The 258627-nt window shown below is 41.4% G+C and overlaps 1 protein-coding gene and 2 long non-coding RNA genes across 24 annotated transcripts; 1 reads left to right on the forward strand and 2 right to left on the reverse strand.

Moving 5' to 3' along the window:
• The first annotated feature begins 86050 nt into the window (after positions 1-86050).
• Positions 86051-200868, forward strand: SVIL (supervillin). Of its 22 annotated transcripts, none has more exons than XM_057432838.1 (41): positions 86051-86143; positions 130047-130113; positions 135374-135465; positions 140911-140968; positions 141095-141246; positions 141660-142344; positions 148496-148579; positions 150592-151479; positions 151812-151982; positions 152617-152651; positions 153803-153864; positions 154231-154370; positions 155143-155238; positions 156442-156694; positions 158147-158170; positions 159247-159733; positions 161224-161443; positions 165490-165619; positions 169737-169814; positions 170388-170456; positions 176127-176277; positions 178753-178842; positions 178926-179012; positions 182212-182389; positions 182682-182854; positions 184078-184233; positions 184999-185135; positions 185648-185795; positions 185922-186067; positions 186928-187103; positions 187204-187348; positions 187680-187956; positions 189857-190008; positions 190901-191006; positions 192105-192312; positions 192977-193110; positions 193794-193949; positions 194353-194496; positions 198706-198827; positions 199628-199783; positions 199909-200868. In XM_057432838.1, the coding sequence occupies exons 4-41, from the start codon at positions 140961-140963 to the stop codon at positions 199993-199995; spliced, it is 6711 nt and encodes a 2236-aa protein (XP_057288821.1). In that variant the 5' UTR covers positions 86051-86143; positions 130047-130113; positions 135374-135465; positions 140911-140960; the 3' UTR covers positions 199996-200868. The 22 variants fall into 22 exon arrangements, with proteins under 22 accessions (XP_057288821.1, XP_057288823.1, XP_057288826.1 ...); XM_057432826.1 differs by lacking the exon at positions 86051-86143 and adding an exon at positions 90319-90419; XM_057432827.1 differs by lacking the exon at positions 86051-86143 and adding an exon at positions 90319-90419 and having other exon boundaries at positions 176130-176277.
• LOC130611760 (uncharacterized) lies at positions 113369-117779 on the reverse strand. The gene is made up of 3 exons (XR_008975307.1): positions 117655-117779; positions 117097-117260; positions 113369-113646 (listed from the first exon to the last, which is right to left on the reverse strand). It is a non-coding gene; the product is annotated as an uncharacterized LOC130611760 (long non-coding RNA).
• A 33141-nt stretch (positions 200869-234009) lies between the features above and the next one.
• LOC130611757 (uncharacterized) lies at positions 234010-243332 on the reverse strand. The gene is made up of 2 exons (XR_008975304.1): positions 238412-243332; positions 234010-235315 (listed from the first exon to the last, which is right to left on the reverse strand). It is a non-coding gene; the product is annotated as an uncharacterized LOC130611757 (long non-coding RNA).
• Between the last annotated feature and the right edge of the window lie 15295 nt (positions 243333-258627).

The raw sequence follows: 258627 nt of genomic DNA on the forward strand, positions 1-258627 counted from the left end.
TGAGCCACGAGGAATAAGGAATTACTAGCTCTTGTATACAGCCCCCCATTTTCAGAATGAAGACCGGAGATGGCATCAGTTTTGGCTTCCTTGGGAGTTCCCAAAAGGCAAGCCAAGGCCTGTAGAACAAACAGAGGGACAAAGGCTGGTTCTTGCTCTCAGCAAACTGGACTGAAACCCTCAAAGCTCCTCAGGGTGGGATACATCTCATCTCCCAAAAGGCCCCAGGTTATGAAGATTCAGGGCAAATAATTCTTCTTCCATTTTCCTTCAATTGCTCTAGTGGGAATAGAAATAAGAGGGACTAGTTGCTCAGCAGCTACCTACCATCAGTTACTGGTGAGCAAGATGAAGCCCATCCACTGTTCCAGAAACCAGCTGTGCCAAAAAGTTTTCCTCTCCTATGTATTCCATCTTGAGGAGCTTCCTGGCTGTTTCTGGAGGAGACTTGGTGAGATGAGTGCAGCAAAGCTCAAGACATGAAGCACAGGAGGCCTCACACTGCCGTTGGCATAGCAGTGGTAGATTGTGGTCTCCCTTGGAGCCAAGCACCCCACACAAATATAGAACAGAATGATGATCTAGAATAAAAGCCAACTCACTGTGTGGCCTTGGTAAGCATCTGATGTCTCAGCTGTATATTTATGTATTTATTTTCACTTATGCATGTTTTCCTCAGAATAGGGGAGGGGTTTTGCATGTCTTCATTATAAACCTTCTGCCCAAGTCCTAGTGCTGGGGTAACAACCCATATTCACAGATCTAAGAACTGTGTTGGGAAGAGGAAATTAATCTTCTCTCTCCCTCCCACATCCTTCCAGCTCCAATTTCCTCTTTCTTTTGGCCATGTATTTGAGTGTCTGAAACATTCAAAAGTAGCTATAGAAATAAGTTTTTCAGGAATTGGCAGGGAGCAGCTATTATACCCACTGAGGCACTTACAGACAGGCAGCACATAGGATCTGAACTCTGATGAGACGGTAGCTACTTTTTTGGCATTAAAGGGGGACTTTTGAAATGCCAGCCTGCAGTGTTAAGAAGGACAAAAGTGCTGTACATGTTTCCCATTAGGGAAACCTGAACCTCTTGATCTACCCCACATCTCATCCTACCAAGAAGTTGGTGAACATTACCAAAAAAGAAAAAGAAACACAGGGAGAAAGCCTGATCCTGGAAGTGTTCTGCAATGTGGAAGATCCAGATACATAAAGCCCTGAGCACCAGTCCTTACTACCTGGCCCCATTTCTGGGCATGGTAGTAAGGGGGTGGCAGGTATGCACGTAGGAAACAGAGTAGGAGAGCTGGAATAAGCTGCCAGTGTCCTCAAACTTTCCTTCCTATCAGTAAGCCATTGCTGCTAAAGGCAGTGAAGGAGACCTGCCAAATACAACAGCTAAAACCAACACCCTAAATATCTGGGGGGGGGGGGGGGGAAGCGGGGCAGCTTGTGCCAGCTGCCAAGTCTGCAACCATAAGAGGCCTGGGGCATGGGAGGTCTCCAGGAGGGTGGCTGCTGGTGGCCAGGCCCAGGATAACCCTCCTGCTCCTGGGCAGGTATGAGACTGTGACTGCCCCCCCAGCTGATGGATGGCCCCACTGACTGCACAAGCGGTTCAGCTTCCCATCTTCAAACCAGTTGCTCTTTGCAAATGGAAATGGAGATAAATACTGAGGGCAACCCCAGGATGGGATGCATGGGCTTGGGGAGCAGTGACTTATATGAGGGCTGAGGTCAACACTCCAACAGCAGCTCCCAGGACTGGAGCAAAGTAGGGGCTTAAAGAGATCATGGACCTACCAGAGTCCATCCTGGAGGTCCATCAAAGACAAACCGGGAAGGAGTCATTCTTCTCCAACACAGCTCTGGTAGGATCTCTGCAATACAATTTCCTTGTCTGCCCTTCTAGAGGGATGTTGGGAGGGATCCACAGCACAGCACAGGGGTGAGGAAAACCTTGTAAGTCTTGAGGAGATGGGATGTGAAATGGGCAGAGAATTCACTGTCTTTCCTATTCACATACCTGGGGTCTAATTTAGAGCAACACTGAAGCTCTGTTTTGCCCAAGTCAGGATGATATTGCCTGGTTGCCCTACCAGGAGGTTTTGTCCCAGGAATTAGGTATGACTGATAGCAGGGTGAGTCCTGCTCTTTGCTGGTAGCAATTAGAAGCTCTGTTCCCTGAGAATTCATGTGTTTTGTCTAATTTGTGCCTATGCATTCAAGTGACAAGTAACCAGGCAGAACTTCACCAGCTAAATGCCTAATCTGCAGACAGTTTGGCCTTCTTCTGCCCTTAAACTCAATGAAATCCATGGCTTTGGGTCTACATGATGTCCTCATCAGCCACTTCTCTCAGCCAGCCTTGCTGTCTTTGGCATTAGAATCTGCTGAGAAGACTGCAAACCCATTGGTGGTTTTGGGGTAACTAGTAGGGACATCTTTCAAAAGATGTGGACTTTGGAGCTCTTGTTCTCTGCAGTCGCACTGTTAAGACATCAAGTAGAGCAGAGGCACATCATAGAATCATAGAATGATTAGAGTTGGAAGGACCTTAAGATCATCTAGTTCCAAGCCCCTCAGGGGTCAGAGTTACTGGCCACGCATTTCATGTGAGCAGGGGCAGGCTGCTGCCCCACGCGACAGACTCTGTTGTAGCACAGCAGCTCCTTTTGGTGAAAGTGGTGCTACAGCGACAACACTGTTCACTCTACCTCTGAAAAAACATTTACTTGTTCATTTTTGAGGTTCAATTGTTCCTGGCCCTGCTCCTCCTTGCAACTTCTATTATACGCATGCTCTTGCTTGCCTGCTATTCCTGTGTTCACTTTTATCCTCATGCCAGGCTGGAGCTCTGTCTCATTGCAACAATATTTCCTCATAAGGCCATGCTTAATAAGCGAAGAGCTTGTATTTGTTGGTGCTGGGTTGGTGGCATGTGAGGCTGCATAAAGTAAAACAAATGTTTGAGATGTTTGCGAAGGTGCTGTCATGAGACAAAACAGGGCACTTGGGCCTGACACTGCTACGTTTACTTGTGCTTGGATGTTCCAGAGACTGCTCAGTCTCTTTAATAACCCTGCCCTGGGACGTTTCCGTCACCTCCCTCCCTTCCCTGTCCTCCTGACAGCTCTGCTTGTAATCAGGGCTGAGAGATGATGGGGAGACTCACCCCCACCTTTGAAAGAGCCTGAAAAGCCACTGCCACCTTGCAAAATCCATTTCTTCAGCCTTGTTTGTCACAGAGTCAGGAACACCCCATGCAGCCACAGCAGGGACACGTTTGCCTTCCTCCAGCAAAGTGATCCACCCAAACCCCACAGCTCTAAACATTGCGGAGACTTTGTCCTGGCTCCGAGCAATTGTAACATCCGCACAAATGAGGAGACAAATATCCTATTTCCTCAGTTCAGGGTGAGCTGTAAGCACTAAGCCCTGTCTCTCAAGGGCCAGGGAGGAGTGGATGCAGAGGAAGGGGCAATGAATTGGCCACTGCACCTTATTGAGCTCACTTGCTCCTTATCGAGCCTGATTTGGAAACAGAGCTTAAAACCTGTTTGCTTAGAGGTTTGTTATAGTTATAGAAGCTAACACTGGAGTTATGCTGAGCAGCAGAGCAGAGGGTAAAACAATGTATTATGCTTAAGTTAAAGCACTTCCACAAGGGTAAAATGAGTATTCTGCTGTAGCTGTGACTTGTGTAAGCAAAGAGTACCTGTGGGGTCAACATGCAGGGTGGGCATGCTGCACCTTTGTGTCATGAAATCACCCAGGGAACTGCATCCCACGCTTTCCCAGGCCTCTGGAGACCCCTGGAAATGATTGCTACTTCTGTGACCAGCTGTGCTTTTCTTTGAAATAAGTGAAAACCCTCTCAGACTTTTAGTTGTAGGGTTTGGTATTTCTTAGGGTTTCCTTCTTGTTTTTTCCTTTGTAAAGCTTCAGTACTAACTCCCCCTGGAAATGAGACATGCAAAGGAAATACATTTGGGGCAGAGCTGTACTCTGCACTTTGGAAAGTGAGGTCCTAGGAGGTGAAGGGACTTGCCCCTAGCCCCAGAGGAAGCACATCCCACGCTATAGAACCAAAGGACCTTTCAACCTCAATCCTTTGTCTTAGTTGCAGTTTTCTTGAAAATATTTGGGACTTGGATTTCAAAGTTCAAGATGGGTTAATCACAAAGAATGCAGCTCTTCCTGCTCTCCATGCACGGGTGTAAGGTAACAGGGGCTGCAGTGCCCTCCCGGACACCCCACACATCTGCACAGGTTTCAAGTAACATCTGGTCTTTAAACTCAATATCACACATACAGATTAATGATTACCTGCCTGCTGTCCTGGCTTCCAATCAGTTCCACTTTATTGACTTAGCCTGGGCTCAACAATGGTTTATTAATCTTGCCTTTGTGTATATGTAGCCGCCTTATTGTGATTATATACTTCCCCCAGTTTTATTAACCAAGGTTACTATAGTAAGGCATTAAGGACTTTGTTGATTTGAGCTCCTGTTAACAGTCTGCAGACTGGAGCCTAGGTGAGATAATTACGAGAGCTGGATCAAACTCCACTGAGTGAGAAGTTTCCTACAGGGAAAGGTTTGTTAATGAGATGCTGTCATGTCCCAAGGAGAACACAGGAATAGAGCCAGGAGACTGCCAAAACCTGTAAGGTGCCCATTCTATGGGTTGTCCTCAAAGGCTGTGCTACTGCCTGGCTCTGGCACACTGACACAGTGCTTGGGATTGCAGCCCACAGGGTCCTGCTTCTGCTCCATGCCTGTGCCTAGCCTGGGCATCACCCCAGCACACCATGCCCCTGCCCTCCCTGCCTGTCCCATCCTGCCTCCATCCCTGTGGAAAGGTGTGAGTGCAGGCAGCCAGGAAAGGGTACGAGGGCAGGGTTTTACCTGTGTGGCAGAGCTACACGTCTGGCTCAAGGTAGCTGACATGTACAGGAAAGCTGCTCTGGGTCATTCCTGAGAGCTCGTTCCTGGAAACAGATAATTCAAAACATTTGCTTGGAGGATGATGGCTTGTGGGATAACCACAAGCATCCGTATCATGGGGCAAATATTTGAGGCGCATCCAGATCAGCTATTACCCATGTGATTGTTTTCAGGCAGCTTTCAGAGGAGTCCCTGGGGTTGGCTGTGATGGGAAGTGGTAAGGAGGAGGGCTGAATGCGAGGTGCATCCTGGGCTTATGGCTCATCTGCTCTTTCCAGACACAATGCCCACTGCATGTGAGAGCTGGGGACTGTGCATCAGATCCTCCAAAGGTTCCTTTCTGGGGAAGGAACCTGCATATGAGCAGAAACAAGAGCCTTTTATGAAAAGTAGAGGGATTCAAGTAGCAGCTGTAAAAATGAGAGCCTCCAACACTGCAACAAACAGAAAATTACATTTCCCCTCATTGTGTTGAAGGGGCCAAGCTTCCAGCCAGCTGTGGAGGAAACAAGGAGTTTATATTATTTGCAGTGTCAGTCAGGACCAATGTACAAATTTCCTGTCTGGCTCCCTCTGCAGATTAACAAGACTTAAGCAAAGAGTATATTTTTGTTTCATTTCGTTTTCCTGTTTCTTTGAGGAGAAGCTGCACCCCAAGCACAGCAGTCACAGAAGCTGTGACTGAGGAGGTGCCATGGGAAACTGAGTGCACAGGAGACAAAGGAAGAGGCAGAAATGCCTGTGGTGCCGGAGCAGCACAGCTCTGCCCCTTACAGCTCTGGGCCCAGACAGAGCCACAGCTTGCAGGCACATGTTGACATTTGTGGTCTCGCAGATAAGCATATGCCATTTATTCACAAGCCCAAAATGTTTACAATACGTGTAAAATTACCTCCCCACAATGTTTGTTCTAATTTTGAAAGCATTGACATATAAACTTAAATTACTGAAAGAAAAATGCCATATTTTCTCTGTGTTTGCTTGTCCGGTCTGTGTAAGCAGGAAGCACAGCCAGTCTGTGCAGAACCTTTCTCAGTGTCTCCCTGCACTCCAGCATGGGGTATTTCAGCCAGCTGTGAGCAGAAACAGATCCCACAAGGCCTTTGGTCCTGAGTGATGGCTGATGTTCATGGTGCTTTTCCAGCTGCTTCCAGCATCCTGTGACTGAGGGCACTGGCCAGGGAGCAAGTGAACATGGACATTCGTCAAATTGCAAGTCAGGTATCTGTAAAATGAAGCAGTTAATAGTCATGAGCAAACTGCTCAGTACAGACTGAGCTGGAGCATTTCCTAGAGCACTGTGAGGAGCAGTCAGGGGTGCAAGAAGACCTCAGGCAAAGGACTCCAGCATCATGAGCATCACTTTCTCTCTGGTTTTCAGACAATCCCACCACCATTAAAACTGGTATTACCAGCTCCATCTTCCTGTCCAAAATTACAACTTTTGGGTTCCTAATTTCAGGGTTACTCCTGCCTGTCCTTCCCGTATGTTTGAGGCATGCTAGCTGCTGGATTTCTTGACTTAGTGTCGTGTAATAAATGGCAGAGCAGTCAGCTACCCTGATCCTGGGTTGCTTGGAATCATCAGGGACCATTTCAGGCAACAGAAGGAAGAGTATTTCAAGCTTCTTCACTTGAAAGAAGGGAAGCAGCATGAAAGAACCTCTGAATGAAAAGAGCTGGATTTCATGTATTGTAAACTGACCTAACACAACTGCTCTCACTCAACTATGCTGTGTTCCCAGGAGTCCTGTCCCTCTGCTATTGTGTGTTTGTGCATCTATCACTCCTGTGCAATGGGCTTTTCCCTGAACCTCCCAGGAGAGCCCTCAGAGGGGACCCCCAGAGCCACCTCTGCATGGAGGTGATGGGTGATGGTGAGGAGTTGAGGGGACAGGACAGGATGAGGGAGATACTCCAGAAGATGTTGGGGAGAGAGGGCAGTAGCTAAAAACAGTCACCAGAAAAGAGTCAGGGATCTGCTTTGGGAATGGCTACAAGGTTTATCGGCTCCAGGGTCTCCCAAGCCAATTAACTTCTGGTGTGGAGCAGGCTCATTTGTTTACCTTCCTGGGAGATGAAAAACAGAGTGAGATTTTGCAGCACTCAGATTCCCTGAATTTTTTAAGATTTTGATTAATCGTGAGGCATTTTGGCAGCCTCTTTGTATACTCCATAACCCCTATTTAATTAGTCACCGTCTAAATGCTTACTCTGTCTGGTGTCAACAAGAATGGCTCGGCTGCGTGGGGGAGACTGGTGGGCCTCAAGGTGCTGGTGGGGCAGGAAGCTGTTTCTGTTCAGGGTCTGCGCTGATATCCCCTTGGTTTCTGCGAGGGGAGACCTCATGACAAATGTCCTTACAAGGATATTGAACATGGAATAACCTTAATTTGTATTCTCTGCAGTCACAGTTGGCTTGTAGGGCTCAAGGGATAAAAAGATCCAGACTTCATGGATCTGGAGACCATCATGGTTAAAGCTGGGAAATTATGCTGTTGGTATTGCAACTGTGAGAAACTATGGAACTGTTGCCAGAGGGGCTATAAAAGTGCGGATTCACTGTCCCCTTCAGGTACCAAAGGGTTCATGCCAGGTTCATGAGCTGGCTGTGTCTCCATTAGCAACCTCATGCAGATCAGAATGGGGCTTTTGAAACAAGTGTCTCCGTGTGCTATGCTTTGACTGTGATCATAGAGGAGTTTTGGAGGATGTGAACTGGATCCCTTTCAAACAAATGGGAATGTACTCCAGTCATGCAGTCAATGGTGCAGGGGCATTAGGTGCATGGGACCACATGCCTGTAATGGTGCCCCTGAAGCATGAGCCCCTCAAAGGGCTTAGCGTGCAGGCATGGCCTTCAACACCAACATTTTCAACTCTACAATTCCACTCACTGGGTGACACTGAATAAAGTTACACAGCCTGTACCGAATTGGTCAAAAAGATAACTTCCTTTTCTTGTCCTCTCTGCACAGTGTATATCCTGTTTAGTGCAAGAAGGTGATGACTGGTACTTCTTGTTAGCAAAACACCTTTCTAGTGTTTTAATGAGATGGCAAAACTGCTTCACGAATGTGAGCAGAAAGTGCAAACATGATTTGCAGAGAGATCTTTTTTCTTACATAGAATGGATGCTGTGCTTCATTTTCCCTTCTAACCCTTCACCTGTCGAAATCAGGAAAATCTAACATTCTTCCTTACAAAAAGTAAATCCCAGGTGTATGCCTAAAGGTGTAGCTTTACAGAGTCAGATAATAATATAGGCCACTAATAAAATGAATAAAGTAAAACCAAGAAGGTATGGAAAATCAGTATAAGCAAAAAACGGCACAAGACTAAAGAAAAGAGCTTCTACAGAAAAAGAAATATAAGTGCCATTTATTTTATCTCTTGCAGTGTAGCAGCATAAAAAAAATGTACAATTCACTGATGCTTCCAAGTCCATATGGAATTGCCACATTTGGGAACATCAGGTTTCTACCATCACCTTGCATTCATTTTTCTATTTACTTCTGTGGGTTACATCATCTTAAGTCTTGAGCCATTCCATCAGAGGATGATATGGACATGGCTCAGAACAAGCACAGCTCTTACCTTAATAGAATGCAGTATCCATGTAAACATGTTTTTATTACAGAAAATGACAATATTTACTGTCATGTATGTTTCAGACAGTGAGTTGAACAGGCAGTGCTTTTTCCATCCTTACCAAAGGCAGCCTATGCACTGCACAGGTATTTGTAGATATCAACAGATTGAGTTGTCCCTTGCCTATCTATCTTTCAACCAGAGACATGGATTTCCTCTTGAAGTGCAGGTATCTTTCGGTAAGGCAAGGATTTTTCAGATAGGTCTTCTTGTATAAGGTATGCCATATGTGTATACATATATATATATTCTTGTATATGTATGTAATCATGTATCTTCTTGTGTGTGATATGCTATCATCTCCAGACACCAACTTTCCTAAAAAGAAGTGCTAACCTTCCTGATAGCCTGATAGTCACTCAAAGATTTAACCCAGATGTCATGACATCACTTGAATTTATTCCGCCATCCTGTATGCATCCCAAGCCTTTGGTCACTGTTATGGGTCTTGGTTTATTTCTGTAGTTTCTGCTGCTCATATCTTAGAAATGAGTTTCCCAGAGTAAGGTCTATGGGAGTGCCATGCAAGATCATTTTGCTGTCATTGGGAATTCTCCAGCAAGCTGTGTGTGAAAGAAAGTCTTCTGCTTTCTTATTTCTGTGGTTCTCTTTCAGGCAGTAAGCAGTCACATCTACACATTTGTCATCAAATTTTAGGTGCTCTACAATCATTCTTTCTGCCAGCGATAAAACAGTTTGTCTCTCATTCATGGTTACAACTGAATGACATGAGACTAGTAAAGATGCAGTCGATGAATGAGCAGCTGAGACAGTTGCAAATTTCATATTAAATGGCATTTGGTTAGTCATAAAAAAGCCTTGTTCAGTTAACCAAACATTCAGTTAACTGCCATGCAGACAGCTTGCAGTGGGTGTCCTGGGATCCCATTTTCCTACAATTGCTGAGTAACCAAACAGGTAAAGGACTGTTTTCTTTTAAGATTTCCTTTATGGAGGTATTTATTACTTTAAAAAAAAAAAATAGGGGAACATTAACCTTTAACTGGCACCAAACTGTTATGCAAAGGAATGCTCTCCTCTGTGAAACCCTGTGTTTATTGTGTGTCTGTTTGAAGTAGTGTAAGCATACGTGATGTGAAAGATGCTGAAAGGATGATCACTCAGCTTTACAGATCAGACCTGGAGCTGGTCCAGACAAATGTGTAGAGAGGCTCTTTGTAGCCAGGAGTCATACAACTGGCACTGATTTTTCTTGAAGAACTCTCCAGCTGTCCACATGTGAATTCAGCAACTGCAATAGAAGAAAATATTTCCCTTGTCTTACTTGCTGCTCATTCAGCTGGCAGATAGTTCAGCAATTTTCACACGTTCATCTTCAAACTAGAGAGACATCAAAACTGGGCTAAGCCAGTGCCACATAAAGTCTCTGAGGAGCCAGTGGAAAATCCCTGATGAGTAACTGTACATATGTGAATTTTAGCATTTTGATGCTGCCATCCTCTTTCTACTGCTGATACACAGCACAGTAATTGCACTGCCTTGGTAAGGGGAAAGAAAGTCAAACCAGTGAGTACAAGAAGTAAGAAATCATACACTATCGAGTCCTCTTGCAGCTCCTGCTATACAACTACTGCTGCGTCCTCTATTTAAAGGTTGATAATACTTTAAAGCACGCAGAGCCTAAGTTCCCTTACATGCTGTACTATTAATTTCTATTTATCTGCAATGACAAAATGATATGAAGAGAGAGTAATGATCCTCAAGCCTTCAAAGACAGGGAGTATCAAATTTAATATGTCATTAAAGTTTTGGGCTTCCCTGAAACTTATCTTGAGCCAGCTCTAGCTCTTCAGTCCTCAGTTCTGATTTGTATCTTTGTCGGAGCTATTGCAACAAATGAGCACAACAGAGTGTCTCTGCAGCTCCAATCTTGGTTAATGCATTCAATAAAGGAGCTGAAAAAGAGTAGGGGTTTACTCATTTTTTAGATTCTTGGAAGACTTTAGTTCATTTTGTTGGGGGGGGGGCGGGGGGGGTGGGGGGGGGAAGCCTGCAGTAAAGCAATAGATACATAACTCCTAGATCATAGAATCACAGAATGGTTAGGTTTGGAAGGAACCTTAAAGACCATCCAGTTCCACCCCCTCTGCCAGGTGTTACGCAGGAGCACCTTCCGCTAGACCAGGTTGCTCAAAGCTCCATCCAACCTGGCCTTGAATGCTGCCAGGGATGGGGCAGCCACAACTTCTCTGGGCAACCTGTGCCAGTGCCTCACCACCCTCATAGGGAAGATCCAACCACCTCATTAAGAAACTAGAGGGAGGATTCAGTTCACGGATTAGGACACTTGTGCCACAGATGATCTCGGCATCTAAGCCCCATTATGGTTCTTATCAATCTGGCCAATACACCATCTGAGTTTTGAGGCATTTCATCTAGATGCCTACCTGTGATCACCAAAGGTTTTCCAACTCCTTTGATGTACTGACCAGATTGATGCTGAGAATAGTAAGAGGATCTCAAACACCTTCACCTGTAGGGTTCTCTACTTTTAGATGTCTGAGTCTGGGGGCTGAATTTGACCTCAGGGTTGACAACCAGATCTTGCTGCCTTTTGTGGACAGTCACCAAGAGAAGCTCAAGAGGGCCTAGAGGCTGGACACACACTGGCCACCATGTAGCATCTTGATGCATGAGTACCCATGTTCTCATAGTCCACATTAGCTGGCCATGTGCATGCTGTCACCCCAACAGACTTGTATTTACAAGCATCAGATAGGTCATGATGCAAGAACAAGAGCATCAAAATCTGAATCACAGGTTGTGGGTAAGAACTGTGAAATTCCACTGAGAAAATTGCAAACAAGAAATTGCCCTTCAAAATTAATAAAATATGTCACCCACATTAAACAGGTAGCATAATATAGGTTTAAATGCATCTGGTAGACTATTATTAGATGGAAAACACCAATTATATGTTCTACAGAATTGAAATGGAGACCTAGTTGGAAGTCTTCCAATGGAAAGGTTTTTCTTGCAAAATGCTGACTACAGTGAACTGTCTGGAGGATACTTTAGGCCTTCAATTAAAAAAAAAAAAATCAAGAAAGAAAAAAAGTCAGAAATATAATTTTAATAGCATTGAATATTTTTTTTTATTTGGATATCATAATTCTTTGTCTTTCTATTATAAACTATAACCTCTTCCCAAAAGCTTATTTCAGTCAAAGTCTTAATTTTTGTTAGCACAAGATGTTTTAACCATCTTGGATTTGTTTGCAATATTCATTCTGGAATGAAAGAAACTTCAAAGTGGTGAAATGCTGTCTGTAATTGAAAATCTAACTGCTGCATTAGTTTTTACTTTCCTCCACTCAACTAACCTTCATTTACTGGCTTGCTCTTTTATTTATATGAGAACATATTTCAGCTTTTGAAAGCAAAAGAAAATTGTTGACTAGGAAATTATTCTCACACCTTACAATATGTCTCTATAGGAAGGCAAGCAAATTTTACTTTTTTGATGTATACCATATTCCTACAAATAGTCGTATGATAAACATGTGTCTAAGTAACTCAGATTTATTAAACTTTGCCAGAAGGTTTAAAAAGTTATTGAATTTATATTTAAATTTTAAAATTTGTTTGTCCCTAAGACTCAGGCTGAAAAATTCCCCAGTCTATATGGAATCCCTAATGCAGACAAGCAAAAAAATTACATTTTTTTAACTATGTGTCTGGATTTTCTCTTTAATTTATAGGAATAGTAATGAAAAAGTACGCCCCCAGGACATGCACAGAACTTATCTGACAGTGCATTAACTGGGACTGAATATCTGAGGATAAATAAATGGAGAAAAATGGCTGCCTGACAGACTCCAGGGGAGGGAAGAAAGGGAGAAGCCAAGGAGAGCTGGCATTTCCTCAAAGAAGTGATACAAGGACACAAGGACAGACATCCCAATTAGGGTAGTGACTAACTTGGCTAAAACAATGGCTTCGGGCACTACAGGGAGACAAAAGAAATGGAAACTAGAATGTGTGAATTTAGCATAAAGTCTGAAAAAGAGAGGCAAGGCTGAGGCAAGAGAGAGGCAAAAAGAAACAGAATCATCTCAAAAAGGAGCATGACCACGGTGGCTTTGTAAGTGGTGGTGGCCGACAGTGCTTGAGGCACTGAGTTCATACAGAGAAACAGCATCTTTATTAAAAAAAGCTGATATGGCTGGCAGAATGCATAAGCTGATAGACATGCAGGTCCTTCCTGAGAAGACAACAAAGATCACAGCTCACATCAAGTAGCAGCTACCGAGGATCATCTAGAGGAAGAGGAAGCCATTTGATACGTGCATCCATAGAAATAAGGACAAGGAACACCCTGCTTCAAAGCTGAGCAAGATTGCAACTCTTGGCAAAAGACTTAAATTTATTGTACATTTTTTATATCAGTCTTTGCTGCAACCAGGTAACCAGCATGGTCCATATTAGCAAAAAAGGGACAAAACTTGGTCTTCAGTAGTTAATTTTAACCCTCTGGAGTTTTTTTTATCAGTAGCAAGAAAATAAATTGCACTCACCATGGATCTGTGAAGAACAAATATATGAAATAAAGAGAATTTCATCCTGTGGTGGGCAAGCAGCATGACATTAGCCACACACTGAATGCTGCATCTTGACATTTTCATAAGCAAGGTGTGGAGATGTGGTATTGATGGGGGAGTGGACATCTTTGGGAGCAGGCTAGACAAATATCTGTAGGGAACAGCAAAGGCTAAGGGATCATTGGGGTACCCTCCCCTCTATTTTTCTATGTTTCAGTGACTTTGTATACACATTAATTATTATTACCTGGTTTTGCATGCTGTTCTTGTCCTGCCCTGAATCCCGCAATGCTTTTCCTTGTCTGATTGACACCGAGTTCTCCATAGCTTCTGTTGAATTATATTGCATTTCTTCATTCCAAGTGGTACTGAGGTCCAACAGCCTCCTTTGTCAGATGAGTTGGTTTGGTTTTGTTTTTCTTTAAAGTCATTAAATTCAATGACACAAGGCAGAGAAAGGGAATTGTTATTTCTTCCCGCTTTGCAGAGATGAGAAACCAGATTCCACAGAATCCATAGCAAAGATAGCAACTGAACCCAAATCTCCTGGACCGCCAGAGTACCTTATGTACAAAACTACCCTATTAATCCTGAGGGCAGGACAGGCTGTCATGAACCACTGACTAGCCTCACATCAGCAATTGCCATCTTTTCTCTTTCTCTAGGTAAGCAACTACAGGAGCAATTGGGCTGAGTCTAAATTGTGAAAGCCCAGGAAATACTCCTGGGGCTCAAACAGCCCAACAAATCCAAAGTTTATATCTCAGCATTGCAAGCTAATGAGTCTTCCAAAGCTCCCCTCAGGTCATCTGGAGCCACTCCCCAGCCACGGATTTAATTCTCCCTATGCACTCTGAAAAATGTAGTCTATTTAATCATTTCACCCACAACTTGGCTTGAGTTTACCTGAAGCTATTGTTTGGGGTTTTTTTTCTGGTCTGTTAATTATACCTGCAATTGGCAAACTACCATTTCTGATGTAAAGCTACATGTGATGTATCCCCAAGCCAAGTCACATATGAACTTGGTCTAGAAAGCTAGAGCTAGCAGCCAAATGCAGCAAAAACTGAGCTCTGGAGGTATCCCCTGAGCGTGTGCAGGCAGCAGCCAAGATGAGAAGTTGCCAGAAGGGCAAATCCTGAAGTACGTGTTCATTTTTTTATGTCAATCCTTTACTGGGGCAAAATTCTCATTGTTTTTAGGGAAGTGAAGGCTTTGGAGCTTGGATTTGAAGTGTTTATAAGCAGATGACTGTGAATCCATAAGCCTCCCTCAGGAAAGATCCACTCTGCGCTTCCAAACAAGCTTCTCTCATGGCAGCAGAAAAGGCAGAGTTGCATATTTGCAGGTCTTTCCTCCAGCAGTCACTGGAGGTGTGTTAGCTGGTGGTGTTAGCTTCGGTGCCCAGTGGTGCTGAGCCAAGCCCTCTGCACACTTCCTCCTTAACACACTGCATCAGCAGCCCTGCTGGTCTGGGGAGCTGAGAGGTCCTAAATGCAAACAGCCAGGCACACGGGGACCCAGCTCACACAGGAGAGCTGACCCTGCAGGCAGTGGGGATCTGCTTGGAAGGGCTCCATACCTCTTCACAATTCAAATTCAAATGCAAACAAGGCTCCCAGAGTCAGTGCAGAGCCTTGACCTCCTGCTGTTCCTGAATCCCACATGAACAACAGCCCAAGGTGACAGTGAATTTTCACTCAGTGCTTCCCCATGATGCCACGGCAACAGATGAAGGCCACCACTATTGCAGGTCCTTGCTAATCATGCTTCACCATGGTTGGGTGGACCAGAGGAGAGGAAAAGGACATGGACTCAGCTGCTCACAAGGTAAAGGGCAGGCCAACTCCACAAATTCCCTCTAAATTTATACATTTCCTGGGAAGCCACCAGATTTGCCCATCAAGGCCTTTCCCACAGGAGAGAGACAAACGGCAGCATCTCTTCTCCCAAGTGACAACCAGCCAGAAAAGCCCACAAGGATGCATGCCAACATTTCTCTTGCAGCCCACCCCAGTAGGGACAATTCAGGCCTAAACTATTATGACTTTTAGCAAATGCAATAAGAAACCAGAATGGAATAAAAAATATTTTCATTTGCAAGTCTGAGGTGAGCTTCTTTTTTTTTTTTCCCCAATTTGTGGAATGTTTTCAAAGTATTTCAACTTTCTGCTGCTTTAGCTTTCAGTTTCTTATTTGCTGCCAAATATAATAAACGAAGTGGTGGCAACAGGGTAGCACTATTTTTTCACTTTCCACTTTGTTACCCTGAACTTTCATGACATTATAAAAATGTGGAAGTTCTGAAAATTTAGAGAGTGCTAGAAGGAAAACGAAAAGTGATGAGTGGGGAGAAGAACAGGGGTTGCTCAAGAAGAAAGGATCAGTAGGTTCTGATCTGGCAGAGAGGCCTTTTCTCAGAAACATGAACAGACCAAATGGAAATCATAGAGCCACCCTCACTCAGCTTGTGTAGCCTCTGACTCCACTGGCAGATCTGCTGTATAGCTGTATAGCAGCATGAAATGATTTTGTGCCACAACATCTGTGCCATACTTATAAGTGCATTTCATGCCATACATTGAAAAAAGCTGAGGCAACTTTATTTGGCCAATTAGTCTGAGATCAGGGCAGAGAAGTGCCTTATATAAACACTTCAGAGCCAGTGCAATCCATTTCCTACTTTGCACAAATAAACCTCCCTTCTCCGTAAAATTCTGAACACAGAACGTAAAGTTGGCTAGACCAAGTCCCTTGGTAGAAAGGCTTCTTTCTCCAGCTACTCAAAAGAAGGTGCTTTACAAGCAAAACTGTAAAGTCATATAAAACAGCACTCCAGCCCAACAAGGGGTGCATTGGCTTGTGCTTGTGCAATGGCAAATCAACATGGGGAAGCCCAGCAAAGACTGGATCAGCAGCAGCCACCTGGCAGTGCTGTTCTTGGTGGTCCCTGGTGGGTTTAGGACAGGTTGAACATGTTTGTAGAAAATAATAGAAACTTGACCACTGATTTATACTAAAAACTTGTCCACCATGATCTGGCAAACAGCAAGGGGAGAGGAAGAGGAAAACACAATGAAGGGTTGGCATATTTGAGTATATACCTCTTGACGAATGAATCTGGAGGAGCAGCGTTGCTGGGAAATAATGTATGGGAATTTATAGGGCAACATCTGTTTCAGTGTCAGAATTCATTAGTGAGGAAAAGGGGAACACAGGTACACCAGGGGGATTTGGAAAAGCTGAGATTACAAGCAAATGTGTCATTCAATGTCTGTTATTTTCCATATCTTGCAACTTTGTTCAAAAGATCAAAAGAATTTGAATCCAGCTAAAGACTGTATGTGAGGCTTAAAAGTATTATGGTACTCATTATCCTTCATGCAATCCTTTTTAATGATTTGTTCCATGGCCATAGACAGGATCACAAATGCAATAAAAGTGGGAAATGTTGAGTTAAAACAATGGTCTGGTGTGGTGATGTCATCTATACAATAAACAAATGTCAATGCAGAGCTATAAATAACCTCTTTGTCATAATCTTGAATTGATCCAATACCAGATGTATACACACTTCATGAAAATTCCTTAGCTTTGAAGAAAGAGGACAATAATCTGTAATATAATGTTGGATATATTTATATGTGTGCTTCTCATGGGTAATATATGTTACAGGCAAGAGGGCACAGGGCCCTTGTCCTCCCTGCAGACAATGCCTATACCTCTGTGCCAAGCATGACACGCTCTTGTGAGCATGCAGGATAAAAGAATCACTCTGGGCTGTAAATATCGCCCCAATGGCAGGCAGGTCCTTAAAGGCTTCGAAAAATCTTCGTAAAGAACATTTCACTTACTTCATGAGACAGATCTGTTCTAGCTTACACAGGGAAACTCCCAGGTTCAAAATGCTAACTGTTCCCCAGCACACCTGAGCTTTCCCTCTGTACAATGCGAAGAGTGAAGTATGTTGTTGTGAAGCATTGCATAAAAATACACCCATGCTGAAACAGCAGTTTTGGGTAGCTAAATCTGTCCTTTTCATCTGGGACTTTTTAATTCTGTTTCTATATTTCTGTCCAACAAAAGCTTTTATATTATAACAATTGCATTTAAAAAAAAATCAAAATCCCGTTGCATCAGTCAAGCAGTGTCTTGGGGCTGGCTCAAGCCATTGACGTCATGGAGCTTTTATTCAGGCTCTTAATCTGCAATCAATCAGCCCTTAATATTATTCTGTGCAGAACTCCATGCCTTCTTTTGGTGATAGAAAAAAAGAGACCAAAGGCTTGTCCCAGCTACCAGTGCTGGCAAAATTGCCTGGGTCATAATTACATTCTTAGTGAGCCTTAGTCAGGAGTTATCCTGAAATGCACTGTTTTGCCTTTCCTCCCTTGTGTACATTCCTCTTTCTTTATGGTTTGGCTTCAGTGCTACACTGCTCTGTCCCTGTTGATCTAATCTGGGGAGCCCAATCCTGTGGCATCGCGGGTGCTGCTGGGGACAGACAGCCTGAGCCACAGGCTGGCTCCAGGGGCACACAGCGCTTTCCAGAAGCAGGCTCTGGGATGTTAAATCCTCCTGCAGTAGCATGAGGTATTTACTAATGGCTCTTGGAAGCTGTATGAGATTGTCAGGAAAAAAAAAAAGATATATAAACCCTAATCTTCCTCTGCCTCTCCCAGCACTGCGTTCAGTACATCCCGTTAACCTTTTCTTCCCTGATGGCTACAGCCATGTCTGCATTTACTCATGAGACAGTGACTCTGTGCAGGCTGCCGCAAGAAGAAGCAACTGTCTGGGGGCTCAGACGATAGGGACTTTATCCCAGTGGTCTTTCTGGTGTATCTTCATCAAGTGTCTTCTGTTAAAACGAATGGGTGCCTGGCTCTGCCCCTACAGGGGCAGTTGCATGGGCTATACACAGCTCAATAAATGTCACAACGACACGCCACAACCAGGACTATGATTTGGCTGTAACTGGGGGGAAACGAGTTTCTTCATTTAGCAGCAAAAAGAAACAGGCAGAAAAGAGGAACCAAAACATAGGGCATTATCATCTAAAATGTGGTTTGGGTACTCCAGATATTGAGAGGTCACTTGGAAGAGGAATGACAGAAGGGAAGGCTGCACACCACAAATAAGTTCAAACACAGGCAGTGTGGAAACACACACAACAGCTACTGCAGAGGTGCCAGAGACTGCAAGGTCACTGGTGGGAATGGTGGCCTGCTGCTTCCTATTGTAACTACATCACATTTGGAAATCATTCAAAAAAGCCTCAGCTATAATTGCTTCAGTGCTTAGGTGTCCCTGAAAGAATAAAAATTAACCAACAACCCCACGAAGTCAGAGAATGGAGAGAATGGTTTTAACCTTAGACTTTAAAGAGAAGGTTATTCAGAAATGTTCCTGGGGCTTAGGACAGCAGAGCTACAGTTACCCACCAATATACCTGAAGGCATCAGAGTCTTTGCCCAATGACTAAGCTGGGGGCCAAAGGAGCAGATTTAGAGGAGTAAAGAGCACCCAGGTCCAATGACTGCCCACTGCAGTCATTCCAGGAACAGAGCAATAACCACATCCAAGTCACTCAAACCTTGGTCCTACATCTTATTCACATGACTCTCTCATTCATGCCATAGACTGATGGGTGAAGTGTGCAGAACGGCATCTACTGTGGGACAGAGACATGCTCTGCCCTGCTAGCAGACAGCAGCCTGCTCTCAAACCAGTGAACACACACTGCCCATCACTGTTTTTGTGGAATCGAGAGCCAGGAGTGCCCCAAGGGCTGAGCTGGGGGTCAGAGAGAAAGGAGAGAAGCAGCTAAGCTCAGAAGCATGTTTAAACAGCTGGCACATCTGGGTGAGGGTAGAGATGTCCTGGACTCACTCACGGAAGGCTTTCTTTTTCTCTAGGCAGTGTATAGAAAATTGGGGCAGCCCTTCACTGGGGAGAAGTGCTGCAGGCACTCAGAAGTAAACATTGGTTCTTTCTGTTCCATAAAGAACGTTGCTGCATCAGTAGCTCTGTTACAATACTAACGATTACATACTTGCAACCTAAAACTTAATTTGAGGTGAGACCACAGATTAAATTATTCCCATCTTTCATTCTTCATGATTTCTGGAAAGATACAAGCAGATACAAGTCGCAGCTAGGAGATGAGGAGTAACTGATGGATCAGCCAAAGGGCTTTGTTGTAGCCACATTAATTGTGTGCTTGTGAATAATGCCAACAATAGCAAACACATTTGCATACATTCGTAGCACATTCAGGATAATCTCTTGGTGGGTAAAGTATGTGCAGGTACTCTGATGCTATATATTCTGCAGTGATATGCTGTATCAACCATGAGTCTGTTTCTGAATTACTGCTAAATAGTCCAGGTGCTCTGTAAGCCTGAGGGCCTTTGCACTGTAAATCACACGAGAGCAATAATTTTAGCCTTTCACAATGAGAAAGCTTGTTCTGGGAAATCTTTCCCTCTCGAAAGTCCCCTCTTGACTTTGGGTGGTTTGGGTTCGCAGGACTCCCTAGTTTTTTACATTAGAATTTACAGATAGAAATTAAAAACCAGATTCTATCTTCAATATTTATTACAGGTGTGAATATAATACAACACTAAGATAATGGTGCCTGGCCTGGAGGAGTGAGACCTCTCCCTATGTGACTTATGGCCACAGGAAATTAAAAAGTTTAAGCTGAGGAGGGACAAAATATGTTAGATGCAGAATTGTTTCTTGTTCAATATTGCTAGCCCCTGGCCTCAGGGGACATGCTGACAGGCCAGCTGCTGTCACAAGGGTCCTGCCATTTCAGGTGTCTTTAGAGACTTAACATCTGGATGAACAAGAAATGCCAAATGTCAGTTCACAAGACATGATTTTCTTGCTCTCAGCACTGCAGAACAGAAAAAAACACCTGGAAAATGTGAAATGAATGTAATTAATGACTCTCAGAAGTTGAAAGGAAAAAGTACCCAAAGTTATTGTACAAAGTACGATGATTTTTACATCAGACTGGGTCTGACTGACCTGCCTGTATGTGTGTCAGTCTACAGTGAGAGAGGCCAGCCTTTCTCCGGCATCGTAAAACTATTAAAAATGGATGATACCCCGATTTTCCACCCTCATAACACAGCTTGGACAACTTCTGTTGAATGAATCTTCTAAGTAAACAGCTGTAAAGGGATGCTGACTGTGTTGCCGCTCCAACCTCTCTGCTCAGGCCATGTGAACCAGAGCTCCAACAGGGGAGGTGAAGGACCACAACCTGCCTGGGAAATGCAGGAGGGCTGTGATGGATGGCTGGGCAGCCCAGCATGGGGAGAAAGCTGCTCTGACTGTTCTGAGCCTCCTGCCCTCCGTAGGTCTGCCCCAGTTTGCATTAGCAAGCAGCAGTTGCTGGAGTCAGTTGTACCGTGCAAAAGGTTTTGAGAAAAGTCATGGCTGGATGTTTGCAGACAGCTGCCTTGTCTCTGAACCACTCACTGACTAGAGAATAATAATCAAAACATAACCATCCACCTGGATCAAATGAAGGAGGAGGATTAAGAAGCAGTGCCTAAGGCCCTGAGGTACCTGGACAACCATTTCCACAGAGGGGATGAGCACAGCTGGGCTCATGAGCTGTTTCCAGCTGCATTTCTTTCCCTGTCTCTGCCCCTTCCCAGGTCAGGACACCTGCAGAAAGCTCCCAGAGCACCACAACCAAGTTCACACTCTCTGGCTCCCAGCAGAGCTGCTGCCTCTGGGCAGAGGAGCCCACTGACCTGAGGCAAGCTGCAGCTCACCTTGACCCAAAAACTGATGTCCAGGACAGAGATAAGCTTTTTAACTGGTCCTGTCCAGCCTTCTGTTCCCAGCCACCAGGAGGTATATTAAGGAGGTTTGGGGCTGTGCTGCTATTATTCTGGATAAGTGCTGCTGATGTCTGGGCATCCTCAGCTGGCAGGACTTTTGGATTTCTATTGTGATATTTCTGTATTTTAAGCTCAAGAAAAGCAGCTGAGGCCCCAGTCTAGGTACTTCCAACAAATCCCAGGGAAAACAAAAACCAAACCACAAATCCAGCACAAGCCTGTGTAATAAAAGTTCTCTTAGAAGGCAGCTATCTCAGCACACTGCCCTGCTGCCCACCTCCAGCACACTGGCGCTGGGTGAAGCTTGGTGAGGAGGAGCTCACTGGGATGGGGACTGTCACTGCTCCTGCGGGGTGGGCTTCTGCCTCCTGCAAAAGGAGATGGGAAAGTGGGGCCAGACCTGAAGAGCCATGGCATTCCTGTAGTGACTGCAATCAGAGGCCGCTTGCTGACCCCCGCTGAGATGTGCCTTAGATGAGCTCCTAGTTTCGCCTTCACAACAGCACGCTATAAACTCAGCGAGCATGTCAGCGCGGCCTGAAGGCAACCAGCAGCGAAACAACCCCAGGTCTGTTTTTTTCACTCTTTCTAAATATATGGGCAGTGACAGGTGTAAAATTACACCAACCAGGCAATAACTCAGACCTCTTTGAGTGCCAATTATGTGTCTTTTTACAACATTGGGCCTCTGCCCGAACACATCATTTAGGAGAAAAATACGTTGTAAAAGTATATTCGTTCAAAAGAATGCTATAAATTTATTCTTAATACTGGCATCACTTGTTCAATCTTCATCCTTTTTCTCTGCTCCTCCCCATCCTGGGATAAAGGAGCTCTGGACGCCCTGTGTTGCAAGTGCAATCTTCTAGAGTTAGCGAATAGGCCATCAAAAATAAATACATGTAAGTCTTAGCCATGTATGGTCTCCAGCTGGGAAAAGGCTTACAGAACCCAGAAAGGTGAGCACCCAGTGAAAAAATGCTGGACACGATTATTTTGATGGCAGGGACTCAAGCTATGCAGCGTACAGCACAGTTTACAGAAGAGACTGCTAATTTAACATCATGGCTTGGCAGACAGAGCAGCTTGCCACCCAGGGAACATGGTCAGTCTGGGTTATGCACTGGTACCAGTGGTTACCACCAGAAGTAAAAGTTTAGCCTAAGTTACCTGGTTACTAGCAACTAAAACTAGGTGAACATGGTGGGATCCTGCCTCTAGAACTTACAATGTGGGTACTGTCCTTTGCTAACAGGAATGCTGTATGTATGAATTCATTTGCCCACTTCATGGGTGGAACCACTGCCTGCTCTGAAGCGTGGGGGACTTCTGTGGCCGACCAGCAAACCCCTTCAGTGCAAGAAGGCTCAAAGAAGATAGCCCAGGAAGATGTGCTCATGAAGCTCAGAAAAGCATGTAGGAAGTGACCACAGCTGTCATAAAGGAAGCTGAACTTATCTCAACACAAAGGGGTCTTTGTGTTAGCCAAACAACTGTATCTGTTGAGTGGGTCAACTGGTTGTGTAAGCAGCCTTCCCTAAAATAACTGACAGGGAGTATTATCTTCCTTAGCCAGCCAGGCCAGCATGGGGGAAGTGTATTTGTGGCTCAGCCCAACGCAAAGTCTAAACATTAACCGACCAAATGAACCCTGAAGAGAGCAATGGGCCTGAGCTGCCCTCAGCCAGTAGTAGGAATCATGTTTGTATTTGTGACCCAACTGTATGTTGCAATTATTATATAGTGTTTGCGTTGCGATTTCAGTATGTTGCAATAACACTTTTAAATTAGAATCCCATGCAATGTCACATACCTACAAATAAGTAAATCTGATACCAAATCTCAAACCCTCCTTGTGTGAAACATTTAAAGAACCTGGTCAGAAGGTATTGAACTTAAAACAATTTCACACCTTACCCTTACCAAGAGACAGGCTTAGGAATCAATTTCCTGACCCCTTGGAGCACATTACTACTGTCAGTAAAGCTAATTGCATATATTCTGTAGAGGTTATCACACTTGGTGTCACTGCAGCTTCCAGTATTTCCCTGTAATTTCCCAAACTGCAGACAATTAAGAGAACCACTGGGAAAACACAACTCCTCGCACACTTCCCAAAGCACCACACAAGCCTCACCTTCATGCCCCCAGGTTTCTACCCAGGCTCTCTACCCAATTTTCTTACCCCTCAGGTCACCCACACTCAGGTATTGGGACTCAGATGAGCAGAAAAATGTATGCTCATGATTTGTTCCTGTTCTGTACATCTGAAAGGGAAATGCTGAGCCCTTTTTCTGGAACAGAAACATGCAGTATGATTCAAATCTTGAACATGCTTTTATTTACGTATTTCTGTTACACACTATAGCAACATCTTCTAATGTGGTATTATAATAATATCTTTGAGTACTTTCTGTTATTACATATAATGTATATTTTTATATTTAAATGTCTGTGTTTATCTTTTTTAGCCAACCAGTGGAAACACTAGACTAGAATGTGGAAGCCCTGAAAAAGTTGAATGTATCAGATGTACATGGAAGTGCTTTTTCTTGTGACACACACACGCATGTGCTGTGATAGACATAGTTTTCTTTTGCTGACACTGTATTCCTCAGTCTGTGGAAGCTGTTTCTTTCCTTACAAACCCTGTTTCAATTGCACTTGAAGCCATTGAAAAATCTGCACTGCAAGCACAGTCAAGAGGTGTAGAGCAGGGTAGAAATCAGGACAAGAAGAATGCAGCCAAGTCTGGGGGCTCACACAGATGTTTCTGTGCGCAGCTATGTGCACTGCTGTGAAGAGGAGGTACCCCTTTCAGTAAAGGAGCTGCAAAGCAAGACTCAGGTGTTGCACATTCCCATGTATGGGAAAAAAATGTGCATTTGTTAACATGAAGGAATAATCTGCACCAAGTTTCAGACACACGTTCCCCGGGTTGCTAGGTTCAGCTCACTCTTTTTAAACTAAGGTGTCTTACCATAGAGTTATTGCATGTGAACTCATGATGAAGCCTGAGCTACCAGCTCCACTTTGACCTTATCAGTATCCTCCTAGCCTGGTGCCACCTTTACCCTTTCTTAATTTACTCCCAAAGCCCCTGTTCACAGCAACCTCCTTCTAGGTGGGGATAACAAGATGCTTCCTGAACTCTTGGGTCATTTCTGAGCATCATCATAACCCTTCCTTCCGTCTCACCATCATTGCCAATGACTGAGCTGGAAGTGTATCTTTTTAGACCAATTTACATTCCAAACTGAGATCAACAAAAGCAACAAGGTAAAACAGATTCATTGGAGCAATCAAGCAGGGAAAGAGGTTGCATTTCTCCATGGGAGGAACCTACCTGTGAGGTTCATTTGCTCTCTCAGGCATTGCAGAGGGAGGTGGGGGGAGAGCTGGGTTTGAAACATGTATGGTCCTTAGGACTCCAAGAGGGTTCAGGTGTAGAAAGCTGTTGGGCAGTGGTACTGACTACCCTTTAGATACTTAAATGAATACAGTCCAGTGATTCGGAGGCAGTCAGTAATTACTGGCCCTCTGGGGGAAAGCCTGTAGCTAAATGGTTTGTAGAACTGATCAAACTGGATACAACATAAAAAAAACAAGATCAGGAGAAGGAAGCAAATTGCACTTGTGAAAGGAGATTTTAATTACTATAAGCGGGCAGCAAAATGATGGGATTAGCTCCTTGTCTTACCTGTCTGCCTTGAAACGGCCAAATCCTGCAAATACATCTCCACAGATCTATTCTGTAGGATGCTATGGGTGTATTTGCAGGACACCCCATGAAATAATTATGTGCTTTGGGTCTGTAGAGAATACTAGTGTTGGAGGCAGTAAAATCTCTGAGGAAAAATGACTTTTGTTCAAAAGGGTTTGGCTTGTTAGTGAGACTGGGCCAACAGATGGTAAATACCAGCTTGTAAGACAGTATAATGCAGTTTGCTGCAGAAAAATGTAGCATAATTTAATATAAGGGCAAGGAACCAATCACTCAAAGCAATGAGCAGGGAAGGGATTGAGAGCATTACAGAAAAATCATTGAAACCATGAGGCCAGTGCACAGCTGCAGTAATAAAGTGTGTCATAAAGTAGAAGAGACCATAAGAGAGGAGGACTTAGCATAGAAGGTATTAGTCAGAGCCCCATCTGCTCTAAGCCCCACACCATGTAAGGGGGCTGTTAATGGCTCAGGGGAGTATAGGGCAGCTCAGGGCAAGGGCACCTATTTTACTACCAGGTTTCCAGGAAGGAGTTGATCTACATGATTCCAGCATCCTGCAGGATGCTCTCCTACAACAGAGAGGAAAGTAGGCATGGAGCTGAACCCAGGTTCATAACTGTTAGGCCTTCAAGTCCTCACATAGACAAAATTCCTCGTATTTTTCATGTGTTTTCTGTTTTCTTCTCTCTGAAAGAGGCCCAAACAGATATTTTGCTATTTGTGTGAGCAGCCTGCAACTCTAGGAGTCCCTGCTGCCCTGCTGAGCAAGCACTGTACACAGGTACACTGGGTAGCCAGCACTCCTGAAAACTTCCCACCATTCTTTTCTGAAACTCACCTGACCCCAGCAAACCTTTCCAGAGAAAACAATCATTTTCCTCAAGTTCCAAAAAACCTGGGCTAGATTTTTCCATAGAAATATGGGAAAATCTCTGGATTATTTAATACCATTATTCTGATTTTTTTTGGCAGCATTCTTTCTCACACAACCATGATTTTTTGATTTGTTTAACAAGAAGATTCATTTTAGATCTGAAAGTCAAGCTGAAATTCCCCTCCTTGTGTCTCATTCCCAGACTCAAACAACCTACAGACCAGGCTATACTGTGTTACCCCTGCATGGTGCACGCCATTGTATCCCAGCCCTCCGCAACAGGGATTCTGTCTTCCATGGGGTTGGAGAGGGATGAATCAGCACAGAATCTGACTGCGCAGGAATTAATGAAGTTTAATACTGTCTTTGGCCAGCCACAGCGACCACCACTTGATAGCTGAAGAAACGATTACATTCCACAAGAAACCATATAATTAAACCTACAGGAACCTCCACATCAAACGCAAGTATGTGTCACTACCCCAGATGAAAGTACACATGAGGCATAGAAGGGGGAAGAGCTTTTACTACCTCTCCTTTACAAAGGCTTATGTGTTTGAGAAAGAGGCCAAGCAGCAAGGGGACCTAGAAGGAAAGAAGTGAAAGAAGTCCTTGAAACAAAAAGACCCAAACAGTGTGACATAAAAAGCTATGTTAGAAAGGAAGGGTGTCTGACTGGGTTAGAGGTGTGAAGAAAAGAGATTATCCCCTTTTTTTCTGATTTTTCCTGTGATTTGTCACCAGTGCATACCGTTAGTGCATTAACAGAGCTGCATCAAAAGAAGTACCTTCCTCACCACCACTTTTCCTTTTAAAGGAACTAGTGGGCCAGTCCTTCATTTGGCTAAAAGCTTAGAGTCAAAAGGGAAAAGCGGTGCTGCTGCCTGAGACGTGAGAGTGCAACTAAGCCTGAAAAAGGAGCATGTGAAAAAAAGTTCATGCCATTGAAGTCACTAGGCCGATATTCTGATTTCACACATGGAATGTATCTGCTAAGGAAGAAGATGCCAATTTTATACAGGCAATCTTTAGAGTAAAACCACACTTTAAATAATGAGGGAGTGGGGAAGTGTATCAAAGGTTGGAATGAAACTTTACATTACCAGGAATAAAGGCTAACAGTGCTCTGGATGCCTTCAGAGATGAATCTGTGTGATTTTCTCATAAATAAGCAGAGTGAGCCCAGTGGAGTTTTGCACACATTAATTCCTTTCCCACAAAGTCAGAAACATGAGGCATCCCTAATCCTCTCCTCCTGGACCCAGGCCCAGTTACCCAAGTGCATGTCCTTGTGTGTCTAACAGCTCAATCTCAGAGCCACTCTCAGCCAAACTCCCCACCTTTGCTCACGTGCTCAGCATCCCTATGCCCACTGCAAGAAGCCCAAGTCCACTTGTTGACCCCCAGAAAAGCCAGCCAGGAATGTCCATAGCAGTACCTTCTGGACCTGAAAAGAACAGATGCAACTGTTCTCAAACCACGCCAGAGCAAGGCTGAAGGTCAAGGTCCCAGTTTGCCCAGCAATGTGGCCTCCCCTCTTCTCTCTGTCTTCACTACAGGCTTGATCGTCAGCAGGGTTACAGCACTGAGTTGAACGATTGTGTTTTCACCAGACCTGTGCTACGTCTCTGCGTCCCTTGGACATCCTGGAGCATACTCCTCATCTTTTTGGGTGGCAGAAGTGGAGTCACATTATGGCTTTGCAGCCGCAGGGTGTGACTGAGGGTCCTGTCCCAGAGGAGTGCTGGGGAACAGCGCCATGAGAAGGCTGGATGCACTAGCCTGCTCCCTGAGCATTTTGGATTTGCACCCCTTTCCAGGCCAGCCAGACCTGGTGGAAAATGGCAGTCACTTTGTATGAGCAAGATCTCCTCAGGAGAGGAGAGAGGTGAGGGATAAAGCATGCAGGAAATTATGATCAAAATTGTGAGCCAACGTGGGTCCAGACTATTTTAACCGGAGACACCCTGAGCTAGGAAATACAGCCCTAATGTATGCTCAGTTGCAGCTGCCCCAACTTTGCTATTAGTATCATCCTGAAAAGGGAAGTGGGACAGCGTAAGTGAACTCCTTCCCTGTGATTTTATGGTGACCACAAAATAATACTTTTACTGTTGTATTTTTACTTTATGCTGTACTAGTGACTTCCTCTAAAATAATCAAACAATAACAACAACACTTAAGGAAGTATAAAATATGATAATTTAAACTGTATTAAAAAAAAAATACTTTTTGTAGGTGGATTTCTTCTGAATTCCCCTTGTACAGATAATTTTGCAAATAGCTGGTTTTATTTGTGTTCAGAATGCTCGTTTTTAAACACCCATATTTCCTTTTAAAACAGGAATGTGCAGTTTGCGGAGTCAAGTTCTGAGTGACAGCTCAGGATTTGCCATGGGGCAACATCCCTTCTCTGTAGCCTTGCTCAAGACGTCAGCCCTGAAAGCTCCATGGAGTCAAGGCATGGTTAAGGGGCTAGTCTAGACATCTGCATGCTGGAGGGATATCTCCCCACCTCATGCTGTCTGAGTATATAGTGGGCCCTCTCTCCTCATTAACTATGAAAGAAATCCATGGGTGTCTCCACTAAAGCTCATCACAGCTGCCAGAGGCAACAGAAGCCGTCTTTCCATAAGCAGTTAGAGCCGTTTAGCTTCCCTCTGCCATCATCATGTCCTGATCAGATATCCAACAACAATGCGCAGCTTAATGGGATCCTTACAGAATTGGCAGCCCCTAAGGGACTTTTATTTTCTTAATGTACTTTGCGATAATTACTCCAAACAATTTTAAATGAGGCTAAGAAAAATACCTCCACCCTTTATTTTAACTGCAGCTGCTAATTTGTAGCAGTTCTTGAAACAATGGATCCTTGTGTGTGCTAAGAAGCTTTGATCTGGCATGGGTCCTTTCCTGAGGAGGCTCCAGGAGGAAAGAAGCCCAGCTCGCTCCAGGACAAAACAAAAAGCTGTGTTCTTAAAAACACTCAGCATTACATTTAGACTCATTCTGAAACATCTGCATAACCCAAGTACAGATCAAAGCCTGGATGCCTGGAAATATTCCCCTGACGATGAATGTAGGATTACAGTGACTCCATACATCACACGACAGGTGGTGGGATACAAGGGATCACATTTCTGGAGCCCCTTAGGATGCATGCCAGGAGGAATTTCACACATGAAACAGATCAAGCAAAAGTGGTCTTGAGCTCCGCTTTGAGTGATGTAGAAACCCCGTCCTCACCTGACTGCTGCTGCTGCTGCTGCTGCAGACTAGAGCTGGAAGGGCCGCTAGAGCCTGGAGCTGGGTCTTGGTGCTGTGCTCCCAGGGAGGCACAGATCTGGCTCTGAATCAAAGTATCCCGTGCTCATCTGGGCAAAGCACTTGAGTCAAGGAGCTCCCGGGTACATTCTGTGTGTACCTTCTCTGGGGCACTGTGCTGCCTGATCTGCATGTTACAACAGTTCAGGTAACTAAATTGTTACTTGTCAGTGAACTATAGATACCTTTAGGCTGCTGCTGTCAATGATGAGAGAGAGAGATAGTGATTACAGTTAATGGAGCCAAGGTGGGTGACAAGCTGCCCTCCGAGAAAAATTACACTTTGAGGGCAGATTATTTTAGGGAATGTTCAAAAAAGAGAATTTTTTATTATTTTTTTTTTACGTGGGACAGAAATTCTAGTGTCATCACAGTACATATAATAGTACATCCATATATAAACATACATTCATGCACATGCATAAAAATAAGTATCATATTGTACATATTTACATGTGCTTGCATTTATTTATATAGGGCTTTTCCCACTAAACAAGTTCAGTGCAAAAGATACCCTGGGTAATGCTCTTTGCATTTGATTTAGCTTTCACAGCAGATAAGATCGTTTTCTTCAAAATTTTAACATGGTTTGGAGACTTTTTTGATTCTCCTTTTGTGGTCCACCCAAGATGCTGGGAATGGGACTCTGTCAAAGCAGGATGTTAAAGGGCACTGTCCTCATCAATCACAGTCCCAGCACACTGCCCTTGAAAAGAATGTATAAGCATTGTACTGCATAAGCATAAACCAGTATAAGTAGATTTAATGGGATCTTCCCCTGGCATGAATACTTGCTCCCCCATCATGTGCTGTAAATACAAATGCTATCTTTTTAGTTTTCCTAACTCTTATCAAGAGGTTTGGAGATTGCTGTGAAACTGTGACCACTGTGTGTAGAAATCTTGGATGAAGAATTTATCTTGTCCCAGGAAACAAACAAAAGGCTGTGTCCTCCTTTATTTTGATGGGATGGCCCTGCCTCACAGCTGACCTCCCACACTCAGCTGTCAATGGAAAACGCAGCTGGGAATTCACGCTGGTGTGTACCTGGACCTTGGGAAGCATTACTGAATGCTATGCACTAGACATAACCATTGCTAGGTGACTAAACGCAGGTTTAGGGACCCAGGCTTAAAACTGGCCTTGGGACCGCATGTTACTTCAGTTAGAAACAAGAAGTTGGTGTCATTAAAAAGAGATGAAAAGGAAGAATGCTCACAAATTAAATAACACCCTTCAATAAATGAGGAAAGTGCGGTGGCTCCCAGCCAGCAGCACTCACTCTGCAGCAATTTCAGGATAATGGCTCATTCATTAACAAGTACTGCTCAACAGCAAAGCAGCAAAGGTGATGTGCAGAAGTCAGAATCCCCTTTTTGCTGGGGCTGGGAGCATGCCACCCCTCTGCAGAGTGCTACCGGCTGCCTTCCCATTGATCAAGGCAGAGCAGGGGGTACAGTACAACCTCACAGTACTTTGGGATTCAATGCCCCTACTAAGTCAGGTCTAGAAATCTGCAGCCTAAACAACCCTACATTTTAATGTAACATAAACCAATGTGATTTTCAGAGGGATTCACACAGAACTCACTTTGCATGTTGCACTGCCTCTTATTTCCTGCTTTGTATTTTTGAACAGAAATTCTTCATACCAGGACAATATGCAAGAGACTGATTTAGTTGTAAAACTTTGTACAAATGATTAAGTATTAGATAAACACAATTATCTCTCTATCAGCTTATAAATAGATGACTCAGTTACTGCACTGCGTTCCAGGCCCCAGGGACATAGATAGATCTCATTAGACAGCCTTACCAGCCAATGTGAAGAACCTTATTAGGAAAGGGGATTGCCATGGTCCTGTTTGTGATTTGACTTAGTTGAAGGAATTTTTGACAACTTATTCTTGAGGAAGAGTTGCCAAAAAATTATATAAGATGTACTTGAAATAAAAGAGGGAAGGGAAGGGAAGGGAAGGGAAGGGAAGGGAAGGGGATCGTTAAGTATTTTCCTTTTATTTACGTAAGTAATTCATGAGCAAAAAGTTTAACCAGACAAATATCACTGGGACAGATTTTGGGAGGTAGAGCCCTATCTAATATCAGCCACCTTGGGTGGGGCATCTTCTGATCCTATCACAATCAGCAAGTAGCAACACTTTGCCTGAGTCAGCAGAAATGGAGAGTAGCCCTCACAGAGGGAAGCATGGACTTCCCTCCTTTGGAGGGTTTCAGAAGCTAGGAAGTTCATTTCTGTCTGTGGATTGGTTCAACAAAGTACAAACTATTTCTGTTGTTTTAAGATCTTTCTCCTGTTTTTGCACCTAAGGGCCATAGCAAGGCCTGAAGCTCCTTTTTTGAGAAAAGCTGCACAAACGTAGATAAGAGCGGGCCTCATTTTGTGCCTAAAAGATCTGCAGCAACAAACTGGGGCATGGTTACAGCCATATTTATTGGCATTCCAGCACCATGACTCACATGGAATTATCTCTGGAAGGGAAACAATGTGAGCTGAAGAGGTTTACACTCAAGGGATAAACAGACAAAGGAGATGGATTGAGGATCCAACCTGCAAGAGATCAAATGTAGGAGGGGATTGGTGCAGTACAACTTTCTTACTTTGTTAGTTACTGGGCTTTTTCTTTTCTTTTTGCTAACCCTTAAGAGCTAATTGTTGAGTTGAATGAGTAATAGCAGTTTTCCAAGCCTTTGTACACACTAGGTGAATGCAGTTCTTCTTTTAACTTGCCACTAAGTCAAAGTGTGAATATTCAGTGACTAAATCAGGCAAGGGATCAGTCCATGAATTACAGTTTATCCTAGAGGATTTTATCAGGGGTTTAGTCAGAGCTCACCACCATATTCACAAAATCCTCTAGAGATCAGGCTCATATGAATTCTACACATGGGACTGATTGCCTTATTGGGCCAATTGATTAAACTCCAGGTTTTCATGTAAGAAAGCTTCTGGTCCACTTATTTTATTGTTGGGGTTAATTTAAAGTCTGGGGAGCAGATGCTGCCTTTTGAGAGTCCTACAATAACTTCCCACATTTCCTTGAGCCTGCATTCCCAAGCATATCTTCCATTTCCATTCACCTCCTACCAACTGGAGCCACTGGCAAGTTTATATACATCTCACATACAGCCTGCTTAATTTCTTCAGGATTCAGCTCATTTCAGTTAAACAGTGCCAGAAACTGGTGGCTTAGTGAGCTGCTAATGGGGCAGAGCTCCAGTTAGCTGCTGGTGCAAGCGCAGAACAAACCAGTGTCCTGTGAAATGCACAGCTGGATGCCAGTGACACTCAAAACATGCTGGAGATAGAGCAGATGTCAGTGGCAGGAGGAGCAGTAAGGCCAGAAATCTGGATGATGGATCCAGGGGCCACAGCCCCAAGGTCTGTCTGGGTAGGATGAATAAAAGAAAACAGCTCAGAGAAGAGCCAGAGCAGGGACTGCAGTGAGGTGAGCAATGGCCTTTCTGTTTTGCTGTTACAGGGTGAAGTGTCACATTAATATAGTTGCTGTGGGGAGCAGTGCATTGAATGGGATAATTTTGCTTCAGTTAATGGCAGGAGGCATTTCACTTCTTGGAGCTCCCTCTCTCTCCTCCTCCTGCACCATCTCTAAGCATGATCCAGACTGGCTTCCAAGTGGGAGGAAGAAAAGAAACACACAATTATTGATTTGATCTGCCAAAGTTTGAACAGATTGCTTCTATAACAAATGAAAGCTTGTTTAACTGGCCTGGAAAACATGAATGTGCACGACGTTATGTACTGCCCTCTTTGTAACTTTATCTCACTGGGGGATCGATACAGCATAAGACAAAACAACATTATCCCAAGCAGCCTGAATTATAAATCCCAAAGGCTGTATTACACTGAAAAATCCCTGGGTGCTGGCAAACGGTGGTGTCTTTCCCATATCTAGGCAGGGGACACCAGGCTCCTAGCTCAGCATCTCATTAATTTTTGAGTGGCTGTCTTTCTGTCTTTGCCCAACTCCCAGCTGGTGGCTGAGGCTTCAAAATATTTAATGCAGGAGAAATTCAAGGCAGTTGATCAGAATCTGGAGTAGAACAAAATTCCTGTCACCCTGCTTGTAATTTGCCCGTCCTTTCCACTCCCAGTCTGGTGCTGAAAATTCTCCTCCTCACAAAGAAATGATCTAGCAGTGGAAGATCTGGCACCAGTGGACCAGAAGCTGCTTTTCAAGATGTGCATTTCCACAGCAAATGAATTTAAATTCACTTTTAGAACCAGTTCTTGATCTGATTGTCCTAAACATTCCAAATTTCTTAATCTTTTACAAAGGCACTGAACGTTAAATGCCCATGATATTGAGCCTGTGGGGTAACAGCAGCTTCCGCACAGAGTAATGGGCAAGGGCAGAAAGGTGGCTGCAAACCATCTTTGCCATCTTTGCTAATGCTTTAGCTTATTTCTCAGCCTAGTTTGGCTATGTTTGACTCTGCACTAGCTTGGGAGAGTAAAACAGTTTGCTAACTGTGACTCCAAGTGTAGTCCATGAAATAACTTACATACACTTCACTTACAGTGAAGTTTCAGTGAACTCATACAAGATAAATGGGGCCTTGCTACAGTGGCAAGGCATAGAAAATGCCCTGAAAAGCTGAGAAGTAATATGGCTTTACTGAAGACAAGCCATGCTCCCCAGAGCATGTACATAGGCAAGGGCATACCAGTTACTCTGTTGGTACTGACCAGTAGTTATTTCTGTCTTTGTGGTGTCCTCAGACTTGATCCTCTAAAGGATATTTTAGCATTATAAGATCGGACAGTATTGTCGTAGAATATGTGAAAAGGACGGAAAACATGAGAAAGGGCATTTCTTTTTTCTTCTGTCTTCAGGAATACATTGACCAAGAACATACGAGTACGGCTGATGTCTGTTTTAAGACAGATGCTAACTATGAATGAGCAAACAAACTCTAATGGTTAGAATGAAAACATTTTAAACAAAATTTAACATGAATTTTTCTCTTTTATCAAGTACATGGAGAGACTTCAGTCAGTTGCAAGCAGTAGCAACCAGCTGAAGAGAGCTATGCTGTCCAGAAGACACGCCCCAGGATCTGCAAGTGCCATCAGCTAAGAACATTTCTAGAAAAGGGCTGTGTTTTGGAGGTTGACTGTATCCACCTGAAACGCTTTCATGAGTCATTTTTAGATGTCTTTTACACTTCCCATTTCCTCTGGGACCAGGACCAAGAAGGCTGAAATATCACAAGAAAAGCTGATTTTGCAGAGGTTTTGGCCACTGCCAGAAGTCAGAGAGCTGGAAAGTTTTGTGTGAGAGAATGTTCAGGGTTTTTTTACTGGTTCCTTATCTGTTGAAATACGGGGTATATGTAAACGCCAAATAAACTGACTGAACGCAGACTCTGAACACTATGAAGATTATCCAAACCTTTTTCTGATTATTTGCTTTCTTTTGAGGGGGGAGCATATAGAGAATAGAGGCCTGGCCCCTAAAATGACACTACAGACATTACTTTCAAACCTCACTCTTTTACAACACCCTTTGAAGAACACTTAATTCTTCAGTGCTTTGGTTCATCTGGGTAGGGTATAAACCAAGATGGTTCAAAACATTCCTTCCTGTTCTGTTTCTAATAACTTGTACTTTGGGATAACAAATAATTCAGTGCAGTGATTAGGTAATCTACAGAATCAGTGTATCTTTGCATCTTTGTTTGAACCATGACTGTGGGGAAACAAAGCTTCATGGCCCAGGCCATCAGCCAGCTACCTGGCTTTAGGAAGAAACTTTCCTGGGCAGGATAACACAGACTATCTACTTACAAAGTTGCTTGCATATTTTCCTGAAATATCTGGTATTAACCCCTGTCAAAGAAGAAACTAAGTACAATGAATCACTTATCAGATGTGGAAAATACCATGTGATTAGGGTCCTTCCCTTTACTCAATTGTTTCTTCCAAAAGAGAGACACTCTTTTGCAGCGTCTTGCCTGGCTGAATGCTGACCCTGCCCCTCGTGACGGCAAGATCCTTTTTCCTTCTCTCTCTGGTTCTCAATCTAACATTTCCCTCAGGCTAATTCTACCTATGACAGCAGAATTAGGTAAAGGATACGATCTTCTGAGAACACATCTAGAAATGAAAATCACCAGCTTTCTATTCTCTGACTTGATTTGCCACATCGCCTTGTGAAATAACTCAGAGAAAGATCTCATCTGAGTTAGGCAGGTAAGACTGTGGGAATGGCATTTCCATAAAAACTTTTCAGACCAGTCTACAGCCTCTCCTTGAATGGATTTTTTATTTGAAAAATAAGTTAACCTAATGGAATTCTATGGGGATTGAGCAAAAAGGCCTGGTTATTTACAGAACAAACATGGGCAGGAGGTAAAACAGAGAAGTGAAATCTCCTGCCCAAGCTCATGTACTGCGGCAGTGGCAGAGAGATAAGAATAAGCCAGATCTTGAGAATTCAAGGGTAGTCCACAGCCGTACTCTAAGAAAGTGTCTGCAAGCTAATGAACCTGCTGCTGTTTCTGCATTCCCATCATCTTAGCTCTCTGTCTTCAGACTTTCTGCCTTGTTAAAATGGCTTGACAGCTTGACAGCCTCAGCCTTGAAGCTGGAAATGGAGTGAAGCCAGTGATTGTAAGCATTAAACAAATCTTAAAATGCTTCCCTATCATCACACAGAAAAGGAGCTGCCACTTGCTGCTCAAGCAGTTCTGCCATATACATGGATACAAATGACCAGTGCCAGTGTACAAAGGCAGATGTCACCTAATACATGTCATTCTGCAAGGTGCAGGCTTCAGATAGCTGCCTAGCAGAGCAATAGATGCATCACGCCTGACAAAAGCTACACACGTATACGGACAAAAGAATTTATTTGCTTAAGCACTGATTCCAGACTGCCTAAAAGTGCCTTGGAGGCTAGGCTCTTCAAAGCAGCACAAATTCCAGTTGTACCTGGATGTGTACTCAAAATACGAAGGAATTACAGGACCCCCATTTGGGGTTAAAAGCTATCTGAAGAAGATGGCTGGGCATAACCTGGGCTTGCTGAGGTACTCTGCCTTGAGAGTGAAGTCTGGGACTGAGAAAACCTCTGGCTGCAGGTGGGCCAAGCAGGGCATTGTGTTAGAGAGTTCTTGGCAGATGTTTTTCACCCTGGTATTCCAGGAGGGATAAATGAATTTGTCCATTGGGCATTTCTCAGCTCTGTGCCCAGCTCACTAAGAAAAAGCTTGGGCTAGAACCTCTGGGCTTTCCTACAGTGCATTTCCTGTACTGTTTCAGGAAAGAAAAATATAAACTGTTACTCCATCTTTGGCAAAAGTGAGGAACTCGATTGTCAGGGCTGAGTAAGCTTCTTCTCCTTTCTTATAGTCTACAGGCTTGCTTTTTGTTATGGTTCAACTCCAGCCAAAGCACACCTGAGATTCTCAACTACTGTAATTAATATTATAGCAATGCCCCAAGCAGAAATTGGGTCCCCACTGAATGGCATGATGGCCAAGTGCATGCACACAGTTCCTGGCCTTAATAACTTGCAAGTTGAAAGGACAAACAACGGTCAAGTTTGTGGGATATAATAGCAGAGAAAAATTTGGGGTGGAGGGGGGTGTGATGAGAGATGCGTGGCTTGTTAGCTCCGTTTCTTTCTAACTCATTTGCTTTACTTATATTACATAAACCTGGATTCAGGGGATGTCATGGGGAAAATATTGTTGAAATAGGAGATGAGAGGGACTATTGGAACAGGAGAAAAGGGGCGGGGGGGGGGGGGGGGGGGGGGCAATTTGAGCCTGTTGGTGCACTCAGGACCCTGACTGGGATGTGGGGAAAGGGAAACAAAGAAACAAAAGAAGAGCAAGAGGAAAAGTGGAGCTCACTCACCCAATAGCAACAGAGCAGGAAACTGATGGCTTCTCTTTGTTCTGAGAGATCTTTACTCAAAACAATGTGGGGTACCAGCCTTTCCAGTTTCCTTCTTTGCACAGTTGCCACAAGGGATCTGTGTTGGCTCTTCTGGCCTGGGAAAAGAACCAGCCAGGGAGCTGAGCATCTTGCTTCCTCTAAGTAGCCCCTGCAGAGCCTTGGACCAGACTACCCTTGAATGTGTTATAGTACCTGCCATAGACCCTTTTGGTACAGAAAATCAAGTTATCTCATTACCTTCAGGCAGAGAAGCCAGGCCTTTCTCTAACCTAAAAGTTAAGATAGCCTGAGTAAGCCAAAAGCTTTTCAATAGGGAAAAATAGAGAACCAGAAGGTCAAAGTCTTCTACCTACCCAGTTTATTAACTACCTGTCCAAAGACTTGCTGTCAGCTTTCCAGGCCTCAGAGCTGCTGCTGTCTCAAAGCCACAAGTGCTGTTGGCTCTCTTCTTCCCTTGATCTCTTCTTCCTATTGCTCTACTGCCTAATGTTTTAAACATACCAGGAAAACCATACATGATGCTAATAATGCAACTGTTGTTTATGTGTAGGATCACTGCCTGAGTAAGAAGTATCTATCCTTCTCTAGAGACAACAATGCACTGCAAACAGTCTTCAGTAAAAGTATTCTTTACATCTGATTCCTTTTCTCACCCTCCTCTAATTTCAAGGTATCCTTTTATGCTGAACAGGTGGCAAGCATCATTTGTTATTTTGCCCAGTACATCACTTTTGTGTAGTAAAGGTCTTTTACATGACACCATCTGCTTTCCTTCACTAAGTGGTTATGAGATATTTCTAGAGTCTTCCCAGAACATGGCTCATCTGAGTGTCTGATGCTCCAACTCAACATTTCAGTTTTCAAACAGTTTAGCAGTGTCCCTTTATAATTATGAGATTTATTTGGTGGCTGTCACCATGATAAATACTGCTTTCCAAGATTTAGTGTCTTGTAAACCACAAACCACATGAATAACTTCCTAGTTTTATCAGGGTTTTATTGACAAATATTTTCCAGAGCTTGTTTCTGACCCTTGTCTCACAGCAAATAATGGTGCCTCCTTAAGCCAAAGTTTACCCTACATTAAGGTTTGTCTGCAGCTACAAACCTAAAATAAGCAGATACAAAATAGAAATGAGCTAATCTGCCAGTGTTTCTGTATTTAAACTTTCCTCTCTTTTGAAGTAAATCCACAGGTATTTAAAGAGACTGGCTTCCAAAGAACACAAGTATTTCCCCATATTATTATCCTTTGGGAAATTCTGCAGTAACTCTTTTTTAAATCAAAACAGGCAGAATGGCAAGGCTAATGAGAGAAAGAAAGATCAAAAATGTTGCCAACTTGACAGCAAGGAACTAACAGAATTATCAGGAAGAGCCTTGAGGCTCTTTTTCCAAATAAACTAAATGGCTGGAGCCACAGTTGCTTTGCCTTTGTCTTGGGTGTGCATCATGTAAATCTGAAATGTTTGGAACATAATGGACATCCTGCACATATGCACTACAATAGCGTGCTACATCCAAGCCGTCATCATCACATATGTAGTAGGGTAGATGCTAACTGTATGTATACTTGCTACTTGCTCACCAGAGCAGGATAAAAGTCCTACCTTTGTGCAGTGCACACGGGAAGACTTTCTGGGCATTAGCAGCCTAACTAGCTACATATATTTGCCTACATATTCAGTTCTAAAAGATAATAATTGATATTATTATAATTTCTATATGATTTTATAATAGTATTTACCTTAATCACTTATATATTGGGTTTGCTTTCTGGGCGTAAATCCAGAAATCCTGGAAAGGTAGTCAGATTAAGCCACTACTAAGCCAGCTTGACTAAGAGGTTGTGCTTGTTCCTGTAAGTGCCCGTTGACCCAGTAGTTGCACCTGAATTGAATGGATGGGAAAAGACATTTTCCCACTGGTCCCTTTAGGGCAGGAGTCTGGTGACACGATTAATCAACCCCGCTTCCTTCAGTAAACAAGTGAAATCCTGCTGTGTACGAAAAACAACCCCATACCTGGCAGAGGTTCCCCGCTCCCCTGCAGCTGCTGTTGCAGTTGGTGGTGTCACAGATTCTGAAGATGAGATAAAAATATATCAGCTACAGGAAGCATATGGGCACTGCCAGCCTCAGAGCATGGCTGAAGCTTTTGGGGTCGGGGAAGTTGTTCAGCCCTCCCTCTCACAAGCACAGCAGCAAGCAGTAGGCAGCCAAGACCGCCAGTCCCAAACTGTCCCTCAGAAATGAGCACCTATCCCTGAGCTCCCCGGAAAGTGCGGTTAACTTTCTCCCCACTGCAGGGTGGGGGTGAAGCATTTAAAGAAGGAAACCAGCGCTGACCACAAGCTTGTGCAGGGCTACTGCAGCCCAGCTGACTCACTCCCCGCTGGCAGCCAGTGCTCACTGACCTATTTGCAGAGGGGCTGGTGGGAACAGCAGGCTCTCAAGCCAGCCCTCCACACAGCGCTTACTCCTCACTTAGGTTCATAACTTGCTTGATTTTGGATTGACAATAACTCTGGGGCTTCCCCATGCAAAAGCAAGTGATAGATAAAGCCAGGAGCACAGGTCCAGGTTCTGGTGTGGTATTTTAAATACTTCCCATGAACACGGAAGTAGGACTGGGCTCAGAGGGTGTTCTCTGGTTTGAACGTGCAGTTAAGGATTCTTTGGGGAGAGAAATCTGCCAATCTCTCTTGGTGCTGTTCTACTGAAATCAAAGAGGAATTGGCGTTTTAATTCCAGTCATGCCTTTTATACTCGATGTTAACTCTTAACATTTTTAGGCAAGAAGAATTTCAGTGCCCTAAGTTTGACCACACTTTCATTTGTGTGGTCATTGCCTTTCCCTGGCATGGCTCCAGAATTGGATGTGTAATTTTTTAACCCTATATACACACTCATTGCTACTTTTGGACTGTAAACAGTTTTAGATAAGAAATACATTCTCCATCTATATTTAAATAGTGAGTTAGGAATTTGTGCTATCCACCTAGGCTGGTATCTGGATTGAATAGGAGTCTTAAATCTCTTGAACTGATGTCTGCTTTTGAAATGGTTGCTGAATCTAGTTCTTTTCCTTGTTAAATTTGGCTGCCTTGATGGAGTAAGTCACTCTTCCACAGACCAGATGACTGGAAAACCTGGTTACATTTTTCAAGCAGGGCTCTTTCGGGATGATCAGGTTACAGAAAATGCATTGGCAATTACACAAATAAAAATGTATTTTAATTTCAAGGGCTTGGAATTTTTTAAGGTAACAAGACTAAGAAATGGCAGAAAATGTGAAAATTGTAACATATATTAGTAGATGCCCAGTGCAATGGTAAGAGGCTGGAATGCATGACTTAAAAGGAGAGGCTAAGGCAATTTTGTTCATTCAGCTTAGAGAAGGACAAAAGTGGGGATCTAATTGCTGTCTTAACCACTATTGGGTAATTATAGTGGAGGCACATTCTTCTTGGAGGTCAGCAACCAAAGAAGAAACAAAGGCAAACTGCAAGAAAGGACACAAGGATGATAAGGGTGCTCAAGCACCTCCCATACAAACACAGGCTTAAGAAAATCGGTGCTGTTCAGCCTGAAGAAGAGAAGGCTGCGTGGAGACCTCATAGCAGCCTGCCAGTATCTGAAGCAGCCCTACAAGGATGCCAGAGAGGGACTCTTCATCAGGGACTGTAGTGATAGGACAAGGGGTAACAGGTTAAAACTTAGAGAGGGGAAGTTCAGGTTAGATATAAAGAAGAAGCTCTTTACTGTGAGAGCAGTGAAGCACTGGAATGGGTGGCCTCAAGAAGTGGTAAATGCCTCATTCCTGGCAGCGTCCAAGACCAGGTTGGACAGAGCCTTGGGTGACATGGTCTAGTGTGAGGTGTCCCTGCCCATGTCAGGGGGGGTTGGAACTTGATGATCTTAAGGTCCTTTCCAACCCAAACCATTCTGTGATATTATGATTCTAAGGAAATTCTGATTAGAAAAAAAACATTCCTAGAGGCTAGCCAAACACCAGAACAAGCTTGCAGAGACTTCATCCTTACAGATACCCAAAACTCAACTGGACAAGACCCTGAGCCACCTGACCTAATATTGAAATTAGTCCTTTTTTTAAGCAAGGGATTAAATCTGGTAACTTCCAGCAGCTCTTTCTAACCTGAATTGTCCTTTAATTTAATGAAAAATACTGTAACTAGTTACTAAATCAGATACAAGGTGACAGGTACAACACAACTTGCACAAGGAAAAAGAAACTGAATTAATTTTCCTTGTATGAAGAAATAGATCTGGCAATACAGGAATATAGCCTACAAATTTCATATTTATTATAAAGTTATTATATCTCTACTGTTTGTGTCTGGGGTACTATGACAGCCTGTGCCTGAGGCTTGTGAGGTCCAGCAGCTTTTCAGTGAAGCCAAGATCTTCACTATATTCTCCTTACCAAATATCAGAAAAAATTCTCAGCTCTGTATCGCACTGGTTACAGAAGACGTTCCTGAAGGACGTATTTTTGATTGCCCTTCATTCTGGAATGTGTAGATCTCTATTTAATCAATCACAGAAGCTGCAAGGCTGGAAATTCACCGGGCTGTTTCTGTTCAGACTTCTAGTGATACTCCTGGTGAGGTGAATATTTTGCTTACATCGTGCAGAAACAGTGACTGCTTCCATGAAAGAAATGCGGAGAATAAGAGACACATTACTCTTGACTAGCAGAGTAAAGGGTAACTCTGTAACACACCCTGCAGCTATGATAAAAGAGATGTAATTGGGATGAAATAAGAGAATTGAAATCTTTATTGACATGGAGTATTAAATACCATATGATCATTTCTCTCTCTCTGGGGCATGCTTTCAGAAGTGAGGTTGGACCAAATATGTGAAATAGTTCAAGTTCGAACTGACAAGTGATCACAAATTTAAGAGCTCAATATATGAAGTAATTTCAAACCAACTCCAAAAAAAGACAGGTTTGGGAGGGGTGGGGTATTTTGGGGAAAATACTTGTCTGTAGCCAAATCTGAGTAAAGCATTTTGTCTACCTCCATAGTTATAGTCAACTCAGAGAAACAGACATGTCTGGATGTCAATTCACTTTATTCAAAGGTATCTATGTAAGACTGTGATGCTTCCAGCTGGTGAAATTAATGCCACTGAAAGTTTTTTGTTCCAGAATGTTGAAAATCAAATACTTATTTTGGAAATAAAGAAATTACTTTTACCTTTTTTCTTTAAAAAAGTGGTTATTTCTATAAACAAGAAAGTGTTTTGATACTAACTACAAAATTAAAGAACTCTGTTCCAGGGGAGGGGAAAAGGGGGAAGGGGGAAAACCCCTCAAATAATTATTTTGCTTTTATTTTTTTTTTTTGCTTTCTCTACGAAGTAGAAAAATTTTACCTCACTGATTTCCATTCTACAGGTCCAGTTCCACATACCCTGGGGTAGGGTTGAGTCATTATTTACAAAGCAAGACAAAAAAAATCCCTTTTAAAGTAGTAAATGTGGCTGTTGAAAGGTGATGAATGTGATCTGTTAATAAGTACTATTATTAATCTGTTGACTAATCTAGCATTTCCTACAAATGCCTGTGGTTACACATATCATATGTTTTGGGCAAATGATTATCTTCTTGAAACAGAATCTGATACAGTTAAGTATTTTTATACCCTCATTTATGATTCTATTTTAAATTTAAGAGTCATCCGGTCAGGGAAGAACAATACTTGAAAGTACAAACACACAAAACAGATAAATCCGCTGAAATGCTCAAAGGAAGCTGTTTTGAAGAGCTGAAGGACTGAAAATTATTTGTGCAAGATATTCCATAAAGCAAGTACATAAAAAGCAAAATTAAAAACATTTAAAAGCTCAATTCAGAACTTTTTTCTCTCCAAGAATAATGGTAAATCTTTAACAAACAGTTTAGCCAGCTCTAGACTCAACTGGGGTCTCATCTGGTCATTACTTTTGTACTTGAAATCAAAAGGGATTTGATGGGAATGTATGATAGATTATTTTCTGCACATTTTTAATTGGGTTATTTCTTCCCTTAAAGGGTTCCTAATTTTTCACACATGTCCCCAGACATCCTCTGCCAATACTAAATTCTGCTCAGATGGATTTTCTGTTAAAGAAAAATCTGGCAGTTACAACTCTTTGGCTGTAATCCAGTAAATCCAGATGGGAGGAGCCAGCAAATGGAAATGGCGTACGTAGAGAGTAGGTTACTTCTTTATGCACCCAGATTTACACATTCCTGCAATAAATACAGTAATGAACTTTCTTTTGGTTCCTTTTTGACTTAAAAGAAAAAAAAAAAAAGCTGCAGTAGCAGTGAGCCTTCTTAATCTTTGCAGTTCTCTCTCCTGTCTTTAGTCTACCAGAAGTTACGCAGCTGTATCTACTATTGCCTACACATCTCTCTTCCTTTGTCCGTCGCACTGCACACAACCTGACCAACACATTTTAGAAAAATGAAAAGTGATTTGGTCAGATGGCTTGAATTATCTTCTTTTTTAAGTCTTCTTTTACTGTGAGGGTGGTGAGGCACTGGAATGCGTTGCCCAAGGAATTTATGAATGCTCCATCCCTGGTGGTGGTGTTCAAGGCCGGGCTGGACAGAGCCTTGAGTGACATAGTTTAGCGTGAGGTGTCCCTGCCCATGGCAGGAGGGTTGGAACTAGATAATCTTAAGGTCCTTTCCAACCCTAACTATTCTATGATTCTATGATTCTTAGGCAAGATCAATCTTACTAAGTAGGTGTATGCCTTACAATGTTATATTCTCTTTGGATATTCCCTTTTAATCTTCTGGAAAGGAATTTGAGAGAAGAAGAGAGAAAGCATTTGTTAAATGTACTTGAAAAATAAAATTCTCAGACTTTGGATGAATAAATTAAACACTCGGTTCAGAAACAGAACTGGGATTTCCAAGTTTGCAGATGAATATTTAAGTATGCCAATAATGAACAGTTAAAATAGTACAGTTGAGCAAAGCAAGACAGCTTTAAAAGGCCCCAAATGGTTACATTCAGATTCCATGATTTTATGAGTGATTGTTTTTGAGACAGATTTAAACAAAATCTGTCTTCTGATTCCAGTCTGCTGAAAAAGTGACTAGAAAAATGGCTTATACATACCACTGTTGTCTCCTTCATACAACAGTGTCAGAGGGCAGACACAGGTTTATTGCTAGAAAAATCCTGTATTTAAGTAGAACTAATTCTGTAAAAGGTCAGTTGCATTTATGCTTGAATTATTGAGGACATGTTCACTACATATTCCGCATGAATTATTTCTCTCTTTTTTTCTTTTCCTTACTTTTTTTCCCTCTTCTGTAAGTTTGCGTTTATTAGGGTGATTACAGAGATTAACAGTCATTCCCCATTCTATAGGCTCCACAGGCAGGACTATGGTAAAACTGGAACTTCAGCTTCACAGAAAATTCTGACATTTTGAAATATATCCAGGTTTGGAGGTGGAGGGAAAAAAAAAAGATTTGTAAAGTCCTGTAAAAAAAAAGTTGCAAAAGAAGTCATGTCAATAGAAACATATAACTTCATTAAAAAGTATAAGCCATTTAGGTTTTTGCTTGTTTGTTTTTGTTTGGGTTTTTTTTTTTTAATAAATAAGAGCTCCTCTGAAAAAGGAGTAAAAAATAAGAAATATACTATTCCAAAAACTTTGCAATGAGCCTTAACACAAACTTCCTTTTACTAAGTATAAATCTTGACATATTCCCACTGATTTATGAGCATTTTCAAAATGGAAAACACTAATTTAGAAAATGTTTGCCCAGCACCAGGAATAGATTGGGAAGCAGCTTCAGAGTATTCCTCGGTTACCATACTTTCTTAAAAAAAACACCATAAATGTTTTACAAGTGTTCTCCACATCTTGTACTTCGCATACTCGGTTTGTAAGTTAGCAGTACAGTCACCTGAGGGTCATCCATCTCTGTGGGACTGGAAAGAAGTCTGCCCTAGAATCAACTCCTGGGCTCCAACCAGAACATCTTCACCTGAGAGGCCGTTAGCAGCAGGCTGCTCCTTCCCCAATTTGTGGGCTTTTTTTGTGCCACTTTTGTAGCATAAAAAGGCCACACAATAGCAGAAAATAGAACTTCAAGTCTCCACCAACTTTCACAACTGCTCATGTTCACTCAATTTCAAATGGTAACAAAGGAGCAGGAGATACGACAACAATGGATGTCTGAAGAACAAATTTACACTGCCATTGTCCCCATCAGTGAGATGTTTATCTGTGGCATTATTTCCACTGGGAAAAAATAACTTGGTGACCCTGCAGAACTACTCTCATTATGGTCATTCTGTCTCTCCCAAGTTATCTGAACTTTCATGCTTCTGTATTTGATGATCTGCACACATGCAGCACCATGAACCCTTTCTGTTGATAGATGCCAGCGCTGTCAAGGAGAAGAGGTACTATTCAGTGTTTTCCCCACTGCTTCTAGTGTAAAATGTAACATTTTATGGCTCTTTCGTGGCTCAGTTGTGAAGTAATGCAATATAATTATACTCACATCAGATGGGGGAGGTTTATTTGCTTTAGTGAAAATTATTAAAAAGAATACAATGCGTTGGACCTGGGTATAAAGACAGCTGATGATTATGCTTAGTAGAAAACTAGAGAAGCACAGGAAGAAGATCCAACATTAATTTAATAGGTTGCAGTTTCCAATAAAGTGAGCTGAGCCTGCTCAAGCCAAGCCAAATCTGTGAACATACAAGCAATCCCACCCAAATGTGTTCATTATATAGACCTATGCAGCACGTTTAATGTTCCTTGACTTGTGACGTCATTGTTGCAGGTACTGGCTTTATTTATTGGTTTTGGTCAGGCTTCAAGATCATGGATTTACAGATTATTTGAACAAGCTGAGATATTTTAATTGGCTAAAATGTAAACACTTTAATTTAATGAAAGATAGCTTTACAGCCTGATTTTCCACTGCCTTGTACCTTACATAGCCATTAGTTCACAGTAGGAGAAAGGTCTCAGAGTGCAGTTTAGCAGCTCACTGCTCATGACCTTCCCATGACGTTAAGCCCACTGAGCTTTTAAAAACCTTCTACTGTGTGACTGGTTCTGCTCTGGCTCTTCCCTACTGTCACAGCAACATAAGGGGTTCGGAGTTAATGCAACTGGTCTCCAGTGATTTCCCCAAGCAAAGTGCTCCCTCCAACTCATCTGCAACTTCAGTACCCAGACTTTGGAGCATATGAGGAGGTTTTTGTTGTCAGATATGGCTGTATTCCAGCTTTTTATTTTTTTTTATTTGTTTTCCCCACCTATTATAGCACTTTGTAGGACCTCAAATATCTGAAGAAAATTAAATGCAAAACCAGAGCTTAAAGTACCAACATCTTTTGCCACAAACCTCTATAAATCACAGCTTATGAGCTGTGAGCTCACTCCTCAGCACAGATCTGACAAATCATTTCAGCATATGCTTAACTTAAAATCTTCAGCTATTAAGTGTTTTATTCTAAGTATTACTACTGTATTCTTTTGAGAATTCTCAAGTACTTCGCTGATACGTTTGACTGCAGCCTAAATAAATAAATAAAAAATACAAGGCAGAAAATAATTTGCCCTTGATTTCAGGTACATTCACTCTTTGCTTGGACAATGTGTTTTATCACTAAATGATTTCTAATCTTTGCAAAATTACTATTGTTATGGAAATTGCTCCTTGACACAGTGTCAGAGCTGGGATTGTCGTGTTTTCATGTTTTGATGTTGCTTTTTGACAGATACAAATCCTTGTCAACAGTATAGTCAGGCCTGCGGGAAATGTGTGTGAAATTGTGTCAGCATTGCAAATAAACTTACAGAGATGTCTTTTAAGACCTTGTTTATACCTTCTGCCTTACAGCCTATAATGTATTTTAATGATAGACAATATTTTGGATAGTTTTGGAAATGTGTGCAGTGGTTCTCACACAAATTGTATATATCCAGAGACTGAGTTTTCAGCTGAATGACACCCTAGCCTCCATTTTTGTGGTTGTGAGTTGTAGCTGATGGCCCACACTGTGTTTTCTAGCTCATCTTGCTATCTGAATCATGTTGTAAACAACCAGTGAATATATAAAAGCATTAGCAAAATCAGTTATACTAAAGACAGTATTTCCATCACACAACATATTGACACTGCCGATGCGTTATGAAAGATCACAACACAATCATGCAACAAAGAATAACTGCTAGGTCACCAAACTCCTCGCCATATCACTTGGTAGAAAACAAGAACTTGCTTCATAAAATGTCTTTCTATGAAAATCCTGCCTTGAAAGTTCTATTTAGACCTAAAAGGAGTTGGGGGGTTCAATTAATAGACAAAACTTCTCTGTTTAGTCTTTTTGTTCCTTCATGAATCCAGTTTGTTGAAAAACCTCCGAGTTGTACAGAGCGTTACTTGTTTAAATTAGAGCTTTCCTATTCAAATAACCTTATTCTATTTCTCTGAAAAGTTGCTTTAGGCAAGCCAAAAATGGGATCTTTATTTCACACAGATGAGCTGTGAATACGCTGGCTTGGAGGAGGATGGGTTCCATGTAGCTTTTCTGACTACAAACATGGCAAGTGAGACTGCAAATAGTTTCATTCTTGTAAACAGAAGTCACTCTAAGCTCCAGTTTCACCTTCTAGTCTTACATCTTTTGATGTGGATTGCCTGTAAGAAATGTCGCCACTTCATTGCTTTATGGGTTTTGTTCTCTTTTTTTTTTTTCCTAGCCCCTCTCAGATCTGTTGATAACACATTAGTGGAAGAGGGACTATAAATAATGAATAAGCTATTAAACTGCAGGATCTGAGTGAAAGATTGCAAGAAATGCAGGCTTTTCCTGGTAGTGCTAACATGATTCATACTGTATGTTTGTACTACCTTGGCAGCTATAAGACTTGGGAAGGATTATTTTTCAAAGGTTGCTCTTTTCACATGTTTTTAAGTATTTGGAACTGTGGGTCTTCATGGGAAATCTGTGATTAAGCACAAGAGTGCTCCAGACAAACCATCATTGCTGGTGGATCATTCAGGACCATCCACTTCCCATCTCCTAGCTTCAATTGCAATGACTCTAGCTTCAGTGCATGAGACCAAGACACAGCTCCATGCAGAGAATAATACTGGATCTTTGAGTAGTGGCCAGAGCTAGCCCACAAAGACAATGGGTCATGGATTTTTCATTCAGTGTGTCACAATTAAAACAAAAAGAAAATGTAAAAACTTTCACAGTTGTGATTTTTCAACGTGCTTTGTTTCATGCTTAAACAGTTTTGCAGCCCTCAAAAACTGAGCCAAATTGAACTGCCACTTCCAAATCCAAAGTCAAAACATCTCACTTAAAAATATCAAAACTTAACATTTAATGATTCTGATTTTCTTCTCTCATTTTTCCAGTTCAAACAATTAAGAAAATTTGACTGATGTCCCCAGATATTCTTTTCCCCTTGAATGCACTTGTTTAATGACTTGACTATGTAAAACAAAATCCTTGTTACTCCAAAGTAGTGCAAAGCAATTATTTCTCTAAACCCAGGAACTTCTGCAGCAAAAGGACTCCCAGTGGGCTGACTGCTCTCTCACTAACCCCACAGCAATTAAATGTTGAGCATACTGAAGTAGTTAAATTGCAGATGTATGCAAGTAAACACCTTGCTTTCATACAAGGCTTTTATAAAGACTAATGTATGTTAAGACTTTGTGAGTGAACTGCTGAAAGTACTTGTATTTTTATTTACATCATTGCTTATAACTTGAATACTCCCTCAAAGTGCTGCAAACACAAACACACCCATACATTACACTCCTTTCGAAACAGAAGCTGGAAGGGCATAGAAACAAAACAATAGTCTGGTAAGTTCAGTTACACAAGTACAGGGACTTTAAATAAGGACTGGAACCTGCAGGGTTTTCCATGTGAGAAGAGCCCTGCATGTGAATGGGCTGACACTGATTTTGCTTCATGTCTTCTTTACATATGTCATTCCAGACAGCAACAGCAGAGTACAGTCTCGTGGCACAGTTACATAGCCCTCTGAGTCTTGGAAGGCTGAGGAATTCCTTTTATGCCCCTTGCATATACTTGTATTTCAAAACTGTTAACATTGTAGGTGATAGTGTTCATTGTGCCACAGTCACATCACAGGTAGATGTCTGCACAGATGTGTACATTTTTGAAGTCATTGGGATACACTTGAGTGCAGTTCAGTATTCTCAAGGGAAGGCAGTACTTCTGGAATATCAAGTTCCTTTTAGACACTATAGACTGTGCATACTTGATGTCAATAACTCTCAAAATTCTCATAAACAGCAAAGGGGGGTTGCTAATGGTGACGTTCCTTGTCATTACAGATTTATTACTTTTGTTCCTCTTGCATGTTGGCTGTTTCACATTTTAATATCTGCCATGAGACTGTTAGATGGTACTGGAAGCCAAGGTTGAGGAATGGAGTTCAAAATCCCACATATTATTCTAGAAGCACTGTTTATTTTAATAACTATGAGCTCCCTGAGAGGACTGTTACACCAAATAACAGGAGGAAAACTGGCAGACAGGCCCACTGCCTTTGCTGAAATCTATAAGGCAGTGCCAGCTATTTTCTAAAGGATATTTACTGAGGCTTTCAGCTTTTTCCTGGTGTTTTTCAGATGCCATCAGTAGCTGAAAGCTTCATTCAGTGTGACCCTGTGCTCCAACACTCCACCAAGTTCAGTGGCTTGGATGCAACCTCTGCTGACCAGCTACAACAGAGTCTTGCTGAATTTTATGCATTGATGTTAAACAAAATAAGTTTTTCCCAGGTAACAGTGTCTCATCATTGAGAGACATGCAAACAAGTAAATAAACTCAGTTGATTTGCACCCAAGAAACTCCACATGGAAATCTATGAGCATGTGCAGAGTACAAATTAACTGTAAGCCCAGCATGTCAAAGTATCAGATGTACAGTGCATAAATTATATAGTTACTCTGACTTTGCACAGTAAGTGGGTTTACTACAGGTTGTGCAGTTCATCTGGGCAACATATGCTCAGAAGGTCTAACACTGAAGCACTGCATACTTTGTGAAGCTGATCTACAATGCACAGTAAATGTGTCTAGGATTTCCAGATATCCAGCAGTCCAGGCAGAGTTGCTGTTCTGGAAAGGCTGGTCCAGACAATTGTCATCATTCTTAAATTCTGCCCCAACAAAATTACCAGGAACAAGAAAAGGATACGTCTGGTGAAAATAAGATGTATGGTAGGTAAGGAAAATACCCCAGAAATTCCATTTGTACATATTACACTTTTGTTATTGACCTTACACCAGTGCCTCAGACTGCTAAGTCACCTCCTCAAGACATATGAGACACATATTTATAGATGAAAGTATCAAGGCATACAGAAATAATACAATAACCTTAAGTGTTAAACAAATGTCAAATAAAGAAGTTAAATAATGTTAAATAAAAAAAAAAATTAAAACCCCCAAAATTTAAATAACATAGAACTCTAGTTCGACGTATAATTTCAAAGCATAAATACAAGATATCATTGTCAGATCAAGGAGAATGGGCTAAACCACTTCAGTGTGTGTGATTCTCATGCACTTAACCTGAAGTGTATATTCACCGGGTATCTGAGAACTGAGTTTGTTGTGCATACTGCTGTGACCATTCCTTTTTCCATTCTCTTTCCTTAAGACTGGAGTTACTCACTGCAGTTGCCAATAGGAAGTTCCTGAGAAGTTAGGTGAGCATGGTAAAACCAGGTCACTTGAAGATGACATGTTCTGGGCCAATAACCCCTTCATCCATCTGGGATTCCTTTTCTTTCAGACACTGTATAGTATTACCATGCTCAGTATTGATTGCCAGGGCACTTGACATTTGGTTGCTGTTCTTTGATAAAAGCAGCTAATTGGAATGCTTCTTCTGCAGAAATCCATTTACATATATGGACTCCTTTGTACCTGTGCATATGTAGGTGACATTTTCTGAAACCTACGTAAGGAAAACTTACAATATGCTGTTTAAGTGTAGCATAAATGTAACTAACTGCTCTTGCTTTGCTAAACATTCACTCGCAACTTGCAATTCAATTCCATCACCTGAAATAAAATACATGAGACAACTGTAAACTAACTGTCAGACCTCTTTCTTGTCAGAAAAGATGCCTTTTTCATTCAGCAGAATTAATCAACTTATCTTACTTGAAAAATATTTTTTTTCTGGAAAACTCCCAGAGAGCTGGGTTTTTAAAGCAATCTTACAGAAATTCAGCAGAAAATAATATGGAGTGATCCAAATGGAAAGGATTGAACAATGGAATACAAATCCTGCAGATGTTTTAAGTACAAAGATTTTTAACCCCAATATTCATCCATATTATACCAGTGATATGAACAAGCAAAATTGAAGACCTGCAGTAAAGTATAAAAAGTGTCTTTCTATACTGGGCATGAAATTGAATGCAAAGCATATGCTATAGCATAGATTCTTTAAACAACTTTCTCCAAAGCCATCTTTCTCATGGTAATATAATTTAGGTGATGAACACACTTGGATAAATGCCATATAGGCCACAAACCATCTATCTGCTCTACCAAAAGAAACTGCTGTCCCAACTTATCCCAGCTTCCTTTGCAACCCCCCTCTTCATTCTTTCCAGTGCAGTAATTGCAATAGCACTGACATGAGTCAGGACTTACTCCAGAATTCTCCACAGCTCCTTATACATAGGGGTATATACTGAAAGTATCTCCTGACAAGCACGAAATCTTTTGGGGATTATGTTGCTGTACCCTCTCCCCACCTGCCCTCTCTCTTCCCTTTATTTTTTGGTGCTTATGAGATGGATGGTTAGTATCAGTTTATTATTACTAGTTTTCCATAGACTTTCTCAAATGTCAAGTGAATCTGATCCGGAGTTCGGGACCATAATTACACTGGACTGACTCCAGGAACTCGTAAATAAACTGGTGGTGACTGCAATGGCTGCCAGAGCTCTGTCATTCTGCTCTTGTGAGGGTGGACACAGGCTTTGGCTCTTTTCTAAAATTCTACACTTGCCCCAGAGTTTTTCACACCTTCTTTTAAAAGACCCTCGGCTTCCCCACTCCAGTTTGGCATAGTCTTATACAGGAAGAGAAAGCTACTAGCCTGCTACATTGTTGAACACACTCCTTTAGAAAAGCGGCTGAAATGTAGATTGTTACTTCTTCCGTCCCTCCCCGCCTTGCTTTCCCCAGATGTGAAAACCTGGCAGGAACAGACCTGTTTCTGTCTCTCTGCTCTGGCCGATTTGTTGACATTAATAGTTTACACTGGGCTCTACAGTGAGGTACATCTTTGTATATCAACTATGCTGAGCTACAGAGGTCAGTTCCAAAGCCTGGCAAGAAAGTCCCTTTAAGTGTAGAGGTGACTGAATTCAAGATCATGGATTTAAAAGGAGTGGGCACACAACTCATTCACAGGCTTGGCTTACTAAAGTCTGAGAAGTTTACTGGTAAATTTAAATGTTACCTTCAAGCGTGTTTCTAATCATATCAATGCATACACCGCACAGCATCTGGTTACAGAACAGAATCTCCACCCAGGGCAGGCTTGAACCCAAAACAACGCTGCAGATGTTTATTTACCGATACCTTCAACGCTTTTTTTTTTTTTTTTCCCCTGAAAAACTTCAAATAAACTACTCAAGCACATCATGTGAGCTGATTCAGGATATGTAACTGTTTGGGAACTGGTTCCTTTCCTTCAGCCTCATCTGCAGATAGAACTAGTCCCCACATCAAATGGTACAGACAGCAGTGAATATCGCAATTTGCACAACTTTATCTACAGTGGGTTTGTACCAGAAGCTAAAATAATTCCTGAAATCAGAGCTAATCCTGAGCACAGACAAGACCTCAGACTGCTAACTAGTTCCAAATCTTTTTACAATGTGAATACTTTCTTGCTGCCAATGAGAATGAGATGACCATTTTTTTTTTTCATGCAGGTCACCCTAAGGCAAGCAAAGAGCAATAGTATTTCATCAGTGCTATCCTGGTTCATATTCATACTGGTCGTATAAAGGTGAAAGTTGCTGCACTCCTCTATAACAGGCTTAGTCATTATGCCTTCTGCAGAGTACTTTTCAAAACAAAGCAAAATACTTCACAGAGAGAAAAACACTGAATTCTCTGCAAAAGAATGCCATTTCTTTCCTATATCCCCCCCCAGGGATCCCCATTGTTTAAATAAGCATTTGCTTGTGCCCCAAAGTACAGATGTTTTTGACTTCCATCATAAATCAAACATGCCTGTGTCTAACACATTAAAAAAGTGGGGAAAAACATCTTTTTAACTGACATGGATTAATATGGTTGGTCTGACCCAGATTATACTTCTTTAGTAATCTTAATTCTTTGCCAGTTCTTCTGGGAATAAAAGATTCAACAATGTAATTGTGTTTCCCTTTACTCCCTTAGAATTCAAATAAATATTTTATTCCTTTTTAAATGTAAATTTGAAATAATCATTTATCTGGATCATGGATTAAGTTTGCAGGAGATGGCAAGGACTGTACCTAAAGCTAAATCCAGACAGAAAGATCAGTTCTGAATGAGGGTGAAAACAGAGGTTTTGCTGAATAGGTTGCAGGTTTCCAGCTGTAAAAAATCCATCAAGAAACCATTCTGATATTTGAAAACAAATAGGGACAGCATCATGTCAATCACAACAAAAGCAAATTTACCATCTTAATTACTTTTTTCTCCCCTCCACTCAGCCAACCCTCTCAGGCCTGTGTTACATGACGTATTATTCAGGATCAGAATTTCGTCTCTAAACTTCGAGAATTCCAGTGAGAAGGTGCTGCCTTTTTTTTCCTTAAGAAAAGGGAAGGCCTTGGATAGTTTCAAGAACGGATGCTGGACAGCAGGACAAATTTTAGTGAAAGACAGCAGGATATATTATACTTTTGATACAACTTTTTCATCCAAGGTTTTTAACCTTGTTATGGTTTATGCCTCCTTTCCATGCTAGCTTTCTTTGTTTTCTCCCTCAATCAGACTGGAAGGACATGTCTATGCTTTCTATTTGATGTGGGCATCATGTAGCTGCACAAAGTAATTCACAACCGCTAGGCAAAGGCATGCACCCACACCACATCATTATCCTGCAATTAAGAAACCTCTGCCTGCCACAAAGCTATAAACCCCAGCAACATCATTTCAAGCTAAGTCCTCAGTATTCAGTTCTGAACTCATCTAGAGCACAAAGCCACTGTAGCCCTGCAGACTTTGCAGTGTGCCTTGGGAAATAATTTCTTGGGTGTTGATTTGAAAGTTTTTAGGTTTGCCTCATCTTAGCATGTTTCCACACCTTAAGATTTTTTCCTGTTTCTCTGCACAGACTTCACACACATATGGAGAAGATGGCTCTGCTCTTGCATATGCAACTGAGTAGAACAGAAACATGTATTCTGTTCACTTCCATATGCTCTCTACCTAAGATCTCAGATTTAAAATATCCTTCAAATGAGTCCCCCTTTGGTAATTCTCTATGAGGTATGTGCTGTGGTCACGTTTCAGGTTGCATCTTGTGAAGTGAAGCAGGAATCAAATCCTCCACATAATTCACTTAGAAAACGTTTGTCTAAAGTAAAAGATTAACGTGAAAGGAAGATAAAAAGAAAGGATAATTCAACCTTCTGTTAAGCGTCATAAAATCTTAATACTCTGTTTCCCTTCTACTGTGTGGAGAAATACCTTTACTGCACCACTGAGGTGAGGTCTACAACATCATAATCGTATTTCGTCCACCTTCCTAATGATACTTTGATTTTAAACATGTGCATCTGAGAAAAACAAACAAACAAAAAACAAAACCCAAACTTCTCCCTTTGAAAAGTGGTGATGACTTTCTGCTTCCCCCAGCTTTTGCACCATGTGGTCCCAGTAGTAGGGAGAAAGCAGGACAATCACTGAATCGCTTCTCTCTCCAGGATCTGCTCCAGCCCAGCAGGAGCAAACTCTGCAATTTGGTTGAGATAACCTGGAAGGGTTGTACAAGTTAATAAAGAGACAAAGTCATATGTAGACAAAGTTTACATTTATAAATGAACACCGTCCAGAAGCATTGCTAGTGTAGGGAGTCATCCACATACTTACGCTAACACAAGAGCGATGCCATTGAGCCCAGTCTAGCTCCTTCGTTGCACTGGAGCTCTCTCGTTGGGGCCTTATCCCGTTTAAATAAATAATTAAATATTCTTTTATCCAAGCATGATGGAAGGGACCCAAAAGCTCCCACCACACTTCATGTTCCCCAGAGAGGCTGTCATGATTAAATGAAGGGGAAGGTCAGGTGCTGGGTACCCTCACACCTGAGCAAGGGGTCTGGTGCATGACGCCTTCCTGTGCTCCCGGCAGGCCAGGCTGCCGGTCTGAAGTGCATCTGCCACCGACTCGCTCTCCAAGGAACGGATGTGCTGGGACATCCACCCTGACAGCCAGCGCCCCAAGGCATTCACCCGCAGCATCCTCGGCTCGCTGCGGCGCTCACTCGAGGAGTGGCACCCCGAGGCCGGCGTGGACGGCGCTTGAGGCAGCGCCCAGCGCTTCTCTCGGGGCTCCGTCGAACCTCGGCCTTACATGGTAGCCGGCTGCGGCACGCAGGGACTAGAAGGAGCTGGTGCCGCTGCGTTACCTCGACCTCCACGCCAGGGCTTCACCCCAGCGTGGCCTTGGGCAGGTGACCCCGCAGAGGACATTCGTGCCCCTGGCGGGGCTGCCAGAGCGGGTCACCCGGCGAGACCCCCCGGCTTGTCCCCGGCCCGCCGGGCGCGGCCCCTTTAAGGAGTGGGGCAGCGCCTCCAGGAGGCGCACGGAAGCGGGGCGAGGCGGGCAGGGGGCGCGGGGGCGTGGCCGGCGCGAGGGGCGCATTCCGCCCCGTCCCGCGTGGGGCCGCGTACCGCCGCGCGGCCGTTGCTTCCCGCGCTGTTTGCCCAGGCGCTCCCGCCGCCCCTTCCGCCGGGGGGCTGAGGTGAGGAGAGGGGCGCGGCCCCGCCCCGCCCCGCCGAGGGGGCGGCCCCTGCCAGCGGGGGGCCGCTCCGCTTCCCCCGCCCCACTCCGCCCCGCCGGCCGGCAGGAGGGACGGACTGACCGACCGAGGGAGGCCGCTGGAGGCTGTGGCCGTCCCCGAGCCGCCGGCTGTGAGGTGAGTGGTATCGGCGGTCGCGCTCACCGCCCCTTCCCCATGGCAGGGAGTTCCACGAGGGGCCAGGGCAGGCGCTACCCCGGGGCACGGCCACCGCCTTTGAGGAGTCGATGCGGGCGCCCCGCTAGCCCAGAGAGCGGGTTTCCGTCGCGAAGGTGCTGCGCGAAACTTCCCCGCGTTGTTCCCGCCCGGGGCCGAGCTGTCAGTCGGCTTTGGGCTCTCTCCCTCAGCGTGGCGGCAGCATGGGAGGGATGAAGGGCTGGCGCCCTGCCTGCCGGGCAGCGGTTCCCCGCCGCGGGTTCCCGCACCTGCTGGCGAGCGGCAGCACCCACCGCGGGATCTCCGCACGGTTTGCCCCGGTACCGGCGGAGGGGAGCGGCGGGACAGGCTCGGGGCTGGCGGGAGGAGTGAGCTGGGGGCGCGGGAGAGGGGGCTCGCCCGTTGCTGCCCTCGAGGCAAGGGCTGCTTTGCGGCGGGGCTGAGGCGTTTGTGAGGGAGTTTTGTCTCTTTCAGCTTGGGGGAAAAAAACAAGGCATCGGCAGCAGCAGCGTGCACGTGTGGTGTAAAGAAAGAGGGAGCTTATGATGCTGGTTTGTTACAGCACAGTGGGAAAGGCTGGGGAAATCAACAGGGTACTTGTTTACTGATGCACGGAACCTCTTTGGCCCAGAGCCCAGTAGCTGGTCTGGAGAGGTTGAGTACTTACCTTCCCTGGCTTAAATGGGTCAGCAGTGGGGTTGCAGCTTCCTCGGACTCTTGTCCAAACTCCTGAAAACAATTAATATGCTTAGAAAGGGAGGAAACAATGAAGTATTGTGATTAATAGGAAAGAAATGAGTAGGGTTTGCTGATAGTTATGCGTGCAGTGCTTGTAGGACTTTACGTAGAGTATGGATACCCAGTGCTGCAGAGCTGACTCCTTAACGACACCTTTGGATCTGTTTTACTAATAATGCTTCTTAAAGTCCACACGTGATGATGGATTATAACTCTCTTAAGAGAAACTTACGTGGTCTTGCAAAGTGTGAGTGTACTCGAGTTTATTACTTGGCAGGGGACAGCAGCATGAGGCCTGGGAAGCAAATAGGAAGTGAAAATTACTCATTAGTCTTTATACTGTTTCTGGGTCTCCAACAGTTGTTAGTGTCATCACAGACTGATCTGGGGTCAGATAGCATCTCATGCTGAAAGAGCACTCATCCTGGTAGGTACATAGTTCTGGGTGTGTGAACAGCCCCTCTCATAGCTTATGGAAAATGTTCTGAACAAGTCTGGTTATTTTTATTGTGGCAAGTGTGTTTCTTTAAGAGTAAATCAAACTATATCATGCTGAAAAATGTTCCCAGCCTTTAATTATCTTAATCTCTTGTGTTTGAAATGAAAACAAAAGCCACTTGAAAATGGAAACCTCTCTTGACTGATTCACGTGATTAATGAGGTTTATGACAACAGAACGGTGTGCAGTGTTACTACGTTGAGGTGTCATTACCTCTGACCTGAAAGTGCACTTCAAGATGAGGATATGCTGACCACTGGCTGTGTGCTGCCCTTTGTAAACATCGGCTGTAGAGGCGCAGCCTGTGTTTTCAGAGAAACGTCCTGGTTTCTTGATGATCCACGCCAAACCTCCACAAGATGGAGATGCCTGTTGTGGAGGCAAGAGGAAGGAACAGTGGTAACGTGGTCAGCTCCTACGCAGGCCTTACAGCTTCCCTGGTGGGACGTTTAGAGGTTTGATATGTCATCCTGTTTTCCTGTGGCTCTTGAAGCATCAGTGAAAGGTAACAGCATGGTGAGGTGCACTACAGTGGTTTGCTCTTTTTAAGTTCTGCTTTGCTTACTTGTCTGAAGACTTTCTCGGATGTTACTGTATTAAGAGAGATGTATTCAAAATTCATTTCTTTGCTATCCTGATGGGAAATATGCTTCAGCTTTCACTTTAAATGAGCTGAGTGTTAATTATAAGACTTGAAGAGCTGTATCCTAGTGTGGAGGTGCATGCCTGTAAATTTATCTGGCCATAATACCATAATTAACCTCTCTGATACAGTTAGGACCAAGGTACCTGTCCTGCGTAGAAACTTATAAAAGTGCCACAGGAAAATTCAGGCTTTTCAGCAGTGAAGTTCTGAACAGAATTCCTGTCTTCAGGTGAATGTAAGCTCCTGCTTGGTGCAGCCCGACTGTAATCCCCTGGGGGGATCATTTCACACTCTTTGTTTTCCTGGAAAATTTATAGCTCCCAACTGCACTGCTCAGTTCTGTGTGGATACAAACCATGCTGACTCATATGTTGAACTGTTGCAGCCTTGCTCCATGTAAACACAAGCACACTTCTAAAATATTTAATTTGCAATGTCCTCTGTGGAGAGCTATCCCACAGCTCCTGGCGGAATTCCCAGAAGCAGCCAGATTCTGGGGTACTGGGAGTTTCAAAGGCCATTGGTGCCCAGCGGGATAACCGTCTGAACTAGTTTAGTGTAGTTTATCCTGGCACTGGGACAGTTTGAACTGAGCAGGTATTTAATCTTGCTTAAAGCAAGTCTGCTTTGAACAATACTTGGTATGTGTGTAAATGATTTGAAGCCTGTTGGGACATGGCTGTCAGGAGATCTACATGGTAGGGAAATTTCTGTTATGACAAATAAACTTTGGTGTAGATGTACTTCCTAAAAAAATTTTGAAAACCTTATCTGTGTGCAGCTAGAGTAAAACCGGGAATAAGCTTTTAGAAGATTAGTTTTCTAAGTTCCTCTGTGGCAAAAAACAGCAATAATTCTTTTGTGAAAGAGATGAGTTTGTATTCATATGTAAAATGCTTGTTAGAAAGAGCTCAGAAAGATGGAAACTAGCCATGCACACAAATACGCTGGTAGATCTTTTAATTGAAAATAAACTACAATATATAATTTGACTACAAAGAAAGAGAGCGGAACCAAAGAATTATTTCCAGGTGCACTTATTTTGTCTGTACCTGCTAAGTACATCACTGGAATTTTAAGATAAATACCTTCTCCTTTAAACCAGTAATTAGTTTAGTGGGCACTAATTAATGCAAAATTAGAGTTCCTTGCCTTTTTGTGGGGTTTTTATTTGGTTTTGGATTTGTTTAAAGTATTATTGTAATCTTGATTGAAAGAGTAATCATTATGGTAAATAGGGAGAGTAATATGGGAGAGGTTCAGTGCAGATTATAGATGGTCCAGATCATTTACATCTCACTTGGTCGTGTAGGTTGACTGTCAGTGCGTTGCCTGTAACCAATAAAAACAATCTGTTTGCTTCACTGGTGTCATAACTCATCCCAAAATCCTGCACTTGTATGGAGCTTCCAGTCTTACCTTTGTTTATTTTGAGAACAGGACTTTAGAGACGCTGGAGTAGTGAGATATGCTCAAACCTGGATAAATCTGGGTAGCAGAACTGCCTCAAAACTCTGGAGAAAAAGTTCCTGGTGAGGCTCTAAAGCTTGTATTGAGGTGCCTTTTGGATACAAGCCATCGCTCCCTCTGCCACAATGTGGCAGCACTTGTAGCAGTTCCTAACAAATGCAGCTTTAGTGCAGCTGAAGAGCAGATCTGTGCTCTTCTTACCTGTACTAACGGTAAGCACTCCTGTTACTGCTTTGCCTGCAGGAGGAGTGCTTAGAATAATACTGTTTTAGTACCAGAAGAATCTTTTCTGGAAGTATGATTCAAATCTTTTCTTATTTTTCTTCTTTAATCAGTACATATATTCCCTTTATATGGGGAATTTCTTAGAAAGCTTAATTCCCAAATTGATTTCAGTAGAAATTCTGTATCAGAAACTTGAAATTGAAGCATACAGGTGTGGCATTTTTGTTGCTTAGGTGTGCTGAGAGATGTGCTTACCATTGACAGAACCCCAGTAATTACAAGACAGAATCTTACAACTGGTATTTCAAAATTCTTTTTACAGTGGCTATTAGTGGCATTTTTCTTTGTGAAAATGAAGGAGATAAAAATTTGTGCCTGCGTCTGTTATTGTTGCTATGACAGCTGTCTTTGTCCAGTTTTAGCTATCATATTCTGAATAGCTCTTAGCTGGGATTGTAACATTAATGGCTATGTGCAGAGGAGGTAGAAGAGGAAATATTTCAATGCCATCTCCTTCTCTCAGTCAAAAAATGTTTCTTTTGAATTACACTATTTTTGAACAAGGTGCAGTGGGTTGAAATGTTCCATTACTAACTCTGTTTTGGTGCCTAGCAAAATTAGGGGTAGTACAGTTGCAGTATAAAGTAGCAGCCAGTTTGTTAGCACTATTTAATCATGGTTTGTCTTGAGCAAGACTGATGATACCACTGATATTGTGCTTCCAAGACTTGAAAACTTGTAAGATCACTTGAAGTAAGGTGATGCAATTTTTGTGCAAGGTCATATACAAAACTGTGTTGTTTTCAGGTGTCAGTTGTGAAACAAGCACATGCTCCTTGCAACATGCTCTCAGTCACTGCGTAAGCAGCAGCAAACAAGGGCTGTCCCCCTTCCTATGTATAAGCAGGGGGATGTATTGTCTTTCAAGTGCCAACTGACTTTTACATCAATGTGCAAGACTGCTGTAAAAAAAGCTGTAAAGTAGCCCACGTTTATTCAAACCCTCCTTTCCAGCAAACTGAACACTAACTTCTGTGTAGTCAGTGTCTATATTAAGAGCTTATATATGGCTGTCTTCCTCATGCTAGCTGGAAAATACTGTCACAAGCGAAGGTTTTTTTGTATGTTAGATGTCAACCTGTTTGTCTCAATAATGCATTGTTGGAAACCGTTGGTGGTAAACTAGCAGCAGTTTGAAAAGCTCTATGATCCTAATCCAGACCTGTTATAAAGGGTAACTTCTAACACAGAATCTTGTACGGTTTAGTGCAGTTGGAGGGCCATCTGTCTATTTTGGAAATCAGACTGCTGCCTTTTAAGATGAAAGCCGTATTTCTGCGAATATGAACTCTTTTGTATCTCCTCACTGTGCCTTGTCTGGGGGAAGGAGCAGCTGTAATGCATTCGCCAGACCTGCATTTGGCTGTTGCTGCCATTGTGTTGTGTGTAAACATGTACCATTATTTTGGATCACATAGCAGCCTGTTCAAAAGGGTCTCGCATTCCCCAGCTGTTCTGCAACTTTTCCATCTCTGAGCTTGCCAGCTGCTTAATACAGGCAACTGTAGCTGCATTTGTTTCTGTGGTGTAAAGTATTAAGTGGAGATAAAATTGACTTCTTGTTAAATACTAGGTGCTGCGAGCCCCTCTCCTGTTTCTAACGGACCTAAAAGAAAAGTAGGCAGTTCTTACTGTATAAAAGTTCTCAAAAGTTTTCTTTGCCACTAGTTGTACAGATTGTATAAAAATTTTATTTTCTTAGATTTGGCACAAGTATGAAGTACAGTTGTGTTTACATATACATGAACATTCACATCCTGTGGTAGTAGCTAATTGAGAAGAACTGGGGTATGAAAAGGTGCCCCTTAAATCCATGCCAACAACTCTTTTGTTTTCCCACTTCTCTGAACAATGTTCAGTTTTAACAAGGCATCCTCTGCGCTCTTGTCAGCCAATTCCTTCATTTACCAATGCTTGAAACTTGAGTTATATTTCAGTAGCAGCGCTGCTCATATCAGATGTTGAGGAAAGAATAGGGGCCCTAAAATGCCTCCAGGTGAAGACCATTGGCTGAGCCCTTCCTTGTGGATTTTTCCATCCAGCCTGCTGCCCTGCTATGAAAGGAATAGGAAATGCCTGGAAAAGGTTTTGTGTGGCTGAACGCCTCTTTTCTGCAGCAGTGAATCTATAATCCATCTCCCTGCAGATACAGAACTTAAAAGGTAGACTATCTTCCTGTGGTGAACTTCAGTCAAAGTTCTGAACAGAGCAAATTGAAGCACCTTTAAAAAAGGGGAGTCATTCTGTTAATGACTAAAGTTACTGTTCTAAACACTTAACCTGTTGTACAATGTCAGTTTGAAACTCTGGGTCAGAAGGAGCATATGCTTTGTTGCCGCAGGAGATTGTTAAATATAGCGATAAAGGTAAGTTTTCAGAGGCTTGAGCTGGTTTCATTAACTAGTAGTCTATACCTCCATTCAAGGGGATAAATGAGGAGTTTTTTTGAAACATATTTAGTACAGTTTGTAGTTGAAGAATGTAAATTTAAATTTTCTGGCTATGTGAATCATTTCATGTCAAAGGGAATGACTTGTGCATTCTTGCAGTTGATAACAGAAAAGGCTGCCTTCTTTGCCCCAGGCTCCTAGTTACGCTTTATAGCTGGTCTGAAAACCCTATTATACAGACAGGAAATTTTCAGGTGACTGTAGTTATATTTCTTTTTTCCTACCTTTTCCTTTTTTTTTTTTTTTTTTTTTTTTAATCCCCCCTTTACAGGGCCTACCTTGTCCTAGCTGGTTTTGTCTTGTGTTCATATTAAACATCAATACTACCTAAATTATGCTAATAAAAGGATGACTCTGGCTTAATGATAGAGCATTGCCCTGTAAAAACAAAACAAAACCAAAAAGTGAAGTCTCTTGGTTTAAGGTAGTGTATTTCAGGATCTGTTTTTCATATCTCTAAATAGCTGAGTTTGAACTTTCTATTCTAATGCTAGTGTCTTAAAAGAAGTTGAAACACTGTCTTTGGCCAGATGCTTGCTCTTGTCTTCTGGAAAATTACTTTTTCAAGGTGAGTGTTGGAGTACTGGATCAGTATTTGTGTAAAGTTGTAGCAGAAATATAGGCTGATAGTTTGAAATGATCATATTAGTTACATTAGTTGAGCAAAGTTGTGGATATTAGCTTAGCTTTGATACAGAAAATGTAGAAATGAATGTGTATTCTGGATTCAATAGCTATATGTGTGAAAAGTTCTTCAGAAAACAGATAATGGTTTCTCATCCAGAACAGCAGACTTCAAGACACACTTCAGAAATAGAGGAAGACAACACTGAGAGCAGGGAGAAATTGGTGGGGAATGGAGGCGGAACATCTGTCACAGAGAAGCTTAGAGTGTGCTTCTTAATTGTCTTTATTTTTCTTTTTTTTTTTTATTTTTTTTTTATTTTTATGCGCTACTGATTAAATCATAAACCCCTTTGGTTGGGAATGGACAAAGACAAGATTGGGAGCACTGGAATTTGAGAAGTATGAAAGTAAGGAGGGGTTGGTTTGTCCTCAACTGAGCAGAGGAGGAAGACAGTATCTGGCTGTTAAGAGATGTTCAATTATTAAAGGCTTTAGGAGAAACAAATACTTATTTCTCACAGAAGGTGGTGGGAAGTCAGGTGATAAGACTTTAAATGGCAGTAAATTGCCAAACATGCTTAAAAGCACCCATCTCTAAAAACTGTTCTTAACCAAGTTTATGTAAGTTCTGGAAAGGCATAAAAATAGAGCATTGGAAAAATTTGTTAGTTTGTTGGGGTTTTTTTCCCCTTTCTTTTAAATGAAAGGTTCTGTCAACACTGTTCAGTTGGCTTAAATTTGCTCCATCCCCTACAGGGGAAAACATTTATTTTAAAGTTTCCTCTAAACTTATATTGCTTTTCAGCCAATTTAAAGACATGTCTGTCTAATGCCTTCCAACTCCAGGAAAACTGACAACCGTAAGACTTAGCAGAGGAAGAGACCTTGTGGATTGCACAGGAGAGCAGCGTTTTCAGCAGCAGGGAAATTGCTGTTCTGAAAATATAACTTGAATTAATCCCTTCAACCTTTGTTTCCTTTTGCTGTTGTTAATGATTTCCTTTGCACAGCTAGTGGCAAGTGCTGCTTTGCCTGCTTCACTTCACTGACTCTTCCACTGCTCTGTGAAACTAAGAATTATATTATGTGTTAATTTAAAGACAGAAATAGAGCAGTGGCAGGTGGAGCTGCTTCCCCAAGACGCAGGCTGATGTGTGATGAGAGCTGTCACCTCTAACTTGAGCAATTTAAGTTGTTTCTCCCCAGGGTGGTCATTGCAGCTCTTACTGTGGGTTGTCCTGTACACTGGTGAGCTTGGGTGCCGGTCATCTCACAAGTTGTGGGGTTCATGACTGCCCTGTATGTAGCTGATCAACTATGTGTATGCCTGCTTACACACAATTGTCTCTACCACTGGAAAGATTCAAGGGCTTGAAAGAAGCTTACTTACACAAAAGCTTAAATAATGAACAAAATTACACAAAGAAAACAAAGTGTATTTACTGAGGTAATACTGATCAGTAAGGATCTGGCTTAGTTAGGCTGTTGTTATGGTTGCCTGTTACAGTTACTTGTGTTCTGGATGCTTTGCCTTGTTTCTGCCCTGCATGTAGGGCTGCACTCCCATCTGTAACCAGCATTTATGTGTTAACTGCTAAAAAGTAGTTGTTCCTTCTTCTCCTGTCTTACTCCACAAGACTGCTTAGCTTATGTATTCCTGATTAGATCACACTGTTGGTTTTAGGCTTAAATTACTTAAGTTATTTTGCCATTTGCGGTTTAGAGTATACACTGTGACAAATATTACTTCAAAGGCATTTCTACAAAACTTGACCCTTGCAAAGCTCAGAGCAGACTCCCCAGAACTCTAAACACCCTGCAGGATTGCACCAAACCTCTCCTGAATGCTTTCCCCAGTGCCCGTCCTCTTCCCTCCTGTTATATTGTAAAGTGCCAATAGTAGACAGACAAAGGACTTGGTTGTTGGCTTTTCTTTTTTCTTAAATACACTTTTTTGTCTTGTCTCCATGATATTTGGTACATGCCTGACTTTATAACTTGCATGCAAATGCCTATTTTTGTGTTGATTTTGTGGGTTGGCAGCAAAGTCTGTTTTCCTGTTGCAAGCCTGGAGTATGGAAATAAGTTGTTTATATGGGTTTGTGGTATGGAATGCAAGTTTGATTCTTCTAGCATGAAATTAAGTTAACTCTGAATTGAAGTGGCACTGAACCCAGCAAAACAACTTTCAAGGATTTATATTAATAAAAGCTAACAGTAGCATAACTAACTACTGCTAGGTATGCATTTCAGGATCTTAAAACTTGTGGTTTAAGAGGGGAATGCTCAGCTGATACTTCTGTAATGAACTTCATGTCTGAAATGCACTGTGTAGTGTATCCTGCTGGGATAGTACAGCTACAGACAACTTGAAGGCATTTGTGTGGGCAGGGAGATGGCAGATGAAACATTCCAGGTGAGATACAATTTTCCATTCCTTAGTTTGGGAGCCTAATCCTCCTTCCAGTAAGGAGCTGCAAAAAAGAAGATACCAGTGATTTTGTTTCATCTGACTTTACTATTGGAGTCTTGACCTAGTAGCATTTTAAAAGAAATCTTTAAAAGCAGTGTTTGGTTAGACTCTTTCTGGGTTCCCAGGAGGTGCTTGCCAGCAATGAGCTGCTGAAATCAAAAGCAAAACCCCCAAAGGGCCATATATATGTGTGAAGTAGGGAAGCCAAGGACCAGAGTGGTTTTGTGCTGAACTTCAGCCTAGCCAAAAGACCTTTCCAAATGCAATAAAGAGGGGGAACACCTGAAATACTGTCTTTGAGAATCATTATCACTTTCGAAATTCCTAGAGTAACGTACAAATGTACTTTCATGATGCAATAGTAGACAGTGTACTTCCAATAAACTGTATGCTACTGCATTAAATGTTTCTTTTGCAAAGACTGACATGAGAACTTAAAAGCAGGCCAGTCTCTGCTGAAACAAAGCAACTAATCTTGGTGTTACAGAGGTTAGTTTCTTAAGGAAGCCTGAAAAAAACCTTTCCATGAACAAATTGGTATGAATTGGCATTCTTTCTTGCACAGGAAGCTGCAAATTCTTATTGTGGAAAACTTCTAACTCTTGTAAAACTGTCATTAGTTTTGTGTATTAAAGTTGTTCAGAATGTTCTAGTTTTTGTGGTGTGGCCTCTAGAGAGCTGCTGTAAGAAATGTTACTCTTGATAAACAGTAGATCACTTGCTCAAATGTTTCCAGTCACTTGTATTCACTGTGCGTGCTATTGGGCTTGCATATTTGTCAAATACCTACTAGCCTGAGACTGTCTTTATTCCTCAATTATTTTTATCCCCTCAAGTCTCAAAATATGACAGTTGTAGCAACTGAACATGAGCCCTGTATTAAATACAGCAATGTGTTTGATGAGTTGCTTTGTTAGGGTTTCTGCTTGTGGTGGTTGGGTAGCTCCTTGGATCAGCACGACTCAGCGTGCACATGTGGATGCATACACACATGCACATGTGGGCTTGTGTGCTCTCCTTGGTAACACTTGGCCAACACTTGTGTCCCATGTCAATGTGACTTGCATATCACCACTGTGTGATGTGTACTACAAGCTGGAAGCTTCAGGTTGAAAATTTGCTTGTTGTATCACTCCACTGGGACTGTACTGAGCATTCCTCTTTTTTTTTTTTTTTTTGTTATGCTGGTCTCTTTCATTATGACCCAGTCTTCCCAATCTCTCTTTCCCTCTCCACACCCAAAACCACTCAGTTTTTCAGACTTCACCTAAGATATCTCTTAACTGAGAACTGCATCCTTAATTTGTTCCTTTCAAATACACTATCAAGAGTGTAACTCAAATTACACAGCACATTCTTCTTGGTTTTCGTTTTAATGAAAGGAGAAAGAGCAGTGGGTGGGAACGTAGCAAATTATCTAAGATAGGAGTGATAAAAGTGATTTTTATTTTATTTTTATTTTTTTTTTTGCATGCAGAGCAGGCAACTTATTTGAAACAAATTTATCACGTCATCTTCATTAATGTTTTATACTTTCTACTATTCTGGAGTGTTAGTTGGGCTATTAAGTACTGGAACGTTACTGCAGCTATTTAAGACAGGACATCTGTCATTATGTGTCTAGAGTCTGATTTCCCCAAGCCTGAACAATTCTTGTCTTTATATGCTACCTATGTAGCTGTTGCTCTTTCTACGACAGAAAAATACTGCAAATAAATAGAGCTGCAGAGAGGTTAAATGACTCTTTGAAAGACTGTGATTTCTGAGAGTAGAAGCTTGCCAGTACTTATGTCTTGTGTTGTCTGGACAATGCTTTGGCAGAGTTTTAGGAATTTGCTAAACTAGGCCAAATTAACTTTCCTTTCTGGTCAGGCATGGCTTTCTGTACTGGAAGGGTGTACACAAAATAAATTTGTGCTTCTCACAAATGGTGTTAACACTGTCTCATGCCGCACACACCAAGGCTTCTGGGATCCAGCCACAGCAGCATCCTGTTTGTGTGCACCCTTGGCTTACTCCCTTGCTTCTGGAAATCATGGCTTGCATACCAGCTTCCTTGGGTTTTGGGACTTCTCCCTTGTGGTATCCTCGGTGTTGGGTGCCCTCTCAGTTGCGGTTTATATCCCAACAGCTGTTCAGTTTGGACACTTTCATTGTAAATTATATTTACGATATCATGGTATTATTCAATATTCCCTGCACAGGATAGTGAGGTTACTCTGTGGAGCTTCAGAACTCATTCCTAGCAGGGCAGACTTCGCAGGGTAACCTACAGAAACTATTTCCCTTTTCCCACTGAAACCCTACTTTGAAAGCTTTATTTCAGAGGCAATTTTAATGAGCTTTGAAACCTGCATTGCAGTTTTCAGTCCAACTCTTTATGTGTGTGGCTTTGCAACAATACCATTTTGAGGATAAAGTTTTATGAGTCTAACAGCTCCCTATTCCTCCCTACTTTCCCTCTTCCCTTCCTGCTCCCAGCTGTATGCCTGTGCTGGTAACTGAGGTGGTTCTAGTCCACTCCTTCAACTTTGTAAGCTGCTTTATCTCTGGTTTTGGTTACTGGGTCAGCACATCAGTGTTCTGCTGTGTTAGTGAACCAAGGAGGTTCTCAGACCTTCAGTGTGTGTGTGAGCCAGTGCTGTGGGGAATCAGCCCAGCTGGGAATGGGGGCAGAGAAGGAAGAGCGAGCTGGTAGCATAAGGCCCTATCGTCAGCTCCTGACTTCAGAGCCTCAGTCTTCATGCTGTTGGGGCAAGGTGGAGCACAGTCAGACTGGACAAAAAATATGTGCTCTTCATGGTTCACTTAATCTAATGTGGATCCAAGTATGAGCATGGGATTTCCCATTGCACTTTTCAGCTTTGCTTTGACAAATTCAAAGTTTTTAAATGGAACACTGAAGTAGTGTTTACTTGAAGCTTAAAATGCTGGAATTGGTTTGGGTTTTTTGTTTGGTTTTTTTTTGGTTTTTTTTGTTTGTGGTTGGTTTTTTTTTGGTTGTTTGTTTTGTTGGGGTTTTTTTCCTCCCTTTATGTTTGTGGCTCCTTTTCCCACTTATTTTCTTAAATTGTTTTCTGTTTAAAGGAAACTTTACACTTCTGGGGGAAGATCACAGCTGGGAAAGGCCAGGAACTGTTGCAGCTGCATAATGTTGTTTGGCTCTGTTGGATTGTAACTGTGTTTGACTGTTACTAATCTAAAATCGCAGATCTTTTACTTGTTCATCAGATTGTAAAGATGCTATGTGACCATTAGCATCTTTCAAAGACATTAAGAACTGCTGTATTTTGGAGTTACAGTTGTCATGGTGACATGACAGTGCTAGTGGGGTAAGTTAAAGAGAAGGGAAGAAATGCTAGGGAGGAAGGACACTTGGCATAACTACTTGGACCAATACAAAGGCCATAGAAAGTTTTGGGAAGCTTTGTTAAACTTGAGCTGAGTACTTAAAATTCTACTAGAGAGTAATATGTGCTATTGAACCTGATGGCTTTGGCTGGAGATCATCAGTGAAGGTCTGCTTTTTCACCTAGTTTTGCAATTGCGGATTTACTTTGGCACAAGGGAGATAAGTGTCTTGTTTGAGTTAGCAGAGAACAAGTGTCTGGAAACATTCCTAGCAATTATCTGATTCCTAGCCTTTTCTGTAACTGCTCAATAGTGTTACCAACGTGTATTTGGCAATAAAAGTTATGACAACTTGCATAAACTTCAGGATTTTTTAATGTCTCAAAAACACTTGAATATGTGGTAAAAAGTGGTGGTTTGTAAACACTGACTTGAAACAAAGTAATTGGATTTAACAGGAAGGCTCCGTGGATTGTCAGTTTCAAGTGTGCTGGCTTCCTAGGAACTGCCAGCTGAGGTTAACAAGGCTGCTTCTGCTTGCTGATTTTGTGGGATTACAGTTGCAGTGTGGTAAGTTGACTGCCAGCGACTAGACCTGCGCACCTACCTCGCAGAACAGGAGTCTTGTCTCCTAACACATCATCTTCCAGACCAAGATCTCGAGTTCAACCAAGATCTCTAGTTCATTGCTAGGCTTTGTTTACAAAAGACACCTGGGCTGGCTCTGTTGGCTGCTGCAGGCATTGAATTGCTCCAGTGATTTAGAGAAGGCTGTGCTGTACTAGCAGTACGTTCTCCAGGATAATTTATATATACACTTTTGACTAAAATAAAAAAGGCACTATCTTCTTATCAATTTTTTTTGCCTTTTATGAAGTAAATTGAAGTATTTGAGTTGAAAACAAAACAATTGGATTTCTCACTTCATTCTGGCAGCAGATGCACATCTGCTGTGCAAAGGGGAGACTCATAGTGGTGTTAAACTCCAGACATGGGAGGGTGTTCTACATTACAGGTGGATGAAACCAGTTTCAGAGCCATCTGGCAGAATGCAACTGTTTGACTGCCTTGAACTTTACTTGTATAAACCTCTGTCATAGGTTTCATTTTGAGGAGTGGGCTGGAAAGATCCTATTTTATTTTTTTGTATTTTACATTTTTATCTGGTGATATTATTGTCCAGAATATTACATAATTTAGATTTGAGATTCAAACTCAAAGTTAAGGTAATGTCTCCACAGTAAAGTCTATGTTGTTCAGAGATGTTTCAGTTTTAACTGTTAACAGAGGTGCCCTCACTGCTCAGCTGAGCTGCAAGGTTTGTTTGCTGAGCACTGCTTACAGCACTCTAGTTGTTCAAGTGCTATTTCTGGTGTCTCATAGCACCCATGTATTTAACTTAATAGACGTGACACGGAGGACCCTTATCCTGAAATGTGCTGCTAGAACTTCGTTGGACTGATTAGGTTATGCTCATAAATACTACTCTGTATTTTCACCAGATTTAATTGCACCATCTGTTTAATTCTATTTAAATAGCATGCTTGAGTTAAAGGAAGGGGAAGAAACCCAACTGACTTCGATCTTTGAGCACAAGATCTGATATTATTTGGTTGATCTTGGCAACCAGAGTATTGTATTGCGTGCTATTGTTTAGAATAACCATGTGTTCGTGTGTGTATTTGATTCACAAGAATCACTCTTATGTTCCAGTAGTCTTAAGCACTTGAAGGTCTTACTTCATCTTGTCTCCTGCCTTTGCCTCACTTCTTTTCTTTCTTGTGTGGTACTATCCATTTCCAAAACCTTGGAGACAGGCTTTCAGGTACAGCTCTTGCTTTCAGGTGTAAGTCTTCAGCCTTGTTCCATAATTGTGCAGCGACGAGAGCTATATCAGTTGTTTTGGAGGAAGCTTGAGATGCTTTGAGGCATTGCAGATCAGAAGATGATCATAGTTCTGTAAGAGTACCTTTCTTCTTCAGTGTGATATAATGTTGTCACTTACAGAATGAGCATTTTTAAAAATTCACTATAGGTGAACAGAAGTGCAGTAAGCTACATGAATTCAGTGTGTCCCTGATTATATTGTTTTGTTAGAAAGACAACTTCTTTTAATAACTTTAGGAATTCTTACATTTCTTGATGTATTTTTAATGAAGTTAATTTCATTAATAAAGGTGATGATTTTAGTCATGCTGTCATAAGATGTTTAAGTGCAGGAGATAAATCTAAATTCTTAATTTGAATACATTCTTAAGAGATTATCTGAATAGGCCAGTGCATGACCTACTGGTTAATGACCATGCAGCATTAGACTTGTCTTTCTGCCTTGTTTGAAAGAATTAAAATTTTAATCCTCCTCCCATTTCTGAATCTGGCCTTTCTGGAGACTGTAATTAGCTGTGACTGTTACCTTTGGTAGGATATTCATCTGTTTCTGTTTTGGATTTTATGGTCTGTTTCTGTCGTTAGTCAGTTCTTGGGTGTTTGGGGTGTTTTCTTTGGGTTTTCTTTTGGCTGTGTGTTCTTCCCTGACTTGCTCTGAAGACTTCATTGCTAGACATTCAGGCTATGTCCAGTTGATCCACATAGTCCCAACGGCCAAGATGTCTTACATTCTGTTGGAGTTGGATGATGTGCTTATGTATTTTAGGATGATACCTAGTAACCTGACCAGGAGAGATGACTACAGAAAAAGGAAGAGGAAAACAGGATTCCGAATTATGTGACCTCTTGCTAGCTTTAGGGAAAGAGCTGCTGGAAAGCAGGTATACTTTTAAGAGACTGCTTTTCTATTATGGGTCTCTTAGGAGCTGCAGAATTTTAATTCTCATTTGAAACTTTGGGAATTACTCTGCTCTTTCTGGTTTTATCCAGATACACAAAGCAATCTTGCCATTGCTGTGCTGACCCAATGACTGATGCTGTTTCAGTGCAGAGTTGTAGTAATTGCTAGTTTAGGTTGGTCAGGAAATGGCCAGTCTATCACTACTATCCCTGCCAAACCCAAATTTTATTCTTTCTTTGTAGACATATAAAAGGATCATGTGCTAACACTCTTTGCAAAGCAGATCTTACAGTATAGCTGGGTGTAACTGAAGATCAGAGCTACCTGCCAGATTTTATAGTTCATGATATGTGATGGATCCGCTGGAGACCGATCTAATGGAAACTTCATTATTGTACTGTTGAAGACTTTGAAATCAACCCTAATTGACTAATTCAAATGGGAAGGCTTTTAGTCAGCAAAAACTTCAAACGTAGTTTGCCCTTCCCTCCCTTTCCAGCTTTTTATTCATATAGGACATTCCTAGACTTACTACTTCCACCTTGGCTGCCCAAGCACTGGAGCTGCCAACCACTGCATCACTTCTGCCTTTTCTGATCTCCACCAAATCTCCTTTAGCCATATTTGCAGCATCTTTCTTTTCTGGCCAAAAGAAAGCATGTGTGTCTTATTTGTATTTCATTTTTTGGTTTATGCACTGCAGTAATTTCAGTGGAGTGGTGCAAAAGTGTGGGTTTGGAAAGAGGACATGAGTTATGTAAATTATATTGTCTCAACAAATTTTACCTCTACAAGTAGAAGCCCAGTGTTGGTCAAAACAAAACAAAAAAAAGCTCTTGCAGACTAATTTGGAAAACTTGATGTTCAAAATTAGACAGTTATTACATGTAGAACTGTCTTTTTCAGGATAAATATATATATATGTTGTTAATGCTTGTGACACCTGTCTCTGTTACCCATTTTGTCAGTGCTGGCAAGTTCAAAACTGCAGCTGTTGCTTGTGATGAGCTGGAATTGCAGTGGTGACACTGCTGTTGGTTCCCTCGTTACCTGTCTCTTTCTGTGCTTGATGCAGCAAGTCTGTTAAACAGTTGTGATAACTGCTGCTTCTCATCATGTAAGAAATTGTAGGAGTAGGATCCTCTCCTTCCCTCTCAGGGAAGTTGTGAATGCTCCATCCCTGCTGGTGTTCGAGGCCAGGTTGGACAGAGCCTTGGGTGACATGGTTTGGTGTGAGGTGTCCCTGCCCATGTCAGGGGGGTTGGAACTAGATGATCTTAAGGTCCTTTCCAACCCTAACTGTTCTATGATTCTATGATTCTAAGTTCATCATCTTTGAGGCAGTGAATAAGTTATGCTACTAATGGCTTTGGATTAAGTAGAACTGAGGAGTTCCTCGCCTAAAATGTCATAGAATCATAGAATAGTTAGGGTTAGAAAGGACCTTAAGATTATCTAGTTCCAACCCCCCTGCCATGGGCAGGGACACCTCACACTAAACCATGTCACCCAAGGGTTCGTCCAACCTGGTCTTGAACACTGCCAGGGATGGAGCATTCACAACCTCCCTGGGCAACTGATTCCTGTGCCTCACCACCCTTACAGTAAAGAACTTCTTCCTTATATCCAATCTAAACTTCCCCTGTTTAAGTTTTAAACCCATTACCCCTTGTCCTGTCACTACAGTCCCTAGTGAAGAGTCCCTTCCCAGCATCCTTATAGGCCCCCTTCCGATATTGAAAGGCTGCTATGAGGTCTCCACGCAGCCTTCTCTTCTCCAGGCTGAACAGCCCCAACTTTCTCAGCCTATCTTCATATGGGAGGTGCTCCAGTACCCTGATCATCCTCATGGTCTCCTCTGGACTTGTTCCAACAGTTCCATGTCCTCCTTATGTTGAGGACACCAGAACTGCACACAATACTCCAAGTGAGGTCTCACAAGAGCAGAGTAGAGGGGCAGGATCACCTCCTTTGACCTGCTGGTCACGCTCCTTTTGATGCAGCCCAGGATGCAGTTGGCTTTCTGGGCTGCAAGTGCACACTGAAGCCGGCTCATGTTAAGTTTCCCATCAACCAACACCCCCAAGTTCTTCTCTCCAGGGCTGCTCTGAACCTCTTCTCTGCCCAACCTGTAGCTGTGCCTGGGATTGCTCTGACCCAGGTGTGTAGGACCTTGCACTTGGCATGGTTAAACTTCATGAGGTTGGCATCAGCCCACCTCACAAGTGTGTCAAGGTCCCTCTGGATGGCATTCCTTCCCTCCAGCGTATCAACTGAACCACACGGCTTGGTGTCATCGGCAAACTTGCTGAGGGTGCACTCAATCCCACTGTCCATGTCAGCCACAAAGATGTTGAACAAGACCGATCCCAACATCGATCCCTGAGGGACAAGGGTCCTTCAAGGTCTTGTTTGTAAACCCTCTTGCAGATGGATGATGCACCTGATTTTCACTGTTTCTTATATATTTAAATGCTGAGGGAGACAGTAAAGTATTGAAATTGATGAAAGCAGATATAAGCTGATTTGTATGGGAGAAAGGGAATGCACTCTGGCTTGAAGGAATGATTTTCTTTACCTTAGTACTGGGATGTATTTCCGTACTTAGTACTGAAACTTCATTTAATTTGAATGCTGTAGACAAAGCAATAAGGAGGTAACATGGCAGTTGGTCTGAGAAGTGAGAGAAACTGGGCAAATCAAAGTTATTTTGTAGTAGTGAAGTCTTGAATGTATGGATTTTAAGAGGTGGTTAAGAACTGTAATTTGCAGTGTAATCAAATGTGTCTTCTGGAGGGGGAAAAGGTACCATTGCTATGAAATCAGAATACATAAATGTCTCTAGGCCTGAAGGAATGTTTAAAAAAAATCATTTTGAGAACTTGGAAGACAATCTAATGATCAGATGTGGAAATCTGCTAGGTAATACTTATTAGGTTGGCAGGAGTCATTGGTTTACATGATGATAAAGTATCTCTTTCGTAATTGTTTCTACTTGACAAGTCTAACAATGTTAAACTTGGTTTTGCAGCCTTTTCAGATGTCCTAAATAATTGTTGCCCCTACCAAAGGCGCTAAGAGAGACAATGTTATGGAACCACCTCTGATGTCACATTTTAATTGTATAGGAGCTTATTAAGTAATTAAACCTTTAAATATAAGATCAGTCATATTTTAAGACTGGTATTTATTTAATTACAGGTGTGCTTTATTTCTAGGGATTTTATGAGAAAATTGAAAGTTGAAAATGTTCTTGCTCAGACACAGTTGAGCATGACAATTTACAAGTCTCATTAGACACTGGTGTTTGCCTATCTTAAGGCATGAGTTCAGCATGGAACACTGTGACAGATCAATGGCAGCTGGTTTACAAATATAAAAGGAATCTTCTGTTTGCCAGGTGTGTCTTAGTCAAAGTTGCTGAAGTTGCTTGATGTAGTCAGTCAAACCTGTAAAAGGGGTCCTGAGTAGAATTTAGACTGTCACTGGGATATGCACACTCATACTGTGTAGAGCATGTGGCAATCGCTGCACTTCTTAAAATTGGATTTGGGGGATGAACTAGTTCATGCAGCTAGTACTTGGCTTTTATTTTGGTATATCTAATTGATACGTAAAAGATGAGGAAGGCATTCAAGCTGAAGATTAAGGAGTGAGTGTGCCTAAGAGAGCTCAAGCAATGTGATTTGCCCTTTGAACTCATGACTGAAGCTCTAACTATAGCACAGCACTGTGTTTCTGGCCACTGTTTCTATCCGCAGGCACTCTTGTCAGAAGAGATTCCTGCCCCTGTTACTTACACACTCACACATGTCAGAGGTAACTCTCTCAGTAAGGGTGCACATTGCACAATATACACGGTCCTGATTTATAACTGAGGTCTGGCTGAGCAGAGCTGTGCAAGTGCAGGTTAGAAGTCACTCAGATAACATAAATCCAGAACACTTGGGTCTGCCAGTTGGCTGATACATGAAGTGGGTGTTTTACAGCATACTCTAAACTGTGAGGAAGAGATTGAAAACAACAGTTGATTTCTAGATTTGCTGAAAACCATTTTAATGTGTGTGCTTGTATTGTGCTGTTGATGGGGGATCTTCTCCTGCTTTTTTTAGCCTGTTGGTAGGGAAATTCCCTTAGGTGAAATTCAAAGGTGATGCAAATAGTTACTTTTTGCATCCCTCGAGGTTCTTACCCTTACTCATTCAGCACAGGGGGGTTACCTGGCGGAGAGGAAATTGCCTTTCTGTGATGTTTCTAGCTTTTCAGAAACTTGTTACCAGCCTAAGCTGGCCCTCCTGCCCCCTCACTTTCAGACGTTTGAAGTGAAACATAGCAGTCTAAAATTCAATAAAAAAAAAGAAATCAAATTTACAGCCCTTTGTGTATGTTTAAGAAAATGCACTTGTGTGCTATTGGCAAACTGAACATCTGCCCTAAGCATGTAGGTTATGAATTTGCTTGGAGTTGGGGGAAAGCAAGAGGGCACAACTCTGTGCAGGGCAGGACTGAGCTGGTGTCTCTGCGCTGCAGTTCCTCCGGTGTCTGAAACAGGGAGGTCTGCTCTTGTTCAGATGTCTTCCAGTGGAAGGAGTGCTGACTGAGCTTGCCAGCAATGATAAGGCCTCCAGGTGGTGATCACAGTAAACATGCTGTGAGAATCCTGCTTTCCCAGGAGTTACATGAGGCAAGGATGTACTTCTGTCACTTGTTCCATTGGAAGCTTCTTGCCACTAGCAGCCAAATAACATGCAGAGCAATCAAAATATGGCTCTTCTAGCGTTACTGGTGTTCTGGCTTATGGTACTTGCTTCTGTTTTCAAAGAAGAATTTGTCAGCATGGACAGACTACTTCACTCTAAAAATGTAAAATCTCATCACAAGCGCTGCTTGTGTGGTAATAAATGCATATAACTTTAAAACAAGAGCTGCATATAATGCTTGCTTTTTTTCCCCATACTGTTTATTCAACAGCCTGCCAAACAGTGTAAATATCTTCTGAATGGGTTCATACAAAACTGGCAAATCAAGTGGTAATTACGCTGCTTCTGTTAAGTTCAGACTATTGTAAGGCTGCAATTGACTACAAGGAAGTATACCACAAAATTGCTCTGATCTTAGATTAAGCTATAGTTTGAGACTGCTACCTTAAAACAAAAGACCCTAAGTCCATAAATAACCTATAAGCAACAGACTTTTTAATAGCAGATACAGTTAGCAAGGAACTGTGCAAATCCCACAGGACTAGATAATCTCTACCATAATTATGTAGTCCACTGAGTAAAATTTCCAGAGCTCAGTTCATGAATAAGACTGGATTGTTTGTCTATTCATGTATCAATATGATTTTGTAAAACAAGCAAAGAGACTAATGGCTCCAGAAGCTACTTAAGGTTCTGCAGATGGGTTAATGGCTACTGCTTAATTGTTTAAAGCATGTGTGAGGAGATACCTGGCAGTTGTAGAAAGTATATGTAAGAAAGAAAACTTTTAGGTATGTGCTGAATTTCTTTACCAATACAGCTGTGTTTCCGGCAGGTTGCTTTTATAATTTTTCTATTCAAATCTAATCTTTAAATGTTGAGTGAGGTTTTTCTGTTTATTCTGCTAGATAATATATGTTGCTAAATATTTTCTGCTGTATTCTGATTGTGCTAATAAAGTGAATATTTGCTGTGATGTTTTGGTTCTGCTTTGGTACTATTAACACATACCTGTTCTGATCCCATACATCCTATCTAATTCTGCCACCTAAGACATCTGTGATAATAGAAAAAGGGAAAAAAACACTTGTAGCAGTCTAGAAGAAAATGCTCCCAGTTGGTGGACTTCCTGACGGATTGTCTTTACTGGCCATTGAGGTAGCTAGCCCCAACAGCAACAGAGGTACAGCTATCACACTGAAGATCATAGGAAGCTGTATCTTTACTTAGGAATGCTTTAAGAATAGGCTGGGCTTCCCTTTCTTAAGAGATCAGAAAAGAGATTCAGCCTCTGGGGACACCTTAACTCTAAGGAATCTCCTGAAGACCATCTTTTGCCTTTTCTTTTTTTATGGGTAGGTGTTGACTTATTGAGATAAAGCAGCATGGGTACTTCTGATACAGCAATTTGCACTTATTCAGGTAAATCTGCTGTGTGATGTCCCACACCCAAATACAGAAGGAATCACAGATGCAGCAGTAAATGGTGACCTTGTTGAGTATGCAGACTTTTAGAAGGGAAAGCTCCTTCTGTGGCTGTTTCCTGGAGGTTCTTGCAAAACAAAGGCTTATCCTGGATTTTCCTGCCTCAACATGGATCCCTCTTTAAGCTTTATTTTACTTCAGTAACTCCTTGACTCAAAATCCCTGAAGAATTTATAAATTTGGGTGATGGGAGCCACAGACTTGTCCAGAACGGTTATTCTGTGGAAAAAATTCCCTTCCTTAGGCACATAATCTGAAAAATTGCTGTAGTGAGTTAACATGAATCTCGGTGCTAACACTGAGTTACTCATCCTCACCAGACCCTGTGAAACTGGGGAGTTCATCCTTGAATGATGGTTTGGGAGCTGGATTATGGGATCTGGATTATGGGGGCTGGGTCTAGCTACCATGTGGTCACCCACATGTACCAGATTCCCCCTCAGCCCATGTTCATCTGTGTTTAATGTGTAAGGAAGCAATTGAATAATTTTTATATTTCTGGTCTGAAATGAGTCAGTGCAGGGTCAACCATGTTGTGGAGCAGGGAAGGGATTGACTCACACTGCTAGGGAGAGGAGTGGGAATCTGACAGCTAGCAGCTGGCTGAGATTGCCATGGAGCCACCGAGCAATCACGGTGACTTCTCCAAGGTCATACAAGATTCTGTCAGCAAGAAATTGAAACCATCTCTCTGTGTTATAGGGTGCTGACCACAGGTCTGTCATGTGCAATCACTAGTGGGTAGTGGCTTTAGATTTATTCTACTTGAATTTGTTGTTAGCTTTCAAATGCTTATGTGTGAATTAATAGATGCTTTCTTGTATATGCCAAAATCCAAGTATACTGAGCTGGTCATAACTGTAGATCTTCAAGTATAAACTGGCTGCATTCCATGATGATTACATAGTTCAGGTAACTTTCCCTTAGAAATGTGATTTTTGGATAGACAGTGATCTATTGACTACAGCACATTTATGTTTAAGGGCTACTGCCTTTTAATAAAGATAGCTTGGGAATTGGTGTCTGAAACAAATCCTTATGCGGTTTTATATTGCTAACTCAGTTAAAAAATAAGTCAGTATACAGTTGTCTGATAACTCTCACAATCTGCAGCATGATAGTATCAATAGCCTACTACAAACTTTAGAATGGAGTATTTCACTAATCCTAGACACATATTTCTTAGGGGATACAGCATTTCGAGCTATATGTTCCTTATCATTAAGATGGTGCTGAATGTAAGGGTCTGAGGGCAGAGCCTAGGTTATGTACTCTGCCATCAGTTTCTATGCCTTTTTTTTTTTTTTTTTTGATTCATTTGGAAAGGAATAAAGTATCTTTGAAGAGTTCAGAGCTCTGTGTTGGTGATGAAGCTGTCTGCTTTGCTCCTGTGTTTTTACAGTTTCTTTAGAAAACGGGCTGTCCAAAAAAAATTCTGAACATGATTATGTGTAACATATGTGCACTTTCTTTCACTATAGTTAATTCATGTTGAAGGGCTTTATCCTAGCTTTGGCAAATTTTCTTAAGCTACCATTTGACTTAACTTCTGTGCAATCTTTTTTCTTTTTTTTTCTTTTTTTTCTTGAAACCAAAGAAACCTTGTTGCACATAAAAAAATAGAACAAAAAAAAAAAGGCACTATTGGAGAAATCTATCTCCAGCAATGTAATGTATTGTCTGATGTTCTTCTAGGAACAAATGCATCATGCGGATTTTCATGTAGGAGGACTTTTAGGCTTTTAATGGTTGGGTGTTAGCCACAAGGTTCATGTGACATGACAAATGTGGAACATCTGTGTACTGATGCACATCACTGTTCTAAAAGTCATTTCCACTGCTACATGCACTAAATTAAATACAAGAATTTAGGAAAAAAATAGTTGGAAGGACACATTCTGTGAAATACAATGGGAAGGATCTGTTGTGCAAGCCCTCAGACCTCAGTCACGCACTTCACATTCTGATGTGCTCTGTGCATTAACTATTGCTCCCTTTGGACTGGGAGAGTGTTATTGACAAACTATTTTCTGGATAGAAATTATGGTTTAGCATAAGGGATTTCTCAATATAGTTCCTTGTCTGAAGAATATATGTGCTGCATGTGAGGTAAGTGGTTGGCTGAGTTGGCATACTTGAATTGGAAATGAAGTGTGGCTGAGTGGCTTTGACTAGGATCTGTCATATTAAAACATGAATCTTATTTGTAAGTCTGCCTGAAATGACCTTACATAGCGACTGATATCTTTGTAAATCCTGCGTGCTACTGGTTTGACTCCATGCTATAACTGGAGTAAGAATTTTTGGCTATAAGATGACTGTGATGTGTTAAGGAAAATCAATTCTTATAGGTAAGATTTGAATTTAGCATTCTGGAGCAGTAGCTAGGAATCCCATTTCATCTAGATCTCTTACTAAATAGCATGAAGGGTACTGTACTTTATTATGACTCGTATACTTGATGCTATTACCATGGTCTGACTAGAGAGGCCTCCAGGTTTAGATTGCAGGATATAGTACATTCAGAAAGCTGACTTCAGGTTGTAAGTCACATCTTATGTTGGGGTGGAATTCATTGCTGGGGTGGCAAGAAGCTCACTGCTGTGCAGAAGGCAAGTGCGGTAGATAATAATAATTGTCTTCCTAATGACTTGCATGTATTTCAGATGTGGTCTGAAGCTTCAGATGTTTAGGTTTAAACACATCATTAAATAGTGTCTTTTTTTTTTAAGGAATGCAAAGCTATTCTTTCAGATGTTGTTATTACAGACAAGGATTTACTGAATTCTGGATCTTACAGATAGAAACCAGTCTTAAAAACTCAGTCCTTTCTAGGTTATCTTCACAGGCTCAAATCTGGGAGGGCAAATGTAGAGGACCTCCTTTAGTTGATCTGAACTTAGTTTCAAACAGCTCTCTGAAATGATTTCTGAATACTTCCTTAATATGTTGAAGTTATGATGACTGTTTTCATGCTGCACTTAACTCTTTTTGAATTTAGTATTTTTGAAGCTTTTAATACCTCTTCAAAAAAGATTAAAATTTATAAGAGCTTCTACTCTAGAGTGCATGCAAAAGCTCTTGTTCCAAGATAGCCACATATGCCTCCACTTTAGAGACATTGGAAAGCTTGGAGACTTTGAAAATGTCACTTCGCTTGGAAATAGCTTCTGAATGATGCCTTGCTTTTAAAGGAGGCAAAAGAAATGGGTTGAAGTAAGGGGAACATCTCTGGGATTTGTTGTCCAGAGTCAGGTGCTTAGGGCTGGACAGAAGTATACAAGCCATAAATAATTTGGGCATCCATTTTAATTGTCATGTTCAGCAATACTGTCTTAGAATTTGCTGTGCTTTCATTAAGTAGTTTTTATCATAAGACTACAGTTAGCTCATAACAAAATACAGATTCTTTAAAGTTGGGATGGAAAATGTTTTTGTTTGGGTTTTATGTTGATAGTTTTGAAATTATTTTAATTTTCTACTTCTTATTTTTTGTTTTTCCTTTTCCAAAGCTGTTGGTCCAAACAAAGCAGCTACTTTCCCACCCAGACCCCCATCTGCCTGAGCTCTCTAAGAGGCCATGCTGCACCCCCTCAGCTGACTCTGGGAGTCCTGTATCTTTAGTGAGCGAGGACCCATGAGGATTTTTATATCACATTTCCATCAGACTTCTTGTCTTGAGTAATGGCTACAGTAAGTACATCTGAGCCAGCAGCACCGTCCACATGCCCTCTGAAAGTCTGATACAGAATCATACAGCTCATCTAATTGTGATCTACCTGGTACAGGACTTGCTCAAGCTGAGTGTTTGTTTGAAATTATTTTTAATTGAGCTTTGAAGATTTGTAGTTAGGAAACATTTTTGTACAGCCAGAATGTTTAGGTATGAAATAAAACTGTTGTTCAAAGTAGTTAAATGCAGCTTTGTTGGAAATAATGTAAACACAGCAGTGCCTTTGCATCCTTAGAGCAATTTAAGTTATGTAGCTTCTTTTACCCATGCTCTAGTTTTGTTAAACAATTGAAAGTAATTCAGTGAGACCTGGTTTATTCAGTCTGGTTTATTGCATGAAAGTCTCCTTCAGAGTGCTGGGAAAACAATACAAAAATTTTCCTAAGGCTTTGAGGAGACTGCTGATGTCTTGAGTTTTTATTACACTAGAGGTCAGTGTATGATGGGAGCTTCTGCGAGGTGGCATAGAGTTTCTTGCAGAATCCTATTTCATCGGATTTGAAACCAGATTCTAAGAGAAACTGTAGCCTACTACTGTGGAAAAAACTTCACATTAACATGTCTTATGACTGTCTTGGATAAAGGTTTTTTTTAAGGTTCCTGCTTTTAATTCTACTTGCTAAAGGAGTATTTGGCAAGTATCAATAGCAGCACTTTAGTGTGGTAAGCATGAATATGCACAGTCCAACATGCACCTCAGACATTCATCTTGCTTTGCAATAGCATGATTTTTTGAATCAGATGTATTTCTATATGCTGTGCTATTTGTAGGAGTTATCCTTAACTTGTGCACTGTGCTTCTTAAGGGTATGGTGGAAGAATTGCACATGCACCTATTATAATTAGTGTAGATGTCAAGTTCCTGGCGTACTGAGCTGGTAACTTTCAGATGAGTGGCTTCACTTTAGAGTGCTGAGGGAAGCATATTCAGGCATGATTCTATGTCCTGCTGACTGGAGCAGACTGCATCACAAATGACAATATAAGTAAGATGGTGGAATAGGGAAAAATAACTGCAGGGTGGATTTGAGTTTTGGCTGTGTTCTCTAAGAGAACTAGCTACAAACAAACATGTCTGTATCCTGTTATTCTTGTGTAGGGCCCTTCTGAAATTCCTCAGAAAACAAGAAAAATGAGAACACGGGATGCCAAGATTTTACAGGCTAGCACCAATATAGAGGGTAAGTGCAGGCACAGAGCTGAATTTAGGTGTTCTTAAGAGATCTTCTGAGTGTTTGAGAGTCCTGGACTGATGAAAATCTTTGTGGTTTTTTTTGTTTTGTTTTTTTTTGGTGGGGTGGAAGGGGAAAAGGACACAATAAAAGCATAACCAACAGTCTGAAAATGTCCTTTGCACTTGGCTGCTGCCCAGTATGTTTTGTTACATGCCTCTGGAGCATTAAGACATGATACCTCAGCTGAGATAGTGTGAAGGAGGTATTAGAGTCTGGTTTAATTGAACTCTCTGTAATGATACATGGCTTCACAGAAAAGTTGTTGCATTCCTCTGCCTCTTTCCCAGATTTTTCCAAGTTATTTTTTTTTATCCTCTGTAAGAAATGAAGAGGTACTAAGGCTTTGCAGAGTGGGGCCTTGTCAAAACATCTCCAGTTTTTGTGGTGTAATGCTTTATTGTGTTGGGTTTGACAAGCATGAGAAGATGATGGCTTTGTAGAACTGATGTGATAAAAATCATTAAGCAACAATAAAACATCCTAAAAATTTCTTTTCTTTTCCTGTCCTTTTGACATTGGAGGGACACAACCTTAATTTATTTCAGTGAAACTCTTTAAGATAAGCCTCGTAGTTCTGGATCTCTTATGTGCAGAACAGACTTTAAAGAAGAGAAGCTTTTGTAGCTGTCCCCTACCCAGCCTAGTGAATAACCTGATGGGTCAGTGCTGAGTCTTGCAGAGCAGCTATATTTCTGTCTGCTGTGCACATTGTCTTTACTGTTCTTTACTGGTTCAGGTGTAACAGCTGTCAGGTGTTAAATTAGTCCAAATATTGATGTTATCTGCATCCAGAAGAATCTTTTTCTTGAAAAACTGCAAGCTTGATTATTCCCTTGGATCTAAAATGATGGATCTTTGTGAATAAGCAGAAGGGATTGCTCAGTGGCCCCCCTTTCTAGTTTGTAATAACAAGTATCCAAACGATATTCTGATGTCTGTCTTTCCTTCATAATGTATTGACAGATTCCAGGATCTATCTATTGTGCAATAAGCCAGAGTACATAAAAAAATAAAGAATTAATATTTGAAGTGTCTTTTCCTGCTTTTGTTCTAAACTCTCAAAATGTAGGAATTATATGGTTCAAGTGGCTTGCCAGCCACCTCTCAGATGAGCCGGAGAGAGAGTGAAAAATATTGCAGCCAAGGTCAGTCTTTAGAAGGTTGGAATTCAATTGCCAGCTCTTGAATTTTGATTTCAATCTCAAATGTTCCCTCGTGGGTGATCTGTAGTTCTTAGAACTTGGGTTTGTCTCATTGTGTGTTCTTGCCAAAACTTCACGTAAGACTTCTGACAGTAACAAGGATGCATGGAATACACTGACATATGCAAATATAAAAAGAGAACCCCAACAATTCTGAGAGGATAGTTCAACTCACACCAGATATTCAAGGTTTCTTTGAAAGGGTAGATTTTGACAGGCTTCAAAGCTGCAGGGCCTTCAAAACTGCAGCACCATGGTCCTCAATCTCTTGTTCCAAGCACAAATGTGGCATTTTCAGAATGAGAAGAACTAATGAAATATGCTAGTGGGATAGTGGCAATGTGCACCAGGTTTAATGCATGCTCTGCATTATAAGTGTCACCTCTTCCCACCCCACAGCGGCTTTCAGGAAGCCTGTGAAGTAGTTGACCAAAACTGTAGCTGGATTTCAAATCCTTCCTTCCTTTTCTGTCTTTTTAAATGTCGATACATAAAGAGGAAAAGCCAGGAACAGTAATGGAGCAGCCCTACAGTTAAGTAGTAAGACGGAAATCGGAAACTGAGCATTATGTGATGGTGAAGAAACTGGTTTATTTTACTTTCAACTACCCCTTGGCAACCATCTTTTTTTTTTCTTCAAGTTTCCTACAGGTGGAAAAGTGAGTCCCTGCTCATTTACCCCTCCTAAGTGCAGGAATGCTCATTTGAGGAGATTGAAAGTCGGGAATGGGAAAACAACAGCATGTGGTTTACCATATTCTGGGAACTTTAGGCTAGTTTCCTGCCTGAAATACAAAGATAAATGTGGATAGACCTTAAAAACTCTCTTAGTTAAAATGTGTGAACAGATACATATCATTAGGAAGAAGACTGAATTGCTGCCTTAGCTGTTCCGATGGACTCTAAGGTAGTCTATGTTTGGAGGTTTGTTCGTCTTCTAAAATCAGAGTTTTTCCCAGCTCTGGCAGAATTCCTATCTTTTTTGCCTTTTCAATGGATTACATTTGTTTTGACCTCTTCTCTAGATGTCGTTATTAGTGTCTGACATGTTCAACAGCTGCAGTGGAAGCAAAGCACTGACCTGACTTCTCTTAACAGTTGTTGCTATGGTCACACAGGATATCATGACTTTATTTCATGTCTCTTAGTAGATAAAAAAAGAAAGTTTAACAAAACAGCTGTGGAAGTGAAAGAAGTATATATGGCACCTAAAACTATTTGCAGGTAAGCTGAACCTCAGCCTGCAACAGTAAAAATGTTGGTTTAGCTACCAGCTGTATTACAGGAGGGAGACAATAATCAATTTAACAGGAAAGACTGTTTCATGGAGTTCAGGTCTGCTCTGGAGAGCTTGTCACTGCTCTGTAGAAAGAAACAACTGCATTGGTGGAACCAGTCAAGTCTGGAGTAGCTCATGATTGTGAGTATTAAGGAGTTCAGGGGCTTGGCATCTTCAAGGACAATGTGGTGCTGGGATGATTCAGTTGAAACAATCCCAGTTCAATACTACATCAGTATGAATCTCCACATGGGCTAAATCACCATGTGGGAAAGCAATTAGTGTTACAGGGAGAGCCAGAGATGTTTTACATTTGTCAGAGAAGAAAATAAAAGCAGCTGTGATTCAAGGTGTGGGGATCAAAAATCAGGCAACATGGCAGGTGTCGCCCACAACACTGAACTCATTTGAAAAGGGTATGTGCTCCCCACTGGGAGAGATCTCAGGTCTGTCTCCTGATTGCTGTGGTTCTAGGAAGAGAGCTGGCTCTTCCAGTTGCACCCACTGATGTTTAAAGTTTTTGAGGGTAATAGTCTTTTGGTAGATGTTGCCTTCAATGCTGCTTGACCTTACCGAAAGGTGTAATAGAGACTACTTTCTGCGAGGTGGTTAAGGGAAAGCTTGGCATTTCTGGGGAAATTGGTGGTTCAAGGATATGTCTCATGTGAAAGGCTCAGCCTAGTAAATGCAGGGTCAAGTTGCTTGGGGCTCCTGGCAAACTTGCAAGACCTCTCTTTCCTCGTAAATACGTGCTGCATGAATAGTTGGGCTTTGAAAAGTGCTGTTGCTTGTGGTGATCTTGTCTATATGAATGGACAAGGTTGCAAGATACTTGAAACTGCTTCATTCTCTGTAGTCAGTCAGGTCGTCCCCTTTGTGCATTTGTAGTTCTTACCCATGCTTTTTTTGTGTTTATTTCTTGTAGGAGTAGTTGCCTTTTGAACTGTGAGCCAATTGCGGATTTGGTTGTGGTGATGCAGACCTACCTAGAGGGTCAGGCCTGGATGGCTGAGATTTAAGGTGAGGCCATGCTGAGAAATGGAAGCAGAGGTGAACCAAGAACTATGGGGTGTTGTTTTTCTTTTTTTTCTCCTGGAACTGTTTGTATCAAGCATTTAAAGAATAATCTGCATATGCCTCCCAGTACATACACAGCAGTAAGAAAATGCGCTAAGAGAGCTGATGTTAGGCAGTTTCTTTCTTGGGGGTATGATAGGTACCACTTCAGTTGTTTTGCTCCAAAATTATATGGGAACTGTTTTTGTTGCAGCTTGCTGTAGCTTATGAAGGCACAGTGTAATGAGTAAAAGTTTGAACAAAAGCTTATTCTGCTTAACATCTTATTAAAAAAAAAAAAAAAAGAGAGACTGGGGACAGTGCTCACTTTTATATATGATCAAGAGCTTGAAAAGTTGGAAGGACTTTCAGTTGAAAAGCAAGACCTAACCTTGATTCCTGAAGATTTGGATTTGGTTTCCATGGAAAAAAATTGACCGAATATTGACAATTCTGAATTAAAGCAGTTGCATAAAGTATCCTCCAAAAATGTCTGGAGCAAGCATATTCAGATCACAGTTATTAGCTGTATGCTTTCTGTGTGGTGAACAAATTTAATGAAGGTGTGTGGAAATAGCCTGTTCTTGCAAGAATAAAGCATACACTGAAAACAGTCCTTGAATTTAGGTTTTTAAGGGTAATATGTACTCAAATAACTTCTTCCAACAAAGACTCACGTAAGTCAAGCCTCCAGAGAATTCCTTGCTGAACTTGCTTCTTAGTATGTACCATCGTAAATTGGTTGTAACCTTCCAAAGATAATGCTGTTAGACCATGTGAATGGGTATTCTCACTGTATTTAAAAAATCACCCATAAATCAGCAACTAAAATCCATAAGGATTATTTTAGTAGGCAACTTAAACAGCCAGAGATTGTTAACAATACATAATTTACAGGCTTATCATGACTAAGATAAGACAAAGCATGGCTTAAGAAGGTCTGATAACTAAACCACAGGATATAATCTTCAGATAAATGTATTTAAGTTTTTCCACAGCATCTTGAACACTGTGCAGTATTTACTATACTTATAACTGGCTTGTAGTATAGATTCAGTAACGTATTACATGGACTATCAGACTGTAAAAGGATGGAAGAAAATTGGTGATTTCTGGAGGTCATGACCTAGCTTCCTGCTTTGTTGCTGGAGTTGCATCTGGGTAAGATTGTCCAGTTGACTTAAGAGGCTGGGAAATGTGCAGGACATGATGAGTCACTTATAGTCTCTTTTAATGTCATTCCAGTAGTCACAGTTTATGAACAGGTATTTTGGGCTTTTTTTCCCCTTAATTTACAGTGCATTGGCTTTGCTAGCAGCATACCATTTATCATGTACTACCTGTATTGTAGATATAAGGCAGCAAAGCTGAGACTTCATGTGCAAGTTCATGTGCTGTCTTGCTGGACAGTTTAACAGCCCTGCATACATACGAAGAAACATGCAAAACCAGTAAACTCATTTCTGCTGTCCAGGATGGAACGGAAACCCTGGGGATGCCCAGTTTTTATAAATCCCCTGTCACTGTCCTTCAGGTTAATGTCACATGTTGAACACCTGTGCTGTGTTCCCTCTAACCTCACTGGAAACTTCATCCTTTCCCTTCTGGGGATAAAGGCAAACCCATTTATTTCTTGTTCATTTTCTCAGATGGCAATAAGACTGTTCTCCCCTACTATGTTTTCAATGCAACTATTTTTCCAAATACTTTGTAAGCTGAATTGTTGATGCATACAGTGTTTTCAAAAATTATGCTATGCAGTACCTCACAGTATCTCTTGCTGTTCCAGAATTTTTTGGGTGTTTTTTCCCGTTTTGAGAACAGTTTGCTTGAACTTTTGTGCTTTCCTGCTACAGAACACTAGTACTAGACTTACTGCCAAAGTTAAGCTTACAGGGAGTGAGGGAGTGTCATCCTAACAAAAGTGGTTTGCTGTTCTACAGCATATGGTAATGCTTTTGTTAAAACGTGTTTCGCATAGTACCTGTTGTGCCTGGTGTTCTTTGGCAGTGTTTCTCATTCTCAGTTTGCCTGAGGGTGGAAGTGTTAATGCTGGATTAGCCTGGTGTCTTGTAGAGAGTCAAGGTCCTCAGTTGTGCTTAACAGTGTACCAGTTCTTCACCTGCTACCTTGTTGGTAGAGACTGGTCTTTTGCTATTTTTGTTCATACAGTTCCTTTCAGGCTTTGGGATTGCACCACTTGAGCACATGCTCAAACCTTGGATTTGTTTGTTTGATTGTTTAGACATTGTGGATTTTTAGTAAAGATGTTGCCAGGTGAAGAACATGGGATGGAGAGAGAACAAAAATATCTTCCTTATTGCTGCATCTCTCTTCAAATGAATAATTATTGGTAAGGAAGGAAGCTATGCCCAGTGTCACTCCCAGAAATTTAACATGGTATCTCTGCACATGTCCTGGGCTGTTGCCAAATGTCCATAGCTATTTATTATGGTCAACAAAACAGCATCCTGACTATTTGGGAGCTGTAAACTTTGGATGAAACCACTAATCCATTCAGTCTGACATCTGTTCTGACACTATGCTTCTTTCTGTAGTAAGGCTTTTGAGGAGCAGCCTGTCCACCTGGGTAATTTCTTCCTAATTTCCATTCAGTGACAGTGTTTCTAGGATCTGAATTACTTTTGCCTCTTTCCAAAGCTTTGGTTGCACTGTCCTACTGAAAATGTCAGAAATTATCCTTTTAAGGAATATTTTGTTTCCATGAAGCTGTAATGACTCGAGTATTGGTGTGAAGCCATGCAAAGCAAGAGAAGGTCAAGAAATCTGAGAAGCATACTCAGTTATATTGCTTTTGCTAATTTCTTTGAATTGCAGATTCTAACTTCGTTAGTGGCTTTACAAACCTTGGTGTTCAAGAGTAGCAACTGATACCTTTTCTAAAAACAGGGAGGGAGGAGATGGTGTACTGTGTTTATTTCAACAATCAGAAGCAACACTTCCAAAATATACTTGTGGTTGTATAGCAGAGTTATGAACCTTAAGTTATCTAGCAGTGACTAATATGTTGAGACAGTAGCCTAATATGTCCATGCTTTATTTAGAAAAGGTAGTACTTATTGGAGACAAGGAACAACACTAGTGTTTCATTCACTGTGTTTGCTGAATCCCTAAGTACAGATATCTAAGGCTGTCAGCAGTTCACGATGCAAGATACAGAAGTTTGCCTCTCGGGGTCTGACTGCAAGTTCTGAAGGATTTTGCAGTAGAGAAAGAAACAAACTCCTTTTCCCCCTCCACCTTCTCTCCTTCCAAATGCACTTTCTAGCCTGTCCTATGGTTTGATCAAAGTTAGCAAAGGGTTGTGGTATCTCTTGATCAGATATTTTTCACTTACATTGTGGTAAATTCTTCTAACGCTATTATCTCACTGGAGTGGTGTTTCACAAATAGATTGTGACCGCTTTCTAAATTCTTCAGGCAGAGCCTAGATTATACCAGTTGTTACATTTAGAGAACCCTACAGGTTAAGAAAAAATGACTACTTCCTCACAGCAGAGTTTAACCCATAGAGTCTATGTGTGTGTCTCCTGTTCCGCCTACTTCAAAATAAAATAGAAGAGCTTATCTTCCCTCGCAAACTGGGAGATCCTCAGTTTGAGGGTTTATACAGTTTGCATTGAAGATAAACTGGGTTGGAGGGCGTAGGCTTTAACACAAAATACATGGCTTTATTCCTTTAGACAGTGCAGCCAAATGGGATTACTGAAGTCTGTGGGACTGTACTCCCTGACTTGCCACCCTCTCATCAAGCATAGGGAGTTGCTTGGCCTGTGGCAAGAATACCAACTGTAATATGCATCTGATAGTAAAAGAATTAAGAGTTTGTTCTCTCAGAAAGACAAGAAGTGTTTGTGTTGGTTTTTTGTTTAGGGCTTTGTTTTTTGGTGTTTTTTGTTTTTGTTTTTGTTTTTTTTTGGTGGGTTTCTTTTGTTTGTTTGTTTTTATGATAAATAAAAAATCCCCTATGGGTCATTCTGGGCTCTCACAGAAACTTGAATATGCTAAATGAGCATGGCTCCCTAGCTGAGCCAATAGGGATGGCCAGATCCAGGCAACACTTTTATCCCACAAGAGGGAGGAGGGGTGAATGAGCTAGAAGATATAAGCTGAAACAAAGCCATGCTGTCCTTCTGAGTCATTCGCATACACTGGATGGGTAAGGCTTCCTGCTTCCTGGGGCGCAGAAGTGGGGTCATGATTCTAACAATGGATGCTGGTAAGTCACTTTTTATTAAATTTGTTTGTCTGGGTTTTTTGTTTTTCTTTTGTTTTGTTTTGTTTTTTTTTTTTTTGTTGTTGTTGTTGTTGGTTTTTTTTTTTTCCTGGGAAGTCTCTCCTTCTCCTTCCCAGCTGGAAAGAGATAATTCTTAAACTGGGAAGCTGAATTGTTAAATAAATGCAGGCTTAATCCAGACTTCTCAAGCTGTGTGCACTTTACTGTGTGTTACACAGTGTTACTTCTTGACTGTTACTTATTGAATTATATACCCTCTCTTGCAATGCAAGACAGAAGTACATAAATCATCATCATCTTCCAAGTTGTGGAAAATTATCAAAAGTGTGTCTGTTAATTTGTACTCTGTCTTTATGGGGACAGAACCTGTGGCATGATGTCTCACTCTCTTTGATAAGAGGTAATAGTCTCTGGAAGATATATGCTAAATCATATGCTTGCTGTAAAGAGCTGGTGGTGATCTAATGAATTCGCTTCCTCTATGTTTACAGAAATTTTGTACTGAGGAGTAAGAGGGAGAAATTGTTGCATTTCCATGGTAATTTTGCTTTGTGTGTTTATAGCCAAAAAAGTCGATGTAAAAAGAGCACACACAGGATTTTAATTTTTCTTTTTTTTTTTTCAAGTTAGGTGCAAAAGTGAAAACTTTAACATAGTTTCCTGTGTGATAGGGAGAGTGGTTTCTATAAAAGAAACAAGCAATCCCAGTCCTGCCTCTTGAGAGGGGGTGTGTTTCCATGTCATAACTCGCATCCTTCAAATTCCAGAGTAATAAAAGACCTTGGATTTTAAATGGTTATGGATAGGACATAAAGCACCAGTGGTTGTGCTCTGGCAGCATGCTCACGGCTGCTCTCTCTCTTACCAGTTGCAAGCATGCCTGCTGCATTTTTAAGAGCGCTGTTGAACTTTTGTCAGTAGTTGGTTCAGCTACTTTTTTTCACCACAGTGCAGAAGCATAATGTGACAAGTTCTACAAGCTGAGTTCAAAGTGATAAACTTATTGAGGCAGATCTTGCTGGTCTGTTTTGTCTACTTGTCACATGCTCAGTTTACTCCATGCTAATGGAAAGCTCACTGTCTCCTGTTGGGCATTTGCTAGGGCCTAAAGGGAAAACTCTCTGTGCCTTCTTCCAGTTGTTTGATTTTTCTGAGACTTCCAGAAGGTGACCCAGCTGTGATCTTCATGCTTGGTTTAGAGGAGATAGCAAACCACTTCATTTAACCCACCCACACTTAACTGAAGTTGCTTTGTCATCATCTGTGTAGGCAAGATTTTGTATTCAGGTTACGTTACCTGCTTCGCAAATCAGTTAAAACCCAGGCCCTTTAACTGACATGATAAACTTTAAGACAAGCTCAGAGAGGCATAGAGTGGCATATGGCTGATAATTTTCCATGGCGTAGAAGATGATGATGATTTATGTACTTTGCCCCTTTCAGGAGGCATATTTCAGGTACTTAAAGCAGTTTGAATACCCAGAATTAGCAATCCCCTTCTGCCCTGGCTTGTGAAAGTATAACTGATGCCTCAATGGAGGATGTCCTGGCAGTGTTCAGGATTTATGTGCTTGTGGGAGCTACAGACCCAGGCTTTGCTCATGAGATACTTCTTCCCCTTTGAAGGCCAGAATTCCTGTACTGCACTGAAGTAATTGAACTGTTTGTTTTGGAAAGACTGAGGAAATGTTAATAACATATGGTTAAAAAAGTATCTTTTATTTGCATATACTTACGTACTTGCATTGTGCGCTGTTTCTTTGTGCTGTGAGGTGAATCATAAAGAAGTGACCCTGCTCACCTGTGTTTCACCGGATTCAAACCTGTATTTGATTCTAGAATGGTGTCACTGCACTAGTTTCTCAGAAATTACAGTGCTCTAGTAGTCCTAGTAATTTTCAGAGTTAACACTGACTTCTAAGGTTAGTAAACACATCTTTTGGAAGCTCCCAGCTCCTTAAGAATTCTTAAATTACAGTTCTCTGGTTCTTTATGGGAAAATGGTTCTAACTACCTGAAAGGAAACATTGTAATTCAAGGATTTATAACAGTGAGTTCTAGTACTTCTCAAGTATATTTAAGTTACAGAAAAAATATGCAGGCAATCCAATGCTTTATGACTTAGTCTGGGGCACAGATAGTGCTCCATGAAGTGTATCTGCTTGGTTTCAGCTGCCTTTTAAAGCTGAGCTTGCTATTCTTGGAACTGTTTGCTTATTTCAGATTTTATGTTTGCGTTACAAGTCAGGGCTAATTAATTATTTATTTAAACGGGCATCATGTTCTTAAGTTGTTTTTTAACAGAATAAAGCTTGTTGTGTTCCTTAGGATAAGTGTAAGAATACTTGGGCTTGTGTTTCAGATTTTCATTAAATGCATTTTATTCTGCTGCATTTGTCATTGCAGCTTTTAACTTCTTGCAGGAGCAGGACTAAAAAAGTTTCGGACTGGGGGGGAGTGGAAAGGAGAGCTGCAAGATAAAGTTGAGAGTATAATTGGATTTGAAGCTGCTACAGGCTGGGACTGCTGCAACAGCTGATTTGATCCTTCTGAGTTTCAAGAGCTATTTATGGTAGATTAGCTGTATCAAAGCTCTACTGTTCCAACCATAAAAGGCTGGTCCTATGTGAAGTTGCCACACTGCATTTGGCTTACTCTTCCAAGGTTGGAGAGCCTTATAGCGTTTTGTGGATAAATTCAGTGATGGATGGAAATACTAAAGGCAGATCAAGGAATAACACTGTTGAGGACTTCAGATGGCAGCGAACACTTAAAAGGAGATTTTCACTAATAAATTTTTTGCTCTAGTGTTTGGAATCAGCACTTGGATATAGCTCCAGCATATTTACTGCATTTGGTGAACGCATGCTTTTAGGAAAGCTCTGTTCTAAATTTATCTGACTTATCTGAATCATCTTGACTGCACATATACTTGCCAGCCTTGCATGTTGATATTTGGTAACTTCTGTGAAGTCGCTTTTCTGTTTTCTTAGTGGGTGAGCATTAGGTCCTTCAGAAGGGAATCTTAGCTGAAGTGAGAAGCTTTTCTAAAACAAGAATTATGAAATACCTGACTAAAGAGAGCTTTGGGCATTATCAGTAACTATTTTGAGAAGACTTTGACCCCTTCTTCTGCATCTCTTACTTCTTCCTTTCTTCCCCTGTGTAAAGGCAGACAAGTGGATTTTTTACAGGATTCTGAAGTAAGTAGCACGTCATTTGGAGCTTGCGCGCAGTCACTCGAGCCAGTTGTAAGAACATTTGCGGCTTTGTCAGGTTGAAATGTGAGTGGGTTTATTCCAGCCTGTGCATGCCACTCATTCAGCCTTCCTTGAGGCATTTTGTGGTTTTATTCTTGTGGTTTTGCTTAGAGGATGAGTTCATTCTGCTATGAATGGAAAATCCTGCCACTAGCTGATTTGTGTGTGAGATGTCTGTCTTTCCTTTGTCACTTTTAATAGGTTAACCTAAGCCACAGTAGTACAACCAGTTATAAGAACACTTCTATAAACCCCAAATCCTTCAGCAGTAATTTTCTGTTGAAGAAGTTCTATAAACACATACGAATACTGTTGCATTGGATAACTCTGTATTTTGAGACTTGGAGTGTTTTGAAGAAAACCTCCTCCAACTTTCCACTCTCTTATTTTTAAATATTACCAGGACACCACAGGTGGAAGTTACTTGCACTGTTTTACCTTCCTTTTCTGCAGCAGTTATCAGCTGTTGGGGGGGGGGGGAGGAGTAGGGGAAGCATAAAGAGCAGTAAGAGGAGGTTCCTTGCTTCAAGACCATTCCAGGTGGTGTATCCTAACCATAGCATCTCCAGAAACATAAGAAAAGTATCACTGCCAAGAAAATGAATTTTGTATTTTTGAGTTTCCCTTTCAGGAACTAGCAATTTAAGGCTGTCTTCCATTTCCTTTGTGTTACAGACTTGTATTTCTCTGTCAAATGGACTTAGAATTTTTATTCTGAGTTATATAAACTTGTGTTTAGCCTAGAGAATACCAGAAGACAGAACATGTCCGGAGAATTACTGTATAAAAACTACTGTATCAGTTTACGTATAGGAATATTTTATCAAATAAAAAAAAAATGTATGTGTAATCTTTCCCATGTGGACTTTCTTAGATATACATTTAAATATTTGCCTCTATCTGTGTGTTAGATTTATATTGATGAAGTGGTTTGAAAGCTTTACACAGTCTTAGTACATTTGTTTATACAAAATATGAAGAACATGTAGAATTTGTGGTTTGTTTTTTTTTAAATGCAGCACTGTCATTTTCATTGCTTAGAACGTGTTCACAAGATCAGCTTTTGTCTATGAAGCCTTTAATATAATGATCATAGGTGCAAATTGCACAAGCTTATTTAGTTAAATTGCCATTCTTTGCGTTCATGTGTGTTCCCCAGTGTCTTGGCTGTTATGCATGGCAATTTCGCTACAAAGAGGCAAAAGCTTCTTTGCAGACAGTTTGCAGAAACAGGGTGACTGAGGCTTAAGCACTTTGCAGAGGCATCATGGTTTGCAGTGTATTTCTTGCTGAATGCATAGGCTTCTCTTTCTCCACAGAAAAGCCTCATTTTGGCATAATAGAGGGGAATAGTGAGCTCAAAGGAATCGGTATGCACACTGGTCTTGCATTATTAATTCACTGTTTTTTATACTTTCCCAGCTAGGCACTTTAGAGTTAACAGACACCCTGGAAGGTCGTGATTTTTAATGAGCAAAACATGTCCTAGTTGGAATCTGCTTTAAGCAGATAAGAATGCATTGGGTAACTGGTGATAAAAATGTTTCTGATGTCACTTTCTCACGTGTTGGTGTGTTGAAAGGGAGTCTTTTAGTAGAAAGGGTACAGCAATTACACATTAAGTCTTTGCTGATTTATTTGGATTTAGTTGATGGGATGGTCTCTCTTGGCTGTAGTGATGCCAGTTCTCAGAGTTAAAAAAAAAAAAAAAAGTCTGTAAAGTCAGATTTCAGAGACCCAGATTAAAATAATTCAAATTTCCAGACATGTGTCTCCTTAGGTACACAAAAAAGCATCATGATGAACTTGGACATTAAGCATCATGTATCAAAATTAACTAAGGCAAGATAAGTTTCCAAAACAACTTGGGGCTCCATCAGACCTTTAGGCAGGAAGTGTGTAATTTCCCGACACAATGCAGCCTTTTGATGCCAAAAGCTGCCATGCTGTTACCAGCGGTCTGTTACAAAGGAGCGGCATTCAGGTGTCAGTCGGGAGGGAGACTGGTTGCCAAAATACTCTGAGAAGTTAATAATACTTCCATGCAGTTAATGACTGCCAAATGTGCTCCTCGTGGCTTATACCTGTAAAATTCTTGGCAGTCAGCTAAGGCCTGCAGGATTTCATTCTTGGTCCATCATATCAGCCTTAGATTTAGACAAAATTACTATCTATCCCTTAAAATAAAACAGCGCTGTCTCCTATTAGCTCGCTGTGGAAGGAAGGAGGAGTGTGGATTAGTGTTTCAAAACAGTTGCACCAAATAATTTAGGGAATATGCAGGTTGTATATGCTTCGCATGTGACTTTTCAATCTTGTCCTTGCTGACAGGAAGCTCAGTTAAGACTCAAAGACAGCTAGAATAACTCTTTTAACTCTTAGAAAATACTTGCCCCAACCGTTTATGTTAGAATGAAAAATGGACAGTATTTCAATGTCATTTCCCATGAAGTGTCAACTGGCCTTGAAAACAAGGTGAGAGCCTCAAGGGAACAGCATTTCAGGCAGCACTCCAGTGGTGATTAGGGGTTGATAATGCTGGCCCTGTAGCCAGAAGCTGGGTCTGGGATTTGAGACCTGGCTTTAGTGTCAGTCATTGTAACACCTGCCTGCTTTCAGTTTCCAATAAAAAAAAACTTGCCTGATTTGTTAACACAGGCAACTGGAGCTGAACAGCTTAGGCAGCTGTTGTTCCAGCAGCATTGGATTTGTTCCTCTTTGTTGTGAAGACAAGTAGCAGTTTTTTGCAGTGAGTAAAACTAACCTTGAATGATATATTTCTCATTGTAGTCAAGCCATCCATAGCATATAACTTATTTGAAAGAAATAGACTCAAGGATCAGCACTGGTAATTCTAAAGAGCATTATAAATTCCTGAAGTTGAGGGAAATAAAACTTACTGAATGCCTTAAAAAACCCTAACTAGAGTGAGTTTATACTAAAACTATTTCAAAAAAACCCCATATGCCAACTCCCTGAGTTGTGCTCAGTGAAACCTGTGTGAATTGTACAACTTAACTTTGAAAACATAGCTCAAAAGCCAACCTTTCATTCTGATAGTAAGGGTTCACTTTGCAAGCAGGGAATATTTACATTGATAACTGAAGGTTGTGTTTCAGAATGGGAAACTTCATTTTATAACTGAAATGAATTCAAGTCTTTAAAGACTGCATTACAGATTTAAATACCAAATTCTCAGGTTGAGTTTTTTTGTAGTTTTCTTACTTCTTATTCTTATGAAATTATCAGTGGGAAAACATTAATAGAAAAAACACTATATGAAATAGCACAGAATACATTCTGGTTATAGTGCTCTACATACAAATATTCTGCTTATCAGCACAGATATCTAAAGGTATGCTAGAAATGTAATTGGAACAGATACAATTTCGATATTGTCAAAATGCATTTGTCAGTTTGTATATGCAAGTATTACAGAAACAGCAGTAAACAAATTGCTGTCTTTAGGTATCTCAGAACTCAAAAGAACAGATTTGGTGATCATATGCTTATATGTAGCATACTTATAGAACGGTTAGGGTTGGAAGGGACCTTAAAGATCATCTAGTTCCACCATTCCTGCCCTGGGCAGGGGCACCTTCCACTAAACCAGGTTGCTTCGAGCCCCATCCAACCTGGCCTTGAACACTGCCAGGGATGGGGCATCCACAGTTTCTCTGGGCGACCTGTTCCATATCATGTCAGATAAGAATGCTAAGTGTTCAGCTTAGAGGAACTCTAGTAACTCTAGAGTTGTGAAGCTGTTTTTTATAAAAGCTCCCATACATGCAAATGGTTCTCATTTCTTTTCTGACCAAAGGCTGGAACCCTTTGCTGATCAGTCATTAGATCATGTCACAGCCCTTTCTGTGTAAGGATTCTGTTTAGGCAGGCACTGGAAGAATGATCCATCCTGGCACTTATTCAGAGCCATTAAGGCTTAGATTTTCCAGTGTTAATCATGTTTCTGGCTATTTGGATTATGTATATTTGCTGGCTATAAGGATTTGTAAGGTTAAGTCGAAGGAGAAAGCATAGGATCAACACACCTGGGTCCAACATTTTGCTTGCTGAGCTAATAACGTGTCAGACATTAACTAGGAGGATTTATAGCAATTACTAATTGCAGAAAAAAAAAACATAATATTGTTGATAAGACTTTGTGCTGTTCATAGCTATCCTGCTTTAAACAAGAGAAGTCAAGAGCAGCCTTGCTATTCACTTGTTGTGGGCTGGTGTTTAGGGTTGACCTGAAGTGGGTTCAGGCTTCAGGATGGTGAGTTTCAAACTGGGGTCTCCTCCTTTCTTCTGGAAATACCTAGGCAATTTGAACACTGTTTGGTGAGGCCAGCCACATTCTTTCCTACTGCTGTCAGGAATGATGGCTGTTTTAGACACATAAGCACACCTAGCGGATCATGTTCCTGCAAGTGTTTAAGGCTAGGGATACCAAATTTGTTCTTCTGACTGCTTCAGGCAGCTGATGGTTTGGATTGACATACAGGAATCGTGGAAGTGACAAACCCAGTTTACAATACCAGTTTAGGAATCCCTCCCAGTTGCCCCCCATTCCCAATTTGCTCTTGAACCACTCTTTTCATGTGTGTCAGTTGGCAACATGACCACACAGATAGGGGAACTGTCTCTCTCTGCTCTCTGAGAACCTTTTCCCCTTCTTCTCTGTGGGTTGCCCAGTCTTGCTTACCATGGCTATGCCAGTGTGGGTGCTGATAGAGGGGTTTGAGAGGAGTCGGGGAAGAGCTGCCGTATCCCAGACAAACCCAGAACAATTACAAAGGTTTCTATACTGCCTGTGCTGGGTTGTTTGGACTTCAGTAAAAATAGGTGTAAGTAAAGTTAGGGCATAATTTTGAAGTGCAGCTATGAAAGACTTATGTTTGATATCACAGGAACTTCACAGGTTGATTGAAGCCAACACAGGAGTAGCTAGTTTCTATTAAAACATTAAGTGGATAAGTATTTCTGATTTAAATGTAGGGGCAGTAATTGAGTAGACACAAGTGATTTGCGATTGCCTGTGATGATGCAAGATTGAATGCAGACAATGAAATATCATGACAACGCAAATCAGTGGAAGTTAATTGTCAGAGAAAAAAGTGACTCTATGCACATTCCTGTCAGCAAACACTTAAGATAAATCAAGGTCTATTAGGCTTAGTTGCCCTGGCTTGTCTTCCTGGTGTCTCAAGTATCCTTCTACAGCAAGACACTTGCTCCCTCTGTGAGACTGCAGAGAAACAGAGAGAGAGAGAGAGGAGAGAAAGAAGGAGCTGGGAGGCATCAAGGATTAGGGAGCAGGCATTAGGATGAAAACCTAGAGCTGTTTTCAGGGAGAACCAAGGGAAGCACTTAAGAGAAGAGCTTTCTCATGCTTTTGTTTTTACTGTCTTGATTGGATAAATGGGCTAGTTTAAACAGGATCTTTGGGTCACCTCTCTGCTGGGAACACACAGGGCTGATATGCTGGGATAATAGTCTAAGATTTAATCTGAATATTGCATCATAGGATTACACCCTAGGAGGCATAAATGGCTTGTTCTCAACATGACTTCATTTACATCGTGTACTCTGACAATGCCTCACTAGTTATCTCAAGATATTTTGCTCATTCATATCTTTGATTCAGTGGCTGTGAAATGCAACCTGCTGCTCAACTTCAGAGTTTAACAAATGGTCTGAGTTGAAATGAACTCTGAATTGATTAACACTTCCGAATTGCTTCTCTCCTGTGACATGTGACAATTAGTTGAATCACCAAGCAGTTTTCTGATGTCTCCATTGCTTACATGAATCTGGATTTTTGTGTTGAACACTATTTCCCTGATAGCAGGGGAGCAAAATTTAAGCATGGCCCTTGCCATATCCTGAGACTGGTGGGCTGTGAAACCTAACCATGAAAGCCGATGGAGCTGAGATGTGCCCTTCTGACTGCAATGGGATGCTTTATTGCAGCTCCTGCTGGGCAGATGTGTGGCTCTTCCTGACACAGAGGAGTAATTTTGTCAGTTCACAGTGAGTTAAGTGTGTTCAGTAGAGTACAGTAAAAACCAATGTAGTTGGTACTGTTCCCATGGCCATCAAGCTGTCCTCCCTGTGGATGGTGTTATTGAGGCAGACAAGCTCTAAAGGTTTGGAAATATTTACACGGTTCAGGACCCTGACTCTGGCCAACATGGCTGTATATCCTATGAGAGTATCCGATGCAAAAAAAAAAAAAAAAAAAATTGAACATTCAAGTTTACCCAGCCTATCATGTTTTTCCTTAACGCTAAAAGCCCTTCCTACAACCACCTGCCAAGTGTTGTATATGTTTAGCTTTAAGGGCTGACAGGTAACCAAACCTGTTGTGGTTGCAGGCTGGAGACTTAGCTTGCAAGTCTCTTAAAAAAAAAAATGAAGTGAATGTGGTGTAGGGGGATGTGTGTTTAGAGTTTTGCAGGGCAGAGTTGGTTTTGGCCTTTTTCTCCTCCTTTTGGAGCTCTTAGCAAAGCAAAATATCAAACTTAGCTCAGGGCTTCTTGACGCAAATTATTGCAACCTTCTGTTGTTTTTCAATATAACAACAACAAAACCTCCATTCTGCTTCTAAAGGAGATCCCTCCCTCCTGCACCACAAAGGATCTATCCCTGTTAGGGCAAACAGGCAGCTTGTGACTTTGACAATAGGTCTTTGTGTTCTGAAGACATAGCATAAATTATTCCCTCCCCAAAGAAGGCTGTGAAAGAAAAAAACAAGGCTAAATAACCTGGCTCCTCTACAGAAGCCAACCAGAAACATTGTAATTCAACCACAGTGATGCTGTGCTTGCCGTACCCTGATCAGTGTTCAGGACTGCCTGGAGTGCAAAGCTTTTCGTCAGGTTTTGGTAAGAATTTACAATTCTATTCCCAAGTGCCAGTCTCTTGTCAAAGCTGTGGGCTGGGACTTAGAGGAAGCATCACATGAAAAATTGCAGGTGATGATGTTCTGTAAAGACATTTTATTTATGGTACTTCAAACTTTCTGGACTGGCCAATAAGCCATTGTATCAGTCACAATTTTAGCCTTTCCCTTTTTAAAACAGGATCATGATTACATCCTTCAGGACTTCTGACCTTTCTTCATTACTGAAGTTGCTGGTCTCTAATTTCCCCTCCCTTTCCCTTCAGGGATGATAATCTTTATTACCTAAGTTATTCTTTATCTGCGTTTGTCTTCCCCTTTTCTCCTGCTAACTTTGAGTAGTCTACAGGTTTCATTTGGAGACACCTTTAAATATTGTGTTTGCCAAATGGTACTGTTGAAAATGACTCTTCCAAATTGAGAGCTTTCTATTGCTTTGTAAATATTTGGAGCAGTCTTTCTGTCTTGAATGCTCATTTATGACAGCTCAAACCTCTTACCATGTTTGTTCTAAAGTGGTGGTAGTGAGGGGAAAATCACATAATTGAATCAGTTATTCTAAGGTAAGGTTTTACGATGCCTTCAGAAAGATCTATTTGAATTCATTTTGTTAGGAAGTGACAGAAGTAGTTCTGAGCTTTCTTGAGCTGCCTTTCTGCTGACAAAGTAGAAGCAGAGCCAAGGTACAGATAAGAGAAATGACAAATACTATTTGGCTTTCCAGTTTGTGTGAATATCGGGAGGAAGCTTCTAAATAATTAAAAATCCATCTAATGTAGCCTTAAATTTCACATCTTACAAATTGTGCTCTAAACTTTCATTGCCTGATTCACGTTCGTAAGAGTTTTCAATCTACTTCCACTATGAACTTTTCTTAAGCTCTCCTTTCAGAACTGGGGATACTTTACATCTGGGCATGGTTGGGTCTGTGAAATACAGTAATGTCCAACCAGTGGTTTAAAACTGCAGCAGTGTCAGAGTCTGAAAAAAAATGAACAACTGTCAAACAAATTATACTTTGTGGTACAGAAGAACTGTTTATGCCTCTTGGTAATGGAATAATGTGTCACAAACTTTATTTAGCTTTTGCAGTGTGCCAGTTTCATCTGGCTCATAGCACTTGCTGAAGCAAGCTGACTGCGTGAAATAATTGTCTGTACACATCTCATAAACCCCTCCTGGTCTGGGTGACTATTCTCTCACACAGAAGCAGGCTCTGAAGGGCTGGTTGTCGCGTGCTACGCTTGTAACTGCGGTGACGTGTAGGAGGAGCGAAACAAGAGGAGATAAGGGAGAAACAGGTTTTATAGCCTAGAACTGATGAGGCCTGTGAAGAAGCATCATGTCCAGTGGAGGAATTAATAGGCGTCCTTAGCAGTAGCACTCACATGTCTGCTGTGTCTATTAATCTCTATGAAATGACGTAGATGGTTGGACCAATTGCAGGCTCGATGTGCCTTCTGACAGCATAAAATTGGCTTGTAATAAATATGCTAAAGAAGCAACAGGAATAATGAAACCTATTTAGGAACTGACATGCCACTGGGTTTTCATAAATCCCTGGAAGTGTAATGCTGGCAAATGAATATTCATAAACCAGGCTATTAAAATTTTAAGAGAACCTGGAAGGGATGATGATGTCAGACACCACAGTTAATTACAGAGAAGGTTAAATTCTTGGCTAACTAGGCTGAACATGCTCTCGCACTAGTTTTTACATAACACAAGAAGGGAAGGAGCCACAATATTGGATGTAGGTTCTCAGTCTCTTACATATTCTCTGAACTGAAAGTCTAACCAGTGTAGAGAACAGGAAGTATTTACATCCAGCTACTGTGGAAATGAATCAACTTCAAGTAGTTGAGCTGCCGATCATTTCTTTTGTGCTTATTTTTTGTTACTGAACTGGTCCCAGTTTCTGGCTTGCTTGCTTGCCATGAAGTGCCCTGCTGGACTGGGAAGCACGTGGTGGCTCTCTTGAAAGCTGCCAGTTGTTAAATGCAATCTGTAATGTTCCCTAGACTTATTACTGGGAATACTAATACTATAGTAACTCTACTTACTCAAGGTAGCAACCAGTTTTAAGGATTTTTGCTTTGTTTTAAGATATACACTGTTACTCTCAAAAGAGTTATGAAAAGGATATGGTTTCTATTTTGTAGGATAGCAGTATTTTATAATGCTCTCAGAATTGCTGAGGGGTTGGAGCGAGATACAGAGGTCACAGTTCTAGTCCCACTTGGCAGAAATAAATTGAAAAATCTCTAACTTTAGGTGGTGGTCAGTGTACTCTTTATTTTCTTTATTGCATTTCTTTCCACAGCATCGATTGAAACTGTAGAAGCCATGCTAAAACAAATCCCACATACGTGTCCTTGTGGTATGATGGGCGGAAATACTGAACAGGATTCTAGCTTCCCTGGAATCAGGGTAAAGTCTTAGATGTTAGGACCTTACTGAAATTAATGTTACTGTTCCAATTCAAATTATACATACTTCCTTTCTTAACTAGAAAGGATGAAAAGGAAGAACATGTTACTATGTATCTTGAATCAAGATCTGTAACACAGGACCCTTTGAACAGGAGAGCCCTTCCACAGATGAAGATGAACAAAATAATACTTGGAACTTTTTTATTTTTTTTTTTTAAATGTAGTGTAAAGTTAAAATCTAAACCAAACTAGTAACTTGTTTTGGTCAAGGAAGTAGAGCAGCTGATCACCCCCTTTATTTTGCCAGAGCAAGGAACAGTAAACACTATAAACACAGATGAAGTGGTTCTTAAATTCCAGCAAAAAGCCTGAAAACAACTGAAAATATCAAAACATGCTAAATAGGATTCTGAGGGTCTGTGAGATTTTAAGAAAATCTTTCCAACTTGTTTTGAAACTGAAATCTTAAGCTTTCAATTTCAATATTTTTTTTTAAGAGGCAACTCCTCAGCAATCTAATAGAGATGCTACATGGCCATAAAAATGCAGAAATCTTAAATTTCAGAATATTAGAAATCATGCTCCCAAGAGTTCTCACCAGCTGGGGGAGTGCAACAAGAAATTGCTAATGTCTACTGAGACATACTGCAATTTTGGGAGAAGGAAAATAACTTACTAACCTCGGCTTTCAGCAGCCCTTGTTGTAGGGTGACTAAAGAGGCAGTGTCTGGCTTGGGTGTAAAACACAAGCTTCCTTTTTGACAGAGGTCTTTGGAATCCTCTGAGAAGACAGCAGATTTATCACTTACCTAATCTTGTGGGTTTTGCAATTAAGTAAGCATGAATTCTTCCACACTTACTGCCCCGTCTTGAGTTCTTTTATTACAAAGGAACTTGTGCCACAGAAACTCTCTCCCCCAACCACCTCTTCCTGCTTTAAGCTTGCCTCTTTAATTGTGTGGCTTCTCTAAATGAGCTCAGGCAGGAAAAATAAAAATATACATTTGCAAGATGTGCTTCATGATGGAAAACAAAGTTCAAGACTGTTCTGGATGACAGCCTTTCAAATGTAGCTTCCAGGCAGCCAAAGCTGTGTTGATAGCATCAATGCAGGAGGCAGCAAGGCCATTTGCCATGGAGGAGGAACTGAACAGATGCCAAACCTTGATCACAAGTCTGTCCCTCTGGGAGTAAAAGCTTGCTTGTTTGAAGTCCAGGCTTTTCCTTAGCAAATTAAGGTTTTTTTAGTATGCATTTCCCCTCCTTTCTCCCATAGTTGCCTCATTCTTATGTTGCTGTTGTACTTGGTTTTCATGTTTAAATTGTTCACTTTCTAGATGGGGAATCTCTGTTTTCATGCAGATGCAGACCACATGTGATTCAAGAGATTCTTTGGGATTCTAATCTTCCAAGATGAGCAGTATGCACAGGCCTAAGGACTGATATAATCAAATCAACCATCCATCAGAAGATGGATGTGAATGGTTTCTGTCATTAAAGTCAGGTGTTTCCATGGACCCTGTGGTCTAGAAAGGTTGGAAGTGGGAGACTGCTGTGGTGGTGATTGTCCACACAGAACCAGTGTTAGGCATCTGCAATAAAGTGGAAATTTTCACCTCAACTCAGCAGCACTAAGCCAGTGCTTCAAACATAGGCGATAATCCAAGCTAAAAATTGTGCAGACTGTAAACTTTAACTTCTGGAACAACAGTTCATTTTCTGAAGAAAATGAAAGTACCTTTAAATAGATAACCTCCTCTCGCTGTTCTGCTTTGATACCTTTTTGTATGGTTCTTGTGTCTGACCTTGGCAGTATCTGACAGGAAGAAGATGGGGATGAAAACCTGAATGGAACTTGCTTGAGTCCTTTTTTTCTTTTTTTCTTTTTCCAAAAGAAAATCTGATGAAGGTATTGTAACTTTTCTAGCTGGGAGCATTTCTTGGTGTGAGAGAAAGCACTGTGGAGAAAGGAAATGCAAAGAGATCCTGGTGTTGCACTTCATGTCAGGTTCTAACTTCAAATTCTTGGGGTCACCTCTTCTCACCTGGTCTCCTCTGCTGCTACGTTCCTGAGCCTCCTGGAAGTCAGGAGTATCAGGAAGATGGCTGGCTTCAAGTTTTAGTTCCGGTTATTTTTGTCAAAGTGAGCTGGTCAATGGCTGTGTAAAAATAGTCTGTCTGCGGGAAGAAGGGGGATGTGATCTCAAGGAGCCATCTTGCAGGTATTGCAATGAATAGACAAGCACTAACACCAATCAGTGCGCAAGATGCGGCTCATTCCTGCTTTTTGGTACACTGATGGTGCCTGATTTGAAGTTTCATGTCCAGCCATTTACCAGCACTTCAGTTAGCTCCCTGTCCCCCTTGCATTCATAACCAGTGCTGCCTGTGCATTTCATAGGACTGTGCCCTCTTATCTGAAGCCAGTACTTGCTCTCAAGAGCAAACACGCTGCAGTCCTGAAGATAGCACTGTGGTACAGGCAATTAGTGTCCTAAGGAGTATAACCGTATGAGCTTCAAGCTTTGCAGGATTTATATAGAGCTCTGGTCCCTTTCTAAAAGCAGAGACCAGAATTCCCCTCTTTCCTTTAATGATTAATAAGCAATTACAAAGGGGTGGGTTTTGTTTGTTTTTTCAAACTGTAAACTCTTGTTTTTTCTGTCCAGTGACAGTTAGAGGAGCATATGGCTGTATTGGTTGTGCAGAGCTGCCACTCATTTTACCAAGTTGCTGTTTGCATGTGGCCAGGCAGTATTTATGAAAAAGCCCTGCCTGCTCCTGCACTGTTTCCAAATAAAGGCATGTCTGAAAGGGGAGTTAAGCCTCCAACTGCCAGACCTTAAAAAAAAAAGACCTTATACCCATGGACTGAAAAGAGGTGATTTATCTGCAGCAAACTGTTCCTCACACTCCCCACCTCACTTCCCTTTCTCAAGTTAAGGGGAAAAGTTGCTTTGAAATTTAAATCATGGAAACTGGTTGTTTTGAACTCATGCTGTATAGCAGACAGTTTAGGAACCTAAGCATCAGCCCTGGAGTCACCTCAAACTTGCTAAAATGTCCAGTCAATGTATTTCTTTTTTTTTTCACATTGAGAGCAGTTTAAACAGAAAATGCTTGTGTTGCTGGAAGGTACTTTAGTAAGTGAATCTTTCCTTGCATATAAACTATCTTGCATGTGATGAGTGGAGAAGTTGAACAACTACCTTTACAATGCAAGGCAGTAGTTCGGGTGACTTTGGTTTTTATTATTTCTTAAACCAGAAGTACTCTTTGTCAGGGTTTAATACAAGTTTGAAGTAACATAATGGTGTTTTGCTGTGTTTGATCTAAGGACATGGCTAACATGAGGTTGTTAGGAAGAGGTAATTTATTAGACCAGCTGGTATGGGGGGAAAAAATGAGACAAGCTTGCAGGCACACCAGCACTTCATCAGGCCTGAAATAGAAGCAGCAGATTTCAAGGTTAAACAGAAGTTATGAAAAACTACTCATTTTAATCAGCCCTGCATTGAACTGTCAAAGAAGAGCTTGCTGGTATGGTATTCCTTCAGTGGAGAGGGGAGGGTGAGAAAGTAACTGTTTTACAGGAGAAAGAAATAAGGAGTTTACAGCCTGTTAAACAGGGGGAGGCTATAAGACCAGTACCTGAGGAGTCCATGGCTGTTTGTTGTATCTGGGGGAACTAGGAAATTTTAGTTATTTGTCTTCTCTTTGGAAGGTTTTATTTCTGTAGGCTTTTATTTGAGAATCAAGACTGCAAGATCAGTCATTTCTAGACAAATAGAGTTGGGTTTATCTAAAAGAACTTTATTGGGCAAATCTAGTTTCAGACATTCTTTGTCATCTGGCTTCCTTCCTTTGCCTATATTGCTAACTTAAGAAGTTACCTAGTCAGTTCACGGTTGTAAAGGTAATAGCAGAAAGGAAAAAAAAAAAAAAGGAAAAAAAAATCTCTATTGTTTGTACAAAGTATTTACTTCTTAAATCAGATCAAATCTATTCTAACAAGAAGCCCTGAATGCTAGTAGAATTTTTAGTTATTATTTTCCTCAAGCAGGAACCAAATTTAGAACTGAAATATTAAACACAATTTCAAGGCTTTACGGAATGATAGATGTTTTACTTGTGCTGTTAATAGAGCTGTCAATGTGCTGGTTTTAAGCTTTGAATTAGGATGTTTTATCAGCATGGTTTCAATACATATCTGATGTATTGTATACTGTTGATGTATACCGGACTGTGGAGAGCAGGAGGAAAACTATTCTGCGCTCTTTTTCTAAAGCTGTTCAATGTTTTTCTTTAGTGCTGTATCATAAAGTGATTAGTATTATCGTTTAAGCAATGTCAGATTAATCTTGTTAAAGTAGAAGTCATTATCTTCTAACTTGCTCATTTCTAACTTGTTCATCTGACTTCTTAGTTCTTTTTAATGGGCTGTACAAACATCCTGTAAATTAACCTCTGTATATATTAACAGTTGCTTTTAAAGATATGGTATCTGGCTTTCTCATGCAAAACTGACTTCCGTTATCAATGATAATGCTCAAAACAACTGATGTTGTTTGAGTGGTGTCAGGAGTCTGCCTGTTTTGTTTTGTTTTTTTTTTTCTGAGTTCCACTGCTGTGCATTAAGAGGGCAGGGCTGTTTACTCTGCTATGTCCTGTTAGTATCAGAGGGGCTGGATAGGTAACCCTTTCATTTAACCCAAGCTTTGGGTAGGTAGAGGTCAGAAAAGCTTAATCTTATTTAGATAAACTACTTGCCAGGAAAGGGGTGTACCTGTACTGGCATTTGTCTTTCTCTGCCAGAAGACAGCTTCCTCCAACCTGCTGAACCAACAGTTTGAAAAAAGTTGTCATGTACTGGAGCCATTTAACAGCAAGTAGGATACATTGAGGGAGAGATCACAGCATCTTCTATGATCCTTGATGTTGTAGGATATGGCATATCTGTGTCTTGGTATCCTTGAAGGCAGTTGTACAAAAACTGTCAAAAGATTAAGGTATGTTAAAACATCCGTTTCACGTGGTGCTTCAGTCACATAAGTCTTTGGTCAGTTGTCAAGCGTGGGAGCCAATGCTTTTGTGTTCTGCTTTCAAATTTTTCAAGAAATTGCCTGGAATTAGTTGTGAATGTCCTTCACCACCACCACTTTAGGAGCAGTACCACTGCTTTGTAAACCTGTAATGGGTCTCAAGAGATTTCCTAAAAACCTAAGCTGGACACCAAATCAACCTAAGACTGGTCTTGAGAAGTTGGATGGCTTGAGTATTGCTTCTGTATAGCAAATTCACAAGGAAACTAATATTAGAAGCTAAAACTAATATAGTGTTTTAATATTTGACCAAAAAGGAGTAGCAGCAGTAGTCATTCAAATAATTTTTGATACAGAATCATAGAACAGTTATGGTTGAAAGGGACCTTAAGATCACCTAGCTCCAACCCCCCTGCCATGGAGGGGGGTTGTACCACCTCACACTAAAAACTGTAATCTAACTGGAGCTTAATGGAGTATGGTGGCTCAGTTCTAACAGATAAAGGGCTGTGTTTGGATATTGGCTGCACATTGTGTAAGTAGCTTTTATCTATGGCAGAGGTAATCAGCATGCTCTGTAGTTAGAGCAAAGGTAAAGTTGGAATAAGAGTATTTATAGGATTCCATCCTGATAAATTAATACTGCCAGTGCTTGAAAGGCAGAGAATAAATTGGCATGACACTCGATGGTATTAAAAATTGTGGGGGAGGAGGGAAAGAGTATTTGTAGCAGTTCCAGAAGGTGGAGATGGGTATAGCTATATATTATTGCGACACAAGGGGACGTAAAATCTGTTCAGGGTTCTTCTTACCATATTGTTTTCCAAACCCGATCCCTTAGTAAGGGTAACTGAAAGGAAGTCCAAGTCCTGTTCTAGTCTCTAAATACTTGAAAATTGAAGTATCCTGTATGGACCCCACACTTACTTATTTTCTTCACAATCTAAAATATTAAGGGGGAAAAATGTCTATGAACAGGAGCTGTTAAGCCTTTACATAGGGAAACAGAAATAAAATGTAAGTTTTATTTTTCTGGGGAAGGGATAATTTTGTTACAGTATTCAACAGTGTGTTGCTGGATGTTACTGCTATTTGCCACAAAGTATTGAATGTGGAACACCCTCAGTGGCATGCTTCACCCATAGAAAGAAAGCACCACAACTAATAGTTTATCACTAACACAGAGAAATAACTGCTTATGTTAAATAATGACTTTTTAAATAAAACAAGGCAGTGGTCTACACGGACGTAGATTTCTGTCATTCCTGGTGCTGATTCACCTTGGCATCCCCTAGTCTCCTTCCTTCTCTTCCCTGCCTTTCTATGTTTGGAAGTAATTTTTTAAGGTTACCTACCAGGCTGCCTGTCTTCTGCTTTTCTTTGCTTCCCAAATTACAGGACAGAAAGATAGGATAGGTGAATAAGACTCTTTCAGAGAGATGTGAGCTCAATTTCAACAGAAAATTTTCTTACAGTCAATAGATGAAAAAAAAATTTTCAAAAAGTCTCCCAACCTAGCAAATTTTTTTTCCTGTGAACATTTTGTGAAATCTAGTTTCTATTTAGATGGCTTTTACACACCCTCAGACCCTTCAGATATCAGAAGCTGGATGCTCTCACACCATTTCTCATAATGAATTGCAAGAAATACAGATAATTCTTGGCAAACAGAAAGCTCTCAGAAAAGGAACTAGCTAAGAACTTACATATGCCAAACTGTTTAATAGAATAGTTTCACACACACGTATATCCTTGAGGGAAGAAAGTGAGAATTTGACTATAAAAATGAAGTTATGATTTCCAAGTGAAATCCCTATGTATTATCCTCTCTAGAAGCAATCCTCTAGTTTTGTTCAGCCTTCATTAAATATCATTCTAGTGTTCTGGATCTCCTTGGATAGGATTTTGTTATCTTACTACATATTGTGAGCTAATGCAACTCCTGGACTCCAGTTTGTGCTGTCTTGACATCCAGACTTTTGGGTATAAGCGGCTGATTACAGTTTCAAACTGCCCAGGAAACAAAAATAAAGAACTGAAGAAAACACTGCAGCTTTTCACAGTGATCTCATGCATGGCCACATGCTGTCAAGATGTTTAAGTTTCTTGTAGTGAGCTTTAATGCAGGCATACTTTCCATGGGAGTTTAAAACACTGCTGTAGTTTGACTTAAGGCCATTGGCAAACAATACGCTTACAAGATAGTCTAAATGTCTTTAATTGTAGCATTGACTGAGCTTTTTTTCTGTTTACTATTTAAGAATTTTTTTTAAGTCAGAGCAAGATGTGTGTATGCTGAAGTGCAATGTAAATTGCTAAATAATTTATTTAGATAAACTGCTGGATTACCTAGCTCTTATACTGCTTAATTTTATTCAGTTCTTCCACTAGCACTATACTAGACCAGGTATAGAAAGGCAGTGAGGAAAACAAGCATCTTGCTTGGACTTCAAAATCCTTTGTGCGAGACATTGATACAGAACTCAGCAGTAAATGTGCCAGTAGTGATGGTGTGCCAAAAAAAGCTCCCAAATGGCTCATGGAGGCTTCTTGTTGTAGGAAGAACAACTATTTTCATGCTATGAGGATACCTTTCTGCACACTGTGAGTAGGACACTGTGCTGACAATAAAGTAGGTGCATTTCAGTTAATTTCTTGTGTATGTCTCCCATATGTGTTTTCTTAAGGTGCTGAAGCTCACACACAATTGCTCTTTATTGCTTGGATTGCAAACTGTAGGAGCAGCCTTAGCTGTGACTGTGGAGACTGGGAGGATGGTGGAGTACTTTAACAATGAAGCTTCTCAGGGTCCATGCACCCCAAAATTTCCCAAGGCTTGTAACATCTCAATTGTTGGAAGAACTATACAGCAGCTTAAATGTCATCCATCAAGTTCCTGGAATGCCTAGAGGACTGCTTCCACAAACAAATGTTAGATGTGCCAACCAGGAATGAGGCACTGCTGGAGTTGCTGCTCTCAAACCAAGAAAACCTGCTTTGTAGTATCTTGGCTAGTGCCAGTGTTAGCTGTGGTGATCACAGTAGTTTGGGATCTGGCTGACTCTGCTGAAGGTTAGTACTAAGACCAGAGTTTTAGATTTTAAAAGAGCAAGCTTGAGCTCATTCAGAGCTGAGTTGGGAGGGATTCCATGGGAAGCTTCCCTGGAGGATAAAGGAGCTAAAGTGCTGGGAGATGTTCAAGAATGCTCTATTGGAAGCACAAAACCAGTTTGTTCCCTTTAAAGATAAGGGAAATAGGTGGGGCAAGAGACCCTCTTGCCTAAACTGCAAGCTTCTGAGTCTGCTCAAAACCAAAAGAGAAGTGTGCCAAATATGGAAAAATGAATACCTGTTGAGAAGTACAAGGGCATTGCCAGGGTGTGCAGAGATGCACTTAGGAAAGCAAAACCTCAAGTTGAACTGAAATTGACAAGAGATATTAAAAACTACAAGAAAGGGTTCTTCAGGTACATAAACAACAAGCAGGAACAGTAGGAAAATATTGGCCCACTGTTAATCAGGAGAGCTGAATTAAGTCATCAACAACACTAAAAAAGCAGAAATTCTCAGCACTTTCTTCACCTCTGTCTTTACCAGCACATTTGGCCTTGGGAACAAAAATCCAGGTTTATACAAACACAGATCCAGCATCAGTGAAGGAAGAGTTTGTACTGGAACTATTAGAGGAGCTTGACCCCTACAAATCGACGGGCCCTGGCAATATCCACCTGAGGCTGTTAAATGAGCTGGTTGATGTCACTGGGAGGCTGCTCTTCATAATCTTTGGGAAGTTGTGGAGATCGAGGGACATTCCAGAAGGCTGGGAGAAGGCTAAGATAAGGTTTCTCACAGCCTTCTTCTAGGGAAACTGATGTGTTATAATCTAGACAAGTGGTCTGTGTGGTGGGTGGGGAACTGACCGGCTGTCCACAACCAGAGGGTGTGATAAATAGCTCTTTTTCAAACTGGCAGCCTGTCACTAGTGGGGTCCTTCAGGGATCAGTGTTGGGCCCAATGCTGTTTAATATTTTCGTAAGTAATGCAGAAGACAGCATCAAGTGTGTCTTGATGAGTTTGCCGATACCAAACTGAGTAGAGAAGTGGACACTTTAAAAGGGAGACCCACTCTGTAGAATAAGCTTATCTAGCTTATTCTATCTTATTATTATAGGCTTGGAAGAGTGAGCGAACAAGAACCTTATGAAGTTCAACAGGAACAAGTGTAAGGTTTTGCACCTGGGTAAGCACAATCCAAGAGTGCAGCACAGGATGGGGCCTACCTAGCTAGGGAGCAGCTCTCTGGAAAGGTCCTGGTGGACAAGAAGCTCAATATGAGTGGATAGTGTGCAGCTGCAGCAAAGAAAGCTAACAGGATGCTGGCTTGCATCAACAAGGGCATCACCAGCAGAGATAAGATGTCATTATCCCACTCAGTGCTTGTCAGGCCACATCTGGGATACTGTGTCCAGTTTTGATTCCTCCTGTGCAAAAAGAGACGTGGACAGGCTGGAGAGGGTCCAGAGAAGGGCCACAAAAATGCTCAAAGGACTGGGAAGTCTGTCATATGAGGAAAGGCTGAGAGAGCTGGGTTTGTTCAGCCTTAAGAAAGCTCAAGGAAGACCTTACCACCATATTCCAGTATTTAAAGGTTGGATACAAAGACGATGGAAATTACCTTTTTACAAGGAGTCACATGGAAAAGAGGAGGTAATGGGCACAAGCTACTCCTGGGGAGATTCTGATCAGATATGAGAAAATATATTCACACTCAGAACAATCAGCCACTGGAAAAATATCCCCAGGGAAGTGACAGATTCCCAGATGTTGGACACTTCCAAGATTCAGCTGGGCAGGAAAGACTAAGATAGATTGGACCATATGGTCCTTGAGGTTCCTTCCAGTCTGGTATTCCATGATTCTGTGATCCTATTGCCCCTGAGAACTGCAAGGTCCTTGAGTGTGATGTGGGTGGTAAAGAGAAGTCTTGCTGCAGAACCTGCTGCATTTCGCTGCTGGCTTTTTCAGCCCTCCTGAGTGTTGTCTTCCTGTAGCAGCTAAACATATTGCTGCCTCATCTGTGCTAGCAGAACACTTGGCTCAGCGCTAGACTGTGCTCACACATGACAGGCCCCTAGTGACTGATGATTTTGTAGCATCACCTGGCACAGGGCTGTGCCCCACTGTGTCCTGATGGCTAAGAAGCATTGTGCTGTGCACATCTCTGATTTTAATACAGGATTCCTCAGCAGTGGTTTTGCTTCACTTTTAGACAAATGCTACTGTAGGCGTATTTTCAAAACCCGAGTTGTAAGGCCTGCCTTGCAAGGACCTAGTCTAGCACCTTTATGTAGCTGGTTGTTAGTATATTACTTTAATAGCCAGTGACCATCAAGACATCTAGGGAGACCTTCATTTTTTCCAACTCTGATTTGCTCACACTGCCTGGCCTTTCTTTAAGTGATGTCTGTTTTCTTTTTCCATTACATATGCTCAGTGGCTCTCTTCAAACAGCACAGCGTTCCTTTGATGCTATTCATGGGACAGACAAGTTTACTGGTGAAGGAAATTTACCTGCAAAAGAAAAATGTCCAAGACTATCAGTATCCTTACACTATTGCGCTTCAGTTGTTGGCCTGCTCCATAGTGTGCTCTGTGTGCCCCAGGTTGGTTCAGGTCTCATGAATGCAGGTTTAGTTTCTATTGTCCAGATCTTGCGTTATAGAGGGGAGAGTAAATATCAAGTACATAAGAAGGACATGGACCTGTTGGAGCGAGTCCAGAGGAGGGCCATAAGAATGATTAGAGGGCTGGAGTACCTCTCCTGTGAAGACTGGTTGAGAGAGCTGGGCTTTTTCAGCCTGGAGAAGAGAAGGCTCTAGGGAGACCTTACAGCAGCCTTCCAGTACATAAAGGGGGCCTACAAAATGGTGGAGAGGGATTATTTACAGGGCGTGTAGTGATAGGACAAGGGGGAATGGCTTTAAACTGAAAGAGGGTAGATTTAGACTAGATAGAAGTTCTTCACTGTGAGGTTGGTGAGGCATTGGCACAGGTCACCCAGAGAAGCTGTGGATGCTCCATCCCTGGCAGCTTTCAAGGCCAGGCTGGACAGGGCTTTGAACCTGGTCTAGTGGAAAGTGTCCCTGCCTGTGGCAGGGGGTTGGAACTAGATGATCTTGAGGGTCCTTTCCAACCCAAACCAGTTGATATAATGTGATAAAATCATATGATTTTATGATTCTAACTGTGCTAAATTAGGCAGCCCTTTACTGAAGCCTCCTGGAGAAGGAAACCAAAACTCTGCTCAGTTAGGTGGCCTGGTTTGGGGAGGGGTAGAGTGGGCAAAGAGAGCCAGTGGGGTGGGACTGGGTCTCTGATGGGAGAGTCTGAAGTAAGAGCAGGAGAAGAGCTGGGGGTAGAAGTGTAGAGATACTGTAGAGATTTGTAGAAGGAGAGGCAGATTTGGAGATACTGACAAGTGCAGTCTGATTACCCTTAGTATGGGGTGCAGGAGGAAGGTGAAGTACGCAGAGGTCAGCAGAAATAAAATCAGGAGAGGGGGATTAGCAGTGATGATATCTAGGAGACTAAAAGGAGTAGAGCTGGGAATGGCAGTCCAGTCTCAGGGAGTGACATTTGGGGTAAGTAGAGCTGAGCTCCTTCCCTGTGACAGTAAAAGGTGTGGTGTGCCTGAGCATTCCCTTACAGCCATCACACAGGCATCAAGGTTGCACCAGCCTCAGCAGCTGTCCTCTATACTTTCCCAAGGTGGTTCCAGGAAGCTGGACTGTAACAGACCTCCTGGCTCCCCAAGCAGTTGCCCTTGTTCTTTCATTTGTAAGCTGTTTCTTTGCTCACCACATTTCATTTAAACAAAGTCATGATGGTTTTGCTTTTGAGCTTGAACTGACCATCTGTACACCAGGGAAAGAACACCTCTTCGTTACCTCACCGAAACCCCACCTGTTTTCTCAGTGAATGTGTGCCTGCAGCACGTAATTGTTGATTATGTGGTAGATGTATTTCCTCTCGTGTGAGTGAGAGAGGAGTGTATGAGGAAAAAAAATCTTCAACTTTGATTTAAAGGTTAAGTAGTTACATGAGCCATTACTCTGTTCTTTCAGCATCACCTTTGATATGCATAGATTTTGCCAAAATTACATTTCTGCCCTGTTCCTGGAGAAAGAACTTTACTTGCTAGCTTTGCACCAGACAGGTATAACTGAGTATAAACCCGTGCATTGTACTGAGAAATGAAAAAGCCATTCTGCTTTGTGAGGGTAACTTCCCTATTGCTTAGATGTCATTTTGCATATAGGGTATTCAGAATATGGATTAAAAAATGCTAACTTTTTTTTATTGTTTTCCATCTTTAGTACAGTGGAGGAGACACTGCTGTATTTCTAAACTGTCCCAGAAGTTCCTTCCTCAATCCTGTCCTTTGGAATTTTTAATGTCTGTGAGCAAAGATGTAAAATGGGAGTGTTAAAATGGAGAAAAGTCAGCTGTTACTTTATCTCCTATTTAAGATTAAAACTGCGAAAGCATAAAAGCATTTGAAAGCAACTGTTAGTGTGCAGTTACACAAATGGTCCTAAATTAACTTGTGTCACCCATAAGAGTGTCAGTTTTTGTTTTTTTTCCTGGGTGTGCCCAAGTTTATTGACATTCTCCTTTTTAACAAAGAGGAGAGACAATGCTCCCCCTGGCACCTAGACACCTGTCAATGTCTCTCACTCTGAGAGACTAGAAACAAATGGGTGAACCTTTTTCCTCTAGCAGGTAGTGCAAGCCCAATAGGTTTTCTCTCATCCCAGCCTGTATGTCTGTGAAGGGTTGACTGACTTCCATAGTTCAGGGTTACCCTGACTTCTTCCTTAAAACTCTGTTAACGGGTCTAATGCAGATAGAATTATACACTAGTTTGGGTTGGAAGGGACCTTCAAGCTCTACTGTCAACCCTCTGCCACAGGCAGGGACACCTCCCTCTAGACCAGGTTGCTCCTCGTCCAACCTGGCCTTGACCACTGCTAGGGATGGGGCAGCCACAGCTTCTCTGGGCAACCTGTTCTACTGCCTTGCCACCCATGACAGAGTTTATCTCATTCCTAATGTGTTGTTTAGTTTCCTGCAGCATTCATTATTGATTATAGTCATAAGAGCATACTGTGCTGCTGATCTAAGCAAACTGGACACAAAGTGAGTTAGCTTATTTTAGGACCACTTGTGTATAGTTGTGTCTGACTGGCCCTTTTCTGAATGCCTTCTTTGTATTCCTGAAGCATATATTGGGTGAGAATAGACTTTGAGCAGAAAATCAGCAGTTCTGAGCCAAGATCTGTATGTGCATCTAGGCAAAGCTTCATCCTGAAATAATAAGCCTACAAACTGTCAGCATGATTCCCAGCTGCATTTTTAAACATGCACTATTTAAAGAGTGAGTTGGCCATAGATGTTAATGCTTTTAATTATAATCATGTGAACCCCAGGTTCATTGCAGAAACAGGACATAACTGTGGTAATTTGATTTCTTTCAGTGGGGTGATAATCACAGTTTAGTTTTACTCCCTGTGTGTTAAGGGATTTTTCTGGCTGTGAGAAATACTAGGTAGATGTATTGTTATATCTCATAGTGTTAGGTAGGTATTTAAGCCTTACAGGGTTTAAATACCCAGCAGGGTGGTATTGTTTTGCTAGTACTGAGAAGCTAAGATATGGAGTTTACAAAATACAAGAACTACAAAGTCTCCAGGACTATGGGCAGGATGCTCAGTTTGGTGCCCAGCACCCTCCCATAGACCTGCACTCTCTGTGCCTGTCCCTGCTGCCTGGGGACTTGCGAGCTCTCCAGCAGTGCCCTCACTGGGGATGCTTCATTCAAGACAGCAAAGTGCTTAGGAAATTGAATGCCAATTTTAGAAGTATCAGGGTACAAATAATATCTGAACTGTCCTGGTATTTTACAGCTCAGTGCCAGTCACCGGAGGGAATGAAGGACAGAAATGCACTGCCTGTACTGACCTGTAGGGAAAAGGCCATTCTGAGCAGCCCCTTGGAGAGGGTGATCTGTACGACTCTCCTCTGTCTGCCGGCTCTAACCAGGGTGCGGTCTCCTGGCTTTCCTTGCAGACTCTGTGCTGGGAAGAAGAATAGGATGCGGTCCAAATCGAGCATCTTGAAACTACCTTAAGGTATAAAGGAAAAACTAGTCTGAATCACAGGAGAGACAGTGAGCAGCAGAAGCAAGGGTTGGGGTTTATTTTTGCTAAATACAGCTATTTTGGGGACAGTAAGTCATTACTTTTGAAGCCACCTGTCTGAATTGCAGTGAATCTCACTGTAACTGATAAAAAGCATTAAATAATTAAGTAGTAGTGTTCAGATGAGTATCTGCACCTTCCTTTCATCTAGTTCCCTTGGTTCTGATGTTTGACAAGTACCTGTCAGCCACCTCGGCACTGTGAAGGTGGCTGTTTATCCCCGCGCTGCTGCCCTACTTTCAAGCAACTCACGCAGCGAGAAACCTGATTATTTTTTCCAGCCTACTGGACCTAAAATGTACTGCGGCGAAAACTGTACCTGAACTCTCTGCACTTTCGCTCTGCCTCTGGTAAAGCCGAAGTACGTCTCCCTCGGCAGCGGGGTGCCGGCTGAGCTTACCCTCCCGCGTGGGAGCAGCCAGAGCTCCGGGGCTGTTGGTGCTGAGGGGCAGGCCGCGCTGGCGGTGCCCAGCGGCTGAGGGGGGCCAGCGGGGCCTGTCGGGGCTGGTGGGTAGGTGGGCAGGCAGGCTCCGGCTGCCGCCGCGCAAGGTAAACACTGGGTGACCTCCCCGCCAGCCAGTCAACTCGCGTGTGGCCTTATTAGGCAAGCTGCGGCTGCCGCTGCCGGGACGGAGCGTGCTGGATGGCGGCGGGAGGAGTCCGCGGCCCAGAACGGATCCAGCCCAGACCCCCGGAGGGACGACTCAGTCCCGTGGCGCTGCCGGCGTGCTGCCAGCCAGCGGCTGCTGCCGGAACCCAGCTGTCAGCGCCCGCATCGGGGGTTCTGCGAGACGTGGCTTTAAAAACTGAAACCCTGTTGCGCAGACGTTAGTGACAGGCGCTCTCTCTCTTTATGTGCCTTTCGTGCGCTTGGTTATAACCTTAGGGCACCAGTTCACGCGGTCATCCTGCATACTGGAATGGTTTGTGGTGGCCTTTGCTAAGTGTATTTTTGTTCCTTGGGCTGCCTGCTTCTAGAGGCACACCTGAACTAAGGAATTATTTTGTTGTGTTGTATATGACTTCAGGACTTGTTTCTTCTCTCGCACAGTTTCGTGCCCTTTATTGGAAGACTGACTGTTACTGGCTAAAGCAATGATCCTGCTCCCAGGAGAAGAATATTGGCACCCACTGCCTTTGTGCAGACCAGGGTTTGACTAGATTGCTTCATGCCCATCTCATAAAAGCTGACTCTCACATGGAAGAACGCTTTAAAAAAACTCAACAAAAAAAAAACAACCCTGTGTGTTTTTCCTATAGTAAAATCCCCACAGACTTAGTACTGTATAGTACAAGCAGATGCGTGCAAGCTTTCCTGGGCAGCCCTGGGAAAACTCTTCAGATGTGATTTGTGATAAACTTACTATTAGCGATGTGTACCCTTCTGAGCCCTGGGCATGTCTGTGATTTTTGCAGAGGCCTTAGGAGTGTATGAGGCCAATAACAAGAAAAGGCTGTGGCTGCTATGCGTTTGAGCCTGCTCTCTAGAGAACAGGCTCCAGAAGTACAGCATCACTGTGCTAACCAGATTTTCTTTCCTCATGAATTTTTTGCTGAGCCATGTTGGATGCAAATTGAGCCTGGTGTATGTGCTTTTTCATAGCGACGTTATTTTCAGTGGCAGTACTTGTAGTTGAGCTGTCCTACCTTGACCATCAGCTCTTGAATAAAGTACCTGCTTTTTCTTCATTTATTTTACTAAATATTTCATTTTCTGAGAAAGCATTGCAACATGCTATAAACAGGATGGAAGCTGGGGTCATGGATTTGTTGTCTGCAAGGCTGCTGTCTGCCTGAGGCTTGAAAATGACAGTTATATTTCAAGGTAAGTATGCAAGGGATATGATGTGGCCTGTGAAATGTCACATCACAGTGGTAAACAAAATTGATGTTTCCCTTAGATGACTATCATGAAGACCCAGAGAACTCTGTTGTAAATTCTTCCTTGTGGTACGTGTGTCTCACTCTGCTTCCTTATTGGGCTCTTACATGTGTGCAGTGATAGCAGTGCAGAGGTGTTCAAGAGCAGCCTGGAGAAAACTCAGTAGCATGGCTGGGGTTTCTGCATGGCTTAGCTCCATAGGGCCACTTACTGCTCCAGGCAAGGAGACCTGTTTGTGCTGGTTGTATGCAATCTGACAGGAAGTTCTCTGCAGACTGAAGAGACTAAAAGTGTCAGGAGATGGGGATACCTGTCCTGGAAACACTGGCCGCTTGTTTGGAGGACAGTTTGCAGACAGTCTCTCACAAATGCGGTTTAAACCCTTAGTCATTGCAGCAGCAAAGCTCTTATTCACTGCAGGAGTAAAGAAGCTGCTGCTTGTGTCATGACTTCAGTGAAGGATGTCCGCAGAGCTGTGGCCAACACAGCTGCACAGTCTGAGCTGCAGCTGCCTTCTGGTGAGCCATGATGTGAAATACTCTTAGATACTGTTTTGCTAGGTGAAAACCCATGTCTCCTCAAAGTCCCTGGGCTGTTTAATCATTTAAAGTGTACGTACTCTGGGGGATGAGTTTCTGCCTTATCCTCATTTCCAGCCATTTGCTCAGTCTGTGCCCAACTCTGCTCTGTACTTGACATCTTCTGTTACTGTTTCAGGCCCACAGACAAATAGGTCTGACTCAATTCGGATAATGTGCCTTGCTGGTATATGTGATTACCATGAGAGTCGTTTGTGTGTGGCCTTTGAACTTCCTTTAAGGAGCTAGTTTAGACTGATCCTACTCCTAAAGAGGAAAACCTTAAAGATCTTTTAATTATGCTACAGTTTTTCCATACAGTTTTGTGAACAATGATACAAGATGTGGGAATGTCAGGGGACATTACCTTCTTGTTCTCTAGTTTTAAAAGGTGTTGCAAGATTGAAACATACCAAAATCTCCTTTTAGGAGCAATTCATTGCTAAAATTAATGACTTGAGTAAGATTTCAAATCTGAAATAGTAATCTGGAGGCTAGAAGGCAGTGGTGTTTAGTGTGTGGTGTTCTCCCTTTTTCAAGAGCACATGAGGAAATACCCAGTACAAAAGACCATCCATATTATTTTTAACACATCTGTCATGTTGTACTAAAATACTTTAGTCCCCTTTATAACACTTATTACTCCACTTTTTTGATCTTTTTGCATATGACCTGTTTTAAAGTATACCACACAGGCAACACAGTGCTGAAGTTTATCTGAAGACTTGTCCAAAACAGAATCACTACCTGAACAGAAATCTTCTTGCCAGGACTACTGTTCAAGAGTGGTTGCATGGAGTGAGTTGGGGAAAACAACAAAGTGAAAAGGATGATATTTGCTTTCCACTGGAGGGATGATACCATGTCAGGAAACTTTATCTTGGTTTAAAAGTCTGTACGAATGGCCTCCATTTAGGAAATGAGAGTATCACTTGGCCAGGTACATGGGATTTGGATGGAGAAGACAAAATGGATTGGCATTGTCAATCTAGAATGATACTGTGTTTGCAAGCTGCGATGCTTGAACATGGCTTGAGATGTTAATTGTCTGTTAAGTAATTATACTACTGTATTAATTTTCTGTTAGATTATTTTCTCTGTCCTTTAGGTAAATTATTTCTTGAACACGTTGGCAGACATTGCTGGAGAGTGGGAAGAAAGAGAAATATGAGAAGGGAGGTTCTTCCAACGCCCTGCCACTTACTTTTGGAAACACATTCCTACATGCCAAAAACTGTCAGTGTGGCTTGGAGTGGATGAGTAGCCTGGGAGGGAAGGTCAGGTGGAGTGATGGAAAAGTTTGGTCTGGTTTAGTCCTCTTTCCTGACCTTCATTCCTGTGATCATCCACAGCATCTCAGGTCTGTGTACAGCTCACTTTTTATTCCAAGAGTGCTCTCATTGTCCAGAAGAGCAGCAGTGGAATAAAATTCATGAGCTTCTTTAGATCTCTACCCGTGAGATGTGGATGAAAATATGTTTTGATTATCTTATTTATGCAGATCATTTCCATTTTCTGTGCTGCTTGGACTCCTGTTTACCTAACTAGCATATTTGCTGAAAGTGTCTTTGCAGTCACTGGGGGTTTTCTTTCCTCTGCATTCTTGATTTTATTTGTTTTCAGGCTTTCTTCAAACAGCTGTCATGGGTTGCTTTGATTTTTATATTTATGATAACTACAAGTCACAGCAAAGTATCGAGTTCTCCTTATCACAGAGGAACACTTCTAAATATAAATTCGTAAGTGATCAGAACTCAGCAAGAAAAAAGACTTGATCTTGGTGGGACCTGATTCATGACTCTTCAGTGCTTTGGGGCTGGCAGCCCTGGAAGTTGGGAACAGTTTTGCAAGCCATTTAAACCCCAGCTTTGATTACAGTGATTAGTTTTGCCAGACCAAAGGAAGATATTTTCCTTCTCTTCCTGTGGGAAGCTTCAGAAAAACATTTAGCTGCCAGCTGGTCTTTCATGAGCAGTCTCAGTTGTGAAATGTATGCATGCTTAACCTCTAGCTCTTTGCCCAGATGACTGTAAACTTAACTTCCAGCTGGACTGCCCCCCTTTCTAAGGACTGAACTGTTGTTCTCTCTTTGTTTGCTTATGCTGAAGGCTGCTAATGCTCAAGAATTACTTATGGCAGAGGAGGACAAGAACATTACTACTGATTTGTAACACAGCCTTGATAACATAGTTTCACTGAGCGTATTTCTAGGTTCTGGAGACTAGATCCCTTAAGAGGACAAAATACTTTTCCTTCTTGTCTCATCAAGCATTTGGAGGTGGATCTCTTTTCTTCTGGATAGACTTGTTCTTAAACCTGCTGTTTCCAACAAGCAGCAAAACGATAAACCTAAGAATTCTTTTTCTTTGTACCGTTGCTTGACCCTGCTGACTTACTGTTTTTACCAAGGTGTCTTCTCCATAGCCAAAGCTGGTGAAGGGACAGAACAGAGACCTGTCTTGCAGTCTTTTGATGGAAAGGAGGGAGAGAAGTCATCAGTTACCTACAGTTATATCTTCCCAACGATCTGTGTGAAGCACATAGCATTGGTGTAATACCCATCTCATAGTTTGAAGAGTTTTAATATTGGAGGCAGTGTTGACACATACCTCTCATCTTGAAGTGACACTGAACAAACTCTGGACAGTAGCACAATAGCACAGTTTCAGTACTAACAGCAGTGACCTGAATGTGAATTCACAGATACCATGCAGAGAGCAATGAGTAGGGATCACCTTCCAACTTAACATGAAGAGAGCTTGAAGCTCTCTGTGAAGACCTTGATTCAGATGTTACTTTTACCTGGTATTTTGCTTTCCTTTATAAGAATTCTCATTGGTCCCATGAGATGTCCGCTGTATTGTTGTCCTGCTAGCCATAAACAGCAGGGAGAGTCCTACTTGCACCACAGCCTACCACAAGTATTTTTTCCTAGGTGGTAGCCAGAGCTGTTGGAGAAACTGGCTTCTTGCTGTGCTCTTCAAGTAGAATTGAAACAGCACAAGCAAGAACCCATTTAAAATAAACACATTTATGAAAGGTACTCTGGAGTTTTTCTGTCTTTCTGCAGCTCTGCATACTTTACGTTCTGCACCGCATTCACTGGAAGGATGCTGAGGACAAAATGTTGGAGATAGTGCACAGCAGGGGAATGTGGGAGCCTGATCCCTCCCTCCATAATACATCCCTCCTCTCTGTCATGCAGGGCATTTCCAGACGGGATGACAATCAAGTTGAGCTTACCTCCTCTGTTAGCCAGATGGGTTGATCCCTTTCCAGATCATAAGATCCTGTGCCTTTTTATTTTTTTTTTTTGATTCTGGCATCTCCTGGAAAGCATACCCAGCAAATATAAAAGGAACATTTACTGCTGGTTAAGTCATCTGACTGGGTCACTAGGGGAGCAGGACCTAAAAAAGGCTCCACAGAGAGGAATGGGTAGGACTCTTTCTTGGCAGCCATGAGCTATTGCATCAGCTCAGCTGTCAAGTCTAACTTCTCCTTCAGCCTTGCTAAAGACTACAGCCACAAGATTTATCAAGTACGTGTTATTTATCTGCACTTTATGAGAAACAGCTCCTTTACTGTGTACCATATGAGATACAGATGCTCCAGGTAATAATACCGCTATTCACAAGATCAAGTAAACAGTCTACACACAAGCAGGGTTCAGAAGGGAGGAACATCTTCAAAACTGATTGTCTTTCTTATTGATATACCCACACAGTTACTGGTCCCAAATGTCCTTGTTAACTGTTATCAGCAGCCTCTTCGTTCCTCCACTGTCTCGTTTTTTGTGTTTTAAGCACACCTATCCTTATTTCTAGGCCATAAGGAGGATTTTCAGGTTAACAGCGAGTTTGGACCAGTGTTGGCAGACTGCATTTTTTGTTAGTGCTTTTGTATGTACTAGGCTTGAGTACATGTAGGCTTTCACGGATGGTCAAGAGAGCACAGCAGTGTTTGGTTTGTGTGCTGTGGGTAGTGCCGTGGTTAGAATTATGTGTGAGCACCAGTAAGGTTACAGGCAAATATTTCTGGACAGAGGATGTCACTTGGTGAGTCAGTGGCTTCCTTATATCAGGTGACTCTTGCTCAGGGAGCTCTGGACTGTTGAAGTACCAGCTAATAGAAGGTGCTTTGGTTAAGGTGACTCCAACATTATTCATGTTTAAAGTAAATAAATGGATACAAATAGCAGTGGCATTAGACAAGATGGAGCACATATTCTTCTATCCATGGCAAGAACATGAAAAACAGTGTTTTGATGACCTAAACAGGCTAAATACAACTTCATGGTGAGCCATCAGAAATGAATAGGTTTTTAATAGATTATATTTATCACTTGCGGTTAAGCAGTCCCTTTCACAGTAGCACTGCTTACATTTTGTCTGTACATAGAGGTTCCCAGTATGGATCAGGGTCCTGTTGTACCAGGTATCATGAAAGAGGTAAGGGATTCTACAGGTAAGTAGCAAATAAAAAACAGATTAGGGACAATGTAGGCCCCCTCAGGAAGCTCTTGGGAGAACAAGCTACACAGGATTTGGAGAAGGCTGAGGTTCTGAATGACTTCTTTGCCTCGGTCTTCACTGACAAAGGCTCTGACCAAACCACCCAAGTCTTGGAAGGCAGATACAGGGACTGTGTGAATGAAGACCTTGGGCCCACTGTAGGAGAGGATCTGGTTCGAGACCATCTTAAAAATCTGAACGTGCACAAGTCCATGGGTCCTGATGAAATCCATCCGTGGGTCCTGAAGGAGCTGGCGAATGAAGTAGCTAAGCCACTGTCCATCATATTTGATAATCATGTTCCCAACGACTGGAGAAAGGGAAAATATAACCCTCATTTTCAAGAAGGGGAAAATGGATGCCCCGGGTAAATACAGAGCAGTCAGTCTCACCTCTGTGCCTGGCAAAATCTTGGAGCAGATTCTCCTGGAAGGCATGCTAAGGCACATGAAAAACAGCAAGGTGCTTGGTGACAGCCAGCAGGGCTTCGCTAAGGGGAAATCCTGCATGACCAATTTGGTGGCCTTTTATGATGGGACTACAGAACTGATGGACAGGGGTAGAGCAGTTGATGTCACCTACCTGGACTTGTGCAAAGCATTCAACACTGTCCTGCATGACATCCTTGTCTCTAAATTGGAGAGACATCAATTTGATGGATGGACCACTCGGTGGATGAAGAACTGGCAGGATGGCCGCACGCAAAGAGTTGTGGTCAATGGCTCAGTGTCCGGCTGGAGACCAGTAACGAGTGGTGTCCCTCAGGGATCGGTGTTGGGACCGGTCTGGTTCAACATCTTTGTCGGTGCCATGGACAGTGGGATTGAGTGCGCCCTCAGCAAGTTTGCCGATGACACCAAGCTGTGTGGTTCGGTTGATACCCTGGAGGGAAGGAATGCCATCCAGAGGGACCTTGACACGCTTGTGAGGTGGGCTGATGCCAACCTCATGAAGTTTAACCATGCCAAGTGCAAGGTGGGAGCAATCCCAGGCACAGCTACAGGTTGGGCAGAGAAGAGATTCAGAGCAGCCCTGTGGAGAAGGACTTGGGGGTGTTGGTTGATGAGAAACTGAACATGAGCCGGCTTCAGTGTGCGCGCACAGCCCTGAAAGGCAACCGTATCCTGGGCTGCATCCAAAGGAGTGTGACCAGCAAGTCAAAGGAGGTGATCCTGCCCCTCTACTCTGCTCTCATGAGACCTCACTTGGAGTATTGTGTGCAGTTCTGGTGTCCTCAACATAAAAAGGACATGGAACTGTTGGAACAAGTCCAGGGGAGGGCCACGAGGATGTTCAGGGGACTGGAGCACCTCCCTTATGAAGACAGGCTGAGAAAGTTGGGGCTGTTCAGCCTGAAGAAGAGAAGGCTGCGTGGAGACCTCATAGCAGCCTTCCAGTATCTGAAGGAGGCCTATAGGGATGCTGGGGAGGGTCTCTTGATTAGGGGCTGTAGTGACAGGACAAGGGGTAATGGGTTAAAACTTAAACAGGGGAAGTTTAGACTGGATATAAGGAGGAAATTCTTTCCTGTGAGGGTGGTGAGGCACTGGAATGGGTTGTCCAGGGAGGTTGTGAATGCTCCATCCCTGGCAGTGTTCAAGACCAGGTTGGACGAAGCCTTGGGTGAGATGGTTTAGTGTGAGGTGTCCCTGCCCATGGCAGAGGGGTTGGAACTAGATGATCTTAAGGTTCTTTCCATCCCTAACTATTCTGTGATTCTAAGGAAAGTCAAGAATTTCAGTCTTGTGTGTCTGGGCTACCTTTTCACAGTCCTGACAAACTTGTGGAGAGTTTTCTACTGATACTAGCTGAAATCTTTTTGAATGGAAGAAGTCCTTTGGAGGGAAGCTGGTAGGCAGTTAGTGCCTTTGGCTGGATGGGGCTAAGTGCATGGACCTGCTTCAGTCGCATATTTAATGTGTGCTGCTTTGTGTGCATGTGTGCGTGCATGTGTGTGTTAGACCATCAGATGGTTCAGTGCGAAAGACTGAGCCAGGGGCTATTACACCATTTCAAACAAATACTTGCAGACTTTCAAAATGAACTATAAAATGTTGTGACTCTTCAGTCCAAAAATTCAAAAAATCCATTTAATAAAAAACCATGGTAGCTGGACACTACTTTTGTGCACTTTTACACCTTCTGTCTCAAATTAAAATATTTGGAGCTGTGATGTCTGTTCTTAAATCCCCACCCCCACCAGTTATTTTGTTCATATGTTATCCATAAATCTTGTCTGTTTTAAATGTTCCAGCTAATAGTTAGGCAAAATGTTTAGCATAACAATATGATTAACAGAGTCCATTTTGGGGGCAGTCTGGATGCTGTTTTACTTAAGCAAGCATTGCAGTTTATCCTGATTGGAGATATGAAGGAAATATTCCTCTTATTGGAGGTTTTTTTTTCTGTGTATGTGGTTTGCTTTTTTTTTTAAATATGAGGATTTAAGGATTCTGCATTCATTTTGCAGGAATATAATGTGTAATTTGGCTGGATCTTTGAAGTGGCAATATTATAAATCTCCCAATCACCATTGCCCAATCTGTTTTAACATTCATGTGCCTAATTTCTGTTTGTAATCTGATTACTGGCTTGAGCTCCTCCAGCTTGCAGCCTATTGCTATGCATTTACTGTACTCCCTGGGACGCGATAGTCTGACAGCTCCAGTCCTGTGCTATGAAAAATCTCTACACAATATTGCCAAGACAGGCCTAGGGCTGTGGCTGCTGGAGAATTAGCTGCTGTTGTAGTTTCTCTTTGCTGAATCCTTTGTTTGTGCAACCATGTTCAGAAATCCTTGGATCTCCAGCTATTTGGGAAATGTTAAATACTCTGAGGAGCAAGGTAAGAGTTCCAAGTAGATAGAAGAAAATGCAGTTCATTCGTTGCTGTTAAATCTCTCATATATATGTATGCATGTGTAAATATTGTTTGAGTGGATCTTCTGCAGCTACATTAGCTACTTTAACAATCAGTATGCATTTAGTCATCTAGGCTATTTCAATTATTTCCTAAAGGACACTTTTGAAAGATCCGATTAGATGGATCTTTTAATTAGCTTAGCTTGCCACCGACTTAGGGCCTTTAAATATACTAAGGAACACTGGAAGGTTGCATCTCTTTTTTCTTTTTTTTTAATTTAATATATATATTATGTATAAATTCAGCATTCTTAATTTCCCTTGTGTTAAATTACGGATAGTGCTTTTATCTGGTAGTTTGTACCTAAGAGGGAGGGGGACTGGACCGAACAAATGGTTAAACTTCTGAGCAAGTTTGATTTGGAATTCTGTAAATATACTCTCAATTTTAAATACAAATATTTAAGATTACTTTAATGTGGTTATAAGCATGTTTACAGTTCTTCAGTGAAAGAAGGAAGGAACAAAATGCTGTTGCAAAGATTTTCCTGCTCTGTATCAGGTACTGCGAGGGTGAGCTTTCTTCTTTAAATTAACCATTGAATTAAGACTGTGTTAAACTGGTATTTCTTTTATGGGCATATTTATTTTCTTCTGAAGCAGAGTTGTTTTGCTTTTTCTCCTGTGTTTTGTATTTGATTTTAAGACTTCTACATTGTAGTAAGTAAGTTTTATTGGACTTTAATCCTCCCACATGGGTTTAATTTACACAGGAGGAAATACATAAAATATCAGAACTGTGTAACAGATATAATTGTCTGGTTGATTTTCTGTATTTGTGTGGGGAGGGAAGAGAGGAGCTTGCCCCTGTGAAATACAGCAAAGTTTTAAGATGTTTTTGAGGCATTACAGATGTGGTATGTATGAATGTTACAGCATGTGTTTAATGGTAGCAAGAGTCAGAACGGCTTGTGTATCCCCTCTTAACAGCCCTTCTCCTAGCAAAGCAATGAAAGCTACTTTCTTCCCTTTTCATTTCCCTTCTCTGGTTTTGGCTAGGGTAGGGAGAATTTCTCTGTGGTCTACTTGTGGTTTTCATGGTGGACAGCTGTTTTAGTGCCAAAACCTATAGGATGGGTTATATCCTGTTAGAACGCTGTAAATCTAAAATATGCCTGGTTCTGATTAGCTAAGCTGATACTGAGCTGGGCTTTTAAAGTTACTGCAGACTTCTCACAATACTGTAAATCTGGCCTTTTTAGAGGAGACTTATGGCATGGAATCGTGTAAAATACAATGATTTATATACAATTCATACTGTTTTCCTTATAATACTCTGTTTTAGTCTAACAAGATGTTTCTGTGTAAATCTGCATGCTTTATTCTCCATTTACTTGGAAAGAGAAAATGAATGTTAACAAAAACAGGAAAAGTTGCCTATTAATGTTGAAGAAAGCTATTAGCAAAGCTGCCCTGAAATCTGCAGTAACTTGTAGCAAATGCCTAAAAAATGCCTTTTTTGCACATCTTAAGCCTCCTCTATCGCACTATTAAAGTGATCTTTTTTTTTTCTTTAAACCTGTATGTGGAGACGTGGAAGAGAGAAGGAGGGCAAAAAGTTTTGAAAGGCATAGGCACAAGATACAGTTTCATTAAACCCTTTCTGCGAAGATAATAAACATCCTACCTAGCTTTCAGCATAGTTTTTATAAGCAAAAAATACTTTTTTTTTTTGCCAGCTAGCAGTTAGGCTTTTCTTTGTGATAGTTAAATCTCACCTCTGAGGTAGAGTAAAAGGGATGCAGCTGCTTTTGAATCATCTTAAAGTCCAGGTTGTGCAATATTCAGGCTTGTCTTTAAAAAATAAAATGAATACTGCATCAGAGACCACTTATTTATTAACTTAGGGTCTTGGGGTTGTCGATTAAGTATAGATGGGCATGGAAGGCAGTTTTCCCATTAGGAGTAAATTACTGGTAGCTTCATGTTTTTCAACAGCAGTCACAGACCAGGTGCTCCCCTGCTTCCTGGCTAGCAGTTCACTAAGGTCTCTTAATAGCATCCTCATTGAATGAAGGGAACCAGTACTTGGATAACTGGTCCCCCTTGTCACTGGTTGTTGTTAAGACCCTCTCGACTGCAGAAATGGAAAAATTAGATGTGGGGAAGAGAGGGGAGATTACCCATTGCTTGCTATGGTTCAGAAAGGTTTGGGAACCTGCTGGCTTTGTAATCCATACTTTTTGAATATAAGGCTGCATCTGACACAGTTTTGCTCTCAGTGTAAACACGTGTTCCTTTCTGAAATCATGTTCTAAGGCTATTCAGATGAAAATAGGAGCTCAAGACAATTTCTGAAGACAACCTTCAGAAATATTTCTGTCATGGATGGTATAATACTCTTGTTGCAACAGATCCTCAGCTGGGCATCTCTGACTTCTGCAGTGAATATGCAATTTTTATAATATAGCTAGGATGCAGCCAAAAAGGCTCTTACTGCTTGCAGCATTTCTTATTTGCAGAGTGCTTCATAAACATGTCAACCACCCATCTTATAAGCTGGAAAACTGAGTCAAGGAGTTTAAATGATAGCCCCAGACTGCAGTGCTACACCATGTATACTGGGGTTAGAACATGGCAGTTCCATAAAACATTGATGCTTTTGATATATTTACTGTCTGTACTCACTTTTGCAAGGCTTTGGTTTATCACCATCTTGGACGTGCCAGCTTATGCTCCTTTGACTGTGGGGGAAGGCCTTTATACAGTCTTTTCCAGTGGACAGGAAAACTCTAGTTTCTAGTTTCCTAAAAATTCCCCGTTTATTAAAGCATCTTTACCATGGTATGGTTTGTTTTGTTTTTTTTTTTCATAGATTTTGACAAAGAAAACTCAGTCAGATTTAAACCTTCACGATTGCTCCAAAGGAAGAGAGCATTAAGGTAAGATCAAGTTTTTCTTGCCCAATGAAGATGACTGGTTGCACAATTGTAACTCGCAGTCATTGCTTGAATATACATTTATTCTTTTATCAGAGAGGATGATTATTGGTCCTCTCACAGGATCAAACCTTGGCATCAAACAGGTGCTCTGAACAGGTATTGAAGATACCAACTGCCTCCTAAGTAATGTGGAATTTATAGCTGACATTGCTAAGGGAGAAGTTCCAGTCTGCACTGAGCCTCCTACCACTGCAGTGCTCATTTTTCCTTTCATGGCATGGACGCAGTACTGACGTGTAGTGAACTAGGTTGGAAAACTGATCTGTCTGAAAAAGAAGGTGGCTGAAGTAGGTGAATTAATTATACAGCCATGCAGAGAGCTTTGTCAGCACATGGCGGGGGGGAACACTGCAGACAGGAATGAAAAGGTGATGTTGGTGCTTCTTTGCAGGGCCATGCTGCCTCACACCTGCAGTCTTAGGGCACAGTTCCATGAGGCTGAGTAAGGGGATACAGTTCACAGTCAAACAAGGTGACAGGCCTCTTTTCCCATCCTGACTCCAGCTGCTTTTTGTGTCTGCCTTTGTGCTTGCTGGACTCATTCATAATGGTGGAGAGAGGTGTGGGAGCTGGGAATTGACTCTTGCCCCAGCAGCCAGCTGTTTTGTTGGCTTAGCTGCACAGGAATCCACCAGCCTTAGGCACCCAGGCTTATGTTTGCAGGCATCTTTTCAGTCACCACACACCTTCTGAAGCATACCTGATTATCTGCCATGCTGGATTTTAGGTACTGTAGAGAGGTGGAGGGAATAGGTGTAAAAGACACTTTGCTTTATGGAAGGCAAGTAGGCAAAAGTAGAAATGAGAGTAGTGAAGGAAGAATGTGACTTGTAGAATGGACCTTTTAAGTGAGAGTCCAGGGAAGGACATTGTCCTAGAGGTGGAGAAAGAGATGAAAACTGAATGCCAAGCACTGAGCTGGCAGGTATGCAAGTGGGTTTTTAAACGTGTTTTAGTCACAAAATCTCAATATATGCTGTAGCTTTATCCCAGATGGCAGGGCAGTGTTACTAGTGGCATTTGGATCAAACTTCTGCTCGCTTTTGGGCATTTAACTAGGTTACTGGGGCAGCTATTTAGAAACTTTATACTGCAGCAGGAGCAGCAGAAGTTTTCAGCCTAGAATCCCTGATGTATAGAAGCAGCCCACACTTACTGTGGAAGTTGCAAGAGCAATATAACTACTGAGACTGTCAAATACTCTACTAATGTCACATTATACATCATTGTTTTTAAAGAAAAACTATTGAGGTTGTGAAATATTGTTGCCTGTGTTTTAATAGGAATTGTATGCATTCCTGAACATTGGGGAATATAATGAGTTTGTTTGGAACCGGAGGCCAAACCACACACAAATCCTGTGTGAAACAAATTTGTGGGACCTCATGCTGTTGATGGTATTTCATGAGCATGATCACAGGCTGTATTTTGGGCAAGCAAAGAAGGACAAGTTCTTCTTTCAGTATCCAGAATTAACAGGGACCTTAAGAAGAAAGAATTCTTGCAACTTCTGAAGTATTTATTTTTCATTTAAAGACATGCATGTATGCCTTAAATGATTTTAATAATGTTGTCTGTTAAGTGCAGAAACTCCTGGTGCTGCTGCTCGGAATCTGCACCTAAATTTATAGCAGGACTTGAGACATTAAGGAAAGCACAGGTGAGCAGATGCAGCTGTGATAATTTTAGAATAGGGTTGTAGATGAATTAAAAGGTAAAATATAGTTGGCAGTCCAAGTCTGATTTTCTGACTCTGCTTAAGTAGCTAAATTGATGCTGCAACTGCTCATTTAGCAGGGAAACTGCTAGATAGATCCCTGTGAGGAAAAAGGGAAGCCTTAGTGAGGAGGTACTTATGAGCATATGTTTTTTTAAAACCCTTATGAGTAGTGTCCTGTAATTTTATTTTTTTATTTTATTTTTACTATTTGGAATTGCTTTAACATCATTCTGACTCAATTTAGATTCCTAATGAATGTTCTTGCTGAATACTGTGACATGTCCTAAATATGCCAACTTTCATTTTTAGAACGAATTTTTTATATGTATCTATAAATACCCAGTTGCTTGGCTTGACTGTTTCATCTTCAGAGCAGTGCTTGGTCTCTGAACAATCTGTGCAAGTGAAAGCATTGTAATTGTTAAATTGGTTTAAAATATTTTGTTTCTAATGTGCAAATATTTAAAACAAGCAATGCCACGTGCAGCTTTGTGAGAGAGCACAAAAATGCCTCTGAAGAAGAAAAAGTCCTCCATTGCGGATTAAATAATCAGTACATGAAAATAGTTAACATTTAAAAATAAACAAGTAAATAAAAATTGACAGCCTGTCCAGAGGGAAATGATAAATGATAGCATAAGGGAAACTGTGAAGGGACTTTCACAAAATGGATAACCTGTGATGGAGTGATCTAGCCCAGGGAGGGTTAAGCTTAAGAAGTTTGTGGTTATTAAAAGAATTTTAATGAAATCTGCCAGTGAGCAAAGTTTGAAGCCATCCTCAGTACGAAGGAGGAGGGAGCTCACATACAGAAAGAACTGAATGACCTTGAGGAGTAATAGAGAAAGGATGTAATGTAATAATACTAAGTGCACATTGGAGGCTGATAAATTTTTCTGTTACTTGTGACTGATGAAAGCAAAGCCTTGGCATATTAGTTTCTCATGCGGGTTTGAGCAACCAAAGAGTATAGATGCCAAAAGGCAAATGTGTTGTAAATCCCAGCATTCATCTGGTTAGTCATACAATAATGATTTCTGCATTAAAATTACTGTTTTTATAAGATGCTGCTAAGACCCAGGTGTGGAATCAAGACTATCCAATTCTGGTTACCCTGTGTGAAAAAGATGACTTAAAACTAGAATAGGTAAAGAACATTATTTACAGACAATCAACGAAAATCAGTAAAACTGAGAGCCTGTCTTGAGACAGCTGAGTAGATGGGGAAAATTTCTCTTAAGAAAAATAAGTAAGGAAACCAGCAACACTGACCTGAGAACAAATGGATGGAAACCCAGTGAAAAAAACATTTAGACTGGGTTTAGAGGGTCTGTTGCTTCAGAGTCCCTGGAATTCCCTGGAGTCTGGAGATAGGGACAAGGGTGAACTTAACTAGTTAACAGGATTTAGAAGTCTGTTGAGGGTCCACAGCAATGCAGTAATACAATTCTTAGAACCACTGTGTTAGTGTCCGTCCAGTTTCTGTATAATTTTACCCTTGAAAATTCATGTGGGGCTGAGGCATAGTCGTAGATGTTAGCACACAGTTAATTTAAATGAGGATTTTGCTGTTTGGATGAATGCTTTTCTGTGCAGAATCACATGTTTATAGAAACTTAAGGTGCTTCTCTGTCACAAGCATTATGAAAGCAATTGGAGATGCTTCTAAATAAAGCCCAGGTATTCAAAAGTGATGAGCTGGGTCCCTTGGCACTTTTGAGACAAGCTTTAAGTACTCATATTGATTTGACAGAATAGATTTCTTTTTGATTTATAGCCTTAGGCCAATATTATTCACATTTTTCAAACTCATCCTCAGCCAGAAGGAGTAGAAACTCCTTTCAAATGGAAACTGGGAATCTCTCCTCCTAAGAGTACTCCAGAAGCTCTGCCTGTGAGAAGAAAAACATACGTTGTAAGGCTAGTAAGAATCACAAGTACTGTCAATATGAAGTTAGGGATATAGGAACATGAGGTTGTCTGAGTCTCTACCCAGTCTCAGATGATACATGGACCCTTGTGGCTGCTGTGTGTTTTTTTATTTTGGTTTTGTTTTTTTGTTTAGTTCCATTAAAATGTTTTCACCCTGTAAGAATACACAGTTTTTCCTAATGGACAAATTATTGCACTTCTCCGTCTTCTGCTTGCTATTTTTTTGTATTGGCTAATATTTCTTTTCTTGGCAGTACCTGGAATAATTTCTCTAAGTGCAGTTGTTGGAAATGGTTTGCAGCAGGTGGCATAGTGCCCAGTTTGTTTAATGTCATTTGAGGGGGTTTATTCTCCCCTCAGTATCTTCCAAAGTATTTTATTTATAAACTATAAAGAAGCAAATACTTCATGGAGTTCATGTAAAATGTTATTAGTCATTATATGTTAAATCCCTTTTCAATAAGAAATGTTCTTCTGGAATAGTGAGTACAGAATAATTTTTACCTATTCTTTCTTTTCTTACCAAATACCTTTGATGAAAGGGTATTCAATTCTTTAAAAGAGCCATTTAAAAACTGTTCTAAGGAAGGAGTTGCCAACTGTAAGGCTGTGTGCAGTTTGTCTTAATCAGGTGACAGTAAATCGTATGGCACAGCTCTGCCCATGCGCAGCTCTAAGGTCACTATGCTTAGATCACTGAGCTAAGATCACTGTGGATTTGTGTCTGTTACATCTGTCTACACAGTTTACTAAAGGTTTTAAGACAGTAGTAAGTTTTCTTATGTCTGGTTGGGATAGTTTAGAAGTCATGATGGCAGAACTAGATGATCTTAAGGTCCTTTCCAATCCTAACCATTCTATTTTTTTGTGAATACAAGAGTTCTCTCTCTGTGTTTAATAATAGGAAAGAATAATCTCACTTTGTTTACCCACAAGAGGGTAAATCTCCAAAAATGTATCTGTGCTCAGTTAGTATATACTTTAGGCCATTATAGCACCTACATTTTAAAGTTAAAATTTGTATATTTAATGAACATATTTAAAGAAATATTTTGTTTTATCTAAATGGCCACTTTTGCTGTTTTGAGAAGACAAAGTATAAAACTAAATTATCTGCTGCTCATGTTAGTGTATTATAAACTACAAAATATCCAGAGATCAGTGGAGTAACAACAGTAGGGCAGTCGTGCAGAAGGCTTTTAGGCAGAGTGTACATACAGTACTGTATTTGATGAAATATGTTTTAATATTTATGAAGAATAATTTGATACAGATTATTTCAAAGGTGATTGCTAGCAGAGCATTTTGAAGTAGTTTTCAGTCAGCAATTTAATGCAAAAATGTGTCACAGTCAGTTCCAAGCAGGTTTCAAATTATGTTAGGTTTGGCTTTGTGAGTTTTGTGGAGTTATTTCTGATTTTGTTCTTATGGAAAATATTTTCTTTGGTATCTCTATTAGACTATCTTGCCACAAATTGGTTACATCTTGTCTTTATTTGATTTGTAACAGAAACATCCACAGTTCTGTAAACAAGATGTTGCTTTCAGTTTTCAGAAGGAGTTCTCATTTGAAGATAAAGAAGAGCTTGCAAACAGCACAAAGGATATTGATGCTAATCTCTTAGCAGTACTTCCAAAAGGTAGGTAAGGAAGACACATTATGAACACAAGTGGTAATTTAACACCATGTGAAGTTTATTCTATGCACAGTTAAAATCATTTGGGCACAGATCCTTTGTAAATGAGTTTCCTTTTCCCTGTGAAGTATGCATAAGGGATGAACCACAATGCTCTTTTACAAGGCCTTACTACATCCTTGCTTCGTAAAGTTCAGCTTCGCTTACCTAGTTTTCAGTAGTTTAAGTAGTTGAAATTCAAAACATCAGAGAGGTTGCTTTCTTTGTACAATTAGATTAATACTGAATTTAAAAGTATTAACTTGGCTTGAATCACTGTGCTTGCACGACCAACAGACTACACGCTGACTTTTAGTCTTGCATGCTAAAGGATCTGCACTACATACAGGTTTGGGGATTGTTAATTTTTTTTTTAAACTTCTGCCTTAGTCTGAATAAGTTAAGAAGAAAACAGCAGTTCCATCTTTATTTTTTTCTAACACAGTTGAGGTAGTAGTGAGAGTTAATTCTCTTTAATTTTTAAGAAAAAAATAAGTTTGCTGGGAAATAGTTCTTGACCAGTAAAGGATGACATTCAACTTAAGAGCTATGTTTAACTGGCATAAAGATGCTCCCTTCACTCAAGGATGTTATGGATCTCAGAACTTCGCTTAAAATTGTGTGTTCTGATGTTATTTGCCCTTTTCAGACAAACTGCAAGGCTAGATGCACTAACCCTAATGTAAAGGAGCTAGCTTGCTCTTCTAGTGTCATTCGTTGCAGAGATCCTTTAGAAAAAGGAGTCCTTCTTCCAGCGTAACATTTAAGTGGTATGCTTGCTTTTAAATGTAGTCATTACAGATGTTCAGAAAGACTTCATTGACACAATAATGGTATAGAGTGATATGGATTTACCCAGCCCAGACGTCCTGAGAGCGCTAGTATATGTAGTCCCTCATTTTTCCAGATGCTTAGTTTTACAGTCATGCTGGCCAACAAGTTAATTGTGAGAGCCTTCGGTTGAGAAACCTTGTCTGTCAGTTGCTTCTCAGTGAATTTCTGGTTTGAGATGCCTGTATTTCCTAAGAAATTATTCTCATAATAAAGGCATCAAGTTTAGTGTATACCAGACTTAAGAAAAAGTTCACAGTGGGAGCTACTTGAGGCTCTTTCAAACATTTACTGAAAGTACAGGTTATTTGTCCCATCTAAGGCCTAACTTTAACCTGGATTTTCATGTGTTGGAAAATCAAGGGAATATATTTAATTTTCAACTGATACAGACTGAACTGAGGTTCAAAGAGTCTAGCTGAAGTCTCACATATTGCTACCTGCAGATAGACAATTTGAACATGTATGCCTCTGCTAGTGTAACCAGATGATAAATGCTTCTCCAGCCTGGTTTGTAGACCATCATATCTCCAGGTGAGGCCAAGAGGAGAATAGGAACACGGCACCTAGGCTTCACTGCCATATTAAATTTTGTTCAAAATGAAAATACTTGTGTTGCAATGTTTATTTACTATCTCTGAGAAATTCAGGTGAATTTTTGATTTATATCTATTCAGGCTTCACAAATGTTCCTGCTCGTTCTCTACTTGGACTTTTGGAAGACTTGATTTAATTTTTACATTTTCTGTATTTTAAAAATAAATCCACTGTCGCATGCCTGCAGCTTTATCCACGTGTATCCCCTCTGCTGTTACCAAAGAGACCTTTCAGCAAAAACATATTTATATTCTGTAAGCAATGTTTCTGAAAGATGAATGGCTTCTGTAAAAAAACTTTCACCTTAATTTAAGGAGTTTTTAAAACATTTTTATAAGGTGCACTCCAGACATACTTTCTGTTTCTTATTCTGGGATGAGACATGGAACAAAACTGCTTTTGCTAAATTCTGGTATTATAAACAAAATTCTGTTCAGAATGTCTACAGTTACAAAAATTAAGGTGCCTCTTGACAGTCTAGGTTAGAGGGTATCCTACCACAGCATCATGCTCAACATCCTAAAATAAAGCCTGAAGCTAAGGACTGCACCTGACCCGTGGCTGTTCTTCCTGTTGGCCTTAACTATACTGACCAACAGTGCCTACAAAATGTGTTGGCATGAAGTAACATAGATAAGGAGCTTTTATTGTAAAATTAGTTATTTGAAGCTTCTCAGTCTTGTCTTTTCTCTGAATCAGATCTTTGTGCTGCTTTTTAGGTAGAAGTGTTGCTACTCTTTAGCACCGTCATAGGTGTCTTTGAAATGGTGTAGTTTCTGATGGATTATGTTCCCATATGCAGGTGTCAAATTGGCACCAACATATTCAGATTGCAAACTGAAAAGGAGATATGCAATCACCTAAGCTTGCAAGGGCCAATTCGTGTACTTGGGGGTGAAATTTCTCCAACTGGCCTTCAGGTTTTGAAATCAAATACTCAGGAAAAAAAAAAAAAAAAAAATCACTAGAGTAGAAGACTTCCTGCATTTTATCTTCCTTTCTGGGGGGAGGGGAGTTGGTGTTGTGTTTTTGTTTATTTTCTCTTTTTTTTTTGGGGGGGGTGTTTGGTGGTGGTGGTTTTTTTTGGGGGGGGGGGGGTGTTTGTTTTTTTTGTTTGGGTTTTTTTTTGGTTTTTTTTGGTTTGTTTTTTTTTGTCTTCTTTTTTTTTTTTTTTTTGGTGGCTGTGGTGGTGGGTTTTTTTGTTTGGGGATGTTGAGGTTTCGTTGTTTGTTTTTGTTTTGTTTTTCCTTCTTTTTCTCACCTCCCCAGAAGAGTATTGCTGAAAATACTTTCACAAAAAAAAGCTCTGCAGATGTTGGCCAACCTAGCTGAAATTACTGTCTGGAATCTCAAGTGTGGAAAAAGTGTAAGGCAGCATAGAGTAGTCCCATGCTATTTTTGTCCCATCTTGTTTGGGAAGGTGTTGGAGAGATTCTTCATTAAGTCAGTGCTCTTTTTAGGGCTGCAAAGCAGTAGTAGAATCTCTGGAACTTCAGCTAACACGTAGCAAAAGAGCGTTGAGCTAACATTGCTGGGAGTTCTTTGGACGTTCCACATTTCTTGTATGTGGACTACTTTTTTGGGGGGGTGGGGGAACAAAGACTTCAGTATACAAAGCTATGCTTTAGAACTTTAAAGCAGTGTAAAAGACCTGTTCTGTGATGATGGTTTTAGGGACTGTATAAATTGGTGACTAGGGAAGAAAAATGATCAGGGTTTGGGTGGAATGTGGTTTTATTAACTGTGAGCTGTGGAGGCCTTTTACCTGTCTGAAGTGGCAGAACAATTATGAGGTTTGTTTTGACCATTTTATGTATGTGTAGCCAGCAGATGGAACAGAAACATTCTAATAGCCAGACAAACAAACTTAAACAGAAGTACCTTTGGCGGAGGTGAGAGCAAAGTGTTTATGAGAAACCATTTCTTTGGTGTGAATGTGAGATGGCAGGTAGTTTCATATGGGTAAGTTCTCTGTTTAGCACAGTTCCACTGCTAGCACAGCTTGAGTAGGCCGGGCAGCAGCAGGAACTGTTCATTAATTGAGAGAAAGGTCTATGAAAACACTATGAAAAAGGTCTTTGCTTTGGTATTGGTTCAGGATGCAAATTTTGCATTGCCCAACTCTAGTTCCCATTCATCTCCAGAGATCTGTGGTTGGAGCTTGCTGACTTTCAGTGTCTATCTTCCACTGTCAGCCTGGTCAACATCAAAGGCTTCAATCTGCTTTGCTGCAGATGCTGAAATCAGGCATGGAAGAAGCAACCCTTGTGTTGGTACTGTTAGGCAGCTGCACACTTCGCTATTCTGCACTGCTAGTTGCATCAAATGTATACATATTATATATTTTCGTGGCGTGATCACATTCTGAGCTAACTTGGCTTGACAAATTGAAATGGATAGCTTGAGTCTGCTTTCTTTAAAAATGTAGACTAAAGGAATTTTTTGGAGAGTGGCCCACTTGGTTTTTATCCCTGTTACTCACACATTTTCAGTAGGCACTCAGCTGTAGCCTCAGACGCTATATTTGTACCTCATTCATTTGCTTCTCTGAGTAGTCATGATCAGAATACATTAATTCTTGCTGATCTAAGATATTTTACCTGGAATTCTAGTGGCTTTTCAGCACGTAAGGTTGATGTGACAGGCAATGTCAATAGTATCTATGAGGTATGAGCACTGGTATTGAGCAAACAGCAAACTTCCTGGATATTTGTCAGCTAAGCTGAAACCCTGACTTAGCTATGCATGTAAGTTCTTGCAGCAGAGGAAAGGGAGAAAAGGTGCATCTGACCTTTAAAAGGGTGGCATTTCAATAATGTTTATCCTCTAAGTATGTAGAGCAATGGAGTCTGGTAGGGAAAAAAGCTGACAGCTTTACTTCTGCAGTGGCATGGAACAGTATCTTCTGGACACTCCTGACTCATCAGGCATTTCTGGTGTTAATCTAGGGCTGATTTAGCAGGCTGTAGACTTGAGCTTGCTTTTTCATCCTTGGGTCAGCAGGATCAGAGCTTCATCAGAATAAATGCACACAGGTTTTAGCACCACATCTTAACATCTTTGCTAAGGCAATGATGTGGTGAGTGTGGGGTACTTGCCACCCACCCACACCCCCAGTTTACAGCATCCTTTGATAGCCTTGGGGTTGGTTTCTCTTCTTAGTGGTAAAGAGCCACACCATACTTGTTTTCGTAGCACTCACTGCTCCAGTGTGGCTTGCAAACATCACTGGTAACTGTGCACATATGTGTGCGTGTATGTATGTATATATATATATATATATATATATATATATATATATATATATGAATTACTTCATCTCTCATGCCTCCTGTTGGTTCACTACTGGTTTTTGAACTGTGACAGCTGTCTGCTAGCACATAACACCACCAAATAGTTCACGGGGAGAGAGGGAAATTATGTCCAATTAAAACTATAAGGGAAAATTAGCAAAGTAGAGAGTGATAACCATGAAGGAATATAATGAGGATACACAGTAATTTTCACTCCAAATGTGAATTACTGGGATTTGCTCAATATAAGGGAGTGGAGGAAGAGTAGGGAATAGAGGACAGTATTTCTCTTTAAATAGGTCAGTCCTAGACCTCTCTGTAGACAGGGTAAGCAGTAATTCCATACTACCTGATTTTGAAATGAGCTACAATAGTATGTAAGCTTGACCCCATCTAATCAAACTGTATCTTGCCCAGTTTATACAAGATCTTGAAAGTTCCTAGAATAGCACAGCAGATTCTCTCTGGAGCAGAGGACTCCTTGATGATTACACCTATGTGCCTAGTGCACTTTTGACAATGCAAGCTTAATAAACTAGGAAAATAGAGGAAAATACTTGTACTCTGACAAAAGCAATTTCGAACCTCTTATTTGATTGTTCCCTTTTATGCTAAAGCATTTTAACAAGTTTCTGAGAGTTGCTGAAACTTAGCAGCTTATAAACTGCATAATCTTTTGTTGTCTCAGTTTCAGAATTAAGAAAACTGTTTGAACCAAACAACCAAGATTTTTTGGAAATGAAAAGGTAAAAGAACAAAAAGCCTTTGGCCTGTAAAACAAAACACACAGCTTGTTTTGTTACCTCCTCTTAGAAACTCTCCCCTCAAATCTTCAAAGATGCTGGGTTTCACATTTTTCACATCTTTTTCAGAAAAGAGAGAATAGCTAGACGCTTAGAGGGAATTGAAAATGATACACAACCTATGCTTCTACAGAACTGTCCAGGTTCAGTCACACACCGTTTATTAGAAGAAGATACACCAAGATATATGCGTGCAACTGATCCATACAGTCCCCACTTAGGTAAGTAGTATAATTTAAGGCAATTTTGCATTACTGAATTACTTCATGTTTACTAGTCTGTCATTTGTGCTGTACATGGAGAGGAGCTTTATGGAAAAGCCATGGTCAGAGGGCTTTTTAACTTGCCTTTTTAATTCTTCAGCTGTCTTACTTGAACAAGGTTGGTTATCCATATTGTTTTAGAACAACAGTCTTTTGATATGAGACTCAACATATTTAACTAATAGACATTTCTTTATCATTTGCATATGCTTTTGGAGGCGTAAGTGCCAAAATGTAATGTGTCTGTGCAGTCACTAGTACACTTTGACTTGTAAAAAAATGGGAAGCTTTTTGTTTACTCAGTGTGAATGGTAGGTAGAGTACTCAGAGTTTTGGGATGGATTTACTCATATCTGCTGTACTTTCAACAGGAAGATCAAATGAGGAGGAGGAAACTTCAGATTCTTCTGTAGAAAAACAACCCAGATCATCCAGATATCGAGCAGAAACCACAGGAGGTAATACAGAGCCCTTGTATAGTACAGGAAACATGGATGTCCAGGAGCTAGAGTCAAAAGCAGAAAGAATAGCTAGGTACAAGGCAGAGAGGCGGCGCCAGCTAGCAGAAAAATATGGATTATCTCTTGATACTGATTTGGATTCTGACTACTCATCCAGATATACGCGGGCAAGGAGAGATCCTGACAGTGTGGAAAGAAAGGGAGTGAAAAGTGAAAGGCAAGATGATGAAAACAAGGACTGTGGCTCCTCATATTTGTCCAGAACTGAAATGAAGGAGTTAAAGAGTGTGATTTCTGAATCCAAAGAGTACACGAGCCATGAAAAAGATGGTGTTCCAGATAAAGAAGACCTCTCAAATGAAAAGAGTGATAGAAAAGCAGATGATGACAGTGCCATTAGACAGGCTTCTGACCCTTCAGCAACCTTGGATAGTTCCATCTCTCTTTCGCTTTCTGCCCGAGAATCTTCCTCCTACAATGAAGTGCCAATATCACCAAAGCAAACCCCTAGAGAGTCCCTCTCTTCACCAAAGCGGGCAGCCTCACCAATCCATTTGCAGAATGACCAGCCCTTGCACAGTAACATCAGACAAAGGTAAGCATGATTTTTATTTGTTTGTTTATACAGTAGATTCCTTTACCTTAATCACCTTTTGCAGCAATGTCTACAGTATTTATGCAAACATATTTATTACCCTTGAAGAATAGTGGCTTTGGATGTCTCAGGATGGATTGGTTGGGTTTACTGTACCACAGTGTGCTTCTGAAACAAGGGGGTGGGTATCTTTTTCTATTATTAGATATGTCCTTGGTTTCACCTTATATTTATAGAATTTATGCTAAAATTAGGCACTTGCAAGTGGAGTGGAATAACTATGTTTAAGATACTTACACAAACTAGAAATTGAAGCTGTTATGATGTTACGGTTCTAATTCTGTTGTGGTTTTTTGTTTTATTTTGTGAGTAGGTGTTTATTAGGTTTTTTTTTTCCTTAACCTGTTAGAGCAAGCCTTTAACTTTTTTCCTCTATAGGCTGAAATTGTTTGGGTGGGGTTTTCCTCTTAAAAGCAAGTTGTTTCTCAGTGAAGATTTCAATAGCGTCATGACAGCTTCTGCCAAAATAAAGCAGTTGTCGGAGTCAAAAGCTGAAAAGTGTCTTGGGTCATTTGAAATAGTAGTTGATTTGTTTTCCTGCTGTGAAAGTGTAAAAACCCTTTTGAACTGTGGTAGTCAATCTTTCAGATAATATCGAGGTTGTGTGTGTGAAGGGGCAAAAGGGACAGTTAAAATTCCATGCTGAATTTGGAAAATGTAGCCGACTCCCTCACATGATTCTGAATTACTTCAGATTTGACAAATTTACTTCAGTAATAGGGTAACCAGATCCTTCCAGAAGGAAAAAAAAATTGTTTTCACAATTTTTCCATTGTAGTTTCACACTGTAGTGCAAAAACCAGACTGTCAAAATGTGCATTATTTTCAGCCACCATAACAACTAAGCATTTTTTTGAGAGTATGATTTTCTTTAGGTGTGATTCTTCTATTTCTAGGTAGGTGATAGATAGAAAATCATAATTGTAAAAACCTAAGTTAAAGTGTTGCAACTAAAATGATGTAAATTATAATGAGAACTTAACTGTAGACACACCTGCATCAGGCTGAGCAGTGCTGACTGTTTCTGAGAAACTGAAATGAACTGGCATAAACTGGACCATTCACACTTTTTGGTATTTTTTGCAGTAGATTCAAAACCAAGCTACGTTGACTGGACTTTTTTATCCTTCCCATCAAAATCACAAAACTTAATTCTTATTTGTTGTGGCCTTTTTATTACCTCTCACAAGCATACCTTTGAGTTTGAATGATGAAGGAATCTTCCATGTCAAAGGTTAACCAATGGGTGGATTGATTAAGTCATCTATTTACAGTGCCTGTAAACTGCTCAAATGTACTCAGCCTTTTTTGTTTCACTTTATTGCATAGGGCACACCAGTAGTAGTCTGTTAATATTTTTTTCATAGCTTTCCATTATTCAGGTGACTTCTAACCCCACTCACTTTCTTTTGCATGGATACATGGCTATATGAGCTATTGTTAGACTCTCCCAGTTAAGGAAAGGTTTTAAAGGAATATTTTCATTCAGTAAATCCATCAGAGGGAAAGTAAGTCAACATACTTAGGAAGTACTGTCTTATATTTAGTTTATGTTTTAAGCTTACATTTTTGCTACTACAGTAGGTAAAATAGTCATTGCAGGGTCATCTATACAGCTGAGACCAGAGTTGTACTGAAACCCCTTAAGTTGACTGGGTTATTCTAGGCTCCAAAAAAATTGTGTCTGAAGCAGTCTCAACTCAGACATTACAAAACATTATCCCTTATCTTCAAATGGTCAGTTTGAGATAAATCTGTTGACTAATCCAGTTACTGATAGGAAAGGATATTGGAGCAATGGACCTTTGGCAGATTGTTTCCTTTGTTTTATAAAGTGAAGGAAGGGAGAAAGTTTTCAGTTTTAGGAAACCAAAGAGAATAGCCCATCAAACCTCATAGCCAAGAATGTCTGCTGCAGTGGAAAAGGGGTTTTTACTTTCTTTATTCTCATAAAGCAATCCTAGTCACTGTTTCTGTGAGGGGAAACCAATGAAACACTGAACAATGAAATGCCTTCCAGGTTGTTACCTCTTCCAACCCAGGAGAAGCTGCCCTGGTGAAACAGCATGCTAGCTATAGAAAGACACCTGATTCTGCTCATTCACAGATAGCCTTTAATGTTGAGACATCAGGCCTCCTTATAAAGCTCCCTCATGTTTAGCTAGCAAATGTGGTTTTTTTCTAATGCAACTCTGTAAACCAGTGAAGAGGTCAGAGGGAGGGGGCTGAAGGCATTATCAAATCATTCACAAATTCCAACTTTTTTTTTTTTAAAGCTGCCACTCCTGGCATTACTTATTTTTTGATAATAAAAGATGCTGCAGAAGTTGGGCAGAGGAGCAATAATTAAGGCAACAGTGTTTTTAATGGGAGCATGCTCTTTCATTTGTGAAAAGTTCAGTGTCCCTACAAGATCTGATGCTATGCAAACCACCAAGGGATCACCTGTGTTTGGTAAGCACTGGTTGAGACAGGCCCCTCCTGCGAGGTCTTTCTTTTTTTGAGACTTAGTTGTTCTCTGTTTCCAGATAATGAAATGGTAAGATCCATTTTCAGGTGGTTTCTGGTGTTAGGATGGTTCCAGAGTTTAAACTCCATCGCATTTGTGGTAGGGTCGATTTTACTTCTCTGTTCTGCATTAGTGAAATACTAACAAATGACAGTGGGGCAAAAGAAGCAGGAACAGATCTGGCAGATCTTTAAGGATGGTTTCCATAGAGTACAAGAGCTCTTGATCACCAGGTGTAAAAAATCAGGAAAGCAAGAGACAGGAGGTGATTCAAGACAGCCAACATGGCTTCACAAAGGACAGCCCTGCCTTAGTGGCCTCCTGTGATAGAGTGACTACACCAGTGGACAAGGGAAGAGCTGCAGTTGTTGTCTGTCTGATCTTATGTGAGGCATTTGGTGTGGTCCTCCACAACATCCTTCTCTCTAAAGTGGAGAGGTAGGGATTTGATTAGTGGACTGCTCAGCAGATGACAAGTTGGGTGGATGGTCACATCCACACACCAGAGTGTGGTGGTCAATGGATCAATGTCTAGATAGAGATCAGTGACAAGTGGGGTCCCTCACAGGTCCATATTGGGAGCAGCACTGTTTGGTATCTTCATCAATGACACAGTGGGATGAGTGCACCCTTAGGAGGTTTGCAGATCACACTAAGCTGAGTGGTGCAGTTGATGTGCCTGAGGGACAGGCTGTCGTTCGGAGGGACCTGGACAAGCTTGAGAAGTGGGCCTGTGTAAGCCTCATGATGTTCAACAAGGCCAAGTGTAACATCCTCCACCTGAGCTGGGGAAACCCCTGGTATCAATACAGGGTGGGGATAAAAGGATTGAGAGCAGGCCTGCAGAGAATGACTTAGGGGTATTGGTAGATGAAAAGCTGGTCAATATCTAGCAATGTGCACTGGCAGCCCAGAAGGCCAGTTATGTCATAGGCTGCATTTGAAGAAGTGTGGCCAGCAGGTTAAGGCAGGTGATTTTGCTCCTTCATTCTCATGAGACTCCATCTGGAGCCCAGCAAAGATGTGGACCTGTAATAAAGGGTCCAGAGGAAGGCCATAAAAATGATCAGGGAGATAGAACACCTCTACTGTGAGGAAAGCCTTGTTCAGCCTGGAGAAGAGAAGGCTCCAAAGAAGACCTCATTGCAGCCTTTCAGTGCTTAAAGGGGGCATATAAGAAAGATGCGGACAAACTTTTATGCAGGGCTTGTAGTGATAGGACAAGGGCTAATTATTTTAAACTAATTAGTGTACATTTGGAGTAGATTTAAGGAAGAAATATTTTTTATAATGAGGCTTGTGAAACAGTGGAACAGATTGCCCAGAGAAGTTGTGGCTTCCCCATCCCTGGAAACATTCAAGCTCAGTATGGGCAAGGCTCTGAACAACTTGGTCTAGTGGAATGTGTTCCTCTTAATTGGAAAGGTTGGACTAGATGACCTTTAAAGGTTACTTCCAACCCAAACCATTCTATGATTCTGTGAATAAGTCATAACTTAATACAAACTACTGACTGCAGTATCACGAATTTCAGATTCTTTTTGGATGAAGCTAGGATCAGTATTTGCATAAAACAACTTTCCCACAGTTACAGTCTGCCTTTCCTTTTGAAGGAACTCATCTGCATCCACCAAGATGTGGTGTAGAGCTTACTGCAGCCAAGGATTTCAACTTAGGATTTGGTCTTGTTTGGATGTGCATGTAGGTAGTAGGTAGTATTTTAAAGGCCAAGTTTCCAAGAGCCTGCTCTTCATTTTGATACCCCGACAACTTCCAGTGCCAGTTCATACTCAATACTCAATCGTGTGATATTCGGATTTTTAAGAATAACCTCTCAGAAACTTTTGTCCCTGTTTCTGAGTGTAAAGAAGTTATTGCCTATTTCCATGCTGTCTGTTTAAAGTTTTTGTGTGGTGGTCTTCTATAAGGCCATTTGCACAAGTGAAATAAGGGCTAATGCCAGTTTTCCAGGTGGTTGCTGTCTTGCAGTCAGTTCCACATTATACAGAGTGCAAGGCTGGTTTTGTAAAATTTGCAGTGTTCAAATTCGAAAATAAATGCAGCTTGCTTTGGAATACATATGAAAGCTTTGTGCCTTCAGTCCTAAGAAGATTTAATAATTAATCCTGTTATCCATCACTGAGAAGACAACGAAGTTCTACATTTGACATTGTTTGCATTTGGCTGCTGAAGTGGCTGATTAACTCTAAATTCAAAACATGGCTTGCGTTCTTCTGACTGCTCTCTTCAAAGGATGAATGGTCAAGTACAAATAATTGCTGCTTGGGCCCACTATAAAAATGTGCCAAAGTACACATTAAGAGAGGAGAAGGAAGTTTGCTTGCTTCAAAGCAATTCCAGCAACTGGGTCAGCTGCTTTGAAATGTGTTTACCTCCTATTTGGTCAGTTCCTTTCAGAATTCAAAAACATTTGGAAAAACAAAAAGTATTCTAACAGTCGGTGTTTGACTTTGTTCTAAGCGATTTGGATAGGGTGACGACTGTAGGTGAGTTCTCAAATTTAAACTTTTTTGCAGTAAATGCACTGTTACCTTAAGAACAGTTGATTTTACTTTTTCAACTATTTTCATTAAAAGACCAGCTAAGAAAAACTGAAGTAGGTGACCTGGAGCTTAATTTGGGATTTTTCATCCCAAATGTTTCTACTGCCATGCAAGTTCTTCCAGATGTATCCATAGGTAATGGAAAGCAGCCTGCATGCTTGTCTGCTCCAGGGAGTTTGTTTGTAAATGATAATGTGGCCAGACAGTCTGTGCTTACAAGGTTAAAAGTATTTGATGTGATCTACTGTAGGTGAAGGTGGGCATTAGGAAAGTATTTGAGAAAAGGTGCGTAGGTAGTCTGAAACACCCTTTCCTGCAGGGCTTTTAGAAGTTTGCAGTGCTCTTGTTCCCTTTCAACTCCAAAATGGAAACAAAATAAAATCAAGACAAGATCAAATTGGGATTACTTTGTTTTTTTCAATCTTTTCCATTCCCCTGTCTTCTAGTGACACAGCATGTTTTACTTGATCTAACTGGGTTTGCATTTCTGAAGCTACAGGGCTACACGGGGTTCCAGATGATCCTGAGAATTTCTTGGGAAGTATGATGTAGCCATCTGAATTTCTAACTTCATTAAATTCATATTACTACTTTGGTTTGGATCCAGTGATCTTTACCATATTAAACCAGAAAGTAAAGGAATGGTTTTAGCAACTTTTCTAGGTTTTGCTTACATAAACCCCTTCAAATTGACCTGCAATTGCAAATGGCAAAAATAAGTTTGTGTAGTTGCTTTCACTTCTCAAATTCCGGACAGTACACACTTGGTAAAGTTACCTTTGCAGAATATTTAACACTCAGTATACTTTTTAGATGTTTGTGGACTTAATATGCTAGTTTGTTTCACAGTTTATACCTGTCAATTTGATTAATGTGCTTGTGCTTTTGTTTTTATGAACAGTTCTCTGTAACTGAGTAATCAGAAAACAAAAAAAAGTGGTGGGGAGGGAAGATTGGGAGGATAAATGGGAGCATGTGTCGAGATTTCAAAAATTACCTGAACTTCTGTTTTCTGTAGTAGTGCAGGGAAATCAAAACCTGAGTGGTTTCTTCAAAAAGATTCAGAAGGGGACACACCTTCACTTATCAGCTGGCCCTCCAGGTATCATAAAACATAGCTGTGTGGATAACAATCAGACTCAAACCTCCCCTTTCTTTCCCTTTACTCAGTCTTCTTTTAACACTTGCCACTTAACAGCCTTTAATTTTCCTTTACCAGCAGCAAGTTAAAAAGTTGTTTTTTGTGGATAAACATCTGTTGAAACTTTTCAGAAGCATCTGCTTTTCTTGTAGCTTAAAACCAGTTGGTATTTTGATGAAGTACAAACACCCCTAGCTTCTTCCACAGCTACTATCATTCTGGCTTCCACTAATTTTTATCACTTATTTTATCCCACTTTCTACTCCTCAAACCAGCAGATTTTTATACCACACATCAGTCCTCTTAGCATACACTATAATTAATTCCTTGAATTCCAAAGGAGGTGGTACAAGAGAAAGAAAAAGAATTCTATTGAAAAGTAAATGAAGCAGCTGCTTTCTCCCAGTTTGGCAATGCATGCAGTTAGCCCCCTGTGAGGTGCATTGCAGGAAGAATCATTTCTATGTTCCCAATGAAAGTAATTCTTATAACCCAGTACTAACATCAGTGTGAGTGTTCTGGAGAATGCTTGGTATATGTAGTTTAAAGAATCACTTTTTCAGACTGAACACACTGTCTGTACTTAAGTAACTGTGAGGAGTTTCCTGGTAAGTGCACCAATACTCAGAGGTAAGGAAAACAGAAATGTTAGAAAGGTTGGTGTTTCAGATAACTTTGGATATCCAGAAGTATTCTTTCAGTTATTCATTTGCCTTTTTTCAAAATCTTGGGGTTTATTTAGTAATGTAAACTCCAAAAAGTTTGTTGGTAGCAAGCATGGAATTACACATACTTAGAGCTGGATTACTTACTTTCAAATAAAGAGCTAGTCTCCTATTGTACTTGAGTTTCTCTCCTTCTTCAGAATTAAAATCATTTTTTATACCCACTGGGCAGGGAGGAAGTACAGGTCTTTCATTTTTAATACCGTTTATGCAGTTTACAAGCGCTTACCCTGTAAGCTGTATGAACGTGCAGCATGGCTGTAAAGCTGCAGGAGAGCTTACCTGCAGTGGTAGTCATAGAGCAAAGGCTGCCTCCGGCTGCATGCACTTGCCTTCCCTTAGTGCAGTCGCATTAAGTGTCTAAAGGTACAAGACAACTCTGTTTTGCATGGATGTTAGCAAATCTAGAGGCATTTCTAGAAAATACACCAAAGTAAGGTAACTTTGGGGGAGCATTCCTGTAAGTTTTGCATGTTAAAATATAATGATCTGTTTTAAAACAGATTGCCTGTTTTGATTTTAATCCTTTTCTCCCCTGCAAGCCCTCTGAAGAGCAACAGCCATGCCATAGTTTGACTTTGGGCTTGCATTTTCGGTGTGGTTTTGTGTTTTTTTTTTTTTTTTTTTTTTTTTTTACTTACTGAAACGGGTTACACTACATGTAAGATTTTTAGATCTTATATGATATACAAAAGTAGAAATAAAAAGGTCTCTGGCAAAACATCTGAAGGGCTAGGTAGAGATAACAATGTTTTTTTTTTTCATCCCTTCCCCCAGTGCAACAGCATCTTGATATGACCTAAGCTGCATAGTATTTAGAAGTCTTCAAAAATCTGTTTAAATATGTGGTTGTCAGCAGAATTTGCAATTTCAGACTGAACCCAACACTTTGATAGTATAAAAAGCAGTTTTGATCATCTTGTTTGTTTGAGACTATGGGTATGTGCTGTTTGACAAACACAGTTGTGACCTCATGGGAGCATGCTGTACATTTTCAGAGCTTGCTCGGTTACCTTCTGAGGAGTCATGCATGTTCAAGGTCCTGTGAATCACTTGAATGTTTTTGAGCAATTTTATTGCTAAGATTTAGGGGGCGGAAGGTGTTGCATCATACCATCGCTTTCTTCTATGTGTTGAATGCTTTTATTTTAATACGATGTTGCTGCCTGTACCCACAGTAGGTGTCTTATGATCCTTCTCAGACTGGGTATTGCTGTTCACAGCTTTAATCCTTTTTCTTTCTTAAAGAGTAAAAGTTAGAGAGAAACTGGTGAAAGAGGAAAGTGCTCGTGGAAGCCCTGAACATGGCACAGACACAGTATCTCAGAGAAAATCCCATCCAGTGCCAGCCCACTACATGCCTCTTCAGACAGAAACGTCTGCCTTTGATAGGGTTATAAATCAGCCTGTCAGTTCAGTCCGCCAACCGATACATGGCTATATTCAGCCTGCTGGCACTGCTCACACAGCTCAGCTGATGGCAACAGAAGAACCATCAAACATCTCTGTTGGCAGCCACATCCTGCCAGACAGTGTTAGCCTCTTAACAAAATCAGCAGCAGCCACTGCATCAGAGAGTGAAAAGAAAGAGGCACTTGATTGTGGAGCAAAGCCTGATCAAGAAGATTTCTTGGAGGGTGAACAAGCTTCCAAAGGCAGAAGACCAATTTTACCATCTGAGATTCGCAAGCAAGGGAAGAACCATGAAGGCCTCTTTGGAGGAGGAGAACTGGATACTCCCATGGGGAATTCCTCTTTCACAAGCAAGCTGAAAGTTAACTCAGAAGTTCAAAGAGAGCTGGAGTGCAATAAGAGGCAGGCCCCTGAGCAGCAGTTTAAGACCACTGAGAACATAGAAAGGAGTGAAGCTGTTATGTACATACAGAGTGGGTCTGTAACGCAGCCTGACAAGGCAAAGGCTCCTGTTTGGAAAGTGTCGACAGCAAAGCATAAAGTCCTGACTCGTTCGATGTCTGACTATACTGTGCCTCCTAAGCTAGAAGCTTCTAAAAGTAAGGAAAGTGTGGAAACAAATGCACCAAATGGTGAGATTGGCATGGTTGACACAAAAGTCTCTGTTGCCCAGCTCCGTAATGTCTTTCTGGAGTCTGCTACTGCCAACAAGAAAACAGAACTGTAGGTGACATTTCAGACGTATTTTCGTGTGAAACTTGCACGTCCTTGGCAAAAATTACACACACTCAACAGCAGTCGTGTTCGGCACTTAAAGCGCACAGCTTAGCTCTCACCAGTGTGTACTGGAGGCTGAGATGGTTTGAATCCTGCTTCTGTGCTTCTGCTTGCTAGTGCAAGTTGTGATGTGGGGTAGCTGGAATGTGTACATCTGCGCATGTTACCGGAGGAGCATGCAGAGTGATCTGTAGTGAATTGTTGAGATGCTTACATCTATGCTTTACCTCTCTCTCCTATTTTCTTTTCTATGCACTTTCTATCATGTGGTCTTAAAGTGAATCTCGGTTTGAGATGTCAGCAGCAGGTAGCACTTTGTCTTCCAATGGTGACCGTGAAAGAGGGCCACGAAGGCCGAGGCGCTATTTTACTCCTGGTGAAAATAGAAAGACCTCTGAGAGATTTAAAACTCAACCTATAACGTCAGCAGAACGAAAGGAGACAGATAGGTAGGCACGTATGTAGCATTCTGTGTAGCATTCTGGTACAGGTAGACATGAATCAGCTTGTGAAGAGACTTTGTTCATTTGTTAGTATAAGCATTTTGCAAGATTGTTTATCTTTATAACCAATCAGTATTTGTTATAGCTTCTTATAAAATAAAAACAAAAGCACCACTGACCAAACCAATTTGTTGCAAATCCCCTCCACGTAAAATGATGGGCAGTGAATCATCATAAAGTATTATAGCTGTCTGGTTCTGTCTAATGATAAATGCTTTTGGTTTTATATAAAGAATTTCCTTTCCATCTATTCTGCTTTATCATTTACTTTTTTTTTTGTAAACAACCAAAGCTATGTATTTTATGTTAAAAGAGCTGGCAGCGAATCATAGAGTTTTATCTTCTGCAAGTTGAACTGGAAATCATTTATCTTTACTGTATTTAAGTTTGGCTGCAATTGCTTGCCTTTCTGCTTTATTAAAGGATGTCAAAGTGGAAACTGTTGAAACTTGAGAAACTATAGATAAAGTTTTCCAACTCTTAAGATTTTTTGAGGTCCTGCTACTTCAGATGGAGTTTGAATTTAATTTTTGATGTCTTATTTCCAACTAACTTCTTTCTGTTTGGTAATTTTTACCAGGTCAATTTTGAGTGCAGAAATACCAGCTGTTGAAGGTATGTTACCACACTGCTTTCTAAGGAAGAAATGGGAGCAGATGTGTTTTGTTTTGTTTTCACTGAAGAACTATTTGATAACATTTGTTAATGCAAACAAAGTCCACTTGGAAATAGCTTTTGTTACCTATAATATGTTTGAAGTACCACTTTTCCTTAGGCCATGTCTACTACAGACTTGATTTCAAATTCATTTAAGTCCAAAAGTCTGTCTATGGATTCCAAACTTCATATGGGAGGCAAAGAGGGGAATGGCTTGACGCTTTTCAGTGTAGGGTTGTGAGGTTTTTTTCTGATGTAGACAATAAATAAAAAATAAATTAGACCACACATTTTCATCATTGGTCTAGGACTAATAAATAAAAAAAAGCCTTAGCTGGTTTTCTAGCTAAGGAAGTTATGCTGGTTATTAAATAATATAATTCAGTCTGCCATCTTGATTATCTTTCCCTCTTGTCACTCTTGGCAAGTCTGGCACAAATCAAGTAGGTAATCTCCTGAATAGCTAAATTTAAATTTAATGCCTTATGCTATTTGGAAGCTTATATTCTTTGCAGCTTTGAGATGCAGGTTTTTGGATCTGGAGGATGCTGATTTCAGTTCTTATGGATACCAGATGTGTCTCTGAAAAATGGGGACACAAGGTGGCAATCAGAATGACCAGCTTCCAGGAGGAACCATCTTGTATGGTCAATAATAGAATATAGATGTTCTATACAGCAGGATTAATACTGACCTTTAAGACAGTCTTTCAGTCCGATTATATTCTTAATCCATGTGTCTAACATAGACCGATAGAGTAAGTTTGATTATATTCATAACGGTTTGGATTATATTCATAATGGGTTGTTTGGATAACTCAAATGCGCAATAACTGTTATGAAAACAAATCTTTTGTTCTCAAATCATGTTAAGAATTTTCCTGTGAAGCATTGCACATAAAAACAAGTGAAGTTTACACAACCTGTTTCCTGAGAAGTCTTCCGTTAAAAGAGAGTAACAAACAGCTTACTTGCTAGTGGTCCTTCTTATCTTACTCAAATGTAATTTTTGAGGAATTCAGAAATCATTTAGTTAAAAAAAAAAAAAATTGTGTTTAATATGAGCTTGATTAATTACATTCAGCCTCACTTATTTTTTCCTTTGAGGAGATGAAGAAAAAATGGATGACCGAGCCAAACTAAGTGTAGCCGCAAAAAGGCTGCTTTTTAGAGTAAGTATTACATTTTCTTAATAGAAGGCTGAGTTAAACATTTCATATACAAGATGCTAAAGATCCCAAACTGCATGAGAATTAAGTGTAATGAAGTTAACCAAGTCCAAGCTACATAACATCTTTTTACTTCATCTTACCTACCTACACAGTAGACCTGTTGCTCCAAAGCCTTCTTAAAGAACATCATTTAGCGAGATGTGTAGTTTGGTTTAAGCCCATGACACCTTCTGTGCAATTACATCCTACTTCTAATTCAAAGATGGGCATTTGGGAAATTTATTCTTTGCATGCAAGAAAGCTGTAAAGAAAGTACTGGTTTAGAACATTCAGCCATGGTTTTAGTTATGATGTATGTCCTCTTAGGAAATGGAAAAGTCATTTGAAATGAAAAATATTCCTAAACCACCTACGAGAAGTTCAGCAGTAGAAAGAAGACTGCGGCGTTTGCAGGATAGATCACACACACAACCAATTACCAGTGAGGAAGTGGTCATTGCAGCTACGTAAGTCTTGTTACATATGTTGGCTATAACTTTGGTTCCTGCTTTTAAATCTGGGAATAAGTTCCCATATATGTGGTATTTACAACTTTGTAGCAAGGAAATCATTTATTGTTAAAGTCTAACTTTCTTGAGAACCACAGGGGAAACTATAATGAAATTTCTTTTTAGAAGTAGAGGGACTATAAAAGCATAACTTGCATGAACTATAATTTGGCAGAAAGCTTATGAACCTATAGATTAGGTAAAGGGGATTAATCATAACCCTGGTTTGTAACTCAAATGAAAAAGATACTTTGCGCTGAGGGAAATCTGCGCAAGTTCTTATGGAATTTATTTGTATTGGGGAAAACATTTTACACTCTGAAATCTCAAATTACTTTTTGGAAATTCATTTTTTGCACTCTGGTCATACATCTTGAAATTTTCCTAAAGAAACAAAAGTCAGGTTTGGGGAACACAAAAAAAAAAGTGAATTAATATTCACCTAACGATCTACTAAAATATAGCTTATGTTATGGGTAATGGGTAACTTCAAGAGACAGTCTGTTTGCTCCTCTAGCTTTTTAGTTCTTTCAACATACTTGAAGTTACTTTTGTAAAGGCCGCAGCAGATAATTCAGTTAATTAAAAATCATTGCTCTTTGGTTTTTTTTCTGTTTTGGTTTGTTTTGGTTTTGGTCTTTTCTGTAGTTAACACTTAATGCATTGCTTTTCTTAATGCTTTTTTCTTCTCTCTCCTTGTGAATATTCCCTCCTTGGCAATTCTTTAAAGTGAATCTACCCCTGCTTCACGTTCTATGAATACCCACACAGTAGTGACAAGAGTACCTAGTCCCACTGTAGTTAAGAGCACTGTACAACCCATCAGGTACTGGGGGGGATAAACATGCATGTTACATGGAGCACAAGATTCCTCAATAGCAGATGCATCTTTAAAGCCTTGAATGCCTTTTCAATGTGTCACGTCAATACTCATTTCAGGAATATTTAAAACATTTGTCAACTTCATTTATGTTTGCATGGTAAACCAATGCAGCTTATTTTTATGTCAAGAATCTGTTTTCAGAACCTTTCTAACCACACTTACCTGTTCTAGAAGCATATTTTTCTTTATGAAAGAAATTAATTTGCATGTGAGCAAACCTAGCAGAACCCTCTTTGGTCTTGTCCTTTTTTTTGTACAGTAATGTCATCTTAAATTGAAAATATCGAAGCTGGGTGCTTGATTTCACAAGGAGTACATGTCCACTTTGTCTGTCTCTACAAATATTTTTTTTTAGCTTGCAAAATTAAAGATAAGAAATTGCACCACCTATAGGTAAAGTTGCAGAATACTGTTTGCCTATTCTGAAAGAGAATACTACTAATTCCATAAATGTGGCAGAAGGTGAATAAAATATATTATGGTAGAGGTGACTAAAATATATTATTGTAGAGACAAATGCAGTTGTGGCTTTTATGAATGAATGTGTCTGCCTTCAGCATTGGTCAAACAATATTCAAAATTAATGGAGTATGTTTCACAACTATTTTTGTTGTTGAGTTACCCCAGAAAACTCAAAACAAAAGACAGTCTGAATTCTGGTCAATTTCAAATTACCAGAGGCATAACAGTTTATTGTAACCCAAAAGCAGCACTAACTTGGAACTTAAATTTGTGTTTTAAATGTTCTTACCGTATATGATACAGAAATTATTTCTAATAAAATCAAATTTTACGTAAATGGCACTGTAGAACCCATGTTTGTTCTACAGAATGAATCTTCATTGTCTCTCTGTATTCTCTATGAAGAGATTGGTCTCAAAAGACTGTCTTCAATCTTGAGTTCCCCTTTTAAAAAAATTGTTCTGTCCTAATCCAATGAAGTTGTGTATGAAAATTTAACCCTTTTTGAATCTTCAGCTGTTGAGTTAGAATTCATCATGCCAATGTTGAACCACTGCATAACCACTTAGGCTGCTATATTACATTGGCTGTTGTGCTTCATGTGCAGTTCTGCTTCTATTAGGTTGAGATTTTCAAACCTCAGAACGGCTTTTTCCAGGCTCATTTCCAGTTCTGTTTCTTCAGCTTGCAGGCATCAGCACACCAAAAAATTTTAGCTAAAGAGGAGATAAGAGCAGCCAAAGAGGCGATGGGGCAAGATCAATCTGAGGAACCAGATTCTTCCACCTTAAGTCTGGCAGAAAAGATGGCTTTGTTTAACAAACTGTCTCAACCAGTATCGAGGGCCATCCCCACAAGGAGTCGAGGAGATATTAGGCACAGGAGAATGAATGCTCGTTACCAGACTCAGCCAGTCACTCTTGGAGAAGTTGAGCAGGTAAGTGCAATCTTAGCTCTCTTTCGTTTGTTTCTTTTCATTGGTGAAAACAACTTCAGTGTAAGATGTTGTAACAGCTGGCTTTCTCTTTGCTCTGAACTATACACTGGGGTTATGACATATTTGCAGGAAAAAGCTTGTCAGGAAGCAGTCTTCTGACACTGAGGAGCAACATCCTCTAAAATGTCCGATTTCATTTGTGTGTGTTCTTTAAGTAATTCAAGAGTATAGGATCTTCCAGATTAGCACATGTTGTACCTTTCAAAGGTCTGTCTTTTCTGGTAGAGTATTACACGTCTTCTAAAAGTAGATTCCTGACCAAAAGGGTAAAAATGGTTACGCATGTTGTTGTGCTTCAGAGGTATTTTCAGGGAATTTTGGAACTTTGTCATGTGCAACTCTCAGACTCTTTTCTGAAAGCACTATGTATTTCCATTATTATTCAGGACATATTCTGTCATTTTCCTCTGGAAGGGGGACATATATTTTTATTTGTATTATTTTCCCACAAAGCAGAATATGTTTGAAATTCTGTTCTGGAATCCTTCATATAATTGGAACTACAAAGCAATTTCTCTTAACTGGAGTGTGAGCATAAGATGGCCCAGCAGTGGTCTTTCAGAGCTGATGTTCACAATAGGAGAAACATCAGTCCCTTAGTGTTTGAACTTTAAAAGAAATCACTCTAACAGGGAAGCACAAGTCCTATGCATGTTATATTTCTAGGGATTTGGATCAATATGTGTGTTAGAAAGTTTCTACTGTTTGTTTTTTTTTTATATGCTTCATTTGTGCTTATACTTTTTCCATATTATAACTTAATACTGAGAAGGTAGGCTTTCTCTAACCATATTGGTGCAAAGCTGTACAGAAATATAGTTTACCTTTTATGCCTACTTTACTTAGGCATGAAGTAGTAGTAAATATTTGGCAAATTTTATTTAGCAGGATTTCCACACCTTACATGGTGCTCTTTTCATGCATTTTCCAAATGCCAACCACTGTCACAGCCTGTCCTCTTTAATGACTGTGTCACTAACTTGTTTGACAGCCAGGAAGGTGGTCAACAGAAATGGGCTTGGAGCAGATGGGAAGGAAGTGACAGTCACATTAGTTTGTCAGACTTTTACAGACAAACTTGCTTTTCAAGCAAGGAAACACAGAGGAAGCATCTTTTATTATCTCTTTCTGAACCTAGCCAAAGAAACCAGAGTTGACTCCGAAACAAGTTCAGTGGGAATGCATTTTCAAAAAAACATTGTATAGTGAATTGTTGGAGTCTTGGGATGTTTTGAGGTGCAGTTACAGTTTTTCTAGGAAGGAACAAAAGAAAGATATCATAATAGATAGCTAGAGGTTATGTTCCCAACATAGGTAGTTGCAAATGTAAATGTTTTCTAATTAAAGCTGAAATCCCTTTGCTGATCTCCTCTAAATTTCTAATTCTGATAGATGCAGTGGAACAAGAGTAAACTGGTAACTACTTTCTTAATCTTGCTTTGGAATCCTTGAGCTAGTGCAGTAGTCTTTGCTCTGCTTTCCAATTTGTTTAATGAATGACTGTGGTGTCCATGCTTTATGGAATTTGCATGTGCATTTTGAGTTTTCAGTTGTTTTCCTCTTAGTGGCGTGATTTTATCTGTTCCTTTTGCATGCTGTTCACCAGCCCAGCAGTTTAAGAAAACAACAAAAAAGCCAAACAGAACCCTCTCCTGATGTGTACAAAGGCATGTTTGTTGATCTCTTTCATAGTTTTTTGGCTCCTTTGGAGAAGACATTAAGCAAAGCCCTGCATTTCAGAAAAATTTTGCCTCTTAACTGTCTGTAGGAAAACTCTAAAAAATTATGATGTTAGAAGAGCAGAAAAGGTAATTGTTCCACTGTGGAGGCTCGCAAAGCAAATTTGGAGGGGTTTTTAATATGCTGCTTAGATTCAGATACTTTGTTTAGAGGTATACATGACTGCCAATGTTATATTTGAAAAAGTCTTACACTAACAGTCTCTTGTGAACATGATTTATGTGGCAGAAGCGTCAGGAATGTCTGCCCTATGTAGGACAGGACAGAGTAGTCTCTCTAGCACTGAGCTAGCTCCAGAGCTGGAAGCTGCATAACTGTGTCAGAGCAGAGCTCTGCCAAAGCCAATTAGTCCTGCTGAGATGCAGAGTTGATTAGCCAGGGCACATGGCATGTCATCCAGCGTCTGGAACCTGCACTACTCATTTCCTTCCCCAGTGCTCTGCAGTACCATGCAAGTATGAGCCTTTTCATGGAGCCCTGTCACAACATCATGTTGCATGCTACACATACACCCATTATTACTAAAGATGTTGCTGTTCACATGCAGTTGTTTCTTCCCCGAGTGGAATAATCCATCTGTAAGGCAAATTATGGGGGCATTGTTGCTCTCCTTACCTGTTTCTAGTCTATATTTATTGAGCACTACATTCATACAGCAGCACACCTCTGAAGAACTGACACGATTGGACTGTTTTCAGGAATTGAATTCTGAGCTTTTAAGTTCGTGTGTGTGTGTATGTGTGTGTTCATAGGTACAGAATGAAAGTGGAAAAATTACTGCCCTGTCAACTGCAGTTGCAACATCGATTTCAACAATGGCATCTGCCCTTTCTGCATCGTTTGCTGGAGACCTGCAAACAAAGCCAGCTAGTGATGGAAGTGTGAGTGCTGCCACTAGAGCTGATTTGAGATTCCACTCTGCAGCAGAAAACTCAGACTCTTCAGGAAAATGCACACAGAAGTCAGAACAATGGCAGCCCACAATGGAAGCGCTAGAAAGCAAAAGAGCATCAAAGAAGCATGAAGAAGAAAGAAAGAGATTTATAGCACATGAAGCTAATGAAATAACAAAGTACAGCTCCTTTGAGGAAGAAACCACACATCCTGTTCCTGAAAAAACAGGCGACTACCATAAAGAGACGCCATACAGCTTCCTGAGGAAGGGCAGCTTGGAACTGTTCAGTTCTCAAGCGCTTTTTCAGCCTCTTGAACAGAAGGAAGTGGATACTGGCATGCAAGGTAAATGGGACGTCAAAGAAGGCCAGTCTTTTGAAGAAAAGATGGATTTGGGAAGTGTTATGAAAAGCAAGACTTGGCAAAGAGGTGTAGTATATACTTGCTATTGGTGTAGTCTCATTCAGCAAACAGTGGTGTTTCTCTCCTTTTAAACATCATCATGTAATACATTATTATGACTGGTTATGTTTCATTCTTTTAGTACTTCTTAAAAGTAGAGAAATAACTGTGAAAACTTAAGTTTTACAAAAACAGTTTCTCTTTGTTATTATTTTAATTCTTCAGCCTTTAAAGATGGCTCAACTTTACTCATATTTTCTGATTTTGAAAGAAGTTTTGTTATACATTGAAATTAAGGTTTAGCCTTTCCTCTTTTGCCTTTGCCCTTGCCCTCCGAAATATTGAACAAATCAAACTTGCTGCTCTGGGTCAAATGTCTGCACTTAACTGTTGCCTTCTTGTGCATATATAGGTGTGTATTAATTGCATGCATACGTATATAGCTACTAGTTGATAGTTTTCACATAACTAATTTTGCAAAACCAGTATAATTTTCTCTACAATATAAGTAATTCTCAGAACAATTTCATTTCTGTATGCACAGCATAATTCAAACTTAATATGTAAACTCACCCGTCTATAAATAAAATGCTTTGGAAAGAATCAGTTATTATGGTCATTGCATAAAGCCTTCTATTCTCTTGAATTTAAGAAGGATGTTGTATTCGTCTTCTGTTTTATTATGATGGGGTACAAGACCACAGTACACTGTAGTGCTAGAAACATTTTTGTTTTCATCTTTTGAAGTTATTTTTAATTTAGTGGTCTTCAAACAAGCATAGGGAGGAAGCTATGATTCTGCCTGTATTACTCAACAGCAGTATCCATTCTATCCAATTAACCTTTTGGTGACTTCAGGGGAGACAGAAACTGGGATAAAACAGGAGCAGTCATGTTTCCTTAAGGATAACTGTAATGGTGCATTTATCTTTCATGAAAACAATTATTTTCTCTGGTTTAAAAAGCCCCAACACCCTCCTACAAAATAATACCTTTATTAATCTATTGAATGTCGTCTTACTGTGCTACTTATGTATTCAACTGCTTTACCAATATTTTTATTTCTTATTTGTGTCTGCTTCTCTTCTACTAGTCCTTTCCCTCCCCTCTTTCATCTGTCCATTTGTTTTCCTGTTGGTGTGATGACAGTAGCAGCAGTTTGTCCCTCATCCATATGAAGTTCAGAATTGTGTGTTGAACATATTGTGTGGCTTCATGTGAATTTCAGTCATGAATGGCCAGTCTATGCAGCAGATAATATTGCACAATTTATCTTTGTACTCTAGCTCAGCCAGAGGGTTTTTTATTCCTCTGTTAGGATAGCATGTAATGTGAATGTTAGAAACCAGATTTGCGGGTTCAATGTTAGTAATGTGAAATATGACTGAGAGTAGCACTAAGTCTAATTCAGCACTTCTCTTTTGAATGGGCAGACCATGCTGAGCCTACTTCTGAACTCACCAGCACATCAGCAATAAGAACAGTTTCACAAACCGCAGCTGTGGCATCTTGTAGACTGCAGGAGCTCTCCGAACAATTGGAAGGCAAATTGTATAAGAATTCCTGTGAGATGTTTTCTGTTGGAGAGAACAAAGCACAAACAGCTGAGGATGTCCTTGATAACTCTAGCAAAACGATGTCAATTAAGGAAAGGTACTGGAATTTCACTTTTTTTAAATTATCTCTAAATACAGTAATTAGGCTGGTGGTATAAAAAGCAGCTTTAAACCCGTTTCTGAAAAAGCTAAGCAGTGATTATTAGGCTTCATTATATGTCAAATGCTAACAACAGAAACATGAAGTTAATCTGCCTGACATGCTTATATAGCAGATGGTGGAACAAGAATTATTGTTCAAGGGAACATGTTAATCTGATTTTGAAGGAGCCACCTGAATAAGCAACAAGTAGTTCAGAAAATGAAAGCTGTAAAAATACATGTTCTAGTTACATTTATAAAAACACATGTATAAAAATACGTGTTGTAGTTACATTTATACTTGATGTGCTCAATATACTTCGCAAGGTTCTGATTCCAGTTATAACAAGTATAATGTGATCTTTTTTAAATAACCTGTTTGTCATTGGTCTATGGGAGTCTCTTTTAAATTAGTTGAGAACAGGGAGTGAGGGATAGACTGTGATGTTTCCTTCTCTACTTCAGAAATACACGGTTGCCATTTTGACTTCTGAGAACTTACTGTAGGGATTTTAGACAGGTGATAAGTTGAATGGGTTTGTGGGAGTATTAGAAATACTTTTCCAACCCAAGATCATTCTGATCTGAAACAAAATGTTACTGTCCGCACATGTGCAGACAGTAGGAGTTCATGGCTGGAGCTCCAACAGCTGCTGTATTACTTGTAAAAGTCATTCTAATTTAGTTAAAACTTTAAGAGTATAAGCTGAGTCCCAAACTGTAAACGGATCTGGTAGCAGTCCAGTAACTAAAGTTACAATTATTTGCTTCAAGTTGAAAAATAGGCATATTTTTACTTCACATTTTTTACAGTGAAGGCAGAACCAATAAATAAAAATAGCTGCCTGATTAAACTTTGACTGTGTAAAAGTATTCCCTCACTTGGTGAGGTGAGTGTGATATTAAGAACTCCTAACCATTTTATTTTTTTTTTTTTAATTTTTAAACATGATTCCAAATCTTGCTTCTTAAATTAATATATTTCTAGGATGTATGCGAGTCCTCTTTATTGATAGAGCATCTCCAGTCCCTGTTATCCTCTTAACATGAAGAAGAGGGTGCAGGGACATCTACAACAGCTGTGCAGTCTCAGTCCCTTTTCTGAAGGATGTACTTACCTTTCTCAGTCTACTGTTGGTTTGTTTAAAGCAACCTTCATTATTAACTTGTGTTCTTTTCCCCTTCAGTAAATATTTCAAGTGTCTAGGTAGATAAGGATTAAGACCAATAACTTCTGGTTTATAGGTGGTAAATGACGAGTCTGCCCTGATTCTTGTGGGGAAAAAGAGGTGGGAGGGAAGATCCAAGTATTAGCAGCTGTTTCAGTCCTAAATTTAAAGTTTTGGTTGAGTTGATCTCTTGGGTAACTGATGTTAGGCCTCCAAGACTGTCTAATCAGTCTCAAAGCTGACAGAAGAAAATACCTTCTGTCTTGTCAGAAATTTGTAGATTCTGATTCCACAAATGTCTGTAAATGGCAGGGCTGGTACCAAAATGTTTTGGCCTTCCAAAATACCACAGTAGTCTACTTCTTGGCCCAGAATTAAAAAAAAACCAAAAACCTACAACCAGTCATTTTCTTTTGCTTGGCTATAGCTGGTGCCAAGTATTCATAAACCTCAAAGAACATTTCTACTAAAAATTAACTATTAGACTTTGGATTTTTATTTTTTTTTCACCCCGTTTACATTCACTAACTTCATCTTCCCATCCAGTGGATCTTTCTGGCTGTGTCAGACATTCTTTCACCTTATGGAAGAACAGCTTTTCCACAGATGTAATGGTATTTGGGCAGGATGCATGCCTGCTGGTCTCGACAGAAGTGATTTTCCACAAAGACTTACTTCACTGAACTAATATTATCCTTGTGGAGTGAGTGTATGCCTGGCATTTTCAGAATTACCAATATTACATGGAAGAATGAAAATCATGATTTTTCAAGGAAGACAAGACACTCTCTTCTTCTGCAAACACACAGCTTGGAGGTGAGAGGGAGCAAAGGCTCATATATTTGAGTAGTTTTGGCTGTGTTTTGTCTTAGGCAGCCAGGGCTAATCCACTGATTGAGTGGTGGAAACCTTTTTTTGAATTGTCTTCCCTTCAGGAAGAGAAATGTCTTGGAAGACTTCAAATGGCACATCAGTTATGTGCAGCTACCTGTCTTTGTGTGTTTATGGAGACCAAAGTTGCTAGGCGGCCATCCAGTTAGCTCCACTTCAGAAGTCAGCTGCATGTCATGATCACCATTTAAAACAACCTACAGATAATTCTGATTTCTGTCAGACCTCTTAACCATTGTTCATTCCCTCTCAGGAGGAACCAAACCTAAACTGAATTTTCAACCTTTTTTTGATGTATGGATGCCAGAGCAAGAATTTCTTATGCAGGCTAGATTTCTGCACTCTTTTAACAGTCAGCTTCCTTTTTGTAGTTACTTATCTCATGTTGACCATTTTCTGCCTGATATGCTGAGCAGCTCTAGGCATTTAAAAAAAACCAAACAATTTAGGCCAAAGCTGACCAAAATGCTTTTCAGCTTCAGTTACTGCAGATCACTTCTAAGCAAAGCTGACCTAAGAGAACATCATACTGAAGATAATTCAACTGCACAGTAGCAATTCAGTCCCATCTTGATCTCCTCCACAGTTTCACACATGCATAGATGCACTCCAGAAGATTAGTTCTGGGCAGTGAAATCTTGCATACACTTTGGAAACAGTGACCATGGTCTCAGCTCCTTATTGTGAGCTCTTCTCAACCCTATTCATCCCATGCTATGAGGTATGAAGCAATCAGGCAATGTGAAGTCTGCCAGCGCTGCCTACCTGGGCAGGAAGAAAGGAAAATAACTGCTTTCTCAAATACTAACATTCTTACTGTCATTGTATTCTGTGGGTTTACCATTTTCTGCATTTTCAATTCTTCTCAAATGACTGCCTCAGGACCAATTGGTTGTCCTTGAATAGGCCAGTAGTATGGTTGCACCCCTTGATTTTTGCAGGAAGGAGCTGCCTGAAACTTGACTTCTGGCTACACCTATTCAGTCCTACCCTTTCCTTCTCCTCAGTTTCAAGACAAGACTTTTACTGTGAGGGTAACAGTAATCACATCTCTATAAAGGCATCTTGTCATCAAAATAGGTTTAACTGCTGAACCTCTTTGAATATAATAGGGTTAAAGGTTTTGTATAATCCTGACTGAAATGCCCTAGATCAAAGAAAGTAATGTAGTAAAACAATTTAAAAAAATTACTTAGTGGACATCCTTTAAATTATTTTAATCTTGCAGATAGGTTTCAGGGTGGCAGTGTAGTTAGCACCAAGTTGCTGCTACATTGGCAGTATTGATCTGCATCACAGCAATGCCTGAGCTAAGCATGGAGGTACTAAGTGATCCTTAGGAGTCTGGTAGTAACCTCAGTCACTGGAGTTGTAGTGAAAGCAGTAGCAGTAGCCTGATGAGATCTAATTTGTGGGTGCCTGTTGTATAGACCTCTTTCTTCTTGGCTTTTAATGAAAATAATTTTTTAAATCTTTTTTTAATGAGTGCAATAAAAGACCAAAGGTAGGATTCATCTTACTAACTTTGGACATCTACAGTGTAAGCATCCATAACTGAGCTAGCCACTCTCTGTGTCTTATTGACAGAAGGGAGGGGAAAAAAATAGTGATTAACCTAATTATATATATATATATTCAGGATGATCTGCATTGTATCTTTTTCGCCCTTGACTGTATTGGCAATTTCCACTGACTACACAAATTAACTGGGGTGTGTGTCTCAGATCTAGATGTCTGTATTTTGACAGATGATTCAACATGTTCAGTAAAGACTTGGTGTTCAGTTGTGAGCTTTGTATTATGTTTATGAAATGTAAATAACTAGTTAATGTTCGAAAACTGAATTTCAAATTCTCTTGAATGTAGCATTAGTGAAAGGGTATCTTTTGAGGATAACAAATACAGTGTTTAAAGCTAACTGCTGGCATGGCTTTTATTCTAGGTTGGCATTATTGAAGAAGAGTGGTGAAGAAGATTGGAAGAGCAGGCTCAGCAAAAAGCAGGAGTATGCAAAAGTGTCTGTCACTGATCGTAACACACAGATGCAAGAAGTTGAGCAGCTGTTGAAGAAGGTAACTCTATCCTTGTTTGGAAGAAACATCTTGAAGCGCTTCAGCTTTTTGAAGATGCATCCAACTAGATGGGCATGCCTAACATTAGCTACTAGCTCTTGTTATTCCTCTTGTTGTTAGGCTTGGTTAAAAAACAGTTCTCCCAACATGAGAGCTCTTTAAAAGAGAATGTCTTCACTGTCTTGGGACATGCAATATTGGTTGCAGTGGTTTTACATCAACAGATTATGAATACGTTAAGTGGGCTTGTAAGGCTTCTAGAATACTTACAGGTATAATGATTTAAGCCTTTACACCTCAGTGAAATTGGCTTAAGACTTTAATTTCAGGTGTTATCTTTAGTATAGGTGAGCTTGAAAAATTTCAGATTCCTAAATCTGTGTTGTCTGTGCATATACCTTTGTTTTAGCAGTAATTTTGGATCCTAGAAACATTGAAGAAATGCAGCTACCAAAGCATTCATGAGCCATTTGGCTGCTGGTTATCTTGCACAATCTTTGGCGTTTGCAGATAGCCAAAACCATCTGGACAAGGATTTTACCTGTCTTGTCAGCGTTAGTGAATAGTAGGAGATGGATAGATAGATAGATAGAAAGGTGTAGAGGAAACAAAAGTCCACATCACTAGCACACTCTGGCTATGTCTATGCACGTGTAAGTTATGTTGCCCAGCAGCAAGAGTGGATCTGTAAAGCAGAAGGATTACTGATAAGGAACCGCTACTATGCCATATTTGCTTGTTTTGCTTCAATATAGTTTCGCCTCAGGCTACATTTAGTCTGCTCCTGTGGCCTGACTGCTGTTAGCAGCCGCTGTGGATTACATGGGAATCCAGGAGTGCGTTTCAGGGCTTAGTTTGATCTAGAAATCTCTGCATTCTGCCGTGTGAACCGAAGTACGAGAAGTGAGGATGACAGGGAGGTTTGCTTCAAAATGGACTGCTGGTTTAAACTACAGGACTAATGTAGACTTGCTTCCCTTCTGAGTCTAGTATTTTGAAAATGACAGTGTCAGATAAAATAGGCCATTTCAAAAGCCTTTAAATTTGAAGGAGTATTTTCACAGAGGACAAGTGAAGACAAAATTTGTGTTATAAATTTTACCAGTTGGGACAGAAATCTTTGGATGCAGTTATTTAGCTGTTAAAATGATGCTTCTATTAAATACTAGAGGCAAACAATAACAAAGAGTCTCTCGTCCATCAATATATTACAAGTAAGGAGTTGTTAGTCTGTCATTACTGAGGTTAAATTGAGGATGTAGTTATTGAACATGTGGCTTAATGGTTCTGTGTTAACTGGGCAGAAAAACAAGAAAGCTGAATTTAGCAGTTTGGATTTAAGGGTTTGTTTTGGTTTTGCCCTGTGAACTTGCTCAAAAATCCAGTTGCAAGTTTGAAAGATGTCCTAAAGCAAAAATAGTTTCAGCAATGAAAGCAAAATTGCAGTCACATTTTTAACAGGCTTGTCTACGAAATGACAACTGTTGAGATCAGGTAACAAATGTACTCCAGCTAAAGACAATGGAGTTCAGAAAAACCTTTAAGCAGCTGCCAAGATTTAGGCAGACAAAACCTTTGTTCTCTCTTCTCATTCCCCAGCACTCATATCCCTCCTGCTGTATTACCATGTGTGCTTAGACTTCACTCAGGGTAGCACAAGTTAGGCTTTTAAAGCAAGTAAGCGAGCTTGAACAGTACAAGCTCGAAGTAAGAATGCTAGCAGTGGGAGTTCCTGTGACACTGGGTCACCCACTCTGTTGGTTCATGTTAGCTCTTGGCTATTTAGAGCCTAAAACAAAGGATTTGCCTGTCTGCCAATGGGTGAAATCTTGGATGTGTAAGAAAAAAATGTCAGTCTTGTTAGATACACAACTCCCTACACTGTGTTAATATTTGTGATGCTGATTCATTATCTGATACATGATAAAAATAATGTAAAGCTTCACTAATTTAACCACAGTTCTTGTAACACACTGTGTCAGCTGCCCTTACATCTGGAAATACTATTCTTGATAATTAAGCAATGTGACGGTTATCATCCTTTGAGGACCGTGAAGCAGTGTGCCACTGAAGTCTCTGTTTGTAAAAGAGCTTTGAGACTACAATGTACTTTAGAATCTTAGTACTTTCTGTTGCTGGATTGCTATAAAAATGCAGGAATTGTACTGATTACTGTGTTTTGAGCTAGTTAAAATACAATTTCCACACATGGCAGTCATGAATTGACAGCAAGGGTATGTAAACTTCTGTCATGCCCTGCTGGTTCAAAATGATGCCTGAAGTTTTTAGTTTCATTATGTCACTCCTGTTAATGTAGTCAGACACTTATTTAGGTTTTCTTGTGTGTGTATGTTATCTAACTTATTCTGGAGATTTGATTCTTCAAGCATAGCTGTTAAAATAGAAGTTATTAGAGTACATTTAGATTTCTAATAAACAGCAGAAGTTGAAAGATTCATACTCTTAATAAAATAGTTATTTTGAATAGTGTTCTTTGATCACTTCTACTCAAAATGCTTTTGCACAGTTGTCTACATGGTGAGATATTTCTTCAAATGTGTTATAGTCATTTATATGTAGGCTAAAGTGTAGAAACCCCATAAAATTCATGGAAAAGCTTGAGAGAGCAACCTCAAATGAGAAAAAAATAGGGCCTAAGGAATTAACTTGAGGAAATACAGAAGGGGGGAAGTTGAGATCTACTTTGAGGTCCAGCATCTGTTTTGATGATTGCTGTACATAGGAGGATAATTTGTTGGAAGCTGTGAAACTTATTAAATTATCATGTGTATGGTAAAACATACTTGGACAATTCAAAGAATAGCTCTAACACAAGGGGAACAACTGTACACTGAGGAATGTCGTTGGGGAAAAAAATCCCTTTTATTTGGAAAAATATTTTTGATTTAGTATACCTCTATTTATCATCTTAGGTTGGATGGAAGACTTCCAGTTTTAGGGGTTTCTTTCATGGGTAGAAAAATTAACTAACTTTAAAATCCCACCTTAGTATTAAAATAGTAAAATTTACTGGAATGAAAATTCCTGGTTTATAGTCAGACACTTTTAACAGAGTCCCTGATAAATATGATTACCAGCTGCATTGCAGTCAATGTTAAAGCAGTGAATGACATTTGAAATGCACTTAATTCTTACAGCAAGTTCAAACTGCAGGTCAGCAGTGGTGTTAAAGGCTAAGGCTAAACATTCAATTCGAAACTACTCAGAGAGGAAGTATATGAAAGTCTTAAAAGGGGGTAAGCCCTTAATAAGTGACCTTTAGGGAAAATATCAGTCTCTTGCTGTGGTAATTTGGATGGATAAAAAGTTTCACCTATTTCATATGTGGCATCCACCAAGTGCTCATATCCAGTTCTAATCAAAGCTGAAAATACTTGCTAGGATTCATTTTGAGCCACTCTAATGAGCTGCATTTACCCATATTGTGAAGAGAATGCAATGTGGAACAAATGTGTTCCACATTTGCTTTAAACTATAGAAAGGAAGAAGAATTACAACTGATAAAGCCATGTCTAATCAGCTTTGGGTAAGCCCAGCTCTGAAGCAGGGTTATTTGTAGGCTTCAGAATGGTGAACCCACCTTCGCTGAGTGCTGTGAGCTAAGCAATTCCCTCCAGATGGCTTTTGAGTATCCCATTTTTAGTAAGCATTCTTTCTGTTCATCCAGAGAATAGATGGCTTGTTACTGAGCAAGATCTGATTAAATTTATAGCAGAATTATTCACGTTGTGGTTGACATGGTTCATCAATTTAATGGTGCATGAAAGCAGGGACATAATTTTTTTCAGCATATGAAAAGTGCATTTTTCTGGCTGTGCTGTTTTGTTCTGTGTTGAGTTGTAGTGATACTGTTGCTAACTTGTTTAATTCCTGCATGGAATGGCTTTGGTAAACATGCTGTTGTGTTGTTTCTATTCTCTGGCTTTCCAATAGGAGAAACATTTCCAGAAGATTAAAAGATTCAGATTTACTTCATCTTAAGAAATTAGGAGAAGATGGGTTATGTATGCCCCATCTCCATTTCTGATAGTCCAGTCCTCTTCTGACAGTACAGTACTATTCTAATTCCTTTGCTTTGCTTCTGTCCTTGTCATAGGAACCTGTATATGCTTCTACTTACTCTCCCGTTATACCTGCTCTCCATAAATTTCATCCTTTTCTACCTATTAATCAGGTGAGGAAAAGTCTGCACAAATTAAATGCTCAACAATTTCAAGTAAGCACATTTTGACAGGTTTTGTTGGTTTTTTTTTTTTACATGAGAAATTAATGATCCTCTTAAGTGATTAACCAGCTTAGTAAATGCTCTGTTAAAGAAACATAGTATTAGGCCCCTATGCTTTGAAGTCTTCTTCATATCCATTCTGCTACTGTTTCTATTATGGTTGCTTTTCTAAAAATTCTGTATCTGTTGGACTATATAGATGAGGAAGTAAATAAAGGAGGCATTATTGCATTCATTATAAAATGCAAAAAAAAAACTTGCACATTTTTAATAAAAGCAATATGTAACTGCACAGCATTTATTCTAGCACAAAATGCCATGTACCCCTGACTTCTCTATAAGTATCGTGCATATACAATGTAAGGCATAAAATCATCTAATTTATTGACTACTTTTCTTAAGAGGTGACTTTCCTATAGTGATTTTCCCTAGTCCCTGTCTAAACAATTTTTGCCTTTGCTCATCCTGCTTCTATTCTTTGACTGTCCCATCTTCCTGCTTCTCTCTCTTTCTTCCTTAAAGGTGTGTAGTACTAGTTTGAAAGAATCAAGCTCTCTGATTTCTGATGAACGTCATCCTTGGAGATGGAAGGTGAAATGCTATATAAACTTCCTATTTAATTATTGGAGGGAGGACTAAGAAAATTACATTAGTATCTAAGATGCATATTTCCAAAGCAACATGTGGCAACAGTAAACTTTGAGTTTGCTTCAGAATAGAGTTCTTGCTGCTGTTCAGGATGTTAGAGAAGCTTCAAGTGTTCCTTAAAATCATGTCCATACCTCTGCAATTCCATCATAAACAATTTGAAGAACTTATGAAGAACTAATAGATAATGAGAAATATAAACTTTTTTTTGCTAGAGCTACATAACAGAGTTGCCTTTGAGCAGAAGCAGAATACCGGATCTTGATCTGAGCAAACAGAGCCTGTTTCACATGATCGGAGGTAAAAACAGCTAAGGCAGGAGTGGGCAAAGAAAGAAGTTGGAAGAAAAACATGACAAAACAGGGAGAGTTCACTGAAAGGTCTATGCAAATCTAATCCTGGTTTATTCCAGCTCCTTGTCCCTTGGCTTCCAGCTCACATCTGTGATTCTAGGACTATAAGGAATCCATTGGGTTCTTTATTCCCATACAGAATACAGTGTATGTTGCATGTGGGGAACATTCTGACCAGCATGCATAATAGCAGTGAATTCAAGGGATTGATACTCACTGCTGAAACAGAGGATGATGATTATGGCAGAGGCTATTCAAACTACAATAGAAGTTTCAAGTACTGATATTTACTGTTTCCACATTCATTTTCATAGCTGTCTTTGAGCACGATCATTTACTCCGATTTTTGGGGTTTTTTTTTTCTTTTTTTTTTAATTAAAAATTCAATTTGGGGCTAGCAACTGAAAAGCGTTACTTCTCTGTAAGCTCTGGATTTAAGATAGCTGTATTATTTACTTCAGATAACCTATTAATTCTGTTGTGACAGGATTCACCAGCTGTATGTATCTAGAAGGTAAATATGCAGTTTAACTTAATAACATAGTATCCCTCCACTAGTGAGAGGAGGCCCTCCAATGGGCTGTTCATCCCATCTGTTTTAAAAGTGGAAAACCCGATGGTGAGCTACATCCTGCTCTCTTAGAAAGCTGCTTCCTTCTAGCACAGTGCCAAGGTGCGTACAGATTTGTTTGGGATGCTTCTGGCACAATTAGTCATTTTTTTGTTTTCAATAAACACAAGTTGGGTATATCCTATTTTGCTCAAACCAATTTTGAACCCATTTGCATTTGAGTTTTCTCCATATAACAAGACCCATATAAAATTGGAGAAGAAAATAATGCAGAAACTATGTCATAGTTGTATAACTGTTGGATTCTCTTTGTGCCTTTTTTTTTTTTTTTTTTTTTTTGTCTTAGGAGCCTAAACTAGAGAAGTTACTTGTTTGAAAAAGCAAATAGATACTTTTAGGATTATTCTTTTATATAATTTATAACATTGGTTTTAAATGGATTCCCTTTTTGCAAAATGTATTTTTTATATTCATTCTTGGTTTGACTTCCCCATGTGGGGCACTCAATCTCTGACATAGAAAACCATAAATTCTCTTATTTCTTGCATTAGAAAACCAAAACAAACCCCAAACAACAAACCCGCATGCTTACAGACCACTCTCAGCTGTGTTCTTGCAAGCTAAACGGGACACTGCTTGGACTGAAAAAATGTATGGTATGAAATGGGGCATTGCTGGGATGTGAGCCTTTCTGTAGCATGAACTGATGCTACAAACACAGTGGAATGCCTGTGCATACCCTCAAGAAATGTGTCACAGAAAAGACCAGTTTCATCATCCAATTTAACCATCTGGTGGGGAAAAAAGTAATCCCTGGTTCTAATTGTTCTTGCATCAGGTCTAAAACTCCTTCTGAGACTTAAACATGCAGTCTTTGTTCCAGGCTGTCAACATACAGAAAATAATTCACTGCAATATTAAGTATTTTTTCATTTGGAATTATTCTTGCTGGGTAAAGCTTAACTCTTGACCCTCTCTTCAGTAAAAATGCATACTCATCTGATTTAATCTGAGGTCGATTTTTTTTCAAATCTTGAAAAAATATTGTATCTCTTTCCTTGAAACCTTGTCAGCATTGTGAATATAAGTGTAGAGGCTGGAGATGGGTGAGCTATTGCAGTACAGATTATCTGCTCAGAGCAACTTTGGTTCCATGGGAATTTTTTCTCATCTGTTTCAGTCTTTTTGCATTTTTTCCCCTTTTCAAATAACATTTCTCTTAAAAGCCTAGTTTATTAGATTTTTCGGATAACCTTCCCCCTCACCACCCTGTTTCCAGTCTATGTGATCATTTTTTCATCACTCTTCTGTCTGTTGGTCTCATCCTGAGGGTTTTCTCAGCAGAACCATATCCTTTTAACATGTGCAAGTAAACATTTTGTTCAAAGTTGGGGTGAGTCGGTTCACTGCATGGCTTTTCTCTGTTTAAAAATAATTTTTCAGTCAGTTAACTAGTTTGCAGCCTGTAAGCTGCACTAATATTTTTATATTGCTCAAAAAAACCCCTCGGAATATCATCTGTGATTAAATCAAATATATTAAAGAAATCAAAGATAACTGTGTTAACATATTTAATCATACTTGAGCTCATCAAACTTACCATTTTGATTAAACCTGTTTTCCATAATGCCATGTGGAATAGCATTAATTATGCTCCTGTGCTTTGATTCTTCACTGATTGTCTTCCAGGCGCTCATGGAAGTGTAACTGCTGTAACAACACATTGCTTGTGTGACCTGTACCTGTATGCTTCAATTTTACTTCTCAATATTGTCTCCATCTGAGTTTTTAATCAATCCTATACATTTTTCCATTTTTAAAAGCTTTTTTTTAAATTCACTGCTTGGTTTTTGGGGCATCTCCCATTCCAGTTATTTCGTGATGTTGGATACCAGTTCTTCTCATCCTTTTCCTTCACTTCATTTTATGAACTTATTATTTGTCTGAAATGAGATATAAATGAACATATGGATGTATTTTTCATGATAGATTAGAATGTTTCATTGAATGTAACCAGCTTTTATGTTGAATGGAAAAAATTGCATTGGACCTGTTGTCTTCCTAAGCTTTTTTTATTTTGTGGTTCTTGACACATTAATTCTTGTTTAGACTTTTTTATTGGGCTCTTTGGGTCCCATTATCAAAATGTCAGAGTTACAAATGGGAGATTTAATCTTCTTTCATATTTTTTCACTTGAAAGTAAAATTTGCACTTAAAATCTTGTCGAGCTTTACCTTTCTTGCCATATTTTCTTCCAGTTAGAGTGTGCTTCGAACAACTTATGTCTATTTTCAGTTTTGTTGGCTCATATTAGTTCTCCAACTATAGAAAATTACTCTTTCCTCTATTCGTCACATATACCTTTGTTTTTTCACCAGGACTGTAATGGCAAATTAAATGGGTTAGGGATTGCTTGGTGTCTATTCAGTTTATTTTATTTTTTTTTTTTTTTTTTAGTTCATGTGTTCATTAACAGACGAAGCTGGGAGTCATCATGCATTAGGAAGAGATCTAATATGGAATTGCTCTGAGTTTTGTAATTTACACATCCAATCTGATTTAATTTTTTGGGGAACTCCAAAGATGTTTTGCCCAGTGGAACAGCTTGAAATCTTCCATTAAAAAAAGTTTGTTTCTGCTGTTAGACAGCTGATCTCCTTTGTCCTTTGGCACAGCTCCAGAATAATTTATGATGTTTCTCACAATTTACATGTGTAGCGATGAACGCACACACTTCTTACAGGTCTGTGTCTTCAGGATTTCCAGTAGCTCTGCAGACTCTGAAGCTTCAAGTATTTGCTGGAGACACAATTCAAAATCAAGCACCCTGTCACTTAAAAAAAAAGAAAAAAAAAAGGAAGGATCCATATGATTCTACTTCTTCCTGCCTCTCCATCACTTCCCCTCATACTGTAACGGAAGTCAGCATCCTCACTAAGTTAAATGTATTTGTTTTGTGTATGAAATTTCACTTGTGGTTTCATTAGGTATTTATTCATTTCCTGCCCACATCTCCTTTAGTATGTTGCTGTGGGCTTTTTCTACCCGTTGTTCATCCCAGAGGTGGCTGTGCTGACACTGGAATGGGTAGAGACTGGGTGAAGCAAACAGAGATTATTTCCAGTGTTTTTCTTCAGAGCATTCAGAGGCTTTTACAGATGAGGAAGCGATATTGAATAGACTTCCATCTTGTTATTTCTATGGAACATTTTGGAGTTCTAGGGAAAAACAGAGGTTTTTATCTTGATTACCATAACTTGTAGTCACAGTGTCTGGCTATCCAGCTATCTTTCCTAATGAACTGAGGGCAAGCATTACTATAGAAGGCTGCAGAGATACATGGAACTAGAGAAAGGAACGGAGGGCTCTCATGTCCTAGTACTTGTACAAGTCACTTCTTGGATTATCTTTACACTTACTGTGTTACTTACACTTACTGTGTTACTTTTATCCACTTACTGGTGGATACTGCTCTTGGTAAATGATGAAAGCTAGAAATCTCTATTTCAGTGTGTCCCCTGCAGTCAGAATTGTTTTTATAAAAAGTGACTGGTTTATTTAGCCTGATTTATTATTTTAAGAAAATAATAAATATCTGGATTTAGAGCTCTTCTTTGTATCTTGAAGGGAGAAGAGTGTTTACTTTGTGTTCATGAGCTTTAGTGTACTTTTTAATTTCCCCTCTGTGGTTGCATGAGCTAGAGCTGTGCTAAAGCATTAGATTTTCATGTGGTATTTCAATTCTGGCAGCTAGGTTGTGAAGCAAAATGACAAATAGCACACAACTTGGAAGTAATTCTAGAGTTGACAGTCGTGCACTAAAAATACTTTTATGCTCGATTTCTATGCAGTGTAATCCCTGAAATGTTGCTACTTTTTTAAGATAAGTGCACTGAAGCAGTATTTCTTTGGCCTGACCTGGCTTAAGCAAAATATGTAAATTCAGTTTCTTTCCTATGTAATGTATTGTCATCAATCTTTTGTGTTAGGTAGGAAGGCACGAAGATAGTCAATGCTCCTAGTTGCTTCTGATCACTCAGGCTGTTGGCTGTTACCCTCCAAAGCAAGCAAGAAAAGCTCAGAATGTCCTTTTAAAAAAAAAAAGGAGGAGGCAGGGGTATTGATCACAGTCATTGGAAAAGCACTCAGAAGAACAAGCTGACATACGAACAAAAATGAGCATCCCTGGAGAGATAAGGTTGCTAATCCTGCCTGGAGAATTGAGTTATCATAAGAGACTGATTCAGAAATCACCAGCTGAAGTTACACTTCTTCATTGTTATTCCCTGTGCCACCTACAGATTTGTGTACTTTAGAACATTTGCTGAAAGTCAGTTTAGTGATGTCACTAGTGTAGCAAGTCATGCTTCAAAAGAGCAAAGTCTAGAAAATTATGTACAGAGTAAATGGTTTCCTTTGCTTAGAGGGATGCCATTTGCCTTGTAGTTTCAAGAAATGTCAAAGAGCAGAGATCAAAATCTTAGCTTCAAAGTGTAATGGGGCAGCAAGACAATGAAGCTTCTCAGGATCAGGGTCACTAAGCTGTGTCTGATTTTACTTTACTAGTTTTCTTTCTCCTGTTCTTTTCCCTCTGCAGCTGGCAGTTGAAATGCTCAGTCAGTCTTTTGCTGAATCCTGGTCAGTTTACCTATTTTTTTAACATCTCTTTCTCCCTTCCCCCCAAAAAGCAGAGAATGGTAGATAACCAGGAGAGCCAAATGACCATTGAAGAAAGGAAACACCTGATTACCGCTCGAGAAGAAGCCTGGAAGTCTAAGGGTAAAGGAGCAGCCAATGACTCCACACAGTTCACTGTAGCTGGCCGAATGGTAAAAAAAGGTCAGTGATGAAATGATCCCAATATAAATAAGCCACTGCTTATCTGTCTAGTCAAAATAAAGTTAAGCTCGAGCTATGCAGAAACAGTATCCGTGTTTAGCAAGAGGAGGAGAACTATTTATCTTCAACTGAATATCATGTCATGAGGCTGTTCGCTCTAGCTTCTTTTGGCTGTTGGTATTTAATCCATTTTGGTCTATCCTGTTGCACTGCCACCCAGTTATTACTGGGCTCTGCCTGACCAGTGGTAGTCAATTACTTGAAGAGTCATGTGTTTCTTTTTTCCTTCTGATACAACTCAAAGTATACAATTGGATTATTCTTTCTTATTTATTCTGTAATAAATAAGAAATTTATTCTTTAATTAATTTAAAACCCAGGTGCACTGTCTAGAGAAAAGTTATGAAATCTGGTTGTTGCTGTTGCTGGCACTTCCCCGACTCCTAGGATCACTGGGAATATTTAGCAAACACATGTTATTTTTATGGATGCTGTTTTGGACAACAACTTGAAGTGTTGTGCTTGGCTGAAGAAGTCACTGAACAGATTTCTGCATAGAACCAGGGAGTAAAAATAACAAGGGAGCAATGTTGACATTTTGGGGATCTCTTGGACTCGGTCACTGTTTCCAGATGCAGTCATTCTTCTGAAGTGGACAGGAGTCTCTGAACTCTGGTAGAAACTTAGCTGTTCGTGCAGTGTGCCTGGGAAGATGATAGCTTTGGGAAGAAGTCATCTAAAATGATCTCCTGTGGTTAATGGAGACTAAATTTTGTTACAAGAACTTGGTTATTAAACACAACAACAGTGAACCTTAAGTTAAATGACAACCACAAAAATAAAAAAATCACTGTTTGTTGAGGGCAGTATTACAATAGGGAGTAACTCCATTTGCAGTTCAAGCCACATTCTGTTGGCTTTTGTTTTTGTTAATGGGAAAAGAAAAATACCTTGAAAGGATCACTTTAGGTGCCACGATCATTCATGTGGAGAAGGAAGGTAATCCAGTAGCAGTGGCATCAATAAAAGTAGCCCAAGTGGGATTTTATTCAGATGTGTGCTGGTTTTGTTCCCTAAAAGAATAAATTATCATGATGAATTTTTTTAATCTAAGAGATGATGAGAAATCAATACAAAATTAAATCTTTGTTATGTACGTGTGCACAGATGCTGTATTTTAATTGCTTCTTATGGCTGAAAATTTTTCAGTCCTAATTGAAAGGTGGTCCTTTAGTAACATCTGAAGCAATTCTCAATATGGTCTTGTGGATTAAGTCGTGGAAGAGCTGCTTAAGAGCTGTGTCCTCTCAAATACGCCTTGATGAAGGCTTTAGCGGTTGACTTAAAACCTGATGGAATTTTGAGTCTCTTGAGTAATGGGGAAAAAAAATTTGTTTGCGGTAAAGGTACTTGATTATATTCTAAATCTCTTAGCATTTGCCAATTATGACTTGCTAGGACTTGCAGTGAAGGTAGCTGAAATGTGGCTAGTATATACTCTCCCAGCACAATAATGGTTTAATCTGATCAGAATAACTGAAGGCTTAAATTTATGTAGCTCAGTAATTAGTAAGATATGCTAAGTGGAAAATAGATTATTAGAGGAAAGTTTAAATGTCAATTTTCCCATTTACTGAGCGTCCACGCAAGAAGAGGTAATAGATGCAATTCTTTGCTTTGATATACTTTTCTACCTAATAAAAACCGTGAAACCTATAGAGTGGCATTTCTCTTACTGGTGCAACATAGACTCACATTAAAAGAAGTAAACAAAAGTCATCTTATTTTATCCACTGGGTCCAAAATGATTTTTTTATTATTTTTGCTGAAAAGAATGGAGGAGAGTACAACAGAAGGAGGGAGCAGTGCTTGCTGTGATGGGGACAATGATTTCCACTTACATTTCCACGTGTTCTTAAAACATAGCAGGGCCCAAGAATTACCATTTCATCCAAGGACAGCGTTCACAGGTCAGATGCATCCAGCTATATATATTAGTAGAAGTGGGTTTAAATTAAAAAGGTGGCAGGGGAGTGAAGGTGCCAAGCAAATTCTTGGTGGTTTCCCTGCTAACCATATCTTTTTGTTCAAAACAGTTGCATGTTTTAAAATGTGGCATGTGGTAGAACTGGAGTCCAAAATGTAGACCAAGTGAACTGCTGCTCCCTTGAAAACAAGCAAAATGGCTGAATTCAAGAGGAAGTATGCATCTTGCGTTAGTGTGCTCACAGACACTTGGAAACAAAGTTTTGTTCTTGTGACTGGGACAATTTATGAGGCTGCTGTTGATATAAGAAGAAAGCAGGGCAGTCACACTGCCATCCCTAATACAGCAGGGATATAGTGGAGGCCATGGAAGAATGAGGGACTGTACAAAGTGGCCAGCACTTTCCCTAAATAGCTCCCCTTGAGATCATTGTTGGAAACGTGGCCTGACCTAGGACTGTATTTCCTGTGTTCTGTGTTCTTATGCAGGCCTAGCTTCTCCAAGTGCACTAACACCAGTAGCATCCCCTTTCAGTAACCGGCAGAAGTCTACCACTCCAGTTACAAAGCCCTTGGAAGGTGAGGAATAAAAATGGCTGAAATGTCTTCAGGCTTACTTTACTTCCCTTCAATTAACAAGTTTTACTCTCTGGTTTGCTTAGAAATTGAAGCCAGGCCTGATATGCAATTGGAATCCGATATGAAGCTTGACAAGTTGGAGTCGTTCTTGGGAAGGCTAAATAACAAAGGTCAGTAGAGTTACCAAAGGTGGCAATGTGTCCACTCTCCAACTTCAGTAAATCACTTATAAAGTACCTCTTACTTAAAATACCTGGCAACAGGAACTGAATATAGTTTATATTTATGATTCAGTCTTTGCTAAATTTCAACAAAAAAGCCTTATGCTATTGTATTTTGAATGTACAATAGAATAAATCACAAATGCCAAATAACTTTCTTCTTTTCCTACACACAATGCGCACATTCTAAGAACAAAATTTCTTAGAACCACAGAGTCTGAACCATATTGCCATAAACAGTGAAACAGCTTTAAACGTAGTTTAATCTTATTAAAATCAAGATAAGACACTAAGCTGCTTCCAAGCACAGTTCATTCAACTTCCTGCATTTTTGAAAGCTGACTCTGTAGCAGCTCATATAGCTTCCTCATACAGCTTGCTGACTACCTATGAAGCTGTCTAGAGTTCTGTGGTGTTTTCATATCGTATGTATGTCCCCCATTTGTAAGACAAAAATCCATTTGTAATTTATAAAATGTCAAATCCCATTAAAAAGTGTATTCTGTTTCAGCAGAAGTGGCACTAACATAGGATGATGATTGTGCCATGTTCGCTAGTCTGAAGTAGTGAATTTTCCACTTATAGTTCTAGTAGATATTTCCAAAAGAAGGAAATATGTGGTTGGAGGCAGTATGGAATATACAAAACCATAAAATGCTTGTATCATCCTATCAAAACAACATGTTTTTGATAGTGCCTAACTTTCGATTCAGCCATATTTCCCAATCATTCTGTGATACAGATTATTGCATATTTAAAGAGCAGACTTTGGCCTCTTCAGAAACCTGCTTAGTAAGGTTTCCATGGGATATAGCCCTAGAGGGCAGGCGGCCCAAGACTGTTGATTCATATTCAAGGATCACCTGCTACAAGCTCAGGAGTGTTGTGTCCCAGCTAGAAAGAAGTGCAGCAGGAGGGCCAGGAGACCTCCTTGGATAGATGAGGAGCTGCTGAGGAAAGTTCAAAGGAAAAAAGAACTTTATAAAAGGTGGAAGCAAGGACAGCCGACCTGGAAAGAATACAGGGATGTTGTTCAGGAAGCTAGGGACCAGGTTAGGAAAGCTAAGGCCCAGTTAGAATTAAATTTGGCAAGGGATGTGAAAGGTAACAGGAAGGGATTCTATAATTACATTGCAAATAAAGAACAGACTAGGGACACTGTGGGCCCTCTCCGAAAGCTATCAGGAGAACTGGCTACCCTGGATTTGGAGAAGGCTGAGGTTCTTAATGACTTCTTTGCCTCAGTCTTCACTGGCAAAGGCTCTGACCATACCACCCAAGTCTTGGAAGGCAGATACAGGGACTGTGAGAATGAAGACCGTAGGCCCACTGTAGCATAGGATCTGGTTCGAGACCATCTTAAGAACCTGAACATACACACGTCCATGGGACCTGATGAAATCCATCCGCAGGTCCTGAAGGAGCTGGTGAATGAAGTAGCTAAGCCACTGGCCATCATATTTGAGAAATCATGGCAGTCAGGTGAAGTTCCCGATGACTGGGAAAAGGGAAATATAACCCCCATTTTCAAGAAGGGGAAAATGGATGACCCAGGGAATTACAGACCAGTCAGTCTCACCTCTGTGCCTGGCAAAATCTTGGAGCACATTCTCCTGGAAGGCATGCTAAGGCACATGAAAAACAACAAGGTGCTTGGTGACAGCCAGCATGGCTTCACTAAGGGGAAATCCTGCCTGACCAATCTGGGGGCCTTCTATGATGGGGCTACGCAACTGATGGACAGGGGTAGAGCAGTTGATGTCATCTACCTGGACTTGTGCAAAGCATTCAACATCCTTGTCTCTAAGTTGGAGAGACATCAATTTGACGGATGGACCACTCGGTAGATGAAGAACTGGCAGGATGGCCGCACACAAAGAGTTGTGGTCAGTGGCTCAGTGTCCAGCTGGAGATCAGTAACGAGTGGTGTCCCTCAGGGATCGGTGTTGGGACCGGTCTGGTTCAACATCTTTGTCGGTGCCATGGACAGTGGGATTGAGTGTGCCCTTAGCAAGTTTGCCGATGACACCAAGCTGTGTGGTTCGGTTGATACCCTGGAGGGAAGGAATGCCATCCAGAGGGACCTTGACACGCTTGTGAGGTGGGCTGATGCCAACCTTATGAAGTTTAACCATGCCAAGTGCAAGGTCCTACACCTGGGTCAGAGCAATCCCAGGCACAGCTACAGGTTGGGCAGAGAAAAGATTCAGAGCAGCCCTGTGGAGAAGGACTTGGGGGTATTGGTCGATGAGAAACTGAACATGAGCTGGCTTCAGTGTGCACTCACAGCCCAGAAAGCCAACCGTATCCTGGGCTGCATCCAAAGGAGCGTGACCAGCAGGTCAAAGGAGGTGATCCTGCCCCTCTGCTCTGCTCTGCTCTGCTCTTGTGAGACCTCACTTGGAGTATTGTGTGCAGTTCTGGTGTCCTCAACATAAAAAGGACAATCTAACTGTTGGAACAAGTCCAGAGAAGGGCTACGAGGACGATCAGGGGACTGGCACCCCTCCCTTATGAAGACAGGCTGAGACAGTTGGGGCTGTTCATCCTGGAGAAGAGAAGGCTGCCTGGAGACGTCATAGCAGCCTTCCAGTATCTGAAGGAGGCCTATAGGGATGCTGGGGAGGGACTCTTCATTAGGGACTGTAGTGACAAGACAAGGGGTAACGGGTTAAAACTTAAAGAGGGGAAGTTTAGACTGGATATAAGGAGGAAATTCTTTCCTGTGAGGGTGGTGAGGCACTGGAATGGGTTGCCCGGGGAGGTTGTGAATGCTCCATCCCTGGCGGTGTTAGAGGCCAGGTTGGACAGAGCCTTGGGTGGCATGGTTTAGTAGGAGGTGTGCCTGCCCATGGCAGGGAGGTTGGAACTAGATTATCTTAAGGACCTTTCCAACTCTAACTATTCTATGATTCTATGATATGAGTAGCTGTTACACTTCATTTTTAACGTTCTTTTCCAGCTGACTTTTTTACCATCTGTCCTTCAAATTCCATCAATTTAAAACAAACAAAAGGTACAAAAAAAGACATCATCACCACCCAAAAAAGCTTTCACCCCCACAGTTATCAAACAAGCCATGTTTACCTTTTCTAGAGTTAGAAACTTAGTATGATTATTTATTGTGTGAGGTGTGTTTTTCCTGCAGTTGCTGGGATGCAGGAGACAGTGCTGACAGTTACAGGAAGATCTGTGAAAGAGGTGATGAAGCTGGATGATGATGAAACATTTTCCAAATTTTATCGCCATGTGGATTTCCCTTCTTCCTCAGTGCCTTTGGACCTTGATGAGGACTTTGATGCCATCTTTGATCCTTATGCACCAAAGTAAGAACCACTTTGTTTGTTTGTTTGCTTGTTTGTTCATTTTTCCATTGTTTTGAATGCAGACACAGGACAGTGGTCAAAATCTTCAGCTAAAAGTCATCTTGTAGCTATCTTTAGTACTCAGCATGTCTGGTTCGCTACACATTTCTGAAAGCATTCTTTTGCATGAATCAAGGAACTGATCCTAATTTCCTAATAAATGTCACACCCAGAATTAAAGCAAATCTCTTGTCATTAGGTGATTCTTACCCAGAAAATGAACCAATGGTTATAAGCACTGCTTGTTTTTCAGGTTAATATCTTCTGTAGCAGAGCACAAACGGGCAGTTAGGCCTACACGCAGAGTCCAGTCCTCAAGAAACCCTCTGAAAATGCTGGCAGCAAGAGAAGATATTCTTCATGAATATACTGAACAAAGACTGAATGTTGCCTTCATGGAATCGAAGCGAATGAAAGTAGAAAAAAGTAAGCTAACAGGATGATTTGTACAAGATACTGTCTTGCTATTTTAATTTAAAACAAAACAAAAAATACCAACACTAAAACCACAGCTGAAGAAACGGAATGAGACACAATAAATTGATTGAGGTATAAGGTTGAATGTAGACTGCCTAGGAGGCTGGAGAGAAGGGCATGTGTGACTTTCCCAGGGAAAGCTACCTACAGCCACCTCCTGCGCATAGGTTTAATTATTTGTTTTTGGCACAGTCACCTTGTGCAGAGAGAGTGCCATTGTGCCTGCAGGGCAAGGACAGGAGGTTAAGGTAAGCAGCTCTAACATTATTTTATGCTGAGGAGGAGAGCTGGGAAGAACAGATAAACTTTTGTCCAGGTACACTGGCCTCAATTTTGGGTCCTGGTTTTCTCTCAGAAACTGGAATTAGCCTTCTTGACCCCAGAAGGTTAATTTCCATAAAGGATCAGTGCTCTGTGCCAGGGCTTCGTGTTTTACTTGTGACATTGCTTTGTCCCAACAACAGACAGCAAAAGACATTATTGTAAAACTTATTCAAAGGTTTGTCAAGCCACTTTTACTATTTCGGATGCAGGTTTTACTTATTACACTTGAATAAAGAGACATCATCTTTAAACATTGTCTGCATTGATGAAAACACTAATTATGTGTGTAATACTTTTGTTGCCATTTGATGAGAAGCATTTCACAGAGTTACAGATTCATAAAGTATTTGATAGAGAAATAAGCAAAAGGAGCCAAGAATTTAGGCTTTAAGTTTACAGTAAAACATGACTAAGACTTTCAAATGTAAATGGCTATCGCATCACACTGGCAGAGACAAATTTGAAGGGAATTTTAGTTAATTAGCCTTGGCTACTGTGTTGTCTTTTATCATGAATCAGTTATAAGGCATTAAAGATCTACACAGCACTTCACAAAACACTGGATAAGACGTGCTTCCTGGCAAAGTTGGTATTTCTGCCAAATGACATAATTCTGACACTGACAGTTTACTCTTGGATGATATCTAGAAGCTTAGGTGCTGCTAAACTCTAAAAAAGCTTTTGGGCTAGCAGTTTAACTGAGTTCAACCTGGTTTTGCTGTTGTTATTGAGAAGGAGAAAAACTGGAAATAATGGGGGGAAGTATATAATTTTTTTTTTGGATGCAACAACCAATTTTTTAGTAATGTTGTTCTTTTTTTTTCTCCCACCTTCATTTTGTGCACAAGTGTCAACAAACTCAAATTTCTCAGAGGTAGCACTTGCTGGCTTGGCAAGCAAAGAGAACTTCAGCAACATTAGCCTGCGGAGCGTTAATCTTACAGAGCAAAACTCTAACAACAGTGCTGTGCCATACAAGAAGCTAATGCTGCTGCAAATTAAAGGTATGATAGAACTTCTTTTACTCTCAATACATGCTAGGCTGATTGTAACATATGGGAGTTGCTACCGCAGTTGGATGCTTAACTTCTTCTAGATCACTAGCTCAAGACTGATGTCCAAAACCTAACAGAGTAAGTGAGAACTGTGTGACAAATGCAAAACCTTACAGATAGGTCCGCATTGTGTTCACTGGTGTGTGTTTCCCAAGAAGAAAACTGAATATTTCAGGAATTCTGGCCACTCCAATGGAAATACTTGAACTTTCCCATTCTTCTAGTTCTCAGTATAACTTGGATGTGGCATGACAACGTTGTTGCTCCACTTCTCCTTACAGCACTTAGTAATGTATTTGATTCTGTGAAATAATAGCTACTTTTTTAGCACAGTAAAATTCTTACAACTTTTTACCACCCACAGAAACTGTGCCATAGCTTCACTTAAGCAAATGTAAAGGATTCTGGAACTTGGCTGCTGTCTGCCATTTACTTAATTCACTTCTTTCCAGAAGGACACAAAGTTGTTAAAGCAAGAGCAGGAAATAATAGATGTATTAGTTGATAGGAGGCAACAATTTTTTGTTTCCTGTGAGTAAACTCTTTTTCCACAGCAGTAGACTTTTTATTCTTCTTTAACAGTCACATATGGACAGTTTCCCTATATTTTTTCTAAATGTGATGGGATTGTTTGTATTTCAGTCAAAATAAATTAGATCTTGGCATTTGATACCAGTAGCCAAAGGAATATAATTAGCTTTGTTTTCTCTTTAGGAAGAAGGCATGTTCAAACGAGATTAGTTGAACCAAGGGCCTCATCACTGAACAGCGGAGACTGTTTCCTGTTGTTAACTCCACATTTATGTTTCTTGTGGGTAGGAGAGTTTGCAAATGTCATAGAAAAAGCAAAGGTTAGTACTAGGTGGTTTTTCTATTACTTATTTTTAGAACTGTTGTCGTATATGTCTCTGATGTAATTGAGCCTTGATGCCAGTTGTCTCAAAAAGTGGCATGTAACTGATAGCCAGTGACAGGTAGATACGCAGGATTCCTGTAAATATGTTTTAGCCTGTGCACTGAATGAAAGCTGACGTAGGAGTGTGTAGGTTATGAAGCTTCAAGAGAAAAGAGGATATCCTCAGGAAACAGATTTGGACTCAAACAAAAATAGTCAGAATTGCAGGATGTCCTTTGTGTTCCCATGCTCATTAAGAGCAAGTCTTGTTTTAAGGCAAATGAAAGAATGAATGTATTTCTGTAGCATTTTTTCTAGCATCTGTTTATTTAGTGCAACAAATAATAACAATTTTTCTACAATTTGCTCTGTTATTTCCTATCTACTTTTGCCTTCTCCCTGAACAAGACATGCACAAGTATTCAAAAGACTTAAGCAATCCTATTCAGATAACTGTTAATCTCTTAGGCTTCAGAACTTGCAACTTTAATTCAGACAAAGAGGGAACTTGGCTGTAGAGCTTCTTATATACAGACTATAGAAGAAGGAATAAATACCCATACCCATGCAGCCAAAGACTTCTGGAAACTCCTTGGTGGACAGACAAATTATCAATGTAAGCATTCTTACAGTTACAGTATCTGATGTTTTATCACAGTAAAATAGTTGAGTCTGTTCTCTTTACTAAAGGCAGTTGGATGTTAATGTTTTTTTTATTACTTCTGACAATCTTTCCCTTAAGCTGCTGGAAGTCCTGAAGAAGATGAAATGTATGAAGCTGCAATAATAGAAACAAATTGCATTTATCGCCTCGTAGAAGATAAACTTATTCCTGAGGATGACTACTGGGGAAAGGTGCCAAAATGTACCCTGCTACAACCAAAAGAGGTATTGTGCCACTTACAGCTCCTGTGGTAAGTGCAGGAACATAAAGCTTACAGCGACGTTCATTAACTGCAAATGCTCATGGAGAGGCTCACTAAAAATTGGGTTCTCTGTGTTTCTGAAAAGCTTCTGAACACTTTGCTGTGTAGAGTGTGCTGCAGGTCTCAAGAAATTAGATCATGTTATCTTTAAAGTCAAATTTTATTTTAGGAAGTGTAAATCTTTTCATCAACAGTGCCTCACTCCAAAGTCATGAAGTACAAAACAGGTAGCACTTTGGAAGAGCAAAACAAAATAAGCCCCTGCTTTTATTTCTGTCTTAAGCAGACTTTTCAGTTTCAAACAACAATTTCACCCATCTAAGAGCAGATTTCCAAAATAAAGACACAATGCATTTTCTTGAAAGTGTTCAAGGAGCTGCCTGTTTGCTGAGCCAGTTACACAGTCTGTATGTTCTGTCAGCCTTCTCTCGCTGCAGGAAAAAGCAAAGGTCTAAATGTCAGTGAAAGCTAATGTGACTGGACAGCAATCAGTCATGCAACAGAATCAGGTTTTTAGTAATGAGAGATCTCTAATCAGCTACTGACTTAGCTACCACATGAAGATACACCTCATAGTATTCTCTATAAAGTTGCTTACATTCCTCAACAATTAGATATCACAGTGCAGACCACTCATCTGGCCTTACTTGTGTTGCAATGGTAGTTGTTAGTGTCACTGCAGAGGCTCAGATATTTGGAGGAGCTTGTATTCAACATACTGCCAGCTTGCAGCACTAGGAGACTGGAGGATCAGGGTATCACCTAACCTAATGGTAGATTGATGGTTTGATTTTTTTTTTTTTTTTCTGGTTTGGTTTTTAGGTGTTGGTGTTTGATTTTGGCAGTGAAGTATATGTATGGCATGGAAAGGAAGTTACTTTAGCACAAAGAAAAGTGGCATTCCAGCTGGCAAAACACTTGTGGAATGGCACCTTTGACTACTCCAATTGTGATATAAATCCTCTGGACCCAGGGGAATGTAATCCCCTCATACCAAGGTATTGAAACTCAAGTTCAGTCTCATTGCAGAAACTTTGTTTTCTTGCCCTTATTTCACAGTGTTTAATTTGATTCTATTTCTTTTATTCGCTTACACAGAAAGGGGCAAGGACGCCCAGACTGGGCTGTGTTTGGCAGACTCACAGAACATAATGAGACAATATTGTTCAAAGAAAAATTTCTTGATTGGACAGAGCTGAAGAAACTCAATGAGAAGAATTCTAGTGAATCCCTTCACCAGAAGGTGCATATAATAAGCATGATAGGTATTTCAAACTAGATGACCTAGCTGGGATGGAAGCCAGGGAAGCTTGTTTTCTGCGATCTAGAGCACTTTCTTTATCTTGTGAGCTTTGACCTTTGATGGTCAGAACATCATCACCTACAGTGAACCCACAGAGTTGCTTTATATTAGTGCCAAGCAGCTGGGTGAATACTGCCAAGGTGGCTTTGACAAGGCATCGAGTGATGACAAGATATTAAAATACTGAAATATGCAGGAGTCAAACTGGCTGGAACTGTGGGGTAAGAAGAAAAAAGCTGTGCTCAAAGAAATCTCTTGTGTTTTTTGACAGGAAGAATCCAGATCTGACTCTAAACCGTATGATGTCATGCTAATGGTGGCTGTGCCTCAAACAACTGTAGGCACAGTCTTGGATGGAATGAATATTGGCCGGGGCTATGGACTTGTGGAAGGAGAAGATGGGAGGCAGTTTGAAATTATCACTGCATCTGTGGATGTCTGGCACATCCTGGAATTCGATTATAGTAGACTGCCTAAGCAAAGCATAGGGCAGTTCCATGAGGGAGACACATACGTGGTGAAGTGGAAGTACATGGTGAGCACTACAGGTTAGTGAACAATTCCATTTCATCCTGCTGAAACATGGAGAAGTTCAGCTAAAACTGCTGCTGTTAGGGGTGAGATCCAAATCTAGACTTCCTCAGACGTAAAACTGGTTTAAAGGTTAGGAATGCTAATTTAGCCTTCCTAGGCCATTAAGAAGTACAGCTTCTTATTTTATATTGTTTAAAAGAAAGCACTAAAAAAAAAAAAAGAAAGGAAAAAAAGAAGCTGTAGTTATTTTTCATACATCAAATTGTAATACTGTCCATCTCTGCTTTTACCTAACAGTGGTGGTGTACGTGGTCACAGGACAGCTCATTAAGCCAGAATTGTGCCCACAGTTTAACACCAAAATAACTAGGCAGCTGGACTAATGACAGTGTCTGAATATCTTGCAAGAGAGATAGGCTTAGCAACGAGGAAAGCCTTTGCTGGGTAATGGGGAACAGTAACAATGACAGGAAGAGTCCTTGCCACCTCATAGCCTGTGCTGTACTTTTTGCTGTTTCTGGAAGCCCTTTGCGATGGGATTCAGTCTCAGATGGAAAACTTTAGCAGCGTTCTGACAAAGAGCCTGAAAGCAGCAGGTAAAAGTATTGTAACTCTCCCTTCTGGCACTAAACAAAGAATAGGTGGCTTTTATGATAAGTAAAATAGTCTAAAAAGAATTGTTCCAAATAGGAAAATATTAAAATTGGTTGAAAGCAGTATAACAGCTATACAAATTCAGGCTTTTAGCCAAAACATGTAGGAAGGTCTTATTCAGGATTGTTGAGTTCATGTATTTCCCAATCCAAGAAAAATACAAAAGCTTGTAAATCCTGGGAGATGTGGGTAAAACTAATACTGAACTTTAAACAGACTCCTAATCCAAATGGATGAAAATATATTCCATCACTCCAAAGCAGAATAAATTTCTGTGTAGGAGGCAGTACTTTTATGGGCTGAATGTACAGATAAGAGTGAAAACCATAAATTTTAGAAGCGACTGGTGGCTTGGGTATTCTCAACTTGAAAAACCAGGATGCTTTCTCCTAAGTATTTCAGTTGGATGCTGCTCAGCACTGCTGAAATCAAGGCATAAGTTTTTATATTTCTTTTTTAAATCTGTTTTAAAGCTCTTGGTTTTTTTTAAAACCTTTGATTTCATTATATCTGTTTATTCAGTATTCACTGCAAAGAATATAATATTCCATAACAGGTTGTATTTTTGAACTTCATTTGCTGAAACATTATTTGCTTATCATAACAACTAACTGACGATCCTTTAAAACAAAAGAAACCATTCACTGCTAACCCACTATCCAGACCAATGTGAAATACCAAGTTAATTCTAAAAAATAAATAAATAAAGCTTACCCAACTTTTTTATGACTGCAAAATACTGCTTTGGTGTTCTTTTGTTCTGTAGTTTTCCTTTCTAATATCACTTTACCAAGAAAGGTTTTACTTTTAGGCCTGTAGGTTTCTCAACTGTTGCTGTTTCCAGTATCACTCATCAGCCAGCTACTCTCCTGCTGCCAAAGAACAGAGTGTAATGTGGAAAATGAGCCATAATGCAGTCTTCTGGTAACATGAGTGGACATACCATTTCACATGCAAATTGGCTCAAGTGATGACAGTTATTTTTCTCCAGATAGTACCAATTCTTTCTACATCTCTTTCTCTGGCCTACACAGGCTTCTCTGACTGTGGGCTTACATCCACCTGATGAGACAAGGCCAACTTTGCATGGGGATGTACTGGCTTGGAGACCTAATGCTCTTCCAATTGGACATTTTATCTTTCCTGTTCTGGACAGGATAGTCCAGAATTTAATCTGATCTGCTTAGATCAGATTAAACCATGTGCTTTCCAAACCTATAGCCAGAGTACTTTTTTCAGCATGTGCTTTCTGTTTTGCAGTTGGAAGCAGGCAAAAAGGAGATCAACAAGTAAGAGCTGTTGGAAAAGAGAAATGCGTGTATTTCTTTTGGCAAGGAAGGCACTCCACAGTGAGTGAGAAAGGGACATCGGCATTGATGACAGTGGAACTTGATGAAGAGAGAGGAGCACAGGTGAGACCTAGGTGGCAGATCTGGTAAGACTTGCCTGCCTAAGTAGTCACTACTGGAAAATGCAGATTATCGTTTTTTTTGTCTCCTCTTTGTGTAAAGGTGTTCTTTTCAGTACAAATAGCCAAACCTCAAAATTACTTTGGGCTTTATTCCAGCTTCCAGAAACACGTAAGCTCCTTTATGGATTGTCGTTCCCAAATCCCACTTCTAAAGATTGTATTTCTGAGAACGGCTGAAGGAGAATATCTGCTCTCTCTCCAGGAGTGGGTGAAGCACAGCTACACAAATCTGTGCCTTCACTTCAAGTACATATTCAGATAACAGGACTGTTTTCCTAGTGCTAAAAGCAGGAGAAGCACTTTCAGCCATGCCAAGGCATGAAAATACATTTGAAATTTTCAATTTATTTACTCTGTATTTATATTAGCAATTGGCTATATCAGTTTCATAATCAAAATGCAATGTTTAATGAGCAAAGAACATGCATGTTCTCATAAAAAAGTTTTACATTGAATTGAGAACCAATTTCAGTTCCTACATTATCTCTGTAATAGTTTCAAAGAACATCAAACTAGATGGCTCAATCCTGTAAAAATTCAAATGATGATTAGTTTAAACTAATTTAAATCAATGTTTATTTGGTATTCCTTATCCTCTTGATTGTAGAATTCCAGCTAGAAGTTTCTTTCAATATACAGCTCACATATGAAACCCATTGCATGCTGATATATATGGTAAATTAAACAACAGCCAGCAGTTGTAAAGTAGAAGGAAAGCCATCCTTGTGGGTGGCCATAATTGTATAATTTTTACTAGTTCACAGAGATTCATTTTCCTGAGTCTGTATACTTGCTTCATTTTTTTAATGAAGAGTGGTGCTTTCAATTTCCAGGTACAAGTGCTTCAAGGGAAAGAACCGCCATGCTTCCTGCAGTGCTTCCAAGGAGGGATGATTGTGCATGCTGGAAGAAGGGAAGAGGAAGAAGAAAATGCACAAAGTAATTTACTGTTAGTTAAGAGGTTCTGCCCCAAAATCCTTTTTTACCTATTGTGAAGGGCTTTGAATTCGGTCTCGACTACCATACTCTGTAGAAATGAATGCCATGAAACCCATGAGACAGCTTTGCAATGCTTTGTTTCAAGGTAGTTTGTTTCTTCTTTGAACCTAGAATAGATTTTGTCACTCTAGAGAAAGCTGACCTTATGGTATAGAAACGCATATAAATTGTTCTAGTTATTTTTTAATTAAGCAAAGTGCCTGTTTGCTTTAAAATATGTTCTTTTCTACATAGTCTGGGAAAAAGAGTGTTTTCATGAGCAGTTCTCCTGCTCCAAGGAGAACTCTAAGCTCATGTTACTCATTCATTACTTTTTGCAATATGTATTTCTTGAATGCTGTAGTTGAGATAGAATTTCAGTACAAGTGTAGCTTGGAGATCATAGAATCAGAGAATGGTTTGGGTTGGAATGGGTCTTAAGGATCATCTCGTTCCAATCCCTGTGCCATGGGCAGGGACGCTTTCCACTAGACCAGGTTGCTCAAAGCCCCATCCAACCTGGACTTCAGCACTTCCAAGGCAGCCACAAATTCTCTGGGCAGCCTGTGCCAGTGCCTCGCCACCCTCATAGTGAAGAATTTCTTCTTAATATCTAATCTAAATCTCCCCTTTTTCATCTTAAAGCCATTCTCCCTTGTCCTATCACTACATGCCCTTGTAAAAGTTGATGTACCAGTTCTCATCTGAGTGTGGCCTCCTGTGCCTAAGGTGCACAGGGAAGGAGGAGCCGAACAAGAGAACTACCATATTCGTTTACCTTTTTTCCCTGAATGAAACAGAGCAGGCTCTTCTGTGCTAAACTCTTCAACTGTTGATACTTGTACTCTCGTATCAAGGTTTCAGAAGGCATCTTTTCTGCAACAGGGTTTCTTAAGTAGTATTAGACAAACCTGATGCTTAGCTAGTTGATTCTGTGGTAATACAGGCATGTAATATGTGAAATTCATCAGTATGAGAATAGCTGCTCCTGAGCAGAGGTCTTGATTTTCAATCCCATGTGACTGTGTAATACTGCTGCACTGTTCCTGTCTGCTCCAGGTGACTGGAGGCTATACTGCGTGCGAGGAGAAGTTCCCAATGAAGGAAACTTACTTGAAGTAGCATGTCACTGCAGCAGCCTGCGTTCCCGGACATCCATGATTGTCCTCAATATAAATAAAGCTCTTATCTACCTGTGGCACGGCTGCAAAGCACAATCTCACACCAAGGATGTAGGAAGAACAGCAGCCAATAAGATAAAAGAACAGTGAGTTTCTGACCTATATCTTGGAGATGTTTATACAGGCTACCAATTGACTTAAAATAGTCTGTCTCAAAGAAAAGTTGAATTAAATAAAGCTGTCCTCTGAGTACATCTGCAACATGTGCATGCTTGGTAAGGAGGAGGAATGATGGGTAGTTGACTTAGCGTAGTGGGGAAAACATGTTCTGTAATCATTTTCACCTAAGGTCAAATGCACCTATTCTTCCTACAGTTCTAGTTACAGTTGCAAAAAAAAATTGTAATCTCTTCCCATTTGAAGGGAGGTTCTCAATATCTGAAAAACAAACTAACTCCTAGTTGGTAGGAGGATTAGAATCAAGCCTTGGGTATAAGGAAGAGGAAATTAATTTAGGAACGCATGTGAGGAGGACAGCAGTAGTTAAAAAAACAGGCAGTGAGAATCCGTACCTACAGCTCACGCGAGCATCTCCTCCACTGGGAATGTGATCAGAAATGGTAGAGAAATAGTTGCTGAAACTCCGTATCTTGTGTATTGATAATTTTGTCATAATTTTCAAAAGGCTTATGTTGACATGAAGTGTGCAACAAGCCTGTAGAGTGCTTTTGGGTTCTAATAATGTGAGTGGCCAGCAGGTTTTTGTTGGGGGCAAGAAAGCTGGGTTCACTCTCTCTCTGTGTTTTGCAGGTGTCCGCTGGAGGCAGGGCTGCACAGCAGTAGCAAGGTGACGATTCATGAATGTGATGAAGGATCAGAGCCCTTGGGATTCTGGGATGCATTAGGAAGGAGAGACCGAAAGGCTTATGATTGCATGTTGCAAGGTAGATCTGCATTCCAGGATTTGGCACTCACATTTTCCAATATTGTGAGATTGTATGTAAAGATTATATGTGAGCTTAATGTAAAGCTTTTGAAGAACATCTTGGTAGTTGAGATGATCCCTTCAGAGAGATGCTTCCAAAACTCTACTGACTTAAGTAATACTGTTGTGGAAGGGAAGTGCTGGAAAACCAAGTGTTTCGTTTTATTCTCTCCCCCTTCTACATCCCCTCTGTATTCATGCTGCACAGATCAACAGCTAACACCAATGCATTTTGCTTCTCTTCTGAAAGGACTTAGGAGGCAGTTCTGCACACAGTTCTTGTCCAGTCTGCTTTGAAACTGCCAGCAAAGGTAGCAGGAGAATTGATTTACCAAGCGGAAAATGCGTCATCTGAAAACTAAACTCTGAGATCGGCTTGCTTCACTCTAAGCTGCAAAACAGCCAGTTATGAAATGGCTGGTAGTAACTAGCCAGGATCAGGTTCAATCTGATGGCAGCCAGCCTTTTAGCTCAAGTTCTTCATAGCTATTGCTAGTCCTCCAGCACATCTGGTCATCTTTCTTGATTTTTCAAAACCAGGAAAAATTGCAGTCATTCTAAAGCCAACTTTTAAAAAAATGTCATTTACATTCATCTCTGGTATTTTGTATTGAAAGTCTTCTTAATTTTTTTACTTTAAAGATCCTGGAAAGTTTAATTTCACCCCCCGCCTGTTCAGCCTCAGTAGTTCATCTGGAGAATTTTCAGCCACTGAGTATGTTTACCCTTCAAGAGACCCCGCTGTCATCAATTCCATGCCATTCTTGCAGGAGGATCTTTACACTGCTCCACAGCCAGGTATGTGCTTTAAAATATTTAAGTAACGGGTAAGCAGATAAGTGTTTCCTGCACTGGGCAGTGAGTCAGTAACTGTAATCACTGATAATATGATTTGTCTCAGGAAGATGTGTGCATGTGAGACTTACACAGCAGTTAGTAATAGCAGTAATTTTTTCCATTATAAAGATGCTGAGAACTAATCAAATGTATATGTGTCCAAAAAGTTTGCAATAGAATACATTGTTTATATCAGAGACTCTGAGTTCAGCTGAGGTTCAGATGGATGAATAACAAAAGGGATTGGTAAGCTTTGAAGTGATCCTGTCCTGATCCTGGCAAGCATGCAAGACTAGGGTTGTACAGAGGATTCTAAGAACTAGTAAGTGGCTGATGGTGAATTTGTTATTTTTTGGCTGTACAGCACTGTTCCTTGTTGACAATCACCATGAAGTGTACCTGTGGCAAGGCTGGTGGCCTGTAGAAAACAAAATTGCTGGATCAGCTCGCATTAGGTGGGCTACAGACCGGAAATGCGCCATGGAGACAGTGCTCCGATACTGCAAAGGTAAAAGATTGCTGTGCCTGGCTGTCTGAGTCTGTCCTACTTTTCCAAGCATTACTGTTCCCTGCTGAAAGGTACACAGGTGCTCCCGCAACGTTGTTGATAAACATCAGTGTATTTGAGGATACATTCTCCATTCCTTCTTAGCAAACAGTTTGTTTAGTAATGGCATTGTTCCCAAATTGCCAAGATACTCCGCTGACTCAGTTCTCAGAGGAAAGAATTTATTTCTTTTCTGTGTCCCCACTGTGGGAGAATACTTCAGACATCAGATTCCTAAAAGTGAATTCTGAGAACACAGCTTCTTAAACCTGAATGCTTTCTGTCTAGCTTCTCTTAGAATTCATAACCTTCTGTGTATCAAAGGACTGAATGAAGATACTGCTTGCTGATGTAACTGGGTTTTGATTTAGTGAAGGAAGTGGAAAGACTTTGAAGATCAAGAACAAGTCTTACACGGAAACAGATGGCCGTTGGAAATGCTGGAGGACAGAGCTAAGTCTCTGAGCTCATTTCTACAAGACAGAGTTATTGCCACTCAGATTCAGGCTTTAGTTGATCATCATGTTGCGAGTACACAGACTAGATTATTTCCTGCACTAGTAGAGTTTCTTTGAGACATTGTAATGCTTTCCTCTGTTTCATCTAAGGTTATGGTGAGGCTAGGAACAGACCTTGCATCTTCTGATAGAGAATGAATAAAGGAAGGTGTAGGGGTTACCATCCAGGAGAGAAGGCATAAGTAAAGCCAATGTTCTGTTAATTCAGAGCAGTTTCCCACTGTGAATAAGTCACTAGGGCTTAATTGGTCCAAACTACGTCCTCTTGCAAGAAAATCCTGATCACTTATAGACTTTGAGACCTCATGATGCCACGGATTTCTTCCGTAGCAAATAAACTTTATAATATGTGACACAGCTGGTGGTAACTGTCATCTTCTTCCATAGATATTTGTATATTTGAAGAGGTAAAGCCATATCCCTACTGGATCCCACCACTACAGGGATAAGCTAGTGTCTCCTTCTCAATCTGGAGGTGGAATAGGAGCAGGAGCAAATGTTGTGTTTCTACCCAGTTGTCTTGTGTCACTGAGAGGAGGTAGTAACACTTGACAAGAGACAGCTGAAAACTAGGACTGAAGTCAGTGAAATGTGATCTTTATTGGACTGTATTATTGCTCTACATGGTTCATCCTCTGGTGTCACTGGCACTGCCCTACCAAACAGCAGCATTTGTTTAGGAACGGGGTGCTGAAGACAGGGCAGTAATTGAAAGTCTTTGGCAGTTACTGCTGAATTCCTTGAAGAAGAGGCTAGTTACTTGTTCTCCACCACCCCCAGTTTTCGTAAGTCAGAAGGAGTGAGAAGATGCATTTCTTTGAAATCATTTCATACAATGTGCTTCACAGCAGAAGTGAATGTCAGCACAGCATCCATGCGATGTAGTACCCAGAGATGCTCAGCAGGCTAGTGAGAGAGATGGAACTAAGATCCTGTTCTCTCCAGTGTTCCTGATACAGTGCTGTAATCTGGTAATGAAAATCATGTTTTCTGGCCCCAGCAGAGATGGAATAAGATACACATGCTGAGATTTGGATACTTTTCCAGATTTCTGGAACTTCATTGAGTTCAATGATGGGAAAAAGGATTAATACCTTCTGCACTGGATTGAAGTTGCTGCATCTGAGTTTGATGCACAGTGGAAAGCACTTCAGTGACTCCTCGGGGGTCTGAAGTTTAGCATATGTTCATAGGACAAACTTTTTTGTTGGGTACTTACTCTTCTACTTCTGGCCATGACTTTGCAGCAGTTGTGGCATTTTTCCTTTTTGTGACGGGGTAGTTCTCAAGAGCTTTGGGCTGTGTGGTTGCATAGATACAGAGCAAATTTGCTACTGTTAAAGACTGATTCTACATGTACTATTTCTATGCTAAAACAGAGTTTAGCTGTTTTTTACTGTTCCAACTATGCTGTCCTGGTGATCTGTCATTTTCGTGATCTGTCATTTTCATGATCTGGAATTCTGTCAACCACTGTCAAAATGTCATTGCATCAAGCTGTCAGGGCTGACTAGCTCTTATGTGTGGCTACTTATCAAGGTGGAGAAATTGAATTTCAGGAGATACCAATGCTGCTGAAATTGCTTTGACTACCAGAATATAGTTAAGTGAACAGAAGCATTAAAATGCTTTTTTCTTATTTTTCTCTCTCCATTTCTTTCCTCATCTCTTTCCACCCCCCACCTTTGCAGGCTTATTCGTTGTTTTTTGTTTTCTTTTCCTGGATTGCAATGTTTAACTACATGATGGTATGAAAGGGACGGACTGGCAGCTCTGGATATCTCATGAATATACCTATCAGTTCTCCTTGAGCATAAATCTTATTTAACTTGTCAAAATATCTTGAAAGTGTTTCTGTGGTTTTATCCGCTAAATCAGCAGTCCGGAGAGCTGAGCTGCAGACTGCTAAGGGAGGGAAGAATCTGGTTTGGCCTTCAGTAATTCTTAGTGAGGAGATCAGCTTGTGCTGAGGGCAGAGTTCATGCAATAAAAATATTTCTCCACTTTACATACAAATTCATCTTGCCTGTACCGGAACATTAGCAAATGCCACTTTCCTTTTATTTCTTGGCTGAATTACTGAGAGTGGAGCAGTGCAACGAGAGCAGATTCACACGGTTTTTAAATGTAAAGTTTTTAAGTGGTTCTTGAATTATTCCTAGTAGAATGAAGAAATAAACCAAAGTGAAAATACGTGGGAGAGAAGGCTTAAAATCAAATATTCAAATGATAAATCTTCTTCCTAAATTGTACAGTTAACACACATTTTAATATGTTTGTTAGACTACTCCACAGAGCTTTCAACTCTAGTATTCAGTTTGTTGTGAACATATTCTCTGTTACCAGTTTGCTCCCAACTTCTGATGTAAATCCAAACCAGTAATGTTCAGGTTTTGCAGACCTAGTGGAACAGCGATGTCCAGCCAGGCTCTCCATTTGCATTCAGCACAGGTTATTACATGAATATTCTGGGGTGCTCCTCAGCAACAGGGAGGAGGGGGTTGTGTTCTTTTGGACCCTCCTGCCTGACAGCCCACGTGCATCAAGTGCAGGTAGAGAATACAGTGAAAAAACAGGATCTTCTGTAACAGAATTACACACTTCGGAGAAAATCTTAGCACATGAAAGATGCTCTGAGATTGAATGTAGGGAATAACAGAATTCTGCAAGAATTAGTTTTTAGGGCAGCTACAGCCCTTAGAAATGAGGTGGTATCATGTTTCGCTGTTAGTTTCACCTGGACTTTATAACCTCTTCAGCTTTTCCACTGCCTATCCGGAAGAACAATTTGATTAGACTGAGTTGTTTGAATCTAAGTAAGATGAAGGTACAATATTTTTTGAATGATAGCTCCTCCCAGCCCCTGACTGCCTGTCTACCTCTTTCCAATAATATTCGGAGTTCATCAGTGCTTTTTAATCCTTGGGGAATTAAATCATTCAACCAGTAGGGCCTTTTTTCTACCAGTACCTGGCATAATGACTGATACTACTTAATCTGATACAGCATCATTCCGAGGCAGGTTTATGTGCATATCCTGTGTAGTGTGCACACTACATGTTTTAAAGAAGCAGGACTTTGAAAATCATCAGTAACTGCCATCCAGCTAGTGTAGTATCTCTGTTAACTCTCAGATCTCATTGCTTCGAATTTGTAATACCAAAATTACTGTGTTACACCTCAGTTATCCCAGTTTAAGAATAGTTTAAACATTCTCACTTAACCCTCCAAGCTTAAGCTTTATTTGCTGTTGGCAGGACACTTCTGCTGAGTGTACCAGAAGGTTTTATTTACCTCAATTTGGCTAATTTCAGACCATCACACTCTGCTTACTCTATTCTAACTCTATTTCTGTAAGATAATAAAGAACATTCGGTTAGGAAGTAACGGGGGGGGGGGGGAATTTTCAGCATACATGGTTTGATCTTGTCAAATCAGATACAATAAAAGGCAGAATTAAGAATACCAAAAACCATGTTAAAAGGTGTCATACTGCATTTAAAACAGCATAATGGTGAAACTTATTCATCCTGCCTTAGATTAATTCCACTTTTCAGAAAAGAATCAATTAAACATGCTTACAAGGTAGCTTTGACATTGCAAAATATAGTACTATTTGTAATTTCTCTTTTTTTATTTTGACTGGTTTTAGGGAAAAATGTAAAGAAGCCCCCCAAATCCTATCTAATTCATGCTGGCCTAGAGCCTCTGACCTTCACTAATATGTTTCCAAGTTGGGAACACAGGGAAGACATCGCAGAGATCACAGAAATGGTAAATCTTTTCATTGCACAGGCTGTTTGCTACTGCTAGTAATTGTGTCCCTTGTTGTCAGTAACATCGGTTGGTTGTGCTGTCAAGCCCCAAAATCCAGAGGATGAGCTTAAAAAGTACAGTTCAGGAGTCTGCACAGGAAATAAAATAAAGATGTGGCTAAATATTGACTGGGTATCAGAGGCATTCCCGGTTGTTTTTTCATGTAACTTCTCATTCTTTTTTGTTAGAAATGGGAAGACAATGTTATCTGAATCATCTCTTAGAAAAAGATGTGCTAGAATTTAGCAGAACAACTGTTTCAATCATGTGAAGCACACAGCAACCTGCAGTTCTGGTCTGCCCTTCAGGCTCAAAGTGCAGGAGAGCAAAATGCCTCACAAAGGATCAACTGGCTGCAAGAGCTCCAGCATTGACTGCCCCACCTGGGAAGCATAATCACAGCTGAATTACATGAGACTGTTTAAAAGTCTTCAGTCAAGGGGCATCTCAAGGCAAATGACATTTCCTGTTTTGTAAGTCTTCTGCAGCCATCTGTAGTGGAAAATTCTTGCTTCATGACTAAACACAGAATTCAACCTTAAACCAAGATTCTAGGAGTACAGGGTGTCCTGCTAATCACAGGCCTTCTTTTAGCTGTGAAATTGTTGTAGGAAAGGGCTGTGTGCAGAACTAGAAGTATAGCTTTGTGCTCCTTGGGCCAGGCAGTGCAGGCTGATCCCGTGCCATCTGCAGACTGCAATGGGAGCAGATGGTTTCGGCATTGTGATCCTGTTCTCTTTTTCCTTTTCTCCCTATAGGATGCAGATGTTTCTAATCAGATAATCCTTGTGGAGGATGTGCTGGCCAAGCTGTGTAAAACGGTGTATCCATTAGCAGATCTCTTAGCTAGGCCTCTACCTGAGGGAGTTGACCCACTGAAACTTGAAATTTATCTTTCAGATGAGGACTTTGAGGTAAGGAGAGAATAGGTGCACTGTTACTCTGTGCATGTGTATCTAACCATGCTATGAAGTTGTTTGACAGTTTTGCTGCTTATAAGTGGTTTTACTAATGGTATATCCTCTCATTTTAAACGTAGGTTGCATTAGAGATGACAAGAGAAGAGTACAATGCACTGCCGTCTTGGAAGCAGGTTAATCTGAAGAAGGCAAAAGGACTTTTCTAAGTTGTGTTTGTTGGAGTGAATACTAAAGGGATGTCTGTTTTCACCTTCTATGCCCTTTAGAAGAATTGTACCCCACATTAACAGAATAAATAGAAATAACCTGAAGTTATTAGTGACTACCTATCTGGAGGTGTGTAATATTATAAAAGGCCAAGAGAACTCTTTGGAAATGGAATTCAATTTTGACTGTTAAAGGTAATGTGGTTAAGCTCTACTCTCCTATGCACTTAAACAGTAGTTTCTTGAGCTACTGCTGCAGGTATCCTTTGGCTATATACAATACTTGCCATTTTTGGTTTTGAAGAAGTTCTCTTTGTAAAGTGTTATTTTGTTAGTTTGTGGATTACAAAGAATTTATATTTATATAAACACATAGAACAAGTATGTATTTAACAATGCAATATATATTCACTTCCAAGACTTTCATGTCAAAACTACAGAAGAGTAGCTGGATGGCAGTTGCTTGTACTAAATTAGCTATACCACCAATATGTATCTCCTACGCATTCTGAAAGAATTCTGAAAATTCTCTTTGCAATAGCTAATGAATTGTCCTCAGTGCTGCTTCAGGTGCTAAACTGAACAAAGCGTTTGTATTTATAGCATGGATTTCTTGAGAAACTATGTGAATCAACCTTTATACTTTATTATCCAAAAATGTATAGTGCCTTGTTTTTTGTGTACAGTTTATATACCAAAAAAAAAAGATTGGTCTGCATTTTGAAGATGGCTTAGAATGGTCTCCTACGTTACTTTTCTAATAGTAGAAATAAAAACATCTCAGTTTCTAATCCGTGTTGTAAACATTAAACATGTCTTTTGTGATATAAGAACCGAAAGTAAAAGCTTCTGAATAAACTCTTAGCAATGCTCTGACTTGTCACTATTTTGTACTGTAACCTGTACTGAGTCGTTGGAACCTTCCATAAGGTGGTATTTTATCAAAATATTTTAATCTTTGCTATCTGCAGGTGTTGTACAGAGTTATAATTTGAGAAGCAGATAATGTAGAAAGTAATCAATGTATGAGATAAAATCAGGTCATGCAACACTTTAATGCTGAATGTTGGAACAGTCACTCAACCCCTGCATCCTTTGGGTTTCCCTGTTTTATACGTGAAACCAAAATTATTGTGCTGGTTTTCAAACTCTGAAAAAATCTTTTCAACCTTTGTGCAATTGGGAGTAAACTTGAACTGAAAATGAGTATGGCATCGTGTCCATTCTTTCAGCAAGCACCAGACTCAAAATTGTTTTCATTCAGCTAATTAGAACATGGAATCAAGTAAAAATTTGCTATTGTTTGAAATGGTTTCAGGCATTTGGCACTTCTGTTAACTACTCATGTGGTTCCCCTCTGGCATCCAATGGATTTCACATTTTCATTCCTGCCAGTATAAGCTTAATTCTGCCCTGCAGCTGTTCAGAGCTCCTCCTGCCTCCGTAAAAAGTTGTTGCTCTAGTCATTCTCCTAGGCCCAGGGCAATGAGTTAAGATCTTCGAATATGTGGGGTGTAGATTTCACCAAGATCTGCAGTAAATATTGCTCTGTCGTTAAAATTAATCTTGTTTTGATGATGGGTTGATAAGTTATAAGCTAGCATTCAAGTAAATAAATGCAAAGCCTAGAAATACTTAAGTGCTATTCACCTGACCATAGATACTACAGGTCACTTTTCAGCACTGGTGTATTTCCTTTGTAATGGTTTCTATCAAGAACTGAAACGAAATAACCCAAGAAAAGGGTAGCAACAGTATTCAAAGCCAAGATGCTTCATCTATAGCCTCCAGCAAAAAAGGGTGTTTATATGTCTCATAGTTCATCAGAGGTCCTCAGCTACGTCTTCTGCATGGGATACATCATTGCTTGGAAAATGCAGGGCTTTATAGCAACAAGTTTCTATTTCAAGCACTGAGAGGTTTCCAAAGTCACTGCTGTATTCATCTAGGTTTTTTTGCACCCACATATTTTCCTCTTCCCCCTCTCTGGTGATAAAATCAAGCAGGAATTAAGTTTTGTTTATTCATGTTCAGTCTGTACCATGGAGGTAGCAGGTTCCTCTGTTTTGATTTCTCTCTCCAACAGAGAGCTGATTTGCATAGCATGATTGACCTTGGTTTTTCCTCTGTCATTTGCTTTTGATTTTGAAAACACCGTCAGTCCTCTAAGTGCTGCTGAAGGGCAACATACACTCCTTAAAGCCTTTAGACTTTCAACTAAACGACACGCCAGCACAGGGACCTGCAGGCAGTGAAACATCCTCCAGAGCTGTCAGCTCTCAGAGTTCCTGTAATTGTTACACGATTTGGTATCTCATGTCCCATTTGAGGAACCAGGACATAGAACCCAACTTCCTCCTTCAGTACTTCACTGAAACAACAGTGCCTAGGGAAGCTTCAGGGTTTTGCAGAAAATAGAGTATTTTATTGTCCTTAATATACTTGTTATTTACCAAAATGCTTTCCTGAAATGTGAAGCTGACAACAGAAAGCAAGTCAATGTAAGGCCCCAGTCAGAGCTGTGGGTTATGCTTTAATTTTGTGCTACCTTCCCTCGCTGCTGTGGGGATACCAGTTATGGTTGGAAATTGGAAAGAGCCATTAAAACCTTCTTGAACTTTTTCTGCAGCCCTGGTATGGAAAATACAGCTGAAACAGGTTTTGTCTGGGTAGGGGGTTGTTTATTTGTTTGCATGGGTTGTCTAGTGCTGTTTTCTTGCTTCAAATAGACCCCCAAGAACACACTTAATGTGTAGGATGAATTCAGAGGCAAAGTATGTGGTACAGGTACCCTGCATGTGAAAAAGGCAGTACCTTGAACACAGCATTCTGCATTTTCTGTCAGTGTCACAGCTGCCAGGCCCTGAGCCGTGATTTTTATCTGCTATGGTTTTAAACCATTCAATACTAACTCTTAAAAATACTGCTCTTTGATTACACAAGCATTCCTGCACATGTAAGGATTTGTTAGCGGTGAAATGGGCTGGAAAGGTGGATACATTACTGTGCTAAAACAGCAAATAAAACATTATGTCCAAAAAATCTGCAGCCTGTATGCTTCAGCCAGAAGAGGAGAGAAAATGGAAGGAAGGTAAGTAGGTAGGGGGAGAAAAAAAGCAATACTAAACTTTAACAGTTTGGGAGAGCTGTTTTCTGTCCACCAATGTCCCACCAGTATTGCAAACAGGTTTTTGGCTGAGCAGGAGTTGTTGACCCACATGCACACAACTGGTGAAAGCTGATTCTGAGTTTCTCTGTAAGCCTGAGGTGCTTTTTTTATGATGGGGGCAAGCAGCAGGCTGCCACAGTGCAGCCCAGGTTCTGCAGAGCCCACAGGGTTAAAGGCGTTGTCTGGCCCTTTCGGGCACAGAGTAAGGATGGTGCTCAGCCAGTCAGAACTGTCTCTGGGGACACATGGGCCAGCATGGGTAGATGAACACCTTTAACCTTCCTCCTGAGACTGGATGTGCAAACTGATCTTTGAAGGGGATAAAAAAGGTTGGGGTGCAGTGCTTGAAACACCAGGTTGGTTCTTCCTCCTCTGGTCTTGTATTTCTGTGCCCTGTAAGGTTAATGCTAATTCTGTGGGGGTTTTTCCATCATTTGAACCATGCAGGAAGATGAGCCCCTGGAAGAACAACTAAATGTGATTAACTCTTCTTCCTGCTGCTATCCTGGTGAGTTAGTAGCTAAAACTACACAAAGAACAGTCTGGAGGGTCAGTACAGTTTCCTCACTCATGCTGGCTCTTTGGCTAAGTTTTGTTAAAACCTGTGACTATGGTACTGTTGTCATAGTGTTAGTTTTTCTCAATCTAATCCAACTATCCTGGTCCTATAATAATATTTAAAACCCAGCTGAAATAGTTGAATAATATTTTTGCTTCATGTTAAGCCGTAGCATGTGTGCTGTGCTGGCTTCTTGCTAGCAGTATTTTTCTGGGTGCTGACTTCTGAACTTGGAGGTGAACAATGTAAAAACCTCTCCGTGGACAGAGGCATGGCTCAAATACCCAAGCAGTAAGTATGCCAAATCTCAGGAAGAGGATGGAGCAGCAGCAGACAGGAGGGCAATTCCAGGAGTTATGCTGGCCAGCCCCTGCCCTACCTGTGAAGGAATCTGATACCTCTCCAAAATCAGTGTGTCTCGGTTTAGCAAAGGTACAAGGTAACTCACTTGCTCTGTGACTCACAGGTGGTCTTAAACTGTGGGTTTGGCAGCCCCAGGACCTACTCTGTATCAGTAATGTTTTGTGTAGGATTTTCCAGTTTGGTTTTGTGAGACTTGCAGGGAGATGGGGGAAGTATGGAGCCAAGTGTCAGTATTTCACCAGGCATGCAGCTGGCAGCCCTATCTCATGGGGAGGACAGCCCTCCTCCACGTTCTTTGTGCTCTGTGATGGCCAAGAGAAGCGGGGACTGAGAGCCAGTCATGCAAGGACTACTCCTACAGCTGGAGAATCACTGAAGAAGCAACCCTAGCCAGCCCATAAAACTGCATGAACTAAAGCTAAAGCAAAGCAAATCTTTTATCTCTGGCTTGTGCTTCTCCTGACATGCAGCATATTTCAGAGGAAAAAGAGAGTGCCATACACTGTGTGCACACCACCATGTTTCCTGCATCTCAGCTACTTTGCCTTTGGGTGCTTCCTGCCTTTTATTCCTTGGGGAATGGGTACAATGTGCACAAGCACCAACGCAGCAGGCACACGAGATCAACATTAGGGGCTGAATCTCCAAGCACTTTCATGCCAAATCTTGTGCTCTCTCTAAGGATGTGCAGCCCTAGAGGCAAAGACAGCCCCATCCCGTTTCAGCAGCTGTAAGTAAGGGCAGCCTCATGACTTGAGGTCCACATGCAGTCCTGATGCACTGACAAAGCAGAAAGCACAGTGCCACTTGTATAAAGCTTTGTCGATCACTCTTGCTCAGTCTAGCCCCTCAGATTAGCACAGGAATATATTACCCAGCAAGGACCAGACTCTGGACAAATTTTTTACATGCTGTTGCTAAAAGATACAATATTTATGCAGAAGAAACAGCTTTATTTTCTGCTCTCTCATCACAATAAAGAAACCAGGGTACTTGAAGAAAACTTTCCTTTGTGTCTTCAAGTAGAAAGTAGAGTCACTTGTAGAGATTCATGATAAGAGCTACTGAACATGCATACTGAGGTTCCCGGTTCTGTTACACATCTGCCTGCACACAGTCCAGGCCTTGGACTGTGACCCTTGCAGTCATGCATCTCTATGCTTGTGCTTTACCAATCTAACCAAGCTGGAAGGGGTCTTGAAGAGGTATCTCTCCCAGCTGCTTACACCACGGCTACAAACATTACCTAACCACCCCAAACTTCTGCTCCCTCCTCTGCAGGCACCTGACCATGGAACTACTCACCAAGTTACCGAACCAGAGAAAAGACCTAGAGCACATGCACCTGCTGGAAAAGCAAGGGGAGGCAGGAGAAAGTAACTTGCAGTGTCCGGTTTCCAATATTAGCTGACAGTGGTTCAGCTTCAATTTTGCACTTCAGCTGTACATTCATTTTCCAGTTGCAATTGCTGAGCCACTTGTGCTGTGATAGCAGCACTCTGCTACTTAATCACTTTAATTTAGAAATACTCTGTATGAAGTGGTAACTGTTTCTTTGTGGGGCTATTAATTGTCTTTATGTAGCCAGTAAACACATAGCAGCCTTGATAGGATCACTACTCTTGGTGACTGCCTGCAAAGAAAGGCGCCTGCCTCCCAGCTCCAGAAATTGGATGCTGTATATAATAATGTTGTTGAAGTGGTAACACTTTATTATAAGTGCTTCTGTTCATTCACTCTATGCTTCATAAATTGCTCATGACTTATAGACAGAAAAGTAATTGATTTGGCTTGGTTTACTTATAGGGACCCAGGCAATCATCTACTTCACTTCTATAGCTTTTTTTTGAACTTAACTCATTTACGCAAGTAGTTTCCAAGTAAAGTCTCAGCTAGTTCTAATGCTTTTTTCCTTTTCCAACTCTGACTGCTACCTTCACTTCACTGAAGTCTTACAATTTAGCTGTGTGGGGTTTTATTAAACAATTCTAACATTTATATTTCAGGAATATGATTGCTGGTGCCCTACTGAGTGGTGGGAAGGTATTCCCCACCCATTCCAAATTCTTTATTAGTGACTTGGGAAAGACGATTCTCTATTTCAGAAAATACTTCCAAAATTTGGCTGCAGACCAGAAGCAGAACCGTGCTGCACCATACCACACCACATCAGTGGGATAAATACTAAGGAACGTGGCATACTTCACAAGGGAAAAACTGCCAGAAAAGTCTGAGGTTTTGACTTTATTCAGAGGCCTCTGGTTTACTTTAGTATCAAAATTTCCAGCAAAACAGGCTTAATTTCTACAGTGCCTTTTGATTTAAACAGAGCCATGTGTTCTGCCAAACATGACTGCTGGATGAGCAAAGACTGGCAGACAAAATTTGCGGAGGCAGACGCAGCACTCAAGGCTGGAAGTAAAGTGAAGGACAAAAGGACCAGCCAAAATTACGCAGAGCAGCAACAAGAATGAACTTTGGGAGCCCAGAGTTTGAGCAACAGAGGGACAAGTTGGAGCCCTTGAGGAACGACCTGTGAAGATGAGATCCTCTGGAACCACCACTGGTTTTGGCACCAGTTTGAACAGAGAGAATAACACAGAAGAAGATCTAAAGTTTGTCCTTAAAATATCTGCAAAGACTCTATAAAGTGAGGTTTAAGAGGAGTTCGTATTGGTTTGACAAATTAGATACCATCTTATCCAACACACCTCACACGTCTTTTCTTCTTATATTAAGAAGTGGCTGAAGGCTGCCAGCATTATTTGAATTTAACAGGAGCTTGTCCTTGTTCAAGGTTCACACCATGTCACGTGGGCCACAGACATAGGACCATGTGAGGGCAAATGACTGGCGAGTGCACGGCACAGAACACGGCTGATGAATGCTGTGCTTTCTGCTCCTCATGGGTAATGTAGGTAAGGCGGGTTCCTGCCCTGTTATCACCTCTGCTGCCTGGAACGGACAGCCTGCTCATACTGGGCTGCCTTGTGCCTCTTGCTTGTCTTGAGAACATTGTCCCTGTAAAGGCTCATGTCCTTCCTCTGTGCTGGCTGCAGGTTGTTTCATTGCCTTGGGGGACTTCACCAGGTGCCCTTTAAAGCCCCTTGGGTACAGAGGTGAGGCAGGGGACATGAGAGCTGCTGGTCCCTGGGTTGGACTGAGTGCTGCTCACTGCAGGAGGTCAGTGTTCCCAGTGCGGCCAGCCTGCACCTCCCCACAGTTTTATGCAGAATGGCTGAGGGAACTGTGGTTGTTTACTCTGGAGAAGACTCAGAGGAACCTTACCAATCTCTACAACTACCTGAAAGGAGGTTGTAGTGAGGTGGGGGTCAGTCTCTTCTCCCAAGTAACAAGTGATAGGACAAGAGGAAACAGACTCAAGCTGTGCCAGTGGAGGTTTAGATTGGATATTAGGAAAAAAATCTTCACTGCAAGGCTTGTAAGCAAAACAGGCTTTCCCAGGGAAGTGTTAGAATCACTGTCCCTGGAAGAGCTCACAAAACATGTAGATGAGGCCCTTAGTGACATGGTTTAGTGTGGTCTTGGCAGTGTTAGGTTAACGGTTGGACTCGATGATCTTAAAGATCTTTTCCAACATAGCTGGTTCTATGATTAATTGCTGGGCAAGCGCTGTGACCACAGGAGACAGCGCCTGCAGGACATGCAGCAGGAGAGCGCCGCTGCCCTCACGCCGCTTCTCACACGCCTCGGCCAAGGTGCGTGTCCCGGGCCCGGCCGGAGCTGGGCGGCAGGCCTGGGTGCAGACGCCTCTCCACGCCTCTCCTCGCCTCGCCTCGCCTCTCCTCACCTCACCCGGCGGCCGGGTGCGAGCCGCTACCGCTCCTCCTCCGCCAACCGCGCCACGGCGGAGGAGTTCCGCCGCCGGCAGGTGTCGCCGCCGCCTGCGCTGCCCGTGTGGCTCCCGCTGCCCGCCGAGCGGCCGCGGCCTGGAGCGGCCTGGAGACCCGGGCGGGGCCGATGCAGGGGCCCGCCCGCCCCGCTGCTGGCGGCTCCGTTGGCGGCAGGGCGGGCAGATCTAGTTACCGCTTGTCCCAGCGAAACCTGTAGCGTTTCATTTCGCGGCTTCGTATGAGTTTGTTGTGATCGGGGACGTTAAACTCTGCCTGTGGCAGCGATGCAAAGCAGGCGAAGGGCTCCGTGGGCAGCCTCGCATCAACATGGGAGAAATCGGGCACTTGAGAGAGCGCCCACAGAATTATACCGGGGTTGCTGGCTGCTGCCACGTTCCCAAAGGATCTTTTTTTCCTGCTTGCTCATCGCTGCTGGTGCTGGGCTTCAGTGCCTGTCTCATACACACAGGCTGGTGGGGTTACAGAGGAGTCCCACGGCCAGGCCACTGGCTACCATGGGTCCACTGTGTTCCACTGTGAAAGGCCATTAATGTGCTGTACAAGCCCTTCATCAGATGCCTTTACCAGCCACGTTTCCCCCTGACATCCCAACGGGAGTGTTAAGAGCTGCCCTGACCCAAGCTTCTCCCCATGCAGGTGTCTGATCCCAGACTGGGGACGGTAGCTGTGGCTGACATGAGCCACACTCCATCCAGAAGCGCATTAAGAAGGCAAAACCATCCTCTGGCAGTGAGAACAGGAAAGGCCCCTAAGGGACCGTGGCCCATGGGACAGAGGAGAGGGCAGAAGACTGCCCCCCATGCTGGCTAGCGCTTCAGCAGGGGCAGTTCTGGGACTGAACATTTTCCCTGCCAGCTGGTTATCTGGTAGCTGATCTAAGCAGGCTGGTGCTGGCGTCCCGTTCCCTGTGGCAGCTCAGGGAATGACTCCCTGGCAGACACAGGCTTGGGTTTGTGGCATTCCCTGCTCTGGGAGCATGACCGCTCTTTCCCTCTCGCCTCAGCCTTTTGGGATTGCCAGGCTGTGACTGTGCATGGAGCACACCCCAAATGCCAGGCACTAGGGAATTTGTGGTGGCTTCGTGTCAGTGGGTTTGGGTGAGTCTGATCCACACAACCATCTTCCAGCCCCGTCGGCCACAATTACACACACATCTAGTGGCTCTTTCTTCCCTCCTCCAGCAAAATAATCGACACATTGACTAGGGAGCAGTAGCTCACAGCTGGCACAGATCAGCCATGCCTCGCTGGCCCCAGCCGCTTCACTTTGAATTTGCTCGCTTGCTGTTGCCTCTTCCTTCCCCCTTTTCCTCCCAGAGACACACAAAGAGAGCTGGCAGGGCTGCCCGCCAGCGCGGCGGGCACCGCTCACCTTGCCAAGCAGGGCCCCCTCTGTGCCCCCTCCCAGCCATCCACCCAGCTGCTTCACCCCCCTGTCACCATTGTGTTCGCTTGCCTTTGAAACTGGCAGGACACATTGGCTACGCTCAGATGATGAAAAGAGAGGAAGAAGCACCTGCTAGCGTTTGGGGCTTGGGTTTAGAGCAGTGCTTGTGCTGAATACATACACCCTTATTTGGGTGCTTGGGGACGGAAGAGTTGGAGAGGGGCTTTTATTCTGCTGCTGACATATTCAGCCAGAGCACAGTGTGGCAGTTTGCAGACTGTGGTTTTCCCCCACTCTGCACACACACAAAACTATTATTTTTAAGCACTTTCTGTGCTGAATACTCAAGTGGTTTTTACCTTGCAACAGGAACACTGTTAGGAAGGACTAAATGGACTAACCGGCAGCATTTGCCCTGTTGCAGTAGTGACAATGTGCGTTGTCACCTACATACATCATGCCTCTTGAAAGCATTTTGAGATCACAACAACTTCAAACTGTAAGACACATTTTAATGCCTAGGAGGAGACAGCCAGTCTCTAACATCAAGAGAGAAGTGAAGGACATTTTTCCTGGATCTGGGAACTAATAAAGTGAGGGTAAACTACTTGTGCCAGCTGGTTGTCGGCAGTTTGCTCATTTCCAAGGCATAGATCCAAATGGATGACCAAACCCAGGCTTGGACTTTATTCTCTCTCACTTCCTATGACTTTTTCATGGGTTTTATTAATGCATATATAGAAGGGGGAGGAAGGTGGGCCTTGAGCATTTGGCCTGAAGCTACTAGAGGGTTATGAGCCCTGTATGCTCCAAATCAGGCAGCAGCTCAGGACTGCCCATGCACAGATTGCTGGTAACAGTGAAGTGCAGCCTGGTGTCACACAGGCGTAGCAGTGGGTCTGATGGCAGTACTGACACATTTGCCTGGCATTGCACCTAAGCTAATAGCCCTGGGTTTGTTAGCTTGGGCACAGCACCACACTGACATCAGGGGAGCTGCACTGGCTCCTAGCGCACCAACCAGGGTGTCTCTGGGCTGTTTCCCCCCAATTCTGGTGCTGGGTAGGCACAGACAACTTGAGGGATAGGACAGCTACATCATTCAGGGTCTCTTTCCATCATTTTTTGTAGTATTTACTAAAGGTGAAGCCCCAGTAGTTCCTCTGCTGTTCCTGCCTACAATATGGAGATGGCCCACAATAGGTAAGCTAAGGGAGTGCATGTAAACAGCTTTGTCACTGTGATCACTGTGATGCCCTGCCTGCCCTCTCTTCCTTTTTCACATTTTCAGCCTTCAGACTTGCAGAGCATCTTGCACCTGAATCTGCCTCATGTCTCCACATAGGGCCTAAGAAGAGGTTTTGGGGAAGCAATTACCACCACTCAGATCTATAGTCAACAGAGCTCTACATGGTTTAGCTGTTGGATTCTAGGATTGGAGTAATTTCGTACAGAAGGAGGTCAGTATATTAAGTTAGGTGAGTTGTATCCAAAGGGCTTTTCCCTCTCACCACTGACTGTAAAGGAGTCCAGGATGTATGGCTCCACTATGATGTGAGGAGAGAGAATTCCCACTGTTGCAGTCTAGAGGTCCTGAAGTTTTCCAGTAACCCAGGGCTTTGCACTGGAGATCTGCCTTTATCCCCTGCCATTGCAGCAGGACTCCTCACATTTCTCATCAATTCCCTGAGAGACTCTCAAGGCACATGGGTCCCCACTAATAACCTGTGCACAAGGCACACCAGAGCTGGCTGCTGTTAGGCTGGTGGTGGGAGCACTAGCTTGTATTTACTGCGTAAGACTGGAAATGGAACTAGGGAGAGATTTGGGGTTGATGCCTGGCCTGAGGGGCTGCAGAGCCTTTACCTTTCAGGTCATCTTCCTGACCATCCTGTGTCAGCCTGCTGGGGCAGCTCATGCAGGGGGAGCCTGGGCCAGTGGCTCCTGTGTCATCTACCAGGTGCTTCAGTGCTGGGTATTAAGACTCTGGGAGCCATACCACATCAGCTGCTCCATGGAGCTGGCTCTGCCTGCCCAGGTATTGGGCAGCTGGGTACCAGGAATGTTCCACAGGTTGAGTCTGACTTAGTAAATATCAGTTTGCCAAATCATTTGCAGTCAGTGAAATGTAAACTGCTTCCTGCTAAAGGGTCATTTCTCAAAAGCTGAAGGCAGTGAAGTTAGGAACGCTCACTTTGCATCAGCAGATACGATGCCTCAGTCGTCAAGTGGGAAAAAGCCCCGAAGAAGTGAGAGGTGCAATGATGAAAGGCCACAAACAGCTGCTGAAAGTGTTCGTGAAACAGGAGTAACTTTACACAAATAACTAAAACAGATATAAAGCTTGGATTGATTAAATTGTTGGATTCAGGAAAGCAGATCACCTGCTGGAAAGCAGCTTATGTAGGTGTAAGGTGATTCAGGCTATTTCTGAAGAGGGAAAATATGCACAGCTTGTTGGCTAAAGCACAGGCTATCCCACTCCTAAGTAAGGCCACAGACTTCCAGTGACCCTTGTCATTGCCCTTGCAGTCCCTCTGCTCTTAGAGAGTACTAATGTCCCTCTGCCTGCTCTTCTGCCTCCAGAACCAGAACACACATGTGCACAAATGCACACACACGTATAAACAATTCCAAAATTGCTGAAATTCATTCACCTACACAAGAGCAATTTCAAAGGTGAAATTCAGAGGTGACGAACCTTTCTGCTGTCAGTCAAATGACATGCAGAGCTCCATTCTTTGGGTAGCATGATGGCCAAAATCACCAATGGAAAATATGAGCACTTGAAAATCAGGACACGTTCATTTTTGTGTCTAACCTCAAATAACTGCTGGGAAATAATACCTGATTATCTCCTCTGAGGACCTCGCAGGTTGCTGTAGGAGGTGGAGACCACGCTGTGACTGCGTGGGTCAGCTGGCAACTGCTACCAATCTTGCCTGTGTGATCAGGTAGGCTGGAAACAGAAAAGCCATTTGCTAACTCACAGTTTGTTGCTGTGACTTGCAAGAGGTGGGATCCAATGACCTGGGTATTGCAAAATGGCTGGCAGAGAACCTGGATACACATCCTGGCTCATCTCTACTTTCTCTGTAATTTGGCCCAAGCAGTCAAAAGCAAATGAGGGAGGATGTAGCAGTAACATGGAGTGAGCAGGAGAGGTTAGAAATATGAGCAGGAAATAACCAAATCAGACTGCGCCTGGGAAAACTGAAGTTAAGACATTTAGGGGAAATAATTGGGAACACTGCTAGTGAATAGGACAGAAAAACCTGGAAGGCAGGTGTGTCAGTTAGCAGCCATTGCTGCAATATGGGACAGGACAAGCCTATGTGATTTGTTGCTGCCCACTGAGGTATAGCACTGCAGAGTAAGGATGTACTGGTGTTGCAGCAGGGCTTTGCCAGAGCTGCACTGGGGCTGCTGCAATCGTTACTGTACACCTCAGACCAGGGGTGGTGCAGACAGGCTGGAGGGCTTTCAAAGAGCACCACCACATGAGAGGTGGGAGGGAATGGCTGGATGAGGAAAGCCTGAAAGAATTCTATGTAAACAACTTTTCCAAATGATGACTAAAGGAGGAGGAGGATATGATCACCCTCTGCAAGTATTTGAAAGCTATAAACACCAAGGGTGGCTCATTTGGTATAAGATTAGATGAAATGGGGTGAATTTACAGGCAGGAAAATATGTGTTTTATGCAAGGACACAGGTACAAAGTAAGAGAAAGTGGTAGAGTTTCCCAGAGCAAGGGGCAGAATTCTCCTTGGCATATACAAAACTGCTTTGGATGTGGAAAGAAAACAAGGCCATGTGCTGCTGGAGCAATTCAGCACATGAGAAGCAGATGAGGTAGCTCCTTTACCTTCAGGTATTTTGCTGTGAGACTTGCTGTTCTGCAGAAAAGAAAAACTCACATTCATTGCCTTGCTTAAAATTCCCATCAGAAGCAAGTTGAGTACAAAAGTAGGTGACAAGACTCTTTTCTCATGCTGGTGAAGGTCATTGCTCATCATAACCTGGAGCTTCCCCTGCTTGGACAATGAAGGAGGTGCAACATCCTGCTTTGTGTGGGTTTTATTGAGGATGGCCAAGAGGACATAAAAAGAGATAGTCAGCTGCAGCCAGCTATCACCTGCCTCACTGGCAGCATGCCGGCAGTGGTGAGGTGTTTTCATCCCACACTACCTTCTTCCTGGAAATGAAATTCATATTAAGTCAGGCTTTTACAAGCATTTTAAAGGAAAAACTCAAGACTTGGATGCAATCCTGTCACCTGCTCATGGCTCTCTCCACTCCAGTCAGTGTAAAGGACACAGAAAAGATTTATTCCCCCCTCTCTGTCTGTCTTTTTCTCCCACTCCCCTAAATCTGTGTACTCTATAGAGGCTGGGGTATTCAGTGCTGCTCAGATCCTGTACTGTGGCTCATTAAAATGTCAGGCTCACCACTGCACACCCAGGGCACTCATTCCTGTTGACATCAATGGACAATGAAGTCGGTGGGAGCTGAGGAAGCAGAAAAAGCCCACAACTTTCTTTATGACGAGATTAGCGATCGGAGTAGCTTTAAATTACGTTAAACTCCACTTATGTCATTAAGCGGAGTTGTCAGGCTGTCCAGTCCAACACAAACACACAAACATTTCAATAAGTTTTCCCTTCTTGTGTGACTCAGGAAAGAAACGTGTGTCTGACACTCACCTGTGCTGCACTGATGGGCTCTGTCAAGGCTTTCATGGTGCTGGTGATGGGCAGTACATGAGGAAAATGGATTTTGCTGCTGTATTTCAAGCTTTTATAATGCATCACACAGAAGTGTTTAATAAATACAGAGTAAAGTGAAACATAAATCATTCTAAGAGAAGCCTGAGGTGATCTGAAAGCAAGCACAAATCTGTCACTCTGCTTCCCTGGGACAAAACCCTTCCATCCCTTATTTCCAGACTGCAGAATTGAGTTAGCAGCTACTACAAACTCAGTTGTTCTTTTATCTAGTTGCTTCTAAGCCTTATCTAACATATTTCTTAATGGGAAGACAAGACTGCTTACAGAAATCATGCAGAATCTGAAAATAAACATTGACCAAAGCTAAACTTTCACTTTGGAACCCTGAACTATTGCTGTCTGTCACCTTCCTCACATTTTAAAGGATCTTTGTATTTTCACATTCAGACAAATACATGCCTTTTCCATACATGAGACTCTTATATCCCCAAATATGTCTAATAACAGTTCCAGTTTAATTCTGGAAATTATTTTAATGAGGACTGTCTCTTCTAATAAACTGATATAATGGAAGCTCGTTAAATGTAACTGAAAGGTTTCTCTTGTGCTAAATCACTGTAATATTTTATCATGTATGAAAGCATAGGTGATTCTCAGCGCTGCAAAACATCCCATACATGAACTTGTATGAATACACGATTTTACTGAGGAATTTTTTTTTTCCTGGGTTTTCCCCAAAGAAAAGCAAAGACTTGACGCTTCTACTTCAGCTCTCATTTTCTGCTGCACTGGACATTTCTTAGGGAAGCCAAGGGGACCTCGCAGCAGCCACATCTCGGTGCACATTGCCCTGTGGTTTGGTCACAGCACAAGACATCACCGGGCAGCAGTGCTGTTCCAGCACCAGCTGCTGGGGGAATTTTCAAGTAAATGCTAAAAGGGGCCAGGACCTGTGTGGCACAAGGCATTTAATTACCATGTTAAATACTCACAGGTACATGTCAAACAGTGCCAGCTGAGCAAGAAAGCAGCATAACTCCCTGTTTGAAGGAAAAAGTCATATTTGCAAACTTTCCTCCCCACTTAGGTTGATTGTTGCCTTCTGAATAGTAAAGGGGAATCTGGTTTTTTGGAAGCAGGACATACACTGGAGCCCCTTATTAAATGAGCTGGCTGAACTGCAACTCCTGAAGGCAATGGTGAGAACTTGCCAGCTTCTTTTGAAAAGCATCCTCTTGTTTTGGGCATGGCTTATGCTGTGCAAGTTTGTCGCAGATGCTGAACACTGCCTCAGAGGGTAGGGGCACACACTTTGGTGTACATCATTACACATTTCTGCAACACTGAAAAGCTGCCAGAACAAGTTATCTTGCTCCACCTGGAACCAAGTGAAAAGGAGATTTCTTTCTCTTTGATTCCTTGGGGTCTCGGCCAGATGAACTTGGAAACTCCACCTGCCAAATTCACACAGTTTGAGAGGGTTCATATTAAACCTATGGGACCTTACTGTGCTTTCCAGAGCTTGCTTCTGGCATTCTTCCTCTAGCAGTCCCTTCCAGCTCCAATGGCCCTAAGGCCTGACACAAAGGAAAATACCTCAGTCACAGTCCTTTAGCTACCTGGCATGAAGCTGGCCCAGAACATACACACTCATTTCTCCCATTTGGGCCATCTTCACTGGAGGGCCAAGCAGCAGTGTCCTGTGCAGGCAGCAGAGGGCAAGCAGGTATCTCATCCAGGATCAGTCAGAAACAGGCATGGTCCCACCACAGCCACTGCTGCCCTGCAAACATTTGTGCTGGGGACAGAAAGCACTCACGCTTAAAAAAAGCCAACAGAAAACCAAAAGCCAAAGAAACCAAACATCCCTCCACACGACCTGTTTTAGAGACACTATGAGGTGTTTTAAGTGTAAGGAGTAACATCAGCTTTCAAACCACCAGTCTAGAGCAGTGCTGGTCAGGAGGGGCAGAAGTGCAGCCTTGCTGGTAGGTGCTCCAGGGGCCCACAGGAAGAAAATCAATGCTCCTCTGGACCATGTGTTCTGACACAATCCCTTCCTCATTATTATGGAGAGGCAGCTAAAAAAAAGCTGCTGCTATCAGAGAAGAGGGGTAACGGTTGGAATTGGTGATCTTAAAGGTCTTTTTGAACCTGGTTGATTCTATGATAAGGGGCAATTGTTTTAAGAGGAAACAGAGGAGGCTTAGACTGGACATAAGGATGAAATTTTTTTTACAATGGGAGTAGTGAGACACTGGCACGGGTTGCCCATAGAAGCTGTGACCATTCCTGGCAATGTTCAAAGCCAGGTTGGATGGGGCTTTGAGCAGCCTGGTCTAGTGGAAGGTGTCCTTGCCCATGACATGGAGTTGAATCTGGATGGGCTTCAAAGGTTCCTTCCAACCCAAGCCATTTTATGATTCTAAGAGCCACATGCAGCAGAGGGCCAGTGAAGGGGAAGCTGAGTTGCTGGGCATATTGCAGGGTCAGGCAGGGCATAAAGACAAGACCCTGAAAGGCAGCCTTGACCAGGCATGTTTTGGTCATTGACTACTGGTCATTTGAACTCAATATGCTATAAAAACATATCAGATCACAAGGTTCTGGCTGCTGGGAGCTGATGAAAATGAGAAGGCACCTGGGGAAATCTTGAAGCAGCAAGAAAACAGGAGGTTGGAGGCAAAACTGCAATTTTAAAATCCCTTTCTTCTCTAGAGTTTCACAGTCTACTAGGTTTGGCCTAAGCTGACATGAAAGATCTGGTGTGTGTTTCCTGTTACACATGAAAAATGACATACACACCAGTAACATCAATATTATTACAATATTTTAAATTGGACTTCACACGTAATTTTTACTAAAAATATGTATTTTGAGATTTATAGTTCATCTTAGCCTGGCTTTCATCATTGAGCGTGACCAGAGTTTTGGGAAGAGTGATGAGATACTGGGTCTCCCAGGCAATGCCCATCGCTGCCCAGAGCTGAATCAGTAGTGCCAATGTGCCACCTGCATCTTCAATAATGTCAAACAGCTTCAAAAAACAGGCATCTGCTCATGAAGTTTGCAGTTTAAGTGATTTTTCAGATATGCAAGTCAACACTCCCTACCTGGAACCTTGCTTGGAAAATGTTTGACATTTCTATAGCAGGCATTTGCTCACTTAGGAAAAAATTATCCAGAGAAAATAAGGGCTTTCTACTTGGCCAATTCTTAGGCACACCACAAGTGAGCTCCCCTATCCTCTGTTTTCTCTACGCTGTCATGTTTCTACAAGGGAGAGATGCACCACGGCCATCAATCTTCTTGCGGGCTTTTCCCTTCCTGCAGGATCTCTGCTTCCCTGCTGATACACTGGCATATTTTGTTTTATTTTCACTTGACAACTCACTAGCAGAGGACCAGTAAAACTCAGGGGTGTTTTAATTATTTAACTGGGGGTACTTGTAGGTGCTCAATAATGTAACAAATCTTGCAGAGGGATTTCAATTTTCACCCAAATAGCAAAGTCTCTGGCAGAAGTTCAGTATTTTTTACTATTTAAGCAGTGCTTTTTAAAGCCCAACTGTATTTTAAAATGTCTCATCTTTTCTTAATGGCTTTGGGTACGTACCATGGGGCTGGGGCTGTATAATCACACGAAGACTTGGATAAAAGCCAATCCAGATCAGCTGTTCCTATTACAGGAACAAACCAAACAGGGTTGGGATTTTTTTCCTTCACTTAAAACCAAGAAACAAACAGGGCTGGAGCTGCATTGGTTGCCAGCAAGACAGAGGTTAACACCAGCATGAAGAATCTGGGGTTGGGTTCATCTTTTAGCACCAGGCACATTTGCCAAGGAGAGCATGCATGTTGCTGTTGTGCACACACATACATATATGGAGAAAGCATGACGGCCAAGCATGGTTATATACACCAAACCTCCCCAAACCTGCCCCATACACCAAAACAGGGCTGTTTGATGCCGAGGTGGTTATGAAGCCAGGCTGGAGTCAGCACCCTGCTCACTCAGCAACTCTAGATATATTCCACAGCTTGCGCAGCTGGGCCCTTGTGCTTTAGTAAACTGGGGTTGTATCACACCAGCAACCCCAAGGCAGGTCTGGGGGGAGCTCCCATCCCTTCTCTTCCCACCACAGCTGTCCCAACCTCCAGCCCTGTTTACCCCACACATCAGCACTGGGGAGCAGAGCCTGATGACACAGTGTGGTCCAAACACATATTTCTTCCTTATAAAACCACAGAACAAGACATTTGGCTTCTGTTACCAGAGGCCTGGGGTATAATTAATCCGCCCTATCTTGCATTTTTAATTACATCTGCACTCAAGTATCCAAGTCTTTCACAACCCCAATACTTTTAAGATGCAGGGGAAAATATTACAGCCCTGTTTTCACAGGAAAAGAGGCTGAGGCATAGAGACTCTGAGTAAGTAGGGCAAACTCAGAGAAAACCCGGACCACAACTGAGAACAGAACCCAGATGTACACAAGCTCCTGCTTTTCTTTAAATGCAGCACTAAGATCCTTCTCATTCATGATGCCAGTATAATGGTATTTCCTCTGCTGGAATGGTGCGTTCAGCTTTGGCCAGGACCCCTCTCCCTCTCTCTCTCTGTAAAGTCAGAGGGAGAGAGGGAGAGAAAGGCCAGAGAAGCACAACCAAAACAATTTTCATTGTGCAGAGGAGCTCCATACAAGGCAAGGAAGAGACGCAGGAGCCTTTGGAGGGCCGTGAGGTGCTCTATGCCTGGGGAAGCAGGAGGCAGGCCAGCAAGCTGGCAGCATGGGGCTGGGCTTCAGCCAGCCACAGGGTACCAGGGCTCAGTGTCAGAGAAGTCAGGCTCAGCGTGGGTCTGCTTCTGTTTTCTCTGTGTACTGGAATGAGCCATTTAACACTTGGGGGTTTATCTACTGGGTTGGGGGAACTTTGGCAGGATGTTCAAAAATGCAAGTTTAATGTGTACCAGCTACCTTGAACTCCCCAGGTCAGCCCAAATGCAAGGCAGGTTTCTGCATTTGTAAGTGACTGCTCCCAAAGGTGCTCTTAGACCTCTTGTGTATATACAGGCAGTTTGTGCACAGTATCTGGACATATATGTGTCATGATGAATGTGCTGTGCAGTCCCACCTTCATAATGTATACAATGGTTCCGACAGAAGTAAGCCCTTATTCAAGACGAGCAAAGTTCAGCTTCACCAAACCTGAAGACCCTCAGATGCACCACAGTAGTAGAAATGCAAAGTTTTTTTCAAGCCAGCATGGCCTGCCTCAAGTACTCCCACCCTTAACTGTGCAATGGTAAAATGACATTTACCTAAGGAAAAAGAAAAACCTTGAAAAACACAAGAGGAAAAAGTTCACGGGGCAAAATGGACTCGAGTGGTTTAGGGAACACCTCCTGGTAGGATCTGGAAAAATCTTTGTTTAGCAGAGCTTTTGAACCATGAAAAAAAAGGCAAAACAGGTTTCCAAAGTTTTCATGGAGCTCTTCCAGTTTATGCTTGCAACCTACAGAAGAGGGCATCTTGTTTAATAAAAATCTTGCTTTCTGAAAGCAACATGCTTCAGTATTAGAGTTCAAGAGATGCACAGTTTCACTGAAGACACTGGTTTTGACTCCAGGTCTGTGTAAGAGCCATTAAAATGCAAGTACATTGTGTACTTTGCTGTAAGGTAGCCGAGAAAGGCTCACAGCCCAGGCTTGGAGGTTGCGTCCACAACACGGGGAAAGTCCTGATGGGCCCTCTTGCCTGAACTGGCTGCAGGGCTGTGTCCTCCTCCTTCAGCTCTTTCATGCCAGATGCCACAAATTGCAAAGGCATCCTTTCCTCCACTGCATCCAGATTCTTTATTGCCTCTGGAGGTCCAGGTGACCTTGCATTCCTGATACCACATCCTTTGACTTGTACCTTTGTCTCCAAGGAGCCTTGTTTTCCACCTAGGCATACACAGTGACCTTAGCAATTTGTTCTCCTTAAAGCCAGGGGCCTTCTGTGAGAAAGCATCTTTTCCCACATCTGTAGGTCTTGTACACACTTTGAAATCTGAGATATACTTACAGTTTTGCTCCATTGCTTTGTGCACATGTTAATGTGAATGTGGAATTTCCATGCAACTTGAGACAGAGATTTCCTCTGGTATCACATACATGATCTGCCTCAACCCTGTAGCTTAGGGATACCTTGGCAACCTCTATCACCCATTTTTTAGTTTGCAAAGCTCTCTCCATTACCATTTACCCTCTTGTGCAAGGAGACTCCTATAAACATTTGCCAATTATCTTCACTATGAAGGTGGTGAGACACTGGCAAGAGAAGCTGCGACTGCCCCACCCCTGGCAGTGTTCAAGGCCAGGCTCAACAGAGCTTTGAGCAAACCTGTTCTAGTCGAAGGTGTCCTTGCCCATGGCAAGGGGGTTGGAACAGAATGATCTTTAAGGTACCTTCAATCCCAAACCAGTGTATGATTATATGATCTCTAAAAATCTCTTCTGCCATGATGTCTATGAAAAGCTTTCTTAAAGACCACTGTTTGTTGTTTATGATGCTAATTCTGTCTCCCTGCTTGCTCAGCCCCAGGCCTGCCTGTACTGTAAATTGCCTGGGCAGGAGCAAAGCTTGTCATTTCTTTGGCACAAGGGGAAGACAGTCCAGGATGAATGATACTCTGTGAGACAATAATAAAAGTGGTAAACAAATAATCAGACTAATGCAAGAGAAAGTACTTACTGGAACACTGGTAGGAGAGATCAAACACTGTCTCTAAAAAAAAGCAAGTTATTCTAAATGCCATCTTCCTTCACCCAAATCAAACCACCAAGACCAATGCTGGTTTGACTGACCGTGTTTGCCCATTTGCCCTCATCAGAACCTGCTTCCCCACTAATTCCCCAAATCCTGATACTCTTCGCTGTCAGAGCCCACAAACATAAATCAGCTAGAACTAAAATTAAATTTAGAGCATCAAAACCAGTCACATTTGGAAACAGTCTAATTCCTTGATGCTCAAAAGCACATCACATTATAATTTATCAACCATCACATTTTTAATGATGTCAGACATTTGTCATAAAATCACCATTAAATTGGTAGCTAATGGCTTCTAATAAATGTCAAAATGAACTTGCAGATGCCTATTTGAAATATATTAGGAGCCATTAAACAGCAATTAAAAGGAAGTTTCACAAATAATATTTTATATTAGATATGTCACAGAGGAACAGCAAGGAAGGGACAGTGACATTTTGAGGAACCTCTGAAAACACTCCCTTGTGCCACGTATTTCTGCAACAACAGCCTATACACTGCCCTGGAGAGCAGCCCATGCTTCCAAGGCATCCAGAGCTCTCCCTGCAGGATAAAGCACTAGCCACTTGAGATGTGGCTACTGTAAGTCACTGCTTTAAGTGACTTGTATGGACAGTGGACAGTATGTGGGGTAATAGCATTATCCCCTCTATCCCTTGTCCTGTTCTGATCCAGAGGCAGAAGGATGGCCTAGACCTTTTCTCAGTGTTGCCCTCCAGGATGCCAGGAGGTGCTGGGGCAGGCAGGGATGTGGGGCAGGAGGGGAGAGCTGCTAGCAAATCCAAGATAAACGGCAGTGACATTTGCTGGTGTTTGGAGGGGATGGGCAAGGAAAGATCTCCAGGGGGGATATGCAGAAGATTTTGGAGAGGATGAGTGGAGAAAGGGATATGAACAGCCATTCTCCCTCTGCAAATCTGAGTGAGAAAGAGGGTTACAAAGTTGGGTAGAGGGACAGCTTGAGGCCACCTCATACTGAAGTTTGTGTATGCGCTAAATCCTGAAGTGTGCATAGTTTACTACTCACTTAAAGAAAAGATCTCACAGCACTGGCACTAGCCTTCCTACCACCTTTTTCTTCAGTCCACACTTGAACAAGGCTCACCCTGGTGAGCAGTCTGGTATGAGCACATCCCAGGTTCTCTCAGGAGGGCACTGAAGACCTTTGCCTTGTGGCTCAAAGACAGATTATTTTCATCTGTTACAGAATCATAGAATCATTTAGGTTGGAAAAGACTTTTAAGATCTAGCCCAACCATTAATGTAACACTGCCAAGTCTACCACTAAACTGTGTCCCTATACTTTGAAAATGACTGTCAGACATGTAACCTTGACATGAACAAGAATTTCATGGTATTCACTTGCCTATTTCAGCCCAGTCACAGCTTAGAAATAGTTAAAAAGAAGAACTTAATCCCAGCTTGCGCCATGATCAGGTTCTCTTAAAAAAGCAGCTTGCTTTATCCTTTTTTTCTCTTGTTTTTCCACATCATTCCTCACAAACAGGAGGGAGGGAGGGATGGGGCTGGATGTGACCATTAATCCTGCCGGAGTTCAGGCCAGTACGGTGAGAATTAGGTAAGCTGGAGGCTGTGAAGCCCGATGGGGACAGCACGTTCTGGTGTGCTGTTCAGGAGGGTCAGCAACAAACCGGCGCCTTACACAAGTAGGTATCAGCAGCCAGTAATAGACCCATTGTGTCAGTACACAAATATGTTGTTATGCTCCACCTTCCATCCTATTTGTTTCTTGCAGTACTATGGCTACTTTCCTCTCCCATTTACATAGCTGAGAACTGGTCCTGACACAGAAAAGCAAGAAAAAAATCCCATTCCCCACCCCCTCCCCATTGCTCACGCTGTAAAGGACCTGTTTATACAACTGTGGGAGAGGGTGTGTATTTGCATACTAAATGGAATCAAGAAAATATGTAACATATGTTGCAAACAGAACTGATGTCTAAACACACATGTAAACCTGGGCTAACAGGTCCTGCCAAAATATTTTAACCATCTGTTTCTACTTAGATGTTTTTGAACAAATTATGTTTATTATGTTAATTTATTTTACTGTCAACAACACCAAATGACAGAGTTGCCACTAAACAACATCATTATATATCACATTCTGGCATAATACCAGCAGTTTTTTTAATGCGGCAGGAATAAATGCATATTAAAATGTCAATTTGTTTAAAATCTAGTTCAGGATGGTAAATACATCTGCACAAATTCATCATGTTCCAGCAGATGCTGTTTGCACGGAGACCAGTTTAAGATAAGGCGCTTCAGTCCTGCCTGGACTCCTGGCTCCAACTTTGATCCCAAAAGGAGAGGGAGGAAGGGAGCAACGTGGGGGCAACTCACATTTTAAGAAGTAGTGATTAAACTTCCTATGGGTCTGTCTTCATTTGCAGCATCCAGGAAATGTCCCTTACATGAAGAAGAACTGAAATTGAGATCAACAGCAAAATAATAATCTTCGGTCCAGGTCCACATCCTATTCCCCAGTGTACGCCATTTGTGTCTGGGCAGGAGGCTTTGCCCCCAGGCTCTGCCTCAGGGTGACGCAGGGCAGGGACACCCAGTGACACAGGCAGCTGCTTCTGGAAGTACATGAGGACACTGAGGAATGTTCTGGAGGCCTTAACATCCTCTCAGAAATCCCCATGAAGTTGCATGGTATCTTCTTGGTTAGCTCTCCTCTCTTGCTAAAATGATTTTCTGCTTGTTGCCCAGAAGCAAGTCTTTGTTTCAACAAATTTTTTTATTGACCCCCCCTAAGAAGAAAGATCTTCTCTGGAAGTGGAGGGTCTGGCAGTGGCTACCTCACCCTCCTGGCTGGCCTCCATCGTCACCCACAAGTGTAAAATCATCCCTCTTCTGATTTACAAAGTCAGTACCTGTTCTAAATCAGTCTGCTCCCTGAGTCCTGTTCCCATGTAGACAGTTGCTCACATTTTCCCTAACAAAACTAACCTTTTCTCCAAATAACTGATGCTAAATCCCATCTTCTTCTCCCATGCAGGCAGTGTGATCTTCTCTGGCCACATTCCTCTTCCAGTACCATTCATGGGATGGCATAGGCTGCTTGTGTTGCCTTCTCCCCCTCTCGGGGCCGTGCTGCAGGGCTGACCTCTCACACCATTAGAGGACTCAACTTCTTCCAGCTCTGGGCCTGCACATGCTTTTATTCCAGCCCCAGGCAGGTCAGGAAAGTGGCCAGAAACCCCAGCCTACCTCAATGAATCCTTTGCAGTGGTGGAAAAGTATACTATGGCCTTGCGCAGCTGGAAGCAGAGATTTTTATGTGCTCCAGAACACAACTAGAAAAATTGGAGATGTGGGGAGAGCTCTGACTTTTTAGCCAAAAAACTGAAAGAAGACAGATTTTTGTACCCAAATATTCCCTCTTTTTCTCTTGTGCTCATATCCAAAGCACTGAATCCCACACACCACCTCCCCCCCCCATCTAGTACAGACCTCTGGGGCTGTCTTGATGATGACCAGGTAATATAAAATCAGCAAGCGGGACATGGTAGGACAGGCTAGGCCATTATCCCTGGTGATTTTTTATGGGCCTCAGAGAGTATAAGAGAGAGCAAAATGAGCATGAAATCTTCAGAAACACTGAAAAACCAGAATGGAACATGAGGAAAGTGGAACAAGTAGAAAAGCCCAAGATGAGACCATGAGCACAATGAGTGCTCTCTGCACATCATGAACCACCCTGCTTCCAACAGTTTGCTCTGGGAGCTGAAAGAACTGGTGACAGTTAAGCCAGTGTCATTGTGGTATATTACAGGATGTGGTACAACATAAAATACAAACAGACTACGGTCCTGCAAAGACCTATGCATATGTGCAATGATACACATGACTGAGGCCTGAGTTGTTTCTCCGGCACAGATGGCTGAACACATGCACAAATCCTTGCAGAATCAGAGCCCCAGAGAAGTATGGTTGAGGAGAAACTCGCCCGCCCTGAGAAATCCTAACACAGCGTAACACTGCCTCTGATACTGAATCAATTAGCTGAGAAGCAACCAGCAAGGAAACACAATACTGCTTTCTGGGGATTAAGGAGTAGGCATCTTGGGACAAGATTTTGTTTAAGAGAAGGAACAGGCTCCTTTGGATTAACCTCAGCCTTTTGAGAAGCATAGCAAAGAAATACTATGCACATAAATATTTTGATGTCTTGCTAACAAATACTATAAGCCATGCCACCTTTGTTTAAACACCCTTCTCCAACATGACAAGGGCTGCTCATGCAGGATGGTAGAGGAATCATTGTTTATAGCATTCAGTATAGTAGTAGACTTTGCCAAGTGCAGTAACATATGAGAGGCAATGCCATGCAGTGCAAAGCTTGGGGGAATTCTCCCTCCCCTCTCTAAATTGGGGTTTTATGAAGAGAAAGGTTACATGGTTTATATTTCAGGAGTTAAAGTCCTGAGAAAATAAACCTCAGTCCAAGTACTTGTCCAGCATACAACAGATATTCCATAAAATGTATGGGCTGATTTCACGCATATGGCTGCTCATTTTACAAGGGGATGATTAAGATGGTCATGGTTGTGTTGGCTTTTAGTCCTCAAATGCCTCAGCTGTTCTGGATTCATTTAAAATCATAATGTACCTCTGTGTGCAGAAAGCAAGCAGCCAACACTCCTCTACTCTCACCGTTCTGCAAATCCAGCTCTCTGCTTTTGACTGTATTTCCAACATGATTCTTCAGTTGCTATTGACTTACGCAGTCCATCTTTTCCTAATCACATCCTGCCATCTCCCTCTGCTCTGGCACCAAAGAGACCCATGGAGTGGGCAGGGCTGCCATCGGGAAGAGATGAATTTTTATTGCAGTTTGCTGGCTTCCACCCCCCTTCCTGCTGCTTTTCTTGCTCTTTGATATCTCCTGCCTGGCATTCCGTAGCCGGCCTCCCAAGGGATGCCAGCCCGCCCTGCCCCTGCCTTCCAGCCTCAGCACACTGAGCTGCTCTACTGCCGCTTTCAGAGGGGTAATTTGTTGAGAAGTGTTACTGTGTGAGTGAAGCTTACAAGTGCCTTCCCCGCCACCCCAGACTGAAATACCAGCCCTTGCACCCCAACCCAAAAGAGAAACATGCCTGGCACCATCAGGAGAGCCAGCTTTACACTGCTGGGAATGGAGAAGGCTTTTTTGCTGTGGTCTAGGTGGTGCAGCATCATGCAGTCTTATTCCTGATGCACACAAACCCCTCACCCCCCCACCCCATTCCCCCTCCTGCCGGGAGTCATGCAGAGAGTGATTAAAATGGCACATTGTGACTCAAGAAACATAACCACCTTTTCCCATTTTAATCTGATTTGGTCATTTCAGGCTTTTCATGCACACTCTATTGAGACTTCCTGCTTCAGAGGTTTTTCTCACTGCAGCTGCCCAGCATCCCTTCCCCTCACCCTCCTCCACATCTTTTCCTGCACTTGCTTTATCTCTTCACTATAAAAAGGAAAGGCATTTATTGCTTCATTCACATTAAGTGATTATCATGTAACAGAAATAAACTGCTTGTTCCTATATAATCATAGATCACTTTTCAGAATGCAGGCTTCAAACAGCAGAGGTAGAAGCCTGCAATGTTTTCCTCTGAAGCAATCTCTGCTTCTTAAAAAAAACCCAACAAAACAAACCCAAAAACTCCTAAGTCAGTATCTTCCCGCAACTGCAGCTGATTTCCTGTGTAAACTAAAACCATGTGATATTCCATAAATGCTTCCAGCTCTAAATTACAGGAAATGAAAACCATCATGGAAAAGGAAAGCTTTGGACTAAATTCCCAGATCAGATATCATTATAACTCCATTTCAGTCTGATTACAATTTGGATGCTGTCTAACATACCTGTTAGTAATTAGAGGTGCTGATAACAGCTGATGGAGCATAATGTCACCCAGGGCAGGACAGAGACATCTTCCACACCCCGGGCAGTGCCGCAGAGGTGCCACAGCTGAAATCATGAGCTGAGGTTGATCAAGGGAAGCATTTTTATGTAGCCCTTGAGAAGGTCAGGCTCTGAACTTTCAACTGTATTAAATTGCGTGTGCCATACAGTCACGGTTTGCAATCAGCTGGCCACACACCCACATCTGCACATGTACATGCTCTTTCACCATCAAGAACATAAGGGCTGTGCAGCTCTTAATTGCTCAGTAACGTTTTTTTGCAATAAGAAAGAAAGAGACGTGCAAGGGAATATGAGCCAGTGCTAGTACACAGCATATACATTACCAGAACACAGGAAAAGAGAAACTGATCTCACCCCATCCCACCTGAATTCGGAATATATGCTGGGTCCTTTGGAAGTGGTGCTGTCTACTGCTACTTAGAGCCTGAGGGCTGCTTTAATCCCATAGAAAGCTGTGGGAGAGGTTTAAGCCACGCTTACATGTTAGTGTTATATACACCATGCAGTCTGAATGTACAGATCTCCGTGTTTTCCCTGCAGGTCCCTTGGCAGGGAGCACCCACAGCCCTTGACAGCGTCAATAAATGCATCGCAGAGTTAACAGCTCTTTACCCTTCAGGTGGATTCTCTGTACCTCTGACTTGCTGGCAAGTCAAGTGGTCAAGCTGAGATTTACAGACACTTGTCCCAGTGTTCTTGTTATGTAAATGACTGCAGAAAGGGGATTTTCATTCCTGTGTCCATAGCTCATTCTCTTCATTTCTGCAGAGTATCTGTGTCCTTCAAGGCACTACATCACCTGTCACTGCTGAGAAATAGGGACTTCAATTAAAGAAATTAATTGCAATACTCTTACATAATTTGTTAATTGATCTGGTAGGAGATTTTTTAGTTTGTTCAGCCAAGATCATGTGAATTTTCCTTTTGAACTATTGCAATGAATAATTGTGAGACTGAAAAGAAGCTGAGGCAAAGTACTCATTTTAAGGACAGTTCTTGGGTGCACTAAAATTCATTTCTTCTTTCAAATGTCAGAGGAGCAAAGCATCACTCTTGCTACAGAAGGGAGTCTTGCTGGGTCTGACCAATTCCTGTACTCCACAGTCACCCTTTCACATGTTATAACCATTGCTGTCACTTCTTCACAGGTATAACATTTGGGGCTGTTCCTAGCACTTCTGGATGTTAAATTCTAGGCTGACCTGTTCCCGGTATTATGAAAGCATTTCTACAAACAAGAGTATCTCAGCCATCAAGATATCATTCACATTTAGGCCTGCATTGATTTCTGTCTTGTTACCAGAATGAGGCAGATGCTCCAATGGGGCAGAGGGTCACATATCTGATGCCAAAGGAACCAAGACAATTTGCAGAAATTGAGGACTTCAGCCAATACTTTTCATAAGCTGTTCTTGCTGAGCGTCCCAAATGCGAGGCTTCAGTGCCAACAAAATCATTAAAGTGAATAGCTTTGCCTTGTTCCCTACCCAGCAGACGTTTCTGTTAGGGAAGGTCATTAGTTATTCCTGAGGTTATTAGGTTATCGCATTGAATCTTAATCCATCTAATTCATCCCAGCGCACTCCCATTTGTTTGCCTTTTAAAAGTGCTTGCCTTTTAAAATACCATTAAATCATGTCAGAGGCCTTCTCTGCACCTGCCAGAAAGCTGCATGCATTCTCCAATTTTCTTTGCCAGGTGAATTCTATTTAGCACAGTTCTGGAGAAGACAGCTCATTGCAAATCCTATTCCTCCTTCTCCTGTTTCTCCTTCCCAAGCACGCTTCCTCACATGCGCTGGAGGGTTTTAACTCTAACATACTCATCTCAGCCTGTGCTCAAGACAGTCAGTGTTGTCCTGAACAGATGCTGATGGATTTCTATTGCCTTGAGCTATCCTAAGTATTCTGCTTTCTCTTGCTGAGATAAGAAGTTATCAGGGGGAAGAAAGAGGAAACTCTTTGCCTTGATAGTGCAATGCAAAAATAAAGAAAGTCCCCAAAACCTGACCTTCTTGTGCAATAAAACTCTTTGGTTAAAATTTCTTAGCAGGATACTAAAAATAGGGAAACTCCACTGAGATCAGTGCACTGCTTTAAACCAAACATATGAATTAGTAAAGAAATGACATTCTCAGTCCTACAGAGCGTGTAGTGAATTAGACCATGGCTTTTACAGAACAAAGGAACCTAAAAAACCCTAATCTCACTTTGACGGAAAAAAGTCTCTGATCACTCCACCTGCCACTTCTCTCTGTGCCAAGAGAAACTCGAGTATACACCAAAAACACAGAGAGAGAGTTGAGTGTTGCATTAAATTTATGTACCACTAGAGACTAGGGCTGAATGTGCTGACTGAACTTATTCTAATAACTTAGATGGGAAAAATCCATACTGCAAATCACCCTACTTAGGCTGGTTTAACAAGAACTATTTACCCAAGGAAGAAAAAGCCCCTGAGTGCTGATTGCTTGCTTTCTCACCCAAGAAGCAAGAAATACACATGGCCACAACCTTATAATTTTTTTCTAGCTGCAAAATGCAGCAGAAGAGGAAAGGGAGTAGTTTGTTACAGCAGGTAAATGATTTTCCACAGAAAACAAGCAGAATTTGCAGAGAGCTTGTGTTTGTGCATGTGTCATTGATTAAGTGTTTACAGTTGGTACATGAGTTGAAGGCACACAGGGAGTCAGGGCATCCTGGGGTTGTGCTACATTTTCTTTATTCATCATAGTGAAATTTAGGGAGTCTGTTGGACCTTGTATTTCTGAATCCAGCATCTTTGGTCCAGACTTCCATGCTCTTGGACCATACTGTGCCTATTACCTTATGGCAAAAGCTTGCTTGCAGTCTCTCATCTTACAAATACACTTATGCTGTGGATCCTGGTTTGGGGGCGTGGGCAAGGGCCGTGGGCTGGAGATGGATGTACTACAAAAATGTAGGGGATAAATGGCTTGCTGAAGCTGCATTCATAGCCAATGATTATAGGACAAAAGTCATCCCACCCTAAATCACATTAGCTGAAGAGAGCAGACCCTTCATCTCACATTAGGTCTTGTCCCCACACTTTGTCCAGTGAAACCCACACAGGAAAGTCTGGTCTGACCAGTGTGTGGGGATGGGGAGTTCGGACCATCCTTGGGAGGACCTGGGGAATGTGGGAAAAGGGGAAAATGAACAGGCTAAAGCTAGAGCAGGTCCCTGGGGAGGCTCGGACCAGAGAACGGCAAACCTGCTTGAATTAGAAATTCAGGACTTCAAAACCTTGCTTCCCAAGCCAGAGTGTCCTCAGGGTGGCCTTTGCTGCAGCCGTGGTCTGTAGCAGCTTGTTCAGTGCCTCTGCCCACAGAGGGGTCTCTACTGAAATTGCCAAGGAGGTTTCCAATTAGCACCAATTGAGGCAAGTTATTTTGGGGGTTTATGCATTCAGGGCTGACATGCCTCCCTGGGAAGCAGCATGAGACCACCCGCTTGCATTGCATAAGCCGCCAAAAAAACATTAAACTTATAGTAACCATTCTCAATCATTACCAACCCACACTAGATTTGAAACATCCACCAAAAGGTGAAAGGTTAATGTGAGCTAATTTTTTTAATCATTGCTGTAACATTAGGAAGAAGCTCTGTTAACCTTTTGGGGACTACTGACTTACTGCCTGGTGTTCATTTGGCTGACGCTGTGGGCTACAATCATGATAGGGTAGTTTCCCAAGAGAGCAAATAAAATCCAAGAGGTACATTTTTCTTCGTGGCTCTTGCCTGCTACAACACTGAACCCTTCATTAAAAATGTGATAAGCTATGCAATATATTTTCCTGTATATCTTTAATCTTTAATGTTAATGACAGAAACCTTACCATTAGCAGGACTGTATTTTGCTCCACACTAGGCATTCTTTTGTAACCATCTTTTCCTGTCCTCTTTCAGGCAGATGGTAACTATTTCAGCTTGAATTCCTTTTTATATTAACATAAAGAGAATTTGAAAAAACAAACTAAGCTATAATATAACTAAAATAGAAGAACTTACAGCAGCAAAATGTCAAACACTTTTTTCCTAGCCGTGACCACATTTTGACTTCACTGTTACTAGGTGTGTGCCTCGAAACTAAAGTCAGTTTTGTAAATACTGCTGACAAAGAGGAATCAATTCATCTCAATCCCCAAGTCACGCTGGCTTGACTTGTGCCAAATCTTGGGGGACAAATTAGTGGCTGATCAATTGAAATATTTGTGTGTTTATGAAGCATGGAGAAGCCACTCTGGAGAGTAGGGCTGGGTCCAACAATTAATAATGAGGGTGTAAAGAAGGAATCCCTGAAGTCTAATCCCAGTGTCTCAGTGTCCTTTACACAAATCTTTGCAGCTTCCCTTGTAGCTTTGACCTTTGTAGCTGTTGAACAGAGGTAACAGCACTGATGCCTGTATGTCATACCAGTTTTGTGAGGTGTCATCAACGGTGTTGCATCTACTTACAAGGTTAGCATCACATTTCAAATACAATTATAGCAACACCCAAAAACTGCTGTGAGATTAACCACAACTCTTCTCAAGGTAGGAAAGCAGCCATGAAGAAATACATCAAATCTGAGGTGGGAGTGGGGGCAAAAAGAACATCTTTTTTTATGTCCAGTCTGCTGCATGCAATTACAGTGCCCAAAAGAACGTGGGAGGAATAAGAAAGGATAAGAAAGGATTTCAGTCCTCACCTTGATCCAGAAAGGGTTTCCTCTAAAAGCAATCTTTCAAGCATGAGGCTTGGGGCAACACACTCTCACCATCACCAGCCCTTCTTGCAGGTAGTTCCTCAGTCCTTAGCGGTGGCCCAGGGTACCTGGGCACCAATGTGTGTGCAGGCCAGGAGGCACCTGTGGATTTGAATAGCAAGTCTGGGGACAGCCATGGAACAGTGATAGGTGTGACAGTGGTATTCACAGCTCATGAGTTTTGCAGACGAAAGCAGAAGAGCTCTGGCTGGTGGGAACTGCCTGAGCTGCTGTGGGTCATTTTGCAGACTCAAGGGCCTGAAGGCTAACCCAGCTATCTGATGGGAGCAAGAACCACGAAGGATAACAACCCCCCTTACCCTGAATAAGCAGAAAAGCGCATCTCTCACAGGCTGGAGCAATCCAAAACTAATGGAGGACCAGCGGCTCTTTTGCTATACTTTAACTCTTCAGAAATGTTCAACCTTAATGCCACTAACAACAGTTTAGTGAGCTGGATCACAGCACTCACATTTTACTAGTTTGTATATCTTGTGAGCTCCACTTTTGATGCCTTTACTCATAGGCATATGCATCTATGTATAAACCTTTCCTTAGCTATAGAGGTATAACCATTGTGTATCTGCATGATCTTGGAGGGAATGCAAAATATTATTAAGAGTCTTATTTTGAGAAATTGCTTGCATGTGTGCACACATACTCTGCTTAAATATATGTAAATTATAGGTAGAATAGGTAGACAGGTGTATTTATATATCACTGCTGATGATTAGACACTCAAAACCAGGATGTGTCCAGGATTTGACCCTAAGAGCATGGTATTTCAATAGAAACCCCCCATCTTCTCAGAGTATCAGATTATGCTGAGAAATTTGTTCAGGAATTTTGAGATTTTTTGTTCCTAAAAGTTATTTATTTGAAAGTGATCACAGCCATTTGCTCTGCGTTGGCCTTCCAGTGAGGGTATGCAAGCCGTGCGGGCAGCAAGGAAGATGTATCTGCCACTGTTGGAATTTTTCCGAGGTTTGGCATGTTTTAAGGCAGGGACCATTCCTGCTGTACTGCATTTAATGTTGGCAGGGAGTACAAATGAGAACTGAATAGCAGACCAGACCTTTCCTGAATTACGCTTGTCTGAGATGGGGCAGGTCTCTGGCTGTGCAGTAGGGGACTTCAGAGGCCTAAATATTGTTACTTCTGGAAATACAACACCCCACAGTCTGCCAGGCTTCTGCATAGCTAGATGATATTTCCCCTATTTTTTCCTGTGCTATATTTGGTCCTGAACACCACACATTTTAGGCTTTAGGGACCTTTTCTGCCTCTTATCTGTGATTTTTACTCTTAATTTTAAGCCCACAAATCCAGAGTTTGAAGGTCAGCAGCCTCATAGCCACAGTTCTCTTTTGAGGAAAACCTAAACTTTTCAAAACTCCATTTAAAATTCTAGCAGTGGCAATGTGTAAGGGCTGCAACTACCACGGGTTCTGCAGTACTGGGACAGCCCCAAGTGGCCATTCAACAGGAAGATGCTCTCACTAAAGCCTTCATGTGCCTGATCCAGTAAGTCAGTATTGTATCAATCCTCTGCTTTCATTAACAGTTGTATATGATAGGTTGACACCATAAATCATAACTGCTGCTGCGGCTCTGTTGTGATTTGTGATTCATAGTGTCAATGTTTTTCTGTTACTCACACTTGCAGCTATCATCAGTGTAACTCCTGCTACCATGTTTGGAGGATGTTGTGTATTACACCAGATATTGGCATCCTTTTCTGGATTTAAGTGGAATATTCCTTGCAACTGTAGTGCAGAAGTGTTAGAGCTTAGGTGGTGATCCATATCTAGCAGTGCAAACACTAAATCAGCAATGGGCTTAAGTAGCACAGGATGAGAAACGTCTTGCTTCCAAGGAACTGCAGGACTCTTGCTTGGGAAGTGAAGAAGGCATACAGACCTCCTTGCCATCATCCATTCTGTTACAATGTACTTTGTTACACAAAGTTCCTACCTGGTGTATTTCATCTGAATAACTGTAGATCAGTATGAACCTCAGCATGCTCCATAAATGGTAATAAATATTAATTATAGGCAGCTCTGGTTTGATCACACCTCACCTGTCAAAAGCCCAAACTTTACTTCATACTTTACTATAACATTATAAAATAATTACTCAGTTTTCTAATGTTTTACTGGACAGTTGAATATAAATAATCTCTTTTTTTCTTTTTTGGACTCTCAAGAGCTTTATCTCTGCTGCTAATGTCTTCTCATGTCTCTGGAGGGAATAAAGAAGAAGAAAGAAGATAATGATTTAATCAAAGACAACTCAAATGGTAGCTTTGCTGTGCAGACATAAACAGAGTTATTGGTTCTCTCAGGATTCCTTTTTGAGAACCATAGAAAAACCTGCACTTAAGAAGTAAGAGTTAATACACACTTTTTGAAGTGTTTTTCTATTTGAGGAAAGGATTAAAGTCTAATTGGTTATCGGTTGAATCTTAGAACATTTATGATGTTGTGAAGACAAGGTTTTTATTATACATTTTATCTTTACTTTTTCGTTTAATCCTTACAGTAAAATCAAATAATCGGTAATAGCCTGATATTTTTACTGCTGTAAAATGAAACCTGAACCACACATGAAAGTGGAAAATTGTTCAAGTAACCTGTGAACCTTTAGTGCTTGAACCTTAACCAAGTAATGGAGGATAGGAGGTATAATCAGGCATTTTATGTTACCCCAAGGTCTCTTTCTCTCATTTTAAAGATGCACTGGCATAAACAAATGTGGAGAAGTCTTCATGCCATTAGCATTGTTGGACGGTAGCATTTCCAAAATGGGTTTCCCACAGGTCTTCTTTTCTACTTGGGAGAAAATGGTACAATCAAAGCTATCATATGAGGGGTATCAGATACCACAAATGAGGCTTCTGCTTATTGTCCAGCAGCAAAAATAAGTGCATTAATTCAGGACTCCTTTCTCACGTTTTAATGGTGTTAATTGGAAATTACTAGGGAAATTCCAAGTGTAAATTCGGTCTGAACTCCTGAAACTAACCAAATGAAAGGTGAATTTAGAGTAAAAATAGTATAAGCAGCTTACAGGCTTATAACTATAGATGAAAGATTATATTCTGCGTGGGAGCTTTTCAGTCAACTCATGCAAGTGTTCAATGTCACTAACCAGTTTGTTACTTTCCATCACAAAAAATGTGTATTTTAGGATGAAAAACCTTGGCAAATAAAGATGGAACTGTTCCCAGCTGCTGGATTACTTCATTCTCTTTTAACCCTGTACCATTTTGCAAGTGCATCTTTAGTTTCTTTTCAAAAAAATAAATAAATGTAAACTGTGCTACTTAATAGCATTAAGAGCACGAGTCTGCTCTGCTGCCTGGGTCTGGATCAAACAGTGTAAGTCAAAAAGAATATAAATGTACCTTGTATTCCAGCATATCCAGAAATACACTACATGCAATAGAAGGACTAAAGAGAAGAGTAATATATGTTGAGTATTTTCATTTCCAATGTTCCTTCACAGTTACTGGATTAACTCACCCTTTATCCCTTCTTTACTCATTCAGATCTTGACTCCTTTATCCTCTGCTGGCAAATTGAAGGTCTGCCTTGTGGTCAGATGTCACTGAATTAATCACTTTAAACAAGAGCTTTGCTGAGGTTTCAGAATTTCTAGTGTGACCTATTTCTCCTTTCTGTTTTCCACAGCTTTCCCAGCTTTTCCCCTGTTGTTTGTAAAGGAAAAATCAGTGGGATAAGATCAAGAGTCAGAAAGTGCCAGGAAACGAATGGTCTTGTGGTCCAGTTTACAGGAAAATAAATGACTCATATTCCTAAGCCGGGAGGCTGGCTTGGTTGCCGGCATCCCTCCGGTGCAGGATCTGGCACCACAGGATACTGCCCCAGCAGCAGCAGGAGGTGGTGATGTGTGTCCTGCGGCAAAGCTCTGGATGAGAACTCTCCTCCTAATGTTAACAATGACATCTACCAGTCAGTCCTAGCAGCTACCCAGAGAGCAGACCCACTTACACCAACTGGAAATGTAGCATTCCTAATCTTACACCTAATTTAGTTTTCAAGTTAACGTGCAAGCATTGGAGTTGCTTAGGAGCTGGTGGTTTTCTTTGTTAGGTAATATTTGACTCTGCAGGGAGCAAATCACCAAAATAAAAGAAATCCCTGTCCCAGAACATTCTGGAAACCTGAATTGTGACCAAACAAGGTGAATCAAGCAGTTTATGCCTGTTCTGGCACAAATTGAGCTGTGACGACTGCACTGATGCAGCAGTACTGTTTGGAGAAGGGTATAGTCTCTTCAGTGCAGACAGTGCAGTGGCATCATGTGTGCACAGAGGTGCGTGTGAGCTAAACTATTGCCAGACTCTTTTGTACAGCATAAATGCATCCCCCTTCATGCACTGTATGGATCATCTTTTTAGCTAAGTAAGCAGTAACTCTGGTGACAAATATGGCCATCTGGCATGTCTATAATGCAATCAGTGTTCCTATTATGAAAGTTCTGTATGCACTTTGTCTAGAGACCTATCAAAAGGAGACTATAGATATGTATCAATTTTGGACAGCAATTTATGCCACATGGGAAAGAATAAGTCAACTGTAATCACAGAATCATAGAACACCAGATTGGAAGGGACCTCAAGGATCATCTGGTCCAGCCAGATCTTTAAAGTGTCCAGTGTTGGGGAATCCACCATCTTCCCTGGGGAAATTACACCAGTGTTCTCGTTATGAGAGTCCAGTCACAATCTCCCCCGGAGTAACTTCTGCCTGTAAAACCATCCCATTGGGTTTTTTCACAGGTTGATCTTCCAGCTGAATCCAGGTCCCCAGTGTGGACATGTGTTTGGGCAGGGTGGAAAGAGAGGGCTAGGAAAGGTCCCGGGGGATGTGTGGGCAGGACTGTACTTGGATCATAGAATCATAGAATCACAGAATAGTTAGGGTTGGAAAGGACCTTAAGATCATCAAGTTTCAACACACCTCACACTAAACCATATAATATGGATGGTGAAATACTCCTAGTGCTTCATTTATTGACTTGTCCTTTGGCCCACAGGCTTCCATTTTACAGCCATCTCCTCTCTTGTAACAGAGGGGGCCAATTTCCATGTGCATTAGTATTCCAGGGGCATCACAGGAGCAGCAAATCCTTTGAAGAGTAGAGAAGCTCTCTCTAGCTATTGCCCTTTGGAGCCAATCCCAATACAAATCTGTGGCCAGACAAGTGTCCAGTGACTAATGCAACAATTGTACCTTGACCAGTTGCAATTCTGTGCTCAGAACTTTTGTATATACTCAGTTTCCACTGAACCAAATAGGATTTAAAGAAAATGCTGTAAGATTTAGCGAAATGAGGGCTGTGGTTGGAGCCAGGGGACAAATAGGCTTTGCCTTATTTCATTGTCTATTCAAATAAAGGGAATGTTCCATAAAAATGGCATTTCTCACTGACACACACAGGGGAGTCAATATAGATGGGAAGAAAGGGATGCTTCTGCTCAGCCCTTGCCCCATCTCACCCTCTCACCCTCTGGCATTGCTCTCAGGCATTCTGCAAGCACTGACTACCTTTAACTGGATGACTCTATTTTCTATTTCTTTGATCTCCAGTACACCTTGAGTGATTGCATTTAAAATGTAAAATAAAAAAAGAACTAATCCCATTAACTCAAAATAGGTCTGTAATTGACCTCTTAATATGGTGTATTTAACATGACACTGTACCATTTTCATATGTAAGAGGCGTGATTCTTAATAATTCAGTGTTTCTATTTTCATTCTATAGAATACATCTTCCAAGGGAGTTGGAAGAAAATTGTTAATTCCTGTCATTTATCACTCAGACACAGAAATAAAACTGCAGCTGCCACTGGCACGAAACAGTGCATTTTATGCTTGCTTTCCCATGCTTTGCTCCTGCAGTGTTGCACTCCAAAAACTTCACACCTTTTGTGCAGGAGGGAGAAGGTGCGGACAATCAGCATTTCCCATCGCAGGATTCAACTCAGACTCACAGACATTCCAAGGAACAAAACGTACGCAAAGCAGAACTAGTTCATTTGATTTCATGCTGGGCTCGTACACAGGATCTCCACTTGCCACCACGCTGTCCCCAGCCAGCCCATCCCCTCCACCCCCAGGATGACACTTCACATTTAATCTAAACCCTCTCAGATTAAGTGAGTGTGTCATTTACTCCCACAGTAAGGTCCATCACAACTGTGGAGGTGATGTAAAGGGGAGTTTGTTTAAAAGAGAATTCAATCCTTAACGTTAAGCCTACAGACCTGCATGAAAAACTCTCGTTTAGGCTGTCAGCAAAGCCTTTAATTTGTATTCTTCTTGCATTCATCTGGAATCTGTGTGTGGTATTGACTGATGTTTTATTATTCTTTGGTAGATAAAAATATTTAAATTAAGAACAACCCAACTGCAGGAAGGGCTTTATTTAGTCATCACAACATGCTTCTCCCGCTGCTGTGAGTGTAGGAGGCACGGCATTTTTGTACCACTTAACGTGTGAAGTCTGACATATTTTAAGAACATTATCAAACTGTAGCTTTGGAAATCACCTGAAACATAAAAACAAAGAAACAAATCAATAGTTCTTTGACAATTTCCCTCAGCTGAATCGTTTCAATATGCCTTTTTCACTTTTGCTACTCCTTTCTGCGTTTGGCAGCTCAGGTCTTTTCACCCAAATAGGGTATAATGGACCATGAAAGTGGGATACATCCTTCGAACCCAAACATCAGCTATAGTTAAGATGAACTGCTGCATTTTGAGATGCAGTGAGTTACCTTGTGCTTCACTGGAAGCCTGAGCACCAGCATGAGAAAGGAACTGGGAAAGGAGGTGGCTCTTCGCTGGGATGGAGTGTGACAGCTCTCAGGCCACTGGTGGCTCCTCACTCAGAAACACTATGGAATAGCAGCTTCATTACAGAAACACAAGGGAAAGCATCATTGCCAGATTTGCAGTATTTCCTCTTCTCACAGGCTGTGTATTTTACATAGCTGACAGTACATTTGTTACAACCCACCTGCAGATGCATGCCAGCAGGACACACTGGAAACTGTGCATCCAGACCAGGGGATTTCTAAAACACAAGCCTCTGACATCTGCAGCACACTTGTTGCATGGCTGGAACACAAACAGAGCTTTTAATTTTGCTCTTTGATTCTTGCATTCCTGTTTTTAAATGTTGTTTGTGTAATTTATGCCTTGCAAGCCCACAGAAGTTTGGTTGAAAGGAACCTCTTTATTTGAACTCTCTGAAGTGCAATGTTTCTCTTGGCTTCATCTTTCCCTCCTTCTAAGCTTATGTATTATTATCTGACAAACTGGATCTACTCTATTCCAGCACATTATTTGAACACTTACTTGTAGCTGCTTTTAAGAACAGTAAAGCTTTCAGGTAATTTCGTTGTTATTTTATGTACCAGATGTGGTTTGTTTTCCACAGCTGGAGTACTAGAAAAATGTTGCATAACATCCGTCTAATCTTTTTCAAATAGAAATTAAACCTTACAGATAAAAGATAAGTGAGGAACCCAATACTGCTTTATTTCACTTGTCTCTTTATGCTGAAGTGAGTTCAGGCTTGCAATCATCTCCCTACCAAAATACAAGCTGATTGCTGATCTTCCCTCTCCTTGGGCTTCCCCAGCCAGTCTGCTTCTCTGCATTTCATTGACTGCATTTGACTTAACATGTCCATTGACCAGGATTTGAAGCACCAGAAAAAAACCCTTCTTTATTCAAATCTTCAAAGCAAGTTCTGTAAGCCTTTTGATTACTCTCCGTTGGTTAGTGTCGACCACATTAGCAGATTTACTTTTGATATTTATAGTTTCATTAAAAGGTAAGAAGTGCTCTGAAGTTTATCCACACTCTGTGCAACCTCTTTTTACTTCTTTTCTTTGGGAGTTATAGCATACAGGGGTAGCTGGTGTCTCTAAGCTATCATTAAGTTTCCTGAATCTGGGGGCTGTGGGATAAACCCATGGAAGGAACCCCCTGGCTCAACACAGAGAAATGATAAGTTGCTGGACTCTCTGTCTTCAAAGGAGGTTAAATGCAAACAAACACAATTAGCTCACTGGGGATCGAGCAGGACAGCCAGCATATGCATCCAGCTGAGAGCTCTGTGAGGTCTGGGTGACACTGACTTTCTTCAAAGGAGAAGCCAGAAACAAACTGTTTTCATGAAGCCCATGAAAGCTGCTTTTGCAAATCACAACTAGAGAAATGAAGGTATCGGTCTGGCAGAAAGCTAGATTTACTCCCAAGCACCATGATAACAGCAACTCCTATTTCCTTGAGAATTGCTCATCCGTGTGTATCTGTGTACACCGCTTCAAATGTTCATGAGATGACATTTGTCGTTGTGTGTTCCTGCTGAAAAGCAACCTGCCTCGCTGGGGTAGAGCACAGAGCAGAAAGGCTGCCATGGCCCATGTTTCAGTTGAGGCCAAGAGTAAATAGCCCAGTACAACACGCAAAGCCAGGCAGTGCATAAGTTACTGATGTGCCAAATCAGCAGAAATCTACAAGGCAATGACCTTAAATCATTCTACGTATTTTAACATTGTAATTAAATATATGTTTTATGCATTCATGCTGTAAGTACTTCATGGTCACTGACTTTGCAGTGTTGGAGACTTAAAACCTCCAAGAGGTACAAAAGTGAGTACCCCACACGTGGGATTAGATGAGGCTTCCTCACGTGGCAGGACTCAATGTCTTTCTGTTTTATTTTGAATCTTATAGATAGAGGAGATCTGGAATTTGCAGACCAAGTCATTATGGCTTCAGAGGGTTTAGATGCCAGCCACTTTGGCATTAGAAAATATGTGAGTATATAAGCACCATTTTCTGGTTTTAGGGTGCCACAAATGTTACTTAACAAGTGAATCCTGCTTGCCTTAGCTAGCAAAATCCCTCTGTCAGTCTTGGACCTTCCTCCAAAAGCCAACAGCAAAGGCCTTTATCATAAGTAGCACTGGGCACAGATCATGTCTTGACTAACGGGATGTGATGCAATAAAAAGCTTTAGAGATAATGAAACCATCTCTTAAGAGTAATGCATCGAGAGGAGGCTGGACTCTGTTACATGTAACACCGTGCCTGTGCTCCCCACAGGCAGGACCTTGTAGGCAGCTCTCTCTTCACCCCACTGCAAACCCAGCAGCCAGCACACTGCTGCTCACTGAAAAACTGTGTTGAATGGGCCAAAATAGGTTTCACCACTCAGGCTCTCACCCCCCAGAGGGCAGGCTAGTATGGGTCTGCAGGGTGGGAGTGGAAAGCCATATGTGCTACTAATTTCATTTACACAGGGATATAAAGGTATGAAGTGTTTCACAGCCCAGTGCCATACGTGGTCCTTCCTCAGGGAATGTGCAAGCCTGGACAGTTCATGGATGCAGCTGTCATGAGAGTGAGTTCTCAGCAGAAAAGGAAAGAGGTGTTTTAACAAAGCAGTTTTAATATATTTTAGCTTGTTTGGGCAATGTTCAAACATTATGGAGCCAAGGTTCCTGGGTTTCTAAACTGTATTTCATCCAGGAATTTGGAGGTAGCCCATAGGGACAACAAAGCAGAGGAATGATGTCTTGAAAAGGAAAGAGAGCTGCAAGTCTCTTTATTCATTGAAGATATTCATGGTGGCAACGTTACGAAAGTGCCAGAAGGAATGGGCAGCACAAGGATGTGGGTATCATGTAAAAGCAAGAGAGCTCTGACAAGGAGGTTGGAAGGCACAGTCTGTGACTATACAGAACTCAAAAGAGAGGCTGGTAGCTGCAGACTTAGGAAGGTACATGACAAAGAATAGAGGAAAATTGTTTTAGTTTGGGTAAGACAGGATTGGCAGACTCAAGGTGAGGCAGAGAAGAAAGAGGATGCAGAAACAGGTTGCATTAAACTGGATCACTGGTAACATGCCATAGGAAATTATTCTGGTTGTGCATTTCTTTATATCTCCTTTACAGTTCTATGCCAACATGCCATATAAGTAAATCTTAACCTTGCTGGGGGTGAGAGCTTATTTTCCTGGTTATTTCTATTGGCTCTGCATCACTATAGTTAAAGGGTTCTGCTCTTTTCACAGCATGAGCTCAATACCAAGTGCAAATTGTTAAAGACTAACCAATGTGCAAGCACATGCCAGGGAGACCTGACAACTCGTGGTGCAGCTCAGCCACTGGCACCACACCAGCAGTCAGCTGAGCAGCGAGTATGCAAGCCTTTCCTCTGATTATATTAGCTCTTTAAAATAGAAATGTCTCTAGAAGAAAAGCATTAGTGTGGCGCTGACGGGACATTTTTACCCCTGATCTCAAAGCACACCCTACAGGTGATGGCATCTAGTCACACTTGGAACCGGAGGCTGAGAAATTCAAGTGTCTGTGCACCCAGATCTGGATCACTGCAAACTTTTCAGGATTGTTAGCTGGGAAGAGGAGGAGATCACTAATGCTCATAGCATCTGCCAACCAATGTGCTTCTTGCATCAGCCTCCCATTTGAGAAACCACATTATCACCTCAATTCTGCCTCATTGCATTGTGCAAAGCATTTCTAAGATTTAATTTCACACATTATCCAGATTCATATCAGTAACCCGCAGCTGTGCTGGTGAATAAGTTCTTTGGTTCTGATGTTAACTTTCCAATATCCCACTAATTGACTCTCAAGAGAACCAGTTAGTGCTCACTTTAGTGGAGCACTGCAGAACTGCAGCTATTGCAGTCTTTTAAAATCAAGATCACTTTTAAAAATAAAGTGTTTTTAAGGAGCTGAGATAAAGCACAGGATTAAAAGGACAGACGAACAATATTATTATAAGCAGCATCTCTGTTTTCATTCTGACCAGTACTTTCCGATCAAACACGACACCTTGCATGTTAGGACTAACATTTGTTTTAAAGCTCCACTGGGCAGGTAAGAACTACACTGAATTAAAAGGTACCTTTTTGTTTCCTATAAAAATTAAAATGAATAACCTAGGGAAAATAATTGCCTGACTGCTGAGAAATGATACATAAAGCACAGCCATAAACACGCGGTATAATCTGTGTGCGTATTTAAATGTTCCCTAGTTCCCCCTGATTACAGCTTGCCACAACAACAAAACATCTGGTCTGGTATTATTCTTACATTGGAACCTCTTGGCCAAGCAGGAATTTTTATCTTGAAAGCAGCTGAAGCCTTTGTTTACCACCTCATAGGACATGCTGTTAGGCTCTTGTGCTGAAGATCTTCTTTAATGACGTGCTTGATAGGACTGAACGGTGTATGTTCACCAGCTTTCACCTTCACTATTAATAACAGCACAGTTCCTATCTGAAATGTCTTCTGTAACTGTGTAATTACACACCTCATTTATCCAATTGTTAAGCCAAGAGTCTGATTAAATATTAACAACTCCTTGGTTCTCCTAGTGTCATTAGTTGGAAAGCAATCCTGTAATCTCAGGTAACACATGATGGTAATTATCCTTCACAGTCCCCCTTAGCTGAAAACCCAGAGTAATCAGAGCAGATAAGGTTGCCCAGCAGAAAATACATTTCCTCTCTGTTCCTTAATGCTGCCCAAGCCACGCTCCATGTGTGTGGACTATTCACAACAAGAAAAGCAAACAGGTACAGAGTACTGCAGAGGAGGGCACTGGCTGGGTTTGCTCCTCTAATCCCACGCTGCATGTTAAGAAACTGCAGCCTGGCTTCTAAAGTTGCAGGTCAGTTTTTACTTCGAGTAAAAGGTCAGTTTTGCCAATCATTCGTTCCCATAGAAAGCAAGGGACAGAGCAGAGCAGCTTGGCTTGCGACCAGCAACATGAGAGCTGAAAACAATGCTCTTGTGTCTGGCCTTGCATCAGAGGGAAGCGTGCTCTGTGAACTTCACAAGTTATTAGGCAACCTTAGCTGAAATGCATAAACCAGGAGCAAGCTGCACTTCTGTTGCACTCTGCATGGGAGTATCACCAGCCTGCTTAAAATAAAATGTTGCAGAAGAGAGCATCGAACTGCCATAAGTGACCCAAAGCGACGGTAAACAGATGTTTTGTTCAGCCTTCTGAGGAGTGCTGTGGCTGCTGCCCACAGCCCTCACTGAAGACCTTGGGACCTGGGGATCCTGAGCTGTCCCTGTCTCAGGGACCAGGACCATGCCAGGGGATGTGTGAACTGGAGTTTCTGAGCCACAGGCAGGGGGATACATAGGGGTGGGCATTGTGGAAACTGATCCAGCGGATGCCCCTTTCCCAGCTGCTGAGGCAGCATTAATAGAGGACTGCCTGGAGCAGCGGGGCTTTTCCCCATTAACATCTTATTACGATGAAAGGAGCAGTTTATACCTCCCAGAGTTATTGCTTCCAGGCTGTCTGTAAACTCAGGTGAAACCGTGCATCTGGTTCAGGTTTTCAGGATTTCCGTTGCAGTGGAGAGGACAGGACCATAATTTGTGTGTGAAGAAAGAGAGGCTGGAGGTGGCCTGGGACAGGGGCTTGCCACCCGCTGAGCTGGGGCCACCAAGCCTGATGCTGCCTGTGCACAGCTCCTGTCTCCCCTCTTCTACATTGCAGTGCAGCACGGTGCCGCCAGTGCTGGCACTCCAAGGTGCTGGGCACAGCCATGCATGGGGCTACGGGAGGGGAAGGGGTCAGGGTTTGATCCGAGACCTCGCAGAGCATCAGGGTGGGCTGCTCCAGAACAGGGGCTTTGCAGCTGGTGGCACTAGAAAGCCCACAGGAGAGCTCTCCCATCCATAACACACTGCAGTGAAGCTCAGGCTCCCAGCACGGCCCTGGCAGGTGATGAATTTGAAATAAGATTTGCAAGATCAGAGAGAGAAATCAATAAACTCCATCAGCCAGGATCTAGCAGCTGTCTGAAACAAGAGGCTACAGCAGCTGATGAATACTCTAAGGTGGGGGAAATGAATTAAAAATAAGACCAAAATATGATCAGAAAGGATGCTCTCCAGCTGCTACCCGTGTAGGAGAGCAAAACTCAGGAGAAATAACTACATTCAGGTATAACCCTTAAAACACAGGTAGAGCAGCCTCTTCGAGGATGGGTAATACCTTTGTATGGTGGGCAAGTTATGTGACAAGTTACCAAATAGCCCCTTGTTCAAGTTGTAGCTGCCTGGCTTGCAGTTCATAAAACTGAATTATGAATTCCTGTATTCTTTCTGAAATCCACTTTAAACAACCCTCATCCACGCCTCTGCATAAGCTTTCCATGATACTCATGCCAGTTGTGTAAATAACAGCTTCAGTGAAATACTATCGATACTCAGGACTCTCAGCTCCAGCAGGGATTTTTTGAAAGCTGAGTAAATGCTTGGGCTTGCCTCAGCATCATACATCTTGCAGGTGGGACAGGCAAGAGGACATGCTCTGTCCTGGGAAGCATTGGGGAACCCCCACGCTGTCTCTAGCATATCAGCATGTGGCAGAGGCCTCCCTCTCCATCATTTTCCTTTCCAGCCAAAGCCGTAAGAAATGGGATTTAAGCCGAAAGATGTTAAATAAGGGTAAGAAAGTCAGCAGGACACCAACGTGTCTGGGAGGCAGGGGCGGCCACTGAGGCAAGCCTGGGGAAATGGGAGGAGTTTCCCAACTTCAGCACCGCAGCTGGGACACAGCACTGGGACCTGCTGCTGCCAAGCCAGGCTGCGTGGGGAAACCACAGACCTTGCTGTCACTGGAAGCGTTGGCTCAAAGCCTGCGAGGGGGAGACCCAGGAGTCTGTGAGAAGAACTGATTTGTCCTGAACTTGTGCCACCAGCCAGGTACCCGTGTGGCTGCATCCCTCCCCACACTGCCCAGGTCACCCATGGGAAAAGAACCCTGCAGTCACCAGTGGACAGCAAGCCCGGAGCTGCAAACTTGTGTGCTTACCAGTCATAGAGTGAATCAGGGTGTATGAAGCTTTTGTGTCAATGGATGAAAGGCATACGACATGTTACCCAGGACACCTGTTTCCAGCTGTGTTCAACAGCTTTAGTGGGCTCCTAATGAACTAGAAAGATAATCTCAGGGAAGGAGGCACTGACATGACCACTGCTCCTGGAGATGTTTCTGGCTCATTACAGTCTTTGTGCATTACGCTAAATAAACCACCCAAAATGATGTTGTTGCTATTTAAAAGTATTATAACAATTGACCATGAGAAAGGATCTAATAGACCTCTGGTGAAAAGTCTAAGTAAACCTGGATTTCTGCAGCACATCACACTATCTTCTGTATTGTTGCAAGGCATCTCACTGAAAAATAAAACCACCTGAAGGAATAAATCTGTTCAGTTAAGGCTGAATACAAGGCTTTTTCCTTCTGAACAGACATTTTAAAAACAAATCTTTTTTTTGTTTTAATTTTGTTTTACAAAACAGTATCTCCATCCTCACTGATTACTGATACTGATGCTACACGTCAGGAGCCTGCCCGTCCTCCTGGTGATGCAGAGGATCCAAGAACACAATCACTGCTCTGCAGCAAAATTGCCCATTTCCCCAGAAAGAGCCGTTCAGAAAGCCAAAGCAGCACCAGTTCCAGCAACAAGGCGGTCCCAGCAAACGGAGACATATGATCTCAGGGAGCCACCTGCAAAAGCCCACACAAAAGTGCTCCCCAGAAAGCTTCCGGCCTCGTAAACCTCTCACAAGCCCCCAAAGGCCATAAATTCCGCACAGCCTCTCACAACTGTTTCAGAACACTTAATGTTTTCCTTCTGCTCTGCGGTTCCCTGCCCACAGTGGAGATGTCTGCACCCACCTGAAACTGAGCCTGGCCAAGCACTGGTCCATATGCCAAAACTGCCATGGAACTGAGCTGAATTGTCTTTGCTGTTGTCTGTCAAGGTAAAACATTGATGCCCTTCCTTATGACTTGATTCATTTTAAATGAAAAAAGGGGGAAAATACCCAACTGATGTAAGTATTTGAGTCAGATTTTCAATTTCTAATGTCACGCTCTAAGAAATCAGTGAAACAGGTTAGTGACATCAGCTGAACCGAAGAATTCGAGTGTGGGACAAGCACAACATTTCTCATAAAAATGTTATTCAAAAACCAGCATCCCAAACAAGGAGAAAAACCTTGTAAAGAAGATGCCTTATCCTGTCACTGCAGAGAGGGTAGCAGGAGCGAGCACTGAATGAGTTACTTAAAACTGATCAGCAAAGAAAAATTAACTCTTGAAGATATAGGAAGGTATAGGGATGTGGACAAACACAGTTAGACCCTGCAAAAGAAATTAAACGAGAATGTGAATGTAAAACTAGAAGTGCCCTTATCCCACCTGAGAAAGACTGTTGCACAGAAACTAGGAGTGGTGAGCCTGTCTCGCTGCAAAACATCCACCAAACAAAGAGCATCATTAGGTGAGCCTAAAATATATCATGAAGAGGAAACAAAAAGCTATCTCAACAATTGTAACCCTTTTAGTCCACCCTTCACATTGAACTATAACTTGGAAACATTTATGAAGCCAAAAGATAATGAAAGACATGAAGGTCTGTATAGACTCCCCAGATTATCTACTGTCAACCTTATGTCCTACCATTCTTCAGTAAGATGAGCAACCTTTTGCACTGTGGAATGCATTGGGTGTAAGCTACCAGCACCTCAGCAAAGAGGTGCCATGTAGAAACCAGTTATTTAGCAAAGTATTTTTGTCATGGTCAGAAGCTGGCCAAGAGGAAGACGACTGTGGGCTGTGCCAAGATGGGAGCCATCAGGTAAAGATGGGCACCACCATTTTTGAAGGCTCAGCATTTTAAGTTATTTTATTTGTTTTTATTAACCAGGTAAGAGAATCTGAATGAAATCTGTAGATCTGCCAGCAGTTGGTATTGTGAAGGTGATAGCAATTCCAAAATATTATGTATGAGACTTAGATGACTTTGTAGGTTGGAATATTAGAAATGGATTAAATTTGATTGTGCCAACTCCATATCATGCACCTGGAGACACCAAAGTGTAGCTGTAGATTTCACATGGGGACTTATTTGGCTTCCACAGCTGAAGAGCAGGACTATTAGCTCACAAAATGATTCCGAGCTACCAGAGCAATGAGGCAGTAAGGAAGGAGATCAAACTTTATGACCTGAGGAGCTCATTCCTATTGCTCTCACACAGCCTCACCCACAGTCACTCCGGCTTTTTTCCACAAGGCACTGAAACAGCCCCGTTTTTCCCTGCTGCCTGCAGCGCCCATGGGAGCTGCTGTAACTGCCACCATCCCCCCCAGTCCAGCAGAAGCACAGCTCTCAGTGCTGTTTGCAGGGGCCTAATGCAGAGAGACCACAAAACAAAGCCATAAGAGCCTCATGTCTCCAAAGCTTGGCTGAGTCTGGAAGCCATCCTTGCGGCTGAGCAGTGAAAGCGATGTTGCTCTTCCCACCTGCCACCATCTCCAGTATCCTGTCCCCATGAAGGGACAAAGGAGAGGGCTGCATGCTCCCCACTCTCACTCATTGACCAAAGCACTGAGTGTTGAAGTATCAAAGCCCATCAAACCAAACTTTACGTTGGTTATTTTAACATGCAGCCTGTACCAGATTTCACCAGCAAAGCGTTTCATAAGGGATAAAAAGTATTCTGTTCCCAGCAACAAGTCCTATCTTTCACTCAGACAGTGATGGAGCCTGTAAACAGCTCCCATGGTGGTAACAACGTGCCTGGAAAGGGAAAGGCTGAAATAATAGTGATAGGGTGTGCTTGAACCTCTCCTCTTCCCTGGACACACGTCTCCCCAGAGGAAAAGGGATTCTAATATGTATTTATGGGGGAGAACGTCAGTCAACTCTCATGCTCAATTTTACCACATAGTAAGACACCGCTCAGGTTTTGTTTGTTTATTTCTAATATTTTTTGGAAGTTTCTTACACATTGAATGCGTAAAAGGGATTTTGCTGGAAAGGCCTGATGCACACACACAGCTAGGGCAACAGAAAATACTGTTTGCCATGGCACACCTGAAAACCAAACTGCTATTACATTTTCCTGGCTGCTTTTTACGTTTTCAATAAAACATCGATCAATAACCAAGGCTACAGGCAGGAAAACTCTGGTTGAGGGAGAAAAATCTAAAGCAAACCATGTGCTTTGTAAGTCTACGAGAATCACTCTGTGGCCACCCATGGCCAATCATGCATCAGTCAGTAATTTCTCTTTGTATTGCCACTCTTTGCAGAGACTACCTGCGTTTTTTTACAGTTACAGTAAAGAAAATTACAATGAGGGCAAATATTCTTTCCTTTTAATCCCTTGCAGCGACTTTTGCAGCTATATAAAAAAACCCAACAAATCTTTTCAGCTATCTTTATTCACCTTCATTCCTACCAAATCTCCAGCTCTGAAAGTCCTTTTGCATTTCTTCAACTCCTCTCCATCTTTTATTGCTCTGGACCGGTACTTTCTGCAAACTGCAATTTGGCGGGTGACTTTAGGCCAGTTTAATCCAACTTGTATTGTAACTAATAGAGCAATTAACGTCTTTGCAACTAGCTAAGTAAAAATACTCCTTGGTTTTATTCTGTCTCAGTTTACTGTTCTTCACTCCTCATCCATACAAACACTCACAGGATAATAACCTATCAGTGTGTACATTCACTGAGGTCCAAGTAAGGTCCTTGTGCTGAGATTTCTTGTCTTGTTCAGATCACTGTAATCAGCACAAGGAACAGGATTTTTCTTGTTACACACTCAATTTTCTCATTAATTAATTAGAAGAGGTAAGATATGCTGCTTTGTAATTCAAATTAATTCTGCCTTCTTATCATATGCTCGTGAACACTTGCCCAGTGCCACGCTGTTGGATAATGAGCAACTACCACATGCCAGAAGAGGCTGGTTGCCACAGATGTCACATCACGGACATCAGTCCTGCCAAGGTTTGCAATGAGTACTATGAACCGCCACAGAAACACTCAGAGCATCCAAAAATGAAGTCTCTGCAGGATCTGCTCTAGTTGCCTGACAGGCACCTGCAGCAGTGCGTCCCTCCATTGGCAGCTCCTCCTGGAGGGTCCCCTGGCTGGATGCAGCAACCACAGCTTCTGCCGGTCCTGCAACCCAGCACTGTCTAGACAGCAGAGTAAAAGGGGTCCTGAGCAGGTAGAGCGCTCTGTTGTCGGGGACACACAGAGCCTGGCACAGGGGACACAAAGCACAGAACTCGACACTCCTGACTCTGCACTTGGCTTAGCTGGGAGCAGGTGAGCCCAGATGCACGGCAACCTTGGCCCCTCCTGACCGAATCTCGCTCCTGAGACGCATTAGCCTTTTGCGGTCTATGAGAATGTTTCCAATATATAATATTGATATTCCACCAGTTGAAATATGGAGCAGCTCAAAGTTCTCCCACCCAATTACAATTCTGGCCATTAGTACAGCAAGCTATTAAAACCAAGTTAAAGAAGGAAGGTGGCTGCATTTACCATGCTGCTTTATTTCTCAGAGGCTTGGCATTTAGAAATAAACTAATCACTTCCATTTGACAGTGAGCAAAGCACTATTTGCTGTGATGTCTGAAAGCCTTGGGAAGGATTTGGATACATTTAAAGGTTTTATTAGAACAGCGATGGGGTTTGCCTGTACAGAGCAAGAATTCTGACTGGCTGTGCTGAATTGATACTGACGTACATTAAATCTAACAGTGATATAATGAGGGGCAGGAAACTTCAAAGGTGAAAAGGTGAATGGCAAGAGAGTTAAGGCTTCATTATAACGGCTCTTTTTATTATTATTATTTTTTAAACTGGAGTCTGTCACTGAAGATTCAACTGCTTTGCAGACTTAGCAATGATTAAAGTTCCAGCATCTATTCTCCATAGCAAAGCCACTATTATGGCATTACAGCAAAGAAAAAGAATATTGCAAATAAACGCTGCACAGAGAACTGAGCAAGGATTCCAAGTGGCTAACTTTGTACCTGCACCTCTTCCCAAAGTCAGGGAGAACTTCTCAGTCCTCCAAAGCTGAATGTTCTGTTATCTTTGGTTCAAAAGTTCTTCTTCATTATATTGCAGTTTCACCAGAGCAGTTGCACACAGAGTTATTCTACCATGAATTCTGTCCAAAAGAAGGTAGTTACACAAAGATAGCCTGCACGTGTTGTGGACATATTGTTGGTTTTGTTTCAGGCTTCATTACACTGTGTTTACAGTTCACTCTCTTTTTGCCTTTTCATCTTATTCAGCTTGGTGTATTCCAAAACCACCGCCACATTTTAGGTACTCTGAAGAGACCTTGGCTAACAAACCTCTGAATTTTCTTTTAAGAATGAATCCTAACTAATCCAGAAAGCTTTAAAACAAAGAATGCTTTCCCATGCCTCGCAGCAGCCGTATCTCCTAGAACAAAACCTCATTCAATGCTGAGTAAACATTAATGCACTTCCCCCCCTCTTAAATCTAACTTGTGGATTTATCATCTTACTTTGCTTGGACACAACAGCAAAAGGGGAATTATTTTTCACGGCTGACAGTGGGAATGTGGAGCCCAGGAGGCAGAGAGCCCCGGAGACCTGACAGTCTGCTTGAACTGTGCCTGAAAAATGCGATTCATCTGAACGCTGCAGAGAGAAGGGGTGGGGGGGAAGGATGAGCTTAATTGGTTCTGACTATAAAAGTCAGATCTTGGTTTTCTCTGGAGATGCGCATTGCAGAAAACACTGTCAGTGAACCTGGATCCCTTCTAAAAGGGCTAATTTAATCAAGCGTTACAATAATTTAGGAATGTGACATTTAGGAAAGTGTGAGGAAATTCATATATAATCCTCAACAGTCAAACTTATCAAATGTTTGTCATTAAGCAACACTGAATGAATCGCTCGGAAGAAAGAGGATATGTACCAGCGGTAGCCAAAGGGAGTGGTCTCGCATACAATGAAGTTTCAGCATGGACAATTTGTGGAGCATTCATTCAAAGCCGGATCCTGTCTCTTATGCACAAAATGAAAACGTGAGACAAAAGCTTGAAGAATTAAGGATGCCTACCATGAAGATACAGGAACGATTTATTATTCATTGACAGATGAAATGAGTTTGGTGTCAGAACAGCCTCTTGGGCTGCACAGGATGCTAAATGTGAACTCTTGGCAGCAATGAGGAGCTTTTGTGGAGCTGTGTTCCCAGGATGGCTGGCCGTGGTGCTCCCACCACGCTTGAGGCACACAGGTACAGGAACAGCATAAGATTTACCCCGCGTTCCTCTGCCTGCGTGTGGAACTTTCAGATGTATCCTCCTAGGTCTTCGGGCTCCTCATTTTTTTCAATCTCTCACCTTACATAAGCACTTCATTTATCAGAAAGCAAGGAGAAAAAAATCCATTCTGTGCTGAAATAGACTGCCACCTGCATCGCTCCCTAATGTAAGCAAATCCCAGAGGAAAGGTTTAGCACCAGAGTTTTCTGCCAGCCCAATAAATCATTCTCAGAAATATCATTTAAAACCTACATGTGCTGTTAACCAGTAAGAGTAGCACATTTTTCGAAATAAATTCCAACAATTCAACAATTAATCCAATTTCCTGGAAGAACTCAGGCTGGCCACTGTGCATTTCACGGTTCCTATCAGCCACATATATATTAGCAATATAATAATGAAACTGTTACTGCGTTTTAACAGAAGTAACTGGAACACACTGTACAGTGTGACACTAACACACAAGCTAAGGATGTTCCAGAGACTTAATCCTTTTACAATTGTGTATGTGATCGTGCACGCATGCATGTATAAAGACACTAGAAAAGCTGCTCTTGAAAGACACGAGGCTATTAACCTGTGCAGACATCGCAGTTGTCTCCTGGAGTGCCAGGATCCCATCCATTTATCAGCCCAGCTGTCTCACAAGGTAAAAATAAAACAGTGCTTTAACAGGCTGCAATCGACTTAGGAAGCACGGCTGGGCTCTGCTGTGCTGTACTCGGGAGAGCCTGAAAAGTGGATTAGGAATGCAGCACGCAAACCAGCACAACACTCCAAATCCTTCCCTGGAAAAGCTCCTCTCCAATTGTTCATAAAAGAGAATAAAAGTAAGTGAGCTTTCAAACAGTCTGTACCACTTCTCTGTTTTATAGCTCGCTGCAATTTCCTTTAATTAACTTGCACAACTTAAATGGCCTGAACTGTAGAGCCAGTTCCCTTTAAAAAATGTCGTCTTGTAAACTTTGATTAGCTCCAGAGAAGAGACGGCAGATGACTTTAAATGGCACAAAGGTGGATTTATTGGCAAGAGTGTCAGGTTTGCACTTAGCAAGGAATTGGCAGATAGTAGAAAATGGCTGCACAGGATTTAAACTCCAAGGACTCAGAGCTGAGAAAGGATTTATTTGAACAGCAAAGTACAGCAGTGTATTTACGCCAGTTAAAATTAATAAAAGCTTTTAACTAAAACCATGAAGAAATTAAACTTCCAGTGGAAAGCGACTGCATTGCTTCAAAGCTACGGTCACAGGGGTATTTATTGCTTTCCTCCCTCACCGTGTCATTTATTGTTTCCAGCAATAGGAAGGTTTATTGATTGGGTGTATGTTCAGAAGTCACATTAAACCTGAAGCTGTGCAAAATTAGTTAGCATGCAGGAAATAAAATGCTTTATTTTTGTCCTAAATCAACTGTAGAAAAAAATATATTCACTGCATGCGAAAGGCACAGAGCCTGAAGTCCCGGAAAAAGCAGAGTAGTCAAAGGAGCGTAAGTTGCTTCCTGTAAGAAGACAAGAGGCTTAGTCGTGGTCTGCAACAACAGAAACAACAGGGCTTTAAGCCAAAAGAAGTTCTCACTACTGAAGAATCACTGCTTGAAGCCATAACTTGATTTGGGTCAAGGGGGACTTTTCTGTCCCAGGTTTTGTGCTTTCTTTACAAGTATCATAAAATTGCTTATGATGGTGCTTGAGTATCAGCTACCACACTGAAGCCTTGTTTACACTCGTGACTCCACCACTGGCGACAGACCAGTGGGAACAGCAATAGAAGTAGTTTCCACAAAGCCAAATAGTGCTCTGCTCCAGGCTGGGTGCTCAGTCCTTAAGTTCTGCTTCGGGCGGGAGGCTGGCCCAGCTGACACCAGGCGTCCCCAACAATTTAGTGAAACATTCTGCAAAAGGGCATTCACAATTACTTGATCCCAGGCTTTTAGCTTGTAGCGAAGACGCCAGACATGATGCTAACTGTTGAATCACATTTACAAATTGCATTCAGCCACAGCAGTTCATAGAGGGTGCTGAAAAGGTAGGGTGGCCATTTTCTTACTTTTCTAAGTACAGAGGCAGCATTTGATTTCACTTTTATGGACTAAAGCTAAAAGATGCTTTCCTCAGAAAACTGAAAACCACATACTTTTCAAGTCTGACAGCAGGTTCTTTCAGCAGACACCATGTAGCTCACCTAACTACAAGTGTGTAACTGAGACACCGAAGAGGAGGACATTCACAGCGTCAGCTATGCCATCTGGAAAAGCTCATGCACAAGGAAGCTGAAGGAGCTTCAGACTAACATGCCTCAGGTGGGAGCAGACTGGAACCCTGTAACCACAGGGAGTGGGAAAAGTTCAGATTAAGGCTACAGGACACTTCCACATACACATCAAAAGCTAGTCATACTGACCTTATATTCGATGCATTGTGCCCACCTTCATCATCACTACTTCCTTCACGTATTTCTTTCCCTTTCCTTCCCTGAATTATGTTGTAAGTCCTCTAGAAAGTGTCTGAGTATCTACATACCTTGGACCATGATCTAGACTGGCACAACAGTAGAAATATTTAACAAAATTCAAGCAAAAAAGAAGGCATGATCAGTTTTTAACTCTTACTTCCCTTGGTCACTCTAAGTAACTGTGAATAAGAACAAACTAGTAGAAGACCTATGATTTATAAATTTCACCTACAGCAGCGTAATTGCGCACAGAAATCCACACACGGGACAGTTTGCTTATGTATCTCTTTCCAGTAGAATTTCCTTTTCACTGATTTCATCTGCTATACTAGATTAAAATTGGAAATTTCCGCAAAATAACTTCATAATAATGTTTCTGGATTTGTCAGCAGCAGAAATCATAATTCACCCCATCACTGCTAACGCTTACATGGAAAAGTCAATAAAAAGCAAAACAAAAAAAAGAAAAAGCTTCCTTTGTACTCGACAGCACCAGACCTATCATATTTTAGAATGCTACTGGTACTACTACATCAAAAAAAAACAGTCACAAAAAGCACAAGTAGAGAAGCATGCTATTGTCATCTTAGGATTTCTTGAAGGTCTGCCAGTAAGGTATTAAGAGATTCACTGGAGTCTGAAAAGCAAGTTACTTTTACATTTAAATTTGCAGTTTCTACTTTGGAACTGCAGAACCGTCAGCCTCATAAAGTCATACACTGAAGTCCAAATCTTGCACGTTGCCTCACATTGTGCATGTATTTGTATGGCCACCAAGACTATTTTGATTTCATGGACATGTCTGTCTGTACAGAGAAAGGCAGTAAACACATTTTTTCCTCAAATTGCTTGCGGGCTCAGGTCTTCTTCAGTATTCCTAACCAAGAAATATTATGGCAATTTAATAAAACATGAAGAAAATCCTACAATGTGACAGATCAGCTATGAAAGAACACACTGAAATGAGGACAACAGTTAAGCTATCAGAATTTTCTTCATGAGACCAGATTTCTTCTGTGTCATACTTAGCACGCAGAGATTTTCATTTTTCAGAGCTATAAGGAATTTGACAAGTAAACCTACTACAGCTAATAGCATTTTAATCTTTATGCATAATAATCACAAAGTCACATTGTACAGGTTTGATAATAACTGACAGCTGAATTTGAAGTATATATTTCATTCCAAAACAGATGCGCATGTAGGTGGATGTGTTGTAGAAATATAATAAACTACATGGCTGAGCCTAGATAAGCTGCTGATTCTCAAACGTCAGCTTCATCTGCACAAAGTTAGGGTTGAAATCTGCTCCCTTAAATACCTGTTCATCCTTCTTATGACACCATCTCTAAAGAGCTCAGCGAATAGTAGATAAAAGAAGTATCTAATGAGGTATGACAGAAACTCTGATGGAGCTGAACACCAGAGATCTAAATTCTAATAAATAAATGAAGTAAAACATTTACTGCCAGAAACTATGTCAAGTTAGCCATAGGAAACTGTAGCTCTGCAGCTGGAGAAGGGCAATACTCTGCAAGCCAGAGAAGCAATGGAATTCCTCCAGCTTTGATTATTTATGGTGTGATGATGAAGGAACAACTTTCCATGTGAGGAACAGCTTTAAAGTTGAACAGTGAAGCTGGAACACAGATTTAATGAAAAATCAGAGGTGTACAAAACTACAGCTAGAAAAACAATAACATTCATTTCAACAATTTAAAAATAAAATTTATGTGCAAAACCAGATGTTAACTTGTCCAGCTTCAAGGTAAACAGCAAGCTGTATTCATAACAACCCTTCCGCTGAACAGCAAACACGCAGTATTTAATGCTGCTGTAAATAAGGTTCACTTCATACCTCCAAATGTTATCAAAATGAACACAAATGCAAACCCAATACATTTTAAACAAAGAACACATCTGCATTTAATGCAAAGCTATTTTCAAAAATCCCAACCTTTCATAATCCACCATAATCATAATAGCCTGAAACATAAGAATGCTTTCAGGCTCAGAAAAAAGGCTTCTAATTTTAAACATTTACGAGGACACTGAGAAGTGGCTTAGAACCGTGCTTTAAAACATGTTTTCAGGCTTTAAACTGCTGAAAGCTGAGATCCCGTTACCCATTTGGCCTGGACTACAAAAAGGGAGAGAAGTACAGAAATATGATGAAAAGACTGTACGTGAAAATTTCCATTAAAGAAAAAAATGCAACCCACTCCCTTGTGCCAAACCTCCTTCCTCCCCTCATCACCTCACCTTCCCCTCCTTTTACACAAAGTGGGACTGCCTCTTCTTGCCTGAGAACCACCACCAAACAACTCACCTACACCACTGGCTCTGATGCACCACCACCTTTAACAAATACTTCTACAAAGTAATTTCGAAGAACAACTCTGCCATCATTGGTGCTGTTCCTGAACAGGAGGGACTCTGTCTTGGAGCTGCATTCATTGCAGCTCATTTTAAACTATACCAAGGGATGGGGGATTTTGCAAGAGAGGTGATGTGGTGTTGGTTATAAATAATGACCATAACATCAACAAACATTTCTAATGTTTTTTGCCAAACTCTTAAAATGAATGCTTTATGCAAGGAATAAACTTCCCTTTGATGTATTATAACTACGTGAGGAAGGGACTGTTCTCACATTCCTGTTTCAGGGAAAAACACCAAGCTGTTTGATTTTGAAAGTTAAAGGATTAACTCGGAGGGAAAAACCACTTCTACGTGCAAACACACTTTACTAAGTTAAATATAGTCTCAGTTTGATATGAAACACTGACTTTAAAATTAGCTATTCCTTTCCAAATATGCCATGTGCTCTCCTCCATCTCCGCAGTGAAAGAAATACGAATATACTATAGGCATTAAAAGATGGGTGTGTCAAGAATAAGAACAAGTAGTAATTTTAAAGTAGTTCAGCATACAAAAGTAGTATATGAAAGCAAAGAAACAACCACAAATACATATTTATGGCAACAGATAGCAGGAGGTTCGTTCTGAATTTCCACAGGGATTCTTCCACCTTACTAAGCACCTGTGCAGTTCTATAAGCATTTTCCTTTTTTGCTTTCATTTTCCTTGGTTCCAGTCTTAAAGTTCATATCCAGGGCAAAACACCATACAACAAGAAATTACATTCAACACTATTAGCTCATCAAAATTGCCTTTGCTGTTTAGAAACAAAACACATACACAAACTATTGCAACAGCTTATGGAACCGCACTCAGAAATCCCAACATTCTAAGATCTCTTCTCATGTTCTCATCGCCACGATTTGCGCAAAACAGTGAGAGGTGAACCAGGACGTTTTAGGGATGGCTCTTTTATCATTGCAATCCCTCAACTACAGTTTGACCACGAGGATAAATGACTACAGTAGTACTGTCTTGACAGTATTGCTGTATTTTTCATTTTGCCCTCTGATGTCCTCTGACTTATGTTGAACAGTGGCATAGTGATTTCTTATGCTGTTTCCACCGTTGCTCCCAAAATAATTCAGATGTACATAAGGCTTTAAATAACAGCAGTTTAAATACCAGTTTAAAACTAGACTCAAGGCTTCACTAATCGTCTCATCAAAGCTCTAGAACTCCATTTCCTCACAGCCTGAACTGCCTTGCCTCCCGGAGATGTGTTGAAATGGTCATTTACCATGCCTGCTCAGTAGCAGGGGGACACAGAATGCACTATTCCTGCACTGTGGGCTGCTACAGCTTTGCATCCTGGTAAGGTAACTGCTACCGGCTCCTGATACTGGAAGGTTAAGGTGCTGCATGCAGTTCCTCTGGTTGCAAATCTGGCAACACAAGTGAAAACCAACTCATTACCTGCACTATAGACTCAGAAGTGAAAGAACAATTTCCCTTTAAAGCACAGACTGGGTCAACTGCACAGGTACAAAAGCTACATGCCAAGAGTGCTAACGCAGAGAGCTAACAGCGTTGGCAACAGTAGGGCTGCTGTCACAGAAGGTATACGGAATATGCTGAAAGTTCACCATGAAACATGCAGTCTATTGCAGAATGTCAAACTTCCCAGGACTAACCAACTCAGCTGACTATTTTTAAAACTTTTATTTTTTTCATAAAGCAGTCAAGCTTTGAGGGTTTCCTCTTCAGAGGTGACAACTAACTTATCTTCAACCCAAACAGCTACAGGCAAAGAAATACATGTAGATTTTTCACTTTAAAGTGAAATCCAAGAGATCTTTGCTATTCCCAGGACAGAATGTAACACCTAAAAGACTTGTCAATAACAAACCTGAAAGCAATGAACATGGCTGATGATACTAAAATCAAAAAACATGAATAAAAAGCTTTTAAATTATAGAT

This window comes from Pezoporus wallicus, unplaced genomic scaffold (assembly GCF_028554395.1).
Source record: "Pezoporus wallicus isolate ANWC-B61680 ecotype Strahan unplaced genomic scaffold, APGP_CSIRO_Pwel_v1 scaffold_2584, whole genome shotgun sequence".
Taxonomy (NCBI): Eukaryota; Metazoa; Chordata; class Aves; order Psittaciformes; family Psittacidae; genus Pezoporus; species Pezoporus wallicus.

Bases quoted from the DNA above. Each gene is read 5' to 3' on its own strand.
- SVIL (XM_057432826.1), top strand. From the start codon at position 90,356: ATGGGTAAGGCTTCCTGCTTCCTGGGGCGCAGAAGTGGGGTCATGATT. The intron at 142,345-148,495 runs GTAAGCATGATT...TGTTTTCTGTAG, and splicing joins CACAGTAACATCAGACAAAG to TAGTGCAGGGAAATCAAAAC. The intron at 182,390-182,681 runs GTAAGAACCACT...CTTGTTTTTCAG, and splicing joins TTTGATCCTTATGCACCAAA to GTTAATATCTTCTGTAGCAG.